Source organism: Sesamum indicum, linkage group LG4, assembly GCF_026168435.1.
Source record: "Sesamum indicum cultivar Baizhima isolate 11 linkage group LG4, ASM2616843v1, whole genome shotgun sequence".
NCBI classification, from domain to species: domain Eukaryota; kingdom Viridiplantae; phylum Streptophyta; class Magnoliopsida; order Lamiales; family Pedaliaceae; genus Sesamum; species Sesamum indicum.
In genome coordinates this window covers 13,429,788-13,708,368 of record NC_142660.1, presented here as the reverse complement: position 1 = coordinate 13,708,368, position 278,581 = coordinate 13,429,788, and the positions used below count along the sequence as shown (strand labels likewise).

General features: G+C 34.7%; 43 protein-coding genes, 2 long non-coding RNA genes, 1 other non-coding gene and 1 pseudogene across 65 annotated transcripts in view; 14 read left to right on the top strand and 33 right to left on the bottom strand.

Moving 5' to 3' along the window:
* Window positions 1-3,804: 3,804 nt before the first annotated feature.
* Window positions 3,805-7,195, bottom strand: LOC105160589 (NAC domain-containing protein 7). Its single transcript, XM_088879694.1, has 4 exons — window positions 6,596-7,195; window positions 5,265-5,447; window positions 4,870-5,145; window positions 3,805-4,505 (listed from the first exon to the last, which is right to left on the bottom strand). Exons 2-4 carry the CDS (start codon window positions 5,422-5,424, stop codon window positions 3,889-3,891), a joined length of 1,053 nt encoding a protein of 350 aa, XP_088735820.1. The 5' UTR covers window positions 5,425-5,447; window positions 6,596-7,195; the 3' UTR covers window positions 3,805-3,888.
* Window positions 7,196-18,525: 11,330 nt separating this feature from the next.
* Window positions 18,526-20,422, bottom strand: LOC105160728 (pectinesterase-like). Its single transcript, XM_011078208.3, has 2 exons — window positions 19,461-20,422; window positions 18,526-19,291 (listed from the first exon to the last, which is right to left on the bottom strand). The coding sequence occupies exons 1-2, from the start codon at window positions 20,332-20,334 to the stop codon at window positions 18,591-18,593; spliced, it is 1,575 nt and encodes a 524-aa protein (XP_011076510.1). The 5' UTR covers window positions 20,335-20,422; the 3' UTR covers window positions 18,526-18,590.
* Window positions 20,423-21,874: 1,452 nt separating this feature from the next.
* Window positions 21,875-24,399, bottom strand: LOC105160588 (putative pectinesterase/pectinesterase inhibitor 17). Its single transcript, XM_011078032.3, has 2 exons — window positions 23,466-24,399; window positions 21,875-22,738 (listed from the first exon to the last, which is right to left on the bottom strand). Exons 1-2 carry the CDS (start codon window positions 24,340-24,342, stop codon window positions 22,047-22,049), a joined length of 1,569 nt encoding a protein of 522 aa, XP_011076334.2. The 5' UTR covers window positions 24,343-24,399; the 3' UTR covers window positions 21,875-22,046.
* Window positions 24,400-28,901: 4,502 nt separating this feature from the next.
* Window positions 28,902-31,689, bottom strand: LOC105160587 (putative pectinesterase/pectinesterase inhibitor 59). Its single transcript, XM_011078031.3, has 2 exons — window positions 30,658-31,689; window positions 28,902-29,695 (listed from the first exon to the last, which is right to left on the bottom strand). The coding sequence occupies exons 1-2, from the start codon at window positions 31,562-31,564 to the stop codon at window positions 29,001-29,003; spliced, it is 1,602 nt and encodes a 533-aa protein (XP_011076333.2). The 5' UTR covers window positions 31,565-31,689; the 3' UTR covers window positions 28,902-29,000.
* A 9,366-nt stretch (window positions 31,690-41,055) lies between these two features.
* LOC105160586 (Plant invertase/pectin methylesterase inhibitor superfamily protein) lies at window positions 41,056-41,822 on the bottom strand. Its single transcript, XM_011078030.3, has one exon. It carries the CDS (start codon window positions 41,753-41,755, stop codon window positions 41,150-41,152), a length of 606 nt encoding a protein of 201 aa, XP_011076332.1. The 5' UTR covers window positions 41,756-41,822; the 3' UTR covers window positions 41,056-41,149.
* A 6,671-nt stretch (window positions 41,823-48,493) lies between these two features.
* LOC148788484 (uncharacterized) lies at window positions 48,494-52,615 on the bottom strand. Its single transcript, XM_088880103.1, has one exon. The coding sequence runs from the start codon at window positions 52,613-52,615 to the stop codon at window positions 48,494-48,496; it is 4,122 nt and encodes a 1,373-aa protein (XP_088736229.1).
* A 2,493-nt stretch (window positions 52,616-55,108) lies between these two features.
* LOC105160585 (pectinesterase inhibitor 4) lies at window positions 55,109-56,031 on the top strand. Its single transcript, XM_011078029.3, has one exon. It carries the CDS (start codon window positions 55,234-55,236, stop codon window positions 55,807-55,809), a length of 576 nt encoding a protein of 191 aa, XP_011076331.1. The 5' UTR covers window positions 55,109-55,233; the 3' UTR covers window positions 55,810-56,031.
* Window positions 56,032-59,652: 3,621 nt separating this feature from the next.
* On the bottom strand, window positions 59,653-60,505 carry LOC105160584 (21 kDa protein). The gene has a single exon (XM_011078028.3). The coding sequence runs from the start codon at window positions 60,439-60,441 to the stop codon at window positions 59,833-59,835; it is 609 nt and encodes a 202-aa protein (XP_011076330.1). The 5' UTR covers window positions 60,442-60,505; the 3' UTR covers window positions 59,653-59,832.
* A 3,191-nt stretch (window positions 60,506-63,696) lies between these two features.
* OTP70 (Tetratricopeptide repeat (TPR)-like superfamily protein) lies at window positions 63,697-66,185 on the bottom strand. The gene has a single exon (XM_011078022.3). The coding sequence runs from the start codon at window positions 65,890-65,892 to the stop codon at window positions 64,336-64,338; it is 1,557 nt and encodes a 518-aa protein (XP_011076324.1). The 5' UTR covers window positions 65,893-66,185; the 3' UTR covers window positions 63,697-64,335.
* Window positions 66,186-67,222: 1,037 nt separating this feature from the next.
* On the bottom strand, window positions 67,223-70,664 carry LOC105160583 (P-loop containing nucleoside triphosphate hydrolases superfamily protein). 5 transcript variants are annotated; one of them, XR_016065160.1, is made up of 10 exons: window positions 70,366-70,664; window positions 70,209-70,268; window positions 69,477-69,531; window positions 68,803-68,920; window positions 68,562-68,718; window positions 68,318-68,398; window positions 68,113-68,231; window positions 67,770-67,834; window positions 67,382-67,408; window positions 67,223-67,283 (listed from the first exon to the last, which is right to left on the bottom strand). XR_016065160.1 is itself a non-coding variant. In XM_011078024.3 (10 exons), the coding sequence occupies exons 1-9, from the start codon at window positions 70,429-70,431 to the stop codon at window positions 67,405-67,407; spliced, it is 714 nt and encodes a 237-aa protein (XP_011076326.1). In that variant the 5' UTR covers window positions 70,432-70,664; the 3' UTR covers window positions 67,223-67,283; window positions 67,382-67,404. The 5 variants fall into 5 exon arrangements, 3 of the variants coding, with proteins under 3 accessions (XP_011076326.1, XP_011076325.1, XP_088735693.1); XM_011078024.3 differs by having other exon boundaries at window positions 68,124-68,231; XR_002287015.2 differs by having other exon boundaries at window positions 67,223-67,408.
* A 1,073-nt stretch (window positions 70,665-71,737) lies between these two features.
* IRE (AGC (cAMP-dependent, cGMP-dependent and protein kinase C) kinase family protein) lies at window positions 71,738-82,505 on the bottom strand. The gene is given in 18 exon segments (XM_011078021.3): window positions 71,738-72,236; window positions 72,238-72,281; window positions 72,449-72,529; window positions 73,333-73,497; window positions 73,596-73,652; window positions 73,727-73,778; window positions 74,386-74,474; window positions 76,437-76,522; window positions 76,627-76,822; window positions 77,576-77,668; window positions 77,769-77,909; window positions 78,012-78,104; window positions 78,218-78,467; window positions 78,679-78,851; window positions 79,696-80,997; window positions 81,119-81,295; window positions 81,411-81,481; window positions 82,001-82,505. Coding segments are annotated over 18 exon segments (3,411 nt in total). The 5' UTR covers window positions 82,305-82,505; the 3' UTR covers window positions 71,738-72,199.
* A 2,210-nt stretch (window positions 82,506-84,715) lies between these two features.
* LOC105160579 (Zincin-like metalloproteases family protein) lies at window positions 84,716-94,104 on the top strand. 3 transcript variants are annotated; one of them, XM_011078018.3, is made up of 17 exons: window positions 84,716-85,003; window positions 85,084-85,165; window positions 85,842-85,894; window positions 85,981-86,035; window positions 86,719-86,857; window positions 86,937-86,991; window positions 87,710-87,932; window positions 88,286-88,381; window positions 88,873-88,992; window positions 89,104-89,229; window positions 89,896-90,051; window positions 90,785-90,901; window positions 91,457-91,579; window positions 91,667-91,734; window positions 92,425-92,560; window positions 92,644-92,809; window positions 93,326-94,104. In XM_011078018.3, the coding sequence occupies exons 1-17, from the start codon at window positions 84,840-84,842 to the stop codon at window positions 93,574-93,576; spliced, it is 2,130 nt and encodes a 709-aa protein (XP_011076320.1). In that variant the 5' UTR covers window positions 84,716-84,839; the 3' UTR covers window positions 93,577-94,104. The 3 variants fall into 3 exon arrangements, with proteins under 3 accessions (XP_011076320.1, XP_011076322.1, XP_020548895.1); XM_011078020.3 differs by lacking the exons at window positions 84,716-85,003; window positions 85,084-85,165 and having other exon boundaries at window positions 85,981-86,040; XM_020693236.2 differs by lacking the exons at window positions 84,716-85,003; window positions 85,084-85,165; window positions 85,842-85,894 and having other exon boundaries at window positions 85,981-86,081.
* A 591-nt stretch (window positions 94,105-94,695) lies between these two features.
* Window positions 94,696-102,372, bottom strand: LOC105160578 (DNA photolyase). Of its 2 annotated transcripts, XM_088879528.1 has the most exons (16): window positions 101,851-101,991; window positions 101,075-101,234; window positions 100,837-100,970; window positions 100,567-100,716; window positions 100,331-100,442; window positions 99,909-100,242; window positions 98,695-98,908; window positions 98,475-98,564; window positions 98,104-98,359; window positions 97,786-97,898; window positions 97,531-97,629; window positions 97,408-97,455; window positions 97,127-97,237; window positions 96,946-97,036; window positions 96,169-96,839; window positions 94,696-95,670 (listed from the first exon to the last, which is right to left on the bottom strand). In XM_088879528.1, the coding sequence occupies exons 3-15, from the start codon at window positions 100,954-100,956 to the stop codon at window positions 96,727-96,729; spliced, it is 1,851 nt and encodes a 616-aa protein (XP_088735654.1). In that variant the 5' UTR covers window positions 100,957-100,970; window positions 101,075-101,234; window positions 101,851-101,991; the 3' UTR covers window positions 94,696-95,670; window positions 96,169-96,726. The 2 variants fall into 2 exon arrangements, with proteins under 2 accessions (XP_088735654.1, XP_020548896.1); XM_020693237.2 differs by lacking the exon at window positions 101,075-101,234 and having other exon boundaries at window positions 101,851-102,372.
* A 1,386-nt stretch (window positions 102,373-103,758) lies between these two features.
* Window positions 103,759-105,750, top strand: LPA2 (low psii accumulation2). Its single transcript, XM_011078016.3, has 2 exons — window positions 103,759-104,228; window positions 105,262-105,750. Exons 1-2 carry the CDS (start codon window positions 103,796-103,798, stop codon window positions 105,405-105,407), a joined length of 579 nt encoding a protein of 192 aa, XP_011076318.3. The 5' UTR covers window positions 103,759-103,795; the 3' UTR covers window positions 105,408-105,750.
* Window positions 105,751-112,720: 6,970 nt separating this feature from the next.
* On the bottom strand, window positions 112,721-114,017 carry LOC105160576 (protein EXORDIUM-like 3). Its single transcript, XM_011078015.3, has one exon. The coding sequence runs from the start codon at window positions 113,900-113,902 to the stop codon at window positions 112,862-112,864; it is 1,041 nt and encodes a 346-aa protein (XP_011076317.1). The 5' UTR covers window positions 113,903-114,017; the 3' UTR covers window positions 112,721-112,861.
* An 8,405-nt stretch (window positions 114,018-122,422) lies between these two features.
* On the top strand, window positions 122,423-123,949 carry LOC110011855 (uncharacterized). Its single transcript, XR_016065113.1, has 2 exons — window positions 122,423-123,160; window positions 123,376-123,949. It is a non-coding gene; the product is annotated as an uncharacterized LOC110011855 (long non-coding RNA).
* A 1,282-nt stretch (window positions 123,950-125,231) lies between these two features.
* On the top strand, window positions 125,232-126,767 carry LOC105160575 (UDP-glucuronate 4-epimerase 3 pseudogene; annotated as a pseudogene).
* An 828-nt stretch (window positions 126,768-127,595) lies between these two features.
* Window positions 127,596-129,883, bottom strand: LOC105160574 (Ribosomal protein S10p/S20e family protein). Of its 2 annotated transcripts, XM_011078012.3 has the most exons (4): window positions 129,725-129,883; window positions 129,500-129,626; window positions 128,601-128,714; window positions 127,596-127,853 (listed from the first exon to the last, which is right to left on the bottom strand). In XM_011078012.3, exons 2-4 carry the CDS (start codon window positions 129,609-129,611, stop codon window positions 127,711-127,713), a joined length of 369 nt encoding a protein of 122 aa, XP_011076314.2. In that variant the 5' UTR covers window positions 129,612-129,626; window positions 129,725-129,883; the 3' UTR covers window positions 127,596-127,710. The 2 variants fall into 2 exon arrangements, with proteins under 2 accessions (XP_011076314.2, XP_088735921.1); XM_088879795.1 differs by lacking the exon at window positions 129,725-129,883 and having other exon boundaries at window positions 129,500-129,638.
* A 1,000-nt stretch (window positions 129,884-130,883) lies between these two features.
* Window positions 130,884-133,017, bottom strand: LOC105160573 (nucleotide-sensitive chloride conductance regulator (ICln) family protein). 4 transcript variants are annotated; one of them, XM_020693136.2, is made up of 7 exons: window positions 132,781-133,017; window positions 132,569-132,692; window positions 131,933-132,047; window positions 131,732-131,791; window positions 131,586-131,645; window positions 131,407-131,495; window positions 130,884-131,143 (listed from the first exon to the last, which is right to left on the bottom strand). In XM_020693136.2, exons 1-7 carry the CDS (start codon window positions 132,945-132,947, stop codon window positions 131,072-131,074), a joined length of 687 nt encoding a protein of 228 aa, XP_020548795.1. In that variant the 5' UTR covers window positions 132,948-133,017; the 3' UTR covers window positions 130,884-131,071. The 4 variants fall into 4 exon arrangements, with proteins under 4 accessions (XP_020548795.1, XP_020548794.1, XP_011076313.1 ...); XM_020693135.2 differs by having other exon boundaries at window positions 131,586-131,648; window positions 132,781-133,016; XM_011078011.3 differs by having other exon boundaries at window positions 131,407-131,498; window positions 132,781-133,012.
* Window positions 133,018-135,007: 1,990 nt separating this feature from the next.
* Window positions 135,008-137,010, bottom strand: LOC105160572 (small ribosomal subunit protein uS15). The gene is made up of 5 exons (XM_011078009.3): window positions 136,853-137,010; window positions 136,666-136,738; window positions 136,431-136,569; window positions 136,144-136,330; window positions 135,008-135,300 (listed from the first exon to the last, which is right to left on the bottom strand). Exons 1-5 carry the CDS (start codon window positions 136,873-136,875, stop codon window positions 135,267-135,269), a joined length of 456 nt encoding a protein of 151 aa, XP_011076311.2. The 5' UTR covers window positions 136,876-137,010; the 3' UTR covers window positions 135,008-135,266.
* Window positions 137,011-138,456: 1,446 nt separating this feature from the next.
* LOC105160571 (putative calcium-binding protein CML13) lies at window positions 138,457-140,356 on the bottom strand. Its single transcript, XM_011078008.3, has 2 exons — window positions 139,817-140,356; window positions 138,457-138,772 (listed from the first exon to the last, which is right to left on the bottom strand). Exon 1 carries the CDS (start codon window positions 140,256-140,258, stop codon window positions 139,821-139,823), a length of 438 nt encoding a protein of 145 aa, XP_011076310.1. The 5' UTR covers window positions 140,259-140,356; the 3' UTR covers window positions 138,457-138,772; window positions 139,817-139,820.
* Window positions 140,357-147,449: 7,093 nt separating this feature from the next.
* Window positions 147,450-150,855, top strand: LOC105160570 (Leucine-rich repeat protein kinase family protein). Its single transcript, XM_011078007.3, has 4 exons — window positions 147,450-148,216; window positions 148,709-148,969; window positions 149,064-149,933; window positions 150,063-150,855. The coding sequence occupies exons 1-4, from the start codon at window positions 147,796-147,798 to the stop codon at window positions 150,524-150,526; spliced, it is 2,016 nt and encodes a 671-aa protein (XP_011076309.1). The 5' UTR covers window positions 147,450-147,795; the 3' UTR covers window positions 150,527-150,855.
* A 284-nt stretch (window positions 150,856-151,139) lies between these two features.
* LOC105160726 (uncharacterized) lies at window positions 151,140-152,389 on the bottom strand. Its single transcript, XM_088879902.1, has 2 exons — window positions 152,253-152,389; window positions 151,140-152,155 (listed from the first exon to the last, which is right to left on the bottom strand). The coding sequence occupies exons 1-2, from the start codon at window positions 152,307-152,309 to the stop codon at window positions 151,577-151,579; spliced, it is 636 nt and encodes a 211-aa protein (XP_088736028.1). The 5' UTR covers window positions 152,310-152,389; the 3' UTR covers window positions 151,140-151,576.
* Window positions 151,154-151,372, bottom strand: LOC148788483 (small nucleolar RNA U3). Its single transcript, XR_016065395.1, has one exon. It is a non-coding gene; the product is annotated as a small nucleolar RNA U3 (small nucleolar RNA).
* A 2,499-nt stretch (window positions 152,390-154,888) lies between the features above and the next one.
* Window positions 154,889-155,980, bottom strand: LOC105160569 (uncharacterized). Its single transcript, XM_011078006.3, has 2 exons — window positions 155,794-155,980; window positions 154,889-155,715 (listed from the first exon to the last, which is right to left on the bottom strand). Exons 1-2 carry the CDS (start codon window positions 155,848-155,850, stop codon window positions 155,137-155,139), a joined length of 636 nt encoding a protein of 211 aa, XP_011076308.1. The 5' UTR covers window positions 155,851-155,980; the 3' UTR covers window positions 154,889-155,136.
* A 5,171-nt stretch (window positions 155,981-161,151) lies between these two features.
* Window positions 161,152-163,087, bottom strand: LOC105160568 (3-ketoacyl-CoA synthase 5). Its single transcript, XM_011078004.3, has 2 exons — window positions 161,954-163,087; window positions 161,152-161,817 (listed from the first exon to the last, which is right to left on the bottom strand). The coding sequence occupies exons 1-2, from the start codon at window positions 162,998-163,000 to the stop codon at window positions 161,320-161,322; spliced, it is 1,545 nt and encodes a 514-aa protein (XP_011076306.2). The 5' UTR covers window positions 163,001-163,087; the 3' UTR covers window positions 161,152-161,319.
* A 4,899-nt stretch (window positions 163,088-167,986) lies between these two features.
* On the top strand, window positions 167,987-170,315 carry LOC105160567 (putative alpha-L-fucosidase 1). 2 transcript variants are annotated; one of them, XM_088879820.1, is made up of 3 exons: window positions 167,987-168,644; window positions 168,994-169,233; window positions 169,452-170,315. In XM_088879820.1, exons 1-3 carry the CDS (start codon window positions 168,091-168,093, stop codon window positions 170,113-170,115), a joined length of 1,458 nt encoding a protein of 485 aa, XP_088735946.1. In that variant the 5' UTR covers window positions 167,987-168,090; the 3' UTR covers window positions 170,116-170,315. The 2 variants fall into 2 exon arrangements, with proteins under 2 accessions (XP_088735946.1, XP_011076304.1); XM_011078002.3 differs by having other exon boundaries at window positions 167,992-168,644; window positions 169,440-170,315.
* Window positions 170,316-170,389: 74 nt separating this feature from the next.
* On the bottom strand, window positions 170,390-173,311 carry LOC105160566 (cytochrome P450 704C1). Its single transcript, XM_011078001.3, has 6 exons — window positions 172,719-173,311; window positions 171,839-172,054; window positions 171,463-171,750; window positions 171,058-171,378; window positions 170,753-170,956; window positions 170,390-170,669 (listed from the first exon to the last, which is right to left on the bottom strand). The coding sequence occupies exons 1-6, from the start codon at window positions 173,013-173,015 to the stop codon at window positions 170,481-170,483; spliced, it is 1,515 nt and encodes a 504-aa protein (XP_011076303.1). The 5' UTR covers window positions 173,016-173,311; the 3' UTR covers window positions 170,390-170,480.
* Window positions 173,312-174,729: 1,418 nt separating this feature from the next.
* LOC105160725 (mitochondrial metalloendopeptidase OMA1) lies at window positions 174,730-177,385 on the bottom strand. Its single transcript, XM_011078205.3, has 3 exons — window positions 176,186-177,385; window positions 175,921-176,069; window positions 174,730-175,143 (listed from the first exon to the last, which is right to left on the bottom strand). Exons 1-3 carry the CDS (start codon window positions 177,143-177,145, stop codon window positions 174,894-174,896), a joined length of 1,359 nt encoding a protein of 452 aa, XP_011076507.2. The 5' UTR covers window positions 177,146-177,385; the 3' UTR covers window positions 174,730-174,893.
* A 1,751-nt stretch (window positions 177,386-179,136) lies between these two features.
* On the bottom strand, window positions 179,137-184,612 carry LOC105160724 (DEAD-box ATP-dependent RNA helicase 7). Its single transcript, XM_088879819.1, has 14 exons — window positions 183,934-184,612; window positions 183,188-183,322; window positions 182,907-183,047; window positions 182,695-182,806; window positions 182,429-182,499; window positions 182,172-182,326; window positions 181,956-182,067; window positions 181,450-181,551; window positions 181,279-181,339; window positions 181,024-181,192; window positions 180,845-180,941; window positions 180,669-180,763; window positions 179,867-180,000; window positions 179,137-179,640 (listed from the first exon to the last, which is right to left on the bottom strand). Exons 1-14 carry the CDS (start codon window positions 184,204-184,206, stop codon window positions 179,336-179,338), a joined length of 1,962 nt encoding a protein of 653 aa, XP_088735945.1. The 5' UTR covers window positions 184,207-184,612; the 3' UTR covers window positions 179,137-179,335.
* Window positions 184,613-186,256: 1,644 nt separating this feature from the next.
* Window positions 186,257-188,198, bottom strand: GT18 (glycosyltransferase 18). The gene has a single exon (XM_020693229.2). It carries the CDS (start codon window positions 188,015-188,017, stop codon window positions 186,494-186,496), a length of 1,524 nt encoding a protein of 507 aa, XP_020548888.1. The 5' UTR covers window positions 188,018-188,198; the 3' UTR covers window positions 186,257-186,493.
* Window positions 188,199-194,430: 6,232 nt separating this feature from the next.
* Window positions 194,431-195,264, bottom strand: NEET (2 iron, 2 sulfur cluster binding protein). Its single transcript, XM_011078000.3, has 2 exons — window positions 194,996-195,264; window positions 194,431-194,770 (listed from the first exon to the last, which is right to left on the bottom strand). Exons 1-2 carry the CDS (start codon window positions 195,181-195,183, stop codon window positions 194,668-194,670), a joined length of 291 nt encoding a protein of 96 aa, XP_011076302.2. The 5' UTR covers window positions 195,184-195,264; the 3' UTR covers window positions 194,431-194,667.
* Window positions 195,265-196,162: 898 nt separating this feature from the next.
* On the top strand, window positions 196,163-199,183 carry LOC105160564 (cysteine and histidine-rich domain-containing protein RAR1). 3 transcript variants are annotated; one of them, XM_020693129.2, is made up of 5 exons: window positions 196,163-196,328; window positions 197,626-197,708; window positions 198,147-198,301; window positions 198,605-198,834; window positions 198,943-199,183. In XM_020693129.2, exons 1-5 carry the CDS (start codon window positions 196,302-196,304, stop codon window positions 199,036-199,038), a joined length of 591 nt encoding a protein of 196 aa, XP_020548788.1. In that variant the 5' UTR covers window positions 196,163-196,301; the 3' UTR covers window positions 199,039-199,183. The 3 variants fall into 3 exon arrangements, with proteins under 3 accessions (XP_020548788.1, XP_088735443.1, XP_011076301.2); XM_088879317.1 differs by having other exon boundaries at window positions 196,320-197,533; window positions 198,158-198,301; XM_011077999.3 differs by having other exon boundaries at window positions 196,320-197,533.
* A 7,869-nt stretch (window positions 199,184-207,052) lies between these two features.
* Window positions 207,053-214,099, top strand: LOC105160562 (uncharacterized). Of its 3 annotated transcripts, none has more exons than XM_011077996.3 (27): window positions 207,061-207,660; window positions 208,617-208,755; window positions 208,842-208,913; window positions 209,002-209,073; window positions 209,176-209,247; window positions 209,332-209,403; window positions 209,570-209,641; window positions 209,753-209,824; window positions 209,910-209,981; window positions 210,057-210,125; window positions 210,310-210,381; window positions 210,495-210,566; window positions 210,655-210,726; window positions 210,798-210,869; window positions 210,952-211,023; window positions 211,097-211,168; window positions 211,251-211,322; window positions 211,401-211,472; window positions 211,553-211,624; window positions 211,721-211,792; window positions 211,888-211,959; window positions 212,037-212,108; window positions 212,199-212,272; window positions 212,405-212,539; window positions 212,621-212,959; window positions 213,052-213,422; window positions 213,503-214,099. In XM_011077996.3, exons 1-27 carry the CDS (start codon window positions 207,540-207,542, stop codon window positions 213,866-213,868), a joined length of 2,982 nt encoding a protein of 993 aa, XP_011076298.1. In that variant the 5' UTR covers window positions 207,061-207,539; the 3' UTR covers window positions 213,869-214,099. The 3 variants fall into 3 exon arrangements, with proteins under 3 accessions (XP_020548780.1, XP_011076298.1, XP_011076300.1); XM_011077998.3 differs by lacking the exon at window positions 207,061-207,660 and adding an exon at window positions 207,989-208,114; XM_020693121.2 differs by having other exon boundaries at window positions 207,053-207,660; window positions 212,405-212,959.
* A 311-nt stretch (window positions 214,100-214,410) lies between these two features.
* On the bottom strand, window positions 214,411-221,280 carry LOC105160560 (splicing factor U2af large subunit A). The gene is made up of 14 exons (XM_011077992.3): window positions 221,121-221,280; window positions 220,523-220,636; window positions 219,160-219,467; window positions 218,757-218,870; window positions 217,671-217,741; window positions 216,996-217,066; window positions 216,868-216,912; window positions 216,733-216,792; window positions 216,330-216,390; window positions 216,129-216,241; window positions 215,546-215,992; window positions 215,185-215,323; window positions 214,910-214,977; window positions 214,411-214,743 (listed from the first exon to the last, which is right to left on the bottom strand). Exons 2-14 carry the CDS (start codon window positions 220,634-220,636, stop codon window positions 214,606-214,608), a joined length of 1,749 nt encoding a protein of 582 aa, XP_011076294.1. The 5' UTR covers window positions 221,121-221,280; the 3' UTR covers window positions 214,411-214,605.
* Window positions 221,281-221,974: 694 nt separating this feature from the next.
* Window positions 221,975-227,055, bottom strand: LOC105160559 (uncharacterized). 2 transcript variants are annotated; one of them, XM_020693512.2, is made up of 14 exons: window positions 226,681-227,055; window positions 225,872-226,027; window positions 225,116-225,269; window positions 224,804-224,909; window positions 224,600-224,650; window positions 224,361-224,416; window positions 224,195-224,261; window positions 224,030-224,092; window positions 223,820-223,870; window positions 223,219-223,287; window positions 223,044-223,109; window positions 222,914-222,958; window positions 222,754-222,830; window positions 221,975-222,282 (listed from the first exon to the last, which is right to left on the bottom strand). In XM_020693512.2, exons 1-14 carry the CDS (start codon window positions 226,853-226,855, stop codon window positions 222,264-222,266), a joined length of 1,155 nt encoding a protein of 384 aa, XP_020549171.1. In that variant the 5' UTR covers window positions 226,856-227,055; the 3' UTR covers window positions 221,975-222,263. The 2 variants fall into 2 exon arrangements, with proteins under 2 accessions (XP_020549171.1, XP_011076293.1); XM_011077991.3 differs by having other exon boundaries at window positions 223,219-223,278; window positions 226,681-227,053.
* Window positions 227,056-228,937: 1,882 nt separating this feature from the next.
* On the top strand, window positions 228,938-232,152 carry ACS12 (1-amino-cyclopropane-1-carboxylate synthase 12). Its single transcript, XM_011077990.3, has 4 exons — window positions 228,938-229,540; window positions 229,644-229,778; window positions 230,871-231,031; window positions 231,213-232,152. Exons 1-4 carry the CDS (start codon window positions 229,112-229,114, stop codon window positions 232,066-232,068), a joined length of 1,581 nt encoding a protein of 526 aa, XP_011076292.1. The 5' UTR covers window positions 228,938-229,111; the 3' UTR covers window positions 232,069-232,152.
* Window positions 232,153-232,184: 32 nt separating this feature from the next.
* On the bottom strand, window positions 232,185-233,538 carry LOC105160557 (hydroxyproline-rich glycoprotein family protein). The gene is made up of 2 exons (XM_011077989.3): window positions 232,585-233,538; window positions 232,185-232,427 (listed from the first exon to the last, which is right to left on the bottom strand). The coding sequence occupies exons 1-2, from the start codon at window positions 233,437-233,439 to the stop codon at window positions 232,320-232,322; spliced, it is 963 nt and encodes a 320-aa protein (XP_011076291.1). The 5' UTR covers window positions 233,440-233,538; the 3' UTR covers window positions 232,185-232,319.
* Window positions 233,539-236,171: 2,633 nt separating this feature from the next.
* LOC110011878 (uncharacterized) lies at window positions 236,172-237,138 on the bottom strand. The gene is made up of 2 exons (XR_016065119.1): window positions 236,839-237,138; window positions 236,172-236,743 (listed from the first exon to the last, which is right to left on the bottom strand). It is a non-coding gene; the product is annotated as an uncharacterized LOC110011878 (long non-coding RNA).
* Window positions 237,139-238,676: 1,538 nt separating this feature from the next.
* Window positions 238,677-241,364, bottom strand: LOC105160556 (protein PSK SIMULATOR 3). Its single transcript, XM_011077988.3, has one exon. The coding sequence runs from the start codon at window positions 240,899-240,901 to the stop codon at window positions 239,498-239,500; it is 1,404 nt and encodes a 467-aa protein (XP_011076290.1). The 5' UTR covers window positions 240,902-241,364; the 3' UTR covers window positions 238,677-239,497.
* A 5,848-nt stretch (window positions 241,365-247,212) lies between these two features.
* On the bottom strand, window positions 247,213-250,688 carry LOC105160555 (Double Clp-N motif protein). The gene is made up of 6 exons (XM_011077987.3): window positions 250,224-250,688; window positions 250,106-250,141; window positions 249,844-249,953; window positions 249,349-249,528; window positions 247,549-247,676; window positions 247,213-247,462 (listed from the first exon to the last, which is right to left on the bottom strand). Exons 1-6 carry the CDS (start codon window positions 250,436-250,438, stop codon window positions 247,430-247,432), a joined length of 702 nt encoding a protein of 233 aa, XP_011076289.1. The 5' UTR covers window positions 250,439-250,688; the 3' UTR covers window positions 247,213-247,429.
* A 1,860-nt stretch (window positions 250,689-252,548) lies between these two features.
* Window positions 252,549-256,389, top strand: LOC105160554 (protein YLS7). 2 transcript variants are annotated; one of them, XM_011077983.3, is made up of 4 exons: window positions 252,549-252,937; window positions 253,199-254,037; window positions 254,796-255,070; window positions 255,380-256,389. In XM_011077983.3, the coding sequence occupies exons 2-4, from the start codon at window positions 253,458-253,460 to the stop codon at window positions 256,184-256,186; spliced, it is 1,662 nt and encodes a 553-aa protein (XP_011076285.1). In that variant the 5' UTR covers window positions 252,549-252,937; window positions 253,199-253,457; the 3' UTR covers window positions 256,187-256,389. The 2 variants fall into 2 exon arrangements, with proteins under 2 accessions (XP_011076285.1, XP_011076287.1); XM_011077985.3 differs by having other exon boundaries at window positions 253,184-254,037.
* A 970-nt stretch (window positions 256,390-257,359) lies between these two features.
* LOC105160553 (putative pectinesterase/pectinesterase inhibitor 46) lies at window positions 257,360-259,602 on the top strand. The gene is made up of 2 exons (XM_011077982.3): window positions 257,360-258,471; window positions 258,748-259,602. The coding sequence occupies exons 1-2, from the start codon at window positions 257,430-257,432 to the stop codon at window positions 259,425-259,427; spliced, it is 1,722 nt and encodes a 573-aa protein (XP_011076284.1). The 5' UTR covers window positions 257,360-257,429; the 3' UTR covers window positions 259,428-259,602.
* A 247-nt stretch (window positions 259,603-259,849) lies between these two features.
* On the top strand, window positions 259,850-265,201 carry LOC105160551 (65-kDa microtubule-associated protein 3). Of its 2 annotated transcripts, XM_011077981.3 has the most exons (14): window positions 259,850-260,148; window positions 260,616-260,674; window positions 260,868-260,954; window positions 261,091-261,297; window positions 261,665-261,916; window positions 262,002-262,211; window positions 262,300-262,455; window positions 262,592-262,751; window positions 262,838-262,989; window positions 263,074-263,161; window positions 263,275-263,348; window positions 263,454-263,528; window positions 263,640-263,922; window positions 264,425-265,201. In XM_011077981.3, exons 3-14 carry the CDS (start codon window positions 260,904-260,906, stop codon window positions 264,922-264,924), a joined length of 2,208 nt encoding a protein of 735 aa, XP_011076283.1. In that variant the 5' UTR covers window positions 259,850-260,148; window positions 260,616-260,674; window positions 260,868-260,903; the 3' UTR covers window positions 264,925-265,201. The 2 variants fall into 2 exon arrangements, with proteins under 2 accessions (XP_011076283.1, XP_011076282.1); XM_011077980.3 differs by lacking the exon at window positions 260,616-260,674.
* An 846-nt stretch (window positions 265,202-266,047) lies between these two features.
* LOC105160550 (AT-hook motif nuclear-localized protein 1) lies at window positions 266,048-270,131 on the top strand. The gene is made up of 5 exons (XM_011077979.3): window positions 266,048-266,930; window positions 268,213-268,280; window positions 268,746-268,877; window positions 269,105-269,266; window positions 269,555-270,131. The coding sequence occupies exons 1-5, from the start codon at window positions 266,582-266,584 to the stop codon at window positions 269,813-269,815; spliced, it is 972 nt and encodes a 323-aa protein (XP_011076281.1). The 5' UTR covers window positions 266,048-266,581; the 3' UTR covers window positions 269,816-270,131.
* A 2,105-nt stretch (window positions 270,132-272,236) lies between these two features.
* On the bottom strand, window positions 272,237-272,851 carry LOC110011906 (uncharacterized). The gene has a single exon (XM_020693520.2). The coding sequence runs from the start codon at window positions 272,735-272,737 to the stop codon at window positions 272,339-272,341; it is 399 nt and encodes a 132-aa protein (XP_020549179.1). The 5' UTR covers window positions 272,738-272,851; the 3' UTR covers window positions 272,237-272,338.
* A 4,682-nt stretch (window positions 272,852-277,533) lies between these two features.
* Window positions 277,534-278,581, bottom strand: part of FKBP53 (FK506 BINDING PROTEIN 53) — a 4,626-nt gene continuing 3,578 nt past the window's right edge. The window contains exons 10-11 of the mRNA XM_011077978.3: window positions 278,514-278,562; window positions 277,534-277,850 (exon numbers count right to left, since the gene is read on the bottom strand). Of these exons, the coding sequence (XP_011076280.1) occupies window positions 277,769-277,850; window positions 278,514-278,562 (131 nt within the window). The 3' untranslated portion in view covers window positions 277,534-277,768. The remainder of the gene's footprint in view (window positions 277,851-278,513; window positions 278,563-278,581) is intronic.

The window sequence follows — 278,581 nt, the reverse complement described above, 5'->3', positions numbered from 1 at the left end:
GATGAGTCATGAGGCAGGGAGGGACATAAATCAGTGCTGTCTCCCTTATGGCAACCCCACTGCCCGCCGAAACCAAATTTCAATTTTTTTGACAATTTTAAATGTTACTCTTGTAAGCCTCTAAATATAGCTAATCTAAATTCCCTCTACCTATAATTAACCAATTAGTTTCCTTAAAATCATTTGTAAAACAAAAATAAAAATAATTTTTCATTTTATTTAATTACTTGTCTTATATTATATCAGCACTTCAACAAAAGAGAAATTCTAATTCAAATTAGATTTGGTCGAACCAAAATTAATTATATAATAAATGCAATACACACACTCTGTGATTGATGTGTAGTTCAAAAAAGTGATCAATCATTTGACAAGTATATCACAATTACTTGTGATTGAATAAAATGTGATTTAAGTAAAAATTTTGGTGAAGAAGAAGAGTAAAACGGCGCAGTACTGGTTAACATGATTAAGCTCCACTTAATGTGGAGCAGAGAAAGCATGAAAAGAAACCTATTGACTGCATAATGGCAACTCACATGAAGTCTGAATTTCATGCTCTTAATCATGTTAACTTCTTTTCTACACAAACATTAATTAATTAATTATATGCTAATTCTGTAATTAATTTGTCCTAATTAAGACAACCCCTTTCATCAATTTGATCATGTGCTGCTGCGCATGCATGACTATATATATATAGATATACATACATATACATATATATATACACACAGACACAAGCAAACATTGACCTGATCAGCAAAAGCTAACTTGTGTCCACTTGTTTCTTTTTGAGCAGCTGTCTTAATTTCCCAAGATTGAGGGTCAGTCACCGTTGATTCTGCACAAATACTGTATACTTTTCAAGGGTTGTTTCTCCGTATAAATATATACATACATATGTGGCGTATATATAAATGTATGAGTATTTCTTGAGGTTCTTGAAAGTAATTTGAGCTAAACTCGCTACAAGAGAAAGAAAAAAAAGTCAAGAGAGCGAGAGAAACGTGTTTCTGGGGTGTCCGAATTTTGTTGTCTGGCTTTCATCAAGTTCATCGTGAATTCGAGAAACCTCTCAGGTTGTATTGTAAGAAGACTCTGATCAAGAACTCGTAATAGATGTCACTATTCTCGTACGCTGGCGCAGGTGATTCAACTAATTCTTGTCTAAATCAGGTTTGATGCTGAGTCTCATTGATCATTTTTTGTTAAATCGTACATCAATCACACGTACGACAAGTGTATCATACTTGCCACATAATTAGCTTATGTCCAGTAGTTAAATTTCCCTTCAACTAGTACATATATAGAGTTTTAAGCTAGAATTCGATTAGGGACACACATATATATATATACATATGTGTACGTCTATATATATATAGAAATGTGCTTCAATTCATGACTATATATACGTAGTCTAAATTAATATTATGAGTAATATATAGCTTCTTTCATTTGAAAAAATATATTTGTTTATTTCATCCCTCATGAGTTTCAATATTGCCGAAAGGTACCGGTTTTTTTTTTCACATTTTTAACGATGTTTTTCGTTTTTGGAACATCAAAATCCAATTTGTGTTCCAGAGATAATTTGGTTTATTTTGTGAATAAAATTTGGTGTTCATTACAAGTGGAAATTAAGTCTATTAGTCTAAAATTAATTAGCAGCAGCTGCAGTTGATTACTTACATGTAAAGAATAAGAAAAGCTTTTGCATAAAGGTTTCTGGGATTTCTATATTAGCAGTGTTTTTGTACCAACTGGCGACAGATAGATAGAGAAAATAAGGGCAGTAGGCCGCGCGCGGGCCTTCCAAGTGAAGTAATTAGCTAGTTTTGGTGATGGACCAATAATTTTCTTGAGTTGACATCACCCGCCAAAAGATGCAATTTTATCCTCTAACTTAAGGGTGATAATTTGATTTTGTAACTTCCACAATTGTGGCAATTTTAATCATTTTATGCTAATTTGACACAAAAATTCTGTATCGTGAGTTATGTTAACACGATTTTTGATAAATTTGATGATTTAGAAAAAAATTACCACTTGATGATATGATAAGTTTTTTTTTTCCCTAGTTGTAATTTTTTTTGCCAAGTCATTTCCTAAACAATAACATGTTGGATTGCTACATTATCAAATTCGTGGTAAGCCCAATTTTAAGTGTTGACATGGCTAATGACGTAGAATTTTCTGACTAAATTAATTGAAAAATTATCACAATTTTAGTTTCAAAACTAAATTGCATATTTTAATTTGAATAGGATAAAAATTTACAACTACTCCGGAGAATTGGTTTCAAGAGTAGAGTTGATGCAGCCTTAGAGAATGCTGCTCATATTTAGGCAATTCTCGTTTTAGTCCCGTAACTTACTAGGGTTTCATTTTAGTCCTCTATAACTTAAAAAAATTCAATTTTGGTACACATTTCGTCGGAAAATTACCTCAGTCGCCGGAAAAAATCACGTGGCACACACGTGACTTTTTAAATTGGGGGTTTTGTTTTTATTGGCTGAAGATGCTCAAATGGCGACGATGTGGCGATGACGTAGAAATAAAAATTTGTACCAAAATTGAGCTTTTTTAAGTTATAGAGGACTAAAATGAAACCCTAATAAGTTACGAAACTAAAATGAGAAATGCCTCAAATTAAGGGACTAAAATTACCTTTAATCTTTAGGATTATGAACAAGAGACCCTATTTAGTATTCACCAATCCAGATCTCTTCTGTTATTAAATGGCATTGTATTTCGTGTCTGGTGCATAAAATTCTTGTAAAATATTTGAAATATAGCACGTAACTCTAAGTATGGAAATATCACATTCTTTTATTTGATGGGATCCTCACATGTAACTCGAGAATTTTATCTCAAGTTGAGTTTGGTTGGAATTAAATCAATTATATTATGACAAATTCAATATACTTGAGGTGTGATTGGTGTATAATTCAAAAAAATGATCAATCAGTACATGCCAAGTATATCACATTTTCACCATAATTTGTTTGATTCGATTAAACTTGATTTGGATAAAAAATTTCGGAACCTATATATAGCATGATTCATATCTAAGTTGAATCTTATTAAGGTTTGTATCTCATACTGCACTTTACATATATATGTGTGTTTACACATATAATATTGAGGGGGAAATTATATCTTTCACCCCATATCTTAGGCTTAGTATAATTTTTGTCCCATTAGTTATGCGATTTTGATAAATGGTCCTGTAAGTTATAAAAATTATGTCATCTCGTTATATTCTATTAGTAATTTAATAAAAAATATCACGTGGTCGTTAACTCTTGACCTGTTGGATAATGGTCACGTAGCCTTTTTTATTAAAATACTAACAGAATTTATATAATTTATGAGACCATTAATAAAAATTCTGTAACTAATGATAAAAGGCCAGTCCTAAGATATGGGACGAAAATACTATTTTCCTGAATATTATACGAAAGGCAATATAAGATACAACAGTTTTAGTGTATATATATAAGATCAAAACTTTTGAACAACAGAAGCAAACAAAGGCAAATAGATAATCTTAATTGATGCAATACTCAGTACATGACACGCATTACAAAGATCTTCGATCAACCACAGATTAACATCATAAACAGCACTGTGGTTATCATCAGATCATGACAATTATGCTTTCATATGTAGTTCCACTACAACACGTTATCTTACAAGAACAATTTCTTCCCTACTTGGTTTTTTGTCGTTAACTTAAAATCCTAGTATTCCAAAGATCAATAGTTAGGTTATAATTTCAGTTTTATTATATACAAGAAACTGTATATATAACAAATCTTCTCCCCCATGCAATATCATACATATACAGTAGTCTTGCATTGCTTTTGGCAGTACTGATGATGATCACTTCCACAGATCAATCTGGCAACTTGAGGACGACGTCGACGCAATCTCCTGTGCCATTTCTTGCTTGTTGATCAGATTTCTAGCAATCAAATTCGATTCTTCGTTCGCAGGGAACGTGTCGTTTCCCTTTGAAATCTCTTCCTGGCTGAGTTGGGATGCCACGAACTTGTCAAGAACCCTCCAGTCAGTCACCTGATCCCCAGACTGTTGATCACTATTGTTTCTGAACATTGAGTGGAAGTTGTGATCAAGTGTTTGATGGATGTCTTGAGAGAGCAAATTGCTTCCGGGGTTCAAGTTCAGGCCGGGGCCGTAGGACGTCTGCAGTGGGTTGCAGCTCATGCTGGTTGGTGGCTGCAGCATTTTGGGGCTCTCCAAAAGGGGGAGCTGAAGAAAGTGATCAGGTGGGATTCCATACTGCAAATCCATCTCTTTCTTGCAAGAAGTGTAATTAGAGTAGTTGTATGGGAGACTGGAGTGAGAATGCTGCTTTGGGGAATCCATTTCCGGCATGAAAGAAACTTGATCGTCGTACCAAATGGGCGAGCCGTGTTCACTTAGTCTCCTGATGGAGGCTATTCTTTTCTTGAAAACTCTACATACAACCCAGCCTTCTTCCTGTGTGTGTTAATTTGTAGAGTACTACACTTGGTTAATTATGACCATGAAATTTATATTTTTGCATTTTCTTGAAACTTATAATGTCATGTGTTCTTTTTCATTGGAATATGCATGCACATTGCTAGCTAGTAATGATATGTATGTAATGATTCTGATGGGCATGCCCTCAATGAGAAGGTTTTGCAGTAACCTTTCTCAGCAGTTGGAGGACCATACGTTCATGCACGTTGTGTCCAGTTTCAGCCAATAATGTATATGCCTCAGAAGTTTTCAACTACATATGTTGTTGCTAAAGACAATCTTAACATTGTGATTTGTTTTGTTAGCAGAAAATGAGGGATGAATAAGAACATAAACTTGCCTGAGGGGTTCCATTCTCGTCTGTCTCCAGCCGATATTCGTGCATAATCCAGTCTGATTTCTGGCCATTAGGAGCTCTTCCTTTGTAAAACACTAGAGTTTTCCTCATGCCGATCAAATCATGCTTGGAGTAAATGGCCTTGTCCCGTCCCGTTGCTTTCCAGAACCCTGCTGCTGTTGCTCTATTCGTGCGTGTCCCCGTTGGGTATTTCTTGTCTTTGTGGCTGAAAAAGTACCACTCATTTTGCTCTTCTGTTCCTATTCTGCATATTTCTAACAAAATCGACAAGTACTATGTATTAGTCTATGATTATCTTCCTTAACTAGGTATGCTACTGTTGCATTTATCTTGACTATTTCATGGGCTTTGCAAACTGGATAAAATCTAGTACCTTGAAGATCCCAAGGCTCGATTTTGTAAAGATCGACATCCTTAATTACATCTATTTCGATCTGTCTGGAAGTCACCTTCCTCCTAAGGTAATAATCTACGAGTTCTTCATCGGTGGGATGGAACCGGAAACCAGGAGGAACATGTGGAAAAGTATTCATAGTCTCCTGATTTTTGTTCTAGCCTGCAATTGATTAATCATATGCAACAGTTAGCTAAAATTAACATCGCCTTTCCTACAACCTTATTTTTCTCTGACAAATAACGACGAAAAATAGAATTCATGAAATGGAATAATATTATCATACGACTATCTCAACAAGCCAATGCAATAGTGTTACCTAGAATCAGTCTTGATGTCGAATACCTTCACCATATATAGTTCCAAATGCAAAGATACATCGTAGGTTTTCAGAAACAGTAAGAACTAGACATATACCTTTTTAATATTGCTACATATAACTCTTCAGACATCTCAAAGTCATGTCATAATTTTTAGAAAATAATTTCATCACATGAAATTACTAAATGGCTGATCACACTACAAGTTATACGGATCCATCCACTGGTGCTCAATTATTTCATGAAGATTCAATTGATTTCAAGAATCAATACAATCTAAGCAGATCAATTACAATCTTAGTGGCGTGCCAACAATTTTTCATTTTCTTTTAAAAATAATAATACAATAATGTTCATCATATGATTAGACACAGTTAGCATTGTCTTCAACATACTAAAGTGATATAGTACTGTGGATAAATCAAGAACAATCTATATCTAATGTTTGTCTCACTTGATGATTCGCCACTAAATAACTTTATTATTAGCAGAGTCTTAATTTCATCTTCCAGAATCTTGTCTGAAGATAAAACTAATTAGTCCCTAACATAATCATAGGAGGTAGACAAGCATGCAATGATGAGAGAAGCAGCCACAGGTTTAACAGGAAATCCACAAGATAATAATGTCTGTTTTCCCATATTTCATCCACCCCGATCGGCCAAAAAGTCCTCTCCATGCAATACAACATGGATGGATGACAATATTACCATGAATTTAATTGCCTCATTGCATGAAATCATACATGTGATAGTGCTAGGGTCATTATAGATGTAAGAATTATGACATGAAATATCGATATAATTGCATGAAATGCGAATTATTTTCACCCCCCACATCCCTTTTTTTATGAGAAATTATACTACAAGAATTATTGATCCTCAATATTGATATAAACTTTAAGCAAACTTTATTGGCCGCTATGCAAATTCATGTTCACACACACACTAAAGGTGAAAGAACTCATATATGAATCTGAGAAAATCGAACCTTAAAAACTTTCAGTCGATTTAGGATGTCGTCGGGCCTCTCCCAAATTACAAAGTTTTTGGGCCCGGATACCGAGATTGCTCCGAAACAAGAGGAGGGAAGTGGTAAAGAACTTTACCAGACAGCTAGAAGACAAGAAAAGACAAGACAAGACACAGCAAATGTCCAAAAAGAAGAACAAAACTCTCCTCGGGAGTTGAACCCTCTGTAGAACTGCACGGAGTTGTCTTCTTGCTGTCCACCCGGGTCGGACCCCGAGAAAAACGGGTTTTGGTGAATGAGCAAAAGGATGAAAAAAGCCGATCGACTGGCTGAGCAAGAGAGGAGTGGAAGAACGAAATGGGACTTGTATATATAAAGAAAAAAACACGAAACACAAACCTGCAGAGTCTAGAGAGAGAGAGAAAGGGGAACCCTAATAATGAAAGGTGATGTAGGTTGATTAATTAGCTAAGGTTCATGTTCATTGTCTCTCGCTTTCAACAGTGAGCAGAATTGTTGGAAAAGTTTTTTGGGCGCGAGAAAAGGTGGCGCAGAATTGGTAGCACAGAGAGAGAGAGAGAGAGAGAGAGGAGGGCAACCGCCACCTCCGCCACCCGCAACTGATAAAGACACCTTTTTGTTGCAGTAGAGAATGTTCTGTTTGCATATATACATATAATAGGCTAATGTCTTTTATGGGAGAAAAACAAACCTTTGTCTCCCTGCTTTCCTTCCTTTTCTGTTTCTATTTGGTTGGCAAAGTTACAATTTTAAATTTGTACAAATTCATTTTGATTACTTTATTATGTAATTTTAAAATTTTCGTATATTAAGGACAAAAATGGTCATCCAGCATACATCATTTTGACAATTTTAGCGAATAGCCCTTAATTTTGTTCTCAATACGTGAATTTTTTTATATTGCAGAATATTGTTGTCAAATAAAATGGAACTCTTACAGAATTAAAATTGTCAACTTTTATATTTACAATAGTAAAATTGCGATTTTTTCTATTGGTTTTATTGACTTTTTCAAGGAAATAATATTCCGATCCTCAAATTTCAATGCATTAATATGATTTATTACTTCAGTTATGAGTATTATAATATGGTTTGAGCGAAATATATTTGACGCAGATTAACCTAATCAAATAAAACCAAAACCTAATTATTTTATCATTCAATTCAAGAACGAAACCAATATTTTTACATTAATTAATTAGTATCTAAAACTAACTTTCTTTAATTTATCAAAATGGAAATAGAACAAATTAAATCTCATCCATTTGAACACTACTAGAATTTAATTTAATTTTCTTGAAATTGCGTGTCTTAAAGAGTTAACGGTGACACTATAAAAAAATGATTCAATAGCTACAAATATATATATTAACATTGAGTTAATTAGTAAATAAATTTTTCGTTGTTCATATATATTATACAAAATTTACTTTTTAATGAATTATTTAACAATGAATTATAATAAATATATATTAAATCATGTAACTAATAATAATAATTTTACTTACTAATTAATTTGATAATAATTCTAACATCAATTTTTTTTCCCATAGCTGTTAAATTGTATTCTTGTAGTGTGATGGGAGAGATGGAGCAATGAGACTATAGAAAAAGTCTATCCTAAGACTCCCCCACAAGACACCAAAAAGGGACCAATAAACTATTCACAGGGACCCCTTTTTTTGGGGCATGATGACTTAATGGAACAGTCTCATACCCTAAAGCCACAACCCCATCTGTCCGAACGGGGCCCCACCCATTTTCTTCTTCTTCACTGATGGCCGGGCAAACGGGCCCCAGATGCGCACGGTGCACACTTGATTATAAATATATTTTCAAAAAATTAATTCTGTGAGGAATTAAATTAATGGGGGTGGGTAATTATAGCAAGAAAGAGATTGGATGGTGAAAAAGAGAGTTTGGTGTTTGTTATAATTAATGATTGTAATTAATTCTTGTCTTATTATCTCATTAATTTCAAGTGGTTAGGTTGTTAACTATCTCAATTATTACCCCCATCATATCATTTCACCCATTTTCCACTTCTAATTAATTTTTATACTCTTCCTTTTTAATTCAAAGGATTTTCGATCCGTTCGATTTTTATAAAATAATTACAGATTTGTGACTACTAATATTTTATAAGATTCATAATTTTATTTGATCTAAACACTTTATAAACTTATTTTTGAAATAACATTCAACATCTTATAAGTTTTAAAGAATTTAAATATTTTTTAAATAAGTTGAGCAAAACACCCCGTAATTGTGCGCATAAAATGATGTCATAATTAGCAAAAAAATTTAAACTATACATTTAATTAAAATGAAGTGGTGATGAGTATTTATATTAATATTAATTTGATTAAGTGGTCTTTATTAGTCTCAAGAAAAAAAAATATTAATAATATTTCACACACTGGCTAGCTAGTTAGCTTTACAGTAATGTAAGGTGGGGATGCATCAGCATCCATTGGACGAGGTTCACTGAAACAAATGGTGATCACATTTTTACATGCTCCAATCAAAATCAAAGTAAATAATAGAAATAATATTAATATTGAAAAAAATTAAAATATATAGAAGCAAATGAAATGATTGAAGAGAGGAGGTGGGGTTCTTGGGTCGTGAGCAGTACGCCTCACACACCACCACCGACTCTCATCATTAATTATACGTACACCTCTATATATATATATATATATTATATGTATGTATATAAGGTATATTGGTATATATACAGTTGGTAGCTATTTGGTCATCATCATATACTTTTCATCACTATCTACATAGAAAATAGAGTTTAAGCTGACTCCAAAACGGGGCTTAATAAAACCTCCCTTTGTCTCGCCCCTAATTTTCTTCCCCCTCACCTTCATCACCATTACATATTAATAATTTTTATTTTTTAAACAATTATAAATATCTAGGACAGGGACCAAAATATTTTAAATGTTTGCCTTAATCTGTTTTGAAAGTTTTGGTGGTGTTTTAAAATGTTTTGTAACAGTATCTCGTCTGTCTTTTGTCCGAATAATATAGGCTCTACAATTAAAAAAATTATATACATACTCATTTATATTTATAAATATATATAAAAGAGACATGATTTAACAATGAACAACAGTTTTTGTCTCCCACTAAACAACATCAAACATACCATACTTATTTTATATTATCTCAAAAAATAAATCTGAACACACATAATATCTGCAACACATACTTATTTATCTTTATTTTTCTTTCTCTATCTCCATATAACACACCAAAATAAGTAAAAAATGAAACCAAACACAGTATAAGTTTTGTCAATGTGCAACACATAATAAGGGACCTTATCGGTCTTGCTCCGGTTATAAAATCTGAATAATTTGAGCAACTAAATAGTATATTGATTCAATGAATTTATCAATATAACTAAAACTTATAATTATGATGAATAATATTCATCTTATTTTTTACTTTTAAATATGATAAATAATAATAAGTATTAAATACACTTTGCACCCCTAAACTATGCATAAAGTGCATATTTACACCACCAAAATCATAAAACGTAACAAAATAACCCCTCATGATATACACTACTTATTTTATGACTAGAATGCCCTTATTATTTATACCCTTAAAAATATCTCTATTACAATCATTCTCCTAAATATCATATGAATTATTATAAATTATTTTATTAAAAAAACACTAATAAAAAATTTATAATTTTTATACCGAGTATAGAATCTGTATAAACTCCATAAATTTACAATTCTTATATTTTCTACACATGGTAAAAGAGTTACATAACTTTTGCTTGTGTTGTTATATATTGAACTTTTTTTTAAAAAATAAATTATCAAATATAAATTTAAAATATTACATCGAACATATATACACTATAAAATTTGCAAATCTAATAATATAATTAATATATGCTATTTTATATTTTTTAAGTAATGATATGATATATTTTTATTATGTGGACATGTAATTGAATAAAAATTTATAAGTTATATAACATATTTTTTCTATAATATTATGTGGGTTATGTATTGACAAATATTTACATGTACTTTTTAACATAATTTCTTAAATATATTTGCATATATTGAGCTTATAAATACTTTGTGTTCCATAATTCATAAAAAAATATAAATTGTAAATATTTTTTTTAAAATAAAATGTGGGTAAAATTTAAATCACTAAAACTAGTTTTGAGAAGATATTTTAATAAAATATATTTTAAAAAGTAGAATAAAAAAGTATCGGGGTAAGTGAGAAGGGCATTTTTGTCTTATTAAAACTAAATTATTTGTTATGGATATGTTTATTACTTTTTATACTTTAGGGGTGTAAATGAGATCAAATGCATAGTTCACGGGTGCAAACTATATTTAACTCTACTAATAATAATTAAATATATATTGTGTGTATATATGGAAATTACCCAAATCAACAATTAAAATAAAGTTATTTACTTTTAGCTTCAAAACTAACAATTTTAGCAAAATACCCGTCCAATATAGTCCTCGCAAAGTGAAATTCCGCCTACATGTTGCAATGACCTATTAATAATTACACAAATATTTCTATATTTATGAATTTATGAAAGTATATAATACCATATTGGATTTTTTATTGCAAATCTTATTTCATCTTTTATTTTATGCAATATACACACACCACATGTATAAAAACGACATCATGCGTGTGTGTATTTTATTTTGGAAAAGCTTTTATACACATAGTGTATGTATGTTGAATGCAGTAAAAGAAAAATAGACTTTGCAACAAAAATCTCGATCTATTGAATGTAAGTTGATATATTCATTCAGGAACAGACTAAGCAAAGGTGAGTCGTGCTATGAATATGTACTATTTTTAAGCAACGATTCAGAGAGCTTTTTAGTAAAGTTGAGACCTCACGATCGAAAAGTTGTTGGTTTAAGTTCCACGAATATGGATATATATCTACTTAGTGAACGCATCATAGTTTACTCCTATTTTTTTGGATTTTTTTTTTTGTAAAGATGAAGAAAAGAAATTCGATTTTCTCGCCTACTTACTACGGCGATGAACAATCAAATTACCATTATATGTATTCCTTTTTTTACTTCTTCCAAGTGCAAGATAACCTCAAGGGATTGTGGGTTTTTTTCTATCAATTGGGACTCTCCCTTCACCATCCCATGGGGATGGTTCACCGGGTTCATAACTATCCTCTTATTACATGATGCTTACTTAGCCAATGCTTGGATCAGGATCTACCCAATCTGCAGTTTCTTATTTATTTGTCTCGAAGAACATATTCATTGATTTGAATTATTAATGTATTGAATCAATCTTTGAATTCAATTATAGTGAATGATATAGTAATACACGTACTATATAACTAAAAAAAGATTCAGAATCATATTCTAATAACTTTTTAAATATACAAGCTGACTACCTCCATTTTCAACAATGTAAGTAAATGTTATCTTGCATGTTAGTTTATGTGTGGGATATTTTTTTACAGCATGGTAGGTGTCGTATTGTAATAAGATGCGTTGGTTAGATTTAGTTTTTTCGATATTATTGATCAGAGTATTATTGTTGTAATGATTTTTATTAGATGTTGATATTCAACAGAAATTATTGTGATCGATTTATTTCAAAAAAAAAAAAGAATTCCAAAATTTTCAACTTTCATTTTAGACTATATTTTTTAAAATATTGATCAATTTCTTAATTTTTTTTGTAAGAAATCATTGAAAATCCTTTCCCCATATATATTTCTACGAATTTCAAATTCTTATAGTCGAATGTGGTCTAGAATTATTTTGGAACATGTCAACATTACCTAACATAGAAATGGCTATGTTGTAAAATTAAGTATGTCCTAACACTAAAAGAAATTTATATTTAATTATGGCCATGCAACGATTGTTGACTGTGATTTTGTGAACGTAGTTAAAATAATTTTTATGGCTAAAAGTCATATAAAAAGAATTATTATGGCTCATAGTCATAGTAAAATAATTATTCATGATAAATTTTTACATTAATTTTTTATTAATCATGAAATAATAATAATTATTTACTACAATTTTAGTTAATAGCCAATATTAAATTTTCGTATAGTGTAATCAGATTCTATTACATAGATGGAATATATAAAATAAGAAAAATAACTCATTATCACATGAAAAGAATAAAATAAAATAATTTGCTGTTGGTGTGGATAAGTAAATAATATGTTGGTAATTTACCAATATGGCCATGCAATGGAATAACATCAGGAGTAGGACTGAGACATCCCTCCAAATTAAGTACCCAAGCCAGCTCACATGTCCATGGCTCGGCTGAGCTTTCTGAGCTGAATAGCTAACTAGGGCCTCATTAGCAACTCAACATAGGGTGGCTGTGGTGGGATCGATGCGGGCCCAATGTCGTTTAGTTTGGCGGCTCAGTAGTCTGGCGTGGCCTAGCTGGTATTATTAAGCTTAGTGAGCTCCCCATTAGTGTTTTAATATATTGCAAAAAAATAAAATTTATTTACTTTCTAATTTTATTTAAATAAAATAAAAAATATTTAAATAAAATTTTACACTTTTTTATTTGTTCACACATCGCATGTACGTAAACTGCTAGTTTAAAAAATATTAACTCTAAGTGTGTTGATTGCAAGTCTACTGTGGAGCCAAGCTTGAAGCTGCGTGCGTAGAAGCTCGACGAACATATTGAAATATCGCAATACAAATGTATACATTATAAATTTATAATATTTATGTTCAATTCAAAAAAAAAATATATCATTTTTTACCATTATTAATTACTATAAGTAAAAGCAAAAAAAAAATATGATGGATGTATAATCACGACTATGCAATAGTTGTTATCTATTATTTCTATAAGTGAGCCAAAATATTTGTCATGATTTTTAGTTATAGAAAATATATTAGTTATAAGAAAAATCATAGCCAATGTCAAATAACCATAGTAAAAAAATTAAGTTTTTGTACCGATTTTATTTTGACTGTGGTACATACTATTGAATTGCTATGATTTTGAAGTTGCAGCGGTTTATAGTGTATGAAATAATTAATTTTTTATAGAGGTTATTGGTCCCAATTTATTTTTATGTTATCCTATCTTACGTTGTTTTTGATTATCAGCCACCGATATTGATATAGGTATTGACTTTCAATAAAACATGCAAAAATATTATTTAAAGTATTTTTGTTTAATGAGGGGAAATGTAGTAAATTTATATTATCTTTTGGTAATGTTAGCGAATAGATGATTAATTAAATTAAATTATATTTATATTTTAGCGCTAAGTTTAAATATTATAAATGTAAAAACCCAATAAATTTGGTACTTATGTGCTCACATTTTGTTTCCATTTGTTGCAAACAGATTTTTGAGAGTTGTACCTCGGCGTACCATACAAGTCAGGGGGCTTTTGCAAAATACAAGAGGCCTACAAAAGGGCACTCCAATGTGGGGCCCGGGAAATCCCATCATGACGGATATGCTAACATCATTGCCCCGTCCTAACGGTTTGGGTGGTCAGGGCAGCGCCGCAGGAAGATGACGTGGCCCTATCTGGGTGGTTGATTTTCTCAGCAACCAATGACATTGCGGCATCCGTACTGTACGCATGGCCCCACCAACCCCATCTTTCAGCACAAGGTCTACCTACTCCTGATCTACTTCTCCCTACATACGCGGGGCCTAAATTCATTATTCCGTGTGAGCTGCGGGTCCCACACGGATGTTTCCATTGGGTGCTCCCGAAGTCAAAGTAGTGCAAAGACAATAGTAACCCCGTCTCTCAAAATTAAAAAGGTAATTTGCAACGACCTTTTTTGAAATTTTTCCTTCAAATAAAAAATAATTATGTATTCCCTAAATGGTGAAGTGATATTATCATTTTATTTTTATTGATTTTTTTAAAAATAAAATTATTTAAAAAATATAAAAAAATTTAAGAATGGGTAAAATAAATAATTTAGAGGGATCTTAGTTCATAAAAATATTTTAAAACTGTAATATATATATATAATTATAATTTATAATTCAAAAGAATATTTTGGTCAGTTTATCAAAAACATGAGATGAAAATTTAACATGATGGATTCGTTGTTAGACGGACGTTAAAATTAGAGGAGAATTTATAATTGTTCAAACAATGAATAAATATTTATAATTATATCAAATCTCATGAGAGGTAGTTATAATTTATTCTAATTAAAATAATAAAGTAAAAAATAAAAAAATGTATATATATATATATATATATATAGTGATGCGTAGGTGCTAGCAGTAGTGGAAAAATATCTAGAGGGTATGTTATGTTATGTTATAGGTGCAGCAAAAGTAGATGATATATACTCAAGTATGTGTGTATATATATATATATAGAGAGAGAGAGAGTATGAATACATGTCTAATACCATAATTCAACGTAGATATTTTCACTCCGATCATCATTTTGTAGAGTACAATAACTGTGAAGATTGTTCACCGCCATATATATATGTTATATTTCCATGTATTTATACACATACGTACAGATATATATAAGCAATTCATGAAAAATAAAACATAAAAAATAATTAAAAAATTAATATACCTTAGAAATGTGGGTGGTTCCAAATTCTCCCACATTTTATTCATTTATATTTCTATCTTTCTTTCTCTTTTTACAACAATTTCTGTCAATGTGTTTCTAAAGGATTCGATGCCATCATTTTTTATACAAAAAAAAACGAGCACCAAATAAAAAATAAGAAAATTTATTTATGTACAAATGGATATTTAATTTTGCCTTTACCAAAGTGCATATATATATATAAATACGGAAAAAAATGTAATTTTCTCTTGGATACAAGAAATAAGCAAAAAAATCTTGTAAAAAAAAAATTATCCCCATCTTTTAAAAAAATGAAGCAAATTGATAGGGGGCAATTTGCTTCATTTTTCAAAATATATGAGGTAATTTGTTAATTCTTTTTTTATAATTTTTTTTTACTTATTTCACATATCATAAGGTGGTAAATTGCATTTAATTCTATAGGAAAAAATATTATATAAGTATATATATATATGTGTGTGTGTGTGTTACTTTAATTCAAGTAAAAAAATGATATATTTCTTTTTGCAAAATTAATGTATTAGGGTGTAATTAGTTTCAGGGGTAATATTTTTGTTTATTGGGGAAAAAAACTTAATATTCATTCTTGAATAATTAAATAATTGTATTTTCACCACATGTGTTCTGTTTGAATGCTTGCTCAATTTAAGTACGTAAATTACTATTTAATTTCCATTATGTACATCCCATAAATAATAGTATTACTTTAATTATTATAAACGAGCTAGGTATTTATTTACAATTTACACAAAATTATATGTACACTATAGAAAATTATAACATTAATTTAATCATAGCGCTAATTATCATGATTAAAAAATAATTATTATAACAATAAGTTATTGACCATGGGCACTCAATGATTATTGGCCGTAGTTTTTGCGAGTGCGACTAATACATTTGAACCATGACAAAAATAATTTTCATGGTGAATAAGTAAATTTTTTGCATCGATTTTATTTAATCATAATTAATAATAATTATTTAACACTGTTTAATCCATAGTGAATAGTAATTATTTTTCTAATGTGGTACTAGATTAATAATTATAAAACCCAATTAAAATGTATTGGGGAGATAAATAAAGTATGACATCATAATACATCATATTTGACATCATCTGAAGCTTGCATGTCAATGAACTTAACCTTTAATTAACATGTACATACATCACCTTTTCAAGAACAAGAAACCCTAACCCTAATTATGTGCGATTATGTATATGAAAGTAGAGATTTTGATTGCGAATTGGTTTAAAAGTCTTATTCAAATTATAATGAGTGATGGAGTTATAACAGCACGAGTAAGAAATGATTAGAATCATACTCATAAGCAATTATGGGAAATACATATATATATATATCTTCATTTATGCATGTAATTAATTAATGTGTGATCATAATTAAATAGCAATCAAGATTCAAAGACTACCACCAATATCAATAGATAAATAAATAAATACTTGAATTCCTTGATTAATGTTACTAATAAGGGATGACATGAGCAAAGGTGTATGAGCTGATGTAATTATGTCGAAATATTTAATTTCACCCAAAAGCTTAATTTTAACTTTTTACTAATATATTATATTGTACTTGAGGCCTGCATGCATGTACCTCGTTGCTATGCGTATCATCATATATAAACATATAGTTGGGGAAAAATATAATTTTAGTCCTGTAATATTGGAGTGGTATTTTTGATCCTATACAAATTGATTTTCATTCACAATTTAATTCTTTTTCTGCTAATTTGACTAAAAAGTTGTATGAATTTTCACATGGCTCGGTTAATTTATAATTTTATTCCCACATATTAGTTTCGTACAGGACTAAAAATATCGCCCCCTTAAATTAAAGAACTAAAATTGAATTTTTTCCAACCATAACTACATATATATATATGATCATATCCATAGCAACAAAATACATGCATGCGTGATATGTTTACTAAGAAATAATGTAATAATTGAATATTCATACTTATGAGTTTTTGAATAGGTGATCAGAAAATCAATTAGATTGACTATTTTGTAGTCCATTTAAGCAATTTATTTTTATTTTGTAACATTGAATTAAATGAATAAGAGTAAGTATTCATTTGACCTTACTTCGTTGTTTTTACTCATATAATTTTCATACATTACAACAAAATCTATAGATCACTAATCAACCAATGAAGTTGAGTTGCACATTTGATGATAACTATGAGACCAGCTTCTAAAGGATTGGATATGAGATGTTCCAAATTGAGAGCCCCGAGAATGAGCATCGAGGGTTCTATTGAGACTTGTACTAAATATTGCATTCATATGATGGATACCGTGTTTCACAGGTGACAGACATATGACGTCTATATAATTTTAGTGGGTGGTTGACAAAGGTTGTCAAGCCGACTAAACTGACTTGTGGGGAGTCGTCATATGGAAGCCCGTGAGGCTTGGTCAATATGACTTGAACTCCTCGATTTCGACAGTATGGGGTTTAGTCCTTAGACTTGAGCATCTACGAAGTCTACTTATAAAAAATATGAATAATTGTTGCTTTTTTTTTTATAAATTATGAATTAAAAAATAATGAATAATTTATGCACTGCGTCCAATTGGATTATATGCACGAGAACCACGTCCAACCGTTGCTAAATCTATTAAAGAGAACCAAGGCTGGCTCATGCCACACATTACGACAATGGGCCGGTTCAAGGTGGTTGGCCCAACTAAGCATAATTAGGCCCATTGAGTTTGGATTTTGGTTTATTCTTGCTCACATAGTAGTATGTACTCCATAAATAAAATGAATAATTATATCCATTTCTTCTAAAATTTAGTATATTTATACATAAATTTTTAATAATTTTAAAATTTAAATAAATAAATTATAAAATATATTTTTAATTTTATAATAAATTAATTAATGAAGAATATTAAATAAATTTTGATTATTTTATTTATATTAAATAAAAACAGAGTATCGAATATAATTTTTCAAATAAGTAGAGTGTAGGTGTAATTAGGGCAGGCTAAAATCCCACCAAGCCGATGCGCGCTCAAATGCTCCAAATACAATTTATTTTTTATTAAAATTTAATGACAGTGTCGTGTTATGTTGCTGTATCACATAATATGAATATTATATTAGCATTAAGACAAATATTATAGGTGTGTCAAAAGGCTTGGCCACATGTTTTCCAAATTATATTATTTATTAATTCTTTTTGTGAAATTAGATATGATCCAGGTAGCGTATGGGACTACCATATCGTATCAAGCATTGTGATTCTTAGTAAATTAAGCATTTTCTGAGATGCCAAGAGTTGAAAGCTAACAAGTATCTCATATTCTTGTAGGCTACCAAGGCTCTAAACCCATAATCCAGCGGAAAAAGGTACACCAGTCTCTGGCAGCCATGCCTTACCATCAATGAATTTTGCAACACTGAATTTCTTTGCTTCAGTAGCACTGGTTATTACCTTATAACCAGGCCATTTTACTCGCCCCTTTGTCGAGGAGCCCGGCCCGTAATTTCCATACTCCCCATAATATACATTGTTCTCTCTAGAGTAATCGGTGTTCCAGTCCATCCACCCCAATGGATTGATCAAGCTACCAAGAAAACTTTTTAAATAAATTGTGCGCGAGTATTTCATCCATGGCCTTCCTAGGTAAGCTTTATACTGGCTAAGCACCGGCCTGAGGTCGGGCCCTGCCTCAACTTTGCAGTTTATGATTGAGATTCCAGTTTTCTGATTCGGGTCTGTACGACCTTGGGCAGTAATAACTACTGACTGCCCGTGTTTTGGTTTCCTTGCATAGATGAAGCTGTTTTGAATGACTACTGCTGCATTTCCAAATATGAAGTCTATGGTGCCATAGATATGACATTCTTGAAAGAACTGCCTATTTGAACTAGCCCAGAGTGTATCCTGGTATCCCTCGAAAGCGCATCGATAGAAGGCTGAGAAGTCCGAACTCGAGAACAGTGCCACGGCTTGGCTGCTCTCTGCACCTGCCGTGTTGCTAAACGTGATGTCACGTGCTACAAATCCATCCCCCATGACCTCTGAAGGAAACAACTAAGAGTATTAGGTATAACTATTTGAATGGACTGCAAGCAAGTGATTGATTTAAATTGTTTCAGAATGTAATTAGAAATATGCTACATATTAGTACATTAAAGACCATGATTCGTTATTGATCAAAATCAGCTCAGCCAAAGGATGGAATCTTACTCACAGTTGAAGACTCGAATGTGGTATATCCTGATGCAAAGCTTTTGTTACCAGTGATAATGGTTTTTCCCATACCGTCGCCCACCAGCATGATGTTCTTCATATTCGAATTAATTTCCAGATACTCTTGGTATTTTCCCTGCTTAATTTGGATTACGATTCTTGCACTATTTCTTCTCTTGGAAGCGGCATCTAGGGCCTGCTTTATGGTGCGAAAATTTCCGGATCCATCTTGGGCCACCACCAGTTTAGCTGTATTTTCTGAGAGCTCAAAAAGTTTTGAATTTCCCTGTGGAAGCCAACTGGGCAAGCTCTTCTGATTAACGTTTTTCTCCATGATTTCAGCATTGATGGCTAGACTGTTACTGATCAACTCAGAAACATCATCAGAAAGGAACTCCAGAACAACAGAGTTTGTAACATTTAGCTCAGTGATGCTGGTTTTACAGTTTCCGAGGTTTGTTAGGGCAGCACTGAGCCACGTCTGAATGTCGAGAGAAGTAGATTTTAGGCTGGGATTCAAGGTTAGGTTCAGTTGGTTGATTGTGAACTCATAGAACTTCCAGCAGTCAAAAAGGGCCGCCTTCTCACGCACATTCTGGGATTTCAAGTCCAGCAGTTTTATGTGATTCAGTGTTTCAAGGGCTCGATTCATGGCTGCATCGATAGCCATATTGAGATACTTCGTTCGTGTGGTCGATGGACGGTTTTCAGGATCAGGGCTCTCGTTCTTGTTGAAGTTTTCGAATTTGTTTGCGTCAGAATAAGCATCTACGTCATTGTTAGGATTATTTATGGATGACTGAGAGGCGAAACCTGATGGACAGAATAATGACAGGCAAGAACAGGCTAAGAGCAGTGGAAGTCGAGGCATATTGATCAGTGATGAATGTAGAGTTTTCACCTTTCACCTCAACTCCGTAGGCTTGTAAGTTGGGTGACTGCTTCTTGTAGGAGGAAAGAAGAGGTTTCAGACAAGATTGTGGTCTGAATGAAGTTGTAGCCTTTTACAGAGAGAGGTTGTCACAGTAATTGTAGTTTCCTCATTCCTGATTTTGGGACAGCTTCTTTGGGTAATAAATATTCATGTGAAGAAACCATACATTTCTACCAGTTTATAAAATGTATACCTATTGCACTCGGATTCTGAATTCGACCAAAATATATTAAAACCATAATCAGTCAATTTTGACCACAATTTTGAATTCTTTGAATTTTGCATTATTTAAATAAGGTAAATCACAATGAGTGTTTTTGAGATTTGTTATAATTACAAATGTCTTTTTATTATTTGAAAAATTATAAATATCCTTTTGAAATTATAAATACCCTAATAAATATCATCTTGCGATAGTACATTATAAGAGGGTATTTATAATTAAAATAAATTTAAGGTAGCCTCTTGAAATTTACCCATTTGATCATCAAGAAAATATTTCATCGGTTAATAGTTCCTATCTATTTTAAATTAAGTAGGAATTTACTTTTGTACTTATCTTCCAAAAAATTGTTTGAATTTATGGTTAGAACGAGATATAATTATTATTATTATTATTATTATTATTTTTGCTAAGGTCTGTGAATGATTTACTGCGTCCTCCAAAATTTAATAATTTTCTATTAATATATTAGATTTTTTAATACATAGTATATATTTTTTAATTGTAATATTCCAAATATTTTTATCTATTTAATTGTTTCCAATTATTTTTATTCATTCAATCCTATTTCATAATTCATAATTTTTCATTGTTAGGTGAATTATTTAATTTATCTTTTTCTGGGTGTATATAGTTTACATTTATTTAAATCACACACACACACACACACACACATATATATATATATATATAGTATATGGTATAGCACACTTAATTATATATATTGTTGGTGATCATGATTTCATATTGTATCTTTCTTCTTATAAATTTGCTGAATTGAGCATTTTCATTTATTTTCCGTTCTTTAGGATTTATTTGATTTTTTAATAGTTGTTTTAAAATAGTTATTGGATTTTTTAATTTAATTTTTACCCCTATATTTTTATTGTTTCTTTTTTCTTCATCAGTGCAATTTTCTCCATGGAATCATCAAGTGGTAATTTTTTCTTTTTTTGACAAATCAATTTCTAAGGAAAAAAAATATTGGACTGTCAAGTCATAAAATTCGCTGACAAGTGTTGACATAACTTGATGTGTAATTTTTTGATTAAATTGATCAAAAGAAACTAAAATTGTCATAATTTTCAGAATTACAGGAACAAACTGCAAATTTTAATTTGAATATGATTTTAATTGTCAACCTTCTAACTTACATAATTAAAATTATAATTTTTTATTTATTTTGAATCTATTAATTAATTTAAAAATATTAATATATTAAATTAGTATTTAAATTTGAATCTACGACCACAATAACGAACAGATTTTCCCTTAATCATCACTTACGTGCATACCTTTATTACATGAACTCATAATGACCAAAGTTATACAATCCGACAAACTTGAGGAAATTCAACACATATATATAGCAAAGAATAATGAATTTCTCAAAAGAAACTTCACAATTTATACGAACGGAATCAATTCAAAGCCCAGCAGTGAACGGCACACCGGTTGCTGGCAGCCACGACTGCCCAGCGATAAAATTCGCCACCGTGAACCTCCCCGCCTCCGCCGCGCTTGTTATAACCCGGTACCCTCTCCATCGGACCCTCCGAGAAGTGCTGGAACCCGGACCCGTATTCCTATACTCTCCGTAGTACAACGTGTTCAGAGCAAAGTTGCCATCCCACTCCAGCCAACCCGCCGGATCCACCAAAGAATCCAGATACGTCTGCATGAACACCGTCCTCGAGTACTCCTTCCATGGCCGACCCAGAAACGATCTGAATGACCCGAGAACTGGTACAAGATCCGCAGAGGCCATGACCCGGGAATTGTGGATTGAGATTCCGGTGTTCTGGTTCGGGTCGGTTCTTCCTTGAGCTGTGATGGTGTTTTTCTGCTTGTCCATGGGACGGCGGGCGTATATCATGCAGTTCTGCAGAACCACGGCGGCGTTGCCGAAGATGAAGTCGACGGTGCCGAATACGTAGCATTCCTTGTAGAATTGGCGTTGTGAATGGACGTAGAGTGTGTCTTGGTACCCCTCGAAGCCGCAGCGGTAGAAGACGGAGAGGTCGGAGCCGGAGCGGAGCGCCACTGCCTGATGGTTTTGTGGGCCGGCGGTGTTGCGGAAAGTTATGCCACGGGCGATGAATCCCTCGCCAGTTACCGCTGAGGAAAAAAATCAGAGTTTTATATTAATTCATGTAATATATATAATATTTATATATATAAATTGTTTATATGCTATAGATATATATATGTGTATATATACATAAATGAAGAAATGGTTTATCTCTTGAAAAAAGTTAAATTAAGTTAGAAAGGTTTATGGGTGTTTTCTAGAGAAGATTAGAAAAATCAGCATACTTGGAAAAACTACTGATTTTTGGTCAAGTACTTGGAAATTAATACTATGGAAAAATTATATTTTTGATTCCATATATTAGACTTTTTTTAGTCTTATTTATTATAATTTCCGCACATTGTATCTCTCATAAGTTGATTTTAGTTTTTACTATATTTTTCATCTTATAATTAACATAAAATATACAAAAATGCACATGACAACTAAAATTGAAAAAATTCTCAACTTATGAGACGCAATAAAAAAAATAATAACAAATAGAACTAAATTAAAAAAGATTCCTATAGGACAAAAAAATGCGAATTTCCGGAAAACTATCTATTTTTCATCAAAATCATTGTCATGAATGATGACTAGTTCAAAGTATAAAATTATAAATAATCAACGACTATTAATTAAAATGATCATACTCTAACGTGTTGACATTTATATACATATATATTTATGCAGTTTGAGTGAGTCAAGCGGTAGGTGGACGAAGAAGCCGGCCGCCACAGCGAACCGGTGGTGGAGTAAGGCAGAGGGACTTACCAACGGTGGCGGAATTGAAGGTGGTGGAACCTCCTCCAACACTTCTGCTGCCTGTAATAATTGTGTACTTCATGCCATCACCAACCAGCATAATATTCCTCAACTTGCTCCCAATTTCCAAGTTCTCCCTATAAACACCTCTTTTCACATGGATCACAAACCTGCCGCTGCCGCTCCTCCCCGCAGCCGCGTCAAGAGCAGCCTTAATAGTCCGGTAGTTGCCGGAGCCGTCCTGCGCCACCACAAGGTTCGGCCTAACCGACGACGACTGGAGCAGCCTCCGGTCGCCAGGAGAAACCCAAGTCGGAAAACCATCATCCTTATAGTACCCACTAGTTTCATGAGTAGTCTTATTACTCCCAAGTGCCAAAGTGTTGCATATCAATTTCGAGACGTTGTTCGACATCAAGGGCAGCACGAAATCGGAGACGCCAAGCTCAACGAACCCCGTCCGGCACGTCTCGAGGTTGGTCAATGCGGTGCTAAGCCATGTTTGTGCATCAAAATCAGTACATTTCGTGTTGGGGTCTATGGTCTTGTTGAGTTGTTCTATGGCGTTGTCGTACAACTTCACACAGTCAGCCCACGCCGCCTTCTCGCGCTCGTTTCGACACTTGTGACCCAGCGATTTCGTGTTGTCGCCAGCCCTAATGGCTCGTTCTAGGGCCAACTGGACTGCCATTTTACGGAAGTCTGATTTGTGTTTAGGCACAAAACGTCGTGGATTATGGCTCATGAAGTACTTGCATGGCTCGGGGTAGGGGGTTTGGTTGCACCACCAATTGATGTCGACGGAGGGAGGTTTCGAGACGGCGGGGAGGAGAAAGGATGAAAAAGAAATGAAAAAAAATGCGAAGAATTTGAAATCCATCGACATTCACTTCTTGATCAAGCTCTAGGTTTAGGGTTTCTTTGTGCTATGAACATGAAATGAGAAGGTCAGCTTATATAGTTGAAAAAAGATGGTGAGAGTTTATCATGACATGTAGAAGTAGATGAAAAGGACAGAGTTGACTATGAAACAAAAGCCAATTCAAATGCAAAAATTATTCGGACATAGATTATGAATTTGTATTAGTGGATTAAAGTATGATCATATATATCCTTCCAGCTATAATTAATTAATTAACATTAACCAACCAAATCATGAGGAAATAATTAGGCAAAAGAATCAATTATCCAACATTTTCAACGTCAATTCACACATTGAATTTATTTTTTTTCGAGAAAATCATAAGAATTTTTACCATCTCTAAATAAGTACCACGTCGTGGAATTATCAAGATCTCTCTATATATGTGATTTGATTTTTCGATAAACGGGTAGGTGTCTGCATCAACCCAAACCCCAGTTCAGGGGGCAAAAATCATGCACCCACCCCAGGTCCTAAAATTATGGTCAAGGACGTGACAGTTCATGGTATAGTTACATACTAACCATGTTGTCCACTTGCAGTAGTATTTAGTGTTTGCGACGTTACATGGCAAAAGCTTCATTAATGCAGTAATGTAAATCCAGTAAATTTGAAAGAACAGGTGACGACTTCGTCCATAGAGTCAAAGTTTTGGAGGTTCTGAGAAATTATGCTAATTTGTGCATGTGAAAAGGGGAAACTCAACTTTTATCCCTTGTTTTCTCTTATTTGAATTTCCGGAGTACAAGGTTGATGTTCATGCACATTTTAGAAATTTATATGGCATGGTTGATAATATGGAATTTCACATCAAATTGACAAAAAATGACTAAATTTGTCATGATTTTTGAAGTTACATGGATCAAATTGAGAATTTTTAATTTGAACACGACAAAAATTATTACCCCTTATTTCACAAGACTAAAATTGCTTTGTTTTTTTGTATATGATATTATAATGTATTGACTATTAATATATTAATTATTATAATTATTAAGAATTAAAATTTGTAATATAACTATTAGAAACAATTTACCCCAACAAAAAAGTCTTGAAATGTGAAATCATATCACCGTCGTCAACATTTGATTTGGTGGTCAAAATTACCTCATGAAATAGGTGTATACATCTCATTCCAGCTGATCAGTGGTGTTTGGTTGTGGGATAATTTCTTTTTTCCGAATGAAAAATTATCTCAAACATATTTTACTATTTCTAAGAAAAACACATCATATAATCTATAATCATTATATTTCTTATGCGTCACATTAATTATCATGGTACACTTTTATCTCACATTCAATCACATACTCAACCAAAAAAAAATAAATAAATAAAACAAAAAATTGTATCTCAAACAAACTCACATTTACTCCTCAGCTTGGATAGGACTAAATGTGTTGAGTCTTATTTCATTTCGGTAAAAGCCTATGAAAATTTAAAAATGGCCTATAAAAGCCTTTGAGGTTCAACACATTTACTTCTCAGCTTTATGAAAATTTAAAAATGATCCAAAAATTAAGAAAACTCGATACATTTAATTTTTTATTTTGCGAAATTTTTAAAATAATTTCAAAATTAAGAAAACTCGATACATTTAGTTATCGATTTATGGGATTTATGAAACTAATTAAATGTGTCAAAATTTTCTAATTCTTTGACCATTTTAAAATTCATAAAATTAGAGACTAAATGTGTGGAATCCTCGATCCTAAAATATAATTTTACTTTTTATTTTCTTTTATTTCTATTAATATGAGATGAGATGAGATGCAAATACAAACAATAAGTTATGTAGGTAATTGGGGCCCAATAGTCCTCAGCCTCTACAGTTTGGCGACAGACAGATAAATGAAGCGTACATAGCATGCATAAACTAATGATAATGCTTGAAATGCACGGCAACGTGAACGCTAATCTCCATTACCCAATCAAAAAACATATACGAGAAATAGATAAATCATAAGAGGAATGTTGTAAACGGCGGATCTGGACCGCCTAATGCATTGACTTTCTCGAATCATTAAACGCGTAACGAATGGAATTGCGACAAGAAAGACGTGCAGCCAATCAACAAACAGAAACCAAATTCCTCTACGGTTCTTTTTTTTTCAACAGTGTACAGTTGGGTCAGCTATTTTAGTTACGGAATTTTCCAATTATTCTGTCCCCAAATAAATAAATTTATCTTGATTTACTTTATTTTTATTTTCAGTTTTTGTGCGGTTGACTTGTTTGAATTTTGAAAGTTTACGTATTCAATTTCCCACATTTTATTTTGCTTTATTTAAATTTATTTGTTGCCACTTTTTTCTTGAGTCCCAAAATACAAGAAACTTTTTTTAAAAATAAAATGATTTAAATACACAATTAAATTTTGATAAAATAAACAATTAAAAAATTATGAAGTAAGAAGTTACATCATGCATTATTATTAATATAAAAAACGGTGATAATTATAGTGGCCCTCCATTAAAAATATATCAAGTCAAATATATGCTCTCTTTCATGATAATTAGTTATTAGTTAGGAATAATGACGAGGAAGGAAAAAATACAAGACTAACTTATTTGAAACATATTATAAGCTTTTATAGTTTATAAAAGGGAAAATATGCAATGAACCCTCTTGTGATATCGTAAATAAACATATATTCTTTTATGAAAAAATAAATAGCAATTTACATTCTTATATTTTTTAAAATACAATAATTTACCTCCCTATAATTTTTAAAACAGAAGCGATTTACCTCTTTGTATATGGAGTAAATTACTTCATTTTAAAATGTATAGGAGGATAAATTGCTATATTTTTTGGTAGGGGGTAGTATGCTTATTTTCAATATCATAGGGGGGTAAATTGCTATTCACCCATTTATAAAAAATTTAAAAGTTTAAAAATATTAAATTATATTTTAAAATAAAATTTTAAAGGTAGCGTTTGGATTAATATTATGCTGAGTTTATAATAAAATATTAGAGTATTTAATATAATAATCTTTTTATATTGTAATAACGATCAAAAAAATCATCAAACTATTCGAATTTAAATTCATATGAACAGATAATTTTGCTTTGAGGAAAAATGTCAACATGCGTCATGCCGCAGGCTTGTGAGCTCGTTGTATGCTACAAATGCCTTATCGATGTTTGTTTAAGTTCTTTGTCAACTCTAACAGGCGAATTTTTTATTTTTATTCTTTTTAAAGTTTTTAGCCGATGATTGATCATCAGGTGTGCGACGTCGTCCTCAACTCAGGGTGGCCCCCACACGTATACTACTTTTTTCTGCTTAATGAAATATATATAGAATATTAGAGATGCATTAATTTGTCTGTCTTTTTCAATAAAATGTTAAATTATGTCATTGTTCTGACTATTACTCAATTCACTATAAATATTTAGTGTATATATTTTAATGATTATGGGCTAATTAAAGGTTATGATAAATTATTATAAATATTTTTTTTATTATTTAAAAAATTATAAATAATTTAAGAAATATTCTCTTATGATATCTCATTGTGCGGGAGTTTTTGTTAGAATATTTATATTTTAAGAGAATATTTATAAATTTCCAGGTGATGATAAGGCGTTTTTGTAATTAATATAAATATCCGAGGAGCTTCGTGTAATTTACAACCAAATAAAACCATGTTTGAGTCCATCCCTGTGCATGTGCTTTATTATCTTTCACTTTTTTTTTTCCTTGATAAATTTGTTAATTTTAGTGAAATTTTAACAGTGAGGACCATATTTGATGAAACCTTAAAACGTGCTATGAGTCGAAAATTTGAGGACCAAATTTAAATAACTAGCATAGTTAAGGGAGCAAAAGGGATATTTACTCTATTTACAATCTCTAGTTTGTTATTTTTAGGCTTTGGTCCATTGTGAGTACTTGTGTAGTGTAATTGAAAAATGAAATCAGGCTACATCTGCATTATGAATCTGGATTTGAAAAAAATATATAAAATAATTTCAAATAATAAATATTAAAATAATTTAAAATTCATCAAATATTAACAAATTGGCCTAGTCGTTAAGGTTAAAGCTAAGGTATTATGAACAAATTCGAGGTTATATATTGAAGTCCCGTCAAATATTAATTGAATCGATATAATTTGTTAGTAGTACTGATTAAAATCGATGTATTTTAAAAAGTAAAGATAAAACCTCAAATTTAGAGTCGAATGAGTTAAATTCTCTAAATTCTGAACTGCCAAAAAAATTGATATAATTTGTTATTAAAATTTTGAATTTCATGATTTTGAATTAATCAATTTAAATATAATCTTATTAAATTAAATTCAAGTTTGGAGTTGTCAATTAGTGTTTCCTACTTTTAATATATCCTAAATGTATTTATATTACGTGTCTTTTATTTCATTTTACATACACATATTATAAAATTCACATTATTTGAAAATAGAGAATTCAAACTGCTTCTGCGAAAATTAAATTAGTTCCATTTCCAAGTGTGCAACCGAAAGAATAATTACATCATTTTCATACATTAAAATAAATTAAGAAATTAAAGTATCTGTCATAATTGCATAACATTGTATTTACAAATTAATTAACAAATAAAAGAATTCCACATCAGCAGGTACACACGCACACTCACAGCCCGGCAATAAACGGAACACCCGTACCAGGCAGCCATCCCCGACCCGATATTAGACCCGTAACTGTGAATGGGGCTGCCTCATTCGGGCTCGTTATAATATGGTAACCTGGCCACTTAACCCGATTGTCCGTAGGAGCTGCCGGCCCGAAGTTTTGGTACTCCCCGTAATACAAGGTACTCAATGCGAAGTCAGAGTTGGCCCAGCTTGACCAGCCCTCCGGGTCGACCAAATCATCAAGATAAGTCTTCATGATTACGGTCCGGGAAAACTCTTGCCAAGGTCGGCCTAAATAAGTCTTAAACGAACCCAAAACGGGTTTAAGGTCCGGGGCAGCAAGGATCCGGCAGTACTGGATCGAGATTCCCGTGTTCTGAAATGGGTCTCCCCGACCCTGGGCAGTGATGATGTTAGCCTGACCGAGTAAAGGCTTTCTGACGTAGATGACGCAGCTCTGGAACACGACGGCGGCGTTTCCAAAGATGAAGTCGATGGTGCCGTATATGTAACACGACTTATAGAACTGGCGCTGGGATTGAGCAAAAATCGTGTCTTGGTAGCCTTCAAAGCTGCAGGCGTAGAAGAGGGAGAGGTCGGAGGCTGACCGGAAGGCTACTGCCTGCCCGCCTTCTGGCCCGGCGGTGTTCCGGAATGTGATTCCACGGGCCATGAATCCGGAGCCATCAACCCCTGGAAAAGCCCATATAATAGGGACTGATTAATCAATTCATTCATTTATTGTTTCTCATATTAAAAAAAAAAAACTAAATTGATTAAAATTTTGTGACTATATAACAAGAAGTGAACTTCATCGTCATAAAATATTTATTTATTAATATATGTGGATATCAAGTTTGGCATGCAGGAGATTGCATTTTAAATCCTATAAGTTAATATTTTTATAATTTTAATCTTATTATTTTTTAATTCATCAAATTGTGTCCCATGACTCAAAGAAATTTATAGTTTTATCTCAATCTTATTTCTTTTAAATTTTTTAGGAGAACAACATACATTAATTCTCTTCAAAACTTAAGGGAACTTGTGCTATGCACGTATTATTTCCAAAAGAATTTAATGGAATTAAATAAGAATTTTAGAGTTATTGAATGCAATTTGGTGAGTAAAAAAATAATATAATTAAAATCGCAATAATCACTAATTTGTGGGACGTAAAATGGAAAATTTCCTTTTAAAATTTTATAAAATTCAAGCGAAACTAGTACTTGATAATTGTATTTGTAGTTTAATTTAATTATATGCACGTCCATAAAAATGTTAAGATGCACTGAATATATATGCCTTTAGAGTCATTATACGAAATAAAAAACAAAAAAGGAAAAAAGAAAAGAAAAATAGTGAAAGAATATGTGAAATCTTCATTTGAAAACTTTCGAAATTAAATTTTCTTTCTTCATTAATCCTAATTAGCTCCTCCCCTTAATTCTCTAACATGTTCATAGAAAGATTATGAATCAACGGCTGAGCATTTTTCTAATCCGTTAGCAATAAATTATTCAATTCCATGACATATAAAAAAAAATAATTAAACATATATTTTTTATGTCACTGAAAATACTTAAAATTCAATTTTTGGTCTCATGCATAATTTCAAATATAATCACAAAATGGAAAGTGCTTATCAGTCATACCCACAGTAGCAGAGCTGTACGTCGTGAAACCGGCGGAGACGCTCCGGTTGCCGGTGATCACAGTATACCTCACTCCATCACCCACCAGCGTCACCTTATTCATCGTCCGGTTTATCAATATATTCTCCTCGTAAACCCCCTTCTTCACGTACACAACCACCCGCCCGTCCCCGACCCGATTGTCTACCGCATAGTTTATTGCCTCCTGAATGGACCTGAAATCGCCTGGCCCGTCCTTCGACACGATGACATTCGCCTTCGACGCCGTCGCCAGACCCACATCCTGCAAAAGTTTACGGTCACCTGGCGTCACCCAACCCGGAAACCCATGATTATTCGTGTCGTAATTCGTTGAGGAGTTGCCCGAGAGAGCCCCATTTACCGCGAGGCTATTGCTTATCAGCTCTGAAAGATTACCCGACAAAATCGGGGAGCTGAATTTCCAGAATTTCAGCTCGTCGGAACCTGACCGGCAGATTTCGATGTTGGTCAGGGCTGAGCTGAGCCATGTTTGCGCGTCGGAATCCGTGAAGCTCGAGTTCGTTTTTATGCTGTGCAAAGTGGTGTTTAATTGGAGGATGGTGCTGTCAATGAGATTTTCGCAGTCTCTAAACACGATGTTCTTTCTTTTGCTCTTTCCCGTGGAGCCAAGCTTCTCGACGTGGCTTTTCAACTCCACGGCTCGCTCCATGGCTGCTTGGATCGTCATGGCCCGGAAATCCTCGAGGGTTTTGGGGTCGAATCGCCCAGGGTCTCGACCCATGATGTAGTTGCAGGGCTCCGGGTGCGGGACGGTGCTGCACCACCGACGAATGCGTTTATTCGTAATTTCACCATCTGCCAAAACGAAGAAAACAAAGAAAAAGAAGAAGAAGAAGTAGAATTTGGACATTATAGTAGTTATCATAGTCTTGAAGGGTTTAATGTATTAGCCACGAATATGAATTAGCGTTAAGATTCTTGAACGAATTTGGGCAGGGTTTTTGGGTTTATATAAACACCTGTGGAGTAGTGAAAGAAAGATTTGATAAAAATAAAGTGGTAAGAGTTGAAAATTGGAGAAGTGTGATTACTTTGTCTTGAAAATGAAGAGATGATTGTTTTATGTATGGGATCACGGCCATCGCACTCATCATGGGGGCTGCGGCCGTGTGACGGACACACACGGATTTTGCTGTATCTCGGTCGGGTCAAGAGCCGTTTATTAGAAGCAATATCAACAGGATCGCTCCCGAGGCTGGGCCGCCTACGGCGACCCCCCATGGCCCAACCCTGAGGGGGCCTTCACCCATTGTGCCCTACAAAAAATAATAATTTAAATACATACAGGAACAACTTGTCACGAGAATTAATAATTTAAAAAATTAATTAATTATACAGTAAATACATAATACTTGTAATATAATTAGTTTTATTAACCTAACTTAATCTACTTAAAAATCTTTTTTAAAATGTGATAATCTAAATTATAGTGATCGGTTTTTATGCAATTAGTTTATATTATTAAAATTTTTATATATATAAAAATTATTTTTACAAATGAAGTAATCGTTCACACTTAAATATAGTAAAGTATGATACATATCTTATTGATAAAATTGGTTGAATAAAGACGAAGACGCTGCATTGCTTAAACGATTATTGCGCGATGAATGCCAAAAGTATGAATATATATAAGAAATTAAGTGTGAATGTGAACTGCGGCGCTGGCAGCTAAGAACCCCACCCCCACCCCCACACACAACAGATATGCCTCAGCATCAATATTTTCAGGCCTACGAAACATATGGAAACAGGAGAAAATTACCAAGTGATGGATGCAATTAATTTGTGTGGTATATCTCATTCCGTACATCATCTATGTGCATGCATGGCTTGGCACCCAAGATACATACCAACCTGTTAATGTTATTACACACATATATATATAAATATAGAGAGAGAGAGAGAAAGAGAGAGAGAGAGAGAAATTAATCATGTGTTGTTGAAGTAAGCGGCTCAATGATACACCATGCTTAACTACACTCATAATTAGTTGAACCAGGTTCATGTCTCAAACCAACCATTTAATTTGATGGTTGGGAAATTCTTTTACTCAAAGTTGGTTTCATCCAACCAAATCAATTCTTGAACAAGTGTAGCATACTTACTTATATATGATTATATTTTTTTTCTTTTTTTTTTAAATTATACATCAATCACATTATAAGTATATTGCACTTGTCATATAATTGATTCAATCAAATCTGATTAAATCCAATTTAAATTAGAATTCCTGTTGGTTAGCCACCATCTAACATTGGATTAATATCCAACACGCCCTGAATTCTAATTAAGTTGTAATATTAGAATCTTATAGTTACAAAAAATTTAATAATATGCTATTCAAATATTTAATTAGAATTTGTATTTAATTAGCATTTAGTGTATATATATTATCAGATATTGGTTATATGGTACTCACATATTACTCCCCGACATAAAAGATTAATCGACCTATCGTCTTCTGGTCGAATGTGGTTCTTTTTTCTTTTTCTCACTAAATCAGGCTCGAGGAAAGGGGGAATAATTCTACAAGTGATTCGTTCTTAATAGTTGAACACCAATATGCATTAGTACATCTGATGGTTAATATATTGAGTGATATAATTAATTATTTTTATTAAAATACTTAATGAAAATTAGAAGGGGAAAAAAAACGTTATTTGAGTCGAGTAGTTTTATGTCTGAAGGCGAGTGGAGTTAAAATTTATTACGTATTTTACGAGCACTAACATCCTAAACTAATGACACTTTACGTGAGTGTGATGGAAAATTGGAAATTTGTGTCTGCCGCCTTACTTTTATCCAATTGTGATTTGCTTAAATGTTGTTGGGTTGACTTTACACCTTATTATTTCTCTCTATTTTTGGTGAATAATACCCACTTGCTAATTGAACTATTCGATATTCAATTCATATCGAGTAATACAAGTTTGCTTAAATTTCATTTATTTAACTTAACAATTCAAAACTAAATAAAAAATTTTGTTTGATAGACTTTCAAGTTCGACTCATGTTTGATTTAATTAAAGCTCATTTAAGCTCAATTAAATTAATAAATAAAAATCAAATTCAAATATAATTTTGAGATCTGAATAATAATTTTGCTAGACCGTCGTTAATTTTAGGAATATATTTATAATTTTTAAACAAGAAAAGAAATATTAATTATTATAATAAATATCAGGAGAGTCTCTTGAAATTCACCCTAAAATAAATAATAAATACTTTTTGTATGGTGTATACGTTTGTTTAGCTATTTGTGTGTGTGTATGTGCGTGGTGTGTGTGTGCGTGTGCGAGGTGTGTGTGTGTGTGTGTGTCCGTGTGCACTGTGTGTGTCTAGGTATGTCACGGTAGAACATGTTTTAATTCCATTTTGAACATAGAAGAAGTGACGAATTTCTTTTGTCTTCTGCACCAACGAATTCCATTTGCTTCTTGTTATATTTTCCATTCTGCTTCAATTTCTAAGTTTTCATTTCTATCTACACAACTCTTTTTCTCGTACAGGATGTCACCATAGTTTCGCAATATTTTATGCTCATTACGAGTATTGTGTGTTTTTGTTGTCTATTTATGTCCTTTGTTATATATGTGTGTGCTTGCGTAGATGTGTATTCTCATTTTTTTTACCTGATATGAAATAATATTTATTGAAATGAAAACCAATAACAGGACAGGAGATAGTTCATTGTCCCTCTTCTTTTTTCCTTTCAATATATCTCGTTAGCAAGAGTAGTCTTGGAATAATTTACTTTACTAGAGGGGATATAGTGAGAGAAAATGAGTGGAGGATTGATAAAATCTAATAAATGTCTTGGGTGATTATGATCTGTTAACCAATTCTTGAGAAATTTTGCTGAATGATGCTCCCTTCTTGTTTCGCCTTTTCAATTTTCTTGTCTGTGCATCTTTTATGTGTGTGTGCGCGCGCATGTGCGAGGTATGTGTGTGTGTGTGTGAGTGTGTGTTGGGGGGGGGGGGTTTGTGTATGTGCGTGTGCAGTGTGTGTGTGAGTGTGCACGTGTGTGTGCGCATCACGGTAAAACATGTTTTACTTCCATTTTGAACATAGAATAAGTAAGATGTTGCTTTTATCTTTTGCGCCAACGAATGCCATCTGCGTCTTATTACATTTGTCATTCTACTTCAATTTCTAAATCTTCATTTCTATCTAGAAAACTCTTTTTCTCGTGCAGGATGTCACCATAGTTTCTCAATATTTTATGCTCATTACGAGTATTCTATGTCTTTGTGGTCATTTTATGTCCTTTATAATATTTTTGTGTGCTTGCATAGAAGTTTTGCTGAATGATACCCCCTCCTAGTTCCAACTTTTCCATTTTCTTGTATGTGCGTCTTTTTTTTTTTTTTTTTTTTGTGTTTGTGTGTATGAGAGTGTATGTGGTGTGTGGGTGTGTGTGCGGGGTGTGTGTGTGTGAGAGAGAGTGTGTGTGTGGTGTGTGGGTATGTGTGTATGTGTGGGGTGTGTGTGTGTGTGTGTGCATGTGCGTGGTGTGTGTGTGTGTGTGTGTGTGTGCGTGTGGGAGGTGTGTGTGTGTGTGTGCGTGTGCACTGTGTGTGCCCGTATGTGTCACGGTAGAACATGTTTTACTTTCATTTTGAATATAGAAGAAGTGACGAATTTCTTTTGTCTTCTGCGCCAACGAATTCCATCTGCTTCTTGTTACATTTTCTATTCTGCTTCAATTTCTAAGTTTTCATTTCTAGCTACACAACTCTTTCTCTCGTACAAGATGTCACCATAGTTTCGCAATATTTTATGCTCATTACGGGTATTGTGTGTTTTTGTTGCCTATTTATGTCCTTTGTTATATTTTTGTGTGTTTGCATAGATGTGTATTCTCATTTTTTTTTACCTGATATGAAAGAGTATTTATTGAAATGAAAAGCAATAACAGGACAGAAGATAGTTCATTGTCCCTTTCCTTTTTTCCTTTCAATATATCTCGTTAGCAAGAGTGGTCTTGGAATAATTTACTTTACTAGAGGGGATATAGTGAGAGAAAATGAGTGGAGGATTGATAAAATCTGATAAATATCTTGGGTGATTATGATCTACTAACCAATTCTTGAGAAGTTTTGCTGAATGATGCTCCCTCCTTGTTTCGCCTTTTCAATTTTCTTATCTGTGCATCTTTTGTGTGTGTGCGCGCACGCATGTGCGAGGTATGTATGTGTGTGTGTATGTGCGAGTGTGAGTGTGAGTGTGGTGTGTGGGGGGTGTGTGTGTGTATGTGCGTGTGTGGGGTGTGTGTGTGTGTGTATGTGCGAGTGTGAGTGTGAGTGTGAGTGTGGTGTGTGGGGGGTGTGTGTGTGTATGTGCGTGTGCGTGTGCGGGGTGTGTGTGTGTGTGTATCTGCGTGTGTGTGTGTGTGTGTCTGTGTCATGGTAAACCATGTTTTACTTCCATTTTGAACATAGAATAAGTAAGATGTTGCTTTTTTTTCTTTTGCGCCAACGAATGCCATCTGCGTCTTATTACATTTGTCATTCTACTTCAATTTCTAAATCTTCATTTCTATCTACAAAATCCTTTTTTTCGTGCAGGATGTCACCATAGTTTCGCAATATTTTATACTCATTACAGATATTGTGTGTCTTTGTGGTCTATTTATGTCCTTTATAATATTTTTGTGTGCTTGCGTAGATGTGTATTCTCATTTTTGTTTACTTGATATGAAAGAGTATTTATTGAAATAAAAAGCAATAACAGGACATGGGAGAGTTCATTATCTCTCTTCTTTTTTACTTTCGATATAGGACAAAATGCATGAAACGCCCCTGTGTTTTAAAAAGTATGCAAAAAACACTCATCTGTTTTCCAGAATAGGCTAAAAATCTCCTCTTGTTTTGTTTTAGTCAGCAAAAAAACCATATTCTGTTAGCAACTACAGAAAGTGGAGGAAACGCGCGTTTGCTGCGTTTGGTAGTCATTTTCTATGGTTTAGATTCATATTTAATGATAATTTGGACTAAAATACCCCTATATGGGTCTATATAATATACAAAGGGCTTTTTGGCTTATTTTGTGTCTTCCTTTTGTCGTTTCAAGCCCTAAAAATTAGCATTAAATTGCTATACTAAATTTAAATTAAAATTTTAAACTATATTTAATTTATTTAATATTAAATATTAAATTACATTATATTTAAATTCAAATAATTTTATAATTACTAATTATTAAATCTAAAATTATTTTTAATTAATTAAAATATATATTTAATTACAATAATTATTATTAATTAGCTAAAAATATTTAATTATTATAATTATTTAAAATATTCTCAATTTACTAAAACATATTTTAATTAATATAATAAAAATTAATTAAAAAATATAAAATAAAAAAAATATGCTATTTCGCTACTTTTTCGCCAGAAACTTGTTTCTAAGTTTTCCAGCGCCGTCCGGACGAATTTTCGACGGTCAATGATACCATTAGAATTCTCTCTTCAAGACGAACATTTTCATACCTTCAATTTGAGTTTTCGTTAATCATAGAGAGTGGGTTCAAGCAACGATCGCCGAACATGTTTGTCGTTGATTCGTTTTCTTCTGATCGAATCTCGGTCTTAGACCACCACAATCAGACTCGTCTCTTCAATATGATTCTAACAAGATCAGCCTCACTAACTTTGATAAAAAATATATGGAGATATGATGATTTTAATAAAATCTAGTCGCCGGCGATGAAATTTTGAGGGGGAAGCCGGGGTAAAGGGGTGGGGGGGGCAGTGGGGGGTAAGGGGGTGGGTGGGGTAGTTAATTTTTTTTAATATATAATAATAATATATTTTTAAAAATTTTAAATTATTTATATGTAATGTAAGTTAAATAATTTGTTGAATTTAGACATTTTATTTTTTAAAATCTAATGATTGAGATTAATTGATTAGATCTAACGATCAATATTTGATCAAAAAAGATCCAATGGTTATTAAAATAAGAAATAGTATATATTAAGTAAAGGTATTACGGTCATTTTCTAAAAAATAAACACCGTTAGTTGGATTTAATGGAGAGGGGGCGGTTGACCTGAATTTTACAAAACACATGGGAGCTTTTAGCCTATTTTAAAAAGAGAGGGTTTTTCTATTTTTGGCAGACTTTTTAAAACATAGTGGGGTTTTATGCATTTTGTCTTTCAATATATCTCGTTAGCAAGAGTGGTCTTGGATTGATTTACTTTACTAGAGGCGATATAGTGAGAGAAAATAAGTGGAGAATTGATAAAATCTAATAAATGGATTAGTGGTTACGATCTGCTAACCAATTCTTGAAACATTTTGCTGAATGATGCCCCCTCCTTATTCTGGCTTTTCTATTTCCTTGTCTGTGCGTCTTTTTTTTTTCTTTTGTGTGTGTGAGTGTGTGTGTGGTGTGTGGGTGTGTGTGCGCATGTACAGTGTGTGTGTGTGTGTGCGTGTGGGTGCGGGGTGTGTGTGTGTGTCACGATAGAATATGTTTTACTTTCATTTCGAACATAGAAGAAATGGGGTGTTGCTTTTATCTTCTGAGGCAACGAATGTCATCTGCGTCTTATTACATTTGCCATTCTGTTTTAATTTCTAACTCTTGTCACCATAGTTTCGCAATATTTTATGCTCATTACGGGTATTGTGTGTCTTTGTTGCTATTTATGTCCTTTGTAATATTTTTGTATGCTTACCTAAATGTGTATTCTCATTTTTGTTTACCTAATATGAAACAGAATTTATTGAAATGAAGAACAATAACAAGACATGAGAGAGTTCATTGTCCCTCTTCTTTTTCCTTTCAATATATCTCGTTAGCAAGAGTGGTTTTGGATTGATTAAATACCTCATTGGCATATTTTGGACTTTTTCTTAGCCATGATAAATAACTTTTTTTGGTGAAAAATCTATATTTTTCATCAATTTTATTTAACTATGATCGATAAAAAATATTTACCACATATTTTAATTCGTAACTATTAAAATTTTAGTATGTAGTGCTATAAACGAAATTTGGACCTAGTTTCCAAGCAGTTGGGCCGGTGAACAGTTTGGTTCCTCTTACAATTCACAGCATTATCTATAAGTTGGATTTTGTATAAGCTTGATCCTAACCCAGATTCACGTACCTTAGCTCTATGGGCTGCCCCACCTACATTTTCCCCACTATATACATAAATAGAAAAATTATAAAATTTAGGGGTCATTGTTTTTACTACGCACGAATTGATTTTTGTAATTCAATTAGTATAATTTTATAATTTTGATATTTTCAGTTAATTTTGTCAAAAAATTATATGTAATTTGCACATTATCTGATTAAATTATAATTTTAGTCCTGTAAATCGATATCAGTTGACTTATACTGACTTATAGCAAGTTAATATCTCAAATTACAGAATATTTACATATAATTACACCAAATTTCTTTAAAAAAAAAGTGTAATTGTCCCTTAAATTTAACGTTAGCAAAAAATAAAAATACGTATAGCAGCACCATTAACATGTTAAATAGTTTTTGTATCGTCCTTATAGTATATATCTAAGTATCTCATTCTTATGTTTTTTTAATTAATTAATAAAAGGGAAAATGAGAAAAAAACCCAAGGTTGAATGACAAAACATATTTCTTTTTCTCTTTTTTTTTTGTTTGGGTGACAAAACGAGCGTTAATGTTAAATAAACCAATTGCTTTAGAAGAAAAGGGAAAAATTAAGATTTTGGTCCTTATACTTATTTATTTTGCAGTTTTAGTCCTTAAATTTTTAAATTTAACACTTATAGTTCTTAAACCCGTCAATTTATTAGCAGTTTTGATCCTTTCCATTTGAAGGGTCTTAGAATAGACAAAAAACCTTATGTGAGACATCGATGAAATCGGGACAAAAAAAAAATCATTTTCTTCCTTAAACTTGGTCTTCTTCAATTATTGTTCGAAAACTTCCATTTCCAAGATTTTCTTCAAATTTAAAGAGTTTATTTCGAGAGAGAATCGGCCAAAAATAAAGTTGAAGCTCTAGAAACAAATTTTCTTCTCATTCTTAAGCAAATTCAAAAACTCAGATCCCATTCTTCTGCAATCGTTGATTTGATCTTCGATTATTAACATCATAACCTTTAAAGCAGGTAAGAAAAACGACAAACTATATTAAAAAACAAGTTTAAGTATTTATGATATAACGGGTGAGGGTCGAAGGTGTGAAGTTTGTAGGTAGGATACAACTCACGTGCTTGCAATGGCCCGAATTATGCCTACCTTTGAAACGCAATAGGGACAAGAATAGATGGAACATGTATTGGCATGTTGTCGAATTAAGATTCCATGCATCTATGTGGGCCTAATCAACTTCAACTACGTACTATACCACATCAAATATCAAACTCATAAAACTTCAGGCAATTTCTAACAACAAAAATGTAACTTTACTTCTGTGATTTAGAAGTGTTATTTTTTATTTTTGTATGAATTGATTTTTGTAATTTAATTTTATAATTTAGAAGAGTTCGTATATACTTGTTCTGCACCAATTGATTTAAAAAACTAATATTATATAATTTAATTAGGTCGTCATGTGCAAATCATATGCAATTTTTCAATTAAAATGACTAAAATTGTCAAAAGTTTCAAGTTATAGAACTAAATTATTAATTCGTGCAGGATCAAAAATAACCGCCCCATATTTCATAGGACTAAAATTATAATTTTCTCAAAGTTTCACATATATGATCTAATTTCGACAATTAATAGAAGAAATTTAAATTGTACAATAATAACTTGATCCTACAACATATGGATCATAGACATACCGCAACGTCGTGTCCTGACCGAGGTTAATATTACTAGCCTCAGAAGAGGTTTGTATGAGGAGGTATTTATAATTATGTGAAAAACTTCAGGAGAGGTCGTCGTCATTTACTTGTCATAAAATTATCCTATTTAATTAATCAAAAGATTTAAGATTCAAATCATGTCTCAAATTTAAGTATTTACCCCAATTTAACATGAAGTTTTAAGTGTCAACGAATGAAGAATAAGATATGGATGTAATTTGAGAGTATTTGAATAGACAAAAGTTGAAATTATAGTACTTTTTAGTGGCATACGAAGTTTGATGGTGGACTTCAGCCAGTCACAGTTTTTTATTTGAAAGGAGTTACGAACATCTATTTTTCAGTGCGAAGGTCACAATATTTTATCATTTCGACCGCTGTTTGAATGTTTCTTTTAATTTTTATATTTTGTTTAATTGTCGTTTAAGCCTCATACTTTATGAGATTACTGCTATGGTGAAACGGTATTTTTAGACTAAATCTTTTGGATTTCTGTGATAGTCCAAAATTTAGCCCGGTTTCAATTGATTTTAGTAACTGTAATCATATATATATATATATATATATATATCGTTCACTAACGGAAATTTAACGAACAATGTAGTTAACTGTGAATTTTTAACCATGGAGGGCAGCGAAGCTGTTGATGAGCGCCAATGCGTTGCTCGTCATATGCGCCACGTTCACGATCCTCCCCCGAACCGCCGTCTTGACGGCGCCGTTCATGAATTTTCCGGCGAAGCCATCCATGCAGGTGTCGTCGTCCGTCAAGGCGGCGCTCACCCAAGTCTGGATATCACTCATCATCATCCCGAAGTTGGACCCCTTCATTAGGTTCATTTCCTCCACGGATTTTCTGAGCTGCTCGACTGAATCGCTAAGCTCCTCTACGCAGTCCCGCATGGCGCCGACCTGCCGCGGAGTCATGCCGGTGGAGCGCGAGAGCTTGACCATGTCGACGGATGTGGAGCGAGCGGTGTCGAGGCTGACTGAGAGGGCGGCGTGGGCGAGGAGCTTGGGGTCTTGCTGGATGGTGCTTGCGTGGCTTGCGAGGGCGGAGTAGCAGAGTCTGGGGTAGGTTGTGGCGGAGCAGGATGTTCGGATGAACTCGGTGTTGGTGGCGCCGCCGGCGGGTCTGGCGGCGCTGCCCGAGTGGATGGAGGAGGAGATGAATGTGAGAAGTATAAGAAGAGTTGCTACTGATTTAGAGGTGTAGGTTTCCATCTCTAGTAGGTGTTGTGTGTGTAGTTGTTTAAGTATTTGGTTGTGCAAATAAGGGGGGAAAGGGCTCTAATTTATAGGGACGTCCTTACCGTACTGTCGGAGGAGATAATGGTCGTAAACTAGAAATGCTAAACCACATGTATAGAGATTCTCTGAGTGCGATGCTATTGTTAACTTGCCATTGATGCGACATTCAAAATGCATGGTTCCTCCTCCCCAATTGGAGATTTTTTGTCCGAAATTAAATTTTATCGAATTAAATCAATTACAAAATAAATATATTAATACTTGTTATGTGATTAATGATTTTTTTTAAACTGTATACTAATTATGCATCAAGTGTGTATTGTATGTGTGAGTAATATATTATCGACTTTCTTATAAATATCCTACAAAGTATTAAAAAATATTTGATAAATGTAAGATTCAAAAAGCAGATTTTATGTATTAGTTTATAAGCTACTTTATAAAAATAAGGATTTTTTTGAAGCTTCTTCAATTTTAATCATATTAAATACAGAATTATTTGTACAAGCATCTTGAGCACTAAAAGGACAAAATATATTTTTAGTCCTATAATTTATGGGGTGGCATTTTTTAATTTAAAAGAATTGATTTTCGTATTTTAGTCCTGTAACATTTAAATATTGGCAATTTTAGTCTTTTTTCAACCAATTTAGCAGGAAATTATAAATGACTTGCACACGACCTAATTAAATTGTCATTTTAATCCTATAACTTAACGGTCGTTGACATTTTCAGTCCTATAACTTAGTGGAGTTATCATTTTTTGTCCTGCACGAATCGATTTATAAAACTAAAGGTGCAAATTTCCCACCAAATTGATTGAAAAATGACTAAACTTATCAAAATTATAAAATTATAGGACTAAATCATAAAAATTAATTCATATAGGACCAAAATATAATCCCTTCAAATTACAGAACTAAATTATAATTTTTCCATTCTAAAAACATCTTATAAATGAAAATCAAACACTCTCACATGTATCGGAGAAATCTAAATTAAATTTAAAAAAATAAATTATTCGATACTTAATTTGAATAAAAATTTTAGAAGTTTATAAGGATTGGTTCACTAAATATAATAAATCAAGTTTGTGAAACAATTATATTTGCACCTCAGTTAGTAAAAACATAATATAGTTACTAGTGTTCAATTTGATTTCAAGTTGTATTACATTAATATTGATCAAATCAAACTCAAAAATAACTTTAAAAGAAATTAATAGAAATCCAAACAATTGGGAGAATAGCAGTATTTGATTTGTGATGATTGTAGAAATCATACAATTAATTAATTAATGTGTGAAGAAAAGTATGAAATATTGCATTAACAGACAGTGTTGTAAAACCAAAAATACTATTTCCTAAAAATTACATGACCAAAAATAAAAATTACACAATCAATATAACTAAAAATAAAAACATCCTAGCGGGACAAAAATGTTATTTCCCCTAAAAACGAAATATCAATTTGAGTGGGAAAATATCTGTAGTTGTTTGTGGATAGGAATAATGAGTGGGATGTATGAAAGAAGCTGAACACAACTTGCTCTCATCCTGCGAGGCCACAACAGATGTTGCTTAATTTGTGGGGGTGCAATTATACCCATGTTGTGGGCTCCTAAAATTGAAACTTTATGATTCCAAGGTTCTGTTTGGCAATTCAATTTTAACAGCTTTTGATTGATTTAAGAAAAGGGGTTTGAAAATTTTTACAAATTTTAATTTAGGAGCATAAACCTTAATGGAATTTGAACCCAATAGCCCAAAAGGAGTAACTAAAGCTAATTAATGACAGTCGCTCGAATGAGAGTGTAGGTCTCTCGTTTGAAACAAGCACATGCAAGGCACGTGACCACCTCTTTTTTCAATGAAATTGGTAATTTTCAACAGATATTAGTACCATTTTTTTAAAATTATTGTTCTCAATTAAAAGTTTGAAATCTAAATAGACGAAAAGTGCCAACTATCATAGTTGAAGGACGAAAATGCATTTTTCTATTTTTAAGTATATAAAGAAGCCAAACGTGTCTCAATTAAGACATAACAAATATGAATATCAATTTAAACATTAAAATAATATTCGTGGATGGACCTCGCCATTTGCCCATACGTATGTATGTATGTGCTGCCACTGGAAAATGATTGACAGTCGAAATGTTCTTGTTTTAGGGTACGCATCTCTGGATGAGTTTTAAGGGTCATAGATCGCTCGTATGAGTATTTATAAATTACCTATTAATATAATTCTTACATCAGAAAAGAGAATCAACCACATATATTTTTAATATAAAGTGATTCGTTATGATCAGTCGGGACGATATGTTATGGTATAGTATTAATATATATGATAAATTACAACAATCTCGTTTGAAAATCGGCATAATTATGAACCCTCTTATTATTTGAAAAATGATCGATACCTCCTTGATTTTAAAAGTCATCTAATAATTAATTCAATCCATTAGTTTTCGTTAGGTTTTCATCCATTTTATAATGAAATGACCAAAATATCCTTGTAAACTAAAAACTATAAATTTATTTTTTTTTAACTTTTTTATGAACTAAATGGATAATAATTTTTTATATTTTTTCAAATTTCTCCATCCAACTCGACCAATTTTTTTTACAAATTTTAATTTTTTAAAAAAATAAAAAAAATACAGTAAGGGCAAAGTTGATAATTTCATGACTCCATTCATAAATTACATAATTTCATCAAATATCAAGAAAATATTTGTAATTTTTCAAATAATAAAAAAATATTTATAATTATGTCAAATTTAAAAATATCTGGTTGTACCCTCTCTTTTCAATAATTCATTTTCTTTTTAATGAATATGATTGAGCAACTGTTTTAGAGGTGGGCGAAATTAATTGGTATATATGGGTGGCACATGTGAATTGTGAAGTCTTCAATTATTAATTATTACTTTATTATATCTATCTGTTGATTTGAATTAAAGCAAAAATAATTAAATCGATAGGCAAATAATCTAAATATCTTGCAAGTTGAGTATCTCTAGTTAATTTTAGGTAATTAACATCAACTGTAAACTAAACTTATATTCTTTTTATTTTATTAAGAAATATGTAATATTGATGGGTGTCGATATCGCAAAAAATAATTTTTATGGCACTTTTGTAGAAGTTGGAGTAGGGTCAATTTCTCAGGGATTGGATTCAAGTCAATTCCTCCAAAATAAAAATAGTGAGGGGATTTTGATTGTGAAGAGAATAAAAACTAAATTAAACTAGAGAAAAAATAAAATTAAAAGGGATAAATACAAGAGAAGACTTTTTCGGTTAAGATCGGGTTCATACTTGATTCCATTGATTGATCATCAATGCAAATATAATACTCATTTAGATAAATAAACCAGTTATAGTCATTGGTACGACCTAACGGCCTCACATTTTCTTATCTTTTCGTCAACCAAGGTACGATCGTTGGCTAAATCCCTAATCAATGAACAACTCTAGGAACGTCCACAAGATTTAATCTATTAACACATTCTTCATAATATAATTAACTACTATGACATAATTAATCATGCTATGTTGCTACTGATTATTGAACTAAACAAACAATTATACGAATTTGCAAAGTTCAATTAGCAAAGCGAACTTTCTTCATAATGAACAACTGGTTGTATTTTTCACAAATCCGATGTTTGTAGTAAAAGCATAGAGAATGACATGAATACTTATTTTAACGAGAGTATTGGGTAAAAATTAGATCTCACAATATTTACGAATCAAGCAATCACCTTAATCTTAACCAAAAAATAAAAATCCTAGCCTAACATGTTAATAGAATAACACACTAAAAACTAAAGAGAATTCAAAAGATAAAATGATAGATAGCATAATGGATGTCCCATAGAATTGAGATATCCTTCTATTTATACTATAAGCATCCTACGAATCTAGACATAATTGGTCCTAAATAATTAACAAATCATTTATTTGCATCAGCCAAATATCCTAAAGGATTCTTTCTAAATCATAGAGCAATCATCCCTTTTTTTAGCATAAACAACATCTTTATTTTTTCTTTAGAGTTGACCGCAGCATTAAGCGTAAGGGGCGTCTAGTCAGATTAACAAATCTATCACAATTTATTCCTTCCTTAAATGCCTTCAATTGTCGTATACTCCTCATCATATCTTTTGACTTGGAAATGTGTTGGATTTTCATCCTATAGTGGATGAGCCCAAAAAATTACAACCTAAAACAAACTATTACATTAAAATGGTGGGTCACAAAAACCCCTTTAATATTACAAACTCAAATTTACAAAATAATAAAGAATAATCAATTTACACAATAAAAAAATAATGTAAAGCGATTAAAATGGCTCAGAAAGACGAGATTCGGAGAGGCAAGACGGGGCCACAAAGGCCGACGACCTTATTCACGGTAGCTCCGATATTTTTACCAAGAAACTACTAAAAATTGTTCACAAAGAACTACCACAACCACTTAGGAGAAATATAACAAAGATCTCAAAAACAACACTCGATTTTTGCTTGTGTGTGTGATCAAGGAGGGAAATATATACTTTAGAATTATGAGGAGAGAGGGAGATTTTTGGAGGTGGACTGAATTTCCAAAACCATTGGATAGGGAAGAAGAAAAACAAAAACAAAGAGAGAGGGTAAGGTGTTGTAGAGAGAGAGAAATTAATGAATGAGAGTTGGGTCAGGTCGGGTTGGTGGGCTAGGTTGGTTCAGGTCTTTGGGCTGGGTTAAAATTCCTTAGCGGGCTTAGCAAACTTGGTAATAAAGGAACCATCCATTTGAGAAGGTGGGTCTTGGGCCAAAATTTTTCAACAAAATGCAATAAATCCATGTAATTAGGAGTATTTTAAACCAAAAGAAAAGTATGATCATTATTAAAATATAGTAAATTGTGCACTTATCAACTATAAGTGCATATAATATCGTATAGTTTAGTGATTAATATATATATATAGTAAATATGCTTCCCATCCAAATAGAGAAATCTTACAAAAATCTAAAAAGGCAAAAAAGTTGGAAGTAAAATCATATTTTATTTTAATTTTGTTTATGTAAAATGTAAAAATATTATGGCCCAAACCATTATGTCTGGGCCTTGCTCATGGACGGCCAAATCTACTAAGGCCCAGAAACCCACTATCCACCAACCCGACCCACTAAAAGGTTTGACCCGGTTGCCTTATATTTATTCCGTCTCTTCATTTCTAAACTCTAATCCCCCTTTCATCTTCTCTCTTCCGTCTGCTCTTCTCCTCTCATCTTCAGATGACTCTTTGGGTTTTTCCCTTGACCCCTTGTCTTCTGAGATTCTTCTTTTACCCAGAAATGGCCGTTAGTGAACTCTCCTTGGACAGCCTCTTTAAATGGCTGGTCCTAATCGGTTCATTACTAACGAAATAATCTGCTCTCTTCTCATCTTCCCTGAAACCATAAAAAGCCTAAGTGGCAAAACCTTAAAGCCTTTGTGGCTTCTCCTTTGTGGAAACCTTAAAGTCTTCTGTGGCATATCCTTGGTGGATTTTTGGGAACCTTTGTGGTACGAAAGCCTCTGTGGCTTTTGTGTTAGATTTGAGCAACCTGATTAAAGTTGTGACCTTTGGTCTCTATAGGCCTTCGGTCTTAGGCTCCTGAGCAGTTTATCTTCAAGTATTTTATATCCCCTTCTACTGTTCTAGTATTATTTCCTAGTTTATTCCTTGTATCAGTTTTTATATTCCTTAGAATACTTGTAATTTGTTATAGGAAGGCCTGTAATATTTTTAAGTATCTGTAAACTTTTGCAAATCTCTGATTCTGTAATCTGCCGGAGAATGGTCCACTCCTACATAAAATAAGTAAAAACTAATATATGGATGATATAATTACTTCTCATATACTTTGCCTACTCTTATTTTTATATTGATCTCTATTTATGCTTTCAAATTAAGTACAAATATTTTTCTTTTATATGTTTTCTCTTTATTGATTTGATTCTGATCTCAACGTAGTTGGCAGGAGCCATTGCATTGACTTAGTAATTGGGCTGAATGAGGGGGCTTTGTTGTTAATTAGTAGGAGAAAGTCTCTTAATGTTGGACAAGCTTTGGCTTCATCATCTTGGGAGTGAAGTGAGATTTCAGTGATCATATGCGGACTGGAAGGGAGGTGTGGAATGGAGAGGACCACATTTGCTCAATGTTGCGTATCCACCATTGTTTGGATCTTTGGTTTAATTATACCGTTGAAAAATTTGCTCAGCACCAAATTTCATAAGCCCAAGTCCACAGTCCCAATCAACCACCTGGAAGGCCTGATCCGATCCATCGACTCGATTAACCCATTACTCGACTCGGTTCACATTTTTAGATGACTGAAACCCTTCGCCTTCTAATTTTTTTCCCTTAACCGAATTTATTCACCCCCTCGTCGTCTCCCCACTTTCTTGATTTTTTGCGTCATTATCAATAACTTCTCTCTATTTATACATTACATTCGAGAAGGGAAAAAAAAAAAAAAAGAGAGAGAGAGAGAAACAAGTGAGAAAAAAATAAAAGAGATTGGTGAATTTGAGTGGTTTGATGGTGCCTTGGTGGCGTTGGCTAGCCTTGAATGAACTATCCTGAAGACTTCTCTTCGAGACTAGGTCGCGATACGTGACTTCGATCCCCGATTTGAGCTTCGAGACAATTCCTGAGAACACAGAAAACGGGTTAAGCCAGTCGGGAGGTTTCCCGACTAAGGCTCTCCGGCAAGATTCCTTTGCTAAGAAACATCATCAGTTCATCCTTCCACGTACAGGATTGTTCTACGGCCTTTATATCTAACGTCTCGATGATAGCTGGTTTCTCCTTTACCATTATTGTGATACTGCGACTTTTTACACCGGACAATAACGCTCCAAATTTGGACAGAGAGTCTGCTCTGTCATTTTCTTCTCTTGGTATCTGCTGGACGGTGCATTTCTCGAATCGTTCCATCCATGATTTAGCTTTCTTGAGGTACAAGGTCATGGTTCGCTCTTTTGCTTCATATCGCCCTTCGACCTGCATTGCCACCAATTGAGAATCCGTGTACACATCTAAGGTTTTCGCTCCTGCCTCATGGGCTAGTTCTAATCCCAGGATCAACGCTTCATACTCCGCCTCATTGTTAGTTGCTTGGAACGACAATCTCGCTGCTACCTCTATCTCTATCCCTTTGGGTCCTTGTATCAGAATTTCGGCACCGCCATTACTAGCGTTCGACGATCCATCCACGTGTAGCATCCATAATTCGTTCTCCGGTGCGTCCTCGTTTGACATTTCGATCACAAAATCTGCGAGGATCTGGCCTTTTTCAGAGGTCCTAGCCTGATAATCAATGTCGTGTTCCCCCAACTCTATTGCCCACTTCACCAAGCGACCCGAAACCTCGGGGCGAGATAGAATGTTCTTGAGTGGTTGATTCATCAATACTATAATTTTATGTGACTGAAAATATGGCCTCAATCTTCGTGTTGTAACAACTAACGCGAGGACTAATTTTTCGATCTTGCTGTATCTTAATTCGGCCCCTTGCAACATCTTGCTGACGTAGTAGACTGGATTCTGGATCCTGTTTTCTTCCCTCACCAGGGCCGAACTTACTGCGTGCTCAGATACAGCTAGATATAAAAACAAAGTATCCTCCACTCGAGGATTCACCAACAATGGTGGTTTTCTCAGGTAATCCTTGAGTTGGTTGAACGCTAGTTCGCATTCATCAGTCCATTCAAAGTTTTTTGATTTTCTCAATACTTTAAAGAAAGGTAAATTCCTATCTGCGGATTTAGAAATAAATCTACTGAGGGATGCGATCTTACCAGTTAATTTTTGGACGTCTTTCACCGAGCTTGGCGACTTCAACCCGAGGATCGCTGCGATCTTTTCAGGATTTGCTTCAATTCCTCGACTACTCACCATGTAGCCTAAGAACTTCCCTCCTCCAACTCCAAAGGTGCATTTTGTGGGGTTGAGTTTCATTCCATACGCCCTCATTATAGCAAAGGCTGTTTCGAGGTCGCGCATGTGCATTTCCGGTCGCTGACTTTTGACCAGCATGTCGTCGACATAAACCTCCATCGTTGACCCAATTTGTTTTTCGAACATTTTATTCACGAGCCTCTGGTATGTCGCACCTGCATTTTTTAGACCAAACGGCATTACGTTATAACAGAATATACCTTGCTCAGTTACGAATGACGTTTTGATGCGATCCTCTTTTGCCATACGGATTTGGTGGTAGCCCTGATACGCGTCCATCATCGAAAACAATTCAAATCCCGCTGTTGCATCAACCAATTGATCTATCCTTGGTAATGGGTATGGGTCTTTTGGGCATGCTTTATTCAAGTCCGTGAAGTCGGTGCACATCCTCCATTTTCCCGATGCCTTCGGTACTACTACGACGTTCGACAACCATTCCGTATAATGGACTTCAGATATATACCCTGCTCCCAGTAGTTTGTCTACCTCTGCTTGGATGATACGGTTCTTTTCGATCCCAAATGCTCTCTTCTTCTGCTGAACCGGTCGGACACTGGGGTTTGTGTTTAGCCGATGTACGATGATTTCTGGATTGATTCCTTTAAAATCTGATGGACTCCATGCGAACATGTCAATGTTGCTGCGCAAAAAGGTAATCATCATTGTTTCGAGTCCTCTTTCCAACTTTGAACCTATTTTTGTAGTTTTCGACGCATCCCCTGGAACTAGCTCGATCTCTTTGTGCTCATCGATAGGCGTTATTCTCTCTTCGCTCTTGTTCGCTAGTGATTCTTCAAATTTCCTTTTCCTATCTACCGTCTCTTTCTTCATGGAGAGATTATAGCATCGTCGAGCTTCCTTCTGGTCGCAGGCAACCTCTCCTATTCCGGCAGGGGTAGGAAACTTCATCCTCAGGTGGTAAGTAGATACAATGGCCCTGAAACTGTTTAACCCTGGTCTACCCAAAATAACATTATAAGCGAAAGGAGTTTCAACCACGAGAAATTTTACCATTAGTGTTTTCCTCCTCGGTTCGTCACCAATGGAAACGGGTAACTCGATCGTTCCCAATGAATCCACTTCGCCTCCTCCAAAGCCGACCAGAGGTGACCTCACGGGGTCTAGTCTGGTGTCTCCTAGGCCCATTTTGGTCAATACTTCTCGGAGGATGATATCCGCCGAACTCCCATTGTCCACCAGAACTTTATGGACCGTGAAGTTGGCGATGTCCATTTTGATTACCATTTGGTCATTGTCATCTCCCATCTTTTCTTTCAAGTCTTGGGCCCCGAAGGTAATGTCCACTTCTGGTGATACGTTCATGATTTGTCTATCGGTGATTATAGCCATCCTTCGTTCGACCTTCTTCCTTGCTCGCTTTGAATACCCTTCGTCAGGTCCACCAGCTATCGAGTGAATAACACCCTTAACAGGGGCATTTTCGCGAACATTATGCCCTGCACTTATGCCATTTCCTGCTCGCCTTTCTCGGCTCCGCGACCTGCTTTTGCGACTTCCATCCTGATAACTTCTTGCGATTAGATCCCTGAAGTACCCCTGGCGGATGAGACGCTCTATTTCGTCTTTAAGTTGGTAGCATTCGTCGGTATTGTGGCCTCGTTCCCGGTGGAATCTGCAATACTTATGTGAATTTTTCCTGGCGGGGGTTACCCTTGTGGGTTTCGGCCATCTGAGCACGTCTTTTCTTTCTAGCATAAGCAGTGCCTTCGCCCTCGTTGTGTTGAGGGGTGTATATTTCTGGTATTTACGCTGGTATTGTTCTCTGTTCCGTTCGTGCCTCGATCGTCGCTCCTCCTTATCAAAAATCCTGCGACCTCTTCCCTCCTCGGCTCTCCATTCGCCATCCTTCAAGGCATTCATTTCTTCTTCGTTTATGTACTTCTGGGCCATGTTCATGAGTTGCTCGATATCCGATGGGGGGTCGCGTACTAATGCAGATGCAAATGCTCCCTTTTTTAACCCATGGATCAGGATGCTTACCATCATGTCGATTCTTAAATCCGGCACTTCCAACGTCCCATTGTTGAAACGTCCCATGAAACTTTTTAGTGCTTCATTGTCTTGTTGTCTGATAGTGAATAGGTGGGTAGCAGACCTCTTCTGCTTCCGTTTGCTGGCGAAGTGGAAAGCAAATTTTTGCGTGAGCTGCTCGTGTGACTCGATGCTCCCCGGAGGTAGAGTGACGAACCATTCTTGGGCTTTACCTGTCAGAGCGGTAACAAATAATTTAGCATTAATTGGGCCTGGTTGTCCATAAAGGTTCATCACCATATCAAATGCTGCTAGATGTTCTAATGGATCTTTTGTTCCATCATATTTAGTGAGATCTGGCATCCTGAAGTTCGGTGGTACGGTCTCCGTTAGAATTTGGTTGCAGAATGGCGAGTTTCTATGTTGAGACACGATCTCTCCCCTTTTTTTTAATTCGTCAATTTGTTTCCCCAGATTAACGATCTGCCTTGATACACTCTCGACCTCCGCACGCGAGATCGCAGGTCCCCTAGTTTGGCTCTTATCTCGACTACTCGAACCCACCTCCGAGGGTAGGCGTCTGTTCTGATCCTTTTTACCTGTTCCCAATGTCTTTTCTGGCTCTCTTTCCTCGAATAGCTTCCTCCGCGGACCACCTCTTTCAACGGGTGTGGTGGTCCTTCGTTCGTATGCCACGATAGCTTTCCTTCCTGCTTCTTCCATCAATTGTTGTAGCTCCAGCTTCGTCAATTGAATGATGGGGTCTGTATTCCCCATCGTTGTATCCAATCCCAGGATATTTCTGCCTGATTCACCTTCCATGTTCTCCAAAACCATTTTTCCCGCAGACGGCGCCAAATGAACTGTCCTGAAGACTTCTCTTCGAGACTAGGTCGCGATACGTGACTTCGATCTCCGATTTGAGCTTCGAGACAATTCCTGAGAACACAGAAAACGGGTTAAGCCAGTCGGGAGGTTTCCCGACTAAGGCTCTCCGACGCTCAAGTCAGTATAATTAGCCTGAGAAGGATGTAAGGAGTAATTTAGTTCTGAAGAGAATTAATTGTTACCCTGCTAAGAACCTCTTCCCTGCTTTAAGTATGATCCAGTCCATGGTTAGAATCGAGTAAGTGCGGATAAATGGCAATCTTGCCTAAATTTCGCACCCCAAATTATAGCTTAATTGGATACTCCCATGATTATAGCGTCCTTAAATTCCTCCTGGGAATAATTAATGGGATTTTACCCCCATTCATGTGAGAGCATAATTTATCCCGATCAATGGCTGTTGTCCTTTGATGGGTTTGAGCAACCGATAGTTGGGTTGTCGATCTTTGTGGCTGTAGGCTTCTCTATTGGATTTAACTTCCTGAGCCAAAATGATTTATCATTGTTGTTTTTTTTTTTCTCACTATTCCAATTAATCTGTAATCGTTATTATATTAAGTTGTATTTTTTTGTGGGGTCACTGTAAGGATAAACTCCCATCATACACGATTGTCAATCATAAAGAACACAAGCTCGACCATGCCCGTTTTTCCAATCGTGTACTTAGATCAATGAGTTACAAGATCAAAAAATTACAATGGCTTTATACAAGGTATCTACGACTACTTATAATGAAAGTTACATTTAAAACAAAATAAATAAATATATGCACTTGGCTCGCCAGCTTGAGAAATAATGAAGGATCTCCTCCAAAGTCGCCTTTCTTTCCGCTGCATCCACCGCATGACACAGCCGGCGACCGAACATTTGAAACGTGTGCACGTGCATAGGATTTTGACTTCTCAGACCGCTGCACGTGTCGCCTGATGATTGGTAAAACACATGGGATTCTTGTACACCAGTACTCCTGATCAAACCCGATTTGCTTTCCTTGATTATTAATTTGCACCATCACGTAGACGATAAGTTTTCAAGGGTGATTGATTAATTATACAAGTTACTTACAGATATTCAGATGAGTTGCCTTCCTTTCTCAGAAAGAAAAAAAGATAAGTTGCCTTCTAATTTCAGCATTCTTATATCAAGAATGTTTTTGGATGCATGCCTGTTTTTACAAGGAATTTTTCTTATATACCGTACTGAATTTTTTATTTTAAATTCTACTGTATTTTTTATTCCATTTTAGTATGTACATATAATGTGTATAAAGATGACGTCATGTGTTTTATTTAAAAACAGATTTTATATATCTGACGTGTGTATATTAAATAAATAGAAGATGCAATAGAAATTAAAATAAAAAGTTCAATCCACTTATATACAACATTCTGAAGGAAAATAAATAGATCGTGATGCTGTCACTCTAATATTAGGAATGAAAATGCCAAAAAAATTATAGAGTTCTTAGGATATTGAGTGGGTCATATATACAATTAAAAAATTTCCGAATAATTAAATCAGTGTCGAGTTAAAAAAAAATTAAAATGTTGTAATTGAATTACATATGAACCCTTTAGAAGTCATCATGTATGTATTATTGTACGTCAATCATAAACTATGAATAAATAAAAGAAGGGTTGACTAATTAAGAGACACTATTTCATAATTGAGATCCGTATGTGCTTCAATTTGGATTGAAAATGTTTGAAATTCAAATTAAATGTGCAAATGATAGTTCTCACGTGTATTTTTCATTCAATAATTAATAAAAAATATATAAAAAATTTACAGAAATATTATAAACTCCTTAATTATAGTACGAAAAATGCACGTGATGACTTATAATTAATATTAAAAAAATTTACAATTTACGCGATTTAATATGAGAAAATCATAGAAATTAAACTAAAAAAATGTAACATATGGGATAAAAATACAATTTTTTCCATCAAATGAAATAAAAAAAACATAGTAAGATTTAGAATAAATAATCCAATCCACTTGAATGCGGCGCGATAGTCGCACGCAGTGTGAATATCATTATCAATTACTCCACCTATCTAGATCAGGTGATAACGGAAGTAATAGGCTAGCTTGTCTATAATTTGCTTGATTTGCAGGGGACTCACTCAAAGTTAAAATTTTAATTTAAATTAGGTTTGGTCAAATCAAATCAATTATAAATAAATGTGATAATACTTAATATATGATTTGTTACTTTCTGAAATTGTATACTAATTAATTACATAATAAATATTATATTATTATATAATTAATTCAAATTGATGAAACTTAATTTGAATTAAAATTTCCCGACTCAAACAAGCATGTGAAGGCTACAGATTTTAACAGAAAACATGTTCGATTGGGACAACCCATTTGCATGCATGTGCCTCATCCCTATACACATACTCTACCCAATTAATTTAATACCCACAGCATTTCACCTGACTCTCAAGACCTATATATAAATACTTCCCAATCTCATCGATTTTCCACACGCCAATCTTCACTTCTACACACAATTTAATTTGCACCAATTCCAATTTCACACACAACACACACTAATGGAAGTGTTTACGATCCTCACGATACTTTTATTGTTCGTCTCTCACGTACATCCTACCTCGGGTTCTAGTTCTGTGGGCCTTCAACCGTACACGAACTACATAAAAAAATCATGCAACACGACTACGTACCCGGCCGTCTGCATCAAGACGCTCGCCCCACACGCATCCTCCATTAAAACCAACCCCTTGAGGCTATGCAACTACGCCCTCAAAGAAGCTATACAGGCGACTCGCGACAGTTCTACCACCGTGTCTAAGCTTGCGAAACGAAAGGATATCCCGAGCAGTGAGGCCCGGGCCGTGAAGGAGTGCATCAGCGACCTGAAAGACGCGGTCTACCAGCTGAAGCAGACGGTGAACGCCATGGGGCATCTGAAGGATGGCGACAGGGAGTTTCAGTGGGCTAACGCCAAGACGTACGCCAGCGCTGCTATTACGGATGCTGAGACGTGCGTCGATGAGTTCTTGGACAGGAAGGTGGATCCGGTTGTGAAGAACAAGATCAAAGGTTGTGTTTCTGATGTGGAGAAGCTGATAAGCAATGCTTTGTCGTTGATTAACCATCTTTACTGAATTGAATTTGATGCGGGGTTTCTCTGTTTAACGTTGATGCATGTGATTCTTTGGGGATAATGAAATGATCAATCAGGATTTTGATGTGATTTGAATCTAATTTGTAACTAGGTAGGCAATTATGTTCATCGGTCAAGAAGAAAATTAAGGTTGGGGGTTTTTGTGTATTGATTTCGTGCATGCCCATGGGAATTAAAATGCGAGCTTGATTAATAAAGTTTCTGGATAATTTGAGTTGGAAAAGTTTTGTTCTATATACTTTGAATCTCGAATTGAATTTTCTGTTGTAAATACGTACTATTTCATCTTCTACTCTATTTAATATACACATACCACGTGTATAAAGATAACATCATGTACTTTATTTATTTAAAAATTTTATCCACATCATGCTTAATTATATATTAAATGAAGTAAAAGATGAAATAGACTTTACAACATAAAACTTTGATTTATCCGATTTAATATTCTTAATTACAAAACTGCAACATGTATGAAAATACGAGTTTTTACTGGTCTTGATCCTGATATAGCTATGTGGAGCTATTTCAAAAGTTTTGAAATGCTTCCAAATCTTTTTTTAATTACAAAATATGTTAAGATCTGTGTCTTTTATAATCAACTCAGTTTCAGCTTAACTTGAATTCGGATATGTAAGGATTCACATGAAATCGTATAACTCGAAATACTTATAACTACTAGCTCTCCATATCCCAACTTAATTTTCACTCTAAATATCTTTACAACCTTCATATTCTTAATTCCCTTAAAATATGATTAAGAGTGACAAATGGACGAATTGGGCCGGGTCCAAAATGAATTGGTTTGTAAATGGGTTGAGTTTGATTAATATAAACTATTTTATTAATTTGAATATAAAGGTTTCAATATTTCACACAATAAAAAAAAAAGATAATATTTGAACTACTGAAAAAGATAACTACTAGTAATGTAATACAACTAAACTTGTATCACATATTATTTTTTATTAGTGACTATGTACATTAAGATTCATTTGCTAAATCATAAAGTGAAAAAGAAAATCTACTAAGTATATCACAAAATATTATATTTTATCAAAATAATTTATAAAATTTTGAATGCTCATCTTGAATGAAAACCAAGCCGTGCAATCAAATTTTTTATATTTTTTGAGAGACAATTTTCACCTTCATCATCTTCAGAATCATAAATTGTAATATGAAATAAAAAAATTACATAAATTATAAAGTATATGGAGAAAGAGAGTTGTGTGTGTGTGTGTGTGTATGGATAAAGAGGGCTGTGAGCGTGTTTGCGTGTGTGTAGAAAAAGAGAGTTGTGAGTGTAGTCGATTGAGAAGAGAAGATTGTGAGTTTCTTTTTAATTTTTTTTATTTTAGTATATGGGTTGAACTCATTAAGAATTCATATTAGACCATTAACAATTCATATTAAGCCCATTAACAATTTATATCCAACCCATGCAAAATATAATTTTATTTAACATCAAACCATATCAGCGCAATTTAAAATATAACTAACCCAACCCACTAGTTGGGTAGGGTTTAATCCATAGATCTTAGCCCTTCTTGACACTTCTATAGATGATCGTGTTGAATTAAATGTAGGGTCGTCCCAGTGTGGTTATTATAATTTTTTATCTTGTACGTCAAATTACAAGATTCCCATACACGAGCATATTTGAACTTTTTTTTATTTGAATTAGACTCTTACAGACTTTCTAATTCAAGCATACGTCAGATATGTTGTCACGAAGAGATAATTTATATAAGTTTAAAAAAATTAATAATTGATTTTTTATTTTTCATAGAAGTTGGTGAAATTACTAATTTTACCCCTTTCTTTTAAAATTTTGAATAATATATATATACATATATATGCATATTTTAACATTTTAACAAATCGAATTGAATTTGAGTTTGAGATATAATTGAAATTATTATGTGATTGTTTACGAAGAAAAATGAAAAAACAGGAACATCTGTTAGCGCATAGTTTGCCTTACTAAATTTGTGCTCTGTTCTATTAGTTAAAAATTGGGGTCAGCACAACAAAACTTGCCGAGAAACAACAATATGCAAACCCCAGTTCAGCCCGTCAATCACTGGCCCACCTTGAGGTTCAGTCTGAATCATAGATATTTATTTTATTATTTATATGAGTTTATTATAATTTATTTTATTTTATTTATTGATATTAATTTGTTGATTGAATAGCGATGTATTGATTGAATTGATACATTGTCCAACTTAAACGTTGATACATTTGAATAAGTATAATTATGATTTATTACCATTACTTATATATATAACATTGTCAAATTGATTAACATGGTACCCAGTTATGTCCGATGTTACAACTCTGTTGGTGCAAATATGTACTTGTAATTTATATACTCATAATAATTTGAGTTTATTAATGACATGCTATCTAAATTAATGGTGACATTTAATCAGAAATTTCTCTTCAAATTCCTAAAACATGGAATTAAATGTAAATCATTTAAGATAAGGCCTCCTTTATTTGGCATGATAGAATTTAAATAATATAGATAACTTTAGGATTGTAATTCAGCCATAATGAGCTACGATAGCGGGTAGGGGTGGCAGACGAGTCGAGCTCTATTAAATTCAAAAAAAAAAAAAACATTATTATAAAACGTAGATAATACACCTATATTCATAAAACTCAAACTCATAACTTCATGTTTGTGAGACGTCCAGCCCACCGCCCAATCAAGACTTCATTGGTGGAACAAAGATCTTCATTTAGTCCACTTCTGGCTTTTTTGTCAACACAGCCCATGTGCTCATGTACATTCGGCTCTATATTGTTCTAATTTTCTCGGAAGATTCTTATCTTCGGTTCAAAGTCGTTGCTCTTCATGTCAGCCTCTTAGTGTCAGCATTTCACACTCTACATGGTGTGTGTGCATCTTTACCGACCTCCGTCAGAAAACACATCATTTTGTCAATACTTTGCCTTTTCTTCACTTTTCTTTTTTGGGTTTTTTAAGAGTTGATTTGGCGTTTAATATACTATAAATATGCACGACGTGTCACTAAAAATCGTGACTTAATGATTAGGAACAAACTTTAACATACCCATATTGTGGATTTAAGTTTTTGTTAAAAAATATTTATCTTCGACCGTGTATTTTGTATTTATTCTTGATGATTGTCGATTTACAATAAAGTGTTCGACAGTCATAAGACGTAGACGTAATATTCTTTAACGGGTTTTTAAGGAGCCACCCCTACTTTTTTTATTTTGTAGCTAAAAACAGGAGAAAAGAATGATATGGGAACCATATTAGACTAATGTTGCCTAAAGCAAACTAGAAGTGAGCTGATGTAATTGCAATTCCTCCCTATGATTGATCATAAAGTAAATCAATTTACAATTACAAACACACTCCAAAATCTTGAGCATATTATAAATTCAAAACATTATAAACACTTCCCACAATCAGATTTTACAATTAAAATTCATATAATAGACATGAAATAATAACGTAATTATTCCTTAAATGAGCCTAACACAATGCAATGGTTGCAAAGACTTCTTGCATGTGATGTGCAAGTAGTCCTTCATCCACTTGTTTTTTTTTTTTTTTCCGTTTAATTACATAATTATATCAATATTTTAATAAATCATGCAAATATATCAATATAACTAAATATAATAAAATAAATTTATATAAAATGAAATAAATACTCATATGATCGGTGGAAATTTTGTCTACCTGGCTAGAAAAGTCATGACCAATTTATGCTTGGGTTGATGGATCCATTATTGCTTAGAAATTGGCAGATAAGACTAAGAAAAAGACACAGAGAAGGAGAAACAGAACCTCCACTCCATTTGAGTATGACATTGCTTATATATATATATGTTACAAAATTGAGTAAGTTACAACATAAATCATACATCAAAACAAAAACACACACAGTACACTCAGCCCAACTTATTCTGGACTTCTCAAACACATTAACACAAAGGCTAAACTCTCCCACCTCAATCAGTACTTGCCAGCATACTTGTTGCAAAGTGCAAGTGCATTACTGGTCACCTGAGCCACATTAGTCATTCGGGCCCGGATCGACGTCTTGATCCTACCGTTCAAGGCCCGGCCCGAGAACCCATCCAAGCAAGTGCTATCGTCCGTCAGGGCGGCACTCACCCACGTCTGCAGATTGCTCAAGTGCCATATGTATTCGGGCCCTCCAGCCCGGCCCAATCTCTTGAGCTCCTGGGCCGACTTGCTTAGCCGGTCCACGCTGTCGCTCACCTCCTCAAGGCAGTCCTTGATGGCCGCGTACTCTCTGGGCTTCAGCCCACGGAATTTAGTGAGCTTGGACACAAAGGTCTTGGTGGATTGGGCTCTGTCGACGCTCACAGACAATGCGGTCATGACCAATTGTTTCGGGCTTTTTTGAATGACCGTGGCGTATGTCGACAGTGACTGGACACATACAGCTGGGTACGTGGTGGCGCGGCAAGAAGTTCTAATAAAGCTGGCGGCAGGGTTGGTGGCGGCAGCAGCGCCGGCGGTGGCAAACCCAGTTGGAGTTAGGACAAGTAGCAAAGAGAGGAATGTGAGTGAGGATGTAAGAGAAAATGTTGCCATAGTTTTGGTTGTAATGACAAATGTGGAGAGGTGGTGGGTGGGTGGGAAATGAGAGTGGTTGATAGCTTGGGATTTATAGAGGAAAATAATTCAAGTTGTGGTGAGTGTGTTATCACATGCAATAATGGGTCCACTGCACTAGGTGTGGACTGTAGACACGCATTGTGTGCTGATTTTGGACACGGTTGGGCAACTTGGTTGAAAACACGGACCATCCATCAGGCATTGATTTAAGGATTAATTATGTCTTATTCTGTACGGTATTTCTTTTTTTTTGTTTTTTATTATTCTCAGGTCATCTTTATTTTGAATTTTTAATTGGGATATCCCATTTAATTATTTATTTATTTTATTTTGAATCGGTCTAGTATTAGTAGTTAAAATCCACTACTGTAGCTCATTATGGCTAGATTGTAATTCGAAAGTTATTTATATCACTTAAATCCTATCACACCAAGTATAGGAAGCTTTAAAGGAAGATTATAGTTCGGATCAGACTCGACCGAATGAATTATATGGCAAGTGCAATATACTGGACATGTGATTGGTGTACAATTCAGGGAAAGTGATCAATTACATAGTAGATGAATCATCTTTTCTAATGAAAAATTTTTGTTTGAACCATATTTGGCCGAATCAAATACTTACTCTGTAATAAGTTTGATTGTACGCTTACTTTGTGATTAGTTTGATTCGACAAAATAGAGTCTGGACAAAAAAAAAAAATATTCTTAAAATAGAAGAAAGTTGCCCACTCTACTAAATTGGGTCATAAATACATGATCGAATTTAAAATTACATCGACACCTTCTAAAGTTAAGTTTAGTTACACAAACACTTCATGTCCTTTATAAAATACAGCTACACCCTTTAACAGAATGTTAGTGCAATATATAATAGGAAGCATTTGTGTAAAAATCCACAATTGAATAAAAAATGTATATATATTTGTAACTACAACCTTAAAAATATATTAATAATTTTATAAAAAAATACGAGATATTTGTATAATTAAATATATAGAGGTTATATTGACACACGGATTCAAAAGTTAAACATTTTCTATGAAGAATAAGAATAAAATATTATTAATGAATAATTACTGCATATGTAGTGACAAACTTTTGACGTTTAGCCACCGACATGCCTCATACGGTGGTCCCATTTTCGTTGAAAATGTCGGCTTCATCCTTTGAAATAAAAATAGTATATATTAATTTTATTATTATTATTTATCATATATTCTTAGTCACGGATGAATAGTTTATCAGACTGTGAGAGTGTGGTTCAAGATTTCTTCCCTAAATGACCACAAAAGACAATTTTGATAATTGCAATTTTGCAATTATCAAAATGTTCCCAGTCCCTACTCTGATTGACCCTTTTTTAATAGGCCAAAATATCGATATCGATATTTTCTATTCGTATATTTAGTATACCCCTTTCACTTATTAGTTCACAAATAAATTGATGAATCTTATTATTACACGTTAGTTTTATACAATTGATTTAAGTTCACTATAAAAACAAATAAATAGTCGAACCCATAAATTTTATTTAAGGAATATTTATTAACTTATTAATAGTAAATTCAAGTTTTATTTAGTTATACTGTCTTGAGTATTGAAGTTTTATTACTGGTGGGTGCATGATTTTTTATCACGACAACTAAGCACGCTCGATTCCGATTATGTTGGTTTATGAGTACGTGATGTGGTATTTATATTTAATGTGTTTATTATTGTGATAGTTTATAAATAATACAATATGAACTTGAAGTTTGATTCATTATCAAAGGGGATGTGTATTTGACGCTAATCTTAAGGAAGTGTTTCATAAATATTTAAGATAAGCACACTTATCAGCTTACTACTGTTTTACAGTTTTACGTTTGAACTGTTTAAAAGTTTAAATTAACATCTATAAATAATTCTTTATCAACTTCTACAATTTATTGAAAAAAATATTTATATTAAATTATTTTTTTAAATACTTAAATTCAATTTTTTAATTATTATTTTAACCTCTGAATCTATAATCTTCACAGTAATTTATTCACACCATAAAAATTGAAATTACTGCGGACACCGCCGGCCATGTGAAAACACTGCAATTCTTTATGTTAAAGCAATGGGGATTCAAATCTTTGCTTTTTGGCAAAGTAGAAGTAGAAAGTAATGGTTGTAATGGTCTCTTTTTCTTTTTCACTTTACAATTGTCTCTCTTATTTTTGTTATCTAATATGAATATCTAAAGAAATAAATGAGTGTACCGACTAGTATGCGTCTTAATTATAATTTTTTAATGTCGAATGATAGTTCGAGGATAAAATCAATACAATAAATGCGCGAAAGATATTACTACTATCTGAAAATTAAAGGTTATGATATTTATAATTCTAATCCACTTAAATCAATCATTTCAAAGTGACGTGAATAATTGTACACCATGCATGTCATTAAATGACATCCTCACATATGAAATCAATGGGACTAATAATTTTTTTCTCTAATGTAATAATTTGAAAATTAAATTAACATTTACTTAACCCGGTATAGATTATGAGTTAATCAGAGCTTATTGAGGAGAGTTTTATATATTAAGCATGGTGTTGATATTTCATTATCAAGAGGGACATCACATGTGAAGAGATTCTCTTGATGATCCTCGAGGTGTCCCCATAATTGCCATTTTAGTGTTTCCAACAGGGGGAAATGGGAACTACATTAGGGTATTAGGTATGCTGATTGAGGGGATTAATTACGAAGAGAATGGGCCCCAGCCCACCAGTTGTGGGCCAGTAGAGATATAAATACGGTGTATGGACCAGTTTGAAAAGCCCATATATATTAAATCTTTAGAGTCAGTAGCAGCCAGCAGGGCCCTTCTGCTGTTCTGCTGACTTCTGCATGCAATAATGCTCGTACGCCAAAAATGGATATACATTTATTTTAAGAATATATAAACCTTTGACGTCGACATTTTATGAAAATGACATCAATATATTATTGAAAGAGCACAGCAGCAGCAGCAAAGGAGGCCGTCCCTGTAGTACTAATTGGAGAATTCTTAAGCTTGGTTAATTCAAATCATTCACAAAGAAAGTGTAATATATTTGTTAATGTAATTGATTTTTTTTTTTTTAACTGTCGACCAATCATACGGCAAGTGAATCACATTTACTGTATAATTGGTTCAAGTTCAACCAAATCCAGTCTGAATTAGAATTTCCCATTAATTAGCATTCAACTCCAATTTAAAAGGAAAATATTGCTATTGTAGACAATGTCAATGTCAAGCATTCAGACAGCATGTTTACTGACTGCACCTTAAACTGTTGGTGCTAAGCAGCCAGCAATTCAATTTCACAACCAATAATTAATTACTATGCAATGACAACAGAGTTCAGAAGCATCTATGCATCCATTTTTGACTTGGGAACATGGAGATTCAAGAATAATAAATTTGTACACTTGACAATCCAATCCACACAAAAGCAAGAATTTTAGGCAGCACAGATGATTTCGTCAGTTTTGAATGTTCATTACTTTTAACTGTTTTGGGCTGCGAGTTGGGAAGCTTTTCATTTCATATAAAATGTAGCAGCAATGGAAGTATATATTGAACATGTTTCTTCAATCAAGAACCTGGCTGTACGGTGTTCTCTCGTTTGTATCATGTTGGAGAATGTATCTGTGAAGCAAGGGAATCAAGTTGGGTAAACTCATGGAAGTATGTTCTGATTCAATGAATCATAGAGACCAGAAATTCAAGTGATGTCCCTTGCCTTCCATGAAGCCAGCATAAGTAAATAGAACACCATAGTAGTTACAAGACATCTCCATCATTGCCAGTGGAAGCGATATTTCCTCTTACTGCTAAAAGGGAAGCAACCTATAGTTCTAGTCCTCTTTCCATCATCATACTTCTTATTCTTTCTATATCCTTATAGCGACCAGCTTTACGATAAATCTTGATCAAGAGTTCAAAATTGTGTTCACCATCCGGCTCCAACTCAAACAGATGGTTTGCAGCTATCTCTCCAACTTCGGCATTGCCGTGAAGATAACAACCATACAGCAATGCTCCCCAAACAGTCGGACCAGCCTCAATCTCCATTCTGTTCACCACAAAGTCATATGCTTCACTAAGCAATCCTGCCCTCGCGTAAAGATTGACCATACAAGCATAGTGCTCCATACTTGGACTAATCTGATACCTCTCAACCATCATTGAAAACATCCTCTCCCCATCCTTCACCATTCCCAAATGAGCACAAGCAGATAACAAAGGTACAAATGTAATACCATCTGGTGAGGCATCAGAGTCCATCATACGGTTGAAGTACTCTATGGCTGCAGAATCCTTTGAGTGAGCTGAAATTATAGAATTCCACGATACCACATCCCTTTTCGGCATGCATTCAAACAACCATTTTACCTTTTCCAACTTATCTTGGTTCGAGTAGAAAACAATCATAGAATTAGCAACAGATAAATTCCACTCAGTCCCTCTACGGAAAACCCATCCGTGAATTTGTGTTCCAATTTTATAAGGCGACATACTAGTCAGAACCGCAGACAGCGTAACTGAGTCAGGTTCACATCCCTCTTCTATCATCCACCGCAATATGGACATTGCTTCCACTATAAGACCATGCCTAATATACCCAACAATCATTGAATTCCAAGAAACCAATGCTTTTTTATCAATGCTATTAAAAACCTTCCTAGCTCTAATAATATCTCCACACTTAGCATACATATCGACAAGTGCATTTAACACAAACGTATTGTTTCCAAACCCAAAACGAATCACATGACGATGGACTTCTTCACCAACTTGAATCATACCCACTCCTCCACAAGCTTTCAACACCCTCGGAAAAGTGTACTGATCAGGCTCCACTCCCTCTTCCACCATCTGAAAATACAACGCCAAAGCATCTTCATACAGACCCTCCTCCGCATAACCCGAAATAAGCGAATTCCAGGGAAAAGCCGACGAGTTTCTGTCAGGCATTACATCAAACATCTCGTGAGCCTTTTCCACCTGCCCATTACAAGCATACAACCGCAGAAGCTTGGACAAGATGCCCACATTCTTACGTAAAAGCTTCTCGGGAATAAGCCCATGAACTTTAATCCCGTAATCAATTGCTTTCAATTGGAAGCAGGTCTCCAGAAGGGATGCAAAGATTTGAGGGTCGTTGATGACTACACCATTTTTGAGTGAGGATTCTAACTTGTTTATGACAGTTTCAAGGGCCTGGAGCTTTGATTGCGACTGGATTTTCTGGTCTGTTAAGAGTGGGGTTGGGTAGGATCTTGGGAAAGGGAGTTTCGATTTCTTGGTTTGGTAAATCTTATCATGTTTTTCATATTTCTTCTTTGCGCTGGAACATGAAAAATTTCTGCCGAGACATGCTGTATTCAAGAAGCACAAGTTCATGCTTTTGCTGAATGAATCAGAGGAAGTAGCATTTGAGGAATATTTGTTTACATGCAACAAAGCATATAAATGTTCCCTTATTTTATCTTTATGTCAATCAGATCAACTAAAATGAAAGTGAAGTAATGAAATTCTTTTATTGGTTTCCTTTCCAGAAAATGCAAATAAAACATCTCTTTTTATTGGTTAATAAATGGAGTGCATTAACAGTCTTCTCAAGTTGTGCAGTAATGATTGGGAAAGGAGCACACTCATGAGTGTGAATAGTTTATTTTTTTTTATATTTATTAATTATATGAACGACAAGAAAAATAAAATAAAGAACATATCAAAACTGATAATTTCATCAATAAATTTTATTATTTTTAAATGTATATGAATAGAATATTACTAAAAATTATAAATAGATGTTAACTTTTTGCAATAATTAGTATGCTTGAGAGCATTTCAATCTATATATATATTGACAACCAAAAACAGTTACTTTTATTTCCTGCACACTTAGTAAATAGTATAAATTTATAAAATCAGCTGTCTTAAATTCAAGAAGTTGGGTGAATATTAATTTCTTTCTCCCACTTTCCTAGTTCTTTTCTTGCAAATTAACTCGTACGATCGTTTAGCATGAGACTCAAATTTAAAGCTCGGTTGCCTTGTAATTTGCTTACATTCAACTAGACCTGATCATCCAGCAATACTTCTGGGATTGTATTCCAAGAGTTGGATTATAGTAAGACAGGATTTGCTTGGGTTTAAAGCTTATCTTTCCGGTACTTTTTCCTTCTTTCCCTTTATGAACTAGACATGGGCTGGGTGGGGGTTGGCTCACCCCTACTATTTATAGAAGATAGGACTCAGAGCATGGAACAAAAAGTACTAAATATAGTTCATTTCTTTTGCAATTAGAACCTAACACCAAATAAAATTTTAATTAAGATCAATCTGGTAAAACATTTCAACCAACAAAAAATTAGCAAATATTATGCATGGAACGGAGTTGGACACAAATTTCATAAGCATAAACCACAATCTAAGCCATAATCTTTCATTAAAGTATTAGAGATCGCAACTAAAACTGCCTGGCTTATAACCTTCAAGTAGAAATACCACATAACAATGAATCGTAAGTAGCATTACGCTGCAGCGGTCCAGATGGTTAATGCAAATATAAATGTCTCAATTATTTCTGATGGCATGCGATGAGTCTATTGCATTGTGTTGAAGTTTGTTTTGTATGCTACTTCCAGCGCAGTACGTATGATGCCATGTCTTTGTTGTGTTATGTACAACACACCATTTGAGATTAGCAGCAGAAACATGCGCAAAAGGATAAAGAACTGCCTTTGATCAGCAGACTGATGAGTGTTTATTTTGTCACAGATTCATAGGTTCTTCAGAAGAATGACAGTTTAATGCCGGTCAGCAAAAAAAAAAGACCAGGTAGCCGAAAGGAAGATCTTTTGAAAGTTTGTAAAGTTTCTCAACTTACAGAGTGGATTTATCTTCAGAGGATCACCTGCAGTGAAGAGGATACGTTTCAGTCTAGTTGAAAAGGAGGTTCACCTAAGTTCCATAAATAATTTGATGCTAAATGAAAAGGCAAACTCGATTTAAGCACAAAAATAGATGGCTTCAATTCTACAAACTTCTCGCAGACAGTAGATGAACATCCTAAGAAGCAGGGTGGAAGTATGTATGTTTTAATTCAACATCCTCCATGTGGACAGAAAGTGATGAGTTTTAAGAAGGCTAGCGAAATGAACATTGACATTACAGGCATATCAACATCTGATTGTCAAGAGCAACTGAAAACATCCAATTATAAATTATTTATAAAAGTTTATTAAAGCAATAGATTACTAAATGAAATTGGATACCTTAATACAGCAAAAACTGGGCGAACTCTCTCAAATATTTCATCTTCGGATCCAGTAGCGTCAATCTGCAAGCATTTAGTAATTGTGGAAGTTGTATGATTAAACATATAACAAGCTCAGTAACTGAAACAAAAAATCGAATCATATTACAAAAGCAGAACAGCACATACATGAAATGAATGTAGCAGAAGGGTCTCTTATTTCTTTATTTTATGATTAATGTGGGAATTTCTTTCTTTCATCATAAACAGATAAGCCCCTACTAGGTAAGTTGTTGATGTCCGTAACATGCAAAGTGACCAAGATGGTGAGTGTTTACAATACATTGCTGTTATCAACATACCAAATTGATACCTTGTAGAGTTTTCCTTTCTCAGAGTAGTACTTGATGACAGGAAGGTTTAGTTCCGTAAATACCTTCAACCTTTCCTTGACTGTATCAATATTATCATCAACTCGTCCCTAGGAAAGAAAACACTAATTCTTCAGATTTGGGACGGAAGAAAAGAAATGACTAACTGTGGAGAAAATAGATATACGGAATGCACCTGATTACGGTTTAAAACTCGTTTCACCATTTCTTCTACAGGACAATCAAAAAAAAGCACAATATCTGGTTCAGCGCCAATCTGCACTTATTGCTTACCAGTAAATATTCATGCCAATAGCATATAGACACTTCCCACCATGCAGCTATAAACAACTTACTCATCAAAATCTTACTTAAGGATTTCTTCAATTAGCCATATGAAAAAGAAGTTTGATTAATGTCACCAGAAGAAAGAAACTCACAACTCGTTCGTATGCTATACGATTCTCTTCACTTCTTGGAAAACCATCAATAAGAAATCTATCATTTTCACTTGCTTCAATGGCCTTTTGTATTAGTTTAACAGTCACTTCTGAGGGAACAATTTTCCCTTCCCTGATTGTATTAAGAATCATGGAACTGCAGTAGGATGCCATCATCAGTCACAAATCTAGGTAAGATGTCAAAAACCAAATGCATGTCAGAAGAAATGTGGTACTGTACCCATTTTCACTATTAGAAGAAATTTCTTTTCTCAAAAGATCACCAGCGCTTAAGTGGGTAAACCCAAAGGTTTCAACAATCCTTGTACATTGAGTACCTTTTCCGCTCCCTGGACCCCCTGAAAGCGCAACTATGAGATCAGAATCATCCCTCTGTAATTCCAGTGGATCATGAGAGCAATGCAGAGTGAGGTGAAAATACGAATCCCCAAATTGTAGATCCTTTTTTCAATTTCTGAATGTTTCTATGGTTCACTGCATATATTCCATGGTAGTTCTTGAGTGACTTGGGTTTTTACATGTGGTTTTCTTTGTAGGAACTTTCCACATCAATATTTCATATGAACTTTAGAGCATATTACAAATTCAGTGGAATAGTTTCTGAAGTAAAAATTTCAATGAGATAGGAAACAACGACAATGGCGCCAAATGCTTCACATCGTTCATTGCTACTCCTGAAACACTTATACATGGCATAATGTGTCCAGATGAAGAAACTTTTAGTGCATGATGCAAGAATACTATCATATCAGGCAGCTAGTTTGTTTGCATCATAACCAGCTAAAGAAGTGCAACATCACACGCTCAAGCGAACATTAATAAGAGCACCAACTTGAGTTCTAAACCAGCAAAGCAAGGAAGTATGATCCAGACAAGCAGCTGTATGTTAATTACCCAACACAAAAGTTACCAATGGGGTTCTTCTTCTATCAGAGACTCCACCTTCTGTCTGCGTCCATTAGGAAAATGCAAAATATTAATATACCAATCAACATCTTGTTAAAAGTATAAGAACTCCGACGTTCAATTAAGAAAACCTTCCATGATATACATAAAAGAAACTGGACTTAATAGCTTGCACTGATAAACATAAAACACATAAATATATGTGGAAACCAAAAGAAACTGAGAAACAGAACATTTCAGGCTGCATAAAGCAAATCTCAAATGAAGCTTAAAAGGGGAACTATCAAGTAGCTTATATCCATCCCGTGAAAAAGGCACTAATTAAACAGATGAAAAAAGATAAAACGTGACAACCAAGGGGTCAACAAGTAAGACATCGTTCTTGAATCAAAAGGTATTCCCGGAAGATGGACATGCTCAGTTAACATGCATTCTCGCACCGTAGAATGTTGAAATAAATAGTCACACAAGAGGACAGAACAATTAAGGATCAGATCAGTAGTGCCCTAGAGAATAACAAGCACCAAGTTATCATGCTACATAGAGCTTAGCACGTGAAAACTAGCTTGGAGAAGGCATCCATAATTCTCCCGGAAATCAACTACAGCTGAACGAGAACTTTGTTTTTGAATTCATGACAGCAATCAAAACGAGAGAAATAGCTGAGAATATTGATCAGAGAAAATTAACAATCCAACAACAGAAAAACAAACACGATACCGGATTCAGAACTTGAGTACTGAACACTTGCCAAACATTAAATCCATTGGCCACCTGCACCTAAGTAGAGAAGAACATTCAGTTCATCAAGCCAAAATCTCACGAGAAACAAACCAAAAAAATAAATCAATTGCCAATGAAAAAGGTAATCAAATACTTGATCGAGAAGGCGTGATTTGGAGCGAGAAACCAGCGGCGACAGAGAGGCCACGCGCCTCCACATACCTGATCCTTGGTAAATGTACAAAATAAAATCAAAACAGAAAACGCAGGCAGAGAGAGAGAGAGAGAGTTTCAGTTTGGAGTTTGAAGAATGGGTTGTTCTTCTGCTTTTGGGGGTGACTTTCTGTCGAACAGGTACAAGACTGTGTCCATGTGTATGCTGTCCGTGTGGTGGGAAAATGCAATTTCCTGTGTTTGTTTACTTGTCAAAATTTTGGGATAGAACGGGTGTATACACCACGTCCATCATTTTAATAGGGGGCGGGTCTAACTCTAATGCCCATCAGTTGACCGGTGCGGTTCGGTGCATTGGACTGCTGAATCCAAACCCGTTTGCTCTTGCCCCATTCGTAATGAGCAACTCCATTCTGGTACAATAATTGTAAAATGTAAATAATAATAATAAGAGGGTGTTTGGTTAAGTTTATTTGAACTATTTTATAAATTTATAATTTATAAAATATTTTTATAATTTATAGACTGTTATATATTATTTTAAGTACGTTTTCAAAGTGTTTGAATAAAATAAAGTTATAAAAATTGTAAGATGTAGTGTTGACAACTGTATAATTAATATGACCATAATTGAAAAACATTTGTTAAATTTTTATAAATATGGTGAGAACTCTTTATTTTTTTTAATGAAATTTACAAACTCATAACATCTTATTTTTTATAAGCTCTTTTTTTTTACCAATTTATAAATTTCCAAACATCTTAAAATGTTTTGAAAACCTATGTACTCGTTCAAACATCATGTAAGCAATTATTTTTAAATAATATTACTTATTTTTTGTAAAGTTGAGAATTACCTAAAATACATATAAGATAGGGTAGTTATGAAAGATTTTGATGAGTATGGAAGTTAAATTCAATCAATTAACCTAAAAAAATGGCAGATCAAGATTATTTTGAACATCAAAAGGGCCGTCTCCTATCAAGGATAGATAGATCACTACAGTAAGTTTTATAAATTATGAAAGTTGGATTCTTAAGTTTGATGGAGTTTGTTGTGTTCTAGTTTGAAGTGCTTTGAGAAAGTATACTGCTGAAATGCACTGTGAGAAAAATAAACCCCAAAATATAAAAATATATTTCTTTCGTTTCTGGATAAGATTCTTGTATAATTTCACATATACTGTTGTTCTTATATCAGTAAAATAATTACTGGAAATATGTCTCATAAAAACTGAGAATACAAGTACATTAATGGAGATTATCATAATAGATTCTACAAAATAGTATTTTCAAAGGGATAATTTCAATCTTAAATTTTAGGGGACATTTGTATAATTATCCCAATGACAAATCACAAGTATGAGGATTTCAATAGATTCATCCCATATAAACTGCCTTATTCATCTTTTACATGAATAATATGAACACAAAGGAATTCCAACTGCTCCAAAGAAATAAAAAGGACCTAAGTCCAAATTGTGGAGTTTATCATTAAAAACACGTCTACCAAAAAAATACCGTATATACAAGGAGGCTGGGTGGTGGGGGGGTTTAAAGTAAGATTTATGCAGTGTATAAAGTATGAGCATCCACCTTCTCACATGCACAGGGAGGATCAAGGCTTGTTTGCTGCAACAGTCCATTCTTCGTTTTAGGATTGTGTAGCTCTTACACTATATGGCTCGCGTAATCTCAGTGAGCAGGCAACCAAGTTCATTTTGGCATCTCAACTATCCTTGAGGCAATTACAACAGGAGTTTCTGGGGCTGGCTGCCAAAACAGGTCTTCAGCTTATAAAGTGACATACTGTGTTATGGAATAGATGGTTCTTCAGCCTGTATTTGATTTCTTCGTAACCAAATCATAATTAATGGAAGCTAGCTGCGACAAGTTCTGATTGACAAAAATAAATAGATATTAAGATGTTGGCTAATGCGTTGGACTTGAACACATGCATCAGATGCATATTCTTCTGTGACAGTGGAAAAACTTGAAGTGATCTGATAAGATTCATAGACGTTTGCAAGATCAGTGCAAGCTTCTTGACTAAAGGTTCTCACCTTAAATGAGAAATTACTGAAAGAGTAATTCATGTCAAGGGAGGGCGCAACGAAATCTGCTAAATGTCCACATTCATCCCCCTGAGAATGAAAGGTTATCAGTTTTAAACCCAAGAAAGCAGGATAGTTTGGGCTACATTTCATTAGATTACAAGTGATTATATGAAATGATTCAGAATAGAACTGCAAATTAATCAAAAAGTAAATAGTTTTGGTCCAAGTAAAGGTGTAACCAATCTTTGATCAGCTATGATTCAACAAGGGAACATAAATTAAAGTAATTCAGGCAGTCGTTTGACATTGACAATTTGATAAAATCCAGGTCCAGACAAATACTTCAGTTTATGTTGTCATTAACCAGAAAAGATGTACTTAACCCTTTGACATATAAGTTAAGATGGGGAAAGTATCGAAAGACATCTAGACATTGTAAGATGTTTGAAAGCGCTTGTCAGATGGGGTCTTATTGTTAGCAATGCATTTATAGAAGCAATGGATGTTTGGCGCCTCTATAAGTTAGTGATATTCACCCAGAGTAACATCCGTAGAAATTCATTCAGCAAAGTGAGCATGGGTGAGAGCATATTTCTCAAGTTAGTTACTCATTTTTTCTCTCAAGTTAATCATTAAATAATGTTTCAAACAAATACTTGCAAATTAGGAAGCACTTCTCCCAAAGAGGAATATTAAGAAATCCGTTTTATGGATATTTTTCATTCTAGAACTGGTCTTAACCACTAACTTTATATCTTCTCATATATTAAGCAATAGAAATGCTTCTCTTATTCAGCTTTTGAAATTCAGTAGATTTGAGATTAACTTAGGAGTCTAAGTCTTTCCATCTTTCGGAGGAATATGGAATAAATGTTATTGTATAAGCTTACATCTTCGTCCTGTAAGTTGCTGTATGAACTGCTGCTGCAGGATGCACTGCCTGTGTCAGTCATGTCATCTACATCACTACCTCTATTTTCCTCTTCAAGGTTCCAGATATATCGGCTCATAAAATAACTCGTATCATGCGCATCAACTGAAGGTATGAATGCTGCCTGTGCAAGAGAGAAGATGAGGGTTAGGAACTGATTTTGGAAGTGAATCAATGTGCGTTTTCCTGAATTGTGTGTGGTCCAGCGGAAGTAGATGAGACCTTCTGCCTCGCAAGAGTGTCCCAATTAATATCTTTGAAAAAGGAATGTCGTTTAACCTGAGTAAGAAAGAGGGAAAGTTATTTCCTACATTGTACCAAATCAACAGAACCCTATTAGATTAATCATATACCTCTCCAGCTCCAGTGGCACCTAATCTCTGAACTGGATTTTCAATCAGCAACCTAAAAAGGAGCACAAATGTCTTCTTCAATTACACAGTTTACAAGAAAAAAGCAAGAAATGTTAGTCTAGATGAACTTCTTACCTAATCTTCTTCAAACTAGCGTTGCTGCAGTAACAATTATATACCATATACATTAAGATAACATAAAGCTTCAGAATAATGGCAACACTTAATGTGGGAGAAGAAAGGAACTGGATAAGAATTGCCCAGTATAAAAATATATTTTTGTTCACGGACTTAAGCAGCCAAAGGTTGGAAATATTCCTGCAAAACGGTCTTCATTAATAATTACCCCAAAAGTTGATTGACTATCACCATGAGAAGGAGAAGAAAAGGCTTCCAAAATTGCCTGCTTTAAGATTTCTTTTCTAGATGATGTGTTACTAATTTCAACTCACACGACATGATGGTATGACTTGCAAACAGCCTATATACCGCACATGATTTTGTCACTTTATTTACTGCATCCAATTACTTCTTTTGCAACATAGTAATATATGCTATTTGAAATTTGGACCATAAAGTTTCATAATTCAAACAGACATCGATCTTTAAATAAAACTGACTGCAATGCAGCCATGTAAGAAAATAAATGTCACACTTACTTGTTAATTAGATCAGATGCTTCATAGCTCATTTCTTCTGGTATCTTGGGCCAGGGTATGTCTCTGTTTATAATATTGTTGAAAATTTGCTGCATCAGAAAAAGAATTATCAATACTACCATGATCAGTAAGGTCTATGAGTTCTTAACAAGAGATAGCAATTAATTCCACAACCATTTTAAAATTTTCCACCATTATCTACTTCAGATGGAGCAAAATTTTACCCCTTTATGTAGTTATCAATGAGACTGGACATAGTAGTCAATGGCGCGCTAAGGCAAATAAACTACAATAAGCTGATTAGATAATAGTTTTATGGAATTCAACAAAATCCAGTAGGGCATAAAATATGTAACTGTGCAGGCTGCATTAACGATTACCTGAAACAATTATTGAGAGATATACCAAAAGACATCGAAGAATCTTGATGCCCTCAAAATGAAACAATCAAAAAACCCCTAATTATTTTATTTTTGAAGGAATTAATTTAAAACCAATTCTTGTGAATTCGACGCTACTCACACTTCTACAAAAGTGTTTATAGGAATTATTTTTTGTGGATTCGACACCCATCACAGTCTGCCCAAGTCATTTAAATGCTAAAACTTAAAATTTCAGAATGGGAAGGCTCGATAACTAAGACAGTGCCCCCAAGTGCCATAACCCTCATTTAGACCCATTATAATAGTTTCCAAACTGTTTATCCAAATAACGGCAATGAGTTATGAGTATCAAATCAAATTCCTAGTTTCCGTTAATATATGACTAGAAGTATCTACTGACAATTTACCACTGTGATGGCTAATGCTGATATTCTTGAAGGGATAACCATTCAAGTAGCTAAAAGTAATTACCACAAAGCCCTTACCGACTTTCTGGAATTACAGAAAGCTTTGTGCTATTATAGTCATAGACGGTGACCAAATTTCACATATATGGGTCTCACTATCATATTTATTGCAGTCATCTATTAAGGAAATATATGACACGACTGAAAATATCCGCAACCTTTGCTGAATTGCATGCTGACATGTCAGAAAGTGACTGTGACAACAATTGGAAGAGAGGTACTTCATTTTGCTCCATCCCATCAATGATCACCATCATATGAACTTGGATCCCAAACTTTCAGGAAAAAAGTTTGCTTGTAAGTTTATGTAATCCTGGGAGGCTAGGGTTCAGGGCCCATCCGCCTGAATATCTTTTCGGTGTAACTATACAGGTTGTATGCTATCCCTTCACCAACTCAATGAAGCTATTACCTCCCCCCACCCAGAAGAAGAAAAAAGAAACGAAAAAAGAAAGAGAAAGAGAGAGGGTAGAATAGCAAAATGAGCAAGTAAATAAATACATAGCCAATGACATTAATCCATGCCAGTTCTCTGCAGCTTATTGCAAGTAACCTATTAAGTATGTGAACCGACATGACCACTTCAATGAATTATGCACATTCTTTCAACTAACTAACAATCAAATAAATATGGCATAGAAGGGACAATAATTAAGCATATGAACGGAAATACGAACATAATTATGTGAAATTGTGGACAATGGGACGTGTAAACAGACTTTCAAATTCAATTGCATTTGTGCTCCAAATATTAGGAGAAAACTTGAAGCCAATGAATCCAGAGGCTTAGTAGAGAAAGAGATATGGTATTGCAGGCCATGCTCAAACCAAATTAACCAATTGCAGAAGCATTTATCAATGTTTCAGGGACATAAATGAAACTTAAATGCATTCTCATTTTCAGTTATCTAGTGGTTGTATAGAGCTACGGATAAACAAACAGGAACGCCGGTATAGCCATTACAGACAAGTTCATCCTTTCAGATGAGACTTCCATTTGAAGTTTTCATAATCACCAACTCAGGAACATCCATCCGAGATAGGATCCGCTTCATGTGATCAAGTTTACAGTCATTATCCAATGACCCAAATCAGGTTGATGGAAAAGCTTATCTATTCAGAATATCACAATGAAGAGATAAAGCAAAAAACAGCACAACTACATTCATTGTCAATTCATCCGAAATGACTGATGGCATACCTGTGGATGTTCTGCGTTAAAAGGCGGAATACCAACTAGCAGCTCAAAGAGGATGACACCCACTGACCACCAATCAGCTGTTGCACCTAAAAAAACACAGTAAAGACAAGAACAATTAATACAATATAGAACATAATATCTTTTGACTATTCCACTCATTATATAAAACATTGGATTTCAAAGTTCGAACCATGTCCCATGCCGAGAAGTATCTCAGGTGCCAAATAGTCCGGGGTGCCAACTACAGAATGTTTTTTCCTCTGTTCTCTTTTCACAGATGAGTTTACTGTCGCTTTTGGTTTATCGACTCCAAGAAAAGCAGATGGACCCGATAAGTCATCGGTGCTATTTATAAGACCAACTTTGGAGAGCCCAAAATCTGTCAACTGCACAATAAGAAGCAGATTCATGATCAAATAAATGCAGAAATACATTGTCTAAGTGTACATATTCTAATGCATACTGGACGCAAAAATAATTATGTAAAGGGTGTACACTCTGATGCGCACTGTTCATGAATGTCTAGAAAATTACTGAATCAACAAGCATACTGCCGCATAAGAGGCTCACAAAGCGAGCTTCTTTCATATACATTTTGAATTACTCAACCCAATCTCATTGACTACGGAAAACAAGAAAAGAAAATTCTCTTGATGAAATCATAGTACAAGTTGTACAGTTACATCAAGCAAACTCCAGACATCTGAATATGCTCAAGATCAAAGAACACAAAATTTGCTTAAAGATTTTGTCACTTACTTCACCATTTCAATTCTATTAAGAAACAGAATAAAACTTTCCTTTGTCTGGTCAAATATATCATATTCTACCTAAGACATCAACTTAACTCGTCTTAAACAAGACGAACTTTCCATTTTATAAAAATGAAATACTCTCCCACATTTACAGTAAAATCATTGCAGTGGGAAACAGCTTGTGGAAACTACATGCAAATACATAGAAAGCTATTGTTCATGGCTTTTCTAAAGTCAAAAAAAATTGGATATTATTATAGACCGTTTAGTTTCAAATAAATTCTCTTTTTTCTGTGAGTATTACTTAACAAACAGAGAAATCTGACATCAGGCTTTAAAGACATCTCATGCTTATAGTGTTACAAAGAACATCCATATATTTACCTTGATGTGACCATCAGGACCTATCAGCAGATTATCTGGCTTCAAGTCTCTATGAATGACATTTAAGGAGTGCAGGTACTCTAAAGCAAGTACCTGAAAGTAACAGATAATGAATATTAATCTTTTTTTAAGGTTTAACCTGGCTAACTGCCAAGAATCTCCAGGTTACAAAAATAGTAATAGAGGTCCTTACAACTTCTGCTATATAAACACGTGCCATATCTTCCTCCAAGCAGCCTAGATTTCTCAGCAAAGAGAAAAGATCTCCTCCATTTAAGTACTCCATAACCAAATAAAGATTTTCCCTACATGTGAAAGAATAGAAAAATCTGACCTGTTCATCGTTAGATTGTAAATTAGTGAAGTACTTTCACGAAGTTTTTGTTCCATTCACTCACAAATAAGTGCATGTCTTTAACTTATAAAATCTACTTACCACAAAAGGATTACGAACTGATATTAGGATATCACGTTCAGCTAAGATACTTTCCACTGCATTTTTGCGAATCATATCAGCTTTCTTCAAAACCTGCAAAGATTTTGCTAAAATTAGACTCCATCAACATAAAATTGTGTCGCTAATCAAGGAACAGTTACTCAACCTGGGCAATTGACATTTTATGAACTTTGACAGAATCTGACCTTTATTGCAAATAAGTCACCAGTTGCCCTTTTCCTAGCCAAAAAAACTCGTCCAAAAGCACCTCTGCTTATAGGCTTAATTATTTCAAAATCTTCAATGGATGTTCGATCTTTCGTACATGGATTAATAGGGCTTGCACGCAAACTGCGAACTGTATCTTCCTCCACCGAAGTATCTTCATCAGCCACATTATTTAGTAAGTCTGCCTTTTCATCATCAATCTGATCACATAGAAATACATATTTTTCCCTGAAGAATTCATGATCAGCCAGATGGAAGTCAAATTATGAAGATCTGGTATGCTACATAAAACCACAGCATGCCAATGTAAGAGTTTGGTTATACTCTTCTAAAACTATGAAGCATTCTCAGTTTTGCAGTGCTAGACCAGAAAAAAATTCATTTACATGCATACATGAGAAAGTTGCACCGCATTTAATGATGTGAAACTGTAACTCACTGTATTAGTTTCTCAATGCGCCTCCCAAATGTCTCAACAACAAGAGCATCCACCTTTCTATCATGAATGGCATACTTGAGGTTATCCAGCTGATCAATCATATACTCCAATGTACTGTAATCAGTCCTGTTAACATTTACTACAGATCGAGCAATATCCAGCAGCTTATGTATCTGTCATGCAAGTTCATGGTGTAATAAGGAAGTTAAACCACAGCAACTTGTCCCAAAAATAAAAGTACTTGAAATGTGTTCCAAGGATCAAAATATTATATCTGAATCTTTGATGTGCCTTCAGTTAACCAAAATTACATAAGAAAGTGCATTAAAGAGGTTTTCCAGAAAATGCATAGGTGGATGTTTGGGGGAAACTGTTACATTGCTTCCTTAAATGCTCCAGTTTGTGTAGTGATTCTGAGAAGATATAATCTAATTAAGCGACAGGGAAATCAGCAACCTAGTAAAGAGTTACAGAAGTTGATTTTTAGATATTAGGTTCCAGGTTGGGGGACTTCAAAATTCGTAGTACATGAACAACAGAGAAAATAATTGTTTATGCTCTAAGTCTTTGAAGAGACTTTGTATATCAGAAGCTCTGTTATTGCTGAACCTTATTTCCTAGTTGATCAGTGAAGTGTATGGGGAGAAGAGCTTAATCCTTTTGGCCACTTGGTGCAAGCTACTGAGAAAAAGAGACTTAGTTCCGGTTTTGCCAGCTTCAAATCCAGGTAGCATTAACCATGTAAAACCTAGCAGCTGATGGAGGATATATCACTGATAAGAATTAACGGGGTCTTCTATGTCTTAACAAAGACGAATAGAATTGTGCACCCTACCTTTTGCTAAGAAAAAGTTAGTGTTGCTAATTTTAACTACTTTATTGTGAAAACGGCACTTCTCATGATTTATTTGCATGCTATATGAAGAGTTAAGAAACAAGGACATTTAGTAATAAAGAATATGGAAGATAGATTTTCTAGCATCTGGCAGAATAGGCAGATTGCATCATAAACACTACCTGCTGATAACTTTCAAATTCAGATAATGTTTTGCGTCCACTCAGCAGAAGCTCTATCTGGGTCATTCGTGGGGTTATTAAAGGTGAACGAGGGGTCAAGCTCCCAGCTGATGATTCTTTCTTACTTTGATCAGCTGGTGGAGCTCGTGATGGACATGATACATTCAGTGAACTGTGAAGTTCATCCACAAGAAAAGAGTTATCAGCCACATTAACACAGTCCATCATGTCTTCAGAACATCGGTAAGACAAATTGTTTCCTTTTGGTGACAACTCGCCCAAGTCCTCTTGTGCACTTGATGCAGACACTCTCACGACTTCAGGACTTCTTACCCCCGTGTCTGAGCTTTTTGGGGTCCAAGATTCAAGTATTTTTTCAAGAGTTTCAGCAACTCTTTCAAGCCGTTCATTTACAGTTAAACCTTTTAAATCGCATCTGTCAGCAACTGTACAAATTCTTGAGTGCTGCTCTACATGGACTATTGGTATTTCGACTTCACATATTCTACAGATCAATGAATCCTCATATGCCATATGGTGTTGATCCCAAACTCCCCATGTTACTCTTTCTGTTTTCAAGGGTTCTGCAGCATGTTCTGCCTGACAGATGGGAGTTTCTATATTCTCAGGACTCTCTACTTCTTTCTCCTGCCGCAACTTCTGAGATTTATCCTTAGGAGTGTCACCAGAGTCGTGGCTTTTTTTATTTTTTTCAGCTGCAGATGGAAGTTTCTTCCAAGATGACATCCTAAAACTTCCTGCAGAGGAAGCAACACTTTTTGCAGTGTCACCCTCTTCAGTTGCATGGTTTTGTTTGTTAACCAGGCTGCTTTTTTCTGGTTCTTGGACAATATAAGTTTGCCTGTCAACACCTTCCGTTGCACCCAGGGATGACACAAAAGTCCGCTCTGGGTATACTCCAAGATCGCTAAGCTGGTGTGAAGCCAGTATATGATCTTCTTCATAACCACTTTCCTTTTGGAACTGAACAAGCCGAGTGCAACGAGTGAGGATAAATAAGAGGCGGGTATGCACTTGCTTGAGTGTGCCCATAGGCAACTCTTGACGTCGATCATCTAAACTTTGTACAATGCCTTCACATTTTGCCCAAAACTCATTAGGAGACATCTTTGCGCACAGTCTAGCTATTACCAACAAATCTTCTAAACACTCCTTCCAATCTGGATGAGAATCTGAAGTCTTCTCAAGTACACTCACCAAATCTCCAGCAAAGATGCCTAAGTCAGCATTAACTTCATCCTTCAATTTGTCAAATTTCGAGCGTACCATTACCATAATTTCCTAGAAAAAATAATGTCATCCAAGTTATATGCATTGTTTGAAATGAAACAGAGAAGAAGAAAGAGACGAAAACCTATGTTCTCACAAGCAGAAACAGGAGGCTACATTGAATTTAACATACTTCCATGCGACCAATGGCGCGAGATTTCCAAAATGGAAGTGGTCGGACACCTTTGGAATCAAGTTCATGAGAAAAGCTCTTAATGTCTGGTACTCTTTTTTTTCGGCCACTGGTTAAACGCAGAATAGCCTGGAAACGTGGAGATTGCATTTCCTTGGCTAAAGCTGCATTATAACCCTACAATAAGCACAATGACATGAAGCTGAGCTACCTAGTTTATTTCAACTGAAATATCATACAAGTCTCTATGATACTGCTAAATAAATGAAAAAACAAAGGGGCAACTGATTACCTCTGGCCCCGACCTACTGGGTGAAAGAACTCTCAGCGATTTTGAATGATGATTCAAATGGCCCCTTCTACCTACAAATGGTAAGACACTATTAAGCATGATATCATTCATTTATACACTTAATTTTCAATCTATTATGGATTTGTGTGATAATTGATCAACATTACTAAAACAGAAACTTGAAGTTGGACTATATCCTCACACCACATGAATCTTCAAACTTGCTATCACCTCAGCTCAGATGACCCTTCAATCCTAGGCAAATCTAAAACCTTTGTTTCATTGTAAAGATGGTCCTCAAACTCTGAAGTGATTATTTATGTAAGATCAAATTATCTCAAATAACTCTTCCCTATTCTGCATTACTACCAGCTGTTTTTTTTCTTTTTGATGGTTGCATTAATGGCCAGCTAACTAGCATCATTGTCATACTAATTTCATGGTGCACATTCCAACTTGCATTTCACATAAATACATGCGTGGACAAAACTGGCATCAAATGTGAGAAGATACAACAGTTCACCCTTGTTTGGCAGAGGCAACAACAGATAATTGCGAAATGGAGGATAATCTAGTTCTTATATGGACACCTTCTTTTGCTTGACTCTCAAAATTATGAAAATTATGAGAAGTTCCGAGGGAACTAGACGTCTTGAGAGGCAACGGCCCTGAACGCGTCCTGATTTGATTGAGGCCCAGGGTCGAGGGCTCGATGATATTCGGGTCGCCGCTCCCTAAATCAAAACCCTCACTCTCGTCGACATTGGCCCTCTGCCTCGTCGGAATCGGAGGGATTTTCCGGAGCTTGATGATGGACGCCGCCGATGAGTTTTTGTCATCGGAGAGCGACTCCTCCGGCGGCGGATTGGCGGAATCGGGGCGGAGTCTAGACATTGCGGATTTCTTCTCATCTGGATTGCATTTGCGTTTCTAGTGCATTCAGCGAACGGAATTTGGGTACTTGGGAGCAGAAAATTTGGATTAAGATATTCGGATCTTGAATTCTCGGGAGGAACAGGGGGGTGGGGAGTTTTGGGGGAGAGATTTTCGCGGGAAAGAGTGGGTGCTAGACGAAGACACGTACGTGAGTTCAAATCAGTTATTTATGAAAACGTGCTTCCCTCTACGTTAGGAGATTGTGTCTAAGAGTAAAGGCGGTTAATAAACAGAAAACGCGTGCGCGTCCTCAATAATTTTTATGAAAAATCTTTGATCTGGATGTCTATTTTAAAAATTATACAAAAAAAATATCGGGAAGACGTACAGAGTCTTACAAGATCACACCTTTGTTCGTGGACCTCCTAAGAATACCGAAATCCTAATCGATAACATATGAAATAAGGGCAAAATGATCCCCTCCCATGTCATATTTGAAAATAGCAATTTACCCATTTATGTTAATATATATATATATATATATTTCAGTATTTTTAAAAAATACAAAATTTACACCTACAATGTATGATGACCGCTCATAGTATAAAAGGGTATTTTGTTTTCTTTTTTAAGAATACAATAGATAACTGAAGAAAAAAGAATTTATAAAGGAATAAAATACTATTTTCGAATAACACCGGGTATGGGATACCTTTTGCCCTATGAAATAATGATAATTTTTCTAGTAAGGCTAAAAATAAATGTCAAATGTTAAAGCAACTCGTCACACAAGCAACACAATACATATATGAGTACCTATATCCATGTATATTTCAGCTAATAATGTTAGATTTAGTTATTTTAGAATTCTTTTATTATACATCAGATAAAAAAAATCGATCGTGAAATTTCTTAACAATTGCAATTGATGCGTATTGGAATTTAGCCGCATCATAATAATCGAAAGATTTTTACAAAAATTCTAAGATTAAATGATGACTAACCTGCAAACAAAAAAATTAGTACTCAAACGCTTAATTCAATAATTACTTAACTAAAAAAATGATAGAAATACTTGAAATATAACGAAGATTGTGTAATAATGGAATTGGAATGAGATAATATTATGATAAAGTTATAACAATATCATGGAGTGTAAGATATACTGAAAAATAGCTGAAAAATGAGAGTAAGGATAAAAGATAAAATGAATTGCGGTTTGAACTTATATTAAAAAAGTTATGACTATTTAAATGAGTCTTGTCAGTCAGCCTGATTTCTATGAGTTCCGTTTTACCAGTTGCTTTCAGGTCAGTTGTCGTCAATATAGGGGAGGTTTGTTAGAATTTTATTAATATGATATGTCTTATGATGTCAAAAAAATATGTTATGTGTCATCCTTGTTGTCCGTCAAATCATGATGCTAGATTGGCTCAAGTCATGATGCTGGATTGACCTACCAAATTAATAAGTAACAGATGGGTTATAGGTCAAATGCCTCGCTCATGGGCCAACAAGATCGTGTCTGCTGAGTTGGTCAATAGGAACCCACATTTTTAAAGATTTTAAGACTAGAGGCTATGTGAATAAATAGCGTGAACATCTCCCGACTTAGTATAAGGCATGAAATTAGGTATTGGTTCCCGTTATTGACTAGACATCTATACTCATAACTTGAAATTCCGTTTATTCTACTAATCGACATGGGAAAACCTATCCCATTCAATTCATCACCGTGGCCACAATTTCTAAGAATTTAAACAAGTCTTAGGGCATATAGGAGATAGTGTTATCACAACACTAACACAAATCAGATTCTTTCGTGGATCCCACTAACTTCAGTACTCATTTTGACTGCACTGAATAAGGTTTATAGTGAACGCATCTCACGATACAACCCACCATCATATGCATGCGATTGCCATTGTTCCTCAAGTTCAAGGACTAATATAATACTATCGGAGCCGTGAATTTTATCACACTAACCAAACCTCCAAAGTTTCCATACAACGATTCTCGCAAGTCAATTTAGACGGTTCGACAACCTAGCCAGCCAATCTACTAAAATTGCCTAAATGACTACGTTTTCTGTTGATAAAAATATGACATTGTAATACTTAGTGCAAGTATTTATAGGATTTTTTTACCATGTGTAAATAGCAATTTGTATTCAATTTTTTGCTAATATTAACAAATCTAATAAATTTTGACTAATTCATAGATCTATTTATTAAAAAAAATATATTAAACGTACTAAATATATTTTTTTCAAATTATAAAAAATATATGCATAATTATACTAAACATCCTGTAAGGTGGCGTAATTATCCCCAAATTATGACTTGAAACAGAAGTCGTGTTTTCCTTGATAATCAGGGAAATCGTGCTCTTGGTATCTTCTATGTACAGTACTCGCAAATTTTTATACCCCCTGTTCGCATTTCGCAGCGGCGTTCTGATTGATTTCTCTCAATTTACTAGAGTCTGTCGAAGCTGAAATTGTTTCAGCAATGTCTTGAAAGAGTAAGAGATTTCCCAGGCGGTTCTTTAATTATGCTGCGCGCCCTAATCCGTACACCGGCGGAGCCCTTTAGCTGTGCTCGCCGCCTTCTGCACTCCGCCACGGCTTCACTGGTCAAGGAGACCGGCCTTTATGGATTCGACCACTTAAAGACTGCTAAAGGTTTTCAACGCATGGTTGATGATGCAATTGAGCGGTAACAAAGTGAAGAATTTTCATTTATTCCTTTATGATTTCAATAACTGCTTAATGTTGTTGTCGTTGCTGTCTTTCTAGGTCTAATGAGCTCGTGAATTATATTGCTGGAATGCCTTCAGCTCCTGAAATTATTAAATCAATGGATGATATATCTGATACGGTATGTTTTCTACGGCTTTTAGTTGTGCTTTAAGTGTGAGTATTTATGAATGCTGGTTATGATTACATTACATGTGCATGAAGTGAAGAGAAACTTAGTGTAGAATTCTTTAGTGGAGATGGAGAAGTTAGAAATGTTGATTTCTTATAGTACTACTTTGGGGAATTGTTTGCTACGCTCCATTTCATTTTTAGTGCGAAGGTGAAAATGGGCAAAAAAATGACTTCGAACATAGTATAGTACGAGTGTTAGGATGGTTTAACAATACGCCCCAAGAAAAAGGAAAAAAGAATAATCGACCCTACTCCCTTTTTCTATATTACTTACATGTGTGAAACTATCAAATATTCACTATTAAGATATGATTTAACATCTTCACTAACCCTTTGTCTCCTCAAAATACAATGGCAGATATATTTTTATCACTTGCAATATTTTTTTTTCAGTTATTATGAGAACATGATTTGACATATAGAATAACTTTGTCTCCTCAAAAAACAATATCAGACAAAATTTTCAGCACTTCTCAACCATTTCTGGATATAATATCAAATACTAATTAAATTCTCCAATACACTGTTCAAACCCTCCAAAATTCAAATTAACTTTTTATACCATTCAACAGTGTGCTTACTTTAGCAACACCAAGTGATTCAAATGTTTGCTTTTTTGATAGGTTTGTACGACCATTGACTCTGCAGAATTGTGTAGGCATACGCATCCGGATAGGTGAGCTTTTAATTCATCCATTTGTGCTCTTAATGCATGTGTACATTAATAGTTTAGTATTTTAACTTTTTTATGTGTTTTTCTAGGGAATTTGTTGAGGAGGCAAGCAGGGCATCTCTTCGTTTGAATGAATATCTACATGTGAGGTGACTGCTGACCGGTGGCTTGTTTTCATAACTCATACCCGGTACCTGGCAATGCCTATGGAACATTGGAACTAAAACTATGGCCTAAAGAAACAATTTACTGGGATTTCCATTTTCCATATGAGAACTTTTACTCCAGATAACCAGAATAGAATGCAAAGGATGAATCATTGATCAAGTCCTACCACATATGAATCTTTAGCCAAGTTTCTAACATTTTTATATTTACTATCAGCATTTAACCAGTGCATATGTATTTGCTTTAAGAGGATTCAAATTTGTTGCAAGCTGTAGATAATTAGATTTAGTAATCTTTATGAAGAGAGAAGTATGACAAAAATAGTGGTATCAAATGCCACCAGAATGAGAAGATCTTTTATTCCAAAAAGACCTGGTTTGTTTTTGAATTATCAGTTGGTGGTGCTGTAAAAATATATGGGGAAGTTCTTACCAGAACAGAGCTTGAATTAACTACTGGATTATAATGTTCGTTTCATAAAAAACATAATCTGTTAGCATTAATTATTGAGTATACTGCATGTTTGCAGTATCTTAACTAGACCCCAGTTTTGTATCTTACTTTGAGAAAAGCTGTTCAACCGTAAATTTTGTTTCATAAGACAAAATTGTCTGTTAGTATTTTTTGTTCAGTATAATAATGGAAAATATTGTTCGCAGTATCTTAATTCGAATCCTAGTTTATATCATGCGATTGTAAAAGCCGAGCAAAATAATCACATGCTTACTGAAGAAGCTCGGAGGACTGCCCGTCACCTACGCATTGACTTGGAGAAGGGTGGAATTCATCTCAGCCCTGGTACTGATCCTTGATGACTAGCGTCTTCTTCTTCCACTCTTAACATTTTGATTCATAATATCCCTCATTTGCTTGACAGAGAAACTGGATCGAGTTAATCAGCTAAATATAGAAATTCTGCAGCTTTGCAGACAGTAAGTTCATATTTCTTCTTAGATAACTTATTCTTTGTTTCTTTTTTCTCTGAAGGTGTTCTTCACACTAACATTTAAAAGATGTAATTTATAATCAAAACCTCAAACTTGCTTGTCTGCTTGTTTTCACCTTGTAATATGTATGTATATGAATTCACAGGCAGTGGAAGAACCAAAATTTACTTACTTGATGGTGGGCAAATTTAAAATGTTAAAATTCTTGACATCAATTAAATGACAAAATTTTGTAATATTATGATGCAATTAAAATTCCAAGATAAAAATTAAACTGGCTACCTACCTAAATGCAATCTGAATCTTTGTTATTAATAAAAGACAAAAGTAATTTGGACAAGTAGCAATCAACTTGTCATTATAAAAACCATTAGATCAAAATTTGGTATTATTTTTAACATGGTCACTCAAATATATAGCAAATTACCAAGAAACTTTAATAAGGTTTCTTATGTATAATTTTAACTAATGCCGAAAGATACTAAATATTGACTAACTAGCAGAAAACATTTGACAGACTCACTAAGGTTCAATCTTATCGAAGGTTGACAGTGGTTATTGCTCAGGGAGGACTGAGGAGTGGAGAGCTATGCCAGCCAAGTTATTATTATGTTATTTTTCTGCTAGACACTAGTTTTTCTTTTATATTTTCAGTTGGTTGATTGATAGCAAGATGTTTTGCATGTATTTCTTGATTGATCAGGTTCAACGAAAATATTATCACTGACCCAGGTCATGTGGATATATTTCCAGCTTCACATTTACCAAAAAAATTGCACCATCTCGCCAAGACCATCTACCGCCCTTCATCATTTGCATCAAAGAGATCAACAGGGCCAGACTGTAATTTGAAAGAGAGAGGATTTCGCTTAGTGACAGAACCTAGCACTTTGTGTTCTATTTTGCAGTTGGTGTCTGATGCTGAGGTGTGTTCTAACTTGAATTTATTCATCTTGCAAATTGAATTTCACCTTCTAAAATGTAGGTTTTGTTTTTCCCCTTGAGATTGAGGAAAAAGGTTTTTGACTGATTTTTCAACACCAGAAAAGAGGTTCATTAGATTAGTAATGTAATTCGTAAGTATGTCTTCACTACATATGAATCGTGAGTTATAGTTTGTTTGTAGGGATTTGGATTATAGTTCTTAGACAGAATGATTCCTTTTATTTGGTCACTAGAATCGGTACATGGATTCATTCCAAACACAATTTTTCTTAATTTGATTTGATAAAACAATTTAACTTTGTTCACACCACATTTTATCTTATTTATTATCCAGGTTAGAAAGATGGCTTACATCAGAGGAAATTCAGTGCCACGTGCAAACCTGGTAGTCCTTGATAAGCTTCTTGCAGCACGTCATGAATTTGCTGAGGTTAGCATGCCCATATATTATACGATAGCAGAAGTAGACTGGAAATGACCGACTTCACTGGAGACAGAAGTTAGTTTTTTCTACAGACTATGGTGATGGTGGGGAGAGATGACTTGTACTAACTGATTGAGCTTAAAAACTGTTTCCATATCTTATGACTGGGAGAGAAAATTATTCGAGGTCTTTTTTGGTTGAAGCAAACAAACGTTCTGTTAATTGTTGCTCCAAAGTCATCCATCACGTGCAATAACCTATGCTTACAGAGGCCCAAGTTAGTTTTGAATGATTAATGTGGTAATGTTTATGGGTGATAGAATATTTGAAAATATTATCTCCAATAATTGTTGTCTTTATGTCGTTTTTCCAAATGCAACTTTTTCTTCCCTAACTCTGACTTGCATGTCTTTTCTTGATTTTCATTTTTTTTTCTGATACAGAAAACCTCATATTAATACCATTTTCCTAATCTGTCACATGATCACTATATGCAGATAATGGGATATAAGTCTTATGCTGAATTTGCTCTGAAGGATAATATGGCTTCGTCGCCTGAAGTTGTTCTGTCTTTTCTGAATGAAATGAGTAAAACGGTCAGACCCAAGGCTGAGGAGGTATGATACTGATTACAGCTTATGCTTAAGACGTGAAAGTTAGCTAGAAAATTTTTCTGCTGCCGACAACATCTTTTCCTTAATATATATTATTGAATGTTCTCACTGCAGGAGTTCAAGAAAATTTTGGATTTTAAGATGGGAGAGAGTGGCCAATTAGTTGAAGACTTGGAGCCATGGGATGAGCCATACTTCACAAGAATGATGAAGTCTTCCGCCCAAAATTTGGATTATTCAGTTAATATGCTATTTCACAAACTTTGATTTCTAGTTCGTCTTGTTCATCTAAGCAGTATGACTCAATGTACATGGACTAGCACATGCGTCCAGCTGTACCTATCTTGTTCATTCTGTAGTTGGCAAGTCTTTCACAGTCAGCTTTCTGCTTGAGTAACTAGTATTACATTTCTTTCCTTGCTTGTCACTTTGATAAAATACACTGCTTTTATTTAATGAAGATCACTTTGTTCTCTTTAGAAATAGAGAATATTAAAAGTTGCTCCAGAGGAGTTCCAAAAGGGCATGTGACACAAATTAAAAAGTTTGAAAATCTTAAATAAATTCACTTTGATGAGGATAAAATCTCTCACTTTTTCTGCTGACTGATATCTGTGGAAAACCTTGAGACCTGGTAAATAATCCATGCAATATGAAGGAGTTCACAACCAGGAAACGGTTGCCAAAGATAACAAATGGTGGATAAATTGCTTATGTGATTTACTGCTAGTATATTGGATTGAAATGAATGGAATGCATGCATAGTTGCATTTGATTACAGTGATGTGCAAGAGCAGCAAGATGATCTATGAATAAGTTCTAGTGACTGAAAATCTCTAATTTAATGTTGGTTCTTTTTCTTTGTTATTCTTGCGAACCATGACAATATCTTGTATAACTTTTCAGGTGGTTGTGTCATATTTTTCCTTGCCACAATGTATTGAGGGGTTAAAAGTGCTGGCTCAGTCATTGTTTGGTGTGAAATGCCATGAGATTCCTCTTGGGCATGGTGAATCATGGCATCCAGATGTGCTGAAGTTATCTCTACACCATCCTGATGAGGTGCATAAGTGGATATCTTTACTTTTAGTTGTACCCACCCTCCTCCCTACCCACTTTACAGGATAATTACTAAAGATGAGACATTGTAGTTCCGGTACATTGCACCATGAAACAATACATGCTTTAGTATCTGTATTTACTCTTAGCTAGTATCATAATGAATCTTGTAGATGGCAAAGTTGTGGACTCATTTAATTGTCATGCAGGGTGTCATCCTGTGGCTGTTTTTTATTTCACATGGAACTGCAATTCAAGTGGTCCAGTAACTATGGGTTTCTGTACTGTTTTCATGTGCTTCTTAGTTTGTAGCCTAATATTCAGCCTTTATATTCACTGGTTTTTTATTAGTTTGTTTCACCGAGAGTGATCAAGGAAAAACCTGCCAGCTTCCATTGTTTTCTTGGCGGTTGGGGGGCCTTCTTTATGTGCAACAAACTATTGTATTTTTATTTTGTATATTGTGGCTGTAATTGCGCAATCAAGCATATTACACGTTAAAAAGCAGGAAACATGATGTCAAATTTCACCTTCAGCAAGTCAAATAATACATGTATCGAATATATTTGTAGGTCTTGGACATTGTAGCATATGGGACTTTGATGTTTGATTGTCATTAAGAATTGTTAAGTAGCATTCACATAATCCTCTTCTAACCTATAACAAATTGAATTCACCCTCAGAAACATTTGAAGCAAAAGTTCCTTCTAATGTTGAATAATATGCCGTGATGCAGGGAGACTTGGGGTATTTGTACCTCGATTTGAAATCAAGAAAGGGGAAGCATCCGATTTGTGCACATTTTGCTATCAAAGGGGGCCGTCGAATCTCAGAAACAGACTACCAGTTACCAGTACGCATAATTGCTTTCTTTTCCTATTGTTTGCTGTACCTTCCGGGATATTTTGTAATTGTTATTAGAAAGCTAGAATGCATGAAGTTGCAGTACTTGCGTATTGGCGCTTGATAATTAGAATTCCTGCTTAGAGGTTACCTGGAGTAATCGATGACTATTGGCATATTGACATGTATTATTATATGGTGAATAACCTTGTTAGTGCTCACATAATATGATATATTATTCTTCTTATGATTAAGAAAAGGTGGGGGGATGAGTTTGCAGGTTCATTACATAGATATGTAACCTGCTGAAAAGATAGTGACAGAAAAATGGCCTCTTCCTTGGGAATTTATAGGATTTCAGATTTAGTTTACCTAACCACTCAAACCCCCCACTCATAACACTCACAATGGCAAGCATGCATATTGGCTCAAACATGGGGAGAGCAGAAAAGTATAAAAGACAACTTGTCAAGCCCATATCAGCATTTGCCATTGACATGCAGCATATCATTGTTGATATTGGCAGTAGTTGTATGTTGAAATGGGTTATTTTTTTATTATGCAGATAGTAGCCCTTGTATGCAATTTTCCGGGTTCAAATTTTGCATCGGTGCATCTTCACCATTCTGATGTAGAAACTCTATTTCATGAGTTTGGGCATGCTCTTCACTCATTGCTGTCAAGAACGGTATGATGGTTCCTTTGAGTTGAGTATATTAAACATCATCCTTGTTTAACTGCCAGAATTTTAATTCTGAGGTGATTTTTCTTTCAGGATTACCAACATTTTTCAGGGACCCGAGTAGTTCTTGATTTTGCTGAAACACCTTCAAACCTGTTTGAGTGAGTAGATTTTTACATCTAGAGGCCTTACTTTTCTGTAGCGATGCTTAAATGAACTCAAAACTTGCATTATGTTTGGTTTTGTTTCTCAAAACCATTTTCCATCAAAAGAATCACAACCAAACATATTATAAACTTTCTGAAACCTCTTTGCCGAAATTTTGTTAGAGCCCCTAGTCAATATTACTACTGTATATAGTCCAATTAATATAGTCTTATATCTTTATAGATGTTTAAATGATTCGATCGATTTACATCTTCCTATCACTATCTAATATAATAATAGTATAAAAATATAAAACTTTGATGCGATATACTAACCATAAAATGCGTTGCATGAAAAGACATCCGAAGAAAACAATGTCTTCCCAAAAATTAACGTCAACATATTTCATCTTCCCCAATTCTTTCTTCAAAACTCATTTCCAATAAACATTTCCCAGACAAACCACACAAACATATCCAACTAAAGCTTTCAATTTTTTTGCTTTATCTTCATTGTGTTCTATGTTAAAGCATGCATCAATATACTTAAAGCTATGAGGTCCAAAAGATAAAGAATCTTTCGGGGGTTGTTTGTGTCTCTGCATGTTCAAACATGCACCAAATTTCTGGCTGTACTCTTATAGAAGAAATGAAGCTCTAGCTTGAGCATTGTTCATCTTTCTTTTCTTTTTCCTGGTATGACAGGTATTATGCATGGGATTATCGGGTCTTAAGGAAGTTTGCTAAGCATAATTCAACAGGTGATCCGATACCTGAAAAGTTGGTGCAATCACTAATAGGAGCTAAAAATATGTTTGCTGCAACTGAATTGCAACGCCAGGTTTGTTGTCGAAGGACCAAACAAATTGTTAATGTCCGCAATAGATTGTTATGAAATTTACTTGTTTCTTGCTTCTTTTCCAGGTCTTCTATGCCTTGATTGACCAAGCACTTCATACAATGCAGCCTTCGTCGGTCAAAGATACTGTTTCTATAGTTGCAGATCTGAAAAGAGAGCACACAAGTTGGAAGTACGTGGAAGGAACACATTGGCACACGCGATTTAGTCATCTTGTTACTTATGGTGCAGGTATGTCCCTGGCCGAGAGCTTGACATAGTTGCCATTAAATGCTAGAAGGTTAAGTTGTAAATGCCTGTAACATAACATATTCAACACTATAAAACTTGAGTTTCAACTCTAGTACAGTTTCTTATGATTTATTTGCTGCATTTAGAATTCTTGATTTCCATTTGAAGAGGGGAAAAAACGAATTCTTGATATCTTGTGAAAATAGAGGAACGATTCTGAACAACCTAAAAAACATCGGGACATCTATAAAAACAAGAAAAAATCACGTCCACTGCCGGAGGGCTCTCCTTAAGATGATCGATTTGTGGAGATAACAAAATTTATGTTAAAGGAAAAAGACTGCACTATTGTTTCTTGTCATGGTCCCATTTTAAAAGGGAACTGAAAAGAATTGTACCTAGTGGCTAGTATGCATGTTATGTTTTGAGTCCTTGTTTAGTTAGTTAGCAATTTGTGACTCAACGTTTTTACTCTAAGTAAGCTTCTGTTCTCGTCCTCCTTTTGTGTCGCCACAGGTTACTACAGCTATTTGTATGCAAAATGCTTTGCTGCAACCATCTGGCAAAAGATATTACAGCAAGACCCGTTGTCGCTGGCTGCAGGATCTGCTCTTAGGTCAAAATTCCTGCAGCATGGAGGAGCAAAAGATCCAACCATCATATTGAACGATCTCGTGGGGAATAGTGTGGTAAGGAAACAAAATGGAGGCATAATTCCTGATATAACGAGCCTTGTTGAGGAGATGCAACTATCCAACTCGAGCTGATTGCCCCTTGACTACCTAAGAAGTAGAGGAAATGAGACACCGAATGAAATAGCCACTGTGAGTGATTCAAACACACGGTGAACAATATGACTTTGAAGTTATATTGTTGTCAAACACCATTTGACTTGAAGAAACATCGATAAGCAAGTAATGGCTTGGGGAAACCTGATTGCTGCAAGAACATTTTCTGCTTTCCTCTCTGTCCCACAGCACGTCCCACAGCACCTCCGTTGAGCAAGTCATCATTTCTATATACACTTTGAGATCTATACTCGATCATACCGGATCTGATTGATTCTGTTGTGCAATTAGGATAGATGCAATTGTATCATGTTATAAAAGTATACCTAAAATTAAGGGATAATTCCAGCTTCTCTCCCCTGAGCTAAGTGCACGTGTTTGCTACAATTGGGAATTGCACTCTAGGGTTTGCTGCATTCAAGGTCAATTGATAGCTTAGTGCAGTTGTTTCTTCTTCCTGTCCTAGGCAGAACATTCTTCTCTTCTAGAAAATTTTGACGAACCGAATCAGTGAGTTGATAGTGTAGGAGTTCAATATTTACTTCAATTATGCCCTACGGTCTATAGCAGTGCAGCCGCTAGCCTTTGGTTTGAAGCTTGGCTTCTCATTTTATCAAATGATTCATATGGTCAGGTCTACCTATTCCCAAGGTAAAACTACACTTTTGATTTCATAAAAGAGGGAATTCAACAATTGTAATTATTTGCTTTATGAAAATTTTAAGATAGTTTTAAATTTAGATAAATTTGACAAATTTAGCCCTATACTTTATAGAATTTTTAGAATAATCTCAAAAATTGAGAAAATTCAAGACATTTAGTCTCATATCCAAGTTTTTGTCAAAAAATAGATGACAGAAACACATGCAATGCCACTTTTGTTAGATTGGTTGTTGACTGCTCAAATAATTGATGGACATGCACAAGTCAAAGCTTGGGCCTGAAGCATTTGCGTAGTACTTCAATTCATTTTTTGAGTATTTTGTTGTGTTTTGTAAAGATAAAGAGAGAAAAACAAAATACGAAGCTATCGCCATAGCTCCAAAATATTAGTCAGATTGAAATTCCAGCAAACAAGGTATTGGTTCACATTCAACCTGTGTAAGTGACTTTAGATATATGATCTCCACGTAAGAAGTAGTGAATTCATTCAACACATAACTTAGGCCATTTCTGGAACCTTGGCTATCCTTAAACATGATTTTTATGACTTGTGAAAGGTTCCATGCATACTAATAACGTGAATTTTTCTTACCTAGAAAGCGATAAGAATCCAGCATCAATAAGCTAATGTAACTATAACTTCTTACCATATTCATCTTTTCTACCATTCGTTGGTCAATTCTCATCCTGTTTTACTAGTAAGAACATGATGCTGCTCGCTTATACCAATATTGCACTCAAATTAACCTCCAACTATTCATCCATCAGTATCCTGCTGCAACGATGAAACAATGCCATGTGGACGATGGAAATGGATGTTAGCATTTCAAGTCGGGCATAAATCCCACCCATCAGGCATGCAGAACTCGTGGAAACTTGATACAGACTGCAGTACATGGGCGTTGGTATCATGCAGGCCTGAGTCAAATAACCATGTCACAAGTATATGGCTTTTACAGCCAGGCACCATCTCAATCTCACTCTCAAAACTCCAGTGTATGGAATCATTCCTCTTGAGGGAACTTGGCGACTTAACAGGTCCTTTCCCAGATTTTTTATTTTCTATACCAATATCAGCCTATAATGACTAGAAACAGTAAATTACCTGGTCATATACCTAGAAAGGTTGGTAATATGATGAACCTGGTAAGTCTGGCTCTGGGTGGAAACCAGTTCTCCAGCAGGATACCGGGCTTGTGGAAGTTGAGACGTCTGGAGAAACTCGACTTAAGCAATAGTTGCCTCTCAGGTGCTATTCCAAGCAGCTCCCTGGGGCTGAAGCAGCTTCTTATGCTGAATTCAAGCTGGAACCAGCTCAGTGGTAGTGTACCAGATATCTTTTCAGCATTCACTTTTCTAAAAGTTGTTTGCCTTGCTGATAATTATTTCTCAGGGAAAAACCCTAAAAGCCTGTTGAATGTCGAAGGTGGTTAGCAACCTGGGGCACAATGTCTTTAACAGGAGAAATACAAATTTTCCAGACAGGTTAAATTCAATTAATAGAATTGAATCTCTCCTAGAGCCAGTTTTCTGGGAGTTGTGCAAAGAAGTTTTGGCAATTCTATCGAAATCTGTCCTTGATGATTCTCATAATAAGCTTACTGGTTCTTTTCCTGAAATGAGATTCGCATATAATGTGGACACTCTGGACTTGTCATACAGTGATTACCATTTCAGAAACATCCCCAAATGGATTGGTAACACATCTCTAAAGCTGGTGAAATGTGGGATCAAGATGAAGTTGAACAATCGGAAACCAACTGCTTTTCATGCCAAAATAGTCTTTCTCAGAATGAATTAACAAACAGGAAGTCCACTTCAACTTTTCATTTGGAAGGATTCTGGGCATCACATATTAAGTTAATATTTGATATGAAACACATGAAGATTGGCAAAAACTTGAAGTACCTGGGTTTGTCAAACAATATGGTGTCTGCAAATGTGCCCAAGACCATTTCAAGGCTTCAAGAATTGAATCTTAGCCACAACTATCTATGTGGTCCTCTTCCATCCACAAAATTCCCGTCCAGTCCATTTCTTGGCAATGATTGTCTTTGTGGAGCTCCATTGCCACCCTGCAAAGTCTAATCATTGTTCACAAATGCAGGTGGTTAAATTTCTGGCATTTGTGTTTGATAAGACACCTCTTAGGCATTTGAGTGTGTTTGTCTTATTGTCTTCTTTGTATCTAAATTTATATCAAAGTACAACTGCAGCAAAACACTTGGAATCTAGTTTTTATAATAAAGGCAATATGTACATCATTAAGGCTTTGCCTCAATACTTATGATGGTTTCACCAGCAAATTTGAGGCACGGTCGCTAGGATTATAACTTGTTTGAGGAATATCCTTTTTGGGTATTTCTGCTTCTGTCACTTTGTATCTTGGAATAATGTGTATAACTGTCCTGAATTAATGTGTTCTATATTTGAATTGAATATGCAGATCAATTATGTTCTGCTTCATTATTGCTTCAACTGTTTCACAGCAACAGGAGACCCTTCACTTTCAAGAGTCGCCACCCATTCCTTGATGATCGAATTCACTTCATTCGGCAGCTCGTCGTGAGGGCAGTGCCCTGATAACAGAAAAGCAGTATAAGCAACAACAATTGGCAAAAGGAATAGCATGTAATAAGGTGGATAGAATGATTGAAACATAAAACAAGAATGCAATAAACTCACCAGCATTTACTTCTTTTATTGCTATCCCTCTGCAGTGCTCTTGAAACATAGCTAACATCGACTTGGAGTCAGACAGTGGATCTTTCATTCCCTAACAAGACAACAAACAATAATTTGGATAAAGAAGAAAACAAATCACAAAAATAAAGGCCCTTGCAAGGTTTCAGATAGGAAACATCACCTGTATGACAAGTATCTTCTTCTCAAATCCCTCCAAAAGATAATTTAAAGCGAGTGAAAGATCAAAACTGAAGATGCTTTCTAAAACAAAAATCACGCCAGGATCATATGACTAAAGTTGTTAAGGCCAAGCAGTTGTAGCTTAATAAAAAAAGGAACCATGTCTGAAATAAAGCTCTCTTTTATAATTGAGGGAGAAAGAGGAGTTAGGGGCTAATATATACATTATATATGTACATATATATACACACAGATTCCTAACATATAGTTCTTGAAGGATACAGCTCTAATCATCTCATTTATGAGCTGATCATCGGCTCTATCGGTTTTCTGCACAACATGGTTTTAGGAATTAATAATATACTCACTGTCTGAATGAGGAACCAAAAGTAGGAAAACCCTTACTGCTGGATAAAAACTCCTCAATATGTTCCTGATATTGAATCTCAAGTACACCAAAAGGAGTCTAGCACCCAACCACACTGCTCCTGAAGTTCGCCTATCCTGAAATATTAATTGAACAAATACGAGCCAGATGGGAGATTATATCACATGTATGGACTGAGCCCAGAAACCTATAATATCACATGCAATTCCACAAACTGGAAATAATCTACTAAAGGGAAATAACAGTTGACTATGAATTTCAGTATCTCTTACTCCTGAATAGCCCAAAGCAGAATATCCAGGAATAATGTTGCCAGCAGTGTTCATAAGGACAACAGACTTGGCTATTGAAGACCAGATACCAGCAACGATAGCAACAGAATATCCTGTAAACGAGTGACAAAATAGTCAGTTAATCAAAAGTACGATGAGAGAGAGAATTCCAAAGACTTCCACCCTGCATCCTTTTCTTTCTCCCCTACCCTTCTCTGGAAGGGGAGAAGCAGGCATTTCTTTTGTCTTTCTTTATTTTCTTATCTATCATTTCCATGTCATTGTAGAGCCATTGTATCGGAGATCCACATGACGTACCGCCAATTGAGTTCCCAACAAGATGTGCAGGCTCCCCAATCACCTCAATGATAAAGTCTCGGAGCAGTTCGGCCCAAACTAGTTCAGTGTATATGATATTTGGTTTTTCTGATTTGCCAAAACCAACTAGCGTGATTGCCCAAACTCTATTTCCAGCTTCAGCCATGGGATATACATTGTCTCTGTAATGCTCCAGAAAAGCACCGAAACCATGTACAAGAAGAATGGCCGGTCCTTCATGACCAGCAGTTGTATACTGAGAAACATGGAACCACTCTTATTAGGTAAAATATCAGTAATCTCAGGTAAGTTTAACCAATGGAGTATATAATATAATGGGTCAGGAAAAACTTGCATCTGCAGATACTCACTTGGATTAGATAATTATTCCATCGCCATATCCGAATTGAGAAATTGCATGCCTTGGTTTTTTGGCATTTCAGATTCAGAAGCCAATACCACTACCCAAAGTAACGACACATATCAGAATGTTAGTCAGGCAACTGGTCATACAATCAATTGAAGTGCTTGAGCTCATAGGTCAACAAAGAAGCACATTAATTCTCCGAAAAAATTGTGGACCAACAATACCTCCATGGAAGACACAGTGTTGATTGCTGCAGCCACTGTGGTCGTAGAGTACCCAAATGGTGATAAGAATCCACCATTTCTTTCTTTCTCATACTTGATAGCTTCGTCATATACTCTTCTTCTGGAAATAATGCCAAGAAGAAGGGCTGAACCAAAAAGGGCTTGAAATGAAGCTCCTTCACGTTTTTCAGATAGACGTAGTTTTTCGTGTACCCTGTGACATAAGTTTTGACAAAGTTTGTTAGTTTCTGAAGCTTGTAGCTATAGTCCTGATGTTTTTAAATGCCTTAGTGGATGATCCTTAAAGACCAAATACCAAATTCAAAATTCCAAGTTTCGGAAGCAACATTACAGAGAACAAAACCATGTGACCTTCTTGATATTGAAACACAAGTCATTTCATTGCTTTGATACTGCACATTTTCATCTCGTTAATATATGCAACATAATCATACCAGGATGCACTTTAGCTACCTTGTTATACAGAAAAGGATTAGGCTAGCAGTGCGGCTGAAATTGCTGAATGAGGATGAAAATTACTGAACAAAATAGATGGAATGACAAATTCTTGGTTTAAACAGAAACAGCACATTTGCAGACCACTTAGTAGTTTGAAACTATCTATAAGTGAAAATGTGTAACTGCAGAACCGTCAAAACCATGTGACCTTCTTGATATTGAAACACAAGTCATTTCATTGCTTTGGTACTGCACATTTTCTTCTCATTAATATCTGCAACATAATCATACCAGATTGCACTTTAGCTACCTTGTTATACAGAAAAGGATTAGGCTAGTAGTGCGGCTGAAATTGCTGAATGAGGATGAAAATTACTGAACAAAATAGATGGAATGACAAATTCTTGGTTTAAACAGAAACAGCACATTTGCAGACCACTTAGTAGTTTGAAACTATCTATAAGTAAAAATGTGTAACTGCAGAACCATTTCCCATCCAGCCGTAATGTTGATAATTGTGACAACTAAGTATGACGTCGAGGAGGCAAATTCGCTTGTTCCAAGCAAATAAGAAATGTACCTGACTGTGTCACATGATTTTGATTCTTGAAAGTATATTATTTACCAATTATTAAAAGAGTATAAGAAATAAAAAACAAAATGCCAAAGGAATGCCTAATCAGTGAGTTGAGAAAAGGAGAAGGCCGAAGAAACTAGGAAATAAGAAATTAAAGTCTTAGATCTAGTAGACCTACTCCTGCCATTCATCTCGAGCAGTTCCTTCTAGGTAACGCAAGTATCCAGCCAAAGCATTCAAAACAAGACTAGATCCACCTCCCACAGAGCTCCCTTGGCTTGTTACAAATGCTGATTTTTCTGGTTTCTTTCTTTGGCTGGTCTTACCTGAGTCTCGCTGATTCTCTTTTTCCAGTTTGGGTGGCTTTAGCTCAACATTTCCTCTTAGGTTCTTTCTTTGAAGCAGATTTTCAGCTGATAAACTTTTGATTGAAGTCCATTCCTCCTTCTTAAAGCCCCAGCCATAAATATCGTCCCTATATTCTTTCAAATCGGCCAGGGTGGGTAGAGTACCTAAATCATATATGGCCATTATGTTCCAGCTCTCAATAGCAAGTCAGAGAACTTGGTCAAAAGAATAGCCAATACGTAAATCACTTACCCCAGGACAAATTCATCAAGTTGCCAGATAACTTTGGGGGCATAATAGGAGGAACAACAGGTGGATTTAGCTTTGTGAAGTCATTGTACGATGATGGCAGATCCACCAAACTCTATAGCCAATGTGATTATCCATAAGCTCATTGCAATAACAACAATAATGTTATAATAATAATAACAAGAATAGTAGCAGTAGTAATAATAATTGTAGTAGTACTAAACATACGAGGCAAATACCTTAACATCATAAAATGGAGTGTTCCATGTCAGAATTTTAGTGTTCTCTCCGCTCAACGATAAAGTAGATAATGACTCCTCAACAACATCTAGCATTATGCGTAGCTCATACTCCACCTCCTCTTCTGCAAAAATGCTGCTAGCCTGGACCTGTTATAATCCTCAGGGATGAACGTAAAAAATAAGTAGAAGGGCCCTCAAAATCTCTCATTCCTCGACAGCTCTATAAAATATCATACTAGAACGCGTGAACTAAATGAATGTAACCACCTCTTTGACCAGGTCGCCTATGACATTTTCTGCCCTCCCAAACTTGATCACTAGATTGGACCCTTGTTCATTTAGCAACTTCCTTAAGTCCTCCAAAGCAAAGAGGAGAAGTTCTAGCATTTCATCTGAAAATCCTGCATATATGAGGTCCTGAAGTCAGTTGCAGTAATACCAATCTAACATGACACCAAACAGCTTTACGTAACATTCAATGAGCAAATTATGTGCATCATCATACATGCATCGTAATATAATTGTGCTATTAGATTGTGAAACACCACATGTTAGCCAACAGCAGATATGTTGATCAGAAATTGCTCATAGTGAATGCCAGCCAGCAGGAGAGACCTACAGCAACCCAAAACTGTGGAAGCATACTAGCAACCAGTCACTGGTATCTGTTTATTAAACAAGACCGTGAGTAAACATTTGAGTTGCTAACTCCTATTTTCATTCTTTTCTAGGAATATATGGATTCATCAATTGTATACAATTCTTCGTTACTTACCTACCTTCAAGAGTCAGACAACAACAACACCGTACTATTTGTGAAAGTGAAAGATTAGAATCATTGATACAAAGAACAATATAAATTCTATCATTATGTAAGTAACATAGATATTACATTACACAAAATTATTAATATGCAGAATTTTTCCCTCATGTTTGTGTTTTTCAAATCTTCAAACTTATGTGTTCCAATCTACATATTTGTTTGCAGTGATACATGTATATACATTTATCTTTTCTTTATTCCATTTCAGCCAATTACACATAGTAAGAATTTGATGATTTTTATAAATGCATGTTCTTCGCATGTGCAACACATTACGCACACACATCCAGTGTGCTACAATGGCTACTATGAACTATCAGGCAGTATAGTTTCCGTTCATTCCATCAAAGTTGATCGCTTTTATGCTTAGTGAACGAATACAAACTTTAGCATGTATCAAAGCAAGTATGCACACTGACATCAACCATAATTCCTCGAGCAAGAGAAGAATCACTTACTTGACAGGATACGGCGATCAAAGACATAAAGAGGTACAACACAGCGATGCTGGGAGGCGGCCACGAGCCCTGGGTGATCCTCGACGCGAAGGTCGTGCTTGTACCACACAATGGCTGTAGTGCTGCTAGCCGCCGCACCGGATTCCACTCTCACATCGACGGCGGAGGCAGATAATCGGAACCGGGCTTTGGGCGCAAAAAATGCTCGTTTTGGGGACATTGAAACGGTAAAAAGACGGGGGAGAAAGAGAAGAGCCATGAGAGGAGGAGGAGAAGAAGCAGAGGGTATGAAATCGGGGGTTTGTTTCCATTAAATTAAGGATTGATTGAGGGTTTTGTATGTATATCTGAGTGTGTGATTGCGACTGAGAAGTATGAGAGGTGTTAGATGTGTACTACATATGGCCGTGCTGGCACAGAGATTGTGGTGGAGAGATGCACCTTAGATTTTGTGTGTGTGTGTGTGTGAGTGAGAGAGAGAGAGAGAGAGAATTTGTTCGATTTGCTGCTCATCTGGGGTTTCAGTTGGAGTGTGTTAAACGACTACCAGTTTGAACCGGGAACGACGTCGTTGTGAGATTCTTCTCCTGAAAAATTGTAATCCACAATTGGGGTGAGTAATAATTTATAATGGGTTCCCCTAAAAAATAATTAGAAGAAGAAGGTGAAAAAACAATTTATAATGGCAGGTTTAGGGAAATATGATATAAAATAAAATTATGTTCAATTTATTTTATTCATGTAAGGCGACATATTGACAAATAATTCATATATTATTTTAAAAGTTATTTATTCTCCTTCAAATTTAATCGTAATTATATACGACAAAAGTTAATTATATAAGACGAATTGCATTGATAAAATAATATCTATACTATATATTATTGAAAAGGGTACTCGTGATCTATCATTTTTTAAAATGTTTTAAATAAATAAATTAATTAATTTTTAATTTCTTCATTCATCTTGATTTTTTATAAGTATTTTTTGATATTTTTTTCTCCTACATTTTTATCTCTTATATAAACATATTTGGGTCATTTTTAGTTTTACAAGAAATAAATAATAAGATTTATAAAAATATTTTGTTAAAATACTTTCTAAAATTATGCACGTACATAACAGGTGTCACACTTACTAGTATGTAAAAAATCTAAAAAAATATATAATTTTATACCACAATTTAGACCTGTAATTTGCAAATAATTTAAAAATGTACTACAATATAGTATTTGTATATACTTTTTCAACTTTTAAATTGAATAAATTATATCCGTTATCATAAATTGTTACTATATGAGAACTTAATCAGAATTATAATTATCTATTAAAAAAAAAAAAAACAATTACAAGTCGTGCGTGTTGTGCACCCATGATTCGGGGGGAGGGGGTGGTTGCCTCAAAGTTCCTTTTTCCCTTAAACATTACAACTATCATAAGGGTAAAATGCATTAAATCTACTATTTTTTGCTCACCATCGCAGGTTTGCTTAACGACCACGTGCCTAACAATCTAACGACTATATTAAAAGTGACGATAAAAGTTATTTTGTGATATATTTTTAAGTTATTTTTTAAATTATAGTACCAATATTGTAATGGCTTTTGCATTGTGATACTAATGTTGCACGGACCTAAATTATGGTATTAAAAGTATTTTTTTTAAAAATAATCCTTAATATCCCTAAATTCCATCTTAATTTGGGACCACGATAGAAATTTATGATTTCAAACGTTAATCTCACATTGAAATTCTTGAATAATGAAATTTAAAAAAAAAAAAAAAACAATAACAGGCACAAAATATCTAACACTTGTTGTCATATTTAATAATATTATTTATTTTCAAGTTGAGTTATTTCCTATAAGAAAAACGAAAAAGGAAATTTAAATTGCATAAAAACGTATATAGACCACAAAGAAAATCTGAACTAACTAAACTGAAAATGGCGCTAATGCTCCACCCATCATCATCTTCTTCATCTTTTACCACCAATAAACCCCATCTCTTCCTCCACACTCCATCCCGTCTCAAACCCACCATATTTTCCATCAAATCGCAGCAAGATTCTTCCTCAGAAGACACTATTTCGGGTCCGGGCCCTTCTTCCAAGAAGCCCGGGGGTTCATCACCAGGCTCGGGATTCGGCTCCTCGACTGCAGCTTCGACTACGGCCCCAGCCAAGAAGAAGCAGACGAAGGGAAAGAGAGAGAGGGCCACCGTTATTCGCCGGGCGCCAGTGGAAAAGCCCAGCTTCGCCACGCCGCAGGAGGCGGCTCGGGCTGAGGAGCTGAGGAAGAATGAGAGCGCTTTTCTGCTAGCTTGGTTTGGACTCGGCGCCATTATTCTTGTCCAGGGCATTGCTCTTGCTGCATCAGGTTTGCTTTTATACTTCAGTTATAGGGATGATTGATGGCCCTTTTGTTAATTCTTTGAATTGAAGCTTAATTGCAATTTGGGTAGTTTTTATACACTGACCTTGTGGATTAATTCACTGTTAACTGTTTGAATTATTGTTCATGGATATATCATTGTACTTGTTTAAGATTCCCAGTGTGGGGGCTATCCCTAGCATGGGACTGATTCAGCTAGTATATTTGGATTTTGTTGAAATTATTACTAATTTATGTTTGATAGTGAATTTTCCATAGGAATGAGAAATTGTGCAGCTAGACTATTTGGGTTTTTGCCTTGTACTTTAAGATTTCGAACTTCTTAATAATTATTCCATCTTAGACCTGATAATGGAGTGGAATTGTAATTATTCTCTGTGTCGTGCCATTTAATTGTAACTAGAAGAAGACACTTTGCAAAGGTTGCTGCATTCTTTTCTGAAATCTGCACATAGTATTTCTGAACAATCATCGTGTTACTGATGCAGCCTTGACTATGAAAGTTTCGGTTTTTTCTGTATTTTTGTGCAACTATTCTGTTGTGTCTAGATACGCAAGGTTTCAGTCATTAGCTTCCCGATCATCCCTGTCAGAGGTCCAAGATTTGGGCATTACTGTAGAATATCGAATCATGCTCAGACATTTTGCAGAGATATTCAGTGCTGGTAGCAGCTTCAGTGGAAAAGAGAAGATTATAAGAGTCAAAGCAATGGCAAAACTCATATCTGAAATAGGCTTTCACTTTGTCAAATTACACCCGTCTTCCTGTGTCTTCTAAACGAAAAAACTAACTCAAGCTTTCTAATACTGAAGGTGTATCATTTAGAAGTTTAAACTATTAGATAGAATTAGCAACCTCCGCAAACTGTCTGTACGTTCTTGTATTTATATAATCTTTGGTTCCAGTTCTTGTACAATTCTGTCGAGTGAAAGCCTGTCTTGCTATTACATAATGAAGACTATCTCTTATTTTGCTATCATAATTAGTTAAGTAACTTCCTTACTATTCTGCTTGCAGGTTTTCTGCCAGAAGCATGGGACAACTTCTTCGTCAAGTATCTATACCCATCTTTCACTCCAACAGTCTTCTTGTTTGTTGCCGGGACAGTCACCTATGGAGTTTTAAAGTACCTGCAAAATGAAAATTCTAACAAAGAAAACTGACCTGCATTGAGCACGGAAGCATTTATATGGTCAGAAGAGCTTTTTCTAGCTTTGCTGGCACTTGAACTAGTTTGTCCTGAATATGCATGGTCTTGTATTGCTTGCCATGACAAACATTCAAATTGATAATGTTCATACGAGAAATAGTGCCCGAGTTTTTTCCCAGCTGTCTCAGCAGGATGATCCTCCCTATGTGATGAATCCTGTCAACTGTGGTTGCTGTTATTTTTTCGTGTGTAACTTACTAGTTTCCATCTAACAGATGCATTCAATGTTCGACCGGTATGATTGTGATAAACTTATGTTAATATCCATCCATATTAAGGTATACTGGTTTCAGGCACATTCCTGTTCTGCGTGGTTGATCTTTTATGATTCCTATTAAATGAGGATTTTTCATGCTATTGAATCACTTTATCGGGAAGATTGTGAATGCAGGTTCACTGGAAACATGTAACATATTTTGTTACTCTGCTGAGTTGTCGGAGTGGCATAGCGCATAACGATCAGAATCTGATTGATGTTCCTTCTACCATGTGCCTGCATCTTAAAATTCTACTTGTCCTTCAGTATTTGTGTCTGACTCGGATTGAGCTACTGGCCAAGCTGATGATAATGAAAAAATCAATTTGTTATAAATCTCTGTCTATACTCATCTTGGACCTCCAGCAACTACAATTTGTTTCAAGTGAAATCTTAGTGGGGACATTTAGCTGCAGTATATCTGTTTGCTCCAAGTGTGAGCCTTTACGTATGTGTTAAGTATAGTAATTCCGGCATGATTCCCACCATAATGATTATCATGTTTCTCTCAATCTCTGACTCGTGATCTTGATTAATTATTTTGATAATCTTCAGAACTTTGGTGGACTACATTAAATTTAATCCTTGAGGTAAGTCCATCAGATGCAACGCCGCATTTTGTATAAGAGATTGAAGCATTACGATGAATTTTATCACATGCATTATTGGCATTTATATCTCGGAGTCATTCAGATCTACTTGATTCCTATGTAATTCTATGAACATGATGCATCACAAAGTACTCAGTTCATGCCAAAAAAAAAGTGAAAACAGTAACCTTGTTAGTCTATAGTCAGCCATGTCAATGCATACTGCTGCAGAATCTATTTCTGTGCGATTTGCTTTTCCCGTAGGGCCGTAATTGAATAAAACTTCACAACCTTGAAAAATCTAAGGCACTTGGTGAACTTCTCCTGATGATGAGGCTCACTCCGCATGGCGGGATGCTCATCTCTTGGCAGCCTCACCAATCTCTTTCATCTAGCGCAACTGCAAGATCAAGCATGTGTCTATGATTTGTTCTGTTTCTTGTTTCCTAATTATATCAGCTGGCAAATTCTGTTTGATTGCAGCTTTTATCCTGTTGTTTCTTGAGCATGCTATGGATTTGAACAGCAGAAATGTGGAAGTGGGAATAACTTATGTTGTCCCTTAACACATATCTTGTAACATTGAGTAAAGTATAATGAATCTGGTCTTATAAATTTGAGGATGGGAAACTTTCCTTCACCAATTGCTTGCAGAAACTTTTGGTAAATCAATCCCCTCTTCTCCATCACCCAGCCTCAATTCCCTTATTTGCAAGCACAGTTCTCTCCAAGTGGAAAGTGTGCTTGTTATTATTCCGATTCCTTTGGATTTTCTCGCTATCATGTCACGTGGGAAACAGCAACCCACCTCGAGTCTCAATCGTTAGATCAAAATATGTTGACATTAGACGGTCGATATATACGTTTGACTTGGCTATAATTATTCTGAAGTTGAACAATATTATTCGCTTGAAGAAAAAGGATATATCCAAGACAATACTGTGATTATTTAAAACAGACATAACATCATCAGAAGTTAATACTTACATAGCATGTCGATTGTCGACAATACAATTTAATCTGAAACGAATAGGTTGTCGTCCGGAACTAATACTTACAAAAACATGATTATGTTGATAACTGGGAAGGAATAAAAGGAGGACCACTACATCATCAAAGGAACATCGAATACCCTCAAGAACAAGTTGGTCCGTCTATCCATCCATGAGGCTGAAGAATGGGCTGGCTTTTTTGTCGAATGATCTCTTTTTAGAGGTCCCCTCCTAGTTGTTTTTTCAGCTTATGCTTGTCAATTTTCTCCTCAACTCCCTCTTCAGGACAATCACTGCACGAGACATTTGCTAGGATGATATGTAACCTGTTCCTCTCTTGTACTAAGCATAACATGTTAGGATCTACAATATATTTGGATATACTCTCATATCTGCACTCGTAACACTCAAGACTGATATGCCTGCCTGCAAAACTTTTATTTAAATCACGTTTGACTTAATCAAACTAATTATAAAAAAATTATAATATATTTGATAATTGGTCACTTTCTCTAAACTGTACAATAATCACATACGGCAACTATATTCAACTTATCATATAATTAGTTTTGGGTCGGCCAAAATTGACATGGATTATAATTTTCCTGCCTTAATTAATATGATTTTCTTATCCTTTAAAATAAGGTGTAAATTACATTAACATCCCGATGTTGTTAGGTTTACATTAAGCGTATTTTCCATGTCCTTTGTAAAAGAGGTGTTTGTGTAAAATTTCGCCACTGAATATGAGTGTACTTATAATTATAACTGCAACCTCAATTGATGTATTTATAATTTTACAAGGGGGGAGATATTTGTATAATTAGGCCCGACACACAGTGCTGTCGATGTAAACTACCCTTATATTGTGTTTGGATTGATAGGATTCGGAACTAAAATTTTTAAATCTAAAATAACAAACCCATCAAACTTATTTGGATAAATTCATGCCACGAAAAGATTTCAAATCCTTAAACTTTTATTTTAAACTATATGTCGTGACATTATGATGAATTTCAATTCATTTAATATTGAGTTATTTGAAATTCTTACTTCTCGAGGCTATAAAACAGAAGTACTTATTCAATTTTCGAAATTTATGAGTATAATTTGCCAAATTGAGAAATTGGAGGTGCTAAAGTTGAATAATTCAAAAGTTCACATCCTAAGTTAACAAAGGTATATGTAGTGCCAATTCATAGCTCTAGCTAGCTGTAAAGCCAATATGCAATCATGACTAAAACATACAACACCTATTATAATTACAAGTGCAAGATATGTTGGATTATTCAAATTAAAAAAAAATGATTATATTTAATGGGGTTTACCATAAAAGTCAATGACATAATTGCCATTTTATTTCAATAAAAAATAATGGTCAAAACAATTGAAATAGGTCCCATAGAACTATGGACTCTACCACATTAATAACATAATACTATTCATTACCTATAACTTTAAAGATTTAATTATGTATGAGTATCTCAATATCATTCATTGCTTCAAGACAAGTTCACTATTCACTTCACAACTCTGCCTCTTCAATGCTTTATATGGGTAAATTGCATCGATATTTTTTAAAATTAGATTTAATTGCATAAAAAGTCGATGTTCTTTGCAAAACTAAAAACATATCCTCTGATGGGGTGTCGATGTAGTTTATTATAAGGGATGTACTTATAAAATCTTGCTCCTGAATAAATAATAATGAACTCTTTTTTTTTAAAAAAAATGTACTTATAGTTACAATTACAATTTCATGAGTATATTCGTAATTTTGTAGAAAGCAAATAGTATTTATATATTAAACTAATCTCAAGGGGTGTTGATGTAATATATACTTTATTTTCTCTCACACAACTTCAAAATCGATTGACATGGGATTAGCATCATCAAGACATTCCAACACATTTACAATTTATTTATGTTGTAGTATTGTGGATCAATTCACCCCGTTGCTCAAAGGAACGTTGACAAGAAAATGACTCATTTGCCCCTGAGTTGATTCTACTATTTATCTTGATTCCCAAAGCAGATAAATTTCTCACATTGACTGCAGATGAGGAGTTTAAGTCATTCTAACGAGGCGTGAAATCGTGAGACTCATACTAAATTAAAATGGACAATACCTTATATAATATAACATCAATTGAATAATAAGTCAGGAAAGAAAAAGCAAAAGAAACATATTAACTTGCTTCTTTGATTGAGCACATAAAGAAGTGTTGCCCGGGAGTCAAACAACATATCTTTAGGCGGTGGCACTGCTTTTTCCGCCAATGTTGACTCCCTCCCCAAATATTTGCTTATTATACATACGATACGATGATTGCTAGACGTATTTTTATACTTTGTGCTCGTACACGAGCTCCCTTGCTTTTAGTGGAAGCATTCATTTCTCCACTCAAAATAAAACAAATACAACATCTACAGTTCTCACTCTCTGCAATGCATGTCTAAACACGACAAATAGTCTGATCGAGAAAGTCGTGCTCTCAATAAATGTGTGTGCGGCTGTTTCATTTACTTTTGATGTATAGTTAAATTGCACTTTTTGAAAAACGTAATTAAGCCAACTAGGCTTTACACAACGGCAAACAAGTAGGAGATGGTGGATTCGAGCTCAACAGACGTTAATGTATGGTGTTAGCGATGAAGACGTGAGTCTGCAATGTGTTATCAAGATTTATAGTACTATTTGTCGTGTGATTGGTGTACAATTCAAAAAAAATAATCAATAACATAATAAGTACACTTGCTCTGTAATTGATTTAATCTAACCAAACCTGATTAGACTAAGAAACCCCAATGACTTAATTCATGATTAATGCAATATTTCTCAATTGATTATAGAAATTACGATACAATCTCTTTTACAGATCTGATAATATTGCACCAAATTAAATAGATGAATGGTTTACACATTCTATTTTCTATAATTAAAAGATACGCATCATTTGTACGTACTCCACAACACACAAAATATTGAATATAGCATGTTATGAAAATATTAATTATACATACTCCATAATACACAAAATACTGAATATAATATAATTATGAGATATTGATACATCAGATAAGCGAGTACTAAGCTTTAACATAGTACAATTAGGTGGAGGGTTTAATGTTTCTGAGTATTGTACATGTCATGAAAAGTAATAATAATAATATTATTGAAGACATTTAAATCTTCAACAACCCAAGTCAAAGATACGATGAATTAAGGGACCATATGCTAAGGATACTTGCATCTCAACCCTTCTTCACCACCAACTTAAAAAAAAAAAAAAACATAAATTAAAAACGTACTCACAGACTGCATAATTTAGCGTGCCACTTTACCCAAAGCAACTTTAAAAATTTGGGGCCTTTTTTTCCCTTTCTTCAAGAAATTCATTACTTTTAAAGTTGGGTTAATTTCTCACTCTTTTTTATATTTTTAAAAATATAATATTACATTTTTTAAAATTATATTTACACCTTTTTTTTAAAAAATTCATCATTTACATCTGATCCTCTTTTGTTGGATTTTGAATGAAAAATACTGACGTTCGTAAAATTATATAAATTTATATTTTACCCATTATTTAACAGTCTCACGTCAATTTTATTAAATAAAAGATAAAATTAAAAATTTATGTAACTTTTTCAATATTTTTCGTCCAAACCCCAACGAATGAGAGACAAGTGTAAACGTATCAACATATGAAAAAGAGTTTCACGTACTGAATTTCATTTAAAAGGAATAGAGTATTTATTTAATTTTTTTTGTAAAGATATTAAATTTTTGTAATAAAAATAAAACAAAAAAAAAAAAGAAAAGGCAATGCAGAATTAGGTGGAAGAGCTCAAATCCCAAAATGGGTGCGACCCGAAAAACAGTAGAAAAGGCGCCATTGGGATGTGCTATAATACTGAGCAGTGTGGGGCAAGGGACGATTGATTTGACGTGTCTCTAAAACTGAGCGTTGATGCTCATCCCATCATTTGATTGGGGGTAAAAGTTTCTCAACTTGGACATCAATCACCGTCTGTGTACTGTAATTGCCATACATGCTGTAAGATTAATTATACATCATTATATCTGTTATTTTTAATATTTATTTTTATTTAATAAATAAATCAAAGTTTTTTTTTATTAATAAAAAAAGATTTGAAGGAAAATTCAAATTCACTTTGGATTGGTTTAAACTAATTTATTGTAAATTAAACAAACGTCTTTGCTCAACTCCATAAGATTTATATATAATTATATCAAATTCATGGAAAGACGATACAATTATCCTTAATACAAAAACTTCCTATTACTTACACTAATATATCTATATATGTAAAATTCAATTCTCACTCATAAATATTGATTTGTCATTATAATAATAAGAAGAAGAAGAAAATTTTAAAATACCATTATACGGCTAAATATGTATAATAGTATAATTATTTAATTTTTCCAAAAGATCCACATCATATTTTAACACCAATCACTATAATATTTATCACTTACTCAACTTAATTTTTATTTTAAAAACATCCGTCGTGTCGTGTCTATATGTATGTATACAAGTATTACGTGCCACAATAATCTCAAGTCCAAAGACATTTTTATATATTTTATTGAAACTTTAAAATAATTTGTTAAAATATATGAAGAGAAATGGTTTCTAAGCACCAAGGCTCATATCCTCTCCAGGGTACAAGTACCACATGCTTCGCTTTCACATAATTAACACCTTTCTTCATCAGACATACCAAAATATCCTCCCATCATATAATATAAATCAAATAATAATGGCTTATATTTGAATTGATAAATTTAAAATCATGAATTTTCAAATTCTTATAATAAATTCAGTAAATTTCAAACCACTCATCTCTACATTAAATTACATTTTATTAAATATTAATATATTTCAAATTATTCTAATATAAAATAGTTTAAAATTTTTTATTCAAACCTAAATCCATCAATCACAATACAAATCTTAGTATGTATGTGGCACAATCCAACCCTGTCAATCTTGCATGCTCTTTTGTGAACTTGTGTTTAGAATAGTGGACATGAAAAATAGGAATTTAAAAATCTCTAATAATAACTTTTTTAAATAATTTTACATAGTAAAATATTTTAAATTGTCCATCATTTCTTTTAAATTACATTTTGTAAAATATTAATATTTTCAATTTCCTAATATTAAATTATTTGAAATCATTTCTCCCCCACACTCAATTCTTTATTACACCATTTTCAATATTTTAAATTACACAAAATTCCAAAATATCAGCCAAAAAAATTCTCCAATCACCCAAATTTGAAAAATAAAATTTGCACTAAATTTATATCCAGAAAAGAATAATATGAAAAGACTATTTTGTCCTGTATTTTCACCACGTAATCATATTTATAAACAAAATTTGGAACTCGATAAGCATTAATTACTTAACTAATTATCCATTAACAATAGAAAACACATAAATTAACAACAAATTTCTTTAAACCCAAAAAATAAAAGAAAAAGAAAGAAATCGGATACCAAAAATAAAAGAAAAATAGTAAACCCTTAATTTACTAATCAAGTGCATTAGGGCCAGTGCAGTAATTAACCATATGGTTCCAGACCCACTGGACTAAGAACCTCCGTCGGATCCCGTTCATGTTGTACGTGGCACCATCCTTGTCGTTCAGCATCTGCCCGGTGTACGAACCACCTCCACCTGTTCCGTAAATGCCCTCGCATAAATCAGCTATTTCCACGGGGAAAACCGGGTCCTGACCCGCATACCAAGCGTTCACCAATGGGTTAGTTGCGAGCTCAGCTATCTCATGAGCTATCACGCTAATCATGGCGTCCACCCCAACGTCGCCGTTTGGAGATTTCACGGCCTTGAGACCCGGGATGTAATTGGGTACGGCGAACGGGTAGGCGCACACGCCTGGGCACAGCTTTGCGGAATTACCCACCCAGGCGTAAGGTAGCGTGTACCCGACAATGGAAGGGAATGTGAAGTAATGGAAGCCACACACATTGTTGCAGAAATCCTGCACGTACACGTCGTCCGACGTGAGCAAGAGGTAAACCCCGCTCTTGGGGTTGACCGGAAGCGGCCGGGTCGAGGCGGACACCGCAGATTTTATCACCGATTGTACGGAGAGGCGCGTGAGCGACTTTCCGTGAGAGTAGAACCGATCATTTTTCTCCTCGCCGATGTGGACGGTTCCTGAGATGTTAGCGCCGGTTTGATCGGTGTAGAGCCGGACAGTTTTCCACCATCCGGCTACCGACGGCGGCTTGGTGTCCGGGGCGGAGATGGAGCCGATGAATTCACGAATAATCCGCTTCTGGGAGCTCCGCCACTTGCCGTACCATATGGGGTATACGGTAATGTTGGCGGTGAGTACCGGCCCCATATGATATTTCAAACTAACAAACTCCGATGAACCCTCGTACTTTTTAGACCCACCGAAGAGAAAATCATTGGAGTTAGGCTGAGCATTGGGCCATGGTCGCCAGCAAACAACGGGGCCACTGAAGAAAAAAAGGAGGACGATAAAGAAGAGAGGCGCGAGAGCAAGCGCCGCCGTTAGGGGGTGTGCCGGAGGCATCATCATAGCTGAGTGAGAAGCGGCTAGATGCGAGAGTGGGGCGAAAGGGTGTGTTTATATATAGTGAGAAATTCACCTCTAGGAACAAGAATTTCGAACTTCGGGGTGGGGAGGGGGTGGGGAGCATTCGTAATGGAGGCCAGATGGATTCTTAAAAGTGTAGGTGGAAGAGTGGGACCAGAGGGTGGGGGAATCAATGGTTATTGATCGCGAAGGTGATGTGCCGTGTCTGATGCAAGTCCGGCCCGAACTTTTACTTCCGGTTTTTGTAAAAAAGGGTTTTTGGCGGGAAAAAAAGGGGATGGGGTAGCGGGGGATATTTTGGTAATTTGGAGCAGCACGTCTTTCAATCTTTTCCTGGGTGGGGCAGGGTGGTGTCTATCTTTTGAGCCCCAAAGAATAACCCACTGTTCCTATGCGCCAACACTTGTCACTGTTCATTTGTCCATGTCCTTTGCAAATTCTAAATATATTAATATTATTACAAAATTGAAATTCTTTATATACTAAAAAATATTTTAATATATGTAAAGCATATTAAATAAAATAGGGAGGTATTCTTCGATAATAATGTCTTCATTATTTCAAGATAATTATTTTTTTATATTGATTGTGTTAGCATTGGCATATGAAAAATTGAAATGTTCAAAATATATTTTATAATATGGATAATAACATTGTTTTCCCCTCAAGTTTGGTGTAATTATATGTAAATCTTTTGTAGTTAGAAAATTTGTGTTTAGTATTTTTTATGTTCGCTTTCATCTAACAAATAAATTCATTCGTTACTCAAAATTGCTAATATCAGCAAATAAAATGTTAAATAAATAATCATATTTATCTCCGATTGACTTATTGCAGGTTAAATAAATTTCTTTACCAAACTACCTTTATACATTTGCGTGCGCTAATGCATGTAAGGAGGTTTGTCTTCACACTTATAATGGTGGTTTGATTAAAAAAAAAGATTTATTTGAATATAATAAATTAGTAATAAGTCAATAAGGAGAAAATATAAATTTTCATTCAACTTATTTACTAATATCAACAAATCTGAAAAAATTTAACCAACAAAGAAATATATTTGTTAAACGAAAATAAACGTAAGAAAAAATATAAATAATTCTTCAAATCATAAAAAGAGTTACGTCTAATTACACCTATAAGAGAAAATACTATAATTTTCCCTTTTTAACAAGAGTAAAATATAAAAATTGCAATAGTTACAAATGTCTGAAAATTGGAAAATGAGAAACTTACCTGACTATTTATAAAGTGGTAGAGTAGATGCCGATGTTTACTGTCATTTGAAGATGTAAAGAAAAAGAAAGAGAGAGGGAGAGACATTTATGTTTTCATTATGAAATTACAGTTATGGGCATTTCGGGTACATTTAATCGAATCCATATTTTTTAAATAAATTTTTGAGAAGCATTAAATTATTTATTGAATTTTGAACTACTTTCTGGGCAGAGGGTACCAAGAATTGCCTAGAAAAATAAATTAGATATGGGAAAATCCATTTTTCCTATTCAAGGAAATAAATTCTCATTGGATGTAATATTTCAAAGACATTAAACAATAAATTTATTTGAACATTTTTCAACATTGCTCAAATTAATTCACTTAATTGGAAGAAATGCTAAAAATATGGTATAATTATATTTACAGCATAAAAGAACGCTAAAAAACTCGTACATTTCTCACTGTGAAGTTACTCTACTACCCCTTTGTTGTAATTTCTATGTTTGGTTCGGCAATTGAAACTTATTTGAGCTTTGATGGAGTTTTTCTTCGAAAAACTTTGAGCACCTCTAACGTCTATTCATACTCGAAACTTATCAACAAAAAAAAGAAATCTGACGAATACAATGTCTTTTGCATAATTTAAAAATACATTAGGATTTAATGAACATTTAGGTGACAACTACCTTTTCATAATCAACAAAAATCAACCTTTACAAAATTACAAGTACATCATTGGAGGGATGTCGATATAATTAAATGGGCCGGAGGGGTCATTAATAGAGAGAAGACTTATAATTACCATTATAATTTTAAAAATTACACTAATAATTTTGCAGAAGATATCAAATGTTTGTGTAGTTAGATTTAAATTTAAGGAACATAAATGTAATTACCCTAACAAAAATCAATAAACAAAGAGTTGGTGCAATAATTCTCCGAGTTATGGGAGAAAATATGTAAACAGACTATGAACAAACGGAAAACTCGCAATTAGCAAATTACTAGTAATAATATGGTGCGGGTATGGGCCATAAAGAAAGTGTAGCGATGTGGGTAAGGGATATGGATGAAATTTTTGTTAATTGGGAGGGGTAGATTGGGAATTCCGTTGGAATGTTGTAGCTTCGGGTTTAGAGACGGAATTTCAGTTAAGTTGGAAAACGGGTTGCAACGGATTGGGTGTTTTACCAAAATTATTAAGTAGGATGGACCTTAAATCCAGCCAACACCACCACTGATTCTTGATCTTTACCTAATGCTTCGAGTTAAAGTTTTATGAACAAGTTTAAAATTATGGATTTCAGTTCCAACATATGTACCAGTATTTTGTGTTACTTAATTCTTGTTTATATTTTTTCTTTTTATTATATTAGTACTTTAGTTGTTATTGAAAGATTTACTCAACACTATTAATTATAAAAAGGAAAGGTCGCATAGCAGTATTGCAGCTCTATATTTCTTAGTATTTGTCTAACATAATCAAATATGATATTTTAGCTTCCTGTCCGTATGTGGAATTATAGTGTTCACATTTTATAATTCTCTATCCTTGTAAAAAATCGTTAAAATTAGCGCTTTTATTAGTAAGCTGCAAATAAACTAGCGAATCTAAGATAGTTAGAGAATGTCACGAAATATTTAATATTTTTTTTATGAAAGAGAATATAAAGTTCTAAATAAGATTTTTGAGCTTATAAGCCCTTTTAAAAGACGTAAGTAGTTCCAAGCTTACTGTCAAGATCCCTACAGAAGTTTTCTAAAATACTAGCTATTGTGGCATGCTATTCCCGTGTGCATATAACAAATATTTTTTCATGTGTTTAAAATATATTATAAATAAGAGCAAAATATGCAAATCAATACATTACATTAAAAAAGAAAAGAAAAGAAAACTACCTTGTTAATTAGTGTATAATTTGGAAAGTGAAATGAGTTAGCTATCTTATTAATTGAAGGGCATTTTTAACTTTACAAAAGATTGGTGCGATTTGTAAGTGTAGAGCCCATTTCCTTTTTATATCAGTATAGATGATCAGACATCTTATAAACTCTAAAAGTATTCTATAATTTTTTTTAAAAATAAAATTAGTCAAACACCCTTTTTATTAGACATTAAGAATACAACTAATTCTTGAACTGATCATAAGTTGTCAAAAACCTTGTAATTCTATTCATGTAGAAATTAGTTAGTAACTGCCTGAATGTAGGTAAGGTTTGAAAAATATTGTTCTCGCAACAGCTTCTTCCACCAATCATTCCTCCTCAAAGTACTAACACTCTTTAATACTCCACCTTCCAATAATAAAACAGACACAAATTATGAGCCTTCACATACCAATTTCTTGCAACTCCTTAATTGAGATACCCCACTACTCCACCCACACTCTTTTAATCTCTTCTTACCATTCACTACAATAAACATCATCTCTTTCACTCCAAACAATTAATTCAAAATTGTATGGTTGGTGAAAATTATTCCTCACTCAAATTAACTCATTACCTCAATAGAATTCATGTATTGCCCAAAAAAGACCATGAATTTGGTGCTCAATTTATGGCTATGGGGTTAGGCAGAAGAAATGAAAAAAGAAAAGATCCCCTTATAAAATTAAGGGATAATTACGCTGCCCTTCTCTGAGGTTGAGTGTAGTTACACGTAAATTTCTTATTATTTGATAAATTACATCTAGTATGCCCTACATTTATCTCTATATAACACATAGATCCTTCCCCTACTTAAAATTTATCAAATTTGCTTATATTAGCAGAAAAAATTAAATGAAAATCAATATTTAATCCCGATTAACTTATTACTGACCTATTGCAGGTTAAACAAATCTCTCCTGATCAAATTATTCTTATATATTTTCACACGCTAATGTTTGTGAGAAGGTATATTTTCACCCTTATAAGGGTATTTTATTCAGAAAAGATTTTTTTGACTTACAACAAGTGAGTGATAAGTTAATCGAGGTAAAAATAGATTTCCATTCAATTATTTTTGCTAATATCAATAAATTTATTAAATTTTGACTAACAAATGAATCTATTTATTAGATACAAATAACTTTAGTGATACTAGATGTAATTTTTTCAAATTACAAAATAGTGTACATGTAAAACGAAATCTCAAGGAAGAGCAGCGTAGTTATCACTAGAACTAATTATATATAGTATCATCAAAATAATATTATGGTGACCTTCTTAAGTTGTGTCGCTGTGGTAGAGTAGTTAAAATCGAATATTATCATATTTATAATGTGAATTTGAATCTTGGTCAAAGTATTTGGTGAAGTCAAACGTACGTCTTGATGTATTGATTTCTACACGTTTAATTATTTATTTTTAGCCTAGTCAGAATCCTTCAAAGAGGAAGAAAATAAATGGGTAGTTACAATTCTATGTGACAAGTTTAAAGGGGTGTTAATCCTTAATTTTTTCATTTTGTCTTTAAAAAAATATATTAAAAAAAATAAAGGTCCAAGACATTATAGAAGCTAATAATTTGAAAGATAGGGACAACTCCTGACAAAATAGGTATAAAAGTTTACCTAAACATAGTAGGGGCCTCTACTCTAACAATAATCCCAAAGGACATTCCACTTTTTCTTATCATCACTTTTTAAATCATTCAATCCTTTTGTAAGATGTTTCAAATTATTTAAAACAAAAAAATCATTTCTTAATGTTATAATATTTAAATCTTCAATAAAACTTTAAACGATTTTGTCATTTATATCTTTAAATAAAAGAATTTCGATTTTTTTATTCTTACTAATATACTCTATTTTATTATTTTGAATTCTGTATTTAAAAGTATGAGCTTTTTGTAAGTTTAATAGTAAAATTGGTTTTCTTTACATTTATCATTAAATAAAATTACTCAAAATAAGTCAATTTTAAATAGAAAATATAAAAAATAAAAATATCAAACTTTTTTTTTAAAAAAAGAAGATCAAATAACGTAAAAGTACTCCATAATGTTTTAAAAATTCAGCTAAAAACTCCTTGTATTTTAGAAATAAGCTAAAAATCTCATTTTTTTTTCTAATGTATATTAAGTATTATTTTAATCATCGTTGACTCTTTTTTAAATAATAAAAATTATAGAATTTAATTAGTTCATCTCAATTGTTAAATATTAAATTTGTAAAAAAGATTCACGACCTTAATTCAACAAATTTTGAATTATTCTACACTGAAAGCCCCCAAACCGATCAAAACGACAATGACTACATACTGAAATCAACCCAACTTCGCTCTATGTAATTATAAAAATAAAATTATTATTTAAAAAAAATAAAACAAAAAAGGAGTTTAACCAAAAAAAAAAAAAAAAAAGGGGTCAGAGGAAGAAAATGGAGTAACTTTGAGAGGACATGACATATGATAGTATGGTAATCACGGAGTGAATGGCGCTGACCTTTTAATTGTGTTTCATTTCATAAGAGTCTCGGCAGATGGTCCCACAGCAACAGCTGATCAGGATAGCGATGTGTGGCCACCATTCCGGGCCCCCTTTACAATCCCAATTTTCCCATGACATAAATCATAAGTTGTCCCTTCTTTATTTATTTTTTTTTTTTTAATTTTTCTACACTCACGAACTCAATACACACGTATTCAAGATTTGAACACGAAATTCTTCATAAAAAAGTTTTGTATTCGAATTATTGTCGTCTCGTTGTGATAATTTGGACTTGGCTCGATCTGCTATGGATTTAGGTATTAGGCAATGTATTTGCAGCATGCAATGAGATTGTTATTCGATAGGTATTGTATGTTAGGATTTATTACATTCTATAATCTTATTATGATAATATTAGTTGCTATGGAAAGTGATTGGTCGAGCTGATAAAATACGCAATCTTCGACTTCGAAAAGATATTTTTTCAGATAAGTGCATCTAAATGATATGGCATATAACGCGATCAGTTTCTATGATGCAACGTATTGTTTATTTGAACTTTTTTTAATTTTGAAAGTAACACATTAGTAAGGAGAATGAATAATGTTTATAAGTTGTACATGTTTCTCATATTGACTCGTTATGAGTTTATAAGGCGAAATCAAAATTAGGAGGGTGCGGGGCTAAGCTTATTTGAACATCTTATAAGATGTTGAAACTTATAAAATGTTAAAGTGTTTGTTATAATAAATTTTTCATACTGTAACAATAGTCGAAAAAGCCATCACTCTATTAAAATTAAAATCCTCAAAATAAATATTTTTGCTTTGAGGAAAAAAACATAAATTATATGAAGTTTAAAAATGAATACTAACAAAATTAATAAAATTACGTGTGGGTCGTTATCTATTGGCTGTTAAGATTAAAAAGCTTATAAGATCTTTTAAAAAAATTGAGTGAAGTTAATTATATTCTTTAATAAAACTTTATACGATTAGAAATATTATATTTAAGAATCCCACGAGCACTTAAAAAAATAAAGAAAAAATCAAATAATTTTCAAGGACTTATATACGGCTCAAAGCATTTAATAAACTCAACCATGTTATCAAGTACATTAGCTACTCTTATCCAACCTATATTAGCTTATAGGAGCTCTCGTATTTGAACAAGTGTATATGTTTGCACTATGATATTTAATTTTTTTTTTATGTCAATTTATCATTTTAATTTTTTGAAATTTGCACTTTGTCATATGTGACTATTTTTTTACTGATTTTTTTTTTGGGAAAAACATCACATCTTATGCATATGTGAAAAATATGACATCACATAAAACTTAAATATCACATGTGCAGTTATAGTTATAAATGACAAAGTGTAACGTTTCGTAAAGTTGAGACGATAAGTTGACATAAAAAAAAAATTAATGCTAAAACGTAAAAGCAATCATAGTTCGAATGGTAAAATATAATTAATTTTAAAATATATATCATTTTAACGATAGATAAAATAAACGATTATTTTAAGTGGTCACAAATAAGTAAAAAAAGGGGGGTGCTTCAGCAGAAATGATATTGGTAGTGATGAATGATGGAAGAGGATTTCCAATAGGACAAACAGCCGAAAGTGACCGCAATCATACCTCAAATTTCACAGAATTAAGGGTGTTTTTTTGACATGATTGATACCCAATTCTACACAGAAATATAATAATTGTACCCTATACTTTCATTATTCAATATATTTATTATAAAATATTATATCATAATTTTTAAATTCATATTACATTTCCAATTTTATCATTAATTATATCATTTTCGAAAACGTATTAATAATATAATTTGTGCAAGTCTTCAACATTGATATGTGGTGACAAATTTACAGTTAGAATTTAATAACAACACAAATAATTTCAGGAGTATTTGATAATTTTTTAAATAATAAGAAAAGTATTCGTAATTATGTCAAATTTCAGAAAAATTCGTTCTAATTTATCATAATTTATAATAAACACTTTTGATAGTAAAGCTACTGGATTTATTCCATGCCCAACTCATTTGGTCTTTCTTATCTTAATCTAACACCGGTCCTACCATACTTGATGTGTATGCAAAATATGATAGAAATTTACTTAATAATTATATGAGATTAATCAGATATAATATAATTTTTGGTAATGTACGTGGAATTGTGATCTTGTTTTGAAATTAAATAAATAAATATGGTAGTTATCATTAATTTAATGAGATGTATTTACAAAATATATTATGTAATTAAGGGAGATATAAAGTAGAATAGAATGGAGAGGAGACAGAACTAAACAAACATTAGAGAATGGGCAAAAAATAAGAAAAAAAATCACCATGTTATTTATTTTGTTCGATAGAATTAATTTAGTTCATACGCATACAGCACACCAAAGTAGTTACTCTATCCATTGATTTTAATAATAGAGATAATTACATTCACACCCCTTAATCTATAATCTGTTTATATAAATTATCATGCTTTTTGAATAATTACATGCACTTATAGAGTTGTCAGCATCATTTACACAAACTAACTCTATTTTTTGAAAAATTATACATATAGTTCCTGAAAACGTCAACATCTTTACACACATTATTTATATTTTTGGATATTTGGAATAATTTCTATAATTATAGAAAAAATATAAATTATTTATGTAAAACAGACTGTAGGTCAGAGTGTGTGAATATAATGATTTTTTTTATAATATAAATTAATAGAAAAAGAATATAGAATTCACAAGCCCAAGCCCAATTACAAGCATTCTTATCAAGTCCAGCCCAAATACTATAAAGGTCCATTCATAACAAAATGGAAGTTTCGCCTTCTTAGTTTGACTCACTCAGGCGCAGGCGCGGGTTCGAGCGGGTGAACTACTGCACAATTCTCGGGACGCCAATCGGCCTGGCCCGACCCGTTCTTCCCATACGCTACTGGCATGAGTTTGCATGTCGCGAACGTGGTTGAGGTTACGGTACCCATACCCCCTTTGGCCTTTAGAGCATTCTGTGCTGTAAATTTTTCCTGTTAAATTTGCACTTTTTGAAATGGATTTCCTGTGAATTCGACTTTCTTGTTTCATGTTCTCTTTCTGTCTGCATATCTCTTCTGATAGTGTATTGCTTTGCTACTGAAATTCATTATGAAATTTGGGATCTTGTTAGTTGTTATGGTTATTCTCCTTTCTTGCAATTTTGGGTTGATTTAACCATTCCCCTGAAAACTGAGGCAACATTTTCGATGCCTGTATTGAGAAAATGAATTGAACCAACGAGTAATAAGATAGCTTGAATACCTAAAGAATATGTTGAGACAGGCTTCAAGCTTCTATAGTGGCTATGTAATTATGGGTGTGTAAGTGTAACGTTTACCATGTCATGTAGAAGTTCATTTCAAATGATTTAGCCTATATTTCAAACTTTGCCTACTCATTTTCTGTTGAAATTCTTTCTGTCAGCTGTATTGGAAGATCATTGTGTTTTAACTAATTTGAGTATTGCATACTCTTCTTCGGATAGGAGCACTGGATTTTTCATATTCAGACTTAAGCATAACGACACGAACAAAATTTTGTGGTATGTTTTGTTCATAATTTATGTTTTAGCAACTCGTAGTATCTCTGATGATTTTCCAGCTCAAAGTATGCTCCTAAAGAGTTAATTTCAATGTTTGCGTGGTCTATGTTTTCCTCGTTTCTTTTGCTAATGTGTGCCTGTGAGACTGGTGATATACTGAGCATAAATTCTCAGTGGAAGCAAGAGTTTCATTCTTTACTTAATGACGTCAACAGCGACCAAGCTTTCAGCAGCATTGCCAACTACAAGATTCTAAGTCTTGTGGCACATGATGGATGTAATAAGTTCGATTCTCTGTCAAAGTCAATATAGAACTGAACGTTCTGTTGAAAGCAATGACAACGAAGAAACCCTGTATAGGATCTCTTAGTCATCTTGAAGAGTTTGATCAGTAACTCTAAGAAAACTATTCCTGCTTCTTAGTATGAGCTCCAAGTTTTGTCTTCATTGAGTTCACGATGTGACTGGACAGCATTTGATATTTGTTATGTTGGAGTAAATGCAGCCAAGGGAAAATGCTTCTTGCCTCACTTGGATGCTCATTTGGGTCTACACGGTAGCCCTTCGTTGCTGATCCACAGAATGGCACAAATTGACCGATCCTTGTAATGGTTCTTTCTTTGATGTCATGTATATTTCCTGGGATTAGGTTTACGTGAACATACTGAATCAAGTCCCACTTGGAGACGATCTTTTAGCATAACGTAGAATTTACACAAACTAGTAATCAATGTAAAGTTCTGTAACGTTCTTGAGAGCTAATCTTCGAGCATATTTTAGAATTCAGAACTCTTCCAATTATATGCACATGCTCTTTGTCGCGTTACCTGCTTATTATCCGCCTCCTTTTGAGGAACGGTTGAGTTGCTTGTAAAAAGTTGCCGAGCAGGGCATTGAAAACATCAATCTTAAGTCGGATTTTGGCAATTAGATTACACTAAGGAAAAATCTCGTCTGTCTGTGGTTTGCTGCACGAGGAAAGGTGATTACATTTATTGGTATGGCTACTGAAGCAGATCTTTCCCTCCTTTGCTCAACCTTTTACTTTGCATGAACATTAGCACAAAAGAATATCTCATTCCATTTTCAGCCGCATATAAGCACATGAAGAGGTCATTTCCTGTTTTGCTTCTGTCCAGAAAAGTGAAAAGGGTGCAAAGAACACCTACTATTAGCCATTTCTTGAAGATAGCTAACCTGAAAAATCAACTAATTTTGCTCCTTTTGTGATGCGAATATTCTTAATTTTTGTTTTCTCCTAAAGGGCCATACATGTAATATATTTTCCCATGATCTGGTCCAAGAATGGGTCATGTTAAAAGGGCAACTCGTCAACTTTCAAAGAATTCCAAAAACTTGAATAGACAGTCAGGTATCCCAACATTTCCTCCATGAGTCATATATCAAGAACAGTATAAATTCTTGGCACTGGGCACAAAGTTGCCAATGTATTGATTCAAATTCATTTACACCAATTTAATAAGAGCCCCTCTTAATTACTGCTGTAAAATTTATATTCTTGGGACAAAGTCATTTTCTATTGATGGATGCGCGATTATTACAAAATAAATGAAAAAAAAGTCATAATTTGATCATCTAAATCAGGTAAAGGCATAAAAAAGGAGCACGTTTCGTGAAGTAGTTAATGATGAAAAAAGAAGATGAAAGGATGCTATAAAAGGCAATATCTGTTGATAGTTAAAGAAGCCTCTTTACTAAATATGTCTGGTCTTTGACTTGTAATCAACTTCTTTCTCCTTCAACTGCGTGTTTTTCTCTCCTCTTTCCTCTCTCTCTCTCTCCTTTTTCTCTCTCTAATTCTTCCCCATTCCATTCCCTTTCTCTTCCATCAAAAACTGGGAGTCTTCTCCCCACCCCCACCCCCACCCCGCCCCCTGGATTCCTTCTTATCACATTTGTTTCTCTCTGAAAAATGATAAACCAAACCTTCCATTCAAGAAAGGAACTTTCTGCGGAAATCAATACGCCAAACACTCAGATTAGCACAAAGCCTGTTCTGTAATCTCTTCATTGTTCACTTGCTCTTCTCTTTTTTGTTTGCCTTTTTCTATTCATCCGTTTTCAATTCTTGAAAAAGCAAAAAAAAGAACAAAGTTTTCCGTTCATAGGAAGATGAAAACGCTGCAAATATCTCGGTAATAGATACATGTCAATTCCGAATTCACTGCCAATCCAACGAAATTCAAGATGGTCGACAGGCCTCCCTATGTTCATCGCAGATGGCCTAATTATTCTGCCCCGAAACTCATCTTCTGGGCCTCCATTTTCGCCGCCTTGATCCTCTTCATTATTCTACATTCACCGCCTCCTGATTTCTCCTCCGACCGCCGCACCACCACCACATGGGGCAGCCTGAATTGGGAAAGGCGCGTCCAAACGTCGGCCCGAACACGTTCCCATTCGCCTTCCCACAGCGCTGGCCCCGGCCATCTCTCCGTCCTTGTTACCGGGGCTGCTGGATTCGTTGGTAGCCATGTCTCCATGGCACTCAAGCGCCGCGGGGACGGAGTCGTCGGGCTTGACAATTTCAACAACTACTATGATCCTTCATTGAAGAGAGCCCGTCAGAAACTCCTGGAACGGGCCGGAGTCTTCGTCGTCGAGGGGGATATAAACGACACCGCTCTCCTAAACAAGCTTTTCGACATTGTTGCCTTCACACATGTGATGCACTTAGCGGCTCAGGCCGGTGTCCGCTACGCCATGAAGAATCCTTCCTCTTATGTTCACAGCAACATTGCTGGCCTAGTGAGCCTTTTCGAGGTCTGCAAATCTGCAAATCCTCAGCCAGCAGTCGTTTGGGCTTCTTCCAGCTCGGTTTACGGGCTCAACACTAAGGTTCCCTTTGCAGAAAAAGATCGAACTGATCAACCAGCAAGCCTGTACGCTGCCACCAAGAAAGCTGGAGAAGAAATTGCCCATACATACAACCACATCTACGGCCTATCCATCACGGGCTTGAGGTTTTTCACTGTATATGGGCCGTGGGGGCGGCCTGACATGGCCTATTTCTTCTTCACAAAGGATATCCTGAAAGGAAAACCGATTCCTATATTTGAAGCCCCTGATGATCATGGCAGTGTGGCTAGGGACTTTACGTACATCGATGACATTGTGAAGGGCTGCGTTGCTGCAATAGATACTGCAGAAAAGAGTACTGGGAGTGGAGGGAAGAAGACGGGAACAGCACAATTACGGGTTTTCAATCTTGGGAACACTTCTCCTGTCCCTGTTACAAAGCTTGTTAGTATACTGGAGAACCTGTTGAAGAAAAAGGCGAAGAAAAACGTGCTGCCGATGCCAAGAAATGGCGACGTGCTGTTTACTCATGCTAATATTAGTTATGCAAAGAAGGAGCTGCATTACAAGCCCGAGACGGATCTGCAGACGGGGTTGAAGAAGTTCGTGGATTGGTATCTGGATTACTATGGAAGTGACAAGAAGAGTTCTTGATGATCTTTGCAGCGTAATTCTTCTGAAATCTTGGAGAATTTAATCCCCAGAGTCTCTCTTGATGAGAGAAAGTTTTTGTGCAGTCATGGAAAGTTTTGTAAATGATTACATGGAGAAGAGAAAAGAAGAGAAGAGAAATCCAAAGGGATTTGTTTTTCTCCTCTCCCCTTTCCTTGGAACTTTTGTGGCAGTTTAATTCACTGAAAATGTGCCTGTTTTTGCATCAGACTGACTGTTTTTATGCTAATTGTGATTTCAAGTTTTATGCATTATTATGATCAAGAATCTCAAGGACAAAATTCAAGAGAAAAAGGGAGAGGAGAAAAAATACAGATAATTTGTGTTTTTTGCAATGCTGCATGCACCCGATCTGGTATTTCACTTCTCATTTCATGCTGATTCTTTGCTTGGACAATACTATAGCCTACGAATTTACCCAGTAAAGTTAAAATATTTTTAGTATGAGAAGTAGTTTACGATGACGGATCAATTTGATCCGGCTGCTATTTGAATGAACTTGTTCTTTATTTTAAGAGCTAAAACACACAGAATATTATAGGGAATATCTCCATCCTTCACTTCATTGAGAAAATACCATTTCACAAATAAAATATATATTTCTATGGTTGGAATTTAATTTTAGATAAGGGAAATGAGTAATTGTTTTTTTTGGTGTTTTAGTCAGTGGTAAGTACTATCCAAATGAGTTTATACTTTATCCTTTGGAGGAATAGTTAACGGTTTGATCAAACGTATTATTTGCAAGCACATTCATTGAATTTGTACTCTATGGCCTCATTTGCTTGGTGTGATCAGCTAAACATTTTGAAGGTTGTTTCTCTTTGTGCTTTAGGGTACAATTGTATATTTGGACAATATAAACGAGGTGCCACGAGAATAATGGACATCACGTAAATTGAAGTTGCATGTGGCAGCGTTCAAAAGTAATATGCTCTCAACAGAAATCAACAAATACGCACATCCCTTTCTAAAATAGTCTTTGACATCAAAATTGTAAATAGCAGAGGCTTGAACTCAAGTGACAAAAGCTGAAATAACATGTAATTTTTGGATGCCTAAGAATCCGCTATGGTAACTTCAACCTCTACGCCAGGTTCTATAGTAATTGAAGTGATCTGCTTAACAACGTCTGGGGAACTGAAAAGGTCGATCACCCGCTTGTGAACCCTCAGTTCGAACCGATCCCAAGTATTTGTACCTGAGGAATAAAAATGGAGGTGTAAGTACCGGATTGATAAACAATACAAATTTGTACAAAACATATATCCAAAGTTCTAACTGAAAAATTCAGACCACTCATTGACATAAAACTTAATGTATGTGGACACATGTCGGATTAACACCAAGAATATCACTTTTCAAAAATAAGAAAAATTTTGGGAAGTGTTTCTAGGCACAAGAAAACAAAAGAAACTTCATCTTTTCAAAAGACACTTCCTGGAGTTTATGTACAAATTTCTCAAGCAATAAATTTATAGGTACACAATTAAGCACATGGATAATACAGTTAACCACATAATTACATTACAAGCATATTCACTATTGAAAAACGTTCCTAGTAATCATGTAAACTTCAGTTCATCAAAACAGCGATGCAACAAACCTTGAAAATAAAGGCAGCTGTTCAAGAAAAAAGATGTATAAAGGTTGAGACTACAGCATATTGATATAAAACTGTCTAGGACCCATCATATGGTTATTGATTTCAATTAAGAATTCACCCACAAAGAAGTTTCCCTCCACAACAAAACCTATAACTAAATTGTAGCGAAACAAACACATAGAATCCCTAATAAACATGATAAGCTCAATAAGAGAAACAATGCCTGGAACATCGTTATTAAATCAATCTAAACTACACACAAACAGAAAGCTTATTTCAGACATTCACATAAAGAGAATGCAAGAAATAAATATCTCCAACATCTTGCGACGCAATTCTTACCTTCACCACAAGGAGACTTCCTAGTAGTGATGTGAAGAACCTTAGTTGGCATCCTCACTGGTCCCTTGACCCTGAGTCTTTTGTCCTTGGCACCACGTACCAAATCAGCACACACTGTTAAAAACACTCATGTCAACATAACCTCAAAGCATCACAGAGAAGAAAAGATTGCTGTCACTTGAATCCATGTAAATAAGATTTGCCTCTCATCTGACTACTATAAAGCCCAAAAATGAAAGTGAAGACTTTTAGTGCACCCTATGAGCTAAAACAGGACAGCTCAATGCCCCAACATAGAATGTCTAACGATAGAAAAGTTTAAGTACTGTCTTCAGTGTGAACTCAACTGATTTTCCTCAGTATGAAATTAAACAAGGGAGATACAGAACAGAAAAAACTAATGAAACATCACTACTAGAAGACAATACAATCATAAACATCGAGTAAAAAATTAAGAGGAATAGGCTAGAATTCTTAAGCTGAAACTCAAAATGCAAACCAACTGATTAATCTCTACAGAAAAACTCAGAATGGTACAGAACACTCAACATAAAAAATATATAAAGCAGGATCAACTATTGCAGAGACCTCACCGGATTTCGTGCACTGTACTAACTAATTTAATTCTATACTAGTAAACCATATATAGAACCTAAATGACTAGCTTAAACTTCCAATTACTTGAAAGAAGTGGAATAACGAAAAAGAAACACTAACCATGCTCAAGAGTCGCATACAGTGTACAAACGGCTTAGACAATAGCACAAAATCTCAAACTTGCGAGATGGAAACAGAATAAAACACCATAGCGATAGCATATTCAAATAAAAAAGCACTAAATATAGAGAGTAAACAGCTCAATCAAATACTGAAAGCAAATTTATGAAGAAAAAACATACCTTTCTCCAAATTCTTCACGTTCTTTGAGGACAATGTTATACGGATCTTGTGAATCTGCTCCTGGGACTCCTCTAACCCAGGCTTCGTCGGCTTCATCGCTGCATACGCCATTCCTTTTGGTTCTTCCTGTCCGTGCATGCAAAAGAGTTGTTTAAAATAAAAAGAGTGAAATCAGAATAAATTGTATATTAAAATATGTGTTAATTCAGGACAGAGACTTGTACCGGAGGTGGAGAGAGGACAAGCACGGCGGCTGAGCTGAAAAAAACAGATGAACTCCTGCGCTTCTCAGAGGGTGAAATGAAGTTGATGCGTTGCCGAGAACTAGGGTTAGGGTTCTTTGTTTTGTTTGGTCTAAGTGAAAATAGTTGAGCCCAATCTGGGGACTGTTGGGCCTTAAACTGAATAATGGGCACCCGTATCATTGTTAAGAAGCTGGGCTTTGACCCCTATATCTATTACCTACTACTCTGCTGTCGTGGAAATAAGTTGTAGACAAAATTATAAATTAAATAAGTTTTTGTAAATGAGGAGAGCAATCTTTGATCACGAGATCCATAGGCTAAAATTGGGATGTCAGAAAATTTTCAAAATTTAATTATCAACATCTCTAAAAATATTTCAATCAGAATGACTAATTAGCTTGGTATGTTGGAATTTCCTTTTTCCGATTACACAAATGGATAATGACACGACACCTTTATAAGATTTCGTGTGGTTATACTTAGTAATAACTCACAAAATTTCTTGTTATTAGTAAGCAAATTGAATACAAATTTATAATTATCTCTTTTGACTTACAACTTATTTATTACATGTCAAATAATTTTTTTATAATCAAACTATCTCTATAAGAGTGAAGATATAACTCAACATATGCATTATTGTATGTGAAGATTATGAAGATAATTTGATAAAAAAAAAATCATTTGAACTACAATTGACTGAGGCTAAATATAAATTTCATTTAATTTTTTTTATTAATATCAGTAAGTTTTGTGAAATTTTAACTAACTAAAAAATTTATTTATTGAAGGAAAATATATTAAGGACACTCAATATACTTCTCCGAACTATATAAAATCTACATATAATTTCACCACCAAATTTTAAAGAACGAAAGTAATTATCCCTTTTCTTTTCTTGGAAAAAGAAATTCCACCATTCCAAGTACAGCTTGTTAGTCATTCTGATCAACAACTGTAGACTTTCTGTCAAACTATAATCGAAAATCGATGGGGGTGCTGTGTCTATAAACATCTGCTAACAAATTTTGCAGACTCTGAATATGTCTCAGATATATAATATAAACTACTGAATGCATTACTTCTTTTTTATGGTAAGCTTTAATTACTATGAAAAGAAAAGGAAAAGGAAAAACGATTCATGGCAATTTAGGAAGACTGCATTCAGAAGCTTGTTTGCGTCACTGAACCAGAACAGTGAATATCTCAGAGAAGGAGCCGGTAATATCGCGGTGTCTCAATTTCTTTTTACATACAGCATTGGTCTCTGTCTACAACAATCATATAAACGGAAGATCTAAAGCTGAAACAGAAGAAAATAGTTGTTCAGTGATGACCATTTTTGTCATCCTGCTCCATTTCCTCCGCATCCTCAAACCGCTGATCATTTATGTGAAGCTGCAGGAGAAAAGAGTTGCATAAATTCCTACATAACCGCTTCACCGTTCCCACACAAAAATAGCATGCAAAATAACACTTGTCCAAGAAACCCCAAGTATAAGACAAACTGACAAATGCCTTGCTCGCACAGATTTGATGTTGGCATTCTGGTAAGTATACAGTTAATTTATTGGGCTTCACGGGAGACTCTTCAAAAACTCATACACAAATTTCAAAAGGCCTTTTTATCAGTCAGGGTACAAAACCAAACTCATATGTACCTGCACCACGGAATGAGCCAAGTCGTGGTTGCCATTAGAACCAATTGAATGGCTGGAATTTTCAGGGATAGCCCATTCTGAATCATCATCTTCTGAAGAGTCAACAGAAAAACAAGACTGCATGAGAACACGCAAAAACTAAAACTAAATGGAAGGAGGACACATAATTAGGTAGGCACCTCCACCATCATCTTCCAGCTGATCAGCACTGAAAACCCAATTATGCCCATCTTCTCCCTCTGCTGGAAGCGTAGGCAAAGTAATTAGTCTCAGGAAAATGCACGGGGTAATCATTTCTATTATTAGTCCAAGAGATCATCGTCACCTTCTATGGGATCAGGATTCAGCTCAGCACATTCACAAAATATTGCAAACAGCGTATCCACTGTAATGAGTCGAGGAGGAAATTTTGGAAACAAAATTCAAAAAAGACATCCAAAACAAGGCCATCAGATTAAGAGGACTTTAAAAATATTTTGTATAGTGTAATTAGCAAAAAAAAGGGAAAACACGAAACTAAAAGTACATTGATTAGGATCTGAGGGCACAAGTCTCATCTCAGTTATCTTCGATAGGTTCAATATGTTGTCACTCTCAGAATCTGAATCTTCCGATTCAAGTTCCTCAGCCCCAGTCTCAATCTTGAAAAGAAAATAAATGCATCCCATCACAAGTCAGTTGAAATAAGTATATTAAATGTTCATACCAGATCAAGGCATTGATAATTTATTCCAAAACAAAGAGGAAAGCAGGAAGGGGTACATGTGTGCGTGTGTGTAATTCGTGTATGCTCCTAACATAGAAAAACAAAAGTACAAACAGTTTTGAGGTAGTAAATGCTATCTAGACAACATATCAGTAGATAAGACCATATAACATTTATAATAACAGGCATTATATGATTGTCATACATTCCCATGATATATGCTTATGTGTAAAATTTCAGTGCCACGATCCAAGAGCAAAAGACTTGAACAGTATCAGGTGAAAAATGGCAAAGCAGCACACTAAAATACTAAGGCCACAGAATAAGTTTTCAAACAATTAAACACGAGAACCAAAAAACAGGACAATTCAACTTGAGAATGCAACTTAAGCTCTATCCAAATTCAAACAGAAATTTCAGAATCAATGCAGAGCGAGGTGCTAAATTAATGATGACCTGAGTATAAATACAAGGAGAATGGTAGGCGTCGGGGTCTCTGGAGACAGCGTGTAGCGACAGCGAAACGAAATCAACCGCATAGCCTTTGGCTCTGTCGGTGTCACTCAGCCACACCACTTGCCTTGCAGAAAAGCAAGTTGAAAGCAATCAATTACTCAGAAAACTTGCAAAATAATGATGAGAAAAGCGTAATAAACAGAGGTATGTACTTGGTGGAGATGTATAGAGTGCCGGGGGATTCAGGTGGTCGGTTCCCAAGAACTATGGAGACGCCAGGCTGCACGTGCATCAGCTCCTCCCCATTATCTGGGTCTAAGACCGGTTGTCCAGCACCATCGCCGACTCTTTCCGTCACTATACGAAGTCCGGAGGCCATCTATGTATCTGGGGATGTGGGTTTAGGGAATTGGGGATTAGGGTTTTGTTAAAAGTGAGCGGCATAAGTAGTTCTCGTATTGAACCGACTTCAAAATCAAAGAAAAGTAAAATAATTTTTGAAATATAAAATACAAACTCTATCAAGCAAATGAAAAAGTTTTTAAAGAATAAAAACTAGGAAATAACAAAAATCTAACATATGATTAAAATGAAGAACAAACACAATAATAGATTGAGGGTATGTAAAACGGTTGAAACAAATAAATAAATTTGAATAACATTAACCACCACCATATATCGCTATAAAAATATTTCTACATTACCCACTAATACAGTCTTCTACTCATCTCGCTATCCATCATGTGATTCATGTTTACAAGTTTGAAGCTCTACATACATTGCTGTTACTTGCAACCTTTAACTGCCTTTTTCCTTTTGTTTGTTGTTGGGGGTCATTATATCATGCACATATTATGCTTCTGTAATTACTGCTTAATTGTTTGTATTTTTGGGTGGTGTTGTTCTTTATAACTATATGCTACCAGCAAATTTACTGGTTTGTATTTTTCGTATTTAACGTCCCTTAATTAATTTTCTTTTTTTTTTTAAAAAAGTGAAAGCGATAAAATATTTTTTTTTTTTGAATAAATCAATTACAATCATCAAATCAAATATTTATAGAAGTGTTTGAAGAAAAATCACTTTTAAAATAAATTTGATTAACAAAAGATTGTTTTGTCCATGTGTTAAGAAGATAATAACTTTTTTGCTTATTATTAATTATTTGTCATTAATAATTATTTTTTACGAAAAACCATAAATTTCATTTTCATTAGTATTTCATTTTTTTTTTAAAATATTAAGAGATATGTTTAATTTAATAATGCTCTCACTAAGTAATATAATTATTGATATCATACATAATAATTAAACTTGCATGTTCAAAAATAATTATGTTATTAATTAATAAAATAATAATGTGAGAACAAAATAATATAACTAGATGATATAGAAAATAAAATATGAAAAATTTAAATTATTAAATATGTGAAAGTGTAAATTTAATTATTAACATTTACATTATTTAAAAACTCTGACATTAACTTTAAATACAAAATTTAAAAACAAAAATTATAAAGTCGAATTAAAATTATTATAATAAGAATAAAGTAGTAAAAAATAAAATTGAATTTATTTACAAAAAAACCAAAATAGCTAAAACCACCCACGATGTGCTTCTAGCTTCTGGCCTAAAAGCGTCTTTTTTAGACATTTCAGAAGCAAAAGTTGTTATCCCAAACACTTCAAAAGTGTTTTTTTGAAGCCAAAAGCTGAAAAACGCACGCAAACACTCCCCATATTTAATGATAACCAACAACTATATCAATCATATACTAATCACCAAAATCAAACAACTATATTTACTCAATACATACTATTAAAATAAAACAACACCACTTATTAAAATAAATTAATATTCCACACGACCTTCATTTTGCCAATTACACTTGTCCTGATTGCCAATTGAAGTAACTATTCTTTTGACTGTAAAAGTTCCCTAATTTCAATACTCTTTTTATTAGTCTTGAACTAATCGAAGTAGAAGTTGCACTGAAGTCCGTATGAGAGGGAGAACGATATCGAACTACTCCATTAACAAAAAAATCCAAAAAAATGTCATCAGCCTTGCATTTGAATAAACTAGATGGTTCAAATAAAATCTATTATCAGTTATCATAATAAAAATATTGTCCTCGTTGAATAAGAATTAGACCACTATTTAAAAGAACAATGACAAAACTAATATATCAGACATGTCATATGTTAATAACAATTATGATGTCATCACCTCTAACATTAGCTTTCTGTATTAACCTAAAAGCAGATAACCATCCCACATTAAGGCATAAAAAAAACTGTTGGACAATTATGGTAAGTACTAGCAATCTACACCACAAGAAATATTGAAGTTATTTTAAAGAATCCAGCTTCACTTCCATGGTTACTCCAATTTTGCACCATCCAAGATCTAAGTCCACAGAAGCAAATGCACCGATCTAATCAATTAAACTCAAGTGAGAAAGCTTCATTATAAAGTTCAAGATCAACAAGTCAGATGAGGGGCTGCTAAAATATAAGGAAAAACACAACAAAAATGAGATATCCAAAATTGTCATCCACTTATAAGTAACAGTGATGAATAAGAAAACAAAATTCTAAATAAACATTTCTTGCCAAAATCCGACAATTTGCCCAAACTGCAAGAGTCCACAATCTTTGGTGCTCGGAAAAAGCATTCTCCAGGAGTTTCCCTAGCCTAAGCCACAAGAGTGCTGGCAGTGGTTGATTCGCTGCTCAAAGAAAAGTGACATCAAGAACTTGCAAAAAGATAACTGGTAAAAGCTAGAGTGACATGGAATGAAATCCAAAAACAGAAAAATACCATGCAGCAAACCAACTAGGATTTCTCAGATGATATACAGAAGGTAGTGAGAAAAGGTGGAAAGAGACAGAAGAACAACAATGGTATTCGAGAATGTTTCACATTTATCATCAACGTAAGTTTGCCAAAACACAGTGCTGGTGCAGCCACAAATATGAAATCAACTTCAGAGACTAAAAGAAGACACATCTCTCATCTACTAGTTTCCCTTGACCACATAGGAAGACCTTGACGATACTTATCAAGGAAGATAATAAACATTTATTATGTTAGAAATTTGCAATACACCCATGAATCACCATCAATTTGGGGTATCCAGCTTATTCAGCAGCTAAGCACCACATGAGTCGACCCACAAAATAAATTGGCTTCAAACTAAAACCTCATTCCCGTGGCTGAAATTAGAAATTACCTACTTAAAAAATGCAAAAGGATCACTTGATTTGTAGTAAACTTAAATAAACTTACTACAATCTCACACTAGTTATTGCACTTAAATGTATCCATATGGTTTTTGCAAATAGAATGCCAAACCATTAACCTCATTCTTGCATGTAATGGCCAGCCTCATAAATTTGATGTCAAAGTAATCAGCAACGAAAGGATACTAGACACCAATCCCAAACCAAGAGGTACGAAATTATGAATACATCTCTATTAAATCAAATATACAAACACAAATTTAACTAGCAGATCAACTAAATAGTTAATATAAAGCAATTTCCTATAAAAAATGAGAGAAGAGAATTACTATTTCCAGACAGGGGGAAGCTTCTTGGTCTTCTTGTAGTAACGGGCAAGGCGGTGAATCCTGCTCTCCACCAAAATCAACCTGAATTTGGAGTCCTTATCCTTCCTGTTCCTCTCCAAATGCTTCCTGATTGCTACGGCCTTCTTTATCAAGTGGTACAGATCCTCTGGAATCTCCGGTGCAAGCCCTGTTAATTGGTTAAAAACCATCCACTACATAAATCAATCACATTTTCCAATCCAGAAAACGTTGTATTAGCAGAACGACAGAAAAAAATTATATAGTACCATGAGCCTTGAGAATACGAAGGATCTTGCTTCCAGAGACGCTCTTCACCTGAGCAATACCATGAGAATCACGGAGAATCACACCGATCTGTGATGGCGTCATACCCCTCTTAGCAAACTTGCAGATATTCTCCTCAACCTTGTAAATTCAACATACAAAAGGATACATAATTTAGTCAAATTGATAAGTATATCTGCAATGTACTAAGAAAATATGGATTCTGAGAGAACTTACATCTTGAGAAGAAATTTTGAGCCAGCTGGGGGGAGTTCTCTTGTAAGGGAGGGCTGAAGCGGAAATACCCTTACTGAAATAGGAGGTAGGAAAATCAATCGGCAGCTTCGAAAAAATATAACAAAACAAAAAAAAATCATAATTGTTCAATAGTTAGAGCAGATGAATTAAGGGGAACAGGATGTACCCGCGGCTGTGCATACGACCCATGGCGGCGACGGAGGTGGCGCGGCTCTGTCTCTGCTGATGAAGTGCTCTTGCTTCTGAAACCAAAGGCCACAAACCCTAGCTTCTGCAAAGGGGTCAATAATTAGGGTTTTATCAAACTGCTGAGTTGAGATCGGCCTTCTGTCTGTAGGGTACATATGGGCCGGCCCAATAGATTTTAGCAAGAAATGCTGGACTGTTGATTGACCGTGTTGAGGTTTGGATCCTTCTATTGTAAAATTAAAGAGCTCCTAAATGAAGGGCCCATCTTTCAAATTAGTAAGAAGTGTTTGGCGAGAACTCCTCACTATGTTTGATTCATGTTTTCCATTTTTTGAGATAAGATAAAACATACTTAATATTTATTTTTATATTTTTATATCTTATTTTTTTATTTTTTTATTTTTTAATTTTTATATATATATAATATATAAAAGAGATATGATTTGACAACAAAACAGTAATCTTTGTCCCAAAAAATACAACATTAAATATATAATATTTATATATAGTCATATTTATATATAAATAAAAGATATATGATTTGACAAATTTGTTGTGCTATATTATATGCAACTTTTAATCTCTGTTAGGTTTTGGTTAATCCACGAATTAATTTATATACACAAACACATTTTAAATTTGTGATTCAAATAATTGACTAAGATAGTTCAAGAAAAATTGTGAGAATATATAATTCTCACTTTCTCTTTGTCTCTTTACTGTTGTAAGCAAGCATAAACTATGTATGGAAAACTTAGAGAGTTAGTAAGAGACAATTTTCTTTAATTATTTTAAACTTATAGATGATATGTTTAATTTGATATGTTTAATTTGAGCATAAATTGCTGAAGTGATGGTAGATTTAGGGGTCTTTTGTTACAAAATATTTCATAAAAGATATGCTAATAATTCATGATCAACTCAATAACCAACCCACGAAAGAAACCTTAGCGATCACCTGTGGGAGCAGGTAGCCAGACTCGCCTCCAAACATCTCCCGCTACATGAGAAGAAAATGAAATTATCGGGGAATGTTTCTTTCTTTCTCTTTATTTATGGATGTCCAGCGTAATTTTCAATGTCATTTATACCTTAGCAAATATGGCACCTTTTTTCCCATATAACATGAGAAAAAACAGAAGCCTAGATGGTATCGCACGGTTGGTCCCATACTTTGCAAGCTTACATTTTTGGTCCAACAAAATTAAAAAATATTGCAAATATGGTCCCAAAGTCTAATAAATTTGGTCCCACAGGTTAATACATAAGCCCAAAACCGAAACGTCTTTTAATCATATAGGACCAAAAATATTAATCTTGTAAGGTACAGTAACAAAATGCAAACCCCTTATCCCATGGAAGCCAAAATGCAATTTCGCCCAAGAGCAAAATTTTCTGGCACCATCCCCCATTCAGGAGGTTGAAACCATCTTAGGCCTGGTAAAACTTCAGGTGAGAAGGAAATTTAAGTTCAATTAGTTTTACTGGATATTGCAACTCACAACATTATTCTAGTACAGAGTGCCAGAACTGATTTCACCTCCAACTCAACACAATAGAAAAGTACTCCAAATGCCATAGTAAAACAATCAAGAAACATGAATCACTGTAATCAAGATTTCAGTGCAAGTCAGCTATACACACTGGTTCAGCCACGCTAGCAGAAATTGTCGTAGCACATACCCCTAAGTTCTCATAGAACACAAAGGGTTCAAAATGTTCAAAAGCAAACATAGGACACATTAAAATTCAGGCCACAATTTGTGTACCACTGGCAATAACTAGGACACTGAATAAATGAAGGAAAAAGTGCGCTTCAGCACGCCAAATACAAGACTACTCTAAAGGAAGAAATTCCAAGCTTCAATTGGATGCACACAACCAGAATTGGAGTTACCTGCAAGTGAAAATATGAAGCATGAGCCTTTATTAGACCAAAGCAATTACAAGTTCTACAAACTGTTGAATAACTAGAAACATAAAATGGTTGGATGAAAACCAGGACATGGAAAGTTAGCCTAAAGTATGGTACTTCACCCATATACCAATCACAAAAGGTCGCAGGATAAATTCCAGATAATTGCAGTGTTTAATGCTTCACAATGTTTCTGTAATTAACCATGTTTCTAGAGATGATACTGAATAAGGAGACCAGTCAACAAGAAGCAGGCAAGAAAAAAGTATTCTTCCTGAGCGGAGGCCCAACTCTGCTTTCATTTCACAAGGCCTGTTGAAGCAGCCTTATATCATTTATAGACCCATTTTTACAGCAAGTCAGAACATCAATGGTAAACAACACAAAATTACAGCTCTCTATAGCAAAAACCACCCATTTTTACATTCTTAAAGTTGATGCATAAGTTGCTAAGCTGGAAAATTTGACTGAAACTACCTTATAGAGATTTTGCTTTCTCTTTTAATTTCCTCCAACAAACCCCAGATCTAATCGGGTTAATATTTGGAAATCATCTTGTAAGTTCAGTAAACTTCCACTCACATTGCTAATTAAAACTGAGTAACCAAAATTACAATGCATCATTTCAATTTCTCCCGCCCCTCCAGGTCTCTATTATTTTACTTTAGATTTCCATCAAAGATCCAATAAGTGCAACCATATGAAAGAGGATTCCTCACAATCAACCTACCCGTTTGTTAACTTGATACTCTGAACAGTTTCCCCTTACAAAATTTTCTCTCCTAGTTACACTACTTGGAATCTACTATTACACAAATTCAGAAACATCAAAAAGGCTACTCATATCTCAACATAAACATTCAGCATGACCTCATCAAAAGAAACAAATGCAATTTGCATATAAAACATAACAGTGCACTAATAACTCTGCAATGGCGAAAAAAAGATCACTAGCATGAAACCGAAAAATGGAGAAAAAAATCACGGGAAATTCACAATATATAATCTCAGAGGCCTCGAAATCACCTTCTCACTTGGCCACCATTCGCGCAATGAAATCCTCATACCGGATCTTGCCATCGGATCCAACATCCACCTCCCGGATCCACTCATCAAACTCTGCAGGCTCCAATTTCTCCCCAATGCTAGTGAGAATGTGCCTGAGATCCGAAACGACCACAAATCCAGTACCATCCTTATCAAGCACCTTGAACGCGTCGCGTAGCTGGCGATCGAAGGGCTCAGGCTTCAAATGCTTCGCCATTAGGTCAAGAAATCGATTGAAATCGAAAGGCGCATTGAGGCTCTCCTCGGCGATTATGTTCTTCAGCTGAGCCTGGGTAGGGTTTCCACCGAGAGAACGCATCAGGATTCCGAGCTCGGACGGCGCAATCTTCCCGTCAGCATCCGTGTCGAACAGGGTGAAGGCTTCCTTCATTGATGATACCTGATCGTCACTCAGCCCCATCTTCTACAATTTCCCGTTTTCGCCTTTCCTTAATCTGATTTCCGATTTTTGTCTCTCTGTTTTCCGTGTTCGTTTCTGGAAACTTGAGATTGAGAATGTTTTGTGTTGGTCTTTTTTATTTGAAAAGAAGGGGTTTGAATAGAAATAACGGAAGTCCGGGGACTGCTTTAGAAATTTAAGATAGAAAAGAAAGTTGTAAGCTGATTATTATGTGATTGTTGGGCTGGGCCTATGGCCCATAAACCAGATCTTTATCATGATAGTACTTAGTGGATTTAAGTTTAAGACCATTCGGCCCATAGGCCCAATTGATAGAGTCGGTGAAAGAGGCCCATAAATTGTGGTAATCCTCCCCATTTTTTGGAGAAAATTTTCAATCTAAATCGAGTTTGATCAAACCAATCAATCGTTAAATGTGATTGATCTCTCTTTAAACTATACGAATCATTGTGGTATACTGTTTTTGTATATGAAGAATCTTTTCAAGCTTTAAAATGTGTTATTATTATATATAAATCAGTATATCATATTTAAAAACAACTTACCAATTAATTTAAAACTTAGAAGTTGAATAAGTTAGTTATCTTATAAGTTGAAAATCATTTATGAGATTACCAAATATTAGAGTAGTGGCATTAAAACCATTACGTTGTGTCTATAACACATCTTTTCTTTATAATAGTGTAGATATCAATCACACTACAAATATAATGTATTTGTTTGGTCAAATTTGATGGGGGCTAAAATTTTCTTATTATGGGCCTATTATATTTTTCATTTTTGCCCACAAAAATGATCTACTCTTGTCTTAAAAAGAATTTTCAAAGAAGAAAACAATAGGCGATTCTTGGGAAAATACCAATTTCCAAGGAGCAAGAGCTGCAGCATACATGGAAAGCCATCTCCAAATCTTTTTTACGAAACCAACCACATAAAGAGTGTCTGTAATATCTATTAAAAAGCCCATCTCAGTTCCAATTAGACATACTTTTATTATTACTCAAGAATGTGGAGTCAAATTAAACAAACATTTTAATTGTTAATAAAAAAACCCACAATTTTCTTCTACGAATCTGTTGATGACTACAAAACAAAATCATTCCAATTAACTTATTTGCGTCAAGAAAGATTTGAAAACACATGCAATGATTAGAGAATCATCTAACCATAATTACTTCTTAAGCCCTTAATTAAAATCTCTTTGTTTGCATTGAAATACTATAAAAGGCATTAGGAATTGTTGGTGAATTGATGAAAACGTTAGAAATGAGAATCTTATGCCAAGCCTCCTCCCATTTTGTAAAAGTTAGAGCCTTTCTCCTTCCCCTAAAACCCACAACCCACAATAATGCGCAAAAAGTTATTGTTTTTTTCAAAAAAAGTAGTTAGTAGTGGGCTTTTTCTTGTTTCTTTTTTCATGCTTTCTTCGAAGGGTTGGGTGAGGCTAAGTGATTTTCAAGTTCAACTTTGTTTCTTCATCTTAAAATTAAGTAATACTGCTCCGACCCCGTACGAATCCATGTTTTTGTCTCATAATCATATTAGACATTGTGTTTCAAGCCCACTTTCTCCTCTATAGTTGGATGAATTTGTAGGTCTTAAATGTGATTTTTCAAGGTAGCTACCAAATGGGGCCTTTTAGTACATCACAAAAGAAAAAACACAGGGGGAAAAAAGGACTTTGCAACTAATTTATTCTCAGCAAAAATTCCTTCCTACTACAACAAAAATATTCCATGTCAGGCCCTTTAAGTAGCCATAGCCAAGAATAATTGCTGTATATAGTGGTCCCTTGAATTTAAATATAAAAAAGAAAAAGAAAACTATGGATCTTGTATCATATTTTTATACCATATCAATACGTATTTTTCAAATGCATATATTCTTGGAAAAATATTACACTTACAGTCTTTATGGGGTATAAATATAATTTTATAAAAGATATGGAGTACTTGTGCAATTTCATATAATTTATCTTAAATTATATTATAATTTCAAAATAAAACTACCAACAATACATGCATCAGTATAGCATCAACGTCTCAGCTTTGTGAAAATGTTGGAAGGAGCGAAGAGAAATTTGGGTGCAATGGACCATGTGATAGATAAAGAGTGTGTTGTAGAAAGGGTGGGTGTTGGGGAGAAAGAATCTTGTGAGGCGTGGACCACTGATGGAAAAAGAATCCGATGGATCAGAAAAAAAGTTGGGAGGTAGATAGAGATAGACAGATAGATGCTTTGTGGCTTTTCAGAATTCAGACCCACCACATAAAAGTTGTCAATGCCACTTACACATCCACCAAAGATGAAAAGCCCACCACAGCTCTATATCAATTTACGGTAAATTATAATGATTTTTTTAAAATTTATTATAATTATAAATATTACATTATTATTTTAAAAAAATATAAATATTCTCCTGAAATTAATGGTCTTGACAGTCCATTATAGAAAAGTATTTGTTGGACGATTGTTTATGATCATTATATAACATATTTTTTTTATTAATTCTTACTTGTAAAAATTTCAACGGAATAAATATTATTGTTATTAAAGTTATGAAATTCGTTATGTGACAATTCACTTAATACGTATAATTATTATGTTAAAATTATGATTCGGACAAAATAGATATCGTTGTCACTTATCATATACAATGCGTCTCTTGTCATGTGAGTGATTATTTTCAATTTACGTCTGAAATGGAAATGCATTTTTTTTTTTTTTGTGTGTGTTGTTTTGAGATAGTCAATTTTAGAATTAAAATTTCATAATAATCATTTTATCTATAATTATTTTTCTCAAAATTAATTCCCCTCCTAATCACTTATCTACAATTATGATATAATGCAATGGCAAGCCCAACTTGAGGCATAATTATTAACATTAAAATTGTTACTTGAATTTTTTTTGCTAATATAATATTTAAGAATGATTACACCGCCCTCCTATAAGATTGGATATAATTATATATATGCTTTTTATAATTTAAAAAATTATATTTAGTAAGCGTTTATTATTGTCTAATAAGTAGATTATTTCGTTAGTCAAAATTTTACTGAATAATTATTGATATTAATAAAAAATATTGGATGAAAATCCATATTTGCCCCCATTGACTTATTAATAACTTATTGCAAAACCTATATAATCAAACTACTTCTATAAGAGTGAAGCTATACCCGATAGCTCTCATTAGCGTGTGAAAGCGTATAAGGGTAGTTTGATTATAAAAAAATTATTTAATCTGCAATAAGTTAGTAATACATAAAATTGAAAGTAAATATGGATTCATTCAAATTTTTTTATTAATATCAGCAAATTTGATGAATTTTGACTAAAGGATGAGTCGACTTATTAGACAATAACAGACATCAATGATACTAAATGTGATTTTTCAAATTATATGCGTAATTATGCCTAATATTTATAAAAGAAAAATAAAAGTAGTGAGCAAAAACAACATTATCCTCCAATAATTAACTATTAAACAGAAAAAGAAAAAAAGAAGAAGATGGAATCAAATGACAGACAAAGATCTAAAAAGCAAAGAGTGGGCAAAATTCCAAGTTTTGAAGGAATCAATGCCCATTAAAAATGCTTCATTTTCTTGGGTTGTGGTGAAAAGGTTAAATTCATGGCGTGGTTAATTTTTCCAAGAATTTCGCTAAAGTTAGACAGCAAACAGACGTGTTTTTACTTTTATCTTAAAAACGGGTTTTGCATTGAATACATCAATCTCGTGTTTTTACAATTATCAGGTAATTTTAAAGATCGTTTTTTACGTGAATGTGTGTGTTAAATATAGGAAGTGTGTCGGCATGCATGTTGGCTGGTTATTGTAGGGGTGATGAGAGAGTCGTAGGATCCCTATTTCAATTTGTTTTATTTTCTCCAAATCCAGTATTTTAGAGCTCAATGCCTTTTCAATCTCTAGCAATGGTGGCCTGCGATTTTCAGACACATAATTTTATTGGATGCAATATGAGAATTATTTATATTTTTTTTAAATTGATCAAAAGATTTAGTACATATCGTTAACAATTCTTAATGTTAATTTTATCATTATAAATTAGCGATATCCTGTGATGTTAACTTTAGTAATACAAATATTTCATACTTTTTGTAAAATTACAAAGGTATCCCTAAAGAGGATGTCAATTAATGTAATTTATTTTGGAATTGCACTTGTAAAATTTTATCTGTAGTATACTTGTAATTACAATTATAATATTATTAAGGGATGTATTTTTAATTTTACAAAGAATAGGAAGTATTTGTTTATTGATGTAATTTACTTTATTATTAAATACTTCAACTCCAATATAATGGAGAAATAGGTTTTTCTATTAATTGATTACAAATTATCATCACAAAAAATAACAGTGATACATATAATAAAACGGTCGATACTGTCACATATTATCGTGATACATTGATTTTAATTTAAATAATTTAAAAATATCTTATGATTTTTTTTTAAAAAAATAATTATCCTTTATTGGAATTTTTTTTTGTGGTGAAAAATAATTAGGGCAGGTGTTATATATCATTATTTGATGTTGGGTTGTTAGGTCAAATGAGTGTTTGTCTGATTCATGTTCTTGGCAAAAAGAAAGGCAATATCATTTTAGGATAATTACACTGTTCTATATTGAAGTTTAATATAATTATATATAAACTTATATAATTTAAAAATTATATATATAATGTCATTAATTAATATTTTTGTCTAACAAATAGATCCCATTGCTAGTCAAAATGTACGAAATTTGTTGATGTGATCAAAATAGTTAAAATGAAAATTCATATTTATTTTGACTTATTACTAATTTATTGTACGTCTAATAAATCTTTTATGATCAAATTGCACTTATAAGGGTGAAAATATACCTCCTCACATACATTAGTGCATGAAGATGTAAAATGGCAGTTTGGTCAGAAAAAATTTATTTGAGCAGCAAAAAATCAATAATAAATCAATTGAGACTAAATATAAATTTTCATTAAATGCCTAAAATTTTTAGTGAGTATTTGATGGTGGGTTGTTAGGTTAAATGAGTGTTTGTCATGATTTATGAAGGGGCAAAAACATGAAAACGGAAAGGCAATTATATGATACCTAAATCATTAGGCTACCTCATGCCTAATTATGCTGTCCTAATTATCATTTGGAACAAAAAAAAACTTCTCTATCAAGGAAAATAGCTTAAAGATTTTCAAATGGGTATTGGTAAATTATTTTAAGATTTCATAATTTAAAATTTTTTGTTTTATATAAGTGAATTTTGATATATTTTGTTAACCAAAACATGCTTTTAGTCTTACCTCGATAATAAAATCGATGACCTCAAAATTATTTATTTAAAAAATATTTTTAATTCGTGCACCTATGAGTTGATATTTCTCTATTTTTGTCGGTGGTAGCTATTTATTTTAATTTATATTTAGAATAAATAATTATGGATAATTATCTAATCTAATAAATAATCATAACAAATAGTTATTGACCATAATCACACAATAATTGCTCGTCTTGATTTTTGCAAGGGTAGTTAAAAGACAAGACAAATACTTTTATCATGGCTCTTAGTTGTGGCAAATAATTTTTTTTATGGTGAAAAAACTAATTTTTTATATAAATTTTATTTAACTGTAATTAATAATAATTAATTATTTACCACAAATTTTAGGCATAACCATTAATATTATAGTGAATAGAAACTTTTTTTTCTAGTGTTTTCAGAATTATTAACATACTTAATCAGCTTTGGAATGCGTGTGTGTAGGATTTTTGAGTGAATAAAATAAAAAAGGAAAAAGAAAAGTTTTGAATTATGTGGTTGAAAGGAATGAGTGAAGGATAATGGCTCCAAATTCAAACCAATCAGGAGAGACAGTCAGCTGCTCTACCCTCAATATATACTGTCAGAATTCTGGCGACTAAAGAAGAAAATGGAACTTGAAAAAGCGTGAAGTCTAATAACACGACTGTACTCTGCATTGTTTTTTTTTAAACACGTAATTAATCATAAATATATTATTAACTTCACAGATCAGCAAATAATTGAATTAGTTTCTACCTATCTGAATTGGGTAAAATACAATTTTACCCTCCCCGTGTTTCTTGAAATATTTAAAACACCCCATTGTGAAAAATAAAACACTAAAAAACTCCCTTATGATACTAAAAAATAGCAAACAGTCCCCTGGCCCGAAGGGGTATCACACGCGATGTTTTCTTTTTCTTCTTAATTTTATTATTTTAAATGATAGTTTTATTTTTATTTTTTGCAATTAGATCTCATATGATATAAATGAATAGTTCAAATCTTATAATATATTTTAAAACAATATAAATTTATATATCTTTAAAATAGATATTTATATAGAGAGATAGAGGAAAGAGGGTAATGAGGCGTCGACTGTCGTGTGCCGACGCCAAATAAGAGCGGGAGGGGAGGAGGGGGCGCTCGAAGAAGACAGACGAAGAGGAGGCATATTGAAAGGAAGGAAGAGGCCCGCGGGGAAGGGGCAGCGGTTAGTGGGGGCACGAGCAAGACGTGGAGGAGGCGGACAACAACAGTCGGGCATCAGCTGTTATTAGAGCATATCTCAGCGGTCGGACAATTCTTATCAGAGCTCATATGTTTCCACAGTTCGTTTCGATATTACAAATTGTATGTTAAATAAAATGTATAATAATTAAACATTATATTTTTGTTTAACCAATTTATTAATATCAGTATCAGTCAAGATTACTGATTTTTTTTTTAAAAAAATATTTAATTAATATAAAGAATAATGTACTTGAATTTCATTTACTCCCCCCCCCCCCCCAAAAAAAAGTATAGGAAATTGGTTCTCATTCATTCTTCATTTCTGACTAAGTCTGACATTCACACAAAAAAGAGTAAATATATAAAACAATAAATACTGGGTGTCAGTTGACCAAAGGTCCTCTGCTCCAACAAAAGCCAATTTCAAAAGTTAACCTTACAAAATCCAGTTATTCCAGAATGGTCCCTGCCCCCCACTATCATATCTCATTGGTCTTTGTTATACCTCACAAGCACCTTTGTCGTTTTCACTTTTCACATGAATCCGAGAAACTCATCTCTGCAACTCACCCCTCCTGGACCCTCAGATAAATCAAACTGATCAACGGCCACAGATTTGTTTCTTCGAATCTCTACGCACCTTTTCTTTTCCCAACAGTATGGGCTTTTCCTTGTACCATGTCTCCACTCTCTTCTTTTCCGACAAAATTTGATAAAAGCAAAACAAGACACACAGAAGAAGCTCACTCACTCTCTGTACTGTGTGTATGTGTGTGAAGTCTCTCTCTCTCTCTCTCTTCCTGCACGCTTCAACACCGAGATTCCAAACCCGTTTTTTTCAAAAACAAGAAAAACTATAGACAAACAGCATCAAAAACAGTGGGAAGCATAACCACCAGCAGAGCAAGAACAACATCAGCCACATATATATCTACAAGAATAAAGCTTCCTCTCGGATTTTCACCACCTTCCACAACATGGGTTTTTCTCCTTTGCTGTTTCTTCCCTTTCTCCTACTCACATTCTCCTCGGCAGACCCCATTTCCGAGCTGACTTCCTTAATGGACCTAAAAGCCAGTCTTGACCCGGAAAACTTGCATTTGGGTTCATGGGTTGTTGCCGGTCACCCGTGTGATGGTTCATTTGAGGGAGTCGCTTGCAATGAGAAAGGCCAAGTGGCTAACATTTCTTTGCAGGGCAAAGGGCTGGCCGGAAAGCTGTCGCCAGCGGTCGGTGGGCTGAAGCATTTGACGGGGTTGTATCTGCATTACAATTCTTTGTATGGAGAAATTCCTGTGGAGATTGCGAACTTGACTGAGCTGACTGATCTGTACTTGAATGTGAATAATCTTTCCGGGGAGATCCCTCCTGTTCTTGGAAACATGGCAAACTTACAAGGTTAGTAGCAGCGATTTTTTTGTAGCATCTTGTAAGTGAAACACTCTACTTGGATTCTTTTCTTCTTAGTGATTTGTTCTTCAAATGTTTGAAGCTGCTAGAAAAATTCATGAACAATGGCAAGGATTCTGCATTTGGGTTTTGTCTTGAAAGATTAGACTTTTGAATTCATAGTCCTTGGCTGAAGCTTAAAACTTTTGTGCAAAAGTTTATATTTTGGTTGAACTATTCTCCCTTTTATTTATTTTTTTCTGGGACTTTATCCATTTTGTTTAGTTTCAATTCCTTTCTTTTTGGTGCGATTCCTGCATTGACTGAACGGTTTGTTCTCCTTTAGCATTGCTACGCATATGGGATTTTGGGTTTTTTTATTCTTCATACAGCTTAGCTATAGTTCTTTTGTTGATAAATACTTAAAAATCTTATCTTGGAAATGCTTACTGTTTTATTCTGTGGAAGCCCATGTCAACTCAAGTTTTGCTCCCCATGTAGTTTTGCAGCTGTGTTATAATCAATTCACAGGGAGTATACCCACACAGCTAAGTTATCTGAAGAAGCTTAATGTGCTAGCTCTCCAATCCAATCTGTTAACTGGTGCAATCCCTGCTAGCTTGGGGAACTTGGGAGTCTTAATGAGGCTAGACCTCAGTTTTAACCAGCTTTTTGGATCAATTCCAGCAAAACTAGCCGATGCCCCGATGCTGGAAGTCCTGGACGTTCGAAATAACACTCTCTCTGGCAATGTTCCTCTTGGTAATAAAATCACTTCAAGATCGTTCCTGTTTTCAATGTTTCCTATTTATTTGATCAGTTCTAAGAGATTTGAATGTTGGTCCTTTGTTTGAAGCTCTGAAGAGATTGGTGGATGGATTTCTGTATGAAAATAACCCGGGATTATGTGGATCTGGTTTTTCTTCTCTGAGAAGCTGCAGCGATTCGGGTCGTCCCAATTCTGACAGGCCAGAACCTTATGCAGGAGGAGCAACTGGTCTCCCGACTAGGGACATCCCTGAGACTGCTGACCTGAATTTGAACTGTAACGGAAGTCCTTGCTCGAAGAAATCTAAGACGTCACAGGCCTCGGTGGCTGTTGGAGTAATCGTAGCTACTGTTATTCTATCAGCTTTAGGTATTATGTCCTTCTTACTATACCGAAGGCGTAAGCAAAAACTTGGCAGTGCATTTGATATATCGGAAAGTCGTCTCAGCACGGACCATGTCAAGGAGACTTATCGGAAGAATGGCTCTCCTCTTGTAAGCCTTGAATACGCAAACGGATGGGACCCATTGGCTGAGGGTCGACGTTTTGGTGTTTCTCAAGAGGTTATGCAGAACTTTAGGCTCAATCTGCAGGAAGTGGAGTCGGCTACTCAGTACTTTGCGGAGAAGAATTTACTGGGAAAGAGTAACTATTCAGTGACATATAAAGGGATGTTGAGAGATGGATCAGTCGTTGCTGTTAAGAGAATCACGAAAAGTAGCTGCAAGTCGGAAGAAGCTGAATTCTTGAAGGGACTGAATATCCTGACCTCGTTGAGGCATGAAAATTTGGTTATGCTGAGAGGGTTTTGCTGCTCCAAAGGACGTGGAGAGTGCTTCCTAGTTTATGATTTTGTTCCGAACGGGAGTTTGTTCCGATATCTTGACCTCAAGGAGGGCGATGGTCAGATTCTTGAATGGTCCACCAGAGTATCTATAATTAAGGGCATTGCCAAAGGTCAGTTGCACCTATCAATCTAAATATTTTCATTTTATCGGATTTTGGACTGTTGCATTTCAGCTCATTACTGTATGTTAAAAGCTTTGTGTTCATCTTGAATATGATGTTTTCTTTCTCTTTGATCAGGCATAGAATATTTGCATGACTGTAAGGTGAACAAACCCTCTCTGGTTCACCAAAACATTTCGGCAAAAAATGTGCTTATTGACCACCGGTTGAAGCCTGTGCTCTCTGATTCATGTCTGCACAAGCTTCTCACAAACGACACCATTTTCTCAGCCCTCAAAGCCAGCGCTGCTATGGGATATCTTGCTCCCGAATACACTACCACAGGCCGTTTCACCAAAAAAAGCGATATTTATGCTTTTGGGGTGCTCGTTTTCCAGATCCTCTCCGGGAAGAGAAAATATTCGACTTCTATGCGTGCTACTGCCGAGTCGTCCAGCCTCGAGTTCATCGATGGAAATCTCCATGGGAAGTTCTACGAACCTGAAGCTGCTATGCTCACAAAAGTTGCCATCCTGTGCACGCATGAATCTCCAGATGACAGACCGTCCATGGAGACACTAGTACAGGAACTCAATAGCTAAATTAACTTTGGATGATCATCATATTCTGTCAGTCGATGTTGTCTGTGCAACTTGGAATGCATTAGTTGTAGTAAGGTAGATTGCTACTAACCACTTGATAGGGCTATGATTAATCAAGCTGTTCTTATTGGTGGGGTCCTGTTTCTCAGGACTAAGCCATCTGGTACACGTTGATTTTAGCTGTAGTCTAGTTTATGTTTGTAGAATGTAGCCCAGGAATGGTTGTTCTTGAGGGAATTTTCCATCACCCTTTTGTATTTAATGAATTACTTCTTCTGTAAGGAGGCACTTTTCCTCCACTAAATGATGGATTATTTCACTTTCCTCCATTTTTTTCCTTCGACAAATGAAGCATGTATTACTATGCGCTTGTCGTGTCTGGTCATCAGAAGATCGACTTCCAATCCTTCATTAGCAGCATATCCTTGTCAAAATGTCTGCTATTGCAATTGTTTTCTTCTTGTCATTAGACAGAGGGCGGTGTGGGTTGCTGCTAATCTGCACTTTGTCCTTACAGTCCTGGGATTGTAAGAATTTTTTCCAGTCCCAGAACCAGAATCCCACCATGATGCAATGGCTGGCCTTAAACCCATAAAAAATGTGGGCAGGGGAAAAAATTTATAGTATAGTCTGTCAGACATCTGCAAGACCATCCCAGCAAGCTGAAGCTGACTGAGAACGATCCTCTACTGCCCCAGCGGCTCAGCAGCCTGAACCGAAGAGCTGTTAATCACGCTCTGGTCAAGCAGACTTGAGTCATCCACCAGACTTGGTTTCCTGTCTCCTTAGAACTCAAGGATACAGAGGTACGAGCCTATAGAACAGATCCTGTTCAAGTAAGGTCGTGCCCAATACAGCTATCGTTGTGTTACAAGTACTTACTTTTACTTTCGTATTCCTCCGATGTGGGACTTTAATACTTAGAAGAACGGCAAAATGGGATTTGTGTATTGCTGACCAAAACAAAGCTATATTTACACTTGATATATTGGCCTACGAAATCTCTTCTGGTAGAACTAACACTGAATCAACCAAGAAAATTGTCAAGATTTAAGCTCTAACGACTCGCCCTACAGACGATTTGACCCTGAACACATGCTCTTCACCAGTGCATTTATCCACCTTAACGATCCAGTTACTCTTACTCTTCCTAGCTGCTGCTGCTCTTGTCAGCAGCAACCCGTCTCCAATCGGCAGCAACTGCGTGCGGAGTTTGCTGTTTCTCCACGATTCCTTGCAAAACGCGTTGTATCCTAGCACGATGGTGTTATTCTGATTCCTGACTCTCTCTTGAAGCGTGGTTATGATTGCTTCCTGGTTCTCAAGATTGCAGTCTACGGCAACGAAATCTGATTCCTTGTAGATATTCAGCAGCAGATGCTCAGCATCTCCAACGACAAACTCAACATAGCTTGCGTTAGTGCCTAGGCTATCTTTGGAGGAATTGAGCTCCTCCACGCCTCGGAGAATGCAGATGATTCGTCCACCAGTTTGTTGAGCTGCAGCCACCAGGGCCAGGGTGGTGGAATCTGCAGCTCCACCACAAGCAACCACCATGAACCGGACATTGTTCCCTGCCGCCAGGGCTGAAATGAACTCCGCCCCGTTTGGCTCCTTAGCACTCTTTCCCTGCAACAAAAAATCAAAACGAGCGTAAATGAAAACATTCAAACTTTCACAATCTTTATTGTTCAACAAAAATGATTAAGGGGTTCTTGATGCTTACCATTCTCATGGTTCTGAGATAGGCTTTTGTTGCGTTTTCAGCAGACCAGCAAGCCATTTTTCTTACAACTTCTTTCTATTTTTCGTTAAATCTCGAGAGAAGTAGTTTACTCTTATGCTTTGTTTTGTGAAGGTGATTTGCCTAACTATTGGAACTCTTTATATATATAGAAGCAGGCATTGGGACCTGCTGGTTCCATGTGGGACTCTGTCTATCCAACTGGCCATGCTACAATAACCAATAAAATAACCCATGAAACATCAATTATTTATACCAAGTGGTCTTTCCCCTAAGTTGTGGTAAATTATTGATCGAAAAGTTTAATTACTACACTGTCGAACCATGTAGTATAAGACTTTATTACATGAACCATTACGTCTATTCTACCGTCAGTTAAAACTGTTAATTAAGCTAGTGGGCTGATATTTAAACTACAACTTGAAGCAACATAACAAGTACTCAGTTGTACAATCGAAGGACGGTGTGAGCTTCCTGGATGCTACAGCAAGAATTATCGTTTAACACGAAATAATTATCTTAATCTGACACACGTTGAAAATTCAGCATATCCTTGAAGTTTCTGCGTCTTAGCTGTAATGTTGTACCTCAGAGGGACAGTTGAAGCTTATGATATTAGACAATAACGATAATTAACAACGCATTAGCTCTAACACGGAGTCTTAATGTCAACGCAGGCAAATTTATTTGTACAAGAATGCTCCGAAACTAAGTGCTAATACAAACCAGGACCGGTTTTCCCAGCATTTTGAGGCATTCTTAATTCGGACATGGTTGCCTATATTATATGCTGAGAGAATTCTTTTACTAGAGTGTAACTAATAATTCAATTTATGTAACCGGCACTGTCTGAAGGAACAGACAGGGTCGTGGTTTCCACTGCCTCCGGCCGGCCCAACACAGATCCAGATCAGATCAAGTTGTTTCCTCCTCAAACACATCAACAACAGAACATCAACAGCATGCATAAGTTTTCTGTCTCTTGGTCTTTGCTGTATTTCATGAGGTCCCATCTGTCTGATTCTGCTGAACAGATCATGCAAACAATCAACCACAAGCACGTTAAACGGGTTAGACAAGCACGGTGGGTGGACAAACGCTGTTTGATTGGTCGATGTTGCCGTATGGGGAAGCAGGTCTCAGAAGATGAATCTATGCAGACCATGCCTAGATTGGACTGCTATGTTAGAGCCATTATCTTGGCATAGACTTGGACAGGCCCCAACATGAATGGGCATGCACATGCATAATTGATGCGTTTTTCTGAGATGAAATTTTGATCGAATCTGTGTAGCCACACGTGCGGTTCAACGCTGCAGTTCACATGGCTGAGGAAGAGATAAGAATCTTAGCATTCGTGGCCACATTTATTACTCAAAATCTTCAATGTACAGAATTATTTGATGTAATGTTTATGTCTTGTTAGCTAAAGTTTTTAGAGAAAGGAATAAGAGATATTATTACAAGAGAAATGCCTACTTGTAAACCAGCTTAATTTGCATAGATTTGTGATTGTGGAACGTTAAAACTATCACTTAATAATTTGTCATTAGTACTATATTTTTTTGTTGTGGATTATTCTAGGGATTGGGTAATATCTGGACGATTTTTTGAGAAAATAATACTTCATGGAGGTTGGCCGGGTTCACTTTTGTGATAAATGTCTAGAATGTCAATAGTTCGAACCTAATTAATGAGAACGTCAAACTCACCACTTTAAGTGTATGTATTATGGGTTGACGTAGGTAGTTTGTAATGCTTGATTCAACGGGATAATACAAATTAATAGCACAAAAAATTTGTTGTGTGGTAAAAAATAAAAAATAAAAAATCTAGGAAGAAGAAGAATAAGTAGCAAGTGGATCAAAATTAAGCCAAAGGAATTATAAAACTAAACCATCTTAGATATGAGATTAGACGTTTGATTAAGACATATTTTGTTTTCTAATTGACAACAATCTTGGAAGTTCAAGATTTTAGGTGGGATATATGTACATGTCAAAAATTTTAGTTTAAATTGGTTTCATCATATCTAAATCAATAGAAAATTCGTATTGAAATGAAGTTTGGTCGAATCAAATTAATTATAGAGCAAGCGAAGTATACTTGCTATGTGATTAGTTACTTTTTCAGAACTATATATCAATTATAGTATTGCACTTGCCATATAATTAGTTCAAATTCAGCGATTCCAATCTGAGTCCCCTGATCCAACAGCGTTTGAATAAGAATTTTTTGAGAATAGGGTAATGCCATACAGAACTTTCTTCAAAAGAAGCAATAGATGGCTACAAGTTTGACATCAGCAAAAATATGCTTGAATATTGGTCTTCTAGCATAGTGCATCATATCATGGTCAGTTCACCAACAATAATCCAATCTGCATACAAAAAAGTCCACCTCAACAGTCATCGTTTATAATCAAACTCCGTGGTACAAAACTCATTTTTCTTGCCACGAAATCTGATAGAACACTTCAAAGTACCATATATAAGTTCATTAAATACAAATTCTTACTGATATTTCCCAAAATTTTTCTTAAAAAAAAACTTAAATCATATCTATATTTCCACCAAAATTTCGCCTTAACGTACTCAAGAACACGTGCGTTCCGTGTCTTAACTTGAACCGTATCAAGAAAAACAACATTGTACGCAAGAACTCCTTGCTCACTGATGATTACAGAATAAATACATTTTTCACCAGTTTCTCACACTGATTGGAAACTCAAAACTTTAACAATACACACTCTCTCTATATATTACAATGCATGTATTTACAATTAAGATTCATCTTCACATTCTACACATACAAAACTCATCACTCTCAGCCACAAGATCAAACCTCATGCTTCAAATGCCTTTCCTTAAGAATCTCTAACTCTGAAAACATGCTCTTCACCTGTATATTTATCCACTTTCACAACCCACCGGCTCCTGATCTTCCCCGGACCACCGCCACGCCTACCGTTCTCCGCTTTTACAGCTACTCGGCTGACCAGAAGCCCCTCCCCTATTGGGAGCAAATGTGCATCAAATCCCCGGCAGCTCCACGACCCCATCTGAAAAGCGTTATACCCCAAAACGACGCCTTTCGTCCCAACTCCTTCAGCCATTTTAAGTATTCTTTCACAGTTCTTGATTCTACAATCGACCACTACACAATCAGCTTCATTGTACTCACTTGCAACAAGATTCTCAGCATTCCCAATGACAAACTCAATATCATCAGCACTTTCTGACATAGTTTCTTTTGATAGTTGGAGCTCATTAGCGCCAGAGACAATGCATACGACTCTTCCGCCCGTCTGGTGAGCTGCAGCCACCAGAGCCAAGGCAGTGGAGTCTGCAGCATCGGCACATGCCACGACTATCAAACGTGCGTTCTTGCCGGCCACAAGGGCTGATATGAACTCTGCTGCATCCGGCTCCTTTGCTCTTTTTGCCTGCATAAGTGTGATCAAAAGATTAGTCGACATAAGTCTTCCAGCAATACAAAAAGTTCACATCTACGCATAATTCACCATTTTCATTGCTCCGAGATAGGCATTGGTAGCATTTTCTGCAGACCAGCCAGCCATTCTTTCTTCTTCTATCTATATTTGGTGTTACGTTGAAGTATGATGCATTGCAATAAATAGCGTAGAGGAAGATGGAAAAGGACAAATAAATATTCCCAACTGCTAAGTATTTACTGCCATGAACAACTATTGTGAACTCTTAGAAGGGAAATTTGGAGTTATTCAGTGGGAAATTCTTTATATAAATTAGGTCTGGTGCAACTAAACCAATCACATAATAAATGTGATAAGATTGATCATTTTTTTAACTGTATGCCAATCACACTACAGTGTATTATATTTGTCATGTAATTAATTTAAATCCAACCAAACTTGATTCGGGTAAGAAATTCCTATTCAAGTAAATTTCTAGAAAAAATTCTTATCCAAACCTTACAGCAAGTATGGTATACTTATCATGCGAATGGTCACTTTTTTTGCTCTGTATACCAATCACACAATAAATTTATTATATTTGTCATATAATTGGTTAGAGTTGGTCCGAATTAGAATTTTTCTTAATTTCTAGATGTTCAATTTGGACTTTGGGGCTCAAAGGGTATCTCTGATTCAACTTGATTATGAGAAAATTATTATAATTCTGATGAACGTATACGAAATTGGAATATTCAGACATCTAAGTACAAAAAACTGACAATTAAAAAATTTTCATACCACGACATTATTGTTTTCAGCTATTCTTCGGACAGAAATTAAAGAAAAAATACGCGCAAAGCACGCGTACATTTTTAGTACGGTCAAGCCTAATTATGTTCGAGGTATAGCTTAATTTTCAATTTATGATATGGTTGTTAAGCCAAATATGAAAGCAAGATCACGAAGGTTTGGTGCATGTGAATACATAATTATGTACATGATTAGGTTAATATATAAAGAAAGCGTATTTTAATTGTTTGTTTATTTCTTCTTGGGTATAATAAATCGAAAGGTGCAGTAGCATCAATCATCTCGTCAAGAATGATTACTTTTGTTTTCGAATAATAGACTTACAGAAATATTATACTATGAGTTTGTTGAGAACCTCGCAACGGCACATATATTAAGCGGTTTATATGTAGTATCGTCAAACGCTTTTACAACAAAGATTTTTGTGGGTGTTGCAGATGCTTCGGACACTGAGTGTATCGTTTAGTGACACATACACTTATGCCGTATATATGTCAAAATTCAATTCGTGGGCACAAGACACTAAATATAGTATTGTGTAAATTTTGAAACGAGTTTGAACTTGTACTATTGGTGTAGTAATATTCGACCTTCATTGTTAGATACCAATATTGTATTGTAGCTGTGATTTCGTGGGAAATGAGAAAAGATTATGATCTACGGATCAAAGATTTGGTTAGTATAAAATGGAGGTGGTGATGTCTAAGCTACCCCATGTAAGATTCCCCTGTTTTCTTGTCTTGTTCCAGTGATGTGGGGGAGATATATTTTTGGATGAATTTCGTAATAGTTGTTTTATAGGATACTGTCTCTGGAACTGAGGGATAAAATGGGAGAAAAAGCATAGAAAAGACAAGGTAGGGTATGTGTGGGATTGTGGATAAAATGTTAGGGTACGTAGTACTTGTAAGAAACAGGACAGCATGGGCTGAGCCACCCTACGGATAGGCCATTTCATGTACGCATTCATGTACCTCTGCTTCTCACACCTTCATGTGACCCTTATTCATAACTTGGTCCCGCTTCCTTGTCTACGTCTACCCATTCATGTTTTAAAACCTGACAGTTGATTCAATTCAAAAATTGATTGGATTAAGGGTCACTGATTCAATTGTCCGATCTATCGAGATGAACTTGTGTTATAAAAAATAATATATAAAAATATTGTAAAATGATAAAAAAGTATGCAAATATAAATACTTTTTTAAAGTTTATTAATGTAGGAATTTAAAGTATTTCAAAATTTGATAGTAAAATCCGTTATTAAAATTTTTAGGTCAAAAAATAAAAATAGAAGAATTACATATATAACAAAAATAACAAACTATTTAGCATTATAATTAATTCATAACTAAATTTATTGCCAACAAATAAATAGCATCCCCCATTCTTAAAATAATATATAAATCTTTCTATTGATTATATTTCATGTAGCAACTTAGGTAATCATAGGAGATAAAAGTCTAATTGAATTATAGGCTTAATGTGTTTGTCCATTTATTGATATATAATTGAAATCATTATTACAATATGGTTGTTGATATTTTTCTCAATTTTTTTATGAAATGTCAGGAATTCAATTTCAAATTGTACCAAATTTTAAAGTCATGAACCGACCGATTCACTTGATTCGGGACCGGATCAACATGGTCATTGATTCAACTGTTTGTTCGAACAGTTGTTAAAAAATAGAATAATTTTGAAACTAGTTCGATTTTATAGATTGAATTGAATAATTTTATGGATTGAGTGATTGTTGAACTAGGTCCTGCTGAATTTTAAAACATTAGTACCCATGCTTTTTTTTAAAAAAATATATATCATAGAGCGTATAACTTTTGTCTTGGAATGTTTAAGAAAAGGCAGTATTCATAATTGTTTGTTAAATACATACACTCCCCAAATTCAAATATAAGAGTCCTCTTATAAAATATCTTGAGTCCAAACCAGGATATTCGTAATTTTGGCAAGAGGAGGAGTCTGAGTGAAGCCCAAATGCCCAATCTTTATTTTATTACACACCAAAAAATACGACATGGTAATACAACTTTGCACTAAAAATTTGAATCCCATCAACTTTGGTCAACAAAAATTTGATGCTATGAGCCCATGATCCTTTCTTGGCCTCCCCGACAGTGGGCCTGATGCACAGCAAGACCCCGAAGCCACACCCACTCTCTCCTTAGCTTCCATGTCGTACCACAATGACGAAGACGACTGATTCCCAAACCTGTGCAGCGTCATCGTTGCTGCCTCCATCTCTCTCTCTCTCCCACCCTTAATCAGGCAGAAATGCTGCACCACTCTCTTGAAATTCGGCACGTAATTAAAGTAAAAAAAATATAAAGAATCGTCCCCAATTGTTGAAATGATGGAAATTTGTGACGATTGGCGGTCCGTCATGATGATATTTATTCGTGTTTGATCGACGGTCGAAATGATAAAACTTCCTGATTTTTCTCTCAAAGACGATCAAAACGGTGGGTGGCCAGTCCCGTAATTTTAAACGGATCAAAAGTTATGCCTGTTTGAAACTCCACCGTCAAATCACACAATCAAAGAGCTAAACCTTTGACTCAAACACTAAAAAAATGCATCCATCTTTTGTTCTATATCATTATTGTTTGTGGTGAAAATAATTATTCGATAATTTTAACGGAAATAATGTTTATGGTGAAAACAATTAGGGTAAATTACAACTACCATTCCTGAGTTTAACATAATTACTAATACCTTATTGTTTGAAAAATTATAAATACTCCTTCAAATAAAAAGTAAATGTGTAGCTCCTAGACGGTGAAATGAAAATTACTATTATGTTCTTATTGATTATTTTAAAATTTAAAAAAATATTAAAATTTTTTAGGCTGGGTAAAATAAATAATTTATAGAAAATATTAGTTCATAAAAATATTTTAAAAAATTATAAAATGTATATATAATTATATTTTATAATTCAAAATGGTATTTTATTCAGTTCACTACAAAAATTGAATAAAATCCTAACAAAATGAGATCATTTCTTGTATTCCTTAACATATTATACAGTGACTACTTACTAAAATGAGTTATCGAACTACAATTATAACATTAATTATTTACTTAATCCCATTAAAAAATAATAACGCATAACATTTATTTCATAATTAATCCGAACACAACAAGACAAATATATATTTGTAATGTGAAAATAATATATCTTTTGTAGAATATTTATTCAATAGCTTTTAACAGGCATTATACGTGCTAATTAGGATTTTATCCGATTCATTGATGGCCTTAGATTTTGAGAAAAGAAATTATCACAAAAAGAAAAAAGGTAAAAGATATAGGGAAAAAAAAATAATTTTAGGCAGGACAAGTAAGGTCACTTTCTTGCTTGCGACCTAACAATGTAACTTTTACTTTTCAATAATGCTCCAATTATTGAAGCGTCTGATTTTATTTTCAAAATTCAATTTTCAGTTTTATATTATTTAAATTTTTATAAATTTGTTTGTTTGGTCTAATTCCATTAAAAATGACCATTATCAATGAAAATTTACATAATCCATCGAAAATATACGTTTCAAATCACATTTTTAGACCTCATCGTTGTACAGAAAAAGAGATTATGATATAAATGTTATTATGTCATGTTGACGTAAATAATATTATACCATTTTTTACACTTATAAACTTAAATTAGATCTACAGTCCAAATATATTTTCATTTTTCCCATAAAAACTAATAAAAATCAAAATTGTTGATGGGTTTAGGGTGAGAATCAAAATTGTTAAAGCTAAGAACACACCTTTGATATGTTCTCAATGCCCTTTTGGAACCCTAAAAAGGGGATGTGGTCACCTCAAAAACAATTTTCTTTTCTTTTTTTTTTTTTGTTTCGTTTTTCACATGTTAAATAATATTTCTCAATTATGATGGTGCTATAATTATGGCCGTCATGTGTCTGACACTGTACAAATTCAAAATGACAGTGTAGTATTAATACAATTAGAACCGTCAATTCATCAAACAGTTTCCACTAAATTTGAGTTTCATATGTTTATCTTCATATCTATTCATGCTACATCTCTTAATCTGTTATAATTACTAATTAGTTCATTTGCTCTTAGTATTTTGCTACTCATGTTCCAGTATGTGCTAAGGAAAAAACAAAGAATAATTACATTGTTTTTTCTTAAAATTTGGTATAAGTACACATAAATTTTGTGATCTGAAAAATTACACTTAATACCCTTAAGATATGCTTTTATCTAATAAAGAGGTCCTTCGTTTAGACAAATTTATCGATTAGTTTTCACAAAAAAAAAAAAGAATGAAAATTGATATTTATTTTCGATTGACTTATTAATTACTAACTTATTGCAAGTCAAACTAATTTGTTCTGACTAAATTAAATCCTCAAAAGCATTAACGAGTGAAGATGCATAAGGGTATTTTTGTCATAAAAAAATTTGTTTGACCTGTAATAAGTGAATTTGGGATAAATATGAACTTTCATCCAGTTTTTGTATTAATGTTAGCAAACTCGGTGAATTTCGACTAACAAATGAACTTATTTATTAGACGAAAGCAAATATTAGAGTTTTAGATATAATTTTTTAAATTATAAAAACTTTAAGGAAAGTATCAGTGTAATTATAATAAATAATATAAAGGTAATGAAACCAAAACAGAAGAACATAGTTGAAAGAAAAACATATACAACGTAGATACTACAACCATATTTCCAAACAAAAAGCAAAAATATTAGTTGAAGACAGCCAAAAATGAAGTATGAATTCATCAACCACATGTTCTCACAAATTCAATGAATTTTGATGGACAGTCGAGACTGGGTAGCTGTGGATGCTATCAGCCCATACTCCTTTCTGGGCTTCCCCAACAATGGGTCTGATGCACTCCCAAACCAGGGTGTTGCACTTAGGCCCACTTCCCATTCCCAGCTGCCACACCCTGTCACCTTTCTTAACTCTTTCCTTAGCTTCCATGTAAGAAAGCTCATACCACAATGAAGAGGACGACTGATTTCCAAACCTGTGCAGCGTCATTAGTGCTGGCTCCATCTCCCTCTCCCCCAGCCTCAATCCCTTCCCTATCTCCCGAATCACCGGCTTGCCCGATGTCGGTAGGCAGAAGTGCTGCACCACCCTCTTAAAATTCGGCACGTAAATTTCTGTTGACTTGTTCAAGTACTTCTTCTTGAAGATCGACAAAGCGTATAGTATCATTTCTGTGTACGGCAAGAATTTTGACCCCAGTACTGCAATGTTCGCCCGGAGGGTTTCTCCGGCCACCTACAAGACGGAAGATGTTTAATTTTAGTACGTACCATTTTTGGAAATGAGTCAAAGATTTGCATGGAGGCTTTTGATGAATAAATCATAAAAATAGATGAGTGCTGTGCAATCAAATGCCAAGATTATAATTAACCTGCAATAAGTCCCTCCTGAGTGTAACTCCAGTGACTCCATCAGAATCCTCCTCCCGGATGGCTGAGTAGTATCCCTTATCATCAAATGCTCTTTGGCTCCTGTGAGTGTAAAGCAGCTTATACTTGGCTGTTTTCTTCGCTTCTCTTTTGTTAGTGACAAGAATTGCTGCCGCCCCCATGCGGAAAAGGCAGTTGAGAACCATCATGGGCTGCTCTTTTCCAGGGTACCAGCCCGTCGACAGGATTTCGGTGCTGAGGATCAGCGCATTGGAGTTTTTGTGCGTTTTGAATATGTTTTGAGCCATGTCAATGGCCAGTGCACTCGCGCTGCACCCCATTCCACTGATTGTGAAGCTCCTGATATCTTCTCTCATGGAGTATTTGTTGACTATAATGGAAGAAAGCGAGGGGGCAGGGCAGAAGCCGCTGCAGTTAACGATGAGGATGTCGATTTCTTGTGGCGAAGTGTTGGTTTTGGATAAAAGGTCTTCAACTACAGGGAAGAGGACCATGTGGGCTTCTTTGAGGGCTTCTTGGTGGCCTGATTTTGGTGGGATGTAGTGTATGGCTGGTGGGATATAGGTCTGCTCGCCTTGGCCTGAATGTTTGAGGACTTTAGCCATGAAGGCTACGCTTTCTTCGTCAAGAAAATCAAGCATCCGGGCATGTTCGATGTAGGTCGAAAATGGTACCCTGCAGAAGTTTGGAGGTTTAAAGCATGAAAAATCGACCAAGTATACGGTTGATGGGGTGGAAACGTAGCGTTTCGCAACGACGAAAAGAAGGAAACATGATGCAGCAAGAAAATGGTAGATGGGATCTCTTTTCTGGATGATGAATAAAGATTGTAAAAAGAAGAAGATGACAAGAAGTGATAAGTTGATGAGTTGAGTGAACAAAGAGACCATTTGGGCTAGTAGAAGCTTGTCTGAAATGGCTGTGTTGCTGTTTCGGGACATCGTGTTTGAAGGCAATAATGCTGTTGAGTTTTTCTCTAGTTGTTTCTTGTTGTATCGATGCAATTGATAAATGTGTGTGGTGTTCATGAATTTATATACATAATTGATAATAAAGTAGAAAATGAAATAGTATTTTCGACTCAAATATTTCTAAGTGACTGGTGGGGATTTAGCAGTTGGGAGGGTTTTAAGTTTTTAACTCCATCAAGCTGTAGTGGATGTTCTTGAAATGTCAATAACAACAAGTTGAAGAGCTGACCACATGTCCCCCAAGTCAATATCATATCCACGTATGGAAGATTGCGTGCAGTGGTTTGGAGTCTGTAGAGTCAACTTTGGATTTCTTGATTGGTACAGTATTATTAATTGCTGGCAGGGGAGATGAGTTAATGCTCATGTGGAATTATAATATTTATGTGATTCATCTCTAATTTTAAAAATTTCCAAAAGCTACTTTTAACATTGTATATGTAGTTCTAAATTTATGTATTTTATGTTTTGGTGGTATCGACTCGAGCTCGATTTAATATAAGATGTGATAAATACTTGGATTTGTTAACTTTTTTATTATAATCGCACTGAATCGTATAATTCAATAAAGTTGGACCATCTCAGCCTAATTACATTTTTTATTAGCTTTGCTAGTATATCGAAATCTACCTTCATATAAGCTTATTGATTTAAGCAGTGGAGGACTATGATCTGAATTTTTCTAGTATGGCTTGCACTAGAAAAAAAGAAATAATTATTGACTGCAATTTTAACAGGTATGGATTAAAAACCATGAAACCATGGAAAATAATTTTTATTAATAATGGTTAAATAAAATCAATACAAAAATATAGATTTTTTATCAAGAAAAAATTATTTTCCATGACTACGAACCCATAGTAAAAATATTTGTCATAACTTTTAGCCATAACAAATGTTTTAACTGCCCTCGCAGATACTACGGCCAACAATAATTGGATGATCGTGGTCAATAGCTATTAGATACAACTAATTTATTTTAACTATGATAATTAGCGACGATTGAAAGTGCCTTTTTTGTAGTATTGTTAGTATATGTGAATTCAGAATATCCCCAAAATTGAAGTAAAAGGACACTAAATATGTGACTTAAATTCGAACTTTGAATCAATTGGAATCAATCTTCCGTTGATATTCTTCTTAGGACAAGTTCTTGATGCAACGACCTTCAAAATTATGGATTAAATGTAATTTTCGTTCTATATCTTTTATATTTTTTAGTATCTTAGTCATTTATTTTTGAGATAATTACACTCCCCTTTCTCGATGTTTTGTATAATTATACGCAGGTTTCTTGTAATTTAAAAAATTACATTTAACACTCTTAAAGTTTGTTTTTGGTTGTCTAACAAATAGGTTCATCAATTAGTCAAAATTCGTCGAATTTGTTGATATTAAAAAAAGCATTATAAGAAAATATATATTAATCCACGATTGACTTATTACTTACTTATTGTAGGTCAAATAAATCTTTTCATGCACAAATTATCTTTGTACAACTTTACACGTTAATACATATGAAGGATATATTTTTACCGTTATATGGATAGTTTAATACGAAAAAAATTATTTGACTTGTAACAAGTCAGTCATCCGTCAATGGAGGGTAAATATCAATTCTCATTCAATTTTTTTTGTTAATATTAGTAAATTCGATAAATTTTGATTACGGGGAGATTTATTTGTGATATGGAAGCAAACTTCAGAGGTGTTAGATGTAATTTTTCAAACTACAGAGGGTCTATGTGTAATTACATCAAACTTTAGGAGAGAGGAGTGTAATTATCCCTTTATCTTTTTTTTTTTTATGATAACAAATAGGTCCTATAACTTTTTAATTTTTCGAGATTATTGCCCTTCAGTCCGTAGGAGCTTGCAAATATTGTAAAAAAAAAACATGTACCAACACCTGTTTTTTCTAGTTTGGGACTTCTGTTCCCATTGATGATCAATTTAATGGACCAAGATCGAGAAAAGTTAAAAATTATAAGACCTATTTGCTACTCTATAAAGATAAAAGACTAAAACGCCAAAACGTAAAAGATACAAAACAAAAAAAATTCTTCCATGCAGGCCGAAATTGTTCAATTGAACAAATGACCCAAACTGAAAAAGCACGTCCTGAGTACATGCTTTTTTTCCGGCTACATCAGCAAACTCCGACAATAGAAGAATCAAAATTGTAAAAAAAATAAAAGAATTACAAGACTTATTTGCTCTTCCAAAAAGATAAAAAAAAGTTAAGACATTAAAATGCAAAACAAAAAATTGTATTTAATTCCACAAACAAGAGGACTTTCCTGTTTGGGAAAATACATATAAGAATAATTACATTTACACCTCCTAATTTATGATCTATATATATTAAATGGACGTATATATAATTATCTAAAAAATAAAAATAATTCATATAAATAAATCATAAGTCAACTAGTATAAATGTAATTATCCCTGTATTAAGCATAGTACATGCATTGCTCATCTTACCATGCAAGTTAAATTAATCGATGCTTAAATAAAATAAAAATGATTTATGCTCAAAATCATGTAAATCATATGATGTGATTGATTCAAACACATCATTATTGTAAATACCCAAAAGATGAAGGAGCTAGATAAGCAATTAATAGGGCATTGTCAACTTTGATATTTGAATGACCATTTTTATTTATAGGTTCTTGACTGAAGGAAATTCGTGTGGACCCCATGAATACAACGACTCCTCTGTGACATATATGTTCAAATGGATATCACTTATCACCTTACACGATGGCTATCAAGTTGCTACTACACATGATGTCCAGTACACGTACCCACACAGGATTAAATGATGTCCTAATTAATACATGTAGTATGTATATATATAGTGGTTATAAATACAAGCAAGTGGGTTTGAAATAATGGTTCCGAGGCATCGTGAAAGACCAAACCCCTCAGTGCCCATATTAGATATCTTTTTTCCATCACCTTAGTAGTTTCTACTTAATGCTCATGGATCGTCGTTCAGTGGTAAGATTGAAATTTCACAATCAATTCAATTTTTATGAATATTAATATATTTTTGTCTACTAAATTTTATGAGAGTACGGTGATAATGCTATGCCAAATTTTGACGGTGTCTTGTCAAGTACCAAGCATTTAAGGGGGAATTTTATTTTTGAATAGAACCAATCATACAGTAAAACTAATATACTTATCGTGTGATTGGTTATTCTTTTTAAAATGTACATTGATTACACACAAATGTATTATACTTATTATACAATTTGGTTCTAATATGCCAAGACTCGATATCGTCTATAATTTTCGGTTGAACGGGATTCTTTTTTTTTTTTTTCCTTTTATAGTTGAATGGGAAATTTGGGCAAATTGATTTTAATAAATTAGGAGAAATTCTAATTGAAGTCAATTTTAATCGAACTTGAACGAATTATATATATTCAGTGTGTGACTGTATAATTTGGAAAATATGACTCATTACACAATAAGTGTATCATATTTATTTTATAATTGATTTGATTGAACCAAACTAAATTTGAGTAAGTCAAGTTATGTTCCCTGTAGCTCTGACGCTCATTTACTGCACTTTGTTTCGGTTAGGTAAGCAAATGGCAAGAAAATTTAAGAAACGCGTACAAGATAAATAAACTTTTAAATTTTGTCTTTCATTTTTCTTTTATTTTATTTTTATCAATTAAATTCATAAATTGAAGTCTCCGAATTTTCAGAAAAAAGCGAACACACCCAAGTTGGGATGATTGTCTAGTTTTATAATAATCTTTCATTCTATTGTATTTTATTGAGTTAAATTTTAATATTTATAATATAATATTATTTTTATAAAAAATAAAAATAAAAAAAAAGTTAGAGTTAAAAAAAATAAAGCGACACGCGATACACGCAAACATATATAATTATGAGTTTATAAAAATATGAAAGTTTGTGAGGAAAAAAAATGTGAAAAAATAAGGTGACAAAGAAATATGGAGTAGTAAGTGGGAGAAAATTATAAAATTATTAAAAAAATTAAAATTATTTTTATTAATAAGATAAAATTTGAAAGATAAATAGTACGGATAATCATATCGTTGGACACACAGAGGCACAAAGTTGACGGCGCATCAGAAAAGGCAGCAAATTGGGTCACTCGACACTAACGTCAAAGCCCATCTGTTGCCAGCCAATGGGCCCAAGTCTCGGCCCAAAGACTTTCGGTAGTCTGTACAAACTTTTTTATTTTAAATTTTTTTTGATGATTTACAGAAAAATTTAAAATTCACAACATAATAAAAAATATTGCCCAAAAATATTATTTTTTAAAGTGCACAGAGAAAAAGACTAATATACCAAATACCATTATTTCCAAATTCAAATATACACACAATTTGCAGAGTGTATCTATTTATCTCTCTATTTACACAAAATAAAATAAGACTGCTAAAAATAAATTTAAACAATATGGATATTATTTTTAAACGTTTTCCCCCCACTAAATACTAAGAAATGATTCCACCAGATCTTACCATCGCTCCCTAAATGGAATTTGCTTGTGCCCGGTATTGGTACACTCAATCTACTGTATTTTCAGTCACACTACGAACAAAAAAATATTAAGATTTGTATATATTATAAATAGTTACAATTTTGAAAAAAAATAATATTATCTATCACGTCATGAATATAAAAATTTGGATTTTGACTATGATCAATGGATATTTTTTATAATTTTAATATGAGAAAAACTTTGACGTTACTTATAGAAAAAAAATTGATTAATTTAGTATTTTTTATTTTTAAAAATAATAATTAATTATAAAAAAATATATTTTTCTAGTACGACAGCCAACACTTGTCCCGTACAAACTTTTGGGCCAATCAGAAAAAAAACCCTTTGTCCATAAATAGCCCAAATAAAACACACAAAGTGTTAAGGCCACCCCGTGACTCATTACACCCTACATTCTGCAACATACACTATAGGAACCTTACACTTGTAACTTATGATATAATCAAACAAAAACTCCAATCACATACCCCCACACCCAATCCCCTTCTTCCATTCCCTACACAAAGAATCTTCCCCCCACATTTCTTGTTTTGATCCCTTTGCACCCTTAAATATCCCAATCAACTTTGTTAGTGCAATTATGGCTCAACCCCACTACTCTTTTCACATTCCCACATTGCTTGTGCTATTCTTCTTCCAACTACCCTTCTCATGGAGTGCTCAAGTTCAAGTAGTCACCCCTCCCTTGCCCATTCTTCCCCTACCATCATACTCCCAATTGAAATGGCAACAAAGGGAGATCATAATGTTCCTCCATTTTGGTGTGAATACTTTTACGGACTCTGAATGGGGTACTGGCAGGGAAAATCCGTCTATTTTTTACCCGACGGGCCTTGATACTGCTCAATGGGCTGATGCTGCTGCTGGAGCTGGTGTGTCGTTGATGATCCTCACTGCCAAGCATCATGATGGGTTCTGCCTGTGGCCATCAAAATACACCGATCACTCTGTGGCTCGGAGTCCTTGGAAGAAAGGACACGGTGATGTGGTTCAGGAGTTTATTGATGCAGTGAGGGCCCGAGGGCTCGATGCAGGCTTATACCTTTCACCGTGGGATCGTCATGATCCTAGATATGGTCATGTTAAGTTGTACAATGAGTACTATTTGGCTCAATTGCAAGAACTTCTTACTAGGTAAGCTCATTACTAGATTTGATCAAGGTCACGAAAATATTAAAAGATCTCCTTTACTTTAGCTTTTAAAAAATTGAAATTTATTTAGTAATTTGTCCGAATTTTCCATCCTATTAATTTTCAAATAAAATGCAATGAAATGAGGATTGTAGAATCTGAAATTAATCCAAAATTATATATTTTTAACATTTTATTACGATGTTCACCCACATTAGTTCTATATTTGCTTAGATGTGACAGTTGCACAATGTACTACTACCACTGCAAAAGAATCATTCTTTTTTTCATTTTTTAATGAAATTAAATAAAATTATTAAATTACAGATATTTGAATAATATTTGGTTGCAGATATGGAGATGTTAGAGAGGTATGGTTCGATGGAGCAAAGGGTCCAAACGCACCAAACATGACCTATTACTTCAACGACTGGTTTTCAATGGTGAAGGAATTGCAGAGTGCTATTAATATATTCTCGGACGCCGGACCGGATGTCCGGTGGGTCGGAAACGAGAAGGGATACGCCGGGACCACGTGTTGGTCCACCATCAATGCCACGTCTCTATCAATTGGCAACGGCAGTATCATTGAGTAAGTAGCATAGTCTTCGTACCCTATTATGCAATCATATACTTCAATAATTATTCGAATAATTAAAAAGAATATGTAATCATTCTAATAACTAATAAAAGAGAGAGAGAGAGAGAGGGAAAAAGTAAGTTTAGGCAGGACAAGTAAGGTCACTTTCTTGGTTGGCGCATTCACAATGTAACTTTCAGTTGTGAGTAATGGTGCAGTTATCTCAACAGTGGTGACCCAAAAGGGACCAATTGGGTACCGGCAGAATGCGATGTTTCCATCAGGAAAGGCTGGTTTTGGCACAAATCACAAGCACCAAAGAAGCTGACTCAACTACTAGAGATTTACTACAAATCCGTGGGCCGAAACTGTGTGTTACTCCTCAACGTGCCGCCCAACTCCACCGGTTTGGTATCCGAATCCGATGTCCAAAGGTTGAAACAATTCAGAGGAGCAATCGACACCATTTTCTCCACAAATTTGGCAGAAAAATGTTGGGTTGAAGCGAGTAGCCAACGAGGGGGTGAGAACGGAGGAGGCTTCGGGCCTAAAAACGTGCTGGACGACGACCACTTGTGGACGTACTGGGCTCCAAGTGAGGATGAGAAAGAAAATTACTGGATTGAATTCAGAACGAGGACTAAAAGAATTACGTTCAACGTGGTGAGGATCCAAGAAGCGATCGGATTAGGACAGAGAATTAAGAAACACGAAATTTACGTAGACGGGGTTAGGGTTGCAAAGGGAACCACAATAGGGTATAAGAGGCTTCATAGGTTGGAAATGGGAATAGTTGATGGGTTTAGTGTGAGAATAAAAATTGTCAAGTCAAAGGGCATACCTTTGATATCTTCTGTCGGCCTCCATTTTGATCCCTTTTGGAATCCTAATTAAATTAGATTGCCATTTTTCTGCATCTTTGTAGGGCTCATGCTCTTCTCATTAGGCTGTTTTCAATCATGTGAATTAAAGTCATTATGCCAAGAGTGTGAGCTACAACTTGGTAAACACTTGTATTTATTTATTTATCTTTTCTGTCTAAATGGTGAAAATATTGACTTTTGGTGTCGAATAATAAATATTTTGTTTAATAATAGCTGACATATGTAGTGTATCACTGTAATTATGTAATTAAGATATGCATCACAACTTGTACACGTACCAAAGGTTGATATAATGAAACCGAACATTTACCATTCTTAGCGTAGCTAAGTAGCAACGCTCACGGAAAAAGTAGACATAGTGTTTGTGCATTGTGTTCAGTGGCTGGTCCTGAAACTAGGACGAAGATGGAGGCCTCCATCGATCTGCAGTGTTAGCATGGTTCGGTAATGTACCGGCCGGTTTTCATCAGCCAATGTGAATGAGAAGGCACTCAGCAGCACAGATGCAAAAACTTTCATCTGCCTGTAAGCAAACTCTTTTCCTAGACAGATTCTTGGCCCTGCCTGCATTGTCGGGCAAACGGCTTCTTTTCAGTCTTGATATTTTTCATAAGACAACTTAGGGATGAGTGAAAGGAGAATTTTACCTGAAAGGCTGTGAATTTAAAGGAGCTTTCTTGCTGAAACACTCCGTTTTCGTTGAGCCAACGGTCAGGCCGGAACTCCTCTGCATCTTCACCCCATAATGATTTCATCCTGCCCATTGAGTACGGCACATATGCCACCAAATTCCCTTTCTTCACACTGAATCCATCTGGGAATGTGTCATCAGCAAAACACACTTTTCCGTCCTGGAACATAGGAGACAACACACACAAACATCAACTTATGCTACAAGAGTGTGCTTGTTATGTACGCTTGCTGAAATTTCAAGTCATTGATATGTTATTACCGATGGAACTGCCGGATACAGTCTGAGAGTTTCGCTCAGAGCGGCATGGAGATACTGCATTTTGTCCAGTGCTTCCTCAGTAATACTCTCTACTATCTCATCGACACTCGAGTATTCTCCAAGCTTTGCTGCCTCCCGCACTTCTGTGACAATCTTTTCTTGTATGTGAGGGTGTTTGCACATCATGTAGAAAAACCAGGAAAGTGTGCTGGCTGTTGTGTCTTTCCCGGCAATTATAAAACTTAGTATTATGTCCTTCAAGTACTTGGGATCTGTCTCATTCATTTCAAGAAACCTCGAAAGAATGTCTCCTTTATTCACCTATCATCCACACATACTTGAGTACACCTTTGTTCTTGTCATATCCCACACACACACACACAAAGTTTAGTTTGATAAACTCACTGTTAGATTTTCATTCGGTTTGCTTATCTGTTCAATCTTGCTTTGAATGACCTTGTAAACAAATCCATCCACGATCTTCATGCATTTCTTCAATGTGGCCTCTGATCCAATATTAAGGAACTTCTTGATAGGCCAGGTCATATCGACATATCTGAAACAGGTCATTTCACTTGCTTCATCGAAAGCCTTGGAAAATTGGGAGCCCTCATTTGTTCCGCGCATGCTGTCCAGATCAACACCGAGAACAACCTTGAAAACTGAATCCAATGCAGATTTCATGAACAAATCCTGCAAAATGGAGAAACAGAACTTTAAAGTCCAAGAGTGATTGTTTTCTTCTGATTTTTCCTTTTCTAGAACTCAAAAGCTTACTTACTTGAATTTCTATTGCCTGATCTGAGGTCACAGCTGCTGACACTATACGAGCAAGCTTAGCTGCATTAGTCTTGAAGACACCATTGCTAAATTCCCTGAGATTTCTGGTGGAGAATTCGTAACTGGACATCTTTCTTTGATGTCTCCACCTTTCACCATCGACTGTAAAGATCCCGTCCCCCAAAAGACCTTCCAAGATGTCGTGGTGGAACGACCCCTGCAAAGCTCAATTTTCAGATACATTAGAAGTTGAAAGAGTCGAGATACGTCCATTTTCAACCAACACAATCCCAAGATTTATTAGTAAGACCAGTTCATGATGCTTTGTGCCTTTCCAGTTGAAAACTTATCATCATATTAACATGTTCAAATGAAACATCAAGCTCATGTTACTACTGTCTCAGCTTCAAATCATGTCAAAAGTAATACCCAAATGTTTTAATCCACACCACAAGTTATCAATCGAACATAGTTCTCCTAAAATGTCTTAATATTGAAGCTACACTTCATATCTCCAACTTATTATTAAGTCCTCTACAATCTACGCTAACATAGTTCGGGCCCAGAACCTAAATACAAAACTATATATGTACTGCTCTAAATTCTAGGAGGATTCATATAACCAAGAGTGATGTAGGGTGCATCTTATGAAGTCTTGCACAATATATCTATGATCTTCAGACAAATTCTGGATTTTGTTTTGTTTATTAGGGTAAATTTCATATTACCCCTGATATATTCAAAAGGTTCAAATAAATCCCGTAAAGAAAAAACCGTATAACCCCTGTACTTTTAAAAAATGTGCACAACAGACAAGATTTCCATAAGCTACAAATCATGTCTTTTTCCAGGTAGTAATCAAGAATCGCATAAAATCGTACCTTTCCGTAGTTCGCGAAATTCGTCTTGAGGAAGTACTCAACATTTGCAGGATCGGAAGTGTAAATTTCAACGTTGTCAAGATAGAGAATTCTGAAAGTGGAGTTCTTGCGGGTGAGATTAGTCAGATAATCATAAATCTGTCCGAAATTAAACAGCAGATGAAATATAGTGCCCCTGACAGGATGGTATTTTCTCTTCTCCTTCTTGGCTGACAATCCTATCACCATCCGGACCACAAAAACTGCAAGAATTGCAACTGCAACTGAGAGTAACATGGGATTACCCAAAACATCCATCACCAACCCAATCTTCACGGCTATCTCAAGAAAATATTTCTAAGTAGTTGATTTCTTGGAGAGGGACTAAGACAACACTTTGTGTGTGTGTGTGTGTGTGTGTAAAGAATCTAGCAGGTGTTGACTCGAAAGACCCATTCCTTTTTTCTTCTACTGCTAAAGCAGATGGAAAATGATATAAAAGGACTGGTGTGGAGGAGTGGCCGTGAAAGTGCTAAAGACCAAGAATGAAACCATCAGCTCCCAAACTTGTATAGGCGCCAAGCTGCTTCGGTATATTTTGATTGCCGTCTCACTTACAACGTGGCTTCGAATCCTTTGCTTGACGATGCTAAATGTACGTCTTTATCTCTATTGATTATTCATATAACTAAATATTAATTTTTTGAAACAATAAGTTAACTGTTTCAAATTCTTACCAAAGCATTCCATAACGTGAAACATATATCCTAACTTGATCTGTTAATTCTCATATATATAGGTAAATTCTAGTATGCTATGATAACAAACGAGATATATATAAGAATTCTGACCGACACAAACAATACATATATCAATCTCCACTAACAAATTTGTAGGGTCTCATGCCTGCCTTTCTATTTTCATAAGGAAAAAAATGCTAGCTTATATTTATGTATTGCAAATTGTTGTAAAATTAAACTTAGTTTACAATGATAAAATCAGGTAATATTTTGATAATAGATGTTAATAATACTTAAGTCCGTGGCAGCCCAATTTTTCCAATTGTTGCTGTCACGCCAATTTTGACCAAATGAAGTCTTCTCTTTTGTAATAATAATTAAAAGGAGGGAAAAAGGGAAAAAAGAAAAAGGGATGAGTGGAAAACATAGAAACAAAATGATGGGCTTTGCAACTTGCAAGTGGAATCCAGTTTTTTCGAGTAAAAAATATGGGCATTACTAGAAATTTTAACCCAAATTCAACTTAATTAAGTTTGATTAATTATAACATTAGCCATCCTTTTTAAATTATACATTAAATATATAATAAATATAATTTACTAATCAAGCTAAAATCTTCACCAATCCCACTTGTGGTCTACCTTTTCACATAAAATATCACATGAACCATTTGTCTTTTTACTATCTTTCAATTTCATGAGTTTGCTCCAATTAACATCAATTATAAGATAAGTATAATATATCCACGAATTCAAAACAAAATAAAATTGATCAATCACAATGTGAATATAATTAATTCAATTCTATTGGTCCAAACCTGATAGAATGTTTTACACACGAACTAAGCATATGTGGAAATTATTCATCTATTGCGGCTAATAAATCCACTCAAAAGATAAAAAAAAAAAGGGCTATTATCCTTGAACTAGTAAGTACACCAAACATCTGCATAGTTGCGTACACTTGCACCATAATCACACTGTAAATTATATTTTGTAATCTGAATTATACTTATTTTTATACTTTATTTTTTAATTTTTTTTATATTAAATTACCATCTTAACTTATTAAAATTTGTACTTTATAGACCATTTTCGGCCGAAAGAATATTACATACCTTGTACATGTGATATTTAAGAGCAATGTAGGTGCCGTTTTTCAGACATGTGCATTGTATTTGATGTATTTTCAACAAAACAATCGACCGGAAAACATTTATATATGACAAGCTGTAAATTTCGTAAAGTTGAGATAGTAAGTTGACAAAAAAAAAAATATAAAAACGAGCATAGTTCGAGCGGGAAAGTGTAATTTACCGAAATCAAAACCATCCCATGAAAATATACATTTTTATTTCAGATTTTTATGCCTGTTTGGGGGATTGGAGTGGAAAAGTATCAAACAAACAATTATTCATTTGTAGGTTGGAAAATTGAGGTTTACCATAGCAAAAACACTACAGAAAACCTTCCACTCCTCGTCCCGCCTGTACTTCTCTGTACATGTCAAGGGCCTCTTGCATGACTTTAGCCTGAGCGAGTACTTGGGCTCTCTTCTTACCTGAAGGATGAGTTGCAAGATAATCTTGCAGTGCCGAATCACCAACGACTCTGCCTAGCTTCTCGTATACCTGTGGAGCAAATCGTGGATCGTAGCCGGCAGAGGCGACCAGCAGCAGTCCAATGTAGTCTGCTTCCATCTCCATCCTGGAAAGTTGGAAAAAGAAATTGAAATGAAGTTGGATTGTCGCATTCAGGGATGAAAATTTCGGAACATATTATTCCTCTAATCACTTCTGCCATTTGTGGGCTGATGCAGATTGGCTTTGAAGTTGTGAAGTTACAGATAACAGGTAAAGGTAAAATTCAAACTAAAACATGAGCTTCTGCAAGATTCATAAGACCGAGTGTGCACTGTTAACGTCTAATAAGAGGTGATGTTGGGACGATTCTGACAAAAAACTTGCCAGTCTTTCGGCTGTTGAGGCACCCTGTTGCCTTACCGGACAAATTCAATTTGTGCTTTACTCAAAGAGAAGAGAACAAAATGAGGGGAGATAAAGAGGAAAAGGCACGCAAACAGCACAACAACATTTCGCCATCTTCACCTCTCATATTTAGTAGGGCTCTACATTTTCCAAACCGAAGAAAAGTCGTGTCAGGATTCATCAGATCAACATTCTATATCGTTCAGAGTGATGGAAAAAAGACTTAAGTCGGAATAGATGGAATAAGAAGTGAAGTAAAATGAGGGCAAACACCAGATGGATATTTTGTTGTCCACATCCAATTCACTTACAGATACTAATTAGAAGCAGAGTGAAAATTCTATACTTCCATGACTAAAAGGAAATACACAACATAAATCAAAAGATGAACAACATAATCATCCACACCAATGAAAGATAGCTTGACACTACCTAAGCAGCACAAATATGACAGAACAGAATTTGTCCATAAAGAAGAATATACAACATAATATACCTTCGAGAAAAAGGAAGCCGCAGGAAGAGATGAGACATTGTGTTGACGATATCAGGCATAAAAAACTGGTAAAGAATCAACTGTAAGATTGTCAACCACAGGTTTTTCGAAATTTGTTCTGCAGAGTGTCTTGCCACAGCATGACCAACCTATCAAAGGGACGGGCGCAATGCAAATTTAATCTTCCATATAATCAATAACACATATCCAAGAATCATATGCCACAAACCTATGAAACTAGCAGGTGCATAAATTATCAACACACCTCATGCCCAATAATTGTTGCAATCTCGGCATCCGCTTTGAAATGATCAAGCAATCCAGTGAAAACAACAATCTTACCACCAGGCAAACAGAAGGCATTAATCACAGGCTCATTAACCACAACGACCTCCCACTTCAAACCCTCCAAATGCTCAGTCTGGGATGCCCTCCCCAGTTCTTGGCCCTTTTTCCTACTCTCTTGAACCCACTGATCATCAAGAATCTCTCCCTCCTTATGCCACTTATCCTCACTCTGCCATTTCTCATCCTCAGAAACTCTATCACTCAATGCCCTCATTGTCTCATGTGCATCAGCCTCATGAGGAAAACCAGCACTTTCAGGAGAGTACCTGATATCATTCCACACCTGCTCATTTCTTAACCCTTTCTGCAGAGCATCAATTATGTCCTGTGCTATACTCTGAACCCTAATGCTATCTGGATGAAGTGGGGGCAATATTTTCCCTTTGAACTGCGCTTTAATCTGCTTAAACTGAGACTCTCCAAGTTCTTTTTCGTAGTTCCTGGACAAAAGAACAAAATGGGATCTCTTTGTATAAGGTACAGTCTCCAGATTCCCGAAGTATACAGTGATTACAACCCCAGACCCCACCAAAACTACAACAAGAACATTTTTTGGGTCCTGAAACCACCGCCTGTATCCCCTGGGCTTGAAGTGGTAAACTCGCTGTCTGTCGACATAGTAAAACCTCTTCGCCCCATCAAGAAAAGGGCTCTTCCGTTGAATTTGCTTGAGACCATTATCCAAAGAAGAGTTCTTGAAGATCTGTTGTGAAATTTCAGAAACTCTTGGCCGGCTAAAATTGGGTTGTAGAGGACGCCTGCAAAAATTGGTTCTTGAAATAGATTCCTGAATGGGGTTTCTGGGCACAACAATCTTTGAAGTGTAGGTGCGAAGAGCGTCAAAAATCAATCTTGGTGATCTTCTGTACCACCCCATGATGTTGATAAATTGCAGGTGATGTTATTCTGATATAACAAAAACTAGAATTCATTCGGCATACAACTTTCTTGGGGTTGTCAATAAGAAAGAGAAAACAACAGAATAAGAGAGAGAGTGAAGCGGTTGAGGAAAAAAGTTGAAGAACGTGACTGAAACAGGATTGAGAAAGAAAACCAGGTCAGCTCCAAGGAAAGAAGAAGCTTGGAATCGGTGGGGGTGGTCTTAACAGACGTGGCCGAAACTACTGTTGACATGTAATAATCCAGCTTTTATTAGGCTTGACAAACAAGAAAAACCCCTTTGCGTATTTTCTTTTTCTTTTCATTTCTTTTTTTTTTTCCCAATAATTACTCTCCTCTCTCCTCAAATTTGGCATAACTATATATAAATCTCTTATAATTTAAAAAAATATATTTAACACTCTAAAGTTTATTTTCATTTAACAAATAAGTTCTTTGAAAAATCAAAACTCATTGAATTTACTTATGTTAAAAAAAAATTGAATAAAAATTGATTTACATTTATACATCTTCACACATTAATATATATAATGAGAATTTTCACTATTATAAGAGTAGTTTAGTAAAATATAAAAAGTTATTTAACCTCAATAAGTCAATCGAGAGTAAATATCAAATTTTATTCATTTTTTTTGTTAATATCAATAAATCCAGTGAACTTTAATTAATAGAGATACAAATTTGTAAGAGGGATGCAAACCTCGGGGATTATGTATAATTACACCAAATCTCATAGAGGAGAGTGTAATTATCCCTATTGCTTAATTTAAAGAGTTAATTACACTTAAATCTCCTTTAAAAATTCAAAATTACATTTTTCTTCAAAAAAATTTAAAATTACACTTACACAACTTTAAAAAATTCTCCATTTACACGTGACTTTTTCCATTTGGTTCAAGGTGCACAGTGGCCAAGTTGGCCCAAGAGCAGCCTGGCCCACTACTGTTTGTTAGCGATCCTGAGCGCCTATCCCAATTGGGTCCATTTTAAATCTAGACCCTCATCAGACTCAAATATTTTTATTTGATTTTTTTTTATGATATTAATGTCTTATTATAAATAATTACTTAAATTTATAATTATTCTAAATAATAAATTAAATCATATAAAAATTTATATATAGAAAAATAACAATTAAGAATATATAATAAAATTAAATAATAATTTAACAATAAGTTTATAATAATAAACTTAGAAGATAACAAATTAAAAAAGAATTTAAAATAAATTTTGAAAATAAAAAAAACAAAGAGTAATGATGGATTAAAGTATTATAATTTTAGAAGTAGAATAATAAAGATAAAAGTTAAGTTTCAAAAGTATGAAAAAATATTAAAATAATATATTTAGAAGAATAAAATAAAAATTATATGTAATATATTATTTATAAAAAAAGAAAAAGCCCGACAAGCCTGACCCAGACTCAATTCAGGATCAGGTGGTTCTAGGCCATTGGGTTGGGATGGTCCCAAGTATTGATTCTTGAGACTGCCCAGTCCCAAGCGAGACTCAACCATTCATTTTTTTATTAGTTCAATCATGTCTTCAAATGGGTTAGCAGTTAGTCTAGTCCGGCTCGTTGTGTATTTTGAATTAGGATTTGAAAGAAAAATATTGTTGTTAGCAAAAAATATTACATAAATTTTTAATTTTATCCCTTATTTTGTACTTAATAAGAGATAAATATAATATATATGAATATTTGATTAAAATTAACATCATTATATCTTTTTTGTATAAAATTATTAAATGAGAATGTTAAATAAGAAATAAAATTATTTTTTTAATCTTTTTACTAAAATCAATATTTTTTGTCCAAATCTCAACAAAAGAGGATCAAATGTAAACAACAAATTTTCAAAAGAGATATAAATATAATTATGAAACTTCTATAAAATAAAATATATAATTTCGTATTTTCGAATGGACCCAACATGAACTTCTTTTCTAGGTTTCGTCAGGAAAGTGTTGCATATCAGCACAAATCACAAACCAGGAATGCACCAAGGCAGAGACTATTGTTCATTTGATTACACTAACAGATATATATAACATCAACAAGAAAAATAAAGCACTTCTGTCATAATCGTCAAGATTTATATGCCCTGGGCATGCTATTGTTGTCTGTCAATCGGTTGAAGGTTCTGATAAACTATTACAGAATGCTTCACCAGTTGTGGTTGTTATTTCCACGACCTCTTCCACCACCTCGACCTCTTGAGAATCTATCGTTTCGCCTATCAGAAAATCCTCCTCTTCCGCCTCTGCCACCGGAGAACCTACCATCTTTCCTATCTGAGAAGCTGCCACGTCCACCACCTCCACCTCTTCCACCAGAGAAGCCACCTCTTCCGCTAGAGAATCCGCCCTGTCCACCACTTCCAAATCTCCCCCCTCTTGCTTGGTCTCTTTCTCGCAAACGTGGCAATGATTTCACTTCCTCTAGCTTTATACCAGCAGCATTTTTCTTACCTGCAACCCCATGATGCAACTAAGTTATAACACAAGTCAACAAAGAGTATTCCAAAATTGTTTTGGAATTAATATGGGAAACAGATCAAAAAGATAGTTGATAGTGCTACAGCATGTCTAAAATTGAGTAGCAGGTACACGAGGCAACATTGCAAGAATTATGCAGGGTGAATTCACCATCAAGTTTCCCCATTAATAAATTGCAGATAATTCAATAAAAACTAACAAGCAAGGAAGTTGTCCAAATCTGCAGCAGCCACATCAAACACTGCACCCTTCCCATCCGCAGTCAAAGCAAGACCCTTAATTGATTCCACGTTCTCTTCAGGCAAAAATCTCCGTAGAACCCCGTAAGCAAAGCTGAAATGTTTATGGTATTAAGGTTAACTAAGGAAAGGAAGAAAACAATTCGTGCTGACCTAATGGAAATTAAATGGACAAGCTCAACCAACTTGTCCAACCATATAATTATATACCTCCCGTAATAAATAGAGTGTTCATACAGTCCGGTATTACAGGCAGGATTACTGCCCACATCAAAATTATGCTTTGTCCACGGAAAAGGGCACAATTCTGTCTTAACCAAGATAGAAAATAATTATTTATTCATCTTTCAATAGTTTATTAGTATCATTTTAGGAATCATTTGTGCTAGGTGGGTGTGTTAATATAAAGAGAGATGAAAAATGGGGATGGCTGTTGATGTATGTGGAGATGAAATTTTCAAAAGATGAACGGGAGTAGTTTGAGTTAGTATTTAAAATATGGGTGTAGAAATGAATCATATCCAAATTCTGATTATTCAAATTTCGATTTCCTCTGCGACAATAAAATCAAACAAAGCCTATTATTTTTAAAATTTTGTTTTTCCCTTCCATATCCCCAACACAAGTAGTTAAAACAGCTATTGGAGAATCGAGCAGGTTCATGTATCATATTTCAGCAGATTCGTTATCTATGCAATTTCAAATTCTCAAGAAAAAGAGGGAAAATAATATGATGAAATAAAATTAGCTTCAAGCACTCACGATAGTGTGTAAATGGGCCGTCCACACTGGAGGAGGACAGTAACATAGTTCTCCATTGAAGTGAGAAGTGACCGACTCTTGATCTCAGTATAACCCTGCATAACAGGAGACCTTGTATGAACTATGAAACTAACTTGTGCTTTCAACCAAAACAGACATGAAAAGTAAAGACTTACAGCAGCCTTGGCCAGTGCCTTCGCCAGTAGCTCCGTTGGGGATAGAACAGATGAGTTCAGTAGCTCTTCAGCAGCAGCCTTAAATACCGGTATGACACTACAAATGTTTAAGTATAGTGTTAATACCTCGAGCTATATAAGTGATAACATTCCCTTGAAAATATGGACAGAAAGAATACCTATCAGAGATCTCAGCGATTTTTTGAGCAGCTTCTGCACCAGCAGCTTTAGCTATATCAGCTGGCTGTGGAGCTGATATGTGTTCAAATTTTACCCCCGATCCTCTTTCTATCTTAGAGAAATTTGACTTCCTCGGATCATAAAGCATTACTGCAATGCCAGTTTTCCCTGAAGAAAGCAGAAATATGCTTTTTTTATCAAACAAAAACCAACAATTTTCTCGAAGTCGCAGAGGATTGGTATTGTAAATTTACCTGCTCTCCCTGTTCTTCCAGACCGATGTATGTATGCTTCTACATCACGAGGTGGCTCACACTAGAGCACAATATACATACTTAGTAGAAATGGTAGCCAGGAACTAACATAAACATAACTACTAAAACTGAGCACTTGCATGTAGCCTCAAAAGATAATAAGAAAGAAACCTGAATAATTAGCTGGACATCATCGATATCCAATCCACGTGCTGCCACATTTGTGGCCACAAGTGTTGAAAATTTCCCAGACCTGAATCCAGAAAGTGTGACCTGAAAGTTTCAGAGCACAAGGAATATTAGACGTTGTATGATTCTAGGGTGCCTCTTTCAAGATTTTTGTTTATCTGCTAGGTTTCATCTTCACAAAGCTCAAAGATTGAACAGAGAATCTCATCACAATCATTGTTGAACTTTCAAGTGGAAAGTCAGATGAGCAGCAGGTAGTTCTCACACGTTCCAGTGATGGAGAGTGGAAAATATGCATTCAACACAGAAAACTTCTCCACATACAATAATATCTAATAATATGAGGTCCTCTCCTTAAGTCTGTCGTCTTAAGGAGGACGAATAGTTGTTTCCTTCAATCCAATGTAACGGAAAAAATACCAAGTCGTCGACTGTACAATACTTCTTCCTTCTTAAAAGTAAAAGAAATCAATCAAAAAGAATCTTACCTCACGTGTAGCCTGTTGTATGTCCCCATGCAAAGCACAGGCTCCAGGTAGTAATCCGGACATCTTAGAAGCAGAATCCTTGGTTTCCGTAAAAATAATAGTTCGACCGCCACTGAAACAACATGCCAAAGAGAGAGAGGGAGTGCTGTTACATGAAATTAAAACATCTGAAATTAATAACCAATGATCGACTAATGTTGTTAGAAGCTACCCAACCTACTATAGCAGCGAATGATATCAGGAATAAGTTGGGATCTGGCTGAACTAGAGCAAGGCAGAACAATATGCCTCACATTGGTGCTGGCCTTCATTTTCTCATTCCCAACAAGATCAGCAGTTTTCTTATCTTGTTTGAGAAATTTAGCTGCAATCTAGCATCACAATATACGGTTCATGCTCACATAAATAAGAAAGTAGGAAAAATTGAACCAAAGAAGATCAACAATCAATGATCAGAGGAAGTAAAAACATACATGCTTCACCCAGTCTGGCAAAGTGGCACTAAAAAGAAGCGTTTGGACTTTGCTTGCATCCCTTACCTTGCCTTCAAAATTCAATAACAGGAAATTTTAAAGTAATTACTGAATACGCAACCATAACTCTAGCAGTGACAAAAGAAGGACACATAATGACACTCCCAGGAATAAATCTCATCATTTATGCAATAGCAAAATGAAAGACTATCGTACTACTAATTAAAGCACAGAAAACTTCATCATATAATGCATTTATAATATACTTAGAATAAGTTCAACATCTTCAACAAAGCCCATCCTCAGCATTTCATCAGCCTCATCAAGTACTCGGAATATTATTGCACTCAGGTCAATATTTCCTCTCTCTATATGATCCTGCAGCATGAATTCAGGGGCCAATTCTGAATTAAAAGCCGATGGTGTTATAGAATTATATTTCCAGTAGCATAACTAAATACAACTCACAGAAGAATACCTTAATGCGACCAGGAGTGCCAACTACTATGTCGACACCTCTTTTCAATTGAACATGTTGTGGCTGGTAGGGAGAACCCCCATACAGACAACACGATTTCAACCCTAATGCTCCACCATAGACCTCAAAGTCAGAAAACACCTATGTGGATATAAAGAAAAAAAAAAAGAAACAGGGGAACGACAAAAATAAAAGAATAAAAACTCAAGAAAAAGAATGGCCAAAGCATTTGAGAAAATAACAAGAATTACCAATCAATCTACTATCAGCGGATGTATTACCTGCGTGGCCAGTTCCCTAGTGGGTAAAAGCACAAGAACACTGGGCGCCCTTCCATATCCAGTCTTTCTCGATGCTCTTGTAGGCCCATTTGTCAATGATTCCAGTATGGGTAAGACAAAAGCTAATGTCTTTCCCTAACAAGATTCAAAAGCCCTCTTTATAAATTAAAATTATCTAGGTAAAAAGGTAAACAAAAATTCAAAATAATCTTCAGTTAGAGGATCCATAATGCTTAATGTACTTGGAAAATACTGTTCCAACAGTCAAAACAAGCATAAAATTTTGTGATTCATTCACTAACTTTGACAGTTAGTAACTATGTCTTACTGTAGAATCAGTAACCACAACAATCCATAATCCGCATTCATATAGAAAAGTTGAATCTTAAGGAAATCCAATCACTGTTCCAATTTAGAGTAGCAACTGGTGTACAGCAGCACAAAATTTCAATTATGGTATTCTGGAGAACACGAGCCCAATCCCAGAGACAATTTTTAATAAACGGTATCGAATTTGACCCTTGGGAACATTTCTGCAATCATAAATAATGGTGAATTTCAGAATAGATCAATGATACTGCCATAATAACACGCTGAGGAAGCTACGGTACATCACTCGACTGCAAACAAAATCATGATACCATAACAACAAAACAAAACCCCTGGAGGTTGATTTCTCGTTGTTGACATAGACATCTATTCAAATTGCGTGACAATAAAAAAATCCGAAATTAAAGTTCCCTAACCTGGCCAGTGCGCGCTCTGCCAACCAAATCAGAGCCATCGAGAACGGCGTTGAACGTCATAGCCTGAATCGGAAACAGTGATTCGATCCCCTTCTCCTTCAATGCCTCCTTCAATGGGTTTGAAATCCTGAAACTGGAGACTGCGTTAGGGGTGTCGTCCTCGGGTTTCACCCCCTCAATTTTCTCGTATTTCATCTTCTTTTTCCTCTTAGTGAGATTCATCATCGGCTCTCCAATCTCGGAAGCAGTGATGGCACTTCTCCTCGTCCTCATTGTCACCAGTGATGATGTCCAAAGCCTTTTTCATCTCGATTCATTCTGTTTCTGTTATTAGAATCGTCAGGGTGAGGATCTGAGGTTAGTTTGGTCTTTTGGGGGGTTTTTCTCTATTTGGATCTTTTTGTCAATGGAGTCAGAGTCCTCCACAATATCCGGAGCTTCAGCATTCTTCTTCTTCGCGGAGAATTCAGATTCTCCTACGTAAGCCGTAGCCATAGCCGTCTCTCTCTCTCTCTCTCTCTCTCTATATATATATATATACACACACACACACACACACACTGCGTACACGCACACAAGTTGGTACCCCCAAACTATGGTTTTTGGTTAGTACAGTGAGCAGCAGAGAAGAGGAGGGAAAGTGAGGGGTTTTACGAGTTTACAGGATGTAAGATTCGGTGGGAAGAACAATCAAACGACGTCGTGTAAAAGGTCCTTGTTTAGGCTTTTATAAAGGGTTAATTACACTTAGACCCCTGTGAAAATGCAAAATTATAATTTTTCTCAACAAAATTTTAAAGTTACACTTACACTCCTTTTACAAATTTACTGTTATACCTAACCCCCTTTCTTTGGAGTTTGGACGAAAAGTATTGACATTAGAAAAAAACTACATAAATTTCCAATTTTACCCCCATTTAATATTCTCATTTGATAATTTTATACTTATAAGAAAAAAAATTATAATAATATTATCCTCACTCCATATGTATATTATATTTAATTTTTTATAAGTACAAAAATATACATAAAAATATTAAATGTGGGACAAAATTAAAAATTTATATAATTTTTTTTTACTATAAGCATTTTCCGTTCAAACCTTAACAAAGAATATCAAGTGTAGGAATAGAATTTTTAAAAGGAGTGTAAGTATAATTTCAAAAAATAAATATTGTAATTTTTCATTTTTAGAGAAGGCCGAAATGTAATTGACCTCTTATAAATCGTCACAGCCCATTTTACGGGATTATTTGTTAGATGATTGTTAATTGCATGGGGTAATTGTAATTTTTTAAATAATAACAAAGTATTTGTAATTAGGACGAACACTAGGGGAGTATATTATAATTTATCATATAAATAATAAATACAGAAAACTAATATATTAATTACAATGGATTCATAGTAAGTTGGTATAAGAAGTTTAGAGAAGATACATTATGTTCGATAATTCTCCAAATTTTCGAAATTGGACGTTACTAAAATTAAACAAGGAATGGACAAAAGCAAGGGAAAGGCAATAGTAGTAGCGTAGGCTGTAGAGATTCCAATTTTGCAACACCACTTTTTCTCTTCAGCTGCTCATTTTCTTTACAAGATAGGGGCCTAAAAGTTGGAGTCGAGGCGGGTTTCTCAAATAATGCCCCCCCACACACTCTACTATCATTTTCCCATCATAATATAGCTGTCCTTAGCTCTTGCCTTTCTTTCTTCACTTCAACTTTCCCTTCTTCTTTTCTCATCAACTCCTTCAAGGTGTTTGCTTCTTGTAACATTTTGTCTCATTCTCGATACGCATGATATTGTGAAGCGTCGGTACGTTTTAATGGTTGAAACCTCAACCTTGTACTGACATAGCAACATAAACAAGATTCAGTCACTGTACTTTAGGCAAGTATCTAACGACCATTCAATACAACAAATATTGCACAATATTTTGAAATGTCGGTGCTTTTTAGACTCAAGTGTCATTTGACCATTGCGTCCCCACTCCAAGTTTGGCTTCTTCCTTTAGGATTATGAAGTGGCTGAAGCCCAAATGTGGTATGAATTGAATCAAACACTTGTTAGGAGTTTATGTAATTTTGTGGTGAGAAATGGTCTGTGGGTTCTTGCATATGCAGTTGCGCCCCTACATGGAACATCATAAATGCCATCACCCTTCAAACATCAAATGCCTCGTCTTGATTGAGAAATCCCAACCCACAAGAAAACGATGTGAAGGAAAGAACCAACGTAAGAACCATGAGCAAACACCATTATCAGAACCATTACACTAAGCTCTCAACACTACAACATCATCAATTATTACACAAAAAACTAACATAAAAAATCTCTCATTATTCTTTATTTCGGTTATGAATTGTATGGTCGTGTACTAATACAAAATAAGGGGTAAGACATAAAAGTATATTACATGTATCCACAATCAAACTTCTCAAAATAACTAATGTATGGCTGCTGCTCTCATCAAATTTTCTAACCTCCAAGAATAATAAGAAATTACATCAAGAACAATATTCTACTTACCACCAATAAATAAATCCCCCATTTTTATTCATTTCCATTTGTACCCTCCTTCTTGTTCCTTAATTCTCCTCAAGACCCCCTCCACAGCAACATCAAATGCATCATCAATGCCCTCCAATCCTTGGTCAGAATTGGCATATATGAGTTTTGGTATATATTCAATCACTTTCGCCCTCATGCTTTTCACCTTCTCTTTACTAATCTTGTCAAGCACACTCTTTATTGAGGTCCCATTTTGAACCTCATGCCGGTCTATGAAAACCGAGTAACTTTCCGGTTCGCCCGGCAAGAACCACTGGTACTGGAGGTAAGCGGTCCGGTGCCAGAAAAAGACCGGGATGGAGCCGGCTACCATGCAGTCGAAGATTGAACGCCGAGTAAAACTATCCCCTCTCGGCTGTAAGCAGAAGTCGGAGTGAAGGAAAGTTTCAAGGATTGATGAGCTGCCATTCGCGCACTTTGAACCGCCGCAGTCCACGACCCGGCATGAGCCAGGCTCGGAGTAGCATTGGCTGAGGAGAATTCCCCTGAAATCGTTCTTTATGAAACCGCGAGTTGCTCCGGCGAAGCAGAAGAGGGTGTGGCGCTCCCGGCTGCGGACGAAATCTTGCCAGAGTGTGACATCGGCAACTGACCCGGGGTGGAAACCGGTGGGGTATGGCACACCGACGTCGAAGTAGTCCCAAGGGTTTTTCTCGATTAACAAGCGCGTGATGTTACGCATCTTCGGCATGTAAATGCAACTGGAACCCCAGTCTCCGTCCTTCGACCGGCGGAAATCCCACGATATCCTGCCTACAGTAATGAAATGATCCCAACCGTATGATTTCTTAAAGAATGGCTGATCACTCACCCAATTTAGCATCAAATTGCAGTGCCGATCGCGTTCTTCGGTGGTGGAATTTCTGGTGAAGAGAAACCTTTCGACCGCGAGTCCAGTGTAAAAGGGTATGTAGAAGGCCGCAGCGGATTCCGGCTCTAGGGTTCTGCACCGATAGTTCAGCATTCGGTTGTGGTAAATTACCTCGAGCGAAAATTGATCAGTCCAAAACCACGCGCCGCGCACCTTCTCCGGTACGATTCTCGAAATTCCGGTGGCGGCTTTGCCGAACCCCGAGTTCGAAAGCGCGTCGCAGCGGGACGACCATGGGTTCAAATTATCGCAGTTTTTCACTATTTCGGTATTGAATAGCGGCGGAAGTTCGTAAACATACACTTCCCCGTAAGGGCATTTCTCTTCAGTTTTAGGATTATTCAGAATCCCCTCGGCCGAAGCCTGTTCTCCGGCAGCGCGACTGCTATAAGTGATGTTGGGGAGGGCGGCGGAAGAGTGGGGAGTGGGAGCGGTGGCGGCGGAGAGAGAGAAAGGGAGGGAAGGAGCGGAGAGGAGGAGGAGGAGCTGGAGAAGCAAAACGGAGAGGAAGAACCATGCGCGGCGGTTGTGGTGAAAGGAGAGGTAGGGTTTGAGAGAGGTGAAGACCGAGTGCTTACGATCTAAAATATCCGCGCTCTTAGGTTTAGAGAAAGGCGGTGGGTCAGAAACGGGAAGCATCGATAAGGGCGGCCCACGGCGGCGGCGGATGCGGTGACGATGGTATAGGATTGTGTCGGCAACGGCGGAGGTAGAAGAAGGCTGGGGGGGAATGGGTTTGTTATAAGTGAAGGTTCTGGTTGGTGTGATTAAGGTGATCAAATGCAGTGAGGACGCGTGCCATTTCGGCTTATCCCAAACCGACAGCTACTTAAGTGTCCGAGGCTGTGGTTTTTGTTTAATCCCACCCCTATTAATTCATTTTTGGAATTTTATATCTCAATTTCTCTGCTGTTGACTAACCCTTTTTCCAAATTATTTTTTTCCTTGTCAATTATTTATCTTTTATTCTGTCTATACGTTTAAAATTTGATTCAATACATAAATAATTTAAATTATATAAAAAAATATAATATTTAATCATGTCTAATTATCATAAATTAGTTGTAGTCGTTGACCACAGTCCCACAACGATACTAATTATTTGAACTTGATTAATAATAGTTATTTATTATAATTTTTAATTATAATTATTAATATTGTAGTCAATAATAATTTTCTTTTAGTGTTACTACATTTTAAACTAAATATATATATATTCATGAAATTTGAATTAATGTTAGTTTTAGTTACAATGTCATAACATTACCAATTAAACAATGAATAAACATTTCCTTAAAAGTTTAAACATTGCAATTTGATTTTTACACGAAATTTGATGTAAACAGGGAAGCAAGTCCTGGTCAAAATTGAAGTTTCACATCACTACAAAACTGTATTCAATTTTAAAAAATATGGCAATTTGTAGAGAATTTTTAATTTGAAGTCAAAGTTTCAGATGATTTTATATTAAATAAATTTAAAATTTCTAAAGTGCAACAAAATATAATTTGAGGGATTTGCTATTATGAATTTCGAATCCTTATTTCCAAATTCATCGAATCAAACACAATATTATGTGATTGTTTAAATTTATAATCTTATTTTAAATTTAATTAATTATAGTAACTGAATAAAACAAGATCATAAAATTTATAAGCTATTAATAATAAAAATTATGTAATTCCTAAGAGTAACACTGGAGGAGTCTCGTAACACTTCAAACATAAATTATCAACTCCTTACTGTTTTTAAAATAATTTATATGCTTTTCATATTTTATTCTATATGTTATAATTTTTTAAAAATAAAATAAAATAATTTATAACATCTAAAAAATCATATCTTAATGCTGACCCAAACACTATTACTTAATTTTCATAATGTATTGTACTTGATTTATTTGAATATAGTAATGCACGCATAGCCAAGTGTAAATTTAATTAATTAATAGGTTCCTAGTTAGATTAAAAAAAAAAAAAAGTTGAATGCACATTAGGTGTTTTAATTAGCGGAAATTGCGATGGATGAGTTTTAGAGATTTGTGAAACTATGCACATGATGTCATTGCCTCACCTTCATTACTCACTCTTCACTTTAAGCTTTTTTTAAGTTCCCTTCCACTTTTGACTCCAAAACAATTCAATTTTTTCAGCTGTGAGCACCTTATAATTTTAATTCTACTCTTATTAAAGACTTTTTTGCTCAATTCTAAGATGTGGAATCTTTCATATCGTTCATGCAAGTTTGTATCTATATAAATTATCAACGATTAGATCATATATAATATCATTATTATATATAAAACGGTTCACAGCTTCTATGAGTATGAATATATATGGGCGGCACTAGATTGCTCCAAAAGGGTATAAACAATATCGACAATTTTGACATTTTTTTGTTAAGTTGGCTTTGAACCATTCTTGCTCTAATTACCCTTGTTCATCTTTTACATATTTGCTTCTTTAAACATTGTACACTAAAAATAGAAGACTAACCCTGTCGATAAAGGTTGATGAGAATGAGTTGTGCTGATTATATATTCCAAGTTATCTAACCAACGAGGCTTTCACAACAAACAGTTTGTTGTTTCACAGAGTCCAATCAAAAAGACGAGATTGTACGACCGTCTCATGCCCTTCGTTTGGAGGGCGATGTTACTGATAAGTATATTCCACATCGAATGTGAATGAAGAGTTTGTGCAATTTGTAAGTCCCAACATCTTGTAAGAATATATATACATAACGTTACGATCAAAACAGAAAATATTTCGTCTTATAAAACTCAATCACTTCACACGCTGCATGAATTAACATGTATATAATTAATTGATTAAAGAAATTATGAAAACAATATTTTATTACATCATTAGTTCAAGGAATAATTACACTTTCCTTTTCTAAAGTTTGGTGTAATTATACATAAATCCCAAATAGTTTGAAAAATTACATCTAATACACCTGAGGTTTGCTTTTGTCTAATAAATAAATCCTCAAATTGATCAAAATTCACTAAATTTGTTGATATTAATAAAAAAAATTGAATAAAATTGGTATTAATTCTCGATTGACTTATTACTAATTTATTATAAGTTAAATAATTTTTTTAACTAAATTACCCTTATCACGGGAATTATAAAACAGGGGAATTATTATGAAAAAATAAATAATGAGACAAGGGGATTGGAATTTAATGTTATTAGGGAAATGAAAGGTGTAAGGAAAGAGACAAATTAGGACGAAGCAAAGAGGTTTATTGGTCCCCGGAGTTTGAAACTCGGAGCATGACGATAACTTGCCACGCCTACCTAACAACTGGCCAGTGATGGGCTGCTCCACTTCTTTCCAATTTGTCCTCATACCTGCACTATTTATTTTGAATAATTATATTTATGCCTCTTTATTTACAATTTATTTATATAAATTATTTTTATTTTTTATATAATTATAAAAATATTTAGGACAGCCAAGAAATCTAAATTTATATAATAATATTGATATTTTTAGAGAATTTTGTTCGAATTTTCTAAAAATATGAACAATTTGTTTAAATAATGTCGTTGTTTCTGATAAATATAAATATAATTTTTAAAATATAGAAATAATTTGTATAAATAAACCATAAGTAGAACGTATAAATATAACACCTATTTCTTTCTTACTATCCCTTTTCATGAAATCATTTAATTGTACAAAATTCCTCTTTAATTTAAATTACAATCCCTTTTCTTACAGGAGGAAAATTAAAAATATTATAATTCTAAATTGTACAAAAATTATAATTCTAAATTAAAATATTCAAATTACTTATTTCTTTAACTGTATAAAAATTTAATATTCTAAATTAAAATATTCATATAAAATTATAATAAGGAGTGGAAAAAACAATTGTGTAGGTGTGGGATACGAGCCAATAAGGTGTACTTTAATCGACGAAGTTGAGTTTGATATATGTGTGGGATGTTGTTTTATTGTGCAGTATGTGTAGCTTAGATTTTATTTATCTGATATTATTGATCAAGGGATAATAATTTATTTATTTATATTATATTTAATAGAAATGGTGTTAATCGAATTATTTTAATTAATAATTGTTGAAATTTATTTAAGGAAAAACAAAAAGAAAGGTGTGGGGGTGTTAGTACTGCATAGATAGCTGTATTGACAGGGAAATGAAAAGAGAGCCGTCTGATTTTAGGTTTATGCCGTGTTTGTTTCTTTGATTTTCCGCTGGTCTTTTGTGGGGTAAACGAAGGCTGCTTGATCATCATCATCATCATGTGGGATGCTTTCGTCTACTACGCACCGCTTTGGACATTGGTGGGACCCATTTGGAACAAGGCCTGCTTACCGTTCTTACCCAGCTGCTGCTTATGATTTCCATCACGTGCCGACAAAACACCACATTTTGCCTAACAGCCTCAAAAACACCACCGATGTCAAACGTATGTTTTATTCAATATTAGATTGGATGAATATTGGCTTGTCACCCAACCGATTCGATATATTTTATATTTCAAATTTTGTTGTATTTTTTTTAATGAATATTTATATATTATACATGTATAAAATTTTCATTAAATAAAATAAAGGGTTAATTATACTTAATTTTTTTCTTAAAATATGAATTATATTTTTTTTCAAAAAATATTGATATTTACACCCCATCGCAAATTCACTTTTTATACATAACCAACTTTCGTTATAATTTGGACAAAAAATAATACATAAATTTTTAATTTTACACGTTGTTTAACATTTTTATGTAATACTTTTGTACTTATAAGAGAAAAAATATAATGATGTTAACAACACTCCATGTATATATATTACTTTTAGCCCTCTATAAATATAAAAACATATATGAGAATGTTAAAAGAAGGGTCAAATTTAAATTTTATATAATTTTTATTATTGACATCAGTATTTTTCGTTCAAATTATAATAAAAGAAGTCAGGTGTAAATAGAGAATTGTCGGAGAAAGTATAACTGTATAAGCGTAATATCAAATTCTTTTTAAAAAAATGTAATATTGTATTTTTAATGGGGATCTAAGCATAATTAATAATAAAATGAATGATATAACTTTATACACATTATGTATATTTGTTAAATATAATAAAGGATTAAATACACCTTGCACCCCTGAATTATGCATAAAGTGCATTTACACTCCTTAACTATAAAACGTAATAAAATAGCCCCTAATGATATACACTAATTTTTTTAGTAACAAAATACCGCTATTATTTACACCTCTAAAATATCTCTGTTATAATCATTCTCTTAAATATAATCTGAATTATTATGAACTTTTTATTTAAAACACCACCCAAAATTTATAATTTTTATATTGAATATAGAATCTGTATAAACTCCTTAAATTTACAATTTTTATACTTTTTACACAATCAGCAAACAATTTACATAATTTTTTATCTGTGTTGTTATATATATTGATTTTTTTAAAAATAAATTATCAATACAAATATAAAATACTGCATCAAATATATACATACTGTAAAATATGTAAATTTATATTATAATTAATATACAATATTGTATATTTTTTAAGTAATGATATGATATATTTTTATTATGTGGACATGTAATTGAATAAAAATTTATGAGTTATATAACATATTTTTTCTATAATATTATATGCATTATGTATTGACACATATTCACATGTACTTTTTAATATAATTTATTTACTTTGTAAAATATATTTGCATATATTGAGCTTATAAATATTTGATGTGTTCCATAATTTATAAAAAAATATAAATTATAAATACTAATTCTAAAATAAAGTGTGAGTAAAATTTTAAATCACTAAAAATAATTTGGGGGAGATATTCTAATAAAATATAATAGGAAGTAGAATAAAAAAGTATAGAGGTAAATGAGAAGGGCATGTTTGTCTTATCAATGCCAAATTATTTATTTTTGTTACCTTTCATACTTAGGGGTGTAAATGAGACAAAATACATTGCTTAGAGGTGTAAATGAGACAAAATGTATAATTTAAGAATGTAAAGTGTATTTAACGTTAAAATAAAAGATACAACATAATTTTTTTAAAAAATATAATAATAGTCAAACTGATCACCCGAATTGAATGGACCCAGGCGGCTGGATTCGGACCAATTCAAACTGTTTCTGGATAATTTACCTCCACTATGAGGAAATGGGTCCAAAATCTGGATTTCACATGCCCAATTTGCAGGCTTCAAAGTTCAGGCCGTTGTGTTTGAAATTGAGGAACCAACGACTTGTTTTTTTTTTTTTGGTTTGTTTAGGTACTCCTTAAGAGGAGACTGTTGCATTTAAACCTTTCTTTATTACTGGCCGCTGTGACATTTTATTTTTTGAACATATAATAAATAATTTTTCATACTTTAAAATATAAATACGAGTAAAATATATAAATCAATACATTATATTAAAATTAATAATAAATAAATATCTGACCAATTAATGTAGAATTGGTTATTTTATTAATTGAAATGCAGTTTTGAAATTTATAAAAAATTGATACAATCATACAATAGTGTCAAAACCGCCAGTTTGTGCGTATAACACCTCTTTTCTTCATAATAATATAGATAATTGATTCATATATGAACAAACTAACCAGACCTGTCGATATAGAAATAAGTAAAGTCATGTTTACTAAGTGTGATGAGATTATGATGTGATAGATTAATAAATGATAATATAAGAAATTAGGATGTGCTTAGTGCTTGCTATGAATGGTTTGAAATTGTGATAAAGCATGAAAATGACAAAAATGTCCATGAATCAGACAAAAAAATTGTCCCAATCAACTTTTATGTCATAACTCATGCATAAAACAGACTTGTTAATCTTGCGCAACCTTCATTTCAAACTTTCTTACAAGACTTGTCAAATCCAGTAAAGAGTAAACACGGAATTTATTACTCATTCAGGGATATTTAAGTAATTTGACAACAGAAAAATGAGGGCATTATGGACTAAGATGATTATAATACTAGCCCAATTGAGTATATTTTGTGTTTCTCATATAATATAGCAAAATTCATGATGTTCTAACATTCTATACTCACAAATAATTTTATCATGTTCGAAAAACAAGACTTCAATCAACCTCACAAACACAAACCATTATCAACAATCTTAAAACGTTACTAGACAAAGCATTCAACATGGGAAGAAATGTTACTCATAGCAAGCAAAGAGGGACTTGGAATCGCCCACAACGAAGCTGAATATTTGGACCGTCGATACAATAATAACATATTTGAATTTATTGCTTCTTCAAGAGCAAAGGTCCGACGTTGTCGCCGGTAGCCTTGTTGTGCTTCACATGGCTTCCGTCACACAGAGGAAACGTCGCAGACCTCCAACACCTGCAACACATGTCCACCACCAGTCCGTTTACTTAGACATGAATCATAAACACTTCAACTACTCTCAATTTTTACTATAACTTTCTTTACAATTATTTTTAGGATTCGGACCAAATGAATAATCCCTCACACCAATCTTACATACATTACAAACTGAAGGAAGAGTATTTCAGACAACAAAAGCAGAAAATTAAAATATACTTGTGAAGGAGAAAAAAAAAAAACCTGCAGTAGGGAGTGAGGGGCTTGGCGAGGTCAGTGACGACGACCGAGTCCACCACTTTCTCTTCAGTCTTACGGATATCCGGGTTGATCGCCTCCGCTCTCACCACCACCATCCGCCGCGGGGATGAACCGGGTCGGCGGTAGGCAAGCCCTAGCGCAGAAGCATTGACGCAAGAAAGAGCTGCCATTGTTTGTTCTTGAGTGGTGGGATGGGATGGAGTACAAGTAGTAGGTAGGTGGGCGGACTTTGTAGGTAATGAACTTGTGGCGGACACGGTCCATTTGTGGAGCATGGGGATCGGGTGGACGATGTTACGCCCACGCTGTTTTCACCAACAAAGTAATTACAATATTTTGGTAATACTTTAATGGATAAATTACAATATTTTTTTTTTCTAAAATTCAACGTAATTATCAATACTCCTTATCATTTCATAATATTGGATGAAATTATATAATTATTGAAAGGAGATACAAAATTGTCAACTTTGTTCTTACTGTTTTTTCAAAATAAAAAAATTATAAAAAATCGAACGGAGTGTATGAAGAAATTTAAAAAATTATATAAAAAAAAAGTTATCTACTTAATTCATAAAAAATAAAATTAGAGTTCTTAGTCCATAAGAACATAGTCATATTTTATAAAATAGTAAAACTTTAATTTAGGGTGGTGGAGGGAAATTTCTAGTGTGATGATTACTAATTTGAAGTATTTTCGCCTTCGTTTTATTTTAAATAAGCAATTATTTATCAAGCACGTTCAAATAAATTTATTATAGTATTTGTATTTAATTTTGTTTCATGTTCATGATAATTAATTTTTTTCATTCAAATTGATGAAATAATATTGAAATTTTAAAATTGTATTAAATTAATTGTTTACCATTTTATAACTCATTAACCATAAGTTTCTGTCTTTATGTTTTATTTTTTTGATAACAAGATAATGTACATGGGCTAAACAGTACCAAGATTGGGGCTGGCTAAGCCCAAATGAGCAACTTTCCAGAACGAATAAACTTCCAATAACACTGAACTCACGCAGAGTCTTGCAGAAAAGAGAGGGAGAGAGAATGGAGAATGTTCGATGCCAGAGGATCGGATGTGACGCTATGTTTTCCGAAGACGATAATCCCGATGGTGGTTGTACTTACCATGATGCTGTATGTACATCTCTCTCTCTCTCTCTCTCTCGGTCGCTCGTTTGGTTGGTTGAAGAGAGCGTACTTGTTAGCTGTAAAGGTTTCAGGGCAGTTACTTTCAACTGTGGAATTGTCGTGCTGTGCGAAATCTTTGTTTTTGGTGAATGGTTTCTTATTTGTTTATAAAGGTGGTGGAGTTTCTTGCTTCAATCATTCTTGCTTTCTTTACTTGAAAAAAAAAAAAGAAATGATTATGTTATGTGATTAATGAATCATTACTGATTGTGTTATGCGATTCTTTAGCCTCTTTTATATCTCTGAATAGAGTTGTTCGTTATGATCCATTAGAACAATTTTGTTTCGTGGGGGAGTTTTGTAATTTATTCGTCTCCAGATGGTGGCGCCACTTGTTTGAGCTCACTAGAATCGTGGAACTATGCTCCAGAGCAGCTATTTACAGTTAAGAAATGCATGGAGGAGAACGGGAATACATGAAGAAATTGGTCCATGGGGATTGGAGATGGACCTAGTGCTGGGAGTTAGGCAATGAAATATTCGTTTTTATGCTGCCCGAATCCCTTCCGTTAAATGTTCTTTTATGTTACATTTGGGCTGAAGGATTTAAACAAATTATTTCAAATGACTCCATATTAGCGGAATTTGAAATCCATCCATATTCAACAAAATATAGTTCAAAACTAGAGTTGAAGGAATTCAAATCCTTTGAATTTAAAATGATCCAAATCTGTCAATCCAAATGCACCCTACCGATATATTTACCTGCAATAAATCCTATCTCCCATCCCCATAATGTGATCATCATTTGGAATTCTTTTTCGACCCAGTCATCCCGTTTCCTGTTATGCTCTCCTGTTCCCTGTTTTCTTGGTGTGTTTTGATAATATGATTTTACTTTATATTGAGTGCCAAGCGTACACCTTGAGTTTCACCCCAATATCTATTTGTGTACTTTATATATGACCAGTCCTCTTTTTATTGTACATGTTATTTTCTCTCAAGGTGTGGGGTGTTAACGGGGTGGGGGGTGGGTTGTTGGTTAGATGGGTGGAGGTTCTTCTTCTGTTCTTCACAACGAATAGTTTAGCATATTATTTTGGAATTTTATTATTTTCTGTTTGAAGCATAGATTTGTAATTTGGAATCTTATGATTGTCTGGTTGAACTTCAACTGATAGCACAACAAGGATCACTTGGTCTGATGTTCATTTGATTATAACTGTGTTAGCATGGTCCATGCATCAACCTTTCATTGAGCTGTGTTTTTATGCCATTTGTTTGTTATTTTCCACCACCTTAATATTCACTGATTGATTTTATCTTCTGATGCTTGGCTTACATCACCTGGTGGTTGCTGCGACGCCCCTTTCGTCAGGGTGTAAGTTGCATTTTCTTTTCTGTTTTTGTCTCAATTGATCACACAAATGAACCTTAGATTCCTAAAGTTAATAAAAGTTTTGCTTTGTCCAGCCAATATTTCATGATGGGATGAAAGAATGGAGTTGTTGCAAGAAAAGGAGTCATGATTTCAATTTATTTTTGGAGATTCCTGGGTATGTGTCCTTTCTTTTCTTTTTTCCAGCTTATGTATTCTGTCAACGGCACGGCTAGAATCTTTGGGAGGGTTTAACTTTTGCAGTACATGACCATGAGCAAGGGTTTTGCTGACCTTGGTCTTTAAAGATGTTGTTGTATATAGCTGCTGTTATGTTCTAATTCAAATTAAGTCTGAGGCTGATACTATCAACTGCGACATTACATCACATATCTGTATCTGCAAATTACCAGCATGAATTTCTAACAGGACAGTGTTTAATTCCCTTTAATATGTAGAGTTTCCTCCATCAATTACAGTATTAGGCTAATTGAATATTTGTTTGAGTTTTGAGTTTTATGTTTGATCTCCTTTGCATGAATGGACTGTGAAAGCACTTTCGTTTGTCATTATATATTTTTTGTCGATTAAAGCTGATTGCTATTGATATCTGAAGTTGCAAGACAGGGAAGCACACAACTGAAAAACCAGTGCTCGCCAAGGCAGCTGCAGCTCCAAAGAAGCCAGTTTCTGCTCCAAATCCCACAACCAATTCATCTTCAAAGGAGACTTGTCCCAGGTGCCGCCAAGGATTTTTCTGCTCCGACCATGGTATGTCTCTTGTCTGCAGTCTGACTTTCTGACTACTTGTAGAAGAATTGTATGGTGCTAGTATCGAGCATGATAGGCAATCTTTGCTTAAGGAAAGGACTCTAAAATACTTATATAGTTTTGAGCTATTAGCTATTAATACATCGAAAATAGAATTCTTTGGTGTTTGATCCTAAATCTTTACCAAACTACAGACAATGTTAGGACTTGATTTTATTTTTTAAGCTTTTCCGGTTTCATTTTCCCACCAAAACCTGGACCCAGTGTAGAATTATCCTTTTTCACCCCTTTTGTCCTCTCCAGGTTCACATGCGAGAGAATCAAATCCGAAACCTGCGGTGGATGCATCTAGCAAAAGCAATGCAGATACGCAAGAAGCCCGTCCATCTCAAACAAAGAAGATAGTTGATATAAACGAACCTCAAATCTGTAAAAATAAGGGATGCGGTAAAACTTTTAAAGAGAAGGATAATCATGAGACTGCATGCAGTTACCACCCTGGACCGCCTGTTTTCCATGACAGGATGAGAGGGGTAAGATATCCATCCTCCCAAATCACCCCTACCCCTGGAAAAACACGAAATGAATCAAGCTTTCCCCATAATCTTCTTGTGATTTCTCCATGATTGTAAACATTGCAGTGGAAATGCTGCGACATTCATGTTAAAGAATTTGATGAATTCATGAGCATACCACCGTGCACAAAGGGATGGCACAACGCTGATCCGGTCTCGTGATACAATCGTAGAACTTCCAAGGTTTCTTTTCTTTCTCCGATTAAAATCCCTTGTAATATGAATCATTTTGCTGCTGTTCATGATCATGTATCCTTTCCTATCAATATCTTCACCTTGAACTAGTGACGATCAGTCTTCAGCATCATTTAACCTCCCTGTTCATATTTTCTAGTGATAACTCATTTACAGTAGTGCAAGACCAGAAATAAACTTCTCGTGGCTAATGCTAGCAGCAAGCCATCACCACTATATGCACCTTTGGTAAAATTTGCAAGTAAAGGGAGTTTCTGTTGGAGACAGATTGTCAGTGTGGGCTTCGAAATATTTCATAATATATGGTCTGAACTTAGCTGACTAAATAATTAAAATACATTAAAGTATACATACACATATACATACATGATGCACGTAGTAAGATTTGATAGTTATCACGGGTCCTATGATGGGTATCATCAATCCCCTTCTTTAATTTCTTATCAACACAAAGTCCAGTAGACCCCACTGTATTTTTCTACTCTATTTTCCTCTGTATATGATGATGGATGGTGCATGCATATCTTCGTGCAATATTTCCCATTTTGCCTCTCTATTTTGTTGAAACTAGGGATGGGCTTTTATTCCTAACCATAGAAATCTCATGTCATTGTGCAATCATACACTAGTATTTATGGGATCTTGTGCACAGATATTATATATGATAATGTTATTATTATGTTATGATATCATCATAATTACATCCCAATAGTTTATAAATCGATTTTGAATCCTTCTATTTTATATTGGTATCGTGTTAATATTAATGTATGCATTCAATTATAAAGAAATTGAACTAGAAAGGAAAGAGAAAATTTAAAGCTAAATTTATAGTGCATTTAGGTGAGTTTATAGTCTGTGTAAAATATTTTACAAGTTCATAAAATGTGTGAAAGTATTTTGTAAAAAGATTTTAGGAGACGAACTATTACACCTGAATTTCAAAATATAAAAAGTTAATTGGAAACTATTTGAAGAAATAAAATAATTTTTTAGAGAATTGTGATTTATATGTATATAACTTTATTTACCTATATATTCTGAATTAATATCATTTCTTTAGATGGCTTGACCTGTAAATTTTTGAAATATCCTTTTTTCAGAAAACATTATTTTATCTAGAGACTAAGATAACACTATTTACTTTTAAGGGATGATTATCTTTATACTTTATGATTTATGGCTTATTTATAAAATTATTCTTGTCAGCACAAAATTAGGGATTGTTTGTGTAGTGTTGTTGATATTTTCTGAGAGTATGTGTATATTTTGTTATAATTTTGTACAAATGATGTTAATATTTTTATTAAGTTTTAGTGTTTAATTTTTACAAAATAAGATGATATGTGTAATAAATTATTTATGATTTTTTAATATTATAAAAATTCAGCATGTCCATATATGAATCGTAAACCATTAAATTAATAATAATAATAATAATATATTTGAGATGAATGCGAATTAGAAATGTAGAGCGAGAGTGAGAGAGATACGATCCATTTTGAAAGTTGAGCTGAGAGAGAGAGAGAGGCAGGCGGCGACAAATGATGGGGAAAAACGCCAAACCAAGAATCTCACTCAATCATTGCCACATCCCAACAAACACCGCCAATCAACAAACTCTATCACCACATCATTTCCCTTTTCTTTATAACTATAGTCCACTCTTTTCATATTTATCAGAATTATAAATATTTTATTATTATTTAAAAAATTTATATATATATATGTTTCTGATAATAAATATTCAGTTACAATGTGCTATTACAATAAAATATATATTAGGTATTATAAATTTATGGGGATATTTATAATTTTTTTAAACAATTAAAAGATATTTGTAGTTACAACAAACTTTAGATAAATTTATTTTACAAAAAAGGTTAAAGTTTGTATTTTTTTAAAAACAATTTAATAATTGTACTTTATTAGTAAATTCAATAGTTGGTGAAGAATTGTTTGTAACTTTTAGTAAAAAAAAAAAACTTATTTTGAGTAATTTAAGAATAAAAATGATAAATTAAAATTCATTCTTTAATAAAAAAAATTGATAAGTATTCATGTTAAAATTATTAGAGACACCTCCTAAACTGATCTCACTACATGTATTTATATAATTTTTATGTAAGAATTTAATTTGAAAATGAATTTGTTTAACCTTTTTTCAGTGAGAAGATCAATCACACAAATATGAATTTCTTATAAATAAAAGGATCATATTGTGCTAAACATGATAAATAGACTATCATTAATTCATAATACAATCGAATTAAATATCAACTCAAAGCTTTCCCCATAACTTGAGATTAATGAAACAGACCCCCCAACGTTGTTGAAAATTACAAATAGACCCCACAAAGTGAAAGCGACACAACAACCAACACTAATCTTTTTCAAACACCTCAAAAGAGAAAGAAATGGCGTTGAATGCCTGTCACCGCCAGTGTGTGAAAATTGGTTGGGGTTGAGGGGGCCCACCGGAGGCTCAGCCTGACGGCGGCCCACCGGCGGATGCGCCGCTGCGCCCTGTGCCTCTCCCCACCCCCCCCTGTTTAAAGGCTGAACGCTGCGCCTGCTCCGTCGTACTGCCTATTCGCTTTATTCAGTGGGTGTAGGGTCTTCGTAGACCATGGCCTACCCTCTCCGAGTCTTCCACGTGTCGGCCACGCTTTATTTCTCTCAGTTGAATGTCTTTATTTGGCTGCAGAATATTTCTCCCCCACATGAGTTTCATTCATGACCCTCCAAAAACCTTTCACCATTTTTTCACTCCCTCAAATTGTATTATTATTATTTTTTTTAATTAAATTTTCTTATATATCTTCAGAAGTCAATACTATAAATTAAAAAATATATGTTTACTCTTATACAGATATTTTAGTTTGTAAATATTTTTTTGACCTACATTAAGTTAATAATAAGTTAATCGATGATAAAAATAATTTTTTTATTCAATTATTTTGTTAATATCAACAAATTCGATAATTTTAACTAATACTTAGACCTATTTGTTAGACAAGACAAAACTTCCTGATTATAAAATGTAAGTTTTCAAATTATATGGGATTTATGTATAATTACACTAAATATCAAAGAACGACGGAATAATTATCCCTTAATTATAATTTAATTTATTTAGGTGTGGCAAAGTCCAATTCATGCCAAGATTTTGAAAAAATATTCGGCCCTCCCATAACATATAGCTAAAAATCATTGCGTAGTATTTGGATTCATTTTCTAAGTGTTGTGTTTTTGTGGAGATAGAAAGAAAAAAACAAAGATAAATAAGTATGTGTTAGAGATAGTATGTATGTTTGGATTTATTTTTTAAAATAATTTAAGTATTGTGTGCTTAATATTGTGTTTTTTCAGACAAAAATTATTGTTCACTGTCAAATCATGTCTTTTTTATATATATATTTATGTATTTGTGTGTGTATATATATGTATGTATTTATGACAAACAATAGGTATATTTTGATTTACCCCGAAGATAACTTGAAAATAAAAAAACATAGTATTGGTTTTTCAATTTAGCGTTTGCCTCAAGATGTTAATAATAAAATAATTACAATAGATTTATATAAAATGAGATAAACAATTTCAAACTTGTTCATGCAATGTTGCAAATTTATAAATAGCTTGAATTCAACCCAACATATCGTTATTCAAATTTATTTGAATTATTGTCAAATTTAGAAATTCGTGTTCAAACTTTATTTAATTATCAATCAAGTTGAGCTAAAACAAGCTTCAATTCGAACAGAACATTTTTTATATTAACTGAGTCGAGTTGGATTCAAACTTGCAACCTTATTGAATTAAAATTTTGTTTAAAATAATGACTTAAAGATATACCCAAAAAGGTGTGTATGTATAATTAAATCAATAATTAATAATCGACCTGTCAAAAATAAAGAATGGCCAACTAACTTTTAGGAGAAACACATGAAAAACAAACATATATAATTAAATCAGTGTCTGCTGGGACTTAAATGTTGAACCTCATAATTTAATTTTTATAAATTTCACATTCTTATTATATTAAACAATTCATTAACTTATTTTTAAAATAAATTTTAATATCTTATAAACTCTAAAATTATCTTAGAATACGTAAAAATTTATAAGATGTTTTAAATAAGTCTAGTCAGACGCCCTCTTATAATAACTTTATTTGGTTGTTAACTTTATTATGGCCATAACAAACTTATATATCGATTTAGTTAAAAACAAAAAGGTAAATTACAACGGATACATCATTATTGTTTGAAAAATTAAACATACCCTGAAATTAATAGTCGTCAAATAAATACCACTTTACAATAAGTTGTCATGAGGGGGAACTTGTTAGAATTTCGTTAATTATAAGAAAGTATTTATAATTTTTAAAAATATTTATAATTATAACAAATTTTAGGGAAGTAGAGTATAGTTTAAAATATATATATATATATATATATAAATATTAGTAAGTGATTTGAAGAACTTTATTTGACTAGGTTGTAGGTGCTATATTAGGAACAATAATTGGATTTGGTGTGTTTCTTTCTTTGTTTGTTGATTATTATAATAAAAAAGAAATAATTTTGATCCACATAATTTATGAAATTAGTTTTTTGTAATAAGATAGTGAAAAGGGAAATGAATAATGTCTCTTTAAATTCCTCATTTATTGATATAGACTTATCATGTGACATTGTGGGCTTCTGCCCTTCTACTTCCCCAATTTAAATATACCACGCAAAACCATACTTTAATTACACATTCATTCAAAACTAACCAATCAAATCCCTCTTTCCTTTTGTTTTCAACTATATAACCAAACAATAATCTTCAATCCTTTTAATTTATATGTATTTAAAAAAACTCTCACTACATATATATTTAAAGAAACATTTCACAAAGAAAATAGTAAATTAAGCAACAACCAAAATCAAAAATATTTTTAATTTTACTAGCGAGCTGCAAAAGTCATACAAAGTTAATTTTAAATAATTCAAAAATAAAAATTATAATAAATTGATAAATACTTGTATTAAACTGTTGTCAAAAATTACTACAGTAAAAAATCTCCACTTTCTGGGGGAAAGAGAAAATCGTTGCTTAGAAATCTTCAAAACATAATAAATATTTTGCCCCCCACAAATTACAAAATATCCTCTGACCCCATAAATTTCCCCTTTCTCAACAAAACAAATTCCTCAAAATTGCACCCCCCCTATTATGATACCATACATATTTGTGAAAAACACTCTGCACATAAAATTTTCCTTGGAAGCCAAGAAAAATGGATTTTACTGTTTCCCATATTCAGGTAAATATCAAAGAATTACCCAAAAGCGTGTTAATAAAAATGGAAATAGATTCTTTTAACCTGCCCTTTTTGTTTTAATCATGCTTTCTTCTTTAGTACTGCCATCTTTTTAACCCAGACTAAAAGTCACCTTGGCCTCCAAACTAAGAATGTTCTCATCCATCACTCCACTTCAAAAATAAATTAAATTGCTCCTATTTCATTGAAATCCATTCATATAATTTCTTTAAATTTAAATAATTTTTTTGGGTTCGATAAGCCCTCGAACTCTATCTATTAGTATTAAAATCATGTTTCATCCACTTAAAGTTCGATAAAATTAGTAATAAATGCAAAATTTCAAACTTTATCATACTTCAGATAAATATGAATAATAATGTGTTGGGCTCGACTTGAACAATTTACTGTCATGAATTCCTCCCATTTAACTGCTATTTTTGTTCTCCCACAAGAGAGTGGAAATAGCATTTCATCCCGACCTTGTATGTACACCATGTTCCCAGAAAATCAAGAAAATGGATTTTATCTTTCCCATTTTTAGGTTAAAATTAAAGAGTTAAACAAATTACTATTGTTTCAATGGTAAAAAGATGAGGGCAATCGTAACGACAATTTGATTAAAATCTATTACGCTATGTTTTCACTTTCGTGTTCAATTATGAATATATCAAACACCAAAATGATCGGTCAAGCACTGTTTTCATCGATATATGTAAACATCATAAAAAACGAGTACAATTTATAAAAATCGATAACACTCTATTTATAATAAGTACACGCAATAAATCAACAACAATCCGCATCCCAAAATTACCAATTTAGCCCTCTACAATGAAAAGAGACCCCATCAAGGGAATTAGATTAAAGGGCATTTTGGGTTCTTTAACCAGCTTTTAGTCTAACCATGGTTTCTTGTTTAATAGTATGGGTGGGTATGACATTTTTAACCCTGCAGGAGGGTAAAAGTGAGGTTTTGGGCTCCAAGCTCAGAATGTTCTCCCATTTGACTACAGTTGTCGTCGTAGAAGAGAGTGGAAATAGCAATTTTTACCCTTATGTTGTATAACCTGCCAACAGCTCAGCTCCTTTTATCGGTCGTATGCATCAGAGACATTGCATGCTCCGGTTGCCATCCCCACACGCGGATCAAGTACTTGTAAGCCACGCTCCAGTTTTTAAATATTTACATGCATGCATAATTGTAATTATTATACTAAATTAATGTGTTATTTAATTATGAATTCTCGAAAGGTATTTCTTTTAATCTCTAAGTCTTAAAGTTTGCTTCTACTATATAATATAATAAACCCACAACTTAACCTAAACTCGAATATTATATTACAAATTAATAATATATATAATATTATACTATAAATTAATATTTATTTTGAAAAAAATGCACTTTACCCTTTTATGTTAAGAAAAATGAACAATTTACTTTCTGTAAAAAATAAATAATTTGCCGTCATATGTTTAAAACATAGTTATATATTAGTTATATAAAATGAATATATATATATATTTCCTTTTTTTTTATTGGAATTATCGCCGTTGCTATCTTGTCGCTACCATATACATCCTCCTGTGCCTCAGTTGCCCCCGCCGCGCTCCACTTGCATCTCTGCCGTAGCCCCCTCCCCCTTCCTCTCTTCCTCCTTCCTTCTCCTCCGTCATCACCCCTTTCCTTCGCCCCTTCCCGTTTCAGATCCCCCATCCGTTCCCTCTTTAAATTTTATTAATTTAACTTTAAACCATTGATTTGAATAGATAAAATTTACATCATGGATTTCTTAAATTTGACCGTCAATTGATCAAGATCAAATGATTATCAAATAAATATATAAAAATATTATTTTAAAATTAAAATTAAATAATAATAAAAAAGCGTATGTAATTCACAAAAATTGTTAGGGGGATAAATTGCTCTATTTATAATAATAAAGGAAAAACATTATTATTTATTTTTGATATGGGATAAATTGTTTATTTCCATTAATTAAGGAGTATATTGCATTTAACCCATTTTATTTTATATGTAGACGGTACAAATTCATCTTAAATATTCAAACAATATGAATTTTCTTCATATAACTTGTCTATTTGAAATGTAATATAAAATGTAACACTTGTAATAAAAACTTTAAATTATATTCATTGTGTTATGAAGATGCTAAATTTTGGTTCAAATGGGATTTATCGAATCTGACTCGTTATATAAAATTGTTGTGATTGATGCGGAACAAGTTAATTAAATTTATGTCTAACTCAAGTGTATTTATGTTTTGAAATGAGTTTAAATTATATAAGCTTAATTTAATTTTTATTAAAATATTTATAATTTTTATTAAAAATATATTTATAATTTTATAAAAATATAATGTATTTATATAATTAGATCAAATCTATAAGAAACCTAATAAACTATACTTGATTGTGACGTGGAGTTAAATAAATAAAGACCAGAAAGGAAAAACGAAAAAATAAAATATGGGGGTGGGGGGGGTGGGGTGGGGGCGTGTTTGGTTGGGAAGGAAGTGATTATAATAAGCTGTCAAAGAATGCAACTACTTCGGGAAACGGCAGTACGGATGACGGCCGCTGCTAACACTACGCCTACCCATAGCCTTTTACTACTTCCCACAGTCACTGTTTAACGTCGCTTCACCGCCGTTTATATCTATCTTCTTCTCTCTCTCTCTCTCTATATATATACAGACACGTATACATACACTCTCCATCTTCTCTCTCTTCATAACGCAACGTCGCAAATGGAGTAGGCTTTGTGTACAGAGTACAGTGTGCGCAGTGCTGTTGGCAACATTTAACGCACTACCCTTTTCTCTTTCATGCTCTCTTTCGCTCTCTCTCTGCATTCATACTCACTCTCTTCCCTTATTGCTACTGCTGCTGCTCTGCCTTACAGTTCACGCCAAACGCCTGCTTCTCTGTAACTATTCTGCTCTCTCTCTCTCTCTCTCTCTCTCCCTCTCGCTCTCTATACAACACACATTCCTACAAACTATCACGCTTGCTAGGCTATGTATGAGGAGAGACAAGGATAAGATGTTGTCGAGTGACTGAGCTCCTCCAAGACTTCTTTTTTGTTGTACTTCTTTTCCTGCTTCTGTCGTCTGTATATGCGCATCTCTGAATGACGGTGGTGGAGGAACAATTGTTTGTGGAGGGGAAGACGAATATGAAAATGGGGTTGCTCTATTTTGTGCTGGTGTTTTTCCTTCTATTCCCTCTCGCTTCACCTCTCAGTGATGAAGGTATCTATCTCTCTCTTTTTCGTGAATGTTGTTTTCCTGTTCTGTTTGTTTATGCTGCTGTTTTCTACGTTCATCTTTTTCTACGTTCGCTTTTTTGGTGGGTAGCGAGTTATTCGTTGTATCATTGACCCTTGAGATTCTCCTTGGGAAGAATGTAACTTTAGGCCTTTTGCTATTTTCACTCTCTGTTTCGTGAAATTATTTGCCCGTTTTGGAATGTTCTGATTCTTGGCTTTAAAGCCTAAAAGGGTTACTTTCTATTTTCTTCTGGGTAGTGAATGATGAAGCCAGTTTGTAGTTTTCTTAATTTTCTTTTTCTTTTCTGGATGATTTCCTCCTTCCAGTTTTCTTTTGCTTGGTTTCTGAGGAAATTGAATAACATTAAACGGTTTTTCTAAATCTACCATTACTCGAACTTCAATCTCCAGCCAGCCAAATCTTTTGAAAATGTGAGGTATGTAGAATGCGTCCGCGTTACATATTTTATCTGTGTGTTCTGTTCATATGCTTTTTCTACTGCCCCGAGAATTCAATACATATTTCATCTTCACTTTGTTGCTAGACTTCTTCTCCTTTCTACTTCTGGTAAGAATTAATGCCTTTTCGATTGTGTGTCGGTTGGAGCTGGTTTTTTTCTAATTATTTATATTTTTAATGACACTATGTATTTATCTCAGAATGGATTTCTCGTAATTTTCAACAGACTGACAGTTAAAGGCACTTTGCGCATTATTTTAAAGAAAAATATAATATTTTAGTTATGGAAGTTCTTCAAGAAAGGGATTGGTAGTTTCTTATTCATTTGTTTATGTTTCTTTACGAGCAATCTCATTTCTTCGCTTGTATAATTTGTTTTTCCTTCTGAAGTATGTTTGTCTGGCCATTACCGAACTCCTGATGTTACTGCACTTCTCTTGCATTTTGTGCTAATATAATTATGTTAATGGTGGTAACAGGAAAAGCATTGATGTCCATCAAAGCTTCATTTAGCAACGTAGCTAATGTGCTGCTGGACTGGGATGAAGTTCACAATGATGACTTCTGTTCATGGCGGGGTGTATCTTGTGGCAATATCAGCACGTCCGTTGTTGCTCTGTATGTTCTTCTCTTTCTTTATTCTTCTATCTCCAATGTATGTACTAGACTGAAATTTAAACTGGGATGTGGCCTGTTGGGTGAAGGAATCTGTCAAATCTGAACTTGTGTGGAGAAATATCCGCAGCTATTGGAGATCTGAAAAGTCTTCAGTCTCTGTAAGCACCCATAGTGAAGCCCTTATCTTTAAGCCATTCATCCGTCTTTTATTTGTCAAATTGAATTATCTTGAGTTTTATTTGGCAGGGACCTTCAGGGAAACAAATTAACTGGTCAAATCCCAGATGAGATTGGGAATTGTATCTCACTTTTACTACTGTAAGTTAGAATGCCTTTCTTGATGCAAGTTAATGTTAAGATATTTTCGAAGCTTGTGCACTTGGTAAAATCCTAATGAAGTTAATGTTTGTTATATTTCAGTGATTTGTCTAATAACCTGCTTGAAGGAGACATACCCTTCTCAATCTCTAAGCTTAAGCAGCTTGAGCTTTTGTAAGTCATTTGTTGTATGATATTTATATCCCTTGTGATTTGTAAGCATTTAAAGGTTGTTGTGCTAATAATGGTCCGTCTCAGGAACTTGAAGAACAACCAGCTAACTGGTCCAATTCCTTCAACACTAACGCAAATTCCTAACCTGAAGACGCTGTAAGTTAGCTTCTGCATTTCCCATCTGCTTTAAGATCTACCTTTCCAGTCGGTGGAATGAATAACTTCAAGACATTTTTCTATGAAGTACTTTTGGAACTGCATCCAACTTATGTTTGGTTCGCCTTTTACTAATGCCCGTTTTGTTTGTTGTGCATGGCTCAAGCGATCTTGCTCGAAACCAGCTTATAGGAGAGATACCGAGACTGATATACTGGAATGAAGTACTACAGTATCTGTAAGTAAAGAATAGCATCCATTAATTTTCAATCATAATGTCGGAACTTCGTTCTTGATTGATATGTATGTCCATTTACAATGTTTGGCCACCGGCGTTGTTTTGGTGCAGCGGTTTGCGAGGAAACTTGTTAACAGGAACATTGTCCCCTGATATGTGTCAACTGACTGGCCTTTGGTATTTGTAAGTGGCCCTGCATGGTTCTTATTTATAGTATAATTATTTTATACCTACATGATTTTGCAAGCTTTACTCTCGGTCCCTGCAGTGATGTTAGGGGCAATAACCTGACTGGAACTATACCAGACAACATTGGTAATTGCACAAGCTTTGAGATACTGTAAGTTCATTACATTCACTATTATTTTGATTCTTCGATGTTCCTTTCTAAAGCTTTGAAGCCTTTTGTTGACAGGGATATATCTTACAATCAAATCACCGGAGAGATACCATACAATATTGGGTTTCTGCAAGTAGCTACTCTGTAAGTTAATTACTATCTAATCAACTTTGGAATGTTTGTAGCGAAAAAACTCTCACAACGTCTAATTTTTGGTTTCATCACAACAGAACATCACTTATTTACTTGAAGCGAAATATTTCAGCCTGATACTATTCGTGTCTTGAGGGCAGGATTGATGTTTCATAAATTGTTTGCTTCTGAGCAGGTCTTTGCAAGGGAATATGTTAACTGGAAAGATTCCTGAGGTGATAGGTTTAATGCAAGCCCTTGCAGTCCTGTAAGTATTCAAGTTCATGTCACATCTTGTTTTAATATGATGATATCAGCAACTCTGATAACTTTGCAAATAGTTTTTCCTGACAAGATGGGAACTATCTGATTTTGTTACAGGGATTTGAGTGAAAATGAATTAGTTGGACCAATTCCACCAATACTTGGCAACCTCTCTTACACCGGAAAACTGTTAGTTTGGCACTTCTCAAAATTTAGAATTCTTGAGGCATTTCTCTCTCCTTTTACTGTTCCTAAGAGTGCCTATATGTTATTTCAGGTACCTTCATGGAAACAAACTTACTGGTCCTATTCCGCCTGAGCTGGGAAATATGACAAAGCTTAGCTATTTGTGAGATCAAAATCTGTTACTATTAGATTCGCTATCTTTGTACTTTGTTGCTAATTTAGTTCATTTTGAAGGCAATTAAATGGCAACCAACTCACTGGAGCTATACCAGCTGAACTTGGTAAATTGGAACAACTTTTTGAATTGTGAGTCACTATTTAATTGAAGTAACTTCATTCTTTCCTCCTGCTCATTTATATGATGAATGACGGTCATTGCCTTCGACAGAAATCTTTCTAGCAACAATCTAGAAGGGCCCATTCCTGAGAACATCAGCTCCTGCACGGCATTGAATCAGTTGTAAGATTTGTAATTTATTTTTCATATATAGTCACTTTATCTTATGCATGACATGTTTACTCTTTCTTCTCAGAAATGTTCATGGTAACCGTTTGAATGGATCCATTCCCTCTGGTTTAAAACATCTGGAGAGCCTCACATATCTGTATGTTTCACTCTCCATTACTGTTTACTGTCTGTAAGCTTGTCCCGGATATATGTGATGAAATTTTGTTTGTCATCCACAGGAATCTTTCCTCCAACCAGTTTAGAGGCAGCATACCACTTGAGCTGGGTCACATTATCAATATAGATACATTGTGAGTTTCAATAATAAGCTTTGTTGCTTTTAGGGACTTTTTGATGTTCTCTGTATGACTGATAGTTCTTTTCCATAGGGATCTTTCGAGTAACAATTTCTCAGGATCTGTTCCTGCCTCCGTTGGTGACCTGGAGCATCTTCTTACTCTGTGAGACTTGTATATTTGTAAAGTACTCCATCTGAAGTTCTGTGGTGCCCAATATATCTGAAGTATACTCCATTTTTTAGGAACGTGAGTTACAATTATCTTGATGGACCCATTCCCGCTGAATTTGGCAATCTGAGAAGCATACAGATGATGTGAGCCTTTTCATGATAATTTATACTAATATTCTTATCCTGAAAGGTCTGTCTTTGAGCAAAGATCCTAATACTAATGATTCAAGAATTTTGTAGGGATATGTCTTTTAACAGTTTGTCTGGCGGCATCCCGGAGGAGTTGGGACAACTGCAGAATCTGGCCTCTCTGTATGTTAATCTTTGAGCCTTAACCTTTATTATCAACTGTTATCTGTTATGCATGGCTCTTATACATGTATAATTGTGTTTCTTTCATGTTGCAGCATATTGAATAACAATGATTTGAGTGGAAGAATTCCCGAGCAACTAAGTAACTGCTTAAGCCTTGATAAACTGTGAGTTTTACGATTTGGCAACATAATCATTTCCAGATGATGCTCTTGGTGTGCGCAACTGATTCATCTTCTTACAGGAACATTTCTTACAACAACTTCACTGGGTTGGTTCCTGTTGGAAGAAACTTCTCCCGGTTCTCGCCTGACAGGTAGGCAGAGGAAAATGTTACTATCGAACTCGCCACTTCAGTAATCTCTTTTATATGCATTTGCTGAATATCATCTTATTTTATTGTCAGCTTCATCGGGAATCCCTTGTTATGCGGTCACTGGTTGGGCTCAATATGCGATCCATACCCCCCGAAATCCAGAGGTACCGAATCCTCTACTGAGCTTTCATTTTGTTTTCCTTGACCTTTTTCATCTTCTATTTCTGATTTACCTATTTGCCATCTTTATCTTTTTGGCTTTGTTATGTTTCGTTGACCTTTAATCTTTTCTTCAGCTGTGTTTTCAAGGACAACAGTTGTTTGCATCACATTGGGATTCATTACATTGTTGTCGATGATAATAGTTGCTGTATACAAGTCCAACCAGCCGAAGCAATTCATAAAGGGCTCAAACAAGAACCTGATGCAAGGTCACAACCACATTGTTTTTATCCTTGTAATTGGTTTTCCATATTTTATTCAAGTTCTGACACATGTTTCCTTGTGGATAGGTTCATCAAAGTTGGTGGTACTTCACATGGATATGGCTATCCACACATACGAGGATATAATGAGACTCACTGAGAACTTGAGTGAGAAATACATAATAGGATGTGGTGCTTCCAGCACTGTTTACAAATGTGTGTTGAAAAATTCCCGACCAATTGCAATTAAGCGACTCTACACTCAGTATCCTCACGACTCTCGTGAGTTTGAGACTGAACTTGAGACAATAGGCAGTATAAGGCACAGAAATGTTGTCAGCTTGCATGGCTACTCGTTTTCTCCCATGGGGAATCTTCTCTTCTATGATTACATGGAGAATGGATCTCTTTGGGATCTTCTTCATGGTTAGCAATTTCTTAACAATTTTATTCTTGTCAGTATAATTTTGTGATTTTTCATAGTGACCTGTTATATTTCTAACTAATATCCACGGCAGGACCGTCGAAGAAGGTGAAACTGGATTGGGAAACGCGTCTGAAAGTAGCTGTTGGAGCTGCACAAGGCCTTTCATACCTTCACCATGATTGCAACCCAAAAATCATTCATAGAGATGTGAAATCTTCAAATATTCTACTTGACGAAAATTTCGAAGCTCATCTCTCTGATTTTGGAATTGCAAAATGTCTTCCTACAGCAAAAACTCATGCATCTACCTATGTTGTTGGGACAATAGGTTACATTGACCCTGAATACGCCACGACTTCTTGGCTAACTGAAAAGTCTGACGTTTATAGCTTTGGGATTGTGATTCTGGAGCTATTGACCGGAAAGAAGGCTGTGGATAATGACTTGAACTTGCTTCAACTGGTAATTATTTGTTTCTGTGATTATTAATCTCCAAGTATCGGAAGTTATGCAAAAACTTTTTGTTCATGTTGTATCTTCAGGTGCTGTCTAAAGCAGAGAATGACACTTTAATGGAGACTGTGGATCCTGAGGTGTCTGTAACATGCATGGACGTATCTCATGTAAGGAAAACATTCCAACTGGCATTACTATGCACAAAACGTAATCCTTCTGAGAGACCAACAATGCACGAGGTTTCTAGATTTCTGGGTTCATTGTTGCCCCCTCCTCCGAAGAAACCTTGCTCGACCCCTCCCAAAAACATCGATTATACCCAGTTTGTGATTGGCAAAGGACAGCAGCCCCATCTGCAGATCCCTCAGCAGCAACTCCAGCAGGACAACAATTCCTCTGATGCGCAGTGGTATGTAAGATTCGGAGAGGTCATTTCCAAGAACACTTTCTAGAAATTGTCTTCTGTTCGATCCCAATTTTGTCTCCTCTTTGGTGCTTCGTGGACTGTTATCATGTTGCTGTTGTAGCTGGAAAATGTCTAAAAATTGTGATTTTTAACTTAGGCAGGCTTCTTGCCAGATTACTGCGCAAGTGTCATGAAACAATGTTGCTACAGTTGCTGTTTTGTCAAACTATGCAGGCACTGTTCATTAATTAATGCAATCACATGAAATTTGCCTATCGATGTAGTTGCTATTGTCTTGTCTTGTAAATTTTCACTAGCATTATTGTCTTCTCTTATCAGAATATGATATCGAAAAAATGAAAGGGAGTCACTCAGAAAAAATAAAGAGAGATGAGCAATTCATTCACTAATTTTCTTTTTTGTTATCTTCTTCATCGTGGTGGGAAGATCTAATATCGTCAAGGGCAGTGCTTAAGTATACATGAAAGTGGTTGTCTTCTAGTTTGGATTCCATCCACATGTTCGAGTGAGAATTTCCTCCACCGGTACAGGTTTACATTGGGAAGGAATTTACGAGCAGCGAAAACATTTAAGCAAATCATTCTATCATATAACAGAGATCCATTACAGTTTTTCAAGGTTGCAATGCACCAACCAAAGATTAAATCGCTCTCTCCACGAAAAGGTCTTCCAACAAAATCCAGCACGAAATAGATAAAGCCACAAACAGTAATTGAAAGATAAAACCTCCAACAAGAAAGGTACTACTAGAACTAGTCTGGACTAGCCACTATAATCTCCCTCAGAAAACTTGTTCTCCGGGTAGAAGACTGCCACTACTTCATTTCCCCCAAATTTTCTACCGTTCAACCCTTGTCGAGCTTTCGTAGCACTCTCGGTGTCAGCATACTCCAAGAAGACCTACACAAAAGAGTGTCAATTTTCTGATCATAAAGAAATACTTGGAGAAATATGAAGCTGCCAAGCAATCTGAAATCATATGAAGTCCACAACTGGAGAGATGTTCCACTACAAGCCATATATTCAAGAGGCATCTCTAGTGAAAAAGTTTTGCTGAGTAGCTAACCTTTCCTACACCTGGTGGCATTTCACCACTGGGAAGTGGGCGAGGAATGATCACGTTGACCAGAGTACCTGCAAAGTTAATAACAATGGAACGTGTCATAACAATATAAGAGAAAACTACCTGCATCAGACTTAATTTATAAGCTCTGGTTTTCTTCATGTACTTGAGAGAAGGATATAAAATATAAGTTAGACCGTAAGAAAAAGAATGATTAATTATTGTAGATGAAGACTGGTGAAACAAAAGGTAAGAGTAAGCATGGAAAGAATAATTACCAAATTTTCCACATTCAGTTCTCATGTCTTCTACTATATCTTCATAGTCGTCGTCATCCTTGAGCTCTTCTGCAGTAACCACTTGCGTTAAGCACACGACTTTCGTAGCTGGTGTCATATTAGGTGCTAACATGAGCCTCTGTAGGAAGAAAAATGAATGAGAACTATTTGAAGAATAGGACTAGTAAATTCAGGCCAACAGTTTCAGTTATAATTCATAGCAGAAAGAACAAGAAGATAAGGCTAACAGGTCAAAAGCACAAGTTCTAGTTTTCATTAGAATTGAATATGAAGTTTAGTAAAGTCAATCTGGCATTGAAGGGAACTTCAGACCTTTACAATCAATAATCTCAAGTAGTACCTGCAATGCTATTTGTTGTTGAGCATGCAATAGCACGCTCTCTTGCTCAGGTTTAGGTTGCGATGCACCCTGGTTAGCACGTCTTACAGTAAGTGTTTTATCACCCATCTTTATCCCATTAAGAGCTGCACAAGCAATATCTGTAACTGATAAATCCTGGTAAACACAGAATGCATAGCCTTTGGAGTTCCCAGTTTCTCTGTCTTTAACCAGATCAAAGCCCCGAAGCGGCCCAAAGGACTCCAGCAGTTCCCTGATCTGTGATTCTGTGAAATAATATGGTAATCCACCAACAAATATGCGGTCGGGACCTTCAAGCCCACCAGCAGATCCTGGAGTCAATCCAACAGCTGCAAGATTCAGATTGGGATTGGGTTGACTAGGGCCGAGAGTGGCAGCCAGTGAAGGGTTATAATCGCTGGGTCTTCTCACTTTGACTGGTGCACCCTGAAAAATGAATTGAACAAAACATAAACTACTTTGAGGTGAACCAAACTTCTAGATTTAATTAGACGCAGTTGAGATTGAAATTTCAGTAACCTTCTACACCTTCATAACTTAAAGTTCATAAAATGTGCATTACCTCAAATATAATGCCATCTAAAGCCATTGCATTGCTAGCCTCTTCAACAGATCTCATCTCCACAAAAGCAAATTTCTTCTCATGGTTAATATAAACATTCACCACCGCATCTCCTGAAATAATAAAGAACATGACAAGTACAAGGCATTCATCAAACTCAAAGAAAATTAAAACAAGTGTCTATCTTGCAAGTTGACTAACCTGGACCGGCAGTGTTCCCTCCTATTGCTGACATAACATGACTGAAGAAAGTTGCTACAGACTGCCATGAGAGAGACAAAAGTAACGAAACACATAAGCAGAGTGGATGAACCAAGGTACAAAAAGGCATACAAATTCTAAGTACTTAACAGCTAAGCCTGCAGTTTAGAGGTTAGATATAATCACACACAAATTAAACTCATGTGCAATCTAAGAGCACGAGAAGACAAAAGCTCACATAGATCAAATGGTTGCAATATATGGCACATGCTTTTACACAATACGGTAATAAACATTTAGACATGACAGAAGTATATAACACCAGGTACCTATCATGGAGTCACAGATGGAAAGGCATATATGTAGGGGAGAGAATAAATCTATTGAGATGGAACATATCTACCTGTTCATTAGCAGTGGGGGGCAGACCACCAACATAAACCCGCCGAGCATGTCTTGTAGCCTGACAAAACAACATTTAAGGAATCTTTAATAATCAAATCTAACAAGCACTAGAGAAAGACATATATAAATCAACCTGCTGCGTCATTGCCTGAACGGGCATTACGGGTAGTGCTCCGAACTGCCATCAAGTGAACACAAGTCTTTAGAAACTACATAAGAGCTAGAATTAATTTTACATGAAAGAGTGAAAAAAAAAAAAACCTGTCCAGCCGCCAAGGGTAACATATTGGGGAACATTCCAGGAATGGTGGGGGTGGTCCCAGGCAGCTGACCTGTGAGGGCCAAATGGAGTTACATCTCTTGTATTAAAGTTGGTACCTCTTCTTATTCTTAAATTACAAGCGCCGAAGTTAACAATTTACTATCTTCTTCCCCTTAATTATGGTTCATATATTAGGCTGACTATCATCTTTAGAAAAACTCTAATGGAAAATAACATCTATTAAAAATGTGTAAAAACTACCAAACATGCAATCCTGGTTGAAGATGGACAAGACCTGTATTCATTCGTCCTTGTACATAAAAGCTACAGAAGTCGGCTCACGCCCATTGTCAGCACAGTGGGGCTAGTAGCCCAACATTGCCTTCTTAGAACATAACATAGGACATACAAAACAGACAAACAAACACCAAACACAAGAAGAAACCAAAAACCCTCTCAGTTTCAATCAACAAGCAAATAATTAAATAAAAAACTGAATAACCAATCTAGGGACTAATACTCCAAATTGTGATATGTGCAAATCGAAGGACCAAGTACGCTTACCAAAATGAAAGCATGAATTTGATACGAACTTTCCACACTATACCACAGGGAAAAAGAATGAAGCAATTGTCATAATAAGAAGTGAATTTTGATCAATTGTTTGGCTGTACCTGCAACAGCAGCGGCAGCATTGGGAAGCAATGCAGCAGGAGGTGCCATGTCAAAACCACTCATCCTTTTGCTGTAAAGTTATGCCATTAAGGAGAGAAAGACAAATAAAACAGGTAATGTAATGGTTGAGGTATTAAGACCAAGAGAAATTACTTTTATGAGGTGAAAACAACACCAAATAACAGGTTCTATTATATAGCAGGTGAAACAACACCAAATAACAGGTTCTATTATATAGCAGGTGAAACAACACCAAGTAACAGGTTCTATTATATAGCAGGTGAAACAACACCAAATAACAGGTTCTATTATATAGCAGGTGAAACAACACCAAATAACAGGTTCTATTATATAGCAGGTGAAACAACACCATTAACAGCAGAGATAATGTAAAACAAGGGATCAAATCAGTAAGAGGTAGTTGTGCCAGTTAATTACTTGCATTCATCATAGAGCGAACTTATCATGCGAAAGGGTTCAGACACACATCTTATAGTTGAAAGCAAGTGTTAGGGCTGAAACTTGAAAAATAACCACTAAAAATATTGCAAATGGAAAAACTGATTCAAAGAGTATCATGAGCATCTGATTAGATCAGTCACAGTTGAGAATCAAACATAAATTCTAGAATACCAAAGGAGTTGAGAAATGTCAATTCAGAAAAGCAGAATTATCTTATGATTGACATCATTAATTAATTCACTACTAAAATCCATGCCCATTTCAATTGCCCTTCTTGTTAAAAATCTTTCCATGTTGATAATAACAAACAATTAAACATCTACACTCTAAAAGGGGCGACAATTTGTTATGTTCTTTTCAAGAATAAGACTATGATTTCAACACATTTCTCAATCAGCACAAGATGAAAATAGTGGAATCACGGTTATCATATAGTCGGGAATCAATAATTCACTCCTCATTTATTTCTACAATTAAAAAGAAAGGGTTGATATACATTTTAAAAGAAGAGATAATGTTTTACGTTTGCAATTGTTTGCTTTCTGACATGTTGCATTAGTAAGGCTTTCTGGTCTGAATCACAAAATACAAAGCAACTGGAGGAGATTATTGTCACAAACTACCTTTTGGAGCGTGAACGAGATCGAGACCTTGATCTGCGCTCGGATTTAGGTCTAGAGCGAGATCTAGATCTGTGCCTGTGCCTGTCCTCTCTATCTCTGTCGCGGTCTCGCCGCCTGCAATACATAAGACCAGTGAATCAGATAACCTCATTACACATAATTGATGTCATAAAACCTAAGCTGAATGATGGCAGATAACTGTTGGCTAGAACCAACACAACTACAGAGTACTGTCTGAAAAAATCATGAGATAACTTAGTCAAAATAAAAGCTACAACCTCAAAAAAATTACAGATGACAAATTGAATGCTTTACTAAATACTCAAACTAAGAACCATAACTAAGTAAAAGAACTGTGACAATGGCCAACAAGAAAACATTAAATAAGTTGCAGTTTCTTCACCTGTCAGAGTCTCGGCTTCTATAATAGTCATCATCATCATCATCCCTATCCCTGGTCCTCTCCCTTCTCTCACTACGCTCCCTGTGGCGGTCTCGGTGATGACGGTCACCACGATCCTTGTCTCGATCCCTTTCCCTATCTTTATCCCTATCTCTTTCTCTATCTCTGTCCCTGTCCCTGTCCCTGTCTCGCTCGCGGTCCTTGTCTCTGTCCCTGTCGCGGTCTTTGTCTCTACCTCTTTCTCTCTCCTTGTCCCTGCTTTTGGAGGATTCTCTATCTCTATCTTTCATATGGTCACGAGATCCATGCTGCAAAAAATGACAGGAGGAATTTAGCAATAAACAAAAGTTAAAAAAACCTGATAGACAGCAGGGAAAAAAGAAAAATATTTTCCAAAGAGCTTACACCATTCAACGTCAAGAAATCAGATAAGAAAGCATAACTAAAAAAATCTATGATATTTAACAAAGTTCCTAATATTTGGTATATAAATATTATGCTAAATTATGATAGTACATGATTGACATCCTGGCATAGTCTCAGAACTATGTGGATTTCATTTTAGTCACATTTTCAAGTATTAGAAAGCGGAAAATGCATTCGGTTATCTCCATTTCTCTGAAAATAGCTCCTGAACAGTCCAAGTAATAATTTTAAATAAGTATATCGCCCCCCATCTACATAGACATTTTGTGGGCTAACATCTTTGCAGCATCCATTTGTTTCTTTACAAATCTAAAGTTGGCAAAAGCTTGTCCCATTAATTAATTTAAAGTGGATAACGGAGTTACCCGCTTCACTCACTAGCAAAGCCACAACTATCATCAACATTAAACAAATTAAAAAATTCCACATGTCAAACCCAATGAATATAACATCACATTATCTATTATCTACATTTTATACTATTGGTTTTTATTTTTTACAGTAAATAAAAACGTGATAAACAGACACATTTTCTTATGTTTCACATTTCATAACCTAGCAAACCATAATTGATTATTCACTATTGACAACAGATGCCATATAATGAGTTAACTGATAGAAAAATCATTTTTGCACAAAAACTAATAGCAAAAAAACAGAACCCAAAATGTGAAAAAGAAACTATTGGGCTCCAACAGTCTTAGTATTGCAGTTCATAATTTCAAGTATTAATAAGGAAACAAAAAACAACTCGTCGTCCCTATGATTTTAATTTACAAATTCCAAGCCTCCAATCAAAACGTGAAAATATGTAATAGCTATCTTGTATTTCCAATTGCCATTCATAAGTGTTAAGTACAGTTTAAAAGATGATCTATACAAATTAAAATTTATCACCATCTAAACAAACTATTATCATAATTCTAATGCTGCAAACCTTGGAGCCTGCACTTGATGAACCTTTGAGATCTTCCTGATGCACGCCTGCTGATTCTGGGGAGTCAGCATGAGATGGAGAAAGGGAGTTCCCATCAATTTCATGACTTGACATCTGAAGATGTGTGACAAAATGGAAATAGTGACTTTCAGACGCATAAATTCCGACACAATTACAATTATAAAATAACCATTTCGACTAATACTAATTCTAAAGCTTCAATTCCCTGACACCAAACTCTAGGTCAATTCAAGAAAGCTCAGCATACAATCAACAAATTACATGTCAGTATTTACAAACTGACAGCAGAGAAAGCTCGCTAACAATGAAAATAACAAGATTTCGGTCACTGTTCTGCTTTTGCATAAAGAAAAACAAGAAAATACGATTTCGTTTAAGTATCGAATCCAGCAAACTAAGACGGTATAGCCACTGCCTTGTTTACGTTTTGCGTAAATCTTAAGAATAGAAATAAAAAGAAACTCCAAAATTACAGCATATGATGGAAATGGCCCTCAATTCTCGTCATTCATCACTCAGAAAACACAGATCCGGAAATCGTTCGAGAAATAAAAACACAATGAGACAGAGGTTGTACCTTTTCGGGAGGAAGAATTTGCTGCCTTTGCAAACGAAAAGCTGCAGTTTCTAAACCCTAAATGTGTCTTATTTGGTACTGAATTTCTTACTTTTTTCTTTCTTTCTAATTTTCGGCGTTGAGGGTTTATGCGAACTCTATGCAAAATGTATACGTACGGGGGTATATATGTATGTGTGCGCGTATCACTTGTGCAGTCAAAGAGGATAAGACCCAATTTCTCTACTCGATCTTCCCGTTTTACCCTTTCTAATTGCCCAATGCTCTCAGTCTCCACACTCGTGGAGTTTAATCCAATTTTTGGTAACTATTTTTTGAAAAATAAATGTTAATTGTTTAAATATTTCTTGAAAATCGTTGATGTATTTATATTTTAATGTATTGAATGATATAATCAATTTTACTGATTCAAAAATTTAACGACAAGTAGTACTTTTATATTCTTATTTATTCCATTTTTTAAAAAAATATTCATATTTATTCATCTCATCAGCATTATTATTATTAAACAAAAAGTTACAAGTATGAGGTTAAGAAATATGCTATAATTAGAAAAATAGTATTATTAAAACAAGTGTTTTTTATTATAAATAAAATATTAAATTTGATTAAGTATTATAAACTAATATTGTTTGCTTATAATAAGCTCGTGTAAAAAATGACGAGATCTATTTTTGGAACTGTGACGTTCAAAAAAATAACTATTTAACCGATAGTTCATCGTATTGTATGATAGTATTACTTAATGATATTAATATGTATATGTTGTTGCATTTTAATGAAACAAGAATACTATTTTCACTAAATCATATATACACATTTTATGTATTACAAATTACAAATAAATAGAGACATTGAAAATTATTAGTATGAGTTAAAAAGAAAAAGGCATAGAAGCCTACAAGGGTATGAACAATGCTTACAATTCTAATGAGTTGATTACTAACAGTATGATGGTTGAGTTGATTGATACTAACTCTACAATCAATCAATAGTATGTTTGCTTCAGATTTGGTAGATACACACTCAACAAACTCCCCCATTTTCAAGCACTTTGAAGTGATCTACATGCAGTAAGGTTGAGTTCGGCTTCCATCAGCAGGTGATAAGAATGTTGGGAAAGCTCCTTCCCCGTGCATGATCTCAGCGGATGCCCAAGCTTCTGTAAAGTCCGATGATCAAGTCAGATTTATGACAAATGCCTGGCTATAAACTGTAATAAGGTAGTATTTAATGCAATTCTCGTGTTTCCCCTATATTCTTGTTCTTTTTTATTTGAAATATGAACATATGAGTGTTCTTTCGACATGCAGCCACAAAGGGAAATCAGACAAATAAATGAGAATGAAACTAACATATGAAGTATCTCAGAATCTTCTGTCCAAGAAATTATATTCACTGTCTGAGAGAATAATCAGCAAAAATGTTGATAAACTAGTTAGAAAGATTAGCTACTCAAATGCAGTGAAACTACCAAATTTTTGCGTGGAAGCCTTTTCTGTCCCTTGAAAGTCGTTAAAAGGCTTAATATGTGAAAAAAATAATATAAACACCGGACTTGGAGAAATTTGAGTATGACGCTTCAAAATCTTCAGCATGAGACATTTGCAAAATCTTACGACGTAATTCCTACCTTGTCATGTTGGACCAGCGTTCAGCTTCATGAGCCCTCATATGACCTCCGCATTGTTTGGGCTTTCCAGGACATCTCTAAATTTTATATTTGAAACCCAACATTACTGGAATCGTATAATCATGTTAACCTAGACTTATTACAACATACTTTTCCTTACCCAGAATTCAGCTTGGAAAGAACCATGGGCGTCCTTCTTTATACCCTATATTTGAAAAAGAGCATTAGTTAATCACTATAAAGAGTTATTTAGTTTAACAAAACTATCACACGATAGCTTTTTCACTTGCCTTGGCTGAGGCATGCTTGCCTAACTGCGGTGGACTATTGGCCTTAGAGGCTGATCCCAGGGAGAGCTGAAAAAGTAATGAATAAGAAAGGATAACTGGTCCAGACAGAGATATGGGAAGGACAAGTTCATGTGCAGTCATATACCAGTAGAATGACATGCCAAAATGTTCTTACCTCAGTTAACTGCTCTGTAGGTGGACTTTCCAGCTTATCACTGCTTGATGATCGGCGTTCCTGCAGAAACTTGAAACTGATCATGATTTACGGAACCTTGACTATTAATATTGAAACTGATCATGATTTTACGAAAAGTAGATAAAGTCAATGATGAAACCGCAAAAATTAATTATTGTTTAGAAATGTATAAGAGTTGCATCAGTATCTGTTACACTTGGATATACCTGAAGACGCAATCTTTTCCTTCTTTTGAGTAATCATCACAAGTAGAAATTTGAACAAACTGAGTTTCTATGAACTCTGACTGTTTAAGTTTATATAATTTTCTTTTACTAAGGAGCTCTTCAGAATTTTGTACAGGTTGAGATAGTAACATTTTGAGTAAAAGGTGGTTGATTGTTGATATGGGTGCTATTTTCATCCACTTTATTTGAATGAAGCAACCTCATTATGAACAAGAACATCATCCATGCCAAGATTTAATCCCCTCGACGAAGAACTTACTAACATATTACGGCAATGTTTTGAAACTTGTCAGTATACTTCGAAAACAGGATAAGCACTTTGTATTGGATCTCAATCTATACAGGTGACCTACCTTAGCAGAAGCATGGTGATTGGCCCTCTCCATAGTCTTCAAGTGGAACTCCTAATTAGCATTGACAACAAAATGAGAAATGAGATCCAGAATAATGTGAAATTCGCCCGTCAAGCTTACAAAAAAAAATAAAATAAAATGCAGTAGAGATGTTTTAGCAATAATAATGCACAAGGAAATTTCTTGAAGAACCAGGTTTTAGCTGTTTACTTGAAACTCTCGTGGATGTGGTATGCTCTTTTTAGGTTTAGGTAACGGAGGAGACTCCAAAGTCTATCAAAATCACAGAGCAAGCTTGAAATTAGTTCTTTTTGCTACAACATATGAAACTGCTACGCAGAAAATTTACAGAAGTCGTACTATTGCAATGCCAACCTTTTTGTTCAATGGTTTTGCTTTAGAGCTACCACTTTCAGTTTCGCTTGCTGAACTATTCTTGGACCTGAAGTTCAAGAATACACAATACATAATCAACAGTGAGAGCTAAGGTTAGAGTTTCTACTGGGATGAAATGAACAAAAGCTGTCAAGAAAAGTCATACCCCCGCCTTTGTGCTCTGAGCAGTGTTTCCAGTTCCGGTTCTTTTGGAACTGTAACCTTTTCATTTAAAAAATTAGATAAATCAGCAAAGCAAAAGCATTTTCATAGACATTTATTAGTAAATATTATAGGGATATGTTTTATCTATAAAGACTATGTAACTATGTCTCTGTAGATGACCAAAATCAATTACATCATCACCTAACATAAAACATGTATTATGCAATAAGGGAAAAGTACCTTCTTTGATGATTTATGCAATAAGGAAAATTGATGCTTCATTTGGGCAACCTGAATAAGATAAGATTAGCAAGTTAAACGAGTTTTATAAACGAACAATATATCTCCTACATATTTTATGTAACTAAAACATGTGTGAGAATCCAACTCAACGGAAACATTTAAAGATTTTCAAACACGAAGTGAGGGATTGTGTATGCGGACCTTTCTTAAGTAACCGATCTCAAGCTTTTGCCGTTTTGTAGCAAGGTTATCATGTCCAATAGGACTCGGCAAGACTTTCTCTAGCTTGACTGATGTTTTCTGAAACCTGATAGACCAAAAATAAGAAAATACACCTAATAGAGCAAATACCTCGAAGAAAGATATTATAACTGAAATTATGATGACCAACTAAATGGAACCCCATAATCCCGATCTTATTTGATTTTAAGGATGGTTAAAGAATAAGAGAAGCTTGAGAGTGATCTAAACATAATTCTTATACATAACTGATACGCGAAATGGAAGTTAGACCTTGTACAAATGTGGCTGGAATGCTCATCATGCGCTTTAGTTTGTTTTGCCAAATGACTCGCTGTCGGGTTCATGAAGGTTGAACTCTTTGATTGAAATAGTTTATCAGCTGACTTTGCTTTTGCTTTTGCATTATCGTGAAGCATGTTTTTTCCTGAGGGAAAACGAAAAGGCTCATAAGAAAAAGAGAGACAGAGGTTTACTGCAGAAGAAAGAAATCTCAAATGGTATAGATTGTGGTTATATCTTGTTTAAGATTAGTTATGGTATCTGAAAGCATTAACATGACCGATGTACTTAACCAGAACAAGAACATGTATTGCTTAAAAAAGAGCTAAATGCAACCAAAGTAATCAGGATCCATTACAATTTGCAAATAGAAATTGATGATCTACTAGGCTAAGTGCTTTGAAAATTCATTCAAGTAAATAACTTGTTTCCGGATAATGTAAATCTAACAAGGGAATGACACTAAAAAATGTCCGGATAATAAAAAGAACAAGATCAAAGTAAAAATGAAGTATATGTTCTATTAATTTTCTGCTTATTGAGGTCATGAAAAATTAATAAAATGATGTAACACCGTATGCAAGACTATATCATGTTATGGAAGACTGAACACAAACATTTAAATTAGGATTCAATTTTCTCCTATATCTTGGTGCATAACTAATAAAATTTATGTAAGAATAAGAGGCATAAGTAGTATGACAAATGTTTGATGAGGTATTACGGGAAACCAACAACGTTTCTCACCTTTGGCATCCTTTTTTGAAGTAGAAGCTCCATGTCTAATATCATTGTCCGAACTGCTGCTTGCCGACTTTGTGTTGTTTCCATATTTTGATTTCGAGGAGTGGGGTACAGCTTCCGCAGATAGTAATTTTTCCAAATTCAACTTTACAATAAAAGCTGGATTGTCGCAGGAAGACAAGACAACAAACTGAAATTAGCGATCGGTACTCATTCAAAGAAAAAAAAGTTCAAGATCAAATATGGTCAATTTCCACAAATGTCAACAAAATACTTCGTAGCCCGACTTGCCTCATGCAACCTCACCCTTATTTTGTGGAAAAAGTTCTAAGAAAGATGTATTTTTGCTCTAAGTAAACAGCAAACAAATTGTTATGCTTCTTCTGGAATCGATTACACGTAAAACACAATACATTTGCCTTGGTGCATGGGTAAAATGCTTTCCTCCAAAAAGGTTTTAGTCAGGTAATCCACTAACGGGATTAGAAACCGACTTATTGCACTTGATATACAATTAATAGCTAGATTCGACCGGCTCACATTTATTTTACAAAAAAAGGTCCAACAAGAAACATAATAAATTTGCCTTGGTGCATGCATAAAAGGCTTTTCTACAGAAAGGGTTTTAGTTAGCAATACTATATAAGCCCAAGAACACATTCCAACACCATTCAGACAAGACCATGCAACATATGTTAAAACAGTTGGAAACACCCAAAAAAGAAAAGAAGAGAGAGAGGGAGAGAAGAACAACAACAAGAAACAACTCATATACCACCAAAAAAATGACAAAAAATAAAAATAGAACTCACGGGAAGGAGGGTAATTTCCAGAAACATCAAACCAGCGCTCCGCCTCATCAATTTCAGACTCAGACTCCTGCCTCGTGAAATCGTAGAACTGACAGGCCTCAAACTCGTAGTCCTCATCACTTTCCGAAGGCTCCACGTAAAAATCATCAACAAAATCTTCGATTTCTTCCTCCATTTTTCATCGATGTTTTTTCCTCGCCTACTCTATTTCGCGCAAGAAACGTGAAGTTCCTCCTCGGATGGCGATGACGAGGAGAAGGAATAAGAGACGGAGAATTGGTGAGTTTGCGTTGTGTTGTATTATTATTGTGTTGAAAATTGAATTGTATGGGGGCGTTGTTGTTCTGATGAAAATGCGAACTTCTCGTGTTCATTTCAAAAGCAGCGGAGGAGAATTGAGAACGAGAAACAAAGCAAAACAAGTACACGCCAAAAAACGCTCTTTATAAATTTAGCGCCATGCTTGGGACAACGCTGGAATTTAAATTTGTGGGCCCTCTCGCCCAAATACTTGTCTTATTTTCTTCCTTTTGTCTCTTTTGGAATTGCTCATTTCACAAAACTACCCTCACCAATTTGTCGGAATTCTTTGATTTTTTTATTTTTTATTTTTATTTTGTTGCTTGAAAAAATTACTTCTTAATTAACGATCATCTAACCACTATCCCATTTCGTTAGCCTCTTGTTTTCATAAATTTCTTGTGTTGGACGGACTAAAATGCGTTTTTAGATTATGAATTATAATTATATTTATTTCTTAAAAAAATTAAAACTTTTTCGGGACTAAGTGAATAATTTTTTTTATAATTTTTCACCTCGTCTAATTTTTTTATATTTAAAACAAAGTTGATAATTCCAAAACTTTCATTCAGAAGTTTCATAATTCTGTCAAATATCAAGATGGTATTTGTAATTTTCTAAACAATGAGGGGGTATTTGTAATTTTTTAAACAACAAAGAGGTATTTGTAATCATATCAAATCTTAATTAGAACTCATTGCAACTACCCGAATTCTTTTTAATGAATTGATCATAATTGTATTACTAATTGTTAACAATTAATAATTAATATCAAATATATTTTTATTACAATATAACAACTACTGCTAAAATATATAAATTTTAATAAAAACTAAAGCTCTTGATGGGTTGATCTAAGTACTCAAAATCCACCAACAAAATGGAGTCTTAAGTGATTAAGAAAAACTTTTATCTAAATAGGGTTTTGTAAAATTAAATCAACATTTATTAAATAATTAACTCATATTTTTACACTGTTTCTCAATCACATTTATTACGTGACTGTCTAGAATTCGATCAGACCTGAATTAAAATAAAATTTTCCATGTGAATAGTACGAAACACAATGTATTTAAGATAATTTTTCAAATAGACAAGTAATTAAGTATGTTAGGAAGTGGAAAGCTAGCTCGATTTCAAGGAGAGGAGAGGTTGGCGGTCCGATAAAGAAGCTCAAGGAAGAAAATATAGGATTGTCACTGACTGCCCGTCTCTAAGCCAGTCTTGCAGGTCTTTCACCATCTGCTTTTCCTTTAGCCTTTTGAGTTTAGAAGTCAAGGAATTATATAACTCATTTAATATTTTAGTGATTTATGCCAAATAACATAAGAAAAAGGAGCTGGGAAATTTGATAAATCAAGGACCAATCATATTCCAATACTCAAAAGCTACAAAGTTGATGATAAACGAACAAAGTAGAAGAAATACGTACCACATTACAGAAGCTAATAACTATAAAAAATAACTGCCTACTTATGGTAATTGTTGATCACTTGCTAAATTAAGACAATTTTATTTCTAAAAGTAAAACATTACCACAAATCATTTCTATTGGCCACCTATTTGTTATAAAATTATCCATATAGCTTAATATTTTGATATATAATTGATCGTTTTTATTGAAAAAATTAAAAAAATATAGGAAATTAGTTTAATTATTGAAAAAAAGAAAATAATAAGAATATACAATCGTGACTCTTTTTTGAAATTAAAAAAAAAATTGTGATGTGTCTGCGACTTATTATATGTATTATTTTAGATATATTATTATTATTTAACAATAAAAAAAATAATTAAACGAGCGGAAAATTCTGAGAAACTTGATACAAGATTAGGAAATTGCAAGAATCTTTAACAGAAAATTCCAATTTTAGCATAAGCCAAAAAGAAAATGGGAAAAGGGTATAAAGGTAATTGTACAACCCCGGCAAAAGATTCCAAACAGAATCCCATCTTTGCCTCACCAGCCAAGCAAATCACCACCTCAAAATTCACGAAAACACGCACCCACACACACGCGCAGAGGCAGGCACTCTTCTCCGTCACCTGTAAACCCTCCGCAGGATACGTCCGATTATACTTATCGCCACCGCCGAGTTGCCTTCTCCGCCGTGACATTCCGGCGACTCACATGACCGGAACCCCGAGAGCGGAACCTAAGGAATCAAATCGAAGCCCGACCAGGACCGGCATGAGACTCATAGTACCTCTACAGGGAATAGTTCAAGGCAGGGGTGGTCTAATCCTCGGTTCGCTAATCCCCTGCACGCTATTCTATTTCCTTCAATTTTACCTCAAACGACACCGTTCCCCGCCTCAGAACCCTCCGTCGCGGTCCACGTCAGCGGCGAACCTCTCCGAGCTTCAGCGCTCGTCTTCGCGTGCTAATTTACTGGCACGTGGCTCCACCGGGCGCGCCCACGTGTCCGCTCGGGTGAGCTCTATCGCCAAGCCGAATGATTCGCCATACTACATTGGGTTGGACCGGGTGCGGGAGGACCCGTATGATGAAATGGGGAATCCGGATGGAGTAATCCAGCTTGGATTGTCAGAAAATAGGGTAGTTCACATGATCCCTTTTTATCATTACTTAACTTATATGTGAATTCGGGAGTTAGTGTTTGTATTAATTCTAACTTTGTTTCGTTATTTTTGCTTTGAAGTTGTCGTTGGATTTAATCGAGGAATGGCTTTCCAAAAATTGTACTGATTCAATACTTGGAGTAGGGGGTGATGCTCTGGGGATAAATGGGATTGCCACCTACCAGCCGATGGACGGATTAATGGAGTTCAAAGTGGTAATGAAACAAAACATTCGAGTAATAGTTTTCTGATTTTCCACGTTCCAAATATATTGCAAGATAAGCTGGCCAGATGGTTGAAATATTTTCCACGAATCTGAAGCAATCTTTTAATACTATGTTCCTAAATGGAATTTGGAGTACATCTTTTCTTTTTTTGCTATCCATGAATTTGTTAAGACTTGCAGATATTATTACTTGAATGTTGATATCAGGAACCACTATTAGTAGTTTCTCAAGGTCACTTTTCATTTGTTGAATGTAGCTGACATTTGGGTTTATCTATAATACTGTGGTCCTTCAAGATTCTTAGGCCATGCTACATGTGGATGGTTACAGACCACATTATTTCATATTTACTTCTCATTGGTGTTTCTTAAATAATTGTCCTTGTTGATGCACATATTAGTACTCGTGTGGGTGCTAGAAGCCTGAACGAGATAATCTATCCATTTCTAGTTTCATTCTAAAGCAACTTAACTGTTAATAAACTCGTCTTAGCATTTAAACTTCCCCAAGTCTACTAATTGGGTTCAGTTGCATAGAAAAAGGCTATACGAGGAAGATGAATCTTATAAGTTGTTTGGATTGTAGTTTGAGGTGAGATGCTGTTACATATATACATGGTTTGTAACCCTTAATTCGTTGTGCTTTTGCTCTTGGAAAGCCATTAGTGGTCTTACAGCTGTGACTTCTGTATGTGGCATCTCTGTCTACGTTAGGATATCAGCACAACAATCTGACCTCTTAATGAGAGCATATCTTTTGCATATTTGATATGACAAGGATTGTCCTCCATCTACTCCTACCTCTATACCTACATACAATTACATTTTTATTAAACAATGAGAATGCAAATAATTGACACCCTGGAACTGCATTTGGATTTTCATTCACTTCCTTTTGGAAGTTTACATTTACAATGTGTACTCCCACTAACAGATACATGTGAGCAGTCTATTCTTTCTTCCTTTCCATGATTCAGTTAAATTAATTTTCCAGAAAATTTCTATTTTCAGTTGATCCATATAAATATCTAAATTGCTTCTCTTGCCTTAATCTGAAGAAAATTCCATGCAAATGTGACAGGCAATGGCTGATTTCATGACCGAAGTAATGGAAAGAAAGGTATCTTTTGACCCTTCACGAGTGGTAGTCACTTCTGGAGCAACTCCTGCGCTCGAGATACTTAGTTTTTGTCTGGCTGACCATGGAAATGCCTTCCTTGTCCCTGCACCCTACTATCCTGGGTAATTTTACATATCCTTTTAGTCTGAAATTTGAACTTAGACAACATCATTCTTTCTTTTATGGACCTTTCTGTATCCAATTTTTATTCGTCCCTTTCATATGGTTTTTTATTTGATTGTATTTTTCCTTCTTCCTTTTCAACCTTAAGGCATATGGTGTAACCATATTATATTTCTGCAGATTTGATAGGGACATAAGATGGCGGGCAGGAGTTGAGCTTATACCTGTTCATTGTCGCAGCTGTGATAACTTCACGTTAAGCATCACAGCTCTTGAACAGGCATTTAATCAGGCAAGGAAACGAGGTCAAAAAGTCCGTGGAATTCTCATTTCCAATCCAGCTAACCCTGTTGGGAACATGCTGAATAAGGATTTGCTCTATGATCTCCTAGATTTTGCCAGAGAGAGGAACATCCACATCATATCAGATGAAATCTTTGCAGGTTCAACATATGGGAATGAAGAGTTTGTAAGCATGGCCGAGATAGCTGACTCGGAAGATGCTGACAAGGACAGGGTTCACATCATATATGGATTATCAAAAGATTTCTCCATCCCAGGCTTTAGAGTTGGGGTTATATATTCCTTTAATAAAAGTGTTTTAGCTGCATCCAGGAAATTAACTAGATTTTCTTCAGTTTCAACTGCTACCCAGCACCTTCTAGTATCAATGCTTTCAGATAAAAGGTTCATCCAGGAATACCTCAAGACGAATAAGCAGAGAATACGCTCAATGTATGATTTATTTGTTGCAGGTTTGAGAGAGCTAGGTGTGGAATGCACAAAAAGCAGTGGGGGCTTATATTGCTGGGTTGATCTGAGCAGACTAATTAGTCCTTACAATGAGAAAGGAGAGCTTGATCTATGGGATAAGCTTTTAAATAGAGCCAAGCTTAATGTAACTCCTGGCTCAGCATGTCATTGTATAGAACCAGGATGGTTCAGATTCTGTTTTACAACATTAAATGAAAAGGAGATTCCTCTTGTCATGGAACGAATGCGTAAAGTTGTTGAAAGTTGTAAACCTTCTGTATAAAACATCAGTTATTGGTCCTCATTGGCTAGATATTTTGCCATGGTTTAAATGCAGTGGCCATCTGTTTTCAGAGTTTAGTTGGTATATCAGTGTTGTAACTGCAGTTTCAGTCTTAGTATCACTAAAGATTGAACTTGTCTTGCATCAGAAAACTTATAATACTAGAACATGAACGTTTAAGAACTGAAAGCTGCGACAGGGTGTTTCTTTTTTCCAGTTTTGCATATAACTATTGCCAGAAGGCAAACTTTTTACATTAGTTTTAATTGCAGTTGTCTCTTCCACTTCATGTGCAATCCTCTGATGAAATTGCCACTTCCAATGATGCCACAACCAAAGGTGTTTCTCCTCATAAAATCCTGTCATCCATAAGGTCCAAAATGGAAGTGTTTCTCAGGTAAATATTTCCATTGCTGTTAGTATTACTACTGAAAATCCTATTGTTTTTTCTTTTACAGGACACTTAACTGCTGTCAATAAATCTGATCAAGAGAACAAGGAAGAAGAAATTGTTACCATGGATGGCTGTTTATGCATTTTTGCAATTTTTTTCTGGCAACTTCTTCTGCGGCTCATCACTATCAGCTCTTCAAGTGTCAGCAGTGGCCGTGTTACCTGACTGCAGTTGCTTTCACGCAGGACTTCTTTACCTTGTACATATGCTTGATGAGAAGGTTCCTTTTCCATGTGTTCAACCTTGTCGGGCAAACTTGAACTTGGCACTAGTAGAGGAAAAAGCCACTCCAAGAAAGAAGCCCCGACCAAACTTGTGGTTCCCGTGGCGTAACTGCTAGCAGTACTTTCGGCTTCAGAAGCTGGTGAACCAGGACTCTGCAATTCCCCACTGTTTGTACTCTCCAGTGCAACGTAAGTTTGCTGCACAGGAGCAGCCCCTGAAAGTTCGGTGGTTGATACCAGACCATTGGCTAGGAGAGACTTTGCTGAGCTGAACGAATCAGTTTCAAAACTATGTGTGTCGAGCTCCGAGTCTGATGATCCATCTTCTTCATTATCACCTTGACCATTGATAACACTCCAGTTTCCATAATCATGGTCTGAGTATGTAGCAGGTGGTGGAATGATGATGTTCTGCTTTGGTGGGGGTGCAAATGTAGGTTCTGGCGGAGTGTTTAATAAGGACGGGAGTGGTTTCCCGGGCTTTTCTTCCCATCCAAAAGGGACCGACACAACGAGCTTCACAGGTGGTGCAGCAGGCTTAATTGGTCGGGCTGTGGGTTTCCAGTCTTTCTTGGGCATACCCGGTTTTTCTTCCCATATGAATGGAACAGAAATGGGCTGCCTCTCTCTCTTCCTCTCGCACTTGGAAGGTTGTCTTTCTGCCATTTTAGATTCTTGTGTTGGCAGATACATAGATTCTTGAGCGAAGAGCGGTACATATACGGCATGAAATGAGTGGAGTAGTAGCTTTTTAACTAATCCAGTGTAGTCTGCTAACCAAACCACTTGTTTGAAAAATTAGGCTTACCTAACTTGAATTGAACTATTGCAAATGGTGTTTTACCAATTGCATTTGGATGGTGGTCTGGTCTTCACGAATTTCTACCTTAGTCCTGAAAGGCACTTCTTGTATGGATATTCAAGCACTTGCTGCAAGATTCAGATTTGCACAGCAACGGACCAAGTGAAAATTGAACTAACTCCTCACCGGAGTGGAAATGGTGCTCTTGCAACTACTTCCCTATTTGTCATTTTCTTTATTTATCGGTACAACGGGATCTATCATAATTAAAAATACTTTTTCGTTGTTAAAAAATTATAAATACTTAAAAAATTAACAATCGTCTAACAAATATTTTTTACTTTATAGCACTTTTTGAAAAATAATAATGGAATATATTCCATTTGGTGATTTAAAGTTGAATAAAATTGTAATATCACAATCCAAGTTAATAATAAAAAGAAAACATAGTAAATTAAAAAAAAACAAAACGTCTACACATTCTTCTGTCTCCTCACCCTGTAATATCCCACTCTCCCTTGTTTACATGGTGAACATGAGGAAGTGATGAGTGTCAAAGAAAATGGGTTTTGATTGCCGTCAGAATAATGCAAAAGAAATACCCATTTGGAATAGAGAAGGTATGATGCATTTGGATATGTATCTGTTGCCTCTTTTTTTCGTTTCTGAAATTGGATGTGTTAATTTGGTGAAACGATGAAAATTCTCATATGGGTTTCTTCTTTTTCAGATATTTGATTTGGATTATCACTTTAATGCGTATGGGGTTTCTTCTGAAATCAAATGATGAAATTTGATTTTCAAATATCTTGCAATTTGGGATTCTTGTTTCTCCTTTTCTCACATGCTGGAAAATCAACAAGGAAAAAATATGATAGTTATTGTAATTTAGTCATATTAATATATTAATTGAATCTATATATGTATTATTAAAAAGAAAAAAAAATCATAGCTGGCCTAATCATTTTAATAATATACAAAAAGCAGAAATTATAAAAATAAAGTAATGACTCCAATTATTTATTGAAAAAAAAAAAGAAAAGAAAAAGAACTAGGTAACGACTCCGCCACTGTTTCTTAAAAAGAAAATAAGTCTTTACTTTATTTTATAATGTTTGTTTTTATGCATAATATTAAACTAATTGAGCCACTCATAATTAATGTGGATACAAATTTAAATGAATAGCATACCCAAAAACTTAATCCAATTCCCATTTAATTTAGACACTTATTAATTACTCAAATTTTGATATACTTAAATTTTTTCAATTAATTATATCACAAAAATAATTATTTAAATCAAATTTAAATAAATCGACTAATTAATGAAATGTGTACACACTTTGAAATTGATTTTAATACCATCAAACCCAATTTATAAATATTGAATAAAGTAGGAAAATTTGAAGTCGAAAATGTTAGGATTAGAGAACCTTGTAATAACTTTTAGACACGTCCCAAGTTTCCATGTAATACACCATCTTCTTTTCGCACTCGTACTCTGATTACGGGTCTCTCTCTCTCTCTCTATATATATATATGTGTGTGTGTCGAGAGTTGAATACGCACTACTCACTATCAACAAACAGAACAGAAGCAAATCAAAAACCAAGAAACAACCACACCGATCGACCCAAATTCAACACAAACAATTAATGAGTGAACTCATCGAACACCAACACCATCTTCCGCCGCCGGACCCTTTGCAGGTTCTTGGGCACGGAAATCAACGGTACATTCTGCTCACAGTGCTGCAAAGATTCACTCCTAGAGCGAAAATTATGTTATTTCGTGATTAGCACCTTTGGTCCCATGAATTTTGTCTCATTCATAATCCCATAGATTACAAAAAATATTACATTTGTTATTTCGTCAAAATTCTGGATAACGGCCATATGCTTGGCACTTATCTTTTGTATCAAAATACTAAAGGAATTTCAGAAAGGAATAAATGTGAGAATTTCATAACTTATTTGATCATTAACGAGAATCTCGTAAGTTGGAAATAATATCTTGAACGTTGGATGGGGCCTTAGGGACCTTCAGGCAAATAGTCTTCAGCTGAACCTTCAGGTGAACTTACAAGTGGGCAGAAGGCAGCTAGGCCCAAACAGGTTGGCAGGTTTTAATTGACGGGCCATCCTTCTTTGCCATCTTTATCGGACCAATGATCTTTTGGGCTTTAAGAAAGGCCATGGACTGTGGGGAGCATATCGTTTCGGCCATTTACACGTATTAAATCCGCTACACCCCACTTTGTAATTTTATAATCATTAAAAAAAGGAATTTTTTAATAAGAATTTTAAGAAATAATATCGTCATTAATTTTTAAATATATATATATATATAAAATAATTTTAAGAAAGAACAAAATATTCACAAATATTTTCATGTTTTAGTTTCTGAAACATAATATGACATACATGCAATGAATATATATATATACTATAATATACATGAACAATAAATTGAAAAAGAATATGTATCATAATAACTTAATTAATTGGATCGAATTTTAAGTTTAATCGGCTTAAAAACCTAATATCGGGACCTGTATTATGACTTTGTAAAAATTTCATGACGTCTACTTGAATTCATAATATCGAACTTAAATTATAAGCTATTGAATAAAAATACAACAGGTAAAATTAAGAAATAAAATTTTAACAATATTAATATACATATATTCCATAAACAATGAAGTACTATCATCGAAAGAAATTATAGTTGTAATATGGAAAGAAGGGTCCAAACATATATCCTCCTACTTCAATCAGATCAAGTTTCCTATTATAACTAGATTTTGTAGTTCAAGAACTCACCCAATTCTAATTCCGTTTCTGACTCTGATTATCATCCAAATCCCTACATATATGCCCAGCTTCTCTCTAATCTCTCTATATATTCATCAAATCCACTCGATCTCTTCATCCATATGCAAATCAATCATCCTGAATTCAGATTCATCACAAGAAGCAGCAGCCCAAGAATTACGAACAAGTTAAAAGATTGATTATCATAATTCATACACATATATGTATAGCGATCGAGGAAGAATGGATTCTTCTACTGATAACAACGCGTTGACCTGCGGCGACGGCCACCCGGCGGAACCCCCCGCCTCTGCTCCCGCGGTGCGGGTTCTTCGGCTCGACGGAGAATCGCGGCCTCTGTTCCAAGTGCTGTCGCGATTACCTCAAAGAAACAATGGCCAAGTCACAAGCGGCAGTAAAATCAGCTCAATTAGGGATTGAAAACCCGATTGATGTGTCGAGTTCTGCGAAAATTACCGAGATTCATAGCGATAATCCATCAGTTTCTGCGCCTCCGGTTGTGATTAAAAGCAGATGTGGATTGTGCAGGAAAAAGGTGGGATTGTTAGGGTTTGAGTGCCGGTGTGGCGGGACATTCTGCGGGAGGCACAGGTCCCCGGAGGCTCATCCATGCAGTTTCGATTTCAAGAGCGCCGGGAAAATTGTTATTGAGAGGGAAAATCCGATTTGCAAAGGTGATAAGATTAGGGATAGGGTTTGATCAGTAGCGTTGTATGTAAACTGTAGTATGAGATACAATACTATTATTTTTTTAAAGTGAATTTGAGTAAATTGATTATAATTATTAATATCAAATATTTATATCTAATCGTCATCGGCAATTATAACAATCAAATACAATTATCAATATCAGATAATTATATCTAATCAACAATTATTATTAAACAATCACACCCAAATCATAAATGCCAGATAACTATATTTAATCAATAAATACTATTAAATAATCATAAATAATTATCAATATCAAATAATTATATTTATCAACAACAACTAATAAAGTAGCTTAATAAATTAAAATATAGAATAACATGCCTATGACTTTACAGTAACGACGCCTCAACTTCGTCAATTAAATTAAATCTAATTGGTGCAATGTAATACTAGTTTAACTATAATATAAGATAAAATGTGGTTTTATTTTGTAAATTTTATTTCAAACCTATTTTGGAAGGAAATTTGAATGACAATTCAATTGTTACGAGTGTGGTTATTGCTCAGAATTAGGTAATTATAGATCAAAATGTGGAGTTGCGCTGCCAAGGATTTTCCATACAACTGAGGTAGAATTAGGCCTTATAAAGAAAGTTATCATCAATATTTTTATTTAATCTTGTAGATAATATAAAATAAAGAAAATATAATTTTAGTCCTATAAATATAATGGTGATAAATTTGGTCTTGTAACTTTTTTTTTTTGGACAATTTAAGCAAAATTCTAGTAAAAAATTCATAAATACTCCAAAAAAAGTGCATATATTATAGACGTGAAATGCTAATTTAAGAATTTTTAATCATATGAATTTTTGGCTACAAATTATCCTCAAAATTTTTCAAGTTTTATAATTGTAGGACTAAAATTTTAAAATTAATTTCAAGAAAACTAAATGGTTACCTCCTGTATCTATAAGACTATAATTATAAATTAATAAACTAGCTCCCAATGTTGAAACATGCAATTACGGAAGGTGAATGAGTTGGGGCATCAGCCCAGACAATAATGTCTGCTTTCAAAAAACCAAAATTCCAGGAGGAATGTTTGTATGAAATTTGTTATGTACATTGTACAGTTAACAAACTCATAGTGGTCTTGATGGATGACAAAATATGGTTCACTTTACATTTTTCAATCTGAAAGAAACCTAACCTTAAGTCAATTTCTGAAAACAGGTGGGCATAGTGAAAGCACATCTAACAATTCATCTATGTTGGGATTGGCAAGTTGTCCGCCACCAATATACTATTGGGGTACGTATAGCTGATGCAAAGTCCGCCACTCCCAATGAAAATTTTTATTTTTTACTTTTTGCCGGTTCATATAAGTTTGTATTCGTATAGATCATCAATTGTTATATTATATATGATAATGTTATTAAATATTAATTCAACTACTCATAGTTGATATATATGAGTGCAAATTTACGTGAATGATATTGGAATTTTCAGCTATAAGAACCATGTTTTTTGGACAATTAATTAGGTAAGCATTCGATTCGATGTTCAATTTGCCTATATGGAAAGAAATAAAATAACTGAGAACTAATGAAAAAGAAACTACAGTAAATTGTGGAAGGTAAAGGGTCAAATCATAAAATATAGATAGATGGAGGACACCTACTCTACATAATTATGTGATGTAATAATTTGACATGTGTTCGAGAAAAAAGAGGAATTAAAAGGTGATTCTTAACAGAATTTCGAAAAGATTCAAAAAGAAATAAAACTTTCTTCCAATATATATATAAAAAAAAGTGATGAAAATTGTGAAGGCCCATTGATCTCATGCGCACTTGCATATTGGGTTGGCTGGCCACCATAAACCCTGGAAAGATGAGCCCTCAATTTATTAATATTTCTTTATATATAAATATAAACATTAAGAATGTCATGTCCTGACCAACCTAATCTTCAAGAAAATTAAATAAAGATAAGGCCCACAACCAATCATAACACAGCTGCAAGCTGATGATATTTAATTTAATTTTATTTTTTTGGAGAAATAATAAATGTGTTCTCACCAGTCTGATCATGAATTCTGGATCCAATTGTTCCACGTCTAATGATAACAATGCATGGGTAACAAGAATATGTTCACATGGAATAAAATGCAAAATAATCATGGATTTTGCTTTGTTATAAAAATGAAAATTATATAGCTTGAATTGAAAATATTGTTCAACCCTTGGGCATTTACAGCAATAATACTACTATATTACAATGTGCAGATCAGGGGTTAGATGCAAGACTATCCTCACAGATCTGGACCAAGAGTTAAATACAAAAATCCATTGCTGATTGATGCAATATTATGATCAAAAACCAAAATCAGAAGACTAGTTTTTAATAGAAGGGGGTAAAGGAGAAGGGCTTGATCAGATATGCATGGTTAATTAAACTAGCTTGGACCTTGTTGTGAATTCAGGTATCCATTGAAGTTGCTGCACTGAAATATGGCCTTGGCGTTCATCTCTCTTTCGAACCTCCAAATGTAGTTCAGACCGACAAGAAGCTCGGTTATGGCAGCTTCGGTCTTTTCTTGATTTGCAAAGTAGAGAGTTTGCAGCAAAAGAACATTGGTTTTGGGCACCAAGTTCTGGTGCTCGAAGCTTCTTTCACTTTGCCATTTGATCATGTTATGAGCCAGTGGAGATAGCCATCCTAGTATCTTCTGCAAGGCGTCTCTCCACTCGGCAGCAAGAATTGGATTGCTGGCTGAAAATCCCACCCCCTTCAGTCGACCCCTTAAAGCGAAACGAATGCTATTAGGTAGCATTGAGTAAAGGTCGTCTCTTGCATCGACCCCCACTAGCTGTGGCGACCGGATCATCTTTTCCATCACGATGATCAAATTTGAATAGTGCAAAGCGAGTGCAGCGGCTCCTAAGGTGCTTGAGGGTGGTTTAAGAATCTTGGAGTTTAGCTCGAAGAATCCTTGGCGAGGTTGGAGATTTGGGGGGGTTTTCATCAAAGGACCGGATACGAATGCACATGTATTAGGGTTTTCGGAAGGATATACCAAAGCTGAGGCCGAAAGAGTACGAGGCAAGGATGTCGGAAAACCATGGCCAACTCCGAAAACAAGTTTGATCCTTGCAAGAATAGTGAAGACAGATCTTGCAAGCAATGATGTGACAGTGTCAAAGCTTCTACACCACAAAGACTTCTCCTTTAAGTACTTCACTTCTTGCCTCTGCCATAGAATCTTCTGCTGCAACTCAATGATTTTCTTCTCTTTGATTGCAGCATCATTGTCCTTACTCTGCAATGATTTCTTCAAACCGTTCTCAAGCACCAAGAGCTCGTCCATCTCTCTGTGCAAAGTGGCGGTTGTCGTGACAAACCGATCCATCTTCTTGGTCTTGGACTCCATCTCTTTGGAGCCCAGAAGCCAGTTATTCGGATCACGCCCAGAATTTGCAAACTCATCAAACAAACGCTCGAAGCTTCTCAGAGTTGAATCCTCGCACTTTTTACTGATCCGTGAAATGGATTTGGCAACCAACCTCAGATTCTCCGCCAACTCCGCACACGCCAAGCCCAACAAGAAGGCATCGTCATTTGAGATAATCTTACGAACACCTTCCAGGCAAATTGATTCCCCTCGAAGGCGAGCGACACTCTTGTCCGACAGAGACTGCCATAAATGGAGAAGCTTCGACATAAGACCCGCAATCTCAAAAGCCAAAACCCCAACGTTGGATTTCTTGATCACGACCTTCTTGGTGGTCGGAGGGGTGGTGGATCGCACCGAATCAAAACCATGGGAAATCGTCTTCTTCACCTTCACCAACCATGCCATGCTTGTACTTATTCGCGTGTATATAAAATTAACTATACCAGAAAAAAGATTGAAAATTCACAAGGTTCTCCCACTTATAGAAGATGGGGCGTGGATCAAAGAAGAATTTGAGAGAGAGAGAGATGATGATGATGATGAGAGAAGGAAATAATTGAAGTGAGGAGGAGGTGCGCAGAAAGATAAGAATAAGATAATGGGAATTGGAGAGTTTTAGTGTAAAGCCATCATGGGGTGTTTGAACACAAAAGCATTACAAATACTACTACAACTACAACTCTACATTGACAAACAAACACAAACACTCACAGTGCACAGTGTTTGTGTGTGTGTGTGAGAGAGAGAGAGGAGAGAGAAAGTTGGTTTGTATGATATCAAAATTGACAATGGGCACATGCAATAGTGAGAGAGGGGGGCAGTGAATGCATCTTCATTTTTTTCAAGAAATGGGAAATATTGTCTGCCCTTGTTTTGGATTCCACTTGTAATAATATACACATATATATATATATATGGTGGTTTCAAGAACCTCTATAATATATCAAAAAGATAATGTTTCTCTTAAATCTTGTATTTAATGTTTTTTTTAACTGAAGTACTTAGGTTTTGTTATATTTAACACAATGCAAAAACATATTATATTTATAAGGTATATGATGTAATTCAAATTTACAGCAGAATATCTGAATTAGAAAACAGCCTTGTATATTCAACAATATGTTTAAATGTATTTTTGGTCTCGTAACTTAGAATTTTTGATATTTTCGTCTTTTTAACTTTTTAGAGTATTATTTTGGTCCTATGTCTTTTTAATTTTTGTAATTTTCGTTTGTTTACTGGAACTCACTCTTCTCGTCTGAAACATGCATTTGTCTCCCACATGATATTTTAAATTGGAGTTTTTGTTTCCATTAGCCCATTTTTGCCAGTATTTTTATCCTTTAACCTTTTAAGATAGCAATTGTGGTCCTGTATTTTTTTAAATGTTTACGATCTCAATTTTTTTTCATCAGAACTCACCATTTTGGCTGGTGAAGGTGAACTCCGAAGAACAAAACAAATAAAACCCCAAAATTGAAAAAATATAGGATAAAAGTATTATTTTAGAAAATTGAAGAATAAAGTGCTAAATAACGTAAATTGTAGGACAAAAAAAAAAAAGAAGAAAATAATACAAGAGTGAGATTATATTTGGCTTGTATAGATGTATATTTGTGTATTATATATTTTAAACAAATGAATTTAGTATTTGAATATATATGTAGCTAGTGTTAAAATATTAGTAATTTTGTTGCAAAGTTTTAGTGGAATATTATAAATAATTGAGGAACATTGTTTGAGCCCACAAGTATATCTATGTTGCATTAATTGGGGAAAAAGTGGAAACAATAGGGCATGGCACAAAAGCTTTGCTTTATAGTTGGAAGTTTCTACATTATCACTTGTATTCTTTTTTCCCCCAATAGAAGAACCACTTTGTTTTCTTTCCATCATTTCACTTAGGAATTATTATCATATGCTTTTCATATCTATCAAATTAATAATCACTCCTAGATTAACATTAATCAACTATATCAATTATAATCATGCACTTTTAGATATTAATTTCCACTTGCATTTTTAAAAAATTATGGATCTTGATCGATGTATATATCTAAATCATTATTTAATTTATACCTCTCGGAATCCCAAGTCTTTTTTATTTTTTATTTTTTCATATCATGATAATAATTAATAGCAAAGGGGATATTAGAAATAAATAGTCAACCTTATTTCATCATGAATGTGTGCATGTTTGACCAAATGATGGCTTCAATTTCAAAAATTATTTCCTCCATTTAAAAAGGTAAGTTGTAACATGCAAGTGACAGATTGTAGCTGCAAATATGGCGATAAAATAGGGTAAGCTTAAATTATTTTTTGCAATAATGCAGCTACTATATATATAAATGGGTAATTTTCACATCAGATTCCTTCCACCCAATTATATTTCTTAATGCCCCATTACATAACTAATACTTTGATGGTGTAATTTTGATAAAACCTCGTTAAAAGACGATCATCCTATCCCTGAAAATTTTCAAAATTATATAATAGAATTAGGATTCGTGTGTTTTTATATAGTCTCAAAATCACAATTGTCGATCCAGAGGACATCCATGGGTGGTTATGATGGCGTGTGGTTCCATACACTCTTGACACGTGGGCATCATATAAACACTTGAGGTGATCTTTCGACAGGTGTGCATTTATGACTACGGAATTTTAAATTTGACCCATTTTTACTCTATTACTCGATCTAATTGTACACCCAATGGACCCATTTTTACTATTCGTGATGAGGATCTCTTTTGGAACTCATCTCCAACATGTGCACCTGATGAATTTCAAGTTCAGATAGTTACAGGGCTCAATATATATATATACTCATAATCTCGACTTGAATCATATTTAATTATCACGTTTCATATTAGATGCGGTCAGATTTAATCTATAGTATGATTGGATAATACATAGAGACATTTTTTAGATAAACTTTTATTTAAACCAGTTGCGTTTAAATTGCCAAGGTTTGAAGGGCAGTAAACAAGAGAGTTGCTGGCTTTGTCGGTAATCAAATAGGCAGCTATTCTTCAATTTCAGGTACGGATAAATGTGCCTTTTTCTAAATTAATAACAATAATTCGCAGCAGCGGAAAAAAATTATAATAATAATAATACTAATTGATACAAAAAGTACACATTCAAATGATGAAAGTACGACATGTTTCTGGAATTATTTCAAGAATTGCCCACAACAAAAAATTTGAGAAATGGGATTTAATTATATATATAAATATATATTCTCAAGTTAATTTATGGAAATTTATTACCAAGAACCATAGTAAACAAAGGTACATTTTCACTATTATTTTCTAGAAAGAAAGAAAAAAGAAATTCCAAAATGATGGAGTATAAATGCAGCTTCAAATCCCAGTAAGGTCTCTGACCAACAACGGAATAACATTGGATCCAAGAACTATAAGGATAAGCATTAAATAATATATTTATATATATATATATATATATATATTTGTGAGTACGAAAACTCAATAAAAAAATTCAGTATATATAATTACTATATATAAAAAAATATTAATCGAGCTTCCAATTTTTTATTTTCACAGTTTATATAATACCAATGAAAGCCATTTCCCCTGGTATTCATGTCGTGGCTTTCCATTGGCCGCTAAAAAAGTGGGATTAGTTCGTCCTCTCTCACTATAAAGAAATTGATCTTTTCCTACATTATAAATGACTACGACTTACGAACTATAGGAAATCAGTATTCTCCGGTACAGTCAAACAAAACGAATGTAACAATAGCCGATGTTTGGCTATATGGCGCATAAACAACAACAATCGATAGTTGTTGCACAATTACGATAATTAATTATTACAAACAACATAGGTAAAACTTGTTAGAGAGAAAATATAAGAATAGGGCGGGAAGGAAGGTAAGAGGAAAGTGAGGTAGAAGATTTGATGAAAACATTAATGTAATGGTAAAAGGGGCGGAGGCAGCGGGATTTGTATCAGAAAATGGAACAATTTTTGGGAAAAAGAAGCCTGCCTTTTAGGGTTCATATATTGTGTTGTAACGAGACATTTGTCGTTTCGGTCGTGGATATATGCATGGTCAACAACTCCAAGCTGTTCCAACCCATAACGTACGTACGTTAATTTGATCAACTTGAAGCTGCTGCTGTTGCTTCGATTTTGTACAACTTCTCCGCATGCACGTCTTACACACATATTCATGTTAATGAACTCCGAATTATTACAATTTCATCTACTTTTTCTATATTTAGAATGTTTCGTGCTTGAATTCACAATGCATAATTACAACGTTAATTTCAATAGTTTTGAGGTCTTGAATTTCAATATGTAAATTATTATATACTGTTGAACTGTTAATCTTTTATTTCTTAAGATAGAAACAATAATTATATGATTAAATCAATATCAATATATCATCAGTTTGATTCATATTTCAAATTCAATAAAAATAATTTTTTTTTCTTACCATTTATGTATACCAAAACACACCAATTAATTAGATGGTCATTAAACATTGATTCTTTATTGAGTCGATATTTTTTTATTATTTATATTAATTTGAAGAATTTTATGTATTTAATAATTAATAGTTTTATAACAAAAGTGAAGTATAATTTATGATGCTCAATGTTTTGACTACACAAGTAATTGATGAGGAAATAGGAATGATGATGTAAATGGCTTCAAGTGTTAGCAACATAATGGGCACATGTGCTCTGTATAGATAAATCATCAACATTCCTACTTCCTTAGTCAAACAAGAACATCAATTCTATGCAACACCATTGACATGAAATTCATCATGGGATGTAATAATTACTTGAAAATATGGTCATAAAAGTTTTAATAATTTATAAATTGGTTTCAATATTTTTATTTTATGATTTTTTTTATTTAATTTGAAAACTAAAAAAATTACTGGTGGAGATATTGATGTCTAATCAACCAAAAGATCACTAAATGCAAGATTTTAATGTATGAACATCAAAATCATCATAGGCCCTCAAGATCAATTTTCCTCATGAAAGCCGTAGGAAGTGTTGACAAATTTACGTAAGAGAACAAATAGCCAAAAGACAAAATCTTTCCCAAGCCATTCAACCCTACTTTTTAAAAATTAAAGGTCCAAAATATTCATATCTACTTGTGATTTGCACTTAGATACATCTTTGACCATTAATTATTTTTTTAATAAATTAATTATAGTTACATTATAAATTTTAAATTACTATTAAAATATATCAATATTCATACATTGATGGGATTTGAACTCATCATGACCTCTTAGTTACGGAGTCTCAATTTCGCCAATTAAATTAGACTTCACTGGTTATTTAAGAACTAAACAAAAAAGGCATAAATAAACTAAATGAAATAAAATCGGATCGATTTGAGCATAGTTTGGTGTGATTTGACCGCATACTTACCAAAATCAAACAAATTAATATTTTTTTCCAACAAGAATTTTCTATTAAAGAATAGTTTTGGCCACGAACGAGTACATTAATTGAACAAAAAAGAAAAGACACTAAACGCGTAACGAACATAAAATAAAGGTGAAATGATGATAGTTTGGACATGTAATTGCAAGATATGTGTTTTCATGTCAAAATCAACACTCAATTTGTCGTTGGGCTTCTTATCCTACACTACACTCATTTTGCTTCCTTCTTCTTGTCTCCATGCCAACCTATAAAAAGTGTGCATTTGCTGGGAATTGGGATCCCACTGATTTTCAGAGAAGGGCTTTTATTATTATATTTTTTTTTATTTATTGAAATATTTGCCAACTATTTATACCTTTTTACTTTGGAAATTATCAGAAGTTATTAATCTGTTGGTCTAAAAATCCTCCAATCATAAGATCTTTAAAATGAATTTAACCGGACATGCTCCCAAAGGTTCGGCAAAAGCTACCAATTTTATACGTGGTGTATGTATTTTTGGTTTGAATTGTTTTTACGTCAGGGTGTGGGATGTGCTCCCGAAATGGACTGAATACACCTAGAGTTCTGAATAAAGACCTACAAGGTAGAAAAACATAAAACCATATCGAAAAGTTTTCAATGATAGTTTTTCAATACTCAAGTCAGATAACCCCACATTAAAAGAGTACACATTTTAACACAAAATTACTTGATAGTCTAGATTATCTATGTTAAACATGTGAATTTCAACAATTCATGAAAATATCAGCACTTAATCCACATTTGACTATTGTATATTCTAATTCAATAATTGTGGTAAATCTATATTATTTTTACATCATTATGAAATTAAATAATGGGGTGGGGGCGTGACAACGTACAGTTTGTGCTCTGCTTTTGCAAGACAAGCGTTTAAGGCAACGGTCCCAGTTTTAGACAGAGTTTGGAACACGTCTATGGGTGTAAGTAAACATGATGATGCATTCAACCCCCCCACCCAAATAACTCTGTGCACGTGCGTCTTCCTCCCAGTCTAACGCACATCGCTCTAATTATTTCATCACCCCGCACGTGCATGCATCCCACGCTAAATCGACACCCCTTCAAATTTCAAACATCTCTAGTAATATTTTAGTTTTTCTCGATCTTCTGAGGGAAGAACGTGCGACGTGCAAAATGAGTGTATCGGTGTGATTATACTTAAGAGGAATGGGCTCAACGTACCATCCACGATCTGATAAAAGTTCAGAACCAAAGGCGAATTTAGTAACAGCGCAACAACAATGCTGAGAGTAACAGAGACTTTTAGCATTTAAACGAGTACAATCTAGTCATCTTTAAAGAATATCAAACTTCCAAAGTGTATATGGAAACAACTGAAAGGAACCTAGAGTATGAGTTTGAGCAGAAATTAGCCTCAAAGTGATGTCATTCGGGTAGGAATCCTTTCTCTTGAAGACGTAACTGAATGAGATTTCAAGATGCTCAGACCTGTTGAAGTCGATTATTTGAAGCTCAAAATTATATCTTTGTCCATCTGCACCATAGTAAACGTGCCAAGGCTAAGTTAAGTCAAAGAAATGAAGTGGTTGGGTTACATTGATAGATGTCAGAAAGCCTTACGGTTTTGGACAATTCTTTGGCCTTGTCGTTGTCAAAGCCAAGTGTAGACAATATCTTATGCCCGGCAGACTCCTTTTCCGACCAAATTCCAAGAAGCAAATGTGTGGTTGTGATTTCGCCGCTTTCACCTGCTTTTGTAACTAATTAATTAAGTATGCTACTTATCACAGAGCAAAGTTGTAGCAGAAACATGTCTCAGGGTGCATGAATTATGTTTCCAAATTCCATACTAGCAGAAGCCTCTTTGGTTGAAGTATTTTTGCAATAACAAGTGTCCTTCAGTCCATAATCAGAAACTTATTATCCAAGAAGAAGAGAAGATTCTGGGGTTTGATGATGATTTGAGTTTTGATCAGAGGCAAAACAATATCCAAACACGGCATAAGCTGTAGAATCAATAACATATATAATACTAGCACAAAGAATATAGAGCAATTAACAAAAATGCGTTCCTCAATACCCAAGCCAATGAAAAGACCCAGCAAAAGAAAAGCGAAAAGAAAGGACTACAGGTTTGCAGCAGCACCTCAATAATAGTATACAATATAGCCTAAAGGGGTCGCAACCGGTGAACATAACACAAACCAGAAAAATGTTACCTTCGAAATTATCATATCTTAACTTCTAATCAAAGAAGCAAAACTAATGCAATTCAACTAGAGAATACACTAATTTCTAACTGTTGATGACTTCTGCCTCAGTGTATTGCTTCAGGCTTTATTTTAGTATTAGTTAGGTTTTAGGTTATCCATGGGCTAAGAGCAAATAATAAGCTTACTTCTTCCATTTTCTTTACTTTTTTTCTTATTCCTACTTTCTTTCTTTCTTTTTCCCTTTTCTTATTGATGTGGTTGTTTTTCAGAAAGACAAGAAATAGGCATCCAATAATCCAAATGGCTCCTAAAATTTATAATACTCCATATAGACATGAATTGCGCGCAGCACCTTTTCACAGCCGAACACATTTAGGAGCCATAATTAATCCTCAGTTAAGAAAACATCATTTAATTATGGTAGTTGACAAAAGACACAAACCTCTCAACGCTAAAAACATAACAGAACAAGACAGGGAAACCCTATAGTTAGGCTGCAAAATCTAGTACGATGATTCAATTGTGAACCTGCATGAAATTATTTTGACAGGACTGAAACTGCATTATTTCATGAACAAGGTAGAATAAGGACATATAGTTCATTCTGCCGATCACTTTGATGATGTATTTTAAATGAAGATAATCGTACTAGCAAAAATAAAAAAATCAAACAATTACCAAATGATTAAAAAAATGAAGAGAAAATAGATCAGCAAAAAGTGTGAAACATTTAATTCACTTAAAAGTCTTCTCATTGTCTGCTTTCAAGGTCTGAAATTTTTTTTCCAGAAAATGCAGTCCAAAGCACAGGAAAGAGAAATCTTAGGGAAGAGAAGTAGATTTATTATCTACATCAGTCAGAAGACTAAGAACAATGTATATACTATTTAGTACAACTGTACAGAGTTATTGTTCACTTGAAACAAAATAGTGAAGAGAAATGAGAACTGAACATCATTGATGAACTAGTGGTTGTTGATTACCTTGGCTTAATAGCAGTTTGACTTTGCTCGAGCTAAGTTATAGATCCATGGGAACACTCAATTATAAGGACATAATGCTTTGAGCCGCAGATGAAAAGCCTCCATTGAGGAGATTAATAGGAGACACATTTTAAACAGTGGAAGTTCAAAAATCTTAGAACCTATAAATTAAAAACAATACACAGTAAACGAACCAGATGTCCACATGAAAGTACTGATAGTACCTGACTTCAGCTTCTCCTCGACTGCCCAGTTGAGAGCCCTCTGAGCTGGTTTGGTCAAGGGAGGATGCTCAGGACTGAAAAAGTACAAGTCAGATTTTCCTAGCAACTTCACAGTTTCTTCTCGGACCTTAAAAAGTGTAACACCATTTTCCCTCAAAAACTTTGCTGCCAAACTGGTCCCTGCAAGGTTAACAATCGAGCCTCATATCGTGTACCTCACACTGAAAATAAGCCCTCATTAAAAGAGCATCAACAATTATTACTTCTTTAAAATGGGCTCAAGATTAATTCCAAGCTTATACGAACTGAAACACTATTCTCTTATCCACACAATTAAGAAGATTATCTTAAATTGTTGCCCGAATTCTATTTGAAAATCAAATAAGCTAGTAACACACTATGTTCTAAAAGGGATTGAAACTTTCATAACACAAATATAAAGAACTGAACATGACCAGCAGCAGTAGGTTTATTTCATCCTATGCAAATGCATACCTTCAACCAAAATGCCCATAAGGAGAGCCTCAGTTCCGGTATTGGGATACTTGAGCTTCCGAGCCTCCAACTCAGCCATAACAAACGACTTTATCGACCTCGCCGACCATCTACAAACACCGTTAATCAATAACTCTCAAAGACAATTCACTAAACTTGTAAGAATGAACAAAATTAACAAATCCCACATATTCCCCTTCATAACATTATTACAGAAAAAAGAATAAAAAAACGAAGGGCAAGAAAAACATCCAAAACTCACTTGGGCTTCTTGTCGGAAGCAACCCCCTCAGTCGTCCTGCAAAACCGTGAACAGTATATCAACAAATCAGCTACACGGGACAAAAAATACATTTCTAGGTAAACAAACAGCAAATTACGTGGTGGGGAGACTGAAGGAGACGGTGGCTACAGTGGAACTACGTCGTCTCGAAGCAATCAGACTGAAACCAGACGGCTGAATCAATAGCTTCGTGCCCACAAAAGACTTGGATAGATTGAAACTCAAACACTGCTCAAATGGTCTTCTGCAAGATTGACTCGTGGCTGAAGAAGATGGTGTAATTGGGAACACAGACAACCCTTGAGCCGCCATTAAAGCCGATACTTCTCTTCAAAAACCAAAACTCAAATTTTTCTTTTGGGCTTGTAGGATTTTCCTCGTATTACTACAAATGGAAGTGCGAGAGGGATTTCGGGGTTCTTCGCATGGTCTTGCGCGAAGTACTGATTATGCTGAAGTCTCTTGTGAGAAAGGCAGAGCTGAGTTTGGTGGTGAGAGGCCGAGGCCGAGGCCGAGGCGGAGACCAAACCAATCCTCTATCCGCCCGAGTTTACACTAAACCGTGTTGCAGAAAACACGTTTTTGGATAAATATATTGTTTTTTAGCAGCAACTTTTATCATAATCAACCAAAAAATATATTAGTTTTATAAATTAATAAAATAACTTTACTTGTATTTGTGCTTTAACCATTATTAGTATGTGTAGCACACTCATAATTATAAATCTCTTAAAGATTAAATTTTTATTTTTTAAAAATATAAAAAAGAAACAAGAGAAGGAAGTTATAAGAAGATAAAAATATGTGAAGTTGAGAAGAATGAGAGTATCAAAAGCTCCTTTTCCAACAATAATAAAGTATGAATAATTCAAAATAAAATTTTGCATTGCGCTCGACCCAAGTTATATAAGAGGTGTTTGCAATAACTTCTATTTTTATGACAAAAATTATAAGAGATGCTAACTTTTTAGGGCGTCTCGTACTCTAAATCCACAAATGCCCTACCTTCCTCGCCTTGATGACATGCCCCAAGAACTTCTCGGGTGACAAAAGTCAATGGTGCTTTCCTTTCCCATTTACAAGAATCATCCTATAAGAATAAGAAAGCACTCGAATACGAGGTTCTCCCAACCGGCTGTCTTCGTGACAGGTCAAAGAAGTAGTAAAAGTTGTAAGTGTTCGAAAACAAAAGTTGAAAAAATTCTATTTTCAGTAAAAGTTATAAAATAAAAATACTCGTTTCAACTTGTTTTCATCATTAAATTCATAAGCGTTTAGAATAAGCATTTACAAACATCCCTATCAAACTAAGCTATTCGGAGTAGTAGAGTTTAACCTATTTAGCCATCGTGTCGATGGGCTAGAAATTTTGAAGCGCATATTTTTGTATTTATAAGGTATTTGTATTTGTGATCCGAATATAATATTAATAAACTAAATTTTATTTAGTTAATTTATATCAGCACTGGCAAAAAATAAAAGTTCCAACAAGAACTTGACTATTATGAAAGGAAATCAAAGTCCCATAAAGATTGTGAGAATTTTCTTTTTTTTAAAAAAAAAATGGTGATGAAAAATATTTCAAAAAGTAATGATATGGTAAGAGTTGGTTTGGCATAAATTATATCATTAATATTAATTGGAGAGCGAGAATCACATCATATGTAATAATCATGAAGCATGATTCTCGACATCAACATTAATAAAAAATAATTATACTGGAAATTTAGTACGCCAAAAAGTCATACCAATTACCAAATCACATTAGTCGTTCAATTTCAATAATTACCGATTATTACTTTCATTTGGTATTTGATAAATAAAAATTTTCATTATAAATATAACAAATAGTTTAAAATTAAATATTAAAAATAATAGTTACACTTTCATTATTTATATTTTATTTTCATTAAGTAAACTAATAAAAATAGTCTCATATAAATTCATATGTAAAAAATATAGGGAAAAATGCAAGCAACCCCCTTGTGATATCGCAAATGAGCAAATTACCCCCTTGTGAAAAAATAAATACCGATTTACCTCCCTATATTTTTTAAAATACAACAATTTACCCCCCTATGATTTTTAAAATAAAGCAATCTACCTCCCTATATAAGGAGGTAAATTGCTTCATTTTAAAAAGTATAGAGAGGTAAATTGCTATATTTTTTTTCATAAGGGGTAATGTGCTCAACTCTAATATCACAGGGGGATAAATTGCTATTCACCCAAAAAATATATATGTAAACCGACAAATAATTTTTCGATATTGTTCGGTACAAATATTATAAATCGACAAATAGTATAAAAAATAAAATAATATAAAAAAACGATACAATTTGGTAAATGACACTTAAAATCAAAGTCGAACAAAATACTAAAGCAAAAATTTTCAGTTTGATTCAATCGTTTTACTGAATTATGAGCACTCTTAATCAAGAAAAACGCTGATGGAATCAAGAAAAACTCTTAATCAGTATATGCGTTCACCCTGAGCATTATATAGCGGACCCAAAAATCTGTGCAGTCATTTGGAAGAAGTGACCAAAAGTCTGTCAGTTTTAGTAATATAGCGTTGATTATTTTTGTCGACAGATCATTTTCTCTCCAGATCCAAAACACTCTTTAATCATTAGTTTATCCCCATGATGATTCCTCTACTCCCCACCGCGTCGAGCTTCCTCACCCACTGGAATATCGCATCAGTTTATTGTGTTCAATCATCAATTTTGCTAATTGAGAGGGAGTTGCAAGACTTTTAAGGCTGCATTTCAGTTTGCGCGACGTTGGGTTTTTTTTTTCCGCTTTTAGGTAAGAGTTTTGGAGATTGTATCTGTGGATTTACTTGTCTTATTGTGGAATTCGGGGGTGATTTTGAGAAGTTGATATGAATGTGGATGTGGGTTTTAAAAATGTCGGTTTCAAATATGTTTTTTTCAACCGAGCACTAGTATGAAGTCCTTGACTTCTGGTGCTGCTGTATTTTGCGGTGTGTTTGATGGTGTCAATTGTCGTCTGATGCGATTTTTATGCGTTGCTCATTGATTTATTCTGTAGATTTGTTCTGTGCAGCTTATGTGCTTGTCTTGATTGGGGTTGACGGTGTTGAATCATAGTTCGTGATGATTGGTGTTGTATGCATATGGAATTGGTAGGAGTAAGTTCGTCTTTGGGATTAGCTTCTATGAATGCATATGCTTACGATTATTGGAACACGAAGGACATCTGCTCCGCGTATGCAGAATGTTGTGAGACAGAGTTTTGTGTAGGTCTTGAAACCTGATTTCTATGTTGGACGCTATAGAGGGAATTTAACTTGAATAAGAGAGCCATGACTCCTGTTTCGACTAAAGAATGGCCTAAAACTGCCTATCCGAAGACCCTTTTATATATTGTTGCCTTATTTGGGGGGCTTGCCGTATTCTTACTGCTTGCTTCAACCCTCTTGGTCTCACAACCCATTGGTGATTCAGAATCCTCCATCAGTTATTCAGTTTCTGACTCAAGTCGCATTGACATTGCCAATCCATTTCTAGGCAGAGAGAAATCAAATTCAACGTTTTTGGAAGGTCATATAAATGAAGTTATGTCTCAGTATGATGGTACTAAATATGCTGAATCTGGTAAAGGTTATGGCGAGGGAAGTGTGGTTGAAAAGAACGGGTCTGCCGAACCTCAGGATAAGAGTGGAACATCATATTCAGGACAAGCAGAATACGAGAAGTTGAAGGACCATCTTCCACATTCTAATGTAACACAAGAAGAGAACGGCAATAGAATTTCTTCACATAATACTGCATTTGAGGGGAATACATCAGTCTCCTCCAATGATGTGCCAATAGAATTAACAAATACTCTGGAGTCTTCCTCTGCTACCACCAACCTGAGTCAAGCAAACGTCGTTGATTCAGGTACTATCTCGTTGTTATTGAAATGTTTAGGGGTGCCTCTAATTTTCGTATCCTGCTATATCTTTCTGATACTTTTTTCTTTACCCTGTCCCCTCTTAAACAATTTTCCCTGTGTTGATGTTTTCTTATCTATAATCACTTTTCCATAGTTGCAATATATTATACTTCTAAGCTTCAAATGCATTTTTCCATTTTTTGGTTCCTACTCACCAGGTGCCCACGTGTTTTGCTTGGGGGGATTGGAAGCCCTTATGTTTTGTAGGCTGCTTGTTTACATCTTTATCGTGATAGTTGATCCTTTTCCTGGATACATCCATTGAATATATGCAATACATGTATTAGAGGTGAAATAGTTGTGGAAGAATTTGAAGCTTTATTCACTTATTTGTATTTTATCTTTTCCTGCACATTGACTTTCAAGCTTATTTTCCTGCTCACATGTTGGATAGTGTTGTATTCATTATTCCCTTCTGTGGCCAGCTTAATAACTTGTTGCAACTATCTGTGCCTTTTTGGCTTGCAAAATGGAAGTCAGCTTTTCTTTTGTAATCTTGTGAACTCAAGTTTTCAATGCATGAATTGAGATTATACCAACAGTCATAATAGCAGTCGAGTGTAGTAATGTGCATATATTTTCTGCATTGGATATTAGTAAAGAGGTAACTGTTTGATAGGTTGACTGCTGTCATTTTTTCAAAATTTTATATACTCAAAATAATGATTCTTGGCTCATAGTAAGTTGCCTTATTATGTTCCAGAATGTGATCTTTACCATGGAAAATGGATTTATGACTCAACTGGACCATTGTACCCGCATGACTCCTGCCCCGTGCTCACTCAGATGCAGAACTGTCAGGCGAATGGAAGACCAGACAAGGATTACGAGAATTGGAGATGGAAACCATCCCAGTGTGACCTCCCTAGATTTGATGCTAAGAAGTTCTTGGAGCTAATGCGAGGAAAAACATTAGCTTTTATTGGTGATTCAGTTGCAAGAAATCAGATGGAATCATTGTTGTGTATTCTGTGGCAGGTAGGAGAAAGGCCTTTTTTCACATCAAAATTGATGCCATATTCAGTAAACATAGTTCTTTCCTTCTTTCGAGTACACTAGTCCTGGTCTCCTTTCATTCATTTCTGGATCTAATAGGTTAGCTTCTGAGTTACTGGTGATAATATGAACAACTCAATCTATATTTAATCTCAAATCTTATCAATATTGACGTGGTCAATTCACATAAACGGTGATCAGTAGCTTGCTCGGTGGCTTCTTGTGACATTCTAATATCCCTACCTTATTGACATCAACTAAGATTAACCTGTCATTCTTGCAAACTCTCAGGTTGAGGTACCCAAAAACAGAGGTAATCGAAGAATGCAACGTTACTATTTCAGATCTACGTCGACAATGATTGTTCGCATATGGTCCTCCTGGCTTGTTCATCAAATCTCCGAACCATTTGACTTTGCTCCTGCTGGTGTGGCTAAGCTCCACCTTGATGCCCCTGATGAGGGCTTCATGGAATATATCACAGGTTTTGACGTGATTGTCCTCTCTTCTGGCCACTGGTTCGCCAAGCAGTCGGTATACATATTGAACAATGAGATTGTAGGAGGACAATTGTGGTGGCCAGACAATTCAAGAAAGAAGAAGATTGACAGCGTTCAGGCTTTTGGAGTTTCTGTAGAGACAATTCTTACTGCCATCGGCACACATCCAAATTACACTGGTCTTACCATCGTTCGCAGCTTTTCACCAGATCATTATGAGGGTGGTGCATGGAACACTGGAGGATCATGCACTGGAAAGGTAAGGCCTGCCTCGGAAGGTGAATTAGTTGAAAATAGGTTTACCAAGATAATGCATGAGAAACAGGTGAAGGGATTTCATCGTGCAATTACTAAAAAAACAAACAAATCAAAAATGAAATTGATGGATATCACAGAAGCCTTTTCATATCGCCACGACGGGCATCCAGGTCCTTATCGAAGTCCTGATCCTAATAAGATTACTAAGAGAGGCCCAGATGGTCGGCCCCCACCACAGGATTGCTTGCACTGGTGCATGCCAGGTCCAGTTGATACATGGAATGAGCTGATACTTGAAATTATAAGAAGAGAATTCCATGACAGGCAGAACACGTCTTGAGTGTTACTGAAGATTGTTTTAGCTAAAGATAACTCCGTTCTCTGGGTAGATATTTATCCCTTTTTCCTTGACGAATACTTTGAATTTAGAGAAGATACTGTAACTTATGGCCAAAACAAGGCCCAGCGAGTGCTCTTGTACCACTAATTGTAAACGTATTCTTTTGCTCAAATCTAACAGCTACCGGCATTCATTTTTCTTCATCTTCTCTGTTTATTTGGTATTCAGACCTTAATTTATCTGGTTGTAATGGCTGTATATGATATCATCTGATTTCTCTGTCATTGCAAAAGAATGGTATTAGGGCTGTGCCCTGATGTTGTGCTCTGGTAGTTTAATACCTTGGTTCTTGATAATGTTGTGCAGCTTGTGCTGAAAAATGCATCAGCTGTTGAATTCTAGTTGCATTATTGGGTTTTCATTCTTTCCTTTTTCCTTTTTCTTTTTCTACCTGGTCCTGTTACCTACATTGATCAGCTGATCCTCACAGCAGTACTGCTACTTGGTGTCTTGGGCTCAAACCAATTAGTCAAATAGACTTGTTCTTCAGACATTCCTGCGAGATGTAGAGAGAGAGAGAGTTGAAGAGAGGCTCCTGAGGTCAGCAACTCATTTGGGAAATTTTTACTCAAAATTGTCATATAATTGATCAACTCCTGATATATTCCATTTGGGCTGAAATTTTCCCCTCATCATGAGTCATTTACCAAGAAAACAATTATATCTGAAAGATTTTAATCCAAAAAGAATTTAATTATTCAAAACTAATCCTACAACAAATATATCGATTTTGTTGTCTGATACGATCTAACCTGAGGAGTTAAATCTCATAGAAAACGATATTACACTCGCAATTACATTTGGAATTTACAACTGTTGGGTTGGTATTTATTTATCGAAGTGGAAAAACATGTAGATGAACACACGATACCTTAAACACAACTTTAATAATGTCAAACCAAACTGGCATTACATAGTCAACCAAACCAGCCATTGACTTGCCATTTTCGTTTATTACATAACATCATTGTACTTCATAATATAACATGAGCAGCACTTCGAGTTTTGTCTGCCCCAAATTCCCAACATGGTGCCTCGCACGTAAGTCCGCGTTTGGCAAATACAAAATTGCATCTCGTGCACAAAAACCACCAACCATATATACTTATCCATTCCACCATCTTCAAACAGCCCACCACACCTCATTTTCCAGCCACAACCAAGAAGCCGAAGTGGAACAACAATGTCCACCCTCAATCCCTACGGCAAGCTTGATGAGGCCGAGCAACAACGCCTCGCTGCACGCAGAAGAACGCGCAGAAGAATTGTAATTATCGGCCTGTCGTCCGTCGTTCTTGTTGCCATTGTAGTTGCAACTGTGTTCGGCGTTTCTGAGAGCAAAGACAACAAATCCGGAGACAAAACCACGTCGTCGTCAGCTTCCTCAACGATCAGAGCTGTTTGCAACGTGACATTGTATCCGGATTCATGCTACAATAGCCTGGCTCCCTTGGCGAAATCTGGAAACTTTAAGCCTCAAGACTTGTACAAATTATCAGTTCAAGTAGCCATTGACGAACTCTCAATGGCCTCCAAGAATTTCGTCGAACACGGGGTGAAGAAGCTCAACATCACAGACCAAAAAACACTTGCGGCCATAGACAGCTGCCAAGAACTCTTCTCTCTCGCACTGGACCACCTCAACAATTCGTTATCCATAAAGACCACGAACTTGTTCGAGGCGCTTGATGATCTGACAACTTGGTTGAGTTCCGCGGGAACATATCAACAAACATGCATCGATGAACTGGAAAGTGTTAGTGGAGTATTGACTACTTTCGCGAATGAGAATTTCAAGAACTCGACTGCGTACACCAGCAACAGTCTAGCCATTCTGAGTTCATTCGAGGAGTCTATTGGAGCACTGGGCGCCGTAGGGAGGCGGCGGTTGATGAGTCTTGGGGGAGGAGATGCGCCGGAGTGGGTGTCGTTCAAGGACAGAAGGCTGCTGCAGACGCCGAGTTCGAGGATAAAGGCGGATGCGGTGGTGGCGAAAGATGGGAGTGGGAAGTATAAGACGATTAAGGCTGCTCTCAAGGCTGTCCCTGAGAAAAGCAAGAAGAGATTCGTTATATACGTGAAGAAGGGTGTCTATGTTGAGAATGTTAGAGTTGAGAAGACGAAATGGAATGTGATGATGGTTGGTGACGGGAAGGATGCAACCATTGTTTCTGGCAGCCTCAACTTTGTCGATGGAACTCCCACCTTTAAGACTGCTACATTTGGTAAGTTTTTTCAAAATCTTTGAATTTGATCGTTCCAATTAAACCAATTACAAAAAAAATATAATGTTTTGGTATTCTTATTGAATGATAGACAATCATGTCAAAAACATATCTATTTATTATATAATTAGTTCAAATTCAAATAAATTCGATTTGAATTAGAATTTCTCGAATTCAAATTAAAAAGGCATTAATACCTCGTTTTAGGACACAAATTGATAAACATCCACATCTCAATTGATTATAATAGTTTTTTGCTCTTTTGTGTGAAAATAGCGGTGGCTGGCCAAGGATTCATAGCCCGAGACATGGGATTCCGCAATACAGCCGGCCCAGCCAAACACCAAGCCGTTGCTCTAATGTCGACCGCTGATCATTCAGTCTTCTATCGGTGCACCATGGATGCGTATCAAGACACGCTCTATGCCCACTCCAACCGTCAGTTCTACCGCGAGTGCAACATTTACGGGACAGTAGACTTCATTTTTGGAAACTCAGCTGTCGTCTTCCAGAACTGCAACATTTTACCCAAGAAACCCATGTTGGGCCAGCAAAACACCATCACGGCCCAAGGGAAGATCGACCCAAACCAAAACACAGGGATCTCGATCCAGAATTGCACCATTGGGCCAGCGGCCAATCTCTCCGGAGTCCAGACTTTCTTGGGCCGGCCTTGGAAGAATTACTCCACCACCGTTTTCTTTCATAGTCAAATGGGTAGTTTGATTAACCCAAACGGCTGGCTTCCGTGGGTTGGAACGTCTGCCCCCAATACGATCTTTTATGCTGAGTTTCAAAATTCGGGCCCCGGGTCCGTGACCAAGAATCGGGTCAAATGGAAGGGCTTAAAGCTCAATCTCAGTGCGACCCAAGTTAAGAAGTTCACAATTGGGCCGTTCATCAATGGCGATAAATGGATTCCGGCAACGGGTGTTAGCTACAAATCGGGCCTTTGACATCAAGTCCGGTTTTTTTTTTAAATAAACAAAATATAATTTTCTAATTGTATGATTTATATCATATGTTTTTTTTTCTTTTTTTGGATTTATTTTTATACTTTTTTCCTATAATTCATTATTTGTACTTTTATCGATGGATTTAAACCAAAATGGAATCCAATATTACATGCTATTGTTTTGACGAGATAATAATATATTCTATACTCAAAGAAAAATTGATTTTTTTTTATTACAATGACATGGGAGTGTTGATTACTTTTGTATGTAGCCCGCAGAAAACATCATTGGGCCCCAAAGGAAAGCCCAAATTGTTAAACCTCCAAAAGCCCATAGTTGTCAACCCGCCTGTCATTTACGTTTTCTTTCAGCCGGTAAAGTCAACCGACAATATTAAATTCCTCTCTCTCTCTCTCTCTCTCGGCTCACTTTGAAATTTCAAATTTCTGCTTTGCCCATCACTCTCTCTCTCTCTCTCTCTCTCTCTCTCTCTCTCATGATTGAAAAAATAAAACCCTTATCATTTTTCTCTTAGCATTCAACGGTCGAATTTTTCGAAATCTCTCTGGTTCTCCCTGTTTTCTCTCTCTAGCTTTCACTCTTCAGACCCAGAACTTGGGAATCCCTTTTTTCTTCTCAAATTCAAGCCCTAGAGGTCTGCCACTCTGCTTCTGAGTTTTGGTTAGGCAAGAAAGAGTTTGATTTGGGTTTTAATTTTCAGGTGCTTTCTTGGATCTACGTTTAATTTCTCTTTTCTTCTTATGTTGTTTCGTTGCTGAAGCATGAAAGAATTGAGAAATTTTATACATTTTGTAAGATTCAAATTGTTTTGCTTTAATAGGATGAAAATGGATTTTGAATTTGATGAAGATTATGAGCAGAGATTTGATTCTCAGTGGAGTTAGTTTGAACGGAGCTAGGCCAGTACATTTGGATCGAGTATATTAGTCAAATCCTGCAAGGGTTTGTTTATAGTGTATGAATTTGGGGATTCTTGGGTTATATTATTGTTCTTTTTTTTTTACCAGTATGCAGATTATACCGCTCCCACTTTGGATTGGAAAACACAAGTTTAAGATAAATTTGTTTATTCTCTTTTCTTTTAGTTATCGTTTGTTCGGGCAAGGGTGGTTGACAGGCATTGAAATTTGTTTGTTGATTATAATAACAGTGCTCGTATATGTACAGACATCACACTTGACTTGAAGATTTTCTGAGTGAAGTTTTTGAAGATCATACTATATATGGTCAGATTGCTGACTATTTTTGAGGAATGGTGCTTTTTCTTTTGTGTAGTGGTGTTGGACTTGTTTTTTCCCTTTTCTTTTTATATTGTGTTAGTTGGCGTTGAAGTTGGTCAGAGTTTAGAATGTGATGGGGATATAATATGATATCATAGTGCTTGTGAGTTCTGATTTGATAGCTCGCTTCTATCTGCAGGTATAGTTAACTTAAAACGCAACAGGTCAAAGCAATATGCCTTCGCAAATGGAAACAACATGTGGATCTCTTTTACATGAACTGCAGGTAGAGAAACTTTGGGTTCTAAAGCTGCTTATGATTGTGTTCATTTCCCGCTGCCTTCCCGGTTCTTTCCTTTCCACGTGTATCATTGTTGGTATTTGTATCCCATCTTCATTCATTTCTGTTCTTAAATTATCAGATAATATGGGATGAGGTTGGGGAATCTGATGCTGAAAGGGACAGAATGTTGCTTGAACTGGAACAAGAATGCATGGAGGTTTACAGAAGAAAAGTAGATCAGGCTAACAAGTGTAGAGCTCAGCTGAGGCAGGCAATTGCTGATGCTGAGGCTGAGCTTGCTGCCATCTGCTCTGCAATGGGGGAGCGGCCAGTACACATTAGGCAGGTCAGGACTAAAGATCAGCATGTCCTGGTCTATAGAATCTTTACTTTCTGATTATATTCGAAACGGTGCTCTGATGCTCATATCTTGCCAACTCAACATCTTAGAATATAATTTATTCGGTGTTCACTATTAAATTTTGTTAAAGACATTTAAAGCTTCTAATGATTTCAAAGGCCTATTGGCATGAAAGCATATTACCAGTTCTGACAAAGTGTTCAGTTTTGGAACTACTAAAACTCTTAAGACTGACGGGAATCAAATATGATTGGATAAATCAGCTGCAAAAAAAAAACTATAAAAGTAAAACAAAGGATGAAAAGTTTGTTCTGCTCTATTTTTGACATTATGGCTGTCTTTCCTTGTGTAGTCTGATCAAAGCACTGGAAGCTTGAAGGCTGAACTCAGAGCCATCCTTCCGGAGATAGAGGAGATGCGGAAGAGGAAGTCTGATAGGAAAAATCAATTTATAGAGGTGTTAGAGGAGATACAGAGGATTAAGAATGAAATCTACTGGTCAGGAGGGTATGTTTCTAATAACATAGCAGTAGATGAAACTGATTTGTCTCTCAGAAAGCTTGATGAATTGCACAGAGAACTGCAGGCGCTTCAAAAAGAAAAGGTTACTTGTGAAACTATCATCTCTTCTAAATATTTTTCTTATAATTCTCCTCTGATATGTTTCCCTGAATGTTCATCGGATGCAGAGTGAACGTTTGAAGCAGGTTTTGGAGCACCTGAATTATCTGTACTCATGCTGCTCTGTACTCGGGTTGGATTTTAAGCAAACTGTCTGTGGGATTCACCCAAGCTTAGGGGAATCTGACGGTTCAAAAAGCATTAGCAATGATACCATAGAACAATTGGGCATTGCCATACAAAAACTGCGAGAGGTGAAAGTTCAGAGAATGCAGCAGGTATATCATGTTTCAGTAGGCCTTGTTTACTTCTGAGTTATTTTCATTTTAGTTAGACAGATTTTATTGACTTCTACATTTTGGTCAGTTACAAGATCTTGCAACTTCATTACTGGAGCTCTGGAACTTGATGGACACACCAATTGAAGAGCAACAGACGTTTCAGAAAGTTACATGTAATATAGCTGCCTCAGAAGAGGAGATAACAGAGCCTGGCATGCTTTCTGCTGACTTCATTAATTATGTGAGTCAGAGGATTGGTTTGATGTGCATATGCTCTAGTACAAATATCCGTCGTGTTGCACCTTGCTTTTCTATGAGTTAAAGTTCCAAACATATAGAGTTGGTTATGATGGATACATCTATCATTTATCTGTCAGGTTAAAGCTGAAGTTTCACGATTGGAGGAGTTGAAAGCAAGCAAAATGAAAGAGCTTGTTCTGAAGAAGAAGGCAGAGCTAGAAGATATTTGTAGGAAGACACATCTGATTCCAGAATCAGATAGTGCAATTGACTTAGCTGTAGATGCTGTTGAATCTGGTATTTAATTATGAATGTGAAAGATAATGATTTTTCTTTCCTTAGAATTTTCTAAATCTCACTTTTCCTTTTCTGATTAATGAAAGGAGCTGTTGACGCATCGTTTGTGCTTGAACAAATTGAGCTTCAAATATCTAGAGTTAAAGAGGAGGCTCTTAGCAGGAAAGAAATCCTTGAAAAGGTGGAGAAGTGGATGACTGCATGCCAGGAAGAGAGCTGGCTTGAGGAGTACAACAGGGTTGGACTCTTCTACATTTTGCCATTGGTTATGTCTTGAATTACAAACACGCAAATGCTAAAAGTTGCTTTCCTTTCTTTGTAGGATGACAATCGCTATAATGCTGGGAGAGGTGCTCATCTCACTCTGAAACGTGCTGAAAAAGCTCGTGCATTAGTCAACAAACTTCCGGGTATGGTTTATTTTTTTGTGTGGGAAGTGCTCTTTCTGCTTCAGGCTTAGTGGGTAGAGTTTGAAGCATATGCGCGTATTTAATTGTTTCAATGGTTTTTTTGGCTGAAATAGCAATGGTAGATACATTGACTTCAAAGACCACAACATGGGAAAAAGAGAAAGGAGTTGATTTCACTTATGATGGTGTAAGTGTTACTCCATTAACATGTACAAATATTATTGATGCAATCTTTTCTCTTCCTATATTAAACTTTACATCTGGTTTCCGTCTGCTATATGCCTGTGTCTAGGTCCGTCTGCTTTCCATGCTTGAAGACTATCTGGTTTTACGGCAAGAGAAGGAACTAGAGCGCAAACGGCAGAGGGTAACGACCTCTTCTATCTACGATTTCATGCTAGACATGAACTTGTGACCTGCTCTTGTATCTGACTCTTAGTGTTGTATCTGTGTATGATTTTGTTTAATTTAACATCAGGACCAGAAGAAACTTCAGGAACAGTTACTAACTGAGCAAGAGGCTCTTTATGGTTCAAAGCCAAGCCCTATGAAGAATCAGAGTGCAAAGAAAGGGCGTAGATTATCATGTGGTGGTGGTCCAAACAATAGAAGACTTTCTCTTGGTGGACCTATGCTACAGACTCCTAAAGCTGACATGCCTCCTTTGGCAAAAGCTACTCCTAATACGCGCAATGCCAAAAAAACTGAACGTATTAATCAGGACTGTCTTAGGGATGATGGATTTGCAGCTCTCTCTTCTGGTAATTATTTCCAACATTTTTCAAATACAAATGGTAATTTGCTTTGATGTAGTCTCCTTCAGATTCACAATGTTGAGACATTTAAGCTACCTAAGCTTGCCATAGGTAAGGATCGTGTCAACCGTTTCAAAAAATTAATAGCGAAGAGTCTTGCTTAACGGACTGCAGATTTGTAGGGAAGAAAAGCATATGTTGTAAATGGTTTTTGTTTTCATGTTGTTTCTGGATATAGCTGGTATTCCTTCTATATAGTTTATTTAGTTAAAAATGAATGTTTAAGAAAGAATATCTTAGCTCAAGGATTATCCCTCTAATACTCCTGTTGGAAGTCTCTTCTATTGAGTCGGAAACTGTAAATTGGAAACAAGGTTGCGTAAACATATGGCGTCCTTTATGGAGGCATGAAGGGCATCATTCAGAAACTGTTTTTGCTTGTGATTAACTAGGTCAGGTAGCTAGTTGATGTTTCCTCTTATTCCGTTTTTCATTTCTTGATTTTCAGGGAGGAGAGGTTTGGACTTAGCTGGTCTTCCTATAAACCAGCATTCTCTCAATTTACAAAATGCTCGAGAAATAGAGTCGCCCATCATACGAAAGCCGTTCTCTCCCATTTCTTCCACAGATTCGTCAAAGTCCAGTGCAACAAATATTCTTGAAGCCCTGAACAGAAAGCACAACGATATGTTGCCAAAGGCGATTACAAGCGACAGCACACCATTCAGCACACCTTCCAAGACTATGGCCGATGTTGAAAATAGAACGCCTCAAGCAATGGCAATTCCTGTACCTTCAACACCATCAACAGTATCCATCCCAATGCAGATGGCCATAACACCGGCTCCAGCGCAAATGTCCATAACACCAGCTCCAATTCAGAAGGCCCTCTTACCAGCTCATACTGCACTCAAATCAGTTGACGAGGAGATCGAATACTCATTTGAGGAAAAGAGAGCTGGATTTGTGTTGCCCAGATCACATCCAATCAATGTGATGCAAGTTTAGCAAGTTCTGATGTTGATCGAATACTCATTTGAGGAAAAGAGAGCTGGATTTATGAAGCCATTCTGTATTCATTTATATCTTTGATATTGTGATGATAAGTGAGTTCTATTCTCTCCCTCTTGTGTACATAGTCTACGAACAGCGAAACGTGGACTTACTGGATGTTAAATTGGTCAATTGCAGAACTCAAGTAGACTCGTTCTGCTCTTGCCATTTAGACCAAGCTGTAACTTGTGTCCTGAGTACTTTCTGATCAATTAACGTTTGATTTCTGAAATAGTCTTGTGCTATAACAGTGTCAAAGGTTTCCAAGTTTTTCTAGTACTTGACTTCCCATGAGGATGTTTGTGGATTTGCATTTGACTGGGTATCGTGATTCTTGAGTCCAGATCCTAATGGTTGCAAATAGGAACCAGTGGCTAACGCAAGTTGGCTTAGTTGATAAAAACAGATCCTTTTACCAAGAATGTTGAAAAATTGGACGAATGCATGTCCTAACTCGTGACAATGAACAAAGTTAAAACCACCCAATTTCTTTTGTACTGAGAGAAAAAATAATCTAGATGACATCAAAATAAAAAAATGTGTAGAGTATCAAGAAATTCAAAAAGCCCTCAATTGAATACTTTGAACAACCTTAAATTTATTTTTCCTTCATATTTTAGGTTGTTTCTTTTACGTTTTCCAGGAAATGACTTTGCTTCAGTTTTGGTCTTCCTCAAAGCACCCTTTTCAGCTTGTGCATTTATTTGTTTGAATATTAATTGAAGTCCCACACACAGAGACACAGTGGCATTAACAGTAAATTATCCATAAGTTGAAGGGTATCTCTTCCTAAATTAATGGTCAACTTTTATTTACCTAAAAAGACAAAGAACAGGTCAGAGGTTGAAATTTTTGGGATGGCTCCAACGTTAACTTTACAGCTTTATATATATAATCAAAATAAAATCTGCCATTTTTAAATTAAAAAAATTTATCTTTTTCCCCAAATTTCCCTTATTTTATATTCCAATTCATTAACTTTGCCAATTTTTTTAAAACCCATTTATTAAATTTCCAAGACGGACCTGAAACCATTTTCTCAACCGTAATTAATACTTTGAATTTTGCAATTTAAATATTGCTCCTCACCTAATTAATTTTTTCTAATATTTTTTTAATTAATTCCTATTTATTTCGTAATTTTTCTCCCAACTTTATTTCCATTCCTCTACTTTTTCCTGCAAAAACCCTAATTTTACAACCCGAAAATACCAGGAAATTTGAATTTTCCGGTTCAACTCTGTAGCAGTGTAGCTCTGTTTTTTGCTCTGCAATGGCAGTGATTATGCCATGATAAGTTGAGGGAGTCCGGAAAAATATATTCTTGCTGCTGTTGTACTCTGTTGATCTTTGAAAATAGAATCTCAATTCTTTGATTTTTGGATTTACAGAGTTTCTGAAGTAGGTTTTCTTTGTATTGTGCCTTGTATTGCTGTTAAATACTCCACCTTTATTAGAACTTCCTTGTTGTAAGGTGGTTATTCAGTTGCTCAGAGTGCCTGAGCTGAAAAAGATTTGAGCTTTACTAGTTCAGTGAGTTTAGGGTTTTGTTTTAGAGTCCTTTTGTAAGGGTTTAAGGATTTTTTGAGGTATCTGTTTGTTTAGTATATGAATGGAGGAAAAGGAAGGGTTAAATGGTTCTGGGGTCACAGTTAAAGGTGATGAAGCCCCTCAGAGCTACAGGGTGGAGCCAAGAGTTGAAAATTCCGGCCAGTTTGGTGGATCAACTGCTCCTCCCACACAGGCGGCGCCGGTAAGCGTTGCTCCGCCGTCATCGGAGGTGAAGAAGAAGAGGGGAAGGCCAAGAAAGTATGGAGCGGATGGAACTATTGTGGCATTGTCGCCTATGCCGATATCGGCTTCGATTCCCTTCACGGGTGATTATTCAGCTTGGAAGCAGAGTTCGGGCCGGCCCGTTGACTCTTTCAAGAAGAAACATAAGTTGGAATTTGGAAGCCCAGGTATTGTTCTTGTGTCTGACAAGTTCTTGTTTTTTACTGGAGAAAATGCTTTTATATTGAGAGAGCTTATTATATAGACAAGGAAGTCAGATGCTGTTTGCTGCTAATTTCTGTGGAAGTTTGATGTTATTGTCTTTTATAGTTGGATTCCAAGTGTTGACAAACTAGATCTACTGATCTGCTCTTTTTCTTGCATGGGCTGCTGTTTGCTTTGTGTTTATGGGTCAACTTGAAATAACATATTTTAAGTATCCAATTTGGAATTGGGACCCTTGTCAGGAAGCCCTTCAGGGTTTGGATTGTGTTAGGCTGATGCTCTGAGCAAATGGGACTGAGAAATTGTGGAGAATCAAAGTGCTGTTCTTTTAGCTGATGTGACAAGTCACAGGATCTGTCTTTTACTCAATAATTGCAGTATGCATAAATGACAGAAAGAATAAAGAACTTTGATGAATAATGATGAGGAGATGATGTAACGTGTGTGGATCTAACCCAAGACACAGGCGGACTATATGCCATTTTTGAATAGATAGGATTAGTACCGGAGCTGAAGAATTCTGACTATATAGCATATCTTGACATGCTTTATCCCTTAATCTATATATAGTTTCATGCTTATTTCTTTTCTACGACCTGGGTGGACTTCAAAATGAGCTGATGATACCATTTTTTGGAAGTTGGAACTTAACTCTAATGCTGCGAGTTTTCAGCTTATTTTCTATAAATTTCAACTTGGAATATCTATTTTCTTGTAAACCAGTGATATTTACCAACAGTCACCATAATTATGCATTTTTTCTCGTTCTTGAATGGAGAATTTATATATTACCATGTCTGGCTAGAATTTTGGGATCCAGATGTCAAGGGAAGTAATGTTTGGGCCTTACCTTGGTTACTGGTGATCAGTGCAGAAATTTATCATCTTGACTACTGTCAGTGTTGAGCTATAAAGATAACAACATGATCCATGGTATATGTTAAACTTATATTAAACAAATTGCATGAATGATATTATTTACATATATAATGGAACTAATAATTTCGGTATGCTAATTTTCACTGGTTGAATGTATATTTATTTAATGTTGACTTCCTGGGTATAACTCGAGTTTCAAGGAATTAACTGGATTCCCCAAAACTCTGCTGATAAATATAAAAGGAAATCCACTTATTTTTTCTGCCAACATGTATATGCGGAAGGGATTACTCATCCTTTGCACAGATCTGCCCCTGGGAACTTCTGTGTTTTGTATAAAACTTCTTGGCCTTAAACGTTTTGTAGGGCGAACAATGTCAACACCTGGCGGTGGAAGCTTTACGCCCCACATGATAACTGTTAATGCTGGCGAGGTACATCTAATTATAAGTAGTATGTTCATTTTGTTTTTCATTTGAATTACTGTAATATTGTGCTTTCATGCACAACTTGTGCTAAACTTATCTAAATTGTGCCAGTTTGATGAAATCTTGCATGCTTATGGAAATATGATACATGAAGTAATAATAACTGATGGCATCCTTCGGATGAATTAAAAGAAGTTAATTGGATTTTAAAGGACAATGAATACTGAAATTTGACTCTACTACATCAGCCGAAACTGAGGAATGAACTAATAGTATTTTATATACGAGTGTGTGTTTTCTTATTGACTGTTTTAGTGTTTGGTTAATACTTTGATGTTCCTACTTAAAAGCATAAAAGATGAGTTTAATATGTGGCTGTACACTACATTTAAGGAGATTACAGTTACCGTGTTTCAGTTTCTTATTCTGTTTAGACTCAATGGCTAATTCTAGTTTTCCCTTTTGTGTCAGGATATCATGATGAAGATAATATCTTTCTCTCAGCAAGGATCTAGAGCCATTTGCATTCTAGCTGCAAATGGTGCTATCTCAAATGTTACACTGCGTCAACCTAATTCTTCTGGTGGTACTCTAACCTATGAGGTAAGAGCTTTTAAGCAGTGCTGAATCAGTATAAGTAATTTTTTTTAAAACTTGATAATAGTTTTTTTATGCGATGCAAATTTTTCTTCTAATAGAACTTTTAGAGGTCTCAGTTGTGCATTTGAAGATGGCTACGATGATTCCCTTTGCTTGCATACTTGTCACTTGTTAGAATCTTCTACTAAAGGAACACTTCATTCTGAATTATAGTCATGGGTTTTCTGCAGGGTCGTTTTGAAATCCTTTCGCTCACGGGATCATTTATGCCTAGTGATAATGGAGTGACAAAAAGCAGATCTGGTGGGATGAGCGTCTCCCTGGCAGGCCCTGATGGCCGTGTCTTGGGGGGAGGACTAGCTGGCATGCTTGTCGCAGCTGGGCCTGTTCAGGTTAGTGAACTTCTAAAATCAATATATTACCAGAGGATCAGTAATGTTCTATTTACCTGTTCGTGGCCCTCTAAGGTGGCAATTAGAAAAGAATATGGATTAGATATACATGTCAAAACTAGTCTTGCTATTCACCACCGTGTGAGGATATTGTAAGACAATTCTGGCCAATGCATTCACATTGCCCAATAAAATTGGCATATGCATTCACATCTTCAAGGCATTGAACGCATCCTTTTACTGATATTCCTGGATGGAAGTTATATTCTGAATCTTTATATTTAACAGGTTGTGATCGGCAGCTTTCTTCCGGGAGTCCAGCAGGAGCAAAAGCCTAAGAAACCAAAATATGAACAGACAATATCATTTGCTCCCGCCCCTGCTAATCCTATTTCTGAAGAAAGATATGAAGCAGCCTACAATGGACCAAAGCCAAATTTTACGACATCTGTAAACTCCATGCATGGTTCGAAGATCTCAGATCCCGAAAATAATGTTTCATTGCCAGGAGAAGATTCTAGAGAGCGGAACCATGAAATAACATGCTGATTGGATTTTTGTATCCTTATGTTGTGTCTTAGCTGGTTTTATCTGCCGTAGAAATTTTAGGCTCACTTCTTCTGACCCCTTTTACAAAGAGATGACTGGATGTTATCGCAGAACAAAGTTGAGCATGATTTCTCTGTTTGACCCCAAGCTTACGTTCTTCTTGTTTAGGCACTAGGGTAGGAGTTTATGCTGGTAGAATCACCCTATTTTCCTCATCGATTCTCTGTTGTGTGTAACTTGATGTTGTATTTCGAAATGTATCAAACTCGACTTATTATTACTATTATTATTTTTAGTTGTAGTTGAACAACTTGAATTTTCCGGAGCATCATCGATTCAGTTTTTTATGAGCTACACTTCGATGATTGTTCACTGAGAAAGCAGTTACATATCCAGGACCCTTGACACAAATAGACACGTCACAAGTTCCATATAGATTACTTCTCAATACAATTTCTTTCAAATTCATTAAAATTTCATGGACCGATTCTTGAATACCCGTTATAGTAGAATATTCATGGGGGACGTTCTCAGATTTTACACGTGTGATACATGTTCCTTCTATTTCCTCTAGCTCCCGAAAAAGACATTATATGAACTGGATTAAAGGGGTCAGTCATCCTAAAATTAGGATTCATTTCTTGTCGCAAATATTCACTTGTGGCATACCATATTTCAATGGATTGGCGTAATTTTTCTACCGCGTGTACATTCCCATAATGATGGTGTTTTTCCAAAATCAAACTTTGTTGTTCAGCATCTTGAACTAGCCATCGGATTTGCACAAAATCCATTTTTTTTTTCATTCAACTGCTACAAGATCAACAATTCCATAAGCTTTGGCTTCTGTTGCTGACATAAAAACGTCTCTTTCCATGTCTTCAGATACAACCCATAATGGTTTGCCCGTCCTTTCTACATAAACCCTTGTGAGGGTTTCGCGTATTTTCAGCAGTTCTTCCGCTTCCAGGATAAATTCTCCCGCTTGCGCCTCATAAAAAGAATTAGCAGGTTGATGGATCATTACCCTGATGATAGAAAGGTTCTCTATCTGGTGTGATGAAACGAACAGAAAAGAAAGATAAAGAATAATAGGAAAAAAGATAGAATTGAACAACCGTACGGGCATCATTTTTTGTGCATTGCATACGGCTGTCTCACATTTCATTCTAATCTCCAATATTAAATGAATAATGTCTCAATTAGATCTCTAAATGAATCAACAGAACCCCTCTTCATTTTAGGTCTAAATTCTTCAATGCGAAAATGTACCAACCCTTTTCTATCCTGGAGATTTTTAATCTTTTCTTGGAATGCAAAAGGCTAATGAAAAGCCATTTCTGCTCAACATGTATGGCCATAATTGCCAATATATCATACTGAGCTACAAAAGCACGCGTGCTTAGTTTTTGTACTTATAAACTCTTGGAGCATTTCCGACAGCTAAAGCTTTATTCCAAGTGTTGTACATTCGTCTTTGTGGTCCTGAAAACTTCTGTGCACACCATAAACTAATAGCCTACTTTCAACTACGATTTCTGTAACTCGCTTTTAGTCATCTTTCTCTCTGCATATGCTCACTTGTAGCTCAATTTGCATATGTGTGATATATACACACCTTACCAAACATTTGGAGAAGCCCTTTGGACAAAACTTCGAATTTTGAATGATTTACGTATGAAAATGGAAATTTTTACAGTTGAGGTATGTATTCGTGTATATTTTGCAAGCATGTTTCTTGGAACCATACTCGGATACTTTGTCTAATGATAAACAGCAAAAATACAATGTGCATTTTTTTGAAGAAATCGACAAAACTGTAATCAAAATCTATGTCCAGCTCCTGCAAATTGTCCTAATATACCTACGGTTGACTCACAAGTATTAACAACTGCCATTATGTTCATCGCAAAGACCAGGAAAATCAACCATCTGTCAGAAAACCAAATTTTTGGTTTTACCAAAATGTTGAATGTGATATCCTGATATCAGATCATTGTAAGTGAGTTTTTTTCTGTCTTTGGTGTCCTGTCCAGGAATCTTGTTGTCTGCTGATGCAAGTGGATAACTCCTCTCTAAATCAGTGACTTTATACTGTCAGATAATGTATTCAGTATCCCTCAACAACATGCAAGAAAGGCTGACCTGGAGAAACAAATAAACAATTGGAAGACAGTCTTTCAGAGATTAAATTGTACAATGCATCAAAATATGCCCTTTTGCCTTTTCCTTCAGCTGCTTTATTCTCATCCATGTGGGCAAAAATCCCAGAATTAATTCAAGAAAATGTAGATATCCATGAATCAGCATCTCCACGCAGCGCACTGATTGATTGGATACCAGCATTTTACTCACAAACATGAGTGTAATTTTTCTGGTAAAAGCAAGACTCTTATCGTCCATTAGTTATGGATTACGACATTCTGAATTCTCGCGTTTCTTGACTCAAAAATTGCAGACATACACATGACTGAAAAATTACAGTAATCATATACAGTACTCGTTTTGCTCCAAATTGAGTTGTCATTGTCCTAAAGAATATGTTTTCTGCTTTTCAGCCCTCCAACCTTTGTTAACCTTCTCAATGAAATCTTCAACTCTTTTCCTCAACTCATCATCATCAACGTCTTCTTGTTCTTGATCCGAGGTTTCTTCTTCGTTGTCCACCATGTCTATGCTCACAGATGACACTTTCTCCTCCTCTTTCTCCATCAAAGCATCAGTGTGAGAAGAAACTGTGCTTTTCTTGAAACAGCCATCATTACCAATGGTGGGAAGAGCATTAGGCTTCCCATCTTCAAACTGTGAGCTCGGTTTCGAGCTGCCGACAAGCAGAATGGCAATGATCAGATTGCAGAAACAGAACACAGCAAGGGAATTCGAAGCGGCCATGCCGATCAACTCAATCGTCGAGTCCAGCATTTTCTTGTGCAGGAATCAATATTTTGTGGCGAAGTAGAGAAAAACAAGAAGATAATTTGTTCTGTTTGTTGGCACAATGAGAATGGATTAGGCCCTTATAAAGGCTTTGCTTTGAAGGAAGAGTGTTGAGGAAGCTGCTTTTCTAGCACAGGTTAAGTGAGGTGTGGTGTGAAAGCTACCATAGTAATATGGATTAGTTTAATCCAAAGTGGATTAATTAAAGTAATATGTGATTATTGATTCTTTTTTTTAATAGATTAATCAAAGTCTTTGCAGCAACCCGAGATGCCCACATGGCCAACTTCTCAATTTCTGGTGTAGATTTTAGGCTCTGATCTCATGAAAAATTTGATCTTGGGAAACTTCAGACAGTTCCCAGAATTTGTGTTGTTCCACAGAGATACAAGGTTGTTAGTGTGCGCTATAATTTTCACTTGTCTGTGAAGTCTCCACTGATGGATTAAAGGTGTTGAAAGTTAACCACCTAACTAGTTAGTCAACTGTAATTTTCTTTAGGTAAGATAAACTTTGCCCCCTGAACTTTAGGATAAAAATTTAATTTTGGGGGTAAGTATTACAATTATTAGTTTAAGGAGGTAAATATTATATGATGAATAGTTAGGGGGGCAAAGTGTATTTTACCATTTCCTTTAGGGGGTGTATGCGATCGGGTTCAATTGACTTTTAGAAAGAAATTTAACATAATCCTATAAATGTAGATTGTCATAAAGATAAATAGGAGTTACTGTAAGTTTGTAATTTCATCATCTCAACTAAAAAAGAATTAGATGGAATGAAGTTGATTGACATAAGTTTTTGTTTTTAGCATGTAAATTGGATTTGAGATAAAAATGAATTGATGACGGTTGATGTGATGCGTAAAAAGTGTTAGGTCAAAAAAAATAATAATTATAAGGGACAAAATGCATAAAACTCCCCTATGTTTTAAAAAGTCTGCAAAAAGCACCTCCTTGTTTTCAGAATAGGCTAAAACCCCCCTCATATTTTGTTTTAGTCAGCAAAAAACCCCATTCTATTAGCAACTAACGGGAAGTGGAGAAGACGCGCGTCTGCTACGTTTGGTAGTCTTTTTCTGCGATTTAGGTTGATATTTAATGATTTTTTGGACCAAAATACCCCCTCTATGGGTTTATATAACACACAAAGTGATTTTTTGCTTGTTTTGTGTATTCTTTTTGTCATTTCTCACCTTAAAAAATAAATTAAATTTTGGCATATTAAATTTAAATTGAAATATTAAATTAAATTATATTTAAATTCAAATAATTTTGTAATTGTTAATTATTAAATCTAACTATTATTTTTAATTAATTAAAATATATATTTAATTACAATAATTATTATTAATTAGCCAAAATATTTAATTATTATAATTATCTAAAATATTCTTAATTTACTAAAATATATTTTAAATAATATAATTAAAATTAATTAAAAAATTAAAAAAAAAAAAAAAGAAAGAAAATCTGGTATTTCGCCCACTTTCGCCGGAAACTTCGAAACAATTTTTTGACTCCGTCCGGACGAATTTCCGACGCCCAATGGTACCATTAGAATCCTCTCTTCAAGACGAACATTTCCATACCTTCAATTTGAGTTTTCATCGATCATAAAGAGTGGGCTCAAGCAACGATCGCCGAATATATTTTCCGTCGATTCGTCTCCGTCTGATCGAATCTCGATCTCAAACTAGCACCATCAGACTCGTCTCTTCAAGACGATTCTAACGAGACCAGCCTCACTCAATTTGATAAAGAATTTATAGAGATATGATGATTTAATCGAAATCTCGTCGGCGGCGACGAGATGTGGTGGGGGGAAGCCAGGGTAAAGGGGGTGGGGGTGGGGGTGGGGGGCAAGGGGGGGAAGTGGGTGGGTGGGCTAGTTAGTTATTTTTTTTAATATATAATAAAAATATATTTTTAAAATTTTAAATTATTTATATATAATATAAATTAAATAATATGTTGAATCTAGACCTTTTATTTTTTCAAAATCTAATGGTTGATATTAATTGATTAGATCTAACGATCAATATTTGATCAAAAAAATCCAACGGTCATTAGAATAAAACATAATATATATTAAGTAAGGGTATAACGGTCATTTTCTAAAAAATTAACACCGTTAGTTGGATTTAACGGAGAAGGGGCGATTGAGCTGAGTTTACAAAACACATGGGAGCTTTTAGCCTATTCTGAAAATAGGGAGGTGCTTTTTGCAGACTTTTTAAAACACAGGGAGGTTTTATGCATTTTGTCCTAATTATAAGTGATGTGACACACACACATATATATTTCTAGTGTGGTGAAACTCTAGGCCCATATGCTTATTAAACATAGATCCACGCTATTTTCCACATATAATATGGAACCCTGGAATGTATAAGGAATATTCTGGCTAACGATTTTTTTCTCAGGTAGGTCCAACGGCATTGTCATTTTATCCTAAAACACCCTGTTGTTCCTTTGGTGCCAAATGTGATACACCACTACCGCAACCACAATCCAGTTAACCATACTAGTCAAATGTTGCCCTCGTCACCTTCTAGTGGTCCATGTAACATTTTGCTGCCAAGTCTTGTAAGGCAAGCTCCAACTTATCCTGCATCTGAGCTTACTAGACATCTCCTTGAGTACTCGCATTGGAAGAAAATATGCTCATGAGTTTAAAGTTGTTGCGAGTCACCAAGTCCCCAAGACTCGAAATGGGCCACACGAATTTCCTACAAGCCTGACATCTATCTTTTTAACTAGTAGATGGAAGTCCTCACGCTTCAGTTGACAAAGACCCCTAGACACTTAACCGGTAATTGACCCTGTGTAGAGCACCAGCATTCAGGACAGCAACCTTAGATATAATGATCTAGCTTTTACTAGGATTAGCCTTCAAAGTGGTCAAAAGCTAGCTTCAGTACCTGCACCGATTCAGTATTGGATATGCAAAGATCAGCATTGCAAGTTCCCTTTCGTTGCACTTCCAATGATATTCAAAACACTCTGCTTGGTAGCTCCATCACTAGTACAAAAAGGTGAGGGAATAGATGATCCTCATGCCATGACCCCCTCTCTCCCTTGTAATAGCCATGAGGTTATCCAATGTCCTTTGAGAACAACTGATATGTGGTAGTAGTGACACATTCTGCTATCCAGCCAACAAATTTGTTAGGTCACATTTGGATTGATGGAAGGATTTAGAGAAAGTATTTCATTTTAAAAGAATTTGAAATCTATCAATATTTAACAAAACATATTAAAAAATAGAATTAAAGTATTTAAAATTCTTTAAATTTAGAATTATCCAATAAACTCAAAAGATCTGTTATTCAGAATTTGAAATCCATAATTTCAAATCTTTCCATCCAAATACAACCTTAAGAAGCCCATATAAACATGGGGCAGCTAGCAACAAGTCCCAAGCAATCGTGTCATAGGCTTGTTCTTATGTCAACTTCGAGTATACACCTTGATGGCAAGTGGCTCTGGTTGTACCTATGGAGCAACTCTCCTCGGGATAAATGCATTATGACACCCACTAACCAGCTCACCAAATACTCTGTTTCATCCTCTCCACTAAGACTGTTCTTCTCCTTGGGATAGCCTTTTACTCTATTTTTTTGAAGCAAGAAAATTACGCTTACAACCAAACACTATCTTGACTGAATTAAATTAGTCGAACTTAGTCTATATAGTGGATCGGATCGAATCGGCCGTTCAAAATTTAAGTGTATATTCTTGTATTTGTAATTGTAAACCAAATATAACATTACCAAAAGATAAATAAATTATATTAGGTTGAAGTCAAACCAACAATTTGAAAAAAAATAAAAATTACAGCATGAAGTTTAGCATTTTGAAAGTAAATCATGAGAAAGATTGTGAGAATTTGTAAGTGCTAAAAATACTACATAATTTCTATAGAAGAATATATGTGGAGTTATATAGACACAAAAGATATACCATGTAAATCAAGAATGTAATTATTAAAATTGCCATCCCACCTGAAAATTGTAACCATGTTTTAATTAAAAGTGTTACTATTTATAAAAAAGTTAATAATAATAATTACATTTATACACTCGATCTATGGTCCTTCTACGTAAACCACTCTTACTTTTAAAAATTTACAAAAAAGCACACTTGTCAGCCTTTTCGGACCAGTTGGTGGATGGAGTGGAGTGAATACATATACACCCAGTCGTCTTGAATCATCAAATAACCAAAAGACAATCTTGAAGAATCAAAATCAGGATTTCACGAGATTGAGTGAGTGTGAACAAAGGCATAAAAAACCAATTCATAAACAGAAGTGAGTCAACAAGAACATATCTTCATTGTATCTAGGTCTGATGAAATCCAAAGCAATCACGAAATACAACGTAAGATCGCTAGTTCGCCTATTTTTTTATTATCAATTTCCCATCTTTAAGCTGCGACTTATTGCTAATTTAAGTATATATTCACTTATCCCATAATTAAAATTTTAATAAAAGCAGAAACTGCAATCATTATTTTTTCAGGATCAGGTTAGCCTTACATCAGGGAAGATTATAAGTCAGAGATCATACAGAAACTATACACTCAGTTTCAATTTTCTGGTGCCTTGTAGATGTAACAAGAGCTCTCCTGCTACCCATTATGATCCATAAGGGATCAAAGGCTGCCGTTTTCGCCTGGAAAACTTGTCCACAACCAGAACCCCTTCTGCTATGATAAAGCAAGTGAAAGAAACAAGAATACATGATTAAATAATTCCAATTGTTCCTGAATCCAACAGAACCGATAAAAACTGTTTATATCCAGTCTATGGAAGAATATGCCTCATGATTTCAAATATCTCAGTTGCACAGATAGTCTTTGATCTGTTCTCCCCGAATTCTGCTGACTCTTGTACAATCAATTACAAAACCAAAACTGAAGCAGCAAAGCTGCTTCAACAAAGAAAACAAGATATACATTTTACTACCAACTCAAGGCATCATAAATGCGAACATCTTTTAATGTAATAGCATTAGTTAACATCTACCAACTCAACATCGAAGACCAGCCATGAGTTAGGAGGAATTGCCGGACCACATCCTTTAGCCCCATAGCTGCATTTCAAAACCAGATATAACAATGGTCAAGGATTGTGTTAAAGTAGCTGCATTTCCAAATCCAGATATAACAATTTCCCATCTTTATTGAAGTAGCGGAATACAATAATTCCATAATCCAACTGGCAACTAACCACCTCCTAGTTGGTCAGAAACCACCCAAGTCTCATTTTAGTTTTATACACGTACACATGGATCAAAACCTCCATTTAATTACTTGTTATCACATGCAACAAAATCCATTTTAAAATGTTTTTGGCAATTTATGTTGATTGCTATTTATTTGGACTAACTGTGCCAGCACAATAAATCATTTATGCACTTTCTCTTTCATGATGTTTGTAAGAGTACCCAATCAGTTACGGTAACAATGAATTATGTTTTTCTTTAATAAAGATCATTAAGTATAGTCAAAAGTAAAAATCTGCATCTTCTTTGTATGTTTAAATGAATATTTTGTGAAATTTATTTTCTTCTTTTTAAGGCACTTTCTTTACTCTAATATCGTGGAACTTTTCTGCTTGAGTAATATATTATACTCTCATATAACTTTATTCATAATTATAAAGATGTCTGCCATTTAGTTTGCCTAATAGTCACTGCACTTCAAATTGCACTAGGAAATGTGGAAGTAAAAATAAAATAATGAAAATATCATACCCCATAGCTGGAGGAATTGTGATTCTTCGTTTGTCCCCTACGCGCATGCCTGCACGGTCAAATGGGTT

Coding starts and splice junctions, on each gene's coding strand:
- LOC105160589 (XM_088879694.1), bottom strand. CDS start 5,424: ATGAATACTTTTCCACATGTTCCTCCTGGTTTCCGGTTCCATCCCACC. Junction 5,146..5,264: donor CGAGCCTTGGGATCTTCAAG/GTACTAGATTTT, acceptor CGATTTTGTTAG/AAATATGCAGAATAGGAACA. Junction 4,506..4,869: donor GAATGGAACCCCTCAGGCAA/GTTTATGTTCTT, acceptor ACACACAGGAAG/AAGGCTGGGTTGTATGTAGA.
- LOC105160728 (XM_011078208.3), bottom strand. CDS start 20,334: ATGCCTCGACTTCCACTGCTCTTAGCCTGTTCTTGCCTGTCATTATTC. Junction 19,292..19,460: donor ATTCGAGTCTTCAACTGTGA/GTAAGATTCCAT, acceptor TGTTTCCTTCAG/AGGTCATGGGGGATGGATTT.
- LOC105160588 (XM_011078032.3), bottom strand. CDS start 24,342: ATGTCGATGGATTTCAAATTCTTCGCATTTTTTTTCATTTCTTTTTCA. Junction 22,739..23,465: donor CTTCAATTCCGCCACCGTTG/GTAAGTCCCTCT, acceptor TTTTTTCCTCAG/CGGTAACTGGCGAGGGATTC.
- LOC105160587 (XM_011078031.3), bottom strand. CDS start 31,564: ATGATAACTACTATAATGTCCAAATTCTACTTCTTCTTCTTCTTTTTC. Junction 29,696..30,657: donor GTACAGCTCTGCTACTGTGG/GTATGACTGATA, acceptor GGGCTTTTCCAG/GGGTTGATGGCTCCGGATTC.
- LOC105160586 (XM_011078030.3), bottom strand. CDS start 41,755: ATGGAAACCTACACCTCTAAATCAGTAGCAACTCTTCTTATACTTCTC.
- LOC148788484 (XM_088880103.1), bottom strand. CDS start 52,615: ATGGTTTTGGAGAACATGGAAGGTGAATCAGGCAGAAATATCCTGGGA.
- LOC105160585 (XM_011078029.3), top strand. CDS start 55,234: ATGGAAGTGTTTACGATCCTCACGATACTTTTATTGTTCGTCTCTCAC.
- LOC105160584 (XM_011078028.3), bottom strand. CDS start 60,441: ATGGCAACATTTTCTCTTACATCCTCACTCACATTCCTCTCTTTGCTA.
- OTP70 (XM_011078022.3), bottom strand. CDS start 65,892: ATGAACTTGTGCTTCTTGAATACAGCATGTCTCGGCAGAAATTTTTCA.
- LOC105160583 (XM_011078023.3), bottom strand. CDS start 70,431: ATGTGGAGGCGCGTGGCCTCTCTGTCGCCGCTGGTTTCTCGCTCCAAA. Junction 68,921..69,476: donor ATTGGTAACTTTTGTGTTGG/GTAATTAACATA, acceptor TTGCGCTTTCAG/GGGGTCCAGGGAGCGGAAAA. Junction 68,232..68,317: donor GAGTTTTAAACCGTAATCAG/GTGCATTCCGTA, acceptor TTTCTTTCCTAG/GGACGAGTTGATGATAATAT.
- LOC105160579 (XM_011078018.3), top strand. CDS start 84,840: ATGCTGCGCGCCCTAATCCGTACACCGGCGGAGCCCTTTAGCTGTGCT. Junction 88,993..89,103: donor TCAGACCCAAGGCTGAGGAG/GTATGATACTGA, acceptor TTCTCACTGCAG/GAGTTCAAGAAAATTTTGGA. Junction 91,735..92,424: donor ACACCTTCAAACCTGTTTGA/GTGAGTAGATTT, acceptor CTGGTATGACAG/GTATTATGCATGGGATTATC.
- LOC105160578 (XM_020693237.2), bottom strand. CDS start 102,109: ATGGCTCTTCTCTTTCTCCCCCGTCTTTTTACCGTTTCAATGTCCCCA. Junction 100,717..100,836: donor TAGGCGACCTGGTCAAAGAG/GTGGTTACATTC, acceptor GGATTATAACAG/GTCCAGGCTAGCAGCATTTT. Junction 98,360..98,474: donor GGAATAATTATCTAATCCAA/GTGAGTATCTGC, acceptor CATGTTTCTCAG/TATACAACTGCTGGTCATGA.
- LPA2 (XM_011078016.3), top strand. CDS start 103,796: ATGGCGCTAATGCTCCACCCATCATCATCTTCTTCATCTTTTACCACC. Junction 104,229..105,261: donor CATTGCTCTTGCTGCATCAG/GTTTGCTTTTAT, acceptor TTCTGCTTGCAG/GTTTTCTGCCAGAAGCATGG.
- LOC105160576 (XM_011078015.3), bottom strand. CDS start 113,902: ATGATGATGCCTCCGGCACACCCCCTAACGGCGGCGCTTGCTCTCGCG.
- LOC105160574 (XM_088879795.1), bottom strand. CDS start 129,638: ATGCACGGACAGGAAGAACCAAAAGGAATGGCGTATGCAGCGATGAAG. Junction 128,715..129,499: donor CGTGAAGAATTTGGAGAAAG/GTATGTTTTTTC, acceptor TGTTTTTAACAG/TGTGTGCTGATTTGGTACGT. Junction 127,854..128,600: donor GAAGTCTCCTTGTGGTGAAG/GTAAGAATTGCG, acceptor TTTATTCCTCAG/GTACAAATACTTGGGATCGG.
- LOC105160573 (XM_011078010.3), bottom strand. CDS start 132,947: ATGGCCTCCGGACTTCGTATAGTGACGGAAAGAGTCGGCGATGGTGCT. Junction 131,792..131,932: donor GCCCTCAGATCCTAATCAAT/GTACTTTTAGTT, acceptor GACTCATTACAG/TGGATACGCTGTTTGCAATA. Junction 131,649..131,731: donor GAATCCTGATCCCATAGAAG/GTGACGATGATC, acceptor CTACGCTTCCAG/CAGAGGGAGAAGATGGGCAT.
- LOC105160572 (XM_011078009.3), bottom strand. CDS start 136,875: ATGGGTCGTATGCACAGCCGCGG. Junction 136,570..136,665: donor TCAAAATTTCTTCTCAAGAT/GTAAGTTCTCTC, acceptor TGAATTTACAAG/GTTGAGGAGAATATCTGCAA. Junction 135,301..136,143: donor CTTCCCCCTGTCTGGAAATA/GTAATTCTCTTC, acceptor TTCTTTGAGCAG/CGAATCAACCACTGCCAGCA.
- LOC105160571 (XM_011078008.3), bottom strand. CDS start 140,258: ATGGGGCTGAGTGACGATCAGGTATCATCAATGAAGGAAGCCTTCACC.
- LOC105160570 (XM_011078007.3), top strand. CDS start 147,796: ATGGGTTTTTCTCCTTTGCTGTTTCTTCCCTTTCTCCTACTCACATTC. Junction 148,217..148,708: donor AAACATGGCAAACTTACAAG/GTTAGTAGCAGC, acceptor CTCCCCATGTAG/TTTTGCAGCTGTGTTATAAT. Junction 149,934..150,062: donor AATTAAGGGCATTGCCAAAG/GTCAGTTGCACC, acceptor CTCTTTGATCAG/GCATAGAATATTTGCATGAC.
- LOC105160726 (XM_088879902.1), bottom strand. CDS start 152,309: ATGGCTTGCTGGTCTGCTGAAAACGCAACAAAAGCCTATCTCAGAACC. Junction 152,156..152,252: donor ATCTCAGAACCATGAGAATG/GTAAGCATCAAG, acceptor TTTTTGTTGCAG/GGAAAGAGTGCTAAGGAGCC.
- LOC105160569 (XM_011078006.3), bottom strand. CDS start 155,850: ATGGCTGGCTGGTCTGCAGAAAATGCTACCAATGCCTATCTCGGAGCA. Junction 155,716..155,793: donor ATCTCGGAGCAATGAAAATG/GTGAATTATGCG, acceptor ACACTTATGCAG/GCAAAAAGAGCAAAGGAGCC.
- LOC105160568 (XM_011078004.3), bottom strand. CDS start 163,000: ATGAACACCACACACATTTATCAATTGCATCGATACAACAAGAAACAA. Junction 161,818..161,953: donor TCAGGAGGGACTTATTGCAG/GTTAATTATAAT, acceptor TCCGTCTTGTAG/GTGGCCGGAGAAACCCTCCG.
- LOC105160567 (XM_011078002.3), top strand. CDS start 168,091: ATGGCTCAACCCCACTACTCTTTTCACATTCCCACATTGCTTGTGCTA. Junction 168,645..168,993: donor TTGCAAGAACTTCTTACTAG/GTAAGCTCATTA, acceptor ATTTGGTTGCAG/ATATGGAGATGTTAGAGAGG. Junction 169,234..169,439: donor GGCAACGGCAGTATCATTGA/GTAAGTAGCATA, acceptor GTAATGGTGCAG/TTATCTCAACAGTGGTGACC.
- LOC105160566 (XM_011078001.3), bottom strand. CDS start 173,015: ATGGATGTTTTGGGTAATCCCATGTTACTCTCAGTTGCAGTTGCAATT. Junction 172,055..172,718: donor ATTTCGCGAACTACGGAAAG/GTACGATTTTAT, acceptor TGAGCTTTGCAG/GGGTCGTTCCACCACGACAT. Junction 171,751..171,838: donor ATCAGGCAATAGAAATTCAA/GTAAGTAAGCTT, acceptor TCCATTTTGCAG/GATTTGTTCATGAAATCTGC.
- LOC105160725 (XM_011078205.3), bottom strand. CDS start 177,145: ATGGGGTGGTACAGAAGATCACCAAGATTGATTTTTGACGCTCTTCGC. Junction 176,070..176,185: donor CAACAATTATTGGGCATGAG/GTGTGTTGATAA, acceptor TCCCTTTGATAG/GTTGGTCATGCTGTGGCAAG. Junction 175,144..175,920: donor CGGCTTCCTTTTTCTCGAAG/GTATATTATGTT, acceptor CCAACTTTCCAG/GATGGAGATGGAAGCAGACT.
- LOC105160724 (XM_088879819.1), bottom strand. CDS start 184,206: ATGAGGACGAGGAGAAGTGCCATCACTGCTTCCGAGATTGGAGAGCCG. Junction 182,807..182,906: donor GCACTCCTGGTCGCATTAAG/GTATTCTTCTGT, acceptor TTCATGCTGCAG/GATCATATAGAGAGAGGAAA. Junction 182,068..182,171: donor ATCATTCGCTGCTATAGTAG/GTTGGGTAGCTT, acceptor ATGTTGTTTCAG/TGGCGGTCGAACTATTATTT.
- GT18 (XM_020693229.2), bottom strand. CDS start 188,017: ATGCTTCCCGTTTCTGACCCACCGCCTTTCTCTAAACCTAAGAGCGCG.
- NEET (XM_011078000.3), bottom strand. CDS start 195,183: ATGGCAGCTCTTTCTTGCGTCAATGCTTCTGCGCTAGGGCTTGCCTAC. Junction 194,771..194,995: donor CCCCTCACTCCCTACTGCAG/GTTTTTTTTTTT, acceptor CATGTGTTGCAG/GTGTTGGAGGTCTGCGACGT.
- LOC105160564 (XM_020693129.2), top strand. CDS start 196,302: ATGGTTTCTTATTTGTTTATAAAGGTG. Junction 196,329..197,625: donor CTTATTTGTTTATAAAGGTG/GTGGAGTTTCTT, acceptor TGCTTTGTCCAG/CCAATATTTCATGATGGGAT. Junction 197,709..198,146: donor TTATTTTTGGAGATTCCTGG/GTATGTGTCCTT, acceptor TGATATCTGAAG/TTGCAAGACAGGGAAGCACA.
- LOC105160562 (XM_020693121.2), top strand. CDS start 207,540: ATGACGGTGGTGGAGGAACAATTGTTTGTGGAGGGGAAGACGAATATG. Junction 207,661..208,616: donor TTCACCTCTCAGTGATGAAG/GTATCTATCTCT, acceptor TGGTGGTAACAG/GAAAAGCATTGATGTCCATC. Junction 210,727..210,797: donor ATGACAAAGCTTAGCTATTT/GTGAGATCAAAA, acceptor TTCATTTTGAAG/GCAATTAAATGGCAACCAAC.
- LOC105160560 (XM_011077992.3), bottom strand. CDS start 220,636: ATGTCAAGTCATGAAATTGATGGGAACTCCCTTTCTCCATCTCATGCT. Junction 217,067..217,670: donor TGCTGCCGCTGCTGTTGCAG/GTACAGCCAAAC, acceptor TGGCCCTCACAG/GTCAGCTGCCTGGGACCACC. Junction 216,793..216,867: donor TTCAGGCAATGACGCAGCAG/GTTGATTTATAT, acceptor TTGTTTTGTCAG/GCTACAAGACATGCTCGGCG.
- LOC105160559 (XM_020693512.2), bottom strand. CDS start 226,855: ATGGAGGAAGAAATCGAAGATTTTGTTGATGATTTTTACGTGGAGCCT. Junction 223,110..223,218: donor CTACAGAGCAGTTAACTGAG/GTAAGAACATTT, acceptor TTACTTTTTCAG/CTCTCCCTGGGATCAGCCTC. Junction 222,831..222,913: donor CTTTCCAAGCTGAATTCTGG/GTAAGGAAAAGT, acceptor TATAAAATTTAG/AGATGTCCTGGAAAGCCCAA.
- ACS12 (XM_011077990.3), top strand. CDS start 229,112: ATGACCGGAACCCCGAGAGCGGAACCTAAGGAATCAAATCGAAGCCCG. Junction 229,541..229,643: donor TTGGATTGTCAGAAAATAGG/GTAGTTCACATG, acceptor TTTGCTTTGAAG/TTGTCGTTGGATTTAATCGA. Junction 229,779..230,870: donor GATTAATGGAGTTCAAAGTG/GTAATGAAACAA, acceptor CAAATGTGACAG/GCAATGGCTGATTTCATGAC.
- LOC105160557 (XM_011077989.3), bottom strand. CDS start 233,439: ATGTATCTGCCAACACAAGAATCTAAAATGGCAGAAAGACAACCTTCC. Junction 232,428..232,584: donor TGCATAAACAGCCATCCATG/GTAACAATTTCT, acceptor TATGGATGACAG/GATTTTATGAGGAGAAACAC.
- LOC105160556 (XM_011077988.3), bottom strand. CDS start 240,901: ATGGCATGGTTGGTGAAGGTGAAGAAGACGATTTCCCATGGTTTTGAT.
- LOC105160555 (XM_011077987.3), bottom strand. CDS start 250,438: ATGGCGGCTCAAGGGTTGTCTGTGTTCCCAATTACACCATCTTCTTCA. Junction 249,954..250,105: donor GCTTCCGACAAGAAGCCCAA/GTGAGTTTTGGA, acceptor CGGTGTTTGTAG/ATGGTCGGCGAGGTCGATAA. Junction 249,529..249,843: donor TATGGGCATTTTGGTTGAAG/GTATGCATTTGC, acceptor TTAACCTTGCAG/GGACCAGTTTGGCAGCAAAG.
- LOC105160554 (XM_011077983.3), top strand. CDS start 253,458: ATGACTCCTGTTTCGACTAAAGAATGGCCTAAAACTGCCTATCCGAAG. Junction 254,038..254,795: donor AGCAAACGTCGTTGATTCAG/GTACTATCTCGT, acceptor ATTATGTTCCAG/AATGTGATCTTTACCATGGA. Junction 255,071..255,379: donor TGTTGTGTATTCTGTGGCAG/GTAGGAGAAAGG, acceptor GCAAACTCTCAG/GTTGAGGTACCCAAAAACAG.
- LOC105160553 (XM_011077982.3), top strand. CDS start 257,430: ATGTCCACCCTCAATCCCTACGGCAAGCTTGATGAGGCCGAGCAACAA. Junction 258,472..258,747: donor CTTTAAGACTGCTACATTTG/GTAAGTTTTTTC, acceptor GTGTGAAAATAG/CGGTGGCTGGCCAAGGATTC.
- LOC105160551 (XM_011077980.3), top strand. CDS start 260,904: ATGCCTTCGCAAATGGAAACAACATGTGGATCTCTTTTACATGAACTG. Junction 260,955..261,090: donor CTCTTTTACATGAACTGCAG/GTAGAGAAACTT, acceptor TTAAATTATCAG/ATAATATGGGATGAGGTTGG. Junction 261,917..262,001: donor AGGCGCTTCAAAAAGAAAAG/GTTACTTGTGAA, acceptor CATCGGATGCAG/AGTGAACGTTTGAAGCAGGT.
- LOC105160550 (XM_011077979.3), top strand. CDS start 266,582: ATGGAGGAAAAGGAAGGGTTAAATGGTTCTGGGGTCACAGTTAAAGGT. Junction 266,931..268,212: donor GTTGGAATTTGGAAGCCCAG/GTATTGTTCTTG, acceptor AACGTTTTGTAG/GGCGAACAATGTCAACACCT. Junction 268,281..268,745: donor TAACTGTTAATGCTGGCGAG/GTACATCTAATT, acceptor CTTTTGTGTCAG/GATATCATGATGAAGATAAT.
- LOC110011906 (XM_020693520.2), bottom strand. CDS start 272,737: ATGCTGGACTCGACGATTGAGTTGATCGGCATGGCCGCTTCGAATTCC.